Genomic DNA, 284,777 nt, shown 5'->3' on the forward strand with positions numbered 1-284,777 from the left:
CTAGTTTTTAACATGGTCTTGGCGACTGGGAAAGCCACAGTGCCAGGAGATCCTCTGAAAGCCCAGGTTTGTACAAAACAGTTGTAGCCCTGGGGAAGGGAAGGAGTCAGGCAAAACTTCGCTGAGTAAGGTATCTTTGTCTGCTAAAAAAATGTATAATGTGGAGGAAATCGAGTGTCGGCAGAGGGAAGTGGGAGGAAGGAGAAAAGAATAATATGATGGATTGAGGAAATATAAATGTAAATGTATGGGGGGATGGAGAGGAAATGTGTTGGCTTTGGTACATTTGTATTGTAATGTTATATGTGAAAACCAATAAATAATTATTGCTAAAGAAAAGGAAAAAACCCCGGATTGCAGCCTAAGCCTTTGATAGCACTGTATATTTCATTGAGTGGGGAGAAGCTGTTTCCTGGCACCTGTTACATAGGTATGTGTTTGGAGGTAATGTCTCTTGCTTGCGGTGGGGTGTTGTGGATGTTGTAGATGTGATCTTTCAGGGACTTAGACCTCTCCTCTCCTCCGTCTGTCCCTGGCAGTGGTGACGGCTCAAACCTGAAAGCCCTTTATGAGTTTGTCTGCAGCGCCTTGAGCCCTGCCGCTGGCGGAGACTCGTGGAAATGCCCAGTTCTGCTCGTGGACAACCTTGGCATCTTGCTGGGCCTGGGTGTGAGACTGACGGACATTCTCGACTTCATCCATTATTGCAGAGTCACGGTGAACGCTCAGCTTAAGGTACCATGATTGCTGCGCATTTGCTTTCCCTTTTGACAGGTGCCTGCCCTGAAACGAGCTGCTGTTGTCACTCCAGAGTAGGCAGGGCTTGGAAGAAAATCCTGTTCCTTTTGCAGCCCTTTCTCGGGCTTTCAAGAACTGTTTCCGAAGTGCTTAATACAGGCACCACCAAGCCCTTTCGCACATTCTCCTTGTGTGCAACCACGTACATGGGCGGCGCCAGGAAGTAGGTGAATACAGTGGTACCTCGGTTTAAGGACAGTCCTGTTGACTAACTATTCAGTTTATGAACTCTGCAAAACCAGAAATAGTGCCCCAGCTTTTGGAACGTGGGTGGCACTGTAGTCTAAACCACTGAGCCTCTTGGGCTTGCCAATCAGAAGGTCGGCAGTTCGAATCCCCGTGACAGGATGACCTTCCGTTGCTCAGTCCCAATTTAGCAGTTCGAAAGCATGCCAGTGCAAGTAGATAAATAGGTACGGCTGTGGCGGGAAGGTAAACGGCATTCCGTGTGCTGCTCTGGTTTCGGTGTTCCTTTGCGCCAGAAGCGGCTTAGTCATGCTGGCCACATGACCTGGAAAAACTGTCTGCAGACAAACTCCGACACCCTCGGCCTGTAAAGCAAGATGAGCGCTGCAACCCCAGAGTCGTCTGTGACTGGACTTAACTATCAGGGGGCCCTTTTTTTTTTTTTTTTTGAGAACTTTACCTCAGTCTAAGAACAGAATCTGAACGGTGGAAGGGCACTGGCAGCGGCAGGCCTCATTAGGGAACATGCGCCTCAGTTTAAGAAGGGTTTCGGTTTAAGAACGGACTTCCGGAATGGATTAAGTTCATAAACTAAGGTACCACTGTAAATAAATTCATTCAAACCCAAGAATGGTGGGAGAGAGCTGGAGTGTCCTCGTGACTAATGAGGAGACCCTCTCCAGAGCCTGAAGAGGACGTATATTTAGCTTTTTAAATTTTTACCTGTGTTGTTTTAATTTGCTGGAGGCCCCATTAGCTAAAGTGGTACCTCAGGTTAAGAACAATTTCAGGTTAAGAACGGACCTCCAGAACAAATTAAGTTCTTAGCCCGTGGTACCACTGTAGCTGCCTTGAGTCCTGGTCTGGGGGGAAAGGTGGGGTAGATATAAATAGAATACAGTGGTGCCTCGCAAGTCCGCGAGTCTCTTCGTCTAGCGTTTTTTTGTCTTGCGAAGCAACCCTATTAGCGGCTTAGCGGATTAGCGCTATTAGCGGCTTAGCGGCTATTAGCAGCTATTAGCGCCTAAGTGGCTTAGCGGCTATTAGTGGCTAAGCGGCTTAGCAACTTAGAAAAAGGGGGGGAAAGAGGGGGAAATTGCAAGACTCGCAAGACGTTTTCATCTTGCGAAGCAAGCCCATAGGGAAATTCGTTTTGCGAAGCGCCTCCAAAAGGGAAAACCCTTTCGTCTAGCAGGTTTTTCGTCTTGCGAGGCATTCGTCTTGCGGGGCACCACTGTAGTAATCTGCCTCTTAGCTTCAAGAATTCAAAATCAACTTGGTGCAGATACTACATACTTAGGAGACTGGGGGCGGGCGTCTTATCGGCGCCTCCTGGTCTGATCTAAAATTGGAGCTGAAACTGTTGTGGTTCTTCCTGGCTCTCAGGGGAACTTGGTTGTGATGCTGCACAGCAGCGCCGACTCGGAGGACGAGGAGAACGAGCTGCTTGTGAAGGCTGTCCGTCACCAGAGCAATCGGATCCTATGGGCAGAAGGACTGGCGACTGGCTACTGCAAGGATGTTCATGGGCAGGTGAGTGTGTTGAAGCAAATATGAAGATGAAAGGCCTGCAAACACCACCTTCGTCGTCAAGATAACCCCATGATTAATTGGTAGCTGTTGCAGCAATGAGCTCATCTATGTTTTGATTCGCTTGCTTTGATGTAGACTCTTGAGTAGAGCTGGGCGACATGTGGTTTTCAACATCGCCATATATCACCAGCTAAACATCGTGATCATAGAATCGTAGAGTTGGAAGAGACCCCAAGGGCCATCGAGTCCAACCCCCTGCCAAGCAGGAAACCCCATCAGAGCACTCCTGACATATGGTTGTCAAGCCTCTGCTTAAAGACCTCCAAAGAAGGAGACTCCACCACACTCCTTGGCAGCAAATTCCACTGTCAAACAGCTCTTACTGTCAGGAAGTTCTTCCTAATGTTTAGGTGGAATCTTCTTTCTTGTAGTTTGGAACCATTGCTCCGTGTCCGCTTCTCTGGAGCAGCAGAAAAAAAACCTTTCTCCCTCCCCCATGTGATATACTGATCTATCACAGCGTCTGAAATAAGGATGGAGCTCTGTAAAGGCTTTGGCTGGCTTCACAGTTTTCCCCACATTGTGGTTTTTGCAGAGCACACAAACACACATCATGTTTCGTGATAGATTGCCAGGTCAACATACAAAACCAATCACGATATGAACTTCAAACCGGTTTTGGACCATATAGCGATACATCGCCTAGCCCTAGCTCTGAGCCTGGAAAGGGGAGCTATCGCTAAGATTTGGGTTTTTCTCACCTATCCCCTCATCTGGGCAGGTGGAGCGATGGGAGGTCCTGGCCAAAGTGGCGTAGGCTGCTTTGTATATAAATAATGTTCGCTTGGGTGCGGACAAGCCCATCTCCTCCTGCCATGTCCGGCCGGCGTCTGCAGAAGCTGGGAGATATAGCAGACTGATTTGCTGCAAGCGAACACCTTTATTTTAATAAAGCACTAGAACTCATTGCTGTGTCATTTTTGACATCCTTCTTTGGTGTCCCTGAACCCCACCACTCCCACTCCTTTGGGTGGGTGGATGAGGACAGTGAGTTGTTCTGTGTGTGTACACACACACACACACACACACACACACACACACTTACTTCTTCTGGTTGCTGATTTGCTACCAGGAGAAGTTCCAGGTGTTACTATTAGTGTAAAAGGTAAAGGGACCCCTAACCATTAGGTCCAGTCGTGACCGACTCTGGGGCTGCAGCACTCATCTCGCTTAACTGGCCGAGGGAGCCAGCGTACAGCTGATGAAAACCCCAAATTAACAATCTCAGAAAATTAGACTATTGTGAAAAGGTGCAGTAGCTATTCAGTCCATAACACCTGCAATGGGTTCCTGAGCCTTTAAATGGTCTCTCAGTCTGGTTCAGCAGGAAGCACATTCATGGCGAAGGCTGCTTACCTGACAGTTGTGCATAAAGCCATCACTGAGTTTTCATTTGTGGTTTTCATCAGCTGTACCATGCCATGATCATCACAATGATAACAAATAAAGGCTTGACATATCTCGCTTTGCATGTCATGAGTCTATCTCATATATTAGTTTCACCTTTTATGTTGAATTACTGAAATAAATGAAACTTTTCCATGATATTCTAATTTTTGGTGTTTCACCTGTAAGTTTAGTGATCTAGCAGAACACATTTTTAATATATAAAAAAGCAATAGATAAATGCTCTCTCTCCCCCCCCCCCCCAATTTTCCCTTTCGTTGCTCCAGTTATCGATCATCCAGCGGAGCTCGTGGGAGAGGAAAGCGGAGCGGGACCTCCTGCGCATTTACCAGTACAAGATCCAGGACAGAAACGTCGTGTTTTTTGCTCGCGGGATGTCGGCGGCTGTACTGTGACGTTCTGAGGGTTGAGGGAAGCTTGGTTCAGGGGCGATGGAGAAGGAGTGGTGCTGTCCTCAGGTAGATCTTGAGGCATCGAGAGAGGGACAGAAGAATTCTCCCATGCAGAGGTGGCTTTTGCAGTGACGGTTCAGTCACTGTGGTGTTCTGTTGGGGTTTGATCCGGGGAAGAACAGGGCACTGGCTTCCCACCACCGCTGCAGTCCTCCGTCGGATCTTGAATTTGTTCTGAGCTGCTCTGCGGACAATGTCGAAAACAAGGAAAAGACTGAAACCAGCTCTGCGGTAGTTTGGGGCCTGTCACTAAAAAAACCTGGTGCTCCAGCCAGCCTTGGTGTTGTGCCAGGTGGTTTCAGTAGGTTCGCCGGCTCTCGAGCGGGTGTCGAAAGATAGCAAGGCAGGTCAGGAGGCCAAGGCGACTGAAAACACTCCGTGTTCAGTTGTGTACAGGTGCTGTTCCCATCTTCGCAGTCTGTCAGGTCGCCCAAGATACCAACACAACCCAGCCTTCAAGTATGCCACGGACGGAAGGCAGGAAATGACTTGCCTGCAGATGAGATAACTCGGGGAAGTGAGCCAAGCTGGACAGTCTGATTAAAGGGGCATCAGAATACCCCTTGTAGTTAAGGCAGGGAGCTCAAAGTTACTTTTTGCAAGGATCACCATCAATTTCCCCATGGGTAACTTGGTCATGCGACCAAGTCACTGAACCTGACCTGTACTTGACGTTGCATCAGAAGTCAGGGGAAACAGAAGTTTGGGAAAACAGCCTTGCAGGGGCCCAGCGTGGCCCCCAGACTGGCAGCTCCCAACCCCTGGCTTAAGAAAGACAGGACCAGCACAACAAGGAACACCTCTGCTCATCCCAGGCACTCCATTCTCCTCATCTGGATTTGGGCCTGAAAGCATGGGGAATCTCTGGCATTGCCCATCATCGTTTCTGATTGCGGGGCGCGTCTGTTAAGGCCTCCACCTTAACCCAGCGGAATTGTGAGACAGCCTTAACTCTGGCCTTAAACCGGCAGGGTTTTTGACAGCTGAATAAACACGCAATTCGAGACCAGTTGCAGATTTCGTGCTTGTTTGAGCCAAACCTATTCTCTCCTATTTAGTCTGGATTTGCAATGCAGCCTTGCAAACCTCTGTTGGGATGCCGCTGTCCACTGCTGTCCTAACTGCTCTAATCTCCTTAATTTCCCCGTTTATAGGGACGGGGCTTAATGACTCTCTCCAAGAATCCATGTCAAAGAGAGGAAGGTGGAGACATCCCTGCCCCGACTATCAATCACTGGTGGCAGATTGCTGTGTTTCCTTCGGCGAGGAGCGTTAAGTTAAAGATCTTTGCTCCAAGTGGAGCAAATAGGGCAGTCCCAGATCTCCTTAATGTGCCTGTCTTCTAGGTCCTGGGAGGCAGAGTGTATAAGCTGAAGAGCCAGGCAGCGATGGAAGACAGGCTCCCCACTGATTCAAAAATACTGATAAGTGGGCTCTGGTTGTGCTGAAGCAGGAGCAGGGGGCCATTTGAAAGCTGAGGACGACATTCCCTTATGAGCCATTTTCTGGCAGCCATAATCCAGAGGTGAGCAGGATCAGAGGCAAAGTGGAATGGGTGTGACTGTTGCCTTTGCAAAGGAGGCTCCATTCCAGCTGTGTAAAGCCAGCTGCCAGAGGTACACACACACACAGAGAGAGAGAGAGAGAGAGAGAGAAAATAAGAGGTAAGAGTCACACTCCATCGAAGCAAGAGGCATTGTATTGCAGGGGATTGGACTAGATCACCCTTGGTACCCCTTCCTTTTTTAAAAAAATATGTTTTTCTATTTCATACGCACAAACAAAATACCCTGATATTTCATATCCTTTTACACCTATCTATCTTTCATTGACTTCCCTACCTTCCTTCAGCAGGTTTTCTTATTCCACTCTCTAATCCACAGTTCCTTGGTAATATCTAGTCCATGTCATAAGATTTAGTTCAGCCCTGCTAACATCTTCAGAGTTCTACAGTTCTCACTTATATAGTCCATAAATTTACTCCATTCTTTTGGAACTTCGTTTCCTCCTGATTGTGGATCCTTCTTGGTCAGCTTTACTAATTCCGCATATTCGACCATCTTCGTCTGCCACTCCTTCACGGTTGGTAATACCTGTGTTTTCCATTTTTGGGCTATCAAGATTCTAGCAGCAGTCGTGGCATACATGAATAATCTTTGGTCAAGACCTTTGGTATCCCTTCTACAATTTTATGGTTATCACCATAAAGGTAAAGGGACCCCTGACCGTTAGGTCCAGTCGTGGAAGACTCTGGGGTTGCAGCGCTCATCTCGCTTTATTGGCCAAGGGAGCCGGCGTACAGCTTCCGGGTCATGTGGCCAGCATGACTAAGCTGCTTCTGGAGAACCAGAGCAGCGCATGGAAATGCCGTTTACCTTCCCGCCAGAGCGGTACCTATTTATCTACTTGCACTTTGACGTGCTTTCGAACTGCTAGGTTGGCAGGAGCTGGGACCGAGCAAGGGGAGCTCACCCCGTCGCGGGGATTTGAACCGCCGACCTTCAGATCGGCAAGTCCTAGGCTCTGTGGTTTAACCCACAGCGCCACCCTTGTCCCAACGGTTATCACCATACAGAAGCACTAGAGGACTCGAAGCAGGACCAGTGAGGTGTCTCGCTTGGGGATGTGGAGCCCAGCTTGAGAGTCTCCCAAGGGCCAAGTACAGAGTTCCTCCCGGGCTGTGTCCAGAAAGTGGTGTTGGGGGTGAGTGTTCAGACCCAGTCTAGGCTCTCACTTGTGGGGTGCCTCAGGGCTCTGTCCTCTCCCCCAAGCTTTTTAACATCTTCATGAAGCTGCTGGGAGAGATCATCAGGGGCTTTAGGCTGGGTGCCCGCCAATATGCACATGATACCCAGCTCTACCTCTCCTTCAAATCAGAACCAGTGAGGGCAGTGAAGGTCCTGTGTGAGTGTCTGGACACAGTTAGTGGATGGGTTGAGGTTTAATCCTGACAAAGACAGAAGTACTGTTCTTGGGGGACAGTGGGCAGGTGGATGTGTGGGACTCCCTGGTCCTGAACGGGGTAACTGTGCCCCAACCAGGTGCGCAGCCTGGGAGTCATTCTGGACTCAACAGCTGTCCATGGAGGCACAGGTCAATTCTGTGCCCAGAGCAGCTGTTTACCTGCTCCATCTGGTATGCAGGCTGAGACCCTACCTGCCCACAAACTGTCTCGCCAGAGTGGTACATACCCTGGTTATTTCCGGCTTGGACTACTGTAATGTGCTCTACGTGGTCTTACGTTTGAAGGTGACTCAGAAACCAGCTAATCCAGAATGTGGCAGCTAGACTGGTGCCTGGGAGTGGCTGCCGGGACCATATAACACTAGTCCTAAAGGATCTTCACTGGCTCCCAGTACATTTCCGAGCAGAATTCAAAGTGTTGCTGCTGACCTTTCAAGCCCTAAACGGCCTCGGCCCAGTGTACCTGATGGAGTGTCTCCATCCCGGTGGGATGCCCGGACGCTGAGGTCTTCTTCTGAGAGCCTCCTGGAGGTTCCTTCCCTGCAAAAAGTGAAGCTGCAGGGAACCAGGTATAGGGCCTTCTCAGTAGTGGCTCCCACCCTGTGGAAGGCCCTCCTGTCAGATGTCAAGAAAATAAGCAACTATCTGACTTTTAGAAGACATCTAAAGGCAGCCCTGTTTAGGGAAGTTTTTAAGGACTGATGTTTTAATTATGTTTTTAGATATGTTGTAAGCCACCCAGAGTGGCTGGTAAAACCCAGCCAGATGGGCGGGGTATAAATATTACTATTCCATAATATGACACCCGGTGTGGACATTCTGTCTCTGGCCTGCTGCGAAAAGGGAACATGGGTGCTCTGCATATTGACAGCTGTAATTGATGACCTCCCACATCTTCAGTAATGAAGTGTGGGAAGACAGGAATGATGTACACTCAGAGTTGCTACAAGGCTCCAACCCCACCCGTTATTGTCAGACAGCTAAACTTAGGAGAAGCTGGGTGTGAAGTGTATGATGTACCTACGGGACCGCCTCTCCTGGTATGCCCCGCTGAGGACCTTAATATCAATATCAATCAATCAATCAAACCTTTATTGCATATTAGGATACAGCCATAGCAAGATAAGACAAAAATGCTAGAGACAAGCAACCAAACAAAATTCAAAGCGATATTACTGGCGTTACGACATTTAGATTACCCTAAGACGCGGGTGGCGCTGTGGGTTAAAGCCTCAGCGCCTAGGACTTGCCGATCGAAAGGTCGGCGGTTCGAATCCCTGCAGTGGGGTGCGCTCCTGCTGCTCGGTCCCAGCGCCTGCCAACCTAGCAGTTTGAAAGCACCTCCGGGTGCAAGTAGATAAATAGGGACCGCTTACCAGCGGGAAGGTAAACGGCGTTTCCGTGTGCGGCTCTGGCTCGCCAGAGCAGCGATGTCACGCTGGCCACGTGACCCGGAAGTGTCTCCGGACAGCGCTGGCCCCTGGCCTCTTAAGTGAGATGGGCGCACAACCCCAGAGTCTGTCAAGACTGGCCCGTACGGGCAGGGGTACCTTTACCTTTACCTTAAGACAATAATGTAAAGATTTAGTTGCCAGCGCCGGGAATCTAAAATGCGGATGTATATAAAGCATATAATGGCCCCCAAAAAGGCTCGGCACATTAGGTTAAAAGGCAATAAAAAGAATTCAAACAGGTCCAGGTCTAGGACACACTACCCAATCAGAGTAGCCCTGAGTTTCAAAGCCTGCACTATAAAGATTGCCTCCCCACGTGAAATTTGGGGATTTGCGTCCACAAGAAGCGATTTCAAACAGTCTTCCTTAGATGTGATGGTAGACGGGATCAAGAGGAGGAGCTTAGTTCTTATTAGCTCATAAGTAGGGCAGTAGAAAAAGAAATGTATGAAGTCCTCTACTTCATTCATTGTGCATGGACATAGACGCTGAGTAATAGGGGTCTTAGAGTATATCCCCTGCAAGAAGGCCGTGGGTATAGAATGGAAACGGGCCATGGTAAAGGCTCTTCTCAAATTGGGCTCCGTCAGGTCTATCAAGTAGTTGGCAAGTGATCTTACCACTTTCACTTTAGGGAGCCACATGGAGAGGCGAGCTGTGGTGGACTGTGCCCGGTCCATGGTCTCGTCTCTTGTAAGAATCCAGGCCCGGATTTTAGGTTGGTCCCAAGATGCCAGCGTGTCAAGATCTGGGAGGGAGTAGCGTGCAGTAATAGTCTCCATGGCCTTGGACCATTTATTGCTATGAGAACAAGTTAAAAAGGCTTGCCTGGCTAGTAGGGAACCTGGGGCTTTGATTAATTTACAATAAGAACTAATAATTCTAATGTGGGCTCTCGCAACAATGGAGGGGAGGCCCAGTTCTGTTCTTAACTGTGCAGGAACCGAGCCCTTGGGGAGACCCAGTAACTTCCGTGCAAAGGAGTTTTGTAGAATCTCGAGCCGTTGTAGTGTTTTTAAATTCCACCCCCAGATTTCAACCCCATACAGTAACATCGGGAGGACTTTGCTGATAAATGCTTTTCTGATTGGTGGAACCAACTGGCCGCCTTTTGCATAGAAGAATTTCTCCAAGGCTTTGATGGTTCTACGGGCAGCCAGGATGGACATATTTAGGTGAGCTGACCAGCTAAGCCCATACTGAAAAGTGATACCCAAATACTTGAATGCTGAACAATATTCAATAGAGTGGCCCTCAAAATTCCAGAATGACTTCCGAGTTTTCGTGCCAAAAGTAAGAATTTTGGTTTTGGCGAAATTGATTTTGAGGGAGTTGGTATCACAATATGCCATGAGCCCTCTGAGCATGTTGTTTAAGCCCTGCTTGGTTAAAGACAGTATCACCATGTCATCTGCATAGAGTAATATGGGGATCTTGAGCTGTTGTAAAGAGGGGGCAGATTGGTTTAGGGCCTTCTTGGTTGTAACGATGTCATTGATGTAGAAATTAAATAGAAAAGGGGCTAAGAGGCAGCCCTGTTTGACCCCTTTATTCAGAGGGAAAGAATCAGAGAGAGCTCCCAGAGGGCCAAATTTTACTCTGGCCGATATGTCATTATGAATTTCCATAAGAAGGTGGAGGAGTCTCTTATCTATGTTGGTGTAACTAAGCTTCTGCCATAGCCTATCTCTAGGGATGGAGTCAAAAGCAGAGGTCAGGTCCACAAAAGCCGCGTGTAGTTTGCAGTTTAACCTGTTTAGGTATTTATCAATCAGGGTAAATAGAACAAGACATTGGCCAGATGTACTATGACCTTTACGGAAGCCAGCCTGTTCCGGGTGGAATAGCTTTGTTTCTTCTGCCCACTCGATTAATTTCTTTAGCAAGAATCTAGAGTAAACCTTGTATGATATGTCCAGCAGGCTGATAGGTCGATAGTTACGCGGATCTTGTGGGTCTCCCTTTTTATGTATTGGGATGACTATGCTCTGTTTCCAGTTAGGTGGAATCTTAAGGGTAGCATTAATAGTGGTAAAGAGAGATGCTAAAATAGGGGCCCACCACGTCTGGTTCGATAAAAATACCTCAGGTGGTATCATATCCTCCCCAGGGGATTTATCCCCTGATAGCATGCTGATTAGTTGTAAACATCTGTCTGGGGAAACTGGTTCCCCAGATGCTGGAAGAGTAGAGACTACGTTTACTTCAGGATCTGGGGCGGAATACAGCTGAGCAAAGTGAGAGTGCCAACTGGCTGCTGTGATGTTATTAACGATGAATGAGTGGGGTCTTAAACCTGCATTAATTAAATTCCAGAATTTCTTGTCGTCACGGGTTTTAATGGCCACTGACAGCGCCGTCCAGCGTTCTTTCGCAAAGAGCAATTTCTTATGTTGAAGCAGCTTCTTGTAGAATGAACGGAATTGGGCTAACTCCCTGATTTTGCTCTGGGTGCTGTCTGATTTCAAATCAGACTGGAGAAATCTAAGCCAACTTCTGCACTGTTTGCATTCTTGGTCGAACCAGGTTTGATTCTTCCAGGTTAGAATTGCACGGGGAGGTTTCATGAGTGAAGGAAGCAAGTAGGCTAGAATTTGCTGGAAAGTTGAGAAAGGATTCACATTCATTGTTAACAGCTGAGCTTTCAAGGCTAGGATCTCAGGAGAATTTAGGAGGACTTTTATGTCTTGCTCCAAATGGGTATCCCACTTCTTACGTCCGGGGGCTAAGATCAGTGGGTCCTGGAGGTGGAGTGAGCTGGGAAGCCCCAGCTGTGTGTGGAGGAAGGAGATGGCGATTAGAAGGTGGTCACTTTCGGTTCTGTTGAACACATTGAAACAATATGCCTTATCATTAAATGCCGAGGAGGACCAGATGTAGTCTATAACGCTTGCCCCTCTCGATCCTAGAAAAGTATAGAATCCCCCGAACAAGTCTTTGGGTGTGCCATGCAAGCTGTGCAGCCCGCAGTTTATGGTAAACTCCAGTAGTATGATGCCAGCCCTATTGATGGTCTTATCATGTGAATTCCACGTAGGAAACCACTCCTCTTCTATGAATAATTGCGACTTATGGGTGAATGAGCTTATATCTGCTCCGATTCTGGTATTAAAGTCCCCCATTATAAGAATCTCTGACTTTGGAAATTCAGCCACAGATTTATCGAGGATAAATCTTAAATCCTCCCAAAGCTGATTTGAATGAGAAGGGGAGGAGGTAGATGGATTGTACAAGTTCACACATATGAAGTCCCCAACATTGTTAGGGATGTATAAAGTTTGAATGGAATTACTCTCTGACCAAAAGAGAGGAGAGATATTAAGTTGAAGCTCCTGCGAAACAAATATTACCAGGCCACCACTAGGGCACCCATACAAATGTGTTTTGGTCGCAGGAATCACAAAGGCGTCATAGCCCAGTAGGGATGGGGGGGGGTAACGATTCTAGGCACCAGGTCTCTTGTATACCCATGATCTGGAATTTCGCTAAAAACTCTTTCATATCCCCGCCATCCTGTTTGGACGTCCATCCCGCCACATTCCAGGATAGCACATTAAAGCAGTTTGAAGAGGGAGTATGTGCTAGTCAGTTACTCTGGTTGCTGGTGGGAGAGGCATTGCCAAGGGTCTGAGACAGCGCCAGGCGTGATATTACCGAAGGTATTGAAGGGGTGGTAATTTGATTGATGTGGCCAGCAGGGTCATCAATAAGACCTGAGCTGACTCTTTGCCCAATGGCTTCCTTAACGTTTATGTATTGGCTTGAAGAGGTTGCGGGTAAATAAGGTTCTACCAAAAGAGGTTGACTGGCAAAGCACGAGGATGTACAGTCATCTGACTGGGCCGCACTGATTGAAGACTCCAGGTCAGGCATAGAAGAATAGGACATTGACAGATTTCCAAGATGAGGGGTGTTGGGCGCATTGCTCTTTAAGACAGAGAGCGAGGTAGTTGATTGCAGATCTATTAGTAGAGGTGAAGGGGGACTGCGTTGCGACGGTGTATGAGGAGCTTCCGCCAGGCAGACTGCCATATCATCCGTTATTGGAGTCCCAGTATTTGGCAGGGATTTCTGGGGTGTTAGCCCCTTCATGCCTGCGTTCCTTTGATTTAGTAGGTTACTATGACCAGATTTTGAGGAATTTTTTTCTTGAAGTACATGTGTAAGTTGCTGCTTGAGTATATCAAGCCTGTTTATAACTTCCTGCAGTTCTACTAATGGCAACTCGCCGTAGGATGAAATAAGGTCCCTCTCCTCTGAAGCAGCCAGATGGCTGGGCCCGCTTTGGTCATGCTTCTCTGTTGCTGGAGTAGATAAACCAGGAAGCTTGGGCTGAGAGGGAGGGTGAGGTTCCCGGGTGGACAGCTTGAGTTTCAAGACTATGTCGCGCCAGTCTGGTGAGCGGAAACCTTTTTGTACGATGTTACGGAAAAGAGGTTTAATCCTGGTGTCATGAAAGACTCTCGTTGGGAAAATGCCCCAGGTGGCCAAAAACGCTTCATGCCTAACCAGTATGGAAGGAATTTTTGGTGACTGGAAGGAGAGCAATACTTTTTGGAACCGATGGTGGTAGTTCAAAAGTTTCACTGAACTAAGATCTATTAGCGGAGGCCAAATCTGAAGGAGTTGCCTTAGATATCTCTCGGATAATTCCACCTTGGGGACCTGGGGTCACTGCTGCGTATAGTAAGGCATATTTTGTTTGCTTGTAGGATCAGAGATTGAGAGTCCAATTGAGCTTTTAATAGGTGACCACCAGTACCACTTTCATGTCTAACAGGGGAGGTACACCTCTGTCCCTTTAAATCCCTTGGAGGCAGAGTGAGGTTGTGCTGCAACTCCAACAAATGGGCCTCAAGCTTTTGGTGGAGGTTATTCACCTGCATGGGACGCAGGTGGCGCTGTGGGTTAAAGCCTCAGCGCCTAGGACTTGCCGATCGAAAGGTCGGCGGTTCGAATCCCTGCGGCGGGGTGCGCTCCCGCTGCTCGGTCCCAGCGCCTGCCAACCTAGCAGTTCGAAAGCACCTCCGGGTGCAAGTAGATAAATAGGGACCGCTTACCAGCGGGAAGGTAAACGGCGTTTCCGTGTGCGGCTCTGGCTCGCCAGATGCAGCTTTGTCACGCTGGCCACGTGACCCGGAAGTGTCTCCGGACAGCGCTGGCCCCTGGCCTCTTAAGTGAGATGGGCGCACAACCCCAGAGTCTGTCAAGACTGGCCCGTACGGGCAGGGGTACCTTTACCTTTACCTTTATTCACCTGCATGGAGATCCCATTTATGCTTTTAAAGATGCAGCGCAGGGTCCTGGTTATTAATTGGAAATGATTGAATCCCGTGCCGTCGCCCAGGGCCAACTCGGACTCCCCCTTCGAGGTGGCTCTCACTTCTTTGTCCTTATCATTAGCATTATTCGTTGCCTTCGAGTTCACCCCCTCCACTTCTATGTCGGCTGCGAGGTCAATTAAAGGATTAAAACGATTGTGAGTTTCAACCGTGTAGCTATCTTCCTCGTTATTTCTGCTACAGTTAAGAAAGAAAGAATCAATCTTGGACTGTTTGGGCCTTGGGGAAGGCATTGCCTCATCCAGGTCCCTTGGCCGCTTGCCATGGCCCATAGTGGAGATAAGGAGAAATATCCACAATAATTGGAGATATCTTAATGCACCTTAAAGAGTGTTGTAGAAGGCAGGGGAGTGGTGAACGAAAAAAGGTAGGTAGAGTTCGTTGCTTACTTACAATTCTCAGTCATTTGTCCAAGCTTCTCTCCAACCCCGGGAATTGTAGCTCTGTAGGGGTCTCTCCTAAAGTGCTCCAGAGTCAAAAGGGCAGACTGAAGCTTTCGTTCTACTAAGTTTCTCAGATCAGATTTGCTGAGGACCTTAAGGTCCACAAATGACAACACTTTGGAGGTCCCAAGTCGCAAGGTGGTTAGATTGGTCTCAACTAGGGCCAGGGTCTTTTCAGTACTGGCCCCGACTTGGTGGAACGCTCTGTCACAAGAGACCAGGGCCCTGCGGGACTTGACATCTTTCCGCAGGGCCTGCAAGACAGGGCTGTTCCGCCTGGCCTTTGGTTTGGACTCGGTCTGACCCTTATGTTTTCCCTCGCCTTACGGTTTTGATCCATGGGCTACTTTTAAAATGAGGCTGCATTTTAAATTTCATTTTAACCTGTATTTTAAATTGTTTGGATGGCTTTAAAAGAGGAAAAAAATTATGGAGAAGAGGGCCATTGGTGGCTGTGCTTTGCCCTGCCTAGAACTAGGGTTTTGGTTTCAGAGAAGAGATCATTCCAGATAGAAGAAATTCTTTACGACAAATTGGAATCTGTTGATTCACCATACTTTTTTTCTCCCAGTCATTATTATTTTTGATATATAACATGCCTCACCTGTCAAGGCTTAAATTTATCTAATTCTGTAAAAAAAAAGAAAAAAGAAAAAAGGCAGTCATATGAATTGGTGGAAGGAAGAGGCATTTTGGTGTTGCCTGGGCTGCACCATTATTATGACTCAGAAAAGAAAATTGTTTTAGAATAGAATAGAATAGAATAGAATAGAATAGAATAGAATAGAATAGAATCATAGAGTTGGAAGAGACCACCAGGGCCATCGAGTCCAACCCCCTGCCAAGCAGGAAACACCATCAGAGCACTCCTGACATATGGTTGTCAAGCCTCTGCTTCAAGACCTCCAAAGAAGGAGACTGCACCACACTCCTTGGCAGCAAAGTCCACTGTCAAACAGCTCTTACTGTCAGGAAGTTCTTCCTAATGTTTAGGTGGAATCTTCTTTCTTGTAGTTTGGATCCATTGCTCCGTGTCCGCTTCTCTGGAGCAGCAGAAAACAATCTTTCTCCCTCCTCTATGTGACATCCTTTGATATATTTGAACATGGCTATCATATCCCCCCTTAACCTCCTCTTCTCCAGGCTAAACATGCCCAGCTCCCTTAGCCGTTCCTCATAAGGCATCGTTTCCAGGCCTTTGACCATTTTGGTTGCCCTCCTCTGGACCCGTTCCAGTTTGTCAGTGTCCTTCTTGAACTGTGGTGCCCAGAACTGGACACAGTACTCCAGGTGAGGTCTGACCAGAGCAGAATACAGTGGCATTATTACTTCCCTTGATCTAGATGCTATACTCCTATTGATGCAGCCCAGAATTGCATTGGCTTTTTTAGCTGCCGCGTCACACTGTTGGCTCATGTCAAATTTGTGCTCAACCAAGACTCCTAGATCCTTTTCACATGTACTGCTCTCAAGCCAGGTGTCACCCATCTTGTATTTGTGCCTCTCATTTTTTTTGCCCAAGAGCAATACTTTACATTTCTCCCTGTTAAAATTCATCTTGTTTGTTTTGGCCCAGTTCTCTAATCTGTCAAGGTCGTTTTGAAGTGTGATCCTGTCCTCTGGGGTGTTAGCCACCCCTCCCAGTTTGGTGTCATCTGTAAATTTGATCAGAATGCCCTTGAGTCCATCATCCAAGTCGTTGATAAAGATGTTGAATAAGACCGGGCCCAAGACAGAACCCTGTGGCACCCCACTAGTCACTCTTCTCCAGGATGAAGAGGAACCATTGATGAGCACCCTTTGAGTTCAGTCAGTCAGCCAGTTACTAATCCACTGAGTGGTAGCATAGTCAAGACCGCATTTTACCAGCTTCTTTACAAGAATATCATGGGGCACCTTGTCAAATGCCTTGCTGAAATCAAGGTAGGCTACATCCACTTCGTTCCCTTCATCTACCAGGCTTGTAATTCTGTCAAAAAACGAGATCAGGTTAGTCTGACATGACTTATTTTTCAGAAATCCATGCTGACTATTGGTGATCACAGCATTCCTTTCTAGGTGCTCACAGACTGTTTGCTTAATGATCTGCTCCAGAATCTTCCCTAGTATTGATGTCAGACTGACTGGGCGGTAATTATTTGGGTCCTCTCTTTTCCCCTTTTTGAAAATAGGGACAACATTTGCCCTCCTCCAGTCTGCCGGGACTTCGCCTGTTCTCCAGGAATTCTCAAAGATGACTGCCAGTGGTTCTGAGATCACATCTGCCAGTTCTTTTAATACTCTTGGATGCAGTTCATCTGGCCCTGGAGACTTGAATACATCTAGACTAGCCAAGTATTCTTGTACTATCTCCTTAGTTATTCTGGGCTGTGTTTCCTTGCTGAATCATTTGCTCCAAATTCTTCAGGTCGGGCATTGTTTTCTTTATCGGAGAAGACTGAGGTAAAGAAGGCATTGAGGAGTTCAGCCCTTTCTGTGTCCCCTGTTTGCATTTCACCATCTTCTCCTCTGAGTGACCCCACTGTTTCTTTGTTCTTCCTTTTGTTACGAACATACCCATAAAAGCCTTTTTTGTTGCTTTTAACCTCTCTAGCAAGCCTGAGTTCATTCTGTGCTTTAGCTTTTCTGACTTTGTGTCTACACATGCTGGCTATTTGTTTGAATTCCTCTTTGGTGGTTTCCCCCCTTTTCCATTTTTTGTACACATCCTTTTTTAATCTTAACTCAGTTAAAAGTTCTTTAGATAGCCACCCTGGCTTCTTTAGGCACCTTCCATGTTTCCGTCTCATTGGTATTGCCTGAAGTTGTGCTTTTACTATCTCCCTCTTAACAAACTCCCAGCCATCATGAACTCCCTTTCCTTTTAGTATTACTGTCCATGGGATCTCACCCAGCACTTCCCTAAGTTTTATGAAATCGGCTTTCTTAAAATCAGGAAATTGAATCCTAGTATGCTTGGCTGCTCCTTTTCGCTGTATAGTAAACTTCAGAAGAGCATGATCACTCACGCCTAATGATCCTTCCACTTCTACCCCACTAACCAGGTCATCAACATTGGTTAGGACCAGATCTAAAATGGCTGTTCCTCTTGTTGCTTCTCCCACTTTCTGGACAATGAAGTTGTCTGCAAGGCCAGTGAGGAATCTGTTTGACCTTATGCTCTTGGCTGAGTTTAACATCCAGCAAATATCCGGGTAATTGAAGTCCCCCATTACTACTATCTCCCTTCCTTTTGCATGCTTGGCCATCTGTTCCAGGAAGGCATCATCTATGTCCTCCGTTTGGCTTGGGGATCTATAGTAAACTCCCACAATGAGGTCACTGATATTCTTCTCTCCCTTAATTTTGACCCAAATGCTCTCACTTTGGCTTTGAGGTTCTAAATCTTAGATCTCTTCACAGGTATATACATCCCTGACATATAACGCCACACCTCCTCCTTTCTTGTCTGGTCTGTTTCTCTGAAATAGATTGTATCCCTCCATTATTACATTCCAATCGTGGGACTTATCCCACCAGGTTTCAGTGATTATGGTAGAGTTGAAACAGGGATGGAGAGATTAGATTTGTTTTCTCTACCCTAAAGAGGCTTAATGCATTGCTGGCCTTGTGCAACCTGCAACCTCAGGCTCTATCGGTACGTGAACAGCAGCAGATTCTGCTTAAAGCAAAAGCCAGCAGCTTTCCTTTGCACAGAATGCAGGCAGCCAACAATTAAGGTAAGAGCAGACTGCACTCAGTTAAAAGTATATTTTAAAAATTGTTACTATGCCTACTGTTATAAGAAAAAAACTGCTCCCTTTCCCTTATGGGATAGCCAAGAGCCCATATAGAGTCCTTACGTAGGTTCCCTATTGATAGGAGAAAATAACAGAGGCCAACCAGAGAATATTGAGAAGCAAAGCAGCTCGTAAGCTTGATCTTTATTGATCTGTTGCAACAGGTGCTCCCCTCACATGCAGGAAAGGAAGACCCAGAACCCAGGTGTGTCCGCCCTTAAATAGACATTTTAAATTGCCTGCCCTGGAGTTCAAGACCACCCTCAGAAACATCATACATACATCACAGAAGGGGCGTAGCTCAAGACCCCCCCCCAGACACATCATACCTACATCACAGAAGGGCGGTCTACAGCAGAAATCTGAGTGTGTTGTTTTTCTCCTGTCTGGCAGGTTACCTAATAACGGTCACTTGACTGGATACCCTGGGGAGCCTGGCCAGTCTTTTGTAATGACAAATACTTAGTTCCTGAGCCAGGTCACAGGCTCACACCCTATTCATACACAGACATACCCTTAACACAGGATTTGTGAAGGAAAAGACAATGGGGAGGCTTTTCCATTTTCCTTTGACCTTGCAGAGAAAACATCTGGTCAGTTTGGGAATCAAAATGGTTTCAGGTCGGTATTCCTGTGCTGATCTATATACGTGCTTGGTTGGTAGACTTATGAACCTTTAATTTATATCTAAGACCTCAAAATTCCTATCACACTATCAGTAGGAGAAAATAACAGAGGCCAACCAGGGAATATTGAGAAACAAAGCAGCTAGGAAGCCTGATCTTTATTAAACTGTTGGAACAGGGTCCTCACCACATGCAGGAGGGAGGAGGAAACCAGAACATTGATGTGCAAGCTCTTATATAGACTTTTGAAATTGCCCACCCTGGAGCCCAAGACCACCCAACTAAAACGTCATACATACATCACAGAAGGAGGCGGTCAACAACAGAGGAGGCGGTCTACAGCAGAAATCCTGTTTGCCAGGGTACCTGATAATGGTCACTGATTGTATTACTTGAGCAGTCTGGCCATTCTCTGGTGATGGTAAATACTCAGTTCCTGAATCCCGGTCACAGGCTCACCCTATTCATATACAGATACCCCATTAAGACAGGATTTGTGAGCAAAGAGACAATGGGGAGGTTTTCCAATTTCCTTCCTCCTTGCAGAGAAATATTTGAGGTCAATTTGGGAGAGTCACATGGCTTCAGGATTATTTTCCTGTACTGTTTCAGACATGTGGTTTATATATTTATGTATGTGTTTGCCTGGTACATTTATTTTATATCTTAGACCCTACAATTCTCATAACACCTACTGAGCATTTTCTTGCACTGTGTTATATGGAATTGAGTCATAACCAACTCTGGAAAGCAGCCTATCAAGATGTTTAGACAATTATTCTTTTCCAAATCTGAGCTCTGCTTTGATATTGAGTACGTGTCAACTAAGGGATTGACTCTTCTGGATAGACTCTAGAAGGGACCTGCAACTAATTAGAACACCCAATTCTCCCCTGGTAGCCATCCTTGAAAGCAGTGCATTTTAGAGTGGGTTATCTTATATATACTGACCCTTTTCCTTAAGAAATGCCTTTATTGAACTGCGCTTCCAAGTGATGCCCATTGCAGTCTTGGGTGGCTGCTACAACAAGGTCCCACACGGAGATAGATGGAAGACATCACTCATTATGTGTTAGCCTGCCCCTTACGTATATATCACACAAGCAAGCAGGCACAACCTGGCATAGTCTTCTTTTAACTTTTGAGTGACAGTAGTAGCTTTGTAACACACAGAGTGGCAGTTTATTCAGTGGCTTAACCAAAAAATCCGGAAAAACGAATGAAGATGAAATCACTGTAAATTGTTGTGATGGTTTTGAGGTTTAATCTGAAATCAAGCTGGATTTGTGTTTGTTGTCTCTAGTACAATCTTTTACAACATGTTGTTGTTGTTTAGTCGTGCCCACCTCTTTGTGACCCCCTGGACCAGAGTACGCCAGGCACTCCTGTCTTCCACTGCCTCCCGCAGTTTGGTCAGACTCATGTTTGTAGCTTCGAGAACACTGTCCCACCATCTCGTCCTCCGTCGTCCCCTTCTCCTTGTGTCCTCCATCTTTCCCTACATCAAGGTCTTTTCCAGAGAGTCTTCTCTTCTCATGAGGAGACCAAAGTCTTGGAGCCTCAGCTTCAGGATCTGTCCTTCCAGTGAGCACTCAGGGCTGATTTCCTTCAGAATGGAGAGGTTGAATCTTCTTGCAGTCCATGGGACTCGCAAGAGTCTCCTCCAAATTGGATTTTTAAAAGTGACAAAAATATATTCATATTTAATATTTGATATTCATGTTCCTGTTTAAAGCTGCCTTGTATTTGAAATCATGAGGACTGGAATCTTAGGCGCTTTCTTTTTTATATTAAAAAAAATAAGATTATATTTAGAACCGTGAAGATTAGAACCTTGCTTTGCTTTCAGGGAAATGATCCTAGCTAAGTGGTAGAGCACCTGCTTGGCGTGCAGAAGGTCTTAGGTTCAACCCCCGGGCTGCGAGAGAGCTGTGCCTGAAATATCGGGCAGCAGCTGCCAGTCAGTGCAGACAACACTGAACTGGATGCACCAATGGGGGAGGCGAGGGAAAGCGTGTTCCTTCCCGGCGCATGCGCGTAGCGATCAAGGGTGACGCTCATCCTCCGCGCCGGCCTAGGACGCGGACGTGAGGGAGAGGAAGGTGTGGCTTAGCCGGGGGGTGGAACTTGAAGAGAAAGAGGGGCGGGGAAGCGGCGCGTGCGCGTCGTGGTCAGAGGGACGCTCGGCGTCGTGACGTCCTTTCTCATCCAGGGAGGGGGGAGGCAAGTCATAGACATCGAGGGGTGGGCGTGGCTTAGCAGAGAGAAGGGGCGGAGCGTGCGCGCGCAGGTGCGTGGGAGCGCGAGGGGCGGGCGCATGCGCGCTGGCGCTGGCGAGGCCTGAGGCGGGGAAAGAGGCGGAGCGGCGGCTGAGGCGGCAGCGCGCGAGAGGAGAGCGAGCCAGGGAGCGAGCGAGAGAGAGAGAAGGAAGCCGGCCCTCTTTAAGTTTCCGCTTTCCCGCCGCTCAGGTGAGGTGACGGCCTTCCTCTCGGTGGCGACGCCGCTGAGGGAAGGGGCGAGGGTTTGAGGGGCGCCAGTAGGCCGCGAGGGGGAGGGGGAGGGCGCGGCTTGAGGGGAGGGGGGAGGGGAGAGGTTAAGCATGGACTAAGGTGAGCCCTGCGGCTGGATCAGGCCCGAGGGTGCCCCTCCTGTTCCCGCAGCGGCCGAGCGGGGGAAACCCGCCACAGCGCTTTCCCACAGAATGGGAAGGGGTCCCGAGGGTCATCTAGTCCAACCCCGTTGCAAGGCAGGGATAGATACAGCACAGTGGTTAAGTACTTAATTCGTACTGGAGGTCCGTTCTTAACCTGAAACTGTTCTTAACCTGAAGCACCACTTTAGCTAATGGGGCCTCCCGCTGACGCCGTGTGATTTCTGTTCTCACCCTGAAGCAAAGTTCTTAACCCGAGGTACTATTTCTGGGTTAGCGGAGTCTGTAACCTGAAGCGTCTGTAACCTGAGGTACCACTGTAGTGGTAGGCGAATGGACCCTCCTATCTCAGACTCAAGCATCAAATTGCCAGACAAGCAAAGGTGCTGTTTAGCAGCAAACAAAGTACATAGGTAGGTAGATAAACTTTATTCGCATTAGCCAACGGCCATAGCAACATAAAACAAGCAATATATACAAATAAAAAGACAACAGTGGGTAAAAAGGACAATAAAATGATCAAGATTATCGTTCAGATATTGGCCCTTAATCTCATTGCACCCTTGATAAACCTAACAAGGCAGGGATATGCAGGTGGCCCGTATGGGGATCGGAAATTGGGGTGTTGAACCGCCAAACTTTCTCCCCTTCTGTGATTCCCAGCGACTGCCTCCAGCTGTGGACGAAGAGCCTTTGGTAGCCCTCTCCTCCTCCATGAACCAACATTTAAAAAGTCATTCAGGTTGTTCGCCCTTGCCCCTTCCTGTGGAAGGGAGTTCCAGAGTTTAACTGTGCGCTGCAAGTCTTTTCTTTTATCTGGTCTTCCTCTTCCAACCTTCAGCTTCCTACAGGAGTGTTATGGGAGACAGAGGAAAACTTCTCTCTATCCACTTTCTGCATGCAATGCATAGTTTTATAAATGATCATGTCGCCTCTTACTCAGGCGGCTTCTAGGGGCAGGCTGAGGAGGAGGTTATATGTGTGTTAATGAACCAGTCTAATTTTTTAAATCCTGTCCTTCTTAAGAGTTGAGGGTAGTATATGGTCTGTCCGTTCAATAAAAATATTTACAACAACCCTGTTAGGTGGGTGACATTGCAGGGTGTTCCTGCTTCACTTCTCTCCCCACCAGTAAATATCACTAATAAATTGTTATACGCTTATGTGCCACCTACCAAGTGAGGTCCATTGCAATATATGGTAACAAAAGCTGATGTGGCACCTTGATGATTAACACATTTTATTGTGCCATAAGCTTTCTGATGAATCCACATATGTGCATGCTTTAACAAAAGGTGTCAACCTTTTTAAGACAGTGCAAGACTTTTTGTTTTTAGTGCCACAGATTAAGCTAGCTAACCCTTCAATGTATGCTAACACAAATCCCTGTAGCTGAAAACTAGCGTGTCATGGAGAAAGGCAGTGGTCTAACTTTCTCTCCATTAGGCAATGATTTATTTAGCTTGCTCTGTGGGTGTGGAGGAGTATTTGAATTTCAAGACTTACAGCCCAAACACATGTCTACCACATAAGAACAAGGCCTCAGGTAACTCAATATGGGGCGAAAACTAGTATAGTCTTCAGTGTTCTCTAGGGATGTAGGAAGGGACAAAGTAGGGCTGTCTGTACTTACTTTGAGGCAGCCCTGTTGGGTTTGACATTAGGGGTAGGGATGAGAAAAGTATAGAATGGAGGGAACTTTCTACGTTGGAGGGGCAGAGTGAGCATGGAATGTCATGTTGTTTCTGGCTGGAGTAGAAAGAGGACTTGGCTTTACACACACAAGCTTGCCAGGCTATTCTTTTTCAGTAGATGATAATATTTTTTCTGTGGTTTTTTTTCCTCCTCCTCTTCCTCTTAAAGGAGCCCAGAGAAGTGTGTAGCAGAGTAAAAAATACAATTGTTAACACCTAAAACATCTAAAAAGTACAAAACTAAAACAGTATAGCACAAGTGCAGTACTGTCAGCACTGCTTGATTTACATCAGATTTATATCCACAAATCCTGAGCAAACAGGCATGACATCTAAAAGTAAGCAATGGGTTTGAGTCTGGATTCCCTACTCACAGCAATGCTTACTATAGCATTTTCAAGTGTTAATGCTTGCAACAGACCTGTAAAGTATGTTAGTATTATTATCTCCCATACTGTGGAGGGACTGAGGCTGAGGGACAGTTGCTTGCCTAAAGCCACCGAAGGTGTTCATGGCAGGGGCAAGCTTTGAACCGCAGACATCTTTATTCATAGCTCAGGTTGTTGCTCACTATGCTAAGATGCTTTTCCCTTCAAAGAGATGCTGTGTCTGTTAACAGTGAACAGCTTATTTCGTGATGCTAACAGGAAATGGCTTACTTCATGAAGCAAGTGGTTGCATTAGCAATGCCCTATACCTCTACTCTTGAGTCATTACTTTCACCGTCACATTTTCCTAGTGTGTGTTCAAATACACTCCCTGCAACCCTGTGAGTCAGTGAGGGAGAAACTTGGCTTTCAGTAGTATCGGTGTGATTAAGAAAAAAGTGCACAGGTCTACATGATAGACTTCTTCGCAGTTGTGAAAGCAAATAAGTGGGAGTTTTGGTAATCAGTTACAGTGGTACCTTGGGTTACACACACTTCAGGTTACAGACTCCGCTAACCCAGAAATAGTACCTCGGGTTAAGAACTTTGCTTCAGGATGAGAACAGAAATCGCACAGCAGCGGCGCACCAGCAGCAGGAGGCCCCATTAGCTAAAGTGGTGCTTCAGGTTAAGAACGGACCTCCAGAACGAATTAAGTTCTTAACACGAGATACCACTGTATTATGTTTGCCTTGATGTGCCTTCTTATGTAGCCAGGTTTTAGCTGAGTCTAGTCTCTTAATGTGATGTCTAGGTGGTTGTTTTTAAATGTATAACTTTTATTTTTTTATGAATTGTTGGCCAGCAATCTAGGGATTTTCTTTTAAAGAGAGGCAGAATAGAAATCTTAAAATTATATATGTTATATTTAAAAGTAATGAAACAATGTAGTGTCTGTGTCGAGACCTAGTTGATGACTTAATTATATTATCCATTAAATAACATGCAAATGTTCCCTTTTGAAATAAACTTCACATCATGTTGCCTTGAGGGCAGATAGAGTGATAACATTTCTCCATGTAAGAAATGGATCTGGGTTGATGCAATATGAAATCTTCCTGAGGAGAAAGAATGTAGGTCTCAGCTGGTTTGGTTTATGAACAGGAAGTAAGGTTTTTAAAAGGAGGTTTTTTTTGGTGGGGTGTGTGTGTGCACCAGTGTTGTGTAGTATAAGATCATCCTGCTTTGCAGCTGGTAAGCAGGATTATCTGATCCTGCACAGTGCTCCTCCTTCACAAGTGGGAAGCTGATCATGAAGGAGCAGCAACCAGCACTTCACAGGATTGGATCCTCCTGCGTAACAGTCCTGTGCAGTGCTGCAGGAAAGCCTCTTGCAAAGCGTACCCACACTCTACAGGCTTGATGCTGTTTTACGGAGGCATTGGTCCCGCATGGCAGGGGTGTTGAACAGGGTGAAGAGCTATGGCACTGAGTCTACCTTCTCCCAGGAAGACAGCCAGGTAGGGCTCAGTCTGGCTCTTCTTCCTGCCCGATGTCCCATCCCCTGACAGCCAGGGATCGCTCTGGGCCCATCCAACCTGACTCTCAGCAATCCTTGGCTGTGTGTGGTGGACTCATCCTTGGCCCTCTGAATATTCCTGATTTGGCTCAGCGCAGAGCCCTATTATTCACCGTGGCAAAACACCAATAATATACTATAGTGATGAAGCAGTGGTGACAGTTGTTTTGTGCAACATGAAAGGGGAAACTACGTTGCTTGAATACATGGCAAAGTAAAAGCGTGGAAGGGGACCGTGCTACGTGTACACGTCTAGTGTCAGTTCTATAGCTTGCACAGTATGTTGCATGCAGGTGATCCTGATTGTAGTATGCATTGCAAGCTGGTTTTGAACTGGGCAGTTACGGAAAAGCCAGTGGCATTCTCACAATTGCTGCAGTGCCCTTTCCCACAGAAAGTGCTGTTGGCCATATCTGTGATTGCTTTGTTTGCATACTACAGACGTGTAGCACTAAGGACTCTCATAGGAAATAATGCATTGCATGAAGCAGGTAAGCAAATGAAAATAGAGACATTCTTTGGGAGTTCACAAAGGGAAATTCCCCTTGTTTTCTACCATAATTTCTTCTGTTATCTCAGACAGAAAACTCCATTATCCTCAAGGCTCTTACCTAGTGGAATTTACAACTGTTTTTTGTTTGTTTGTTTTTAAAACCAAGTGTAACATGGATTGTTAATCACTAACCTACACTTCCATTGCTACAATTCAGGGTGGCAGTTTCCCAGAGATCACCAGCCTTCTTGGGCCTGAGGGCACATTTGCAAGCCAATTAAACTGTTGTGGGCCCCACAGCCAAGTGCACACACACTGCAACCTGTTATATTGGTTGCATAGGAATGCTTCTCTCAAGGTGTTGTGGGGCTCCCGGAACCCTGTGGGCTTTAAAACGGCCTCTATGGGGCACACAGATGCCACGCTAGCAAACTTTGCAGTGCATATTAAATGTGTGTTCTGACCTGCATTTAAATATTTATGATCTTTCTATTCTACTCCCCTTAAAGGACAGTACTATGTGTCAGTTTGGGGTTGTTGTTTTTTAAAAAAACAGTGATCAGCCATAATTTCGTATGGAAGAGACATGGTGCCAGGCTGGGAAAATGTGGGATAAAAATCAAACCCTTGCTGTGACTCTGCACGATGTCTCAGTTTCTGAGAAATCAGTATTTTGGTATAGCAGCCCCTACCTGTTCTTTGGAACTGCCTATTAACAGGCAGGCACCCTTGCTAAACTGTTTTAGATCCTTGCTAAAACATATTTATTCCAGTAAGTCTACCCATACATATAACATACGTATGTAGATTTGCCCAAGTTTATATGTGTATTATTGATTATTATTTCTTGTGCACTGCCATATATATATATGTGTGTGTGTGTACATTTTTTGAGGTGGTGGGCCTTTCTTTAGCCAGGGTGGTCCTGGTGATGTAGGGTACTTATTTATTTATTTTAAAAATATACGGTATATACCACTGTTTACAAGAAAAACAAATATGAGTATAATTTTACAACCATAATTTAAAACGTACAGAAAATTAAAACCACAATAGAATAAGCTATAACAATTAAAAACTCATTCAAACTTTCTAATCTGAGAAGGGTTGTCTAAATAAGAATGTTCATCAGGCACCGAAAAGAATACAGGGAAGGAATGTATGCACAGCTAAGCATTTGGGCTGTTTATTGTTAACTTCATTCAGAGTTCATTAAAGGTTGATAGTTTTACTAGATGCTAGGTTTCTCTCAACACCTTACATAGTGAGTCTTTTATTATTGTTGTTATAGATTTATATATACCTTGCCTTTTTCCCTGACGAGGCTCAAGATAAAAACAAGAACCGCTAAAAAAAACCAATGTTTCTCCTCTGAGGATTTGTGAGTGAAATCCTGTGTATGAGGTCATTGGGTTGGGTCCAGAGATCAGTGAGTGGGAAGGAAAAAATGTTAATCCAGGACTTGAAAAGTAAGATATTTAAAAGTTTGAGAGCTCTTCCATATGCATAGAGTTTGCATCAGGTTTTGAGCAAGCACAAGGTCTTTGCGTTCAATCGCATTCATTCTTGCCACAATTCTGTAGCTTGTCCCTGAGCGGAGGACGTCTTCTACCTGTGGAGTGACATCTTTAGGTTTGAAGCACCTATTCAGCTGTCCCAGGAAACAAGTCTTGATGTACAAACTCTTTAACATTTCAGAAATGACTGAAATCACCTAAGCTAAATTAATGACAAATGCTGTTCAGGTGTATTGGGAACTCTGGAATACAGCAGAAGTGGTTTGTGAAGTGATGCAGAGATGTTTTTAGTCAATTAGTTATATACTTTATTGGTTAAGCCTGCATTTCTCTTGTTCACCCAATGGTGCTCAAGAATCAGGTGGCAGTTTGTTTCAAATGGTTTGGCTCTTCATAAGGGGAATTTTGTAAACAACAAAAGTGAATTTGATGGGAATACAAACTATTCTCTTGATTTGTCCTCTTGTTAAAGAGAACTTGTATTACCATATTTTTCGCTCTATAAGACGCACCAGACTACCAGACGCACCTAGTTTTTGGAGGAGGAAAACAAGAAAAAAATATTCTGAATCTCAGAAGCCAGAACAGCAAGAGGGATCGCTGCGCAGTGAAAGCAACAGTCTCTCTTGCTGTTCTGGCTTCTGGGATAGCTGCGCAGCCTGCATTCGCTCCATAAGATGCACACACATTTCCCCATACTTTTTAGGAGAGGAAAAAGTGAGTCTTATAGAACAAAAAATACGGTATATACAAAATTTCCCTGAAGAAGGACCAGTTGACTCAGAACACATTGGATTTGTTTCTTGATGAATGAAATTTCTCTACATTTCTTTACAAAATATTTCCTTCAATTTATGCTTCTTTTGGGACCTTTCCTCTTGATGGGGGGTCTGTATTTCTGCTCACCACCATTGTCATGTCAAGGGTGATGACAGGATCCTTAACCTTCTCTGTCTTGGAGCTGGGATGGTGGTGCTTCGTTCACTAGTGTGACTGTTTTGTTACTCGTGGACAGGCAAGTCACGACATGGCTGTAAGAAGTTACTAGCAGATAAGTTTTGAAAATCTTGCGCGAATTTGCTTAACTAAAATATTGAGTTGTCAGTGAAATGACATCTCCATCTGCCTTGCTGCCGAGCTCTGTTTGATTAGGCCAAAGCTATAGGAAATACGTTCACAACTGGGTGTGCTGTGATGCCATCTCTGACAATTAGCCTGTTGTGTTGCTTTCTTAGATTTCTGCCTCTAACAAAAGCACAGCTAAAAGGCAGCAAGATTAATTTATGTGTCGTTCCATGCCGTATTCACAATAGGAAGCGCTGTGGTTGAGTAAGAACATTCATGTTGTGCATCTTAAGGCTTGAGGGATGGAAGGAAGTGGTCCTTTTCATCTAAGAATCTAAGAGCTGGAAGAGATCCTGTATCTGATCACTCACTTGCTTTTCTTTTTTTCCCTGCCACCTGATCACTTTCCTTATTTTCTGTTTCCTCCCCACTTTATCTCCACATCATTTCTGCCCTCCCTGATCCCTGACCTCAGTACTACTAATCTTTCTTCATCTCATGAACATCCTCTCTGTCTCTTGCTTCAACTTGCCTTCGCTTGGCCCAGCCCTTGAGTTCTTGTTCTTCGCTCACTCTCAGGTCCTTGCTTGTCATCTCTGGAATTTAACTCTCATTTCATATTTTGCATAGTACTAATTTGCACGGATTCCAAAAACTTCAATATTCTAATACCCCTGTTGTATGTAGGTCCCTAGTTCTGAGCATTCTCTCAACAAAAGGCCAGTTCTTGCACCATTTAATTTTAATTGGGATCAAATACCATAAGGTTAACACTTAAAACCCTTTTTCTTTATAGTTACACAAAGTGAAATGGTTCTATTTTCAGCTAGCTCCCATGCATTGTTATTAATGAACTTATGAAATGGAAATAAAACACCACATTGTTCTGCAGTTTCTGTTCTAGCATCTTCCCTCCCCGCAAGTGTCTCATACATTATGTTACCTTGTTGTGGAATAATATCTGCTATAATTGCAATACCAGTCCACTGAGGCTTCTCAAAACAAGAATTTGGATGAGGTTACTGGCCTAGTAATTTGTAACCATAATGTTCCAGATGCTTTCTAACTATGATAGAGAGGTCTTTGGTAGTAATAGTAGTAGCCTTTCCAGTTGCAGCAGCTGAAAATTTTAAATGCTCAGTTCAGTCAGCAGCCAAACTATGATTCAGGAAGCTTAACAGTGGTTGATGTGAATCTGTATTGACACACCATGGTTTGCAATTCGCCAGCAAATGGAAACTGGAAAGTACATTGTGCTGTTCACTGTTAAACTGTGTTCTAAGACATCCTCTTGGTTTGTGCAGAGTAACTAGTCCTTGTCTTTTGCTTGGCCCTCATCTGCACCCCAGAAACCTTGATGGTGTGATGAAGTTCTGTGGTAGATGTTGAGGGAGTTAAAATGTCAACGGGGAAAGGAATCCTTGATGTAGCTTAAAACTATTACTTTTTCAGACATCTACCATTCTGCATTTTTCAGTTCATAGAGGTATCAACCATCAGTTCATGAAAGGATGAGAGATATTTTTAAACAAGTCAAAATTATAGACACTGTCCTTTTACAGTTTCCTAATTTGGAGTGTGGTAGTGCTTTGGGAATATTTGCAATTGTTGTTCAGCAAACACCTTTGGCACATGTTCTGTGAAACTTAGTGCTAGAGAAACCATGATTTGTGAGAACGCCTCTGCAAGATCCGTTTTGGTGCTGAATAGTAGTTCTGACTCACAAATTAAAACACAGCCTCAAACTTGCAGTAGAACAAAATGTATTGAAATAATAATAGAAATTTAATGAGAACGCGTTATAATCCGTGGATTTGCCTTAAGTCTTTTAATTGTTGGGAAACTATTTCCACCTACTATGGAATTGTAGTACTGATTGGATAAAATGCTTAAACTGTGCTGATTCAACATTTTATTGTTGCAATACCACAATTCTTTTGGGAAGGGAGCCTTTCTATTCCATTAGAGAGATGATTCTGAAACCTTTTTCTTCTCTCCACCACACATTTTATCTTCTAGAACTGAAGTTGTAATTTGAGGTGTTAGTTACATCATCTTTGTAGGTGAACTCCCTAGCTACTTCTGCTGCTGCTATATGAATAAACAAAGAGAGGTTCATGAGTAGTTCAGTTATTGAGAACTTTACATTTGCATTGTTCGTTTTGTTTAATGTTATGGCCTAGATTGTATTGCTATTGGTTCACTGCTGTTTTTCAAAGCCCACAGCAGCTCCATCACTGCCTTGTGTGCAGTGGGGTTTGGTATTAAATCTTACTTGGTTAATGATGGAAGAATGCAATCTAGCTCAGAACCTGCCAGCAAAACCTGCATTAAAAAGCATAGTGCAGATGAGCTTCAGTGTTACTGCTTCTTTTCTCCCAATCAGCAATAACAGGTTAGAATTTACTTTCCCGTGTGTGTTCCTGCTTTATTACAAGGGAGCAAGTGAGAGCTGCTCTACCTTTTTCTTTCTGTGGACCTTGCTTCATTTCATAGAACCATAGAGTCATCTAGTCCAACCCCTGCAATGCGGGAATCTCAACTAAAGCATCCAACCTCTGCTTAAAAGCCTCCTGTGAAGAAGAGTTTATTGCTGGATTTTTTATTTAGTTCAATATTTCCTTCCTCTCCCCTCTGTCATCTTCTGTCCTTAGTATTCTAATCTAAGGGTGTCTTTAGATAGAACAGATGCTTGAGTGTCCCATGGACTGCAAGAAGACCAAACCTATCCATTCTGAAGGAAATCAGCCCTGAGTGTTCACTGGAAGGACAGATCCTGAAGCTGAGGCTCAAAATACTTTGGCTACCTCAGGAGAAGAGAAGACTCCCTGGAAAAGACCCTGATGCTGGGAAAGATGGAGGGCACAAGGAGAAGAAGATGGTTGAACGAGCTACCAGCATGAGTTTGACCAAACTGCGGGAGGCAGTGGAAGACAGGAGTGCCTGGCGTGCTCTGGTCCAGGGGGTCACGAAGAGTCGGACACAACTAAATGACTAAACAAAGATAGAACAGAACACATACTACAGAGAACAAACCACAGTGCTGAGAGGTCTTGAAGTTCAAATTCTTGAACTGGTCAGCCAGGATTTGCAAAGATTGTTCGGCTTCCAGTGACAAGTGCTTCAGTTATAACCATAGGAAGGGCTCTGTTCTCACTTTGCTTTTGTGTGTACCTATATATTGCAAGGGCACAGTTCTTCCCATGAGAACGAAAAAGGAGAACAGTGGTGTATTGGTCTTACTGAGTTCACTCTGTTACCATACTCACAAAGTGGGGTCATTGTTCAGTTCACAGTCTTTGTCTTCAAAACCGAACTTTTTCTCTAGGAAACTGACTTGCGCAGCAGTTTTCAAATGGAGCTAACCTAAAGCTGAGAACTTATGAAAATGCCCCAACGATTGCTGAAGGAATTAGGGCAGCTAAGACTTACTAGTTCTTAAGCCATCTTTTTTATTGTTAGTATGGAGACATCTTTTGCGTCTGAAGAGGGGCGGTTGTGACAGGTGTTGCTTCATGGATTTATTTTGGTAAGCCATAGGGGTTAAGTGGGCAGCAGTGAACTTTATATGGTGACTGTTTCAATGATATGGAGATTAACTGCTCCAAGTTAATCCCTGGGATTAATCCCAAGGAGTGAGAATGAGGTGATGATGGCTGGCTAAGTAAGGTGAGAAGTGTTTGTGTGGAGGTTTTGATTCTGATGATCAGATCGCCTGTGAGTAGCGAATGCATGCCTGGAGTATGTAGGAGATTGCTGGTGTCTGCTTAACTAATGTAGTGAAAATCCTATTTCAAAGTACAACTCTTTTGCCTTTCAATGCGATGATGATCTTGGGGATGGTTATTTCACAGGCAGGGTTATCTGTGACAACTCTCCTGCAAGAAAAGTTACAAAGTTTGTGGCCATTTAGTTTTGGGAAAAGCGGAATAAGGGAGGACATGATAAGAGGTGCATAAAATTATATAGTGTTGAGAAAGTAGATAGAGACATTTCACACCCACCTTCCCACCACACACACCATAATACTGTACTAGGCTCTGGGACCATCCCAGTGAAACTGAAAGGAGAAGGAGGGTCAGGATAGACAAAAAGTATTTCTTTGCACAGTGCATAGAAATTTGTTACCGCAAGATGCCCCTGACTTGTATGGTTTGAAAGGGATTTAGACAAATTCAGAATGAAAGGGTAAGGTTATCAAGAATTATATGCTACCCTCTTTACCCTTTGCCTAGTACCTGTGTTTATAGAAACAAGTGTTTTATTTTGTGTGAAATTTCACATGATATTGACAAACATCAGGGGTCTCTCTTCCTGCCTGTTACATGATGCAGACATTGTGAAATTGTATTGCCAGAGGGAGTAGCCTGGAGTCTCATTTCTCTCTTCCTTGTTTTTCTCCTTTAACTCTCCTCAGATCGCTTTTGATAACTTCAAGCCAAATAGTTCTCCATTCTCGTATTTCACTTAACTTGATTGCAATTTAAAGGAATAAACCAGCTGCTTTCTTGTTTTGCCCTTTTCCCAAGTGAGGGAAGCAAATTAGCAAATTACACCTTTGCAGCTTCAGTGCTACAATTTTGTTTTCAAACATTGAGATGAAATATTCAGATAAGCACCAGCAAAGTACTGAACTCATCTAGAGCTACTTTCTCTAGCAACATAACGAAAAGCTAAAGTTCTCGGGAGGAAGGGTGGGATCTAAATTTAATAAAATTCAGGAATGCTATGGATTGCCTTCAGCAATTTTTGTTGACAGGGTAGACTTCTCAGTATTGAAATTGGATGACTTAATTGTAACAGACGTGCCATTGCTCCACTCTGCGAGTGGAGGCCATTGTAGGTGATGCCAAGGCCTACCCTCTGCAGGCCACCGCAAACCCTTCTTCCTCCTTATTATTAATAATAATAAAAATACCCACCTCAGGTCCCTTGAGGCATCCAAAGGCCAAATTTAATAGACTTCCAAAGGGCAGGAGCCAAGGGTGCAGCCAATGAGAACAACTATTTTTATGACCTTGCTTTGTTTGTATATGATGTGTGAAAGCCACTTATTGACTAGCTGCTGTTCACTGGCCATTTAGTTTGCAGGGAGCTATTGGCTGCATTTTAGCTGTGATCTGAAGTTTCCTTACTTGGGAGAAGACCTACTGAGCTCAAAGGGACTTCTTATTCATTGTGTGTAAGAGTGGGCATTGTTTTGCATCCTGACTTGGGTGGTGTTCTGCCCCTTTATTCTAAGGGTGGAGTGTGCAGAAGGCAGATCTGCATGACTTTCTCTAGATATGACAAGGTTCTCAAATGCCCACTCATTTTTCAGTAGGGACGGTTAAAAGGCTCCCGTCTTCCCAGATCAGTCTGCTGAAATGAAGAAAGCATGGGGAAAGTGCTGTGAGCTCGGTTCTGGGATTGAAAACAAATTCCTGGACTGAGGATGTGCTCAGAAGCATCCCATGAATTGTCTAACTTTGGTTGGTGGACCTTGGGATTCACAAGCCTGAATTTCACCCAGCTGTATTCTCAGGCCTCCTGTATTATATAGCCTGTTCTCTTCTCCCAGGCTTTTAATCCTATCTGTCTTTATAGTCAGTCAGTATTTTTCACAGAAACTGTAACACATTTGCTTAGGAATTTCAGGTTTGCTTGGTGGTATTGGAGTAATGTTACGAGATACTCACTGGTCTCCATAGCTTGTTGGTTGGCATCTTGGGAGACAATGGAGGAGTGTGCCTTTGGGGGTGAAGTCAAATCGTCAGAGATACACAGCGCCTGCTGTGGCTGAAGAGACTGATATGGGAGAGACATGCTTAGTTGCAGGTGGGGCAGAGGAAGGTGTCAGGTGGTGCTGAAGCAAGCGTACCATGGCATTTCTGCGCTCCTCCCAGCGGTCATTCCTCCTCTGGGCACTGCTATGGATACAGGACCTGACTGATTATCTCCAGGCACTGGTTGTCTGAAAGGGATTTCTACATGGCACAGTCGATGTTGCCAGCCTTCATGTAACGTTTGAGGACCCCTTTGTAACACAGAGTTGGTCTGCCAGTGGGCCTGGTGCCTGAAGCCAGCTCCCGATAGAACGCGTCTTTGAGGATCTTGCCATTTCCCATTCTTTGGACATTAGCAAGCTGACATAGATGTCACTAAGACAGGAATGTGAATGTGCTGGAAATTTGGGCTTGGGAGAGCACATCTCTATTTGTCCTGCCATGTGAAGCCTCAAATCTGTCTAACGCAGCGCATGTGGATGGCATTGCTCCTGGCGGGTTGCCCATAAAGCAGTGAGCTCAACATACAAGCATGTTAGACCTTCATCTTGGTATTGATTATCATTGCATTCACCCATACCCTTTTGGAGAGGTAAGTTCTGGGGTTCTGTCTTCTTGGGAGTAGCCATTGCTGTTTGATAACAGAGTGGGAACAAGTAGTACTCTTGATGAGATCTATATAATCAAGGCTGTTTCAGCACTAAGCACCAAATCACACTATTGTGTTGTTGCATCATTGGCTGGTTTGGTTTCAGTTCTTCTGCTGGGTAATCCTTTGATAAGCTGTTAAGACGCTGAGCCTTTTAAGACCCAGGTAAAAGGCCACACATGTAATATCCTTGACAATACCTTGTCTAAATGTGGCCTAGTAGAAACTGGAAAAATCAACACCTTCATTACCCATGTCCCCAAAACCTCAAATTGACCTCTTGATCCCTGACCTTGTCCAGGTTTATTCTAAAAATAATAATAATAATTCTAAAATAAAAGCTGCTTTCTGCCGAGTCAGACCATTGGTACGCCCAGCCCAGGATCATTGGCTCTGAGTGGGAGCATCTCTGTGGGGTCCCAGGCAAAGAAATATGTTTTCCAGAATACTTTAAACTTGAGTTTCTGGGAATCAAGGCCTGGGACATCTTACCACTGACGTATGGCTTCCTCACCAGCTCAGAGGTACCCAAGGCGCCACTGTGAATATTATCTAAAGTTCTCTGGCTTCATCCAGCTCTACATGTCTGTACAACTTGTTAATTTCAGGGTCTTTCAGATCTACACAACAAACATAGGGACAGCAAATGTGTTGACAAATAAGGGGGTGCTTAGTTTCTGAATTCTCTTTCTGGTGCATTTTACGACCTTGTTACAGTATATGACCGGGGTGTTACCATGTTTGTGTGATGTTGCTTCACACGGAATTATCCAACACCCTATCAGAATATAATGGTGGAAATAAAGGAACATTGTGTGCTTACACTATCTGAAAATACAATATGCTTACTAACACGTAATATAATAATAATAATAATAATAATAATTTATTATTTATACCCCGCCCATCTGGCTGGGTTTCCCCAGCCACTCTGGGCAGCTTCCAACTGAATATTAAAAACAATACAGCAGCAAACATTAAAAACTTCCCTAAACAGGGCCGCCTTCACTTGTCTTTTAAAAGTAGAATAGTTGTTTATTGACATCTGCTGAGAGGGCATTCCACAGGGCAGGCGCCACTACCAAGAAGGCCCTCTGCCTGGTTCCCTGTAACCTCACTTCTCGCAGCAAGGGAACCACCAGAAGGCCCTCAGCGCTGGACCTCAGTGTCCGGCCTGGATGATGGGGGTGGAAACGCTCCTTCAGGTATACAGGACCAAGGCCGTTTAGGGCTTTAAAGGTCAGCACCAACACTTTGAATTGTGCTCGGAAACGTACTGTAGTGTGCTATGGTTTTTTGTTTTTGTTTTAAAGTGGAGGGAGTGGGAAATATACTTTTCCTCCCACCTGTGTTTGACTTGGCAGTCGTGCACATGGCAAAGCACAAATAATTTCAACTATAGCTGTTCTGCCAAACTGTTGTCTCTGTCATCTCTCATACAGCTCGGCTCCTTAGTGGTTTCATAGATAATCAGTATGTGGATGGTGCCATCTGCTTCCTGGTCTTTGCTACCTGCTATCTTAATCAATTAGTGGTAGTGAGCCACTGAGCAGTGTGCTTCAGATGTTGGCACCCAAGGGGTCTCCTCCTGGAATCCTTGGCATTCTCTTCAAGGCTTTGTCTTTGCTTTTCCTCCTCTTTCTGGTTGGTATTTCATTTTTTTATAAAAAAATATAATATTTATTAAGGTTTTGAAGGTTACAAATAAAACAGAAAAACACCAAATTAAACAAAAAACAAAACAATGTATCACATTTAAAAAAAGAAAAAAAGAATACCATACAAATAAGGGGGAAAAGGTTAAAGAAAAAAGAAAAACAAAAGCAAAAAACACATCAAACCTTCACATAGTATATCTTTCATTTGCTTGTTTACTTGACCTCCTCCCACCTCCCCTTTTTGTATTCTAATTCAATTAAATATTTCAGCAAATCCTTTCCCTCTTTTTCTCCTTAAAATTAATATATCTATTTGAACTTAAACTCTTAAAACATTTCCACTAGAGTCATAAAAAATTCATTCCACGATTTTTCTCTCCCTCATTAAATTTTACAAAATTTCCAAATATAAACTTTAAATTCCCAATCTTCTTCCACCGTCTCCTCTCCCTGGTCTCGGCCTCTGCCGTCCCTTCTGTCAACTCCAAAAAGTCCATCAACCTGGAGATCTTATATCTGAGGCTCTTAACTCTCCTTCACATCCCTTCTTCTGGTTGGTATTTCAATGCCATTTCTGTTACAATTGGTGGCAAATACACTGCATTCAAGGCTGAAGACTATGATGATCACAAGAGTCAGATGGCACAGCTATTTTCCTAGCTTGAGCTTATGGGAAAGTTCAGTGTTTCAACTGACCTGCTTAGCAATCAAGGGTTAGTTGCTCCGTGTTGCCTTTGCTGATGTCAGGTCAACTAAACCAGCCCAGGCAATGCCTTTCCTCCTCCTGGGTTTGTTGGCAGCCCAATTGAACAGGCAGACACAGCCCCAACCAAAGTTGTTGTTGCTGTTAGACCTGCCGCCCACACCAAAGGTCCCAGGATCACTTACAGAAATCATGTGTTTTCCCATTTTGTGAATCATAAATCCAGAAGGCCACTGAGGAAAAAAATGGAAAATAATTCTGAGAAGGGCTGTAAGAGAGATCTGGAAGAAAAATCAAGGAAAGTAAGGTTGCAATATCAGAATAAGTTTAGAAAACTTGATAAATCCAGGTATCTTATGTGTGGTTTGAGTCCTGTGTCTGAGCACTACTGTCCGTTGTAAGCCACTGGAGCTTGTACCTAAAATGTAGTACGCAGATGTTTGATTCATGTGCCATTTCTGTGAATGAGAGGGTTTTGCCAAGACATAAATGGTTTTTATGTCAGGCATGAGAGTTCCCTGCAGAAGTGCTCTTTGTCTGCAGTCTTGTGCGCACATTTCTTTGCGCATGTGTCTCACTGAACAGAGCGGGCCTTCCTTCTGAGTAAACATGCACAGGATGGCACTGTTAATGTAGAAAGGAATCTCTCTACCCTTAGGTGACGGTTTGCCCATTGCACTGACCAGCTGCTGCCTTCTCTTCTCTCCCTTCCAGAATTCTGTTTTGCATGCCGTGCCTTTTCTGAAGTGCCGCCCATGGTGGACTCTGATGAAACTGCCCTAATACATTCCGGGATGGCAGTTAGCTGATGGACAGCTGAGAATGACCTTGACTGACAGACTGCGGGAGAAGATATCACGGGCGTTCTACAACCACGGGCTGCTGTGTGCTTCCTGTCCCATCCCTATCATCCTTTTCACCGGCCTCTGTGTCCTGGCCTGCTGGTAAAGTCTCTCTTCCGCAGTATCCATACATGTGTGCCTTGTCTTCAAGTGGACCACGTGGTTGTGCATTTTCATTTCAAAAACGCTGTGAAAGTATTGAGGAGAGGCCAAAGGGCCCAGGAGGAAACTTGCATTTCTGCAAAGAACACCCAGGCGGGGCAAGTTTAGATACCTTTGACTAAATGCACCAATACAGTGGTACCTCAGGTTACATACGCTTCAGGTTACATATGCTTCAGGTTACAGACTCCACTAACCCAGAAATATTACAGTGGTGCCCCGCGAGACGAATGCCTCGCAAGACGGAAAACCTGCTAGACGAAAGGGTTTTCTGTTTTGGAGGTGCTTCGCAAAACGAATTTCCTATGGGCTTGCTTCGCAAGACGAAAATGCCTTGGGAGTTCCTGCGGGTTCCCCCCCCTTTTGCTAAGCCGCTAAAAGCCACTAAGCCGCTAATAGTGCTAATCCGCTAAGCTGTCAATGGGCTTGCTTCGCAAGACGAAAAAACCGCTAGACGAAGAGACTCACGGAACGGATTCTTTTCATCTTGCGAGGCACCACTGTACCTTGGGTTAAGAACTTTGCTTCAGGATAAGAACAGAAATCATGCAGCAGCGGTGCAGTGGCAGTGGGAGGCCCCATTAGCTAAAGTGGTGCTTCAGGTTAAGAACAGTTTCAGGTTAAGAACAGACTTCCAGAACGAATTAAGTATTTAACCCGAGGTACCTCTGTACTTGTGGTTTGGGTTAGCAGATCTTTTGAGAGGTGCCGAATTGCAGTAGTGGGCTAAAATGTCTGACATGAAAGGGCTATTCTTCCATCGTTGTGTAGGCTTGGCTGTTTAGTAAGGCTCTGAAGCTGTGTGGGACGTACTCCCGTTTCCATTAACTTTCAAAGAGGAAGAAATATTTTATTCTGTCCAAACTTTTCCCTGCTCTCTTTGTCTCCTTTAGCCCTGGAGTGCCTTTGCAATGCCGGACTAGGTAGTCATGTGGCTGGCAGTGTTATAGCAACGGTGTCTTGCTGCTATGAAACATTTGGCATGAGTGTAAGAAGGTATTGGTCACTAATAAACAGAATTGTGACCTTGCCATAGGACTTGGCAGCAAGAGAAAACATCATGTTCTCTTTCATATGGAAAACCGCTGTAAGAGAAGAGACACAGAAGAGATGCAGCCAGAATTAATTTTCTTTAAACAGAAAGTCTGTTTTCTCAAACTGGTTTGCCTATTAAAATTTCGGCCATAGCTACTTCTGCTGTTGCAGTCTGAAGGAATTATTTGAGGGGAAGGAATTTGAGGGTGTGTGGGGGGGAGTGTGTTGCCAGAGTTCTCAGAGTCTGTATTCCCTGTATTTTAAATCATACAGAGCAATACTGTGTTCTGTTTAGAAAAGGCCTTGGCAATTTTCGCTAGTTCACAGTTGAAGGAAATGTTGAAAGTGCCAAAGTTGCTGAAGGTCAGATAACAGGAAAATTTTGCATCTGTGAGAGTTGTGTGACAATGGGACGTTGCTGCCTTGAAGTGGAATCCGTTTGCTTTGAGGCCTCAGCAATGTTGTTGCCTGCAAAAGCTCATGCTGCTTTTTTAAAATGTGCAGGTCTTTTAAAGCCCCACAGGGCTGCTTCTTGTGCTTTCTGTGCATGACTTCTCTTTTGGCATTTGTCATGGATGTTCAGTTTCAGGGTGGGAGAAAGGACGTAAAGTTTTTGCCCATTTTTTTTATTTCATCGCTTGGTCTTGCCTAAAAATGTTTTGCTGCCTGTTTTCTGCCTTGCAGCTACCCACTGCTGAAACTCCCATTGCCCGGCACTGGACCTGTTGAATACACCACCCCTGTGAAGGACTACGCACAGCCTCCAGCCTACCCAACCCACCAGCAAGGAGAGCCGAACGAGAGGCCTGACTGGGTACTGTTACTATTGTTACTACCACAGTGTGTGAAGCGAGCACGCATGAAATGGAGAGCCAAATAGCATTTGGGGTGGCTTAGCTCAGAGAAAACACAGGCAGAGAAAACACAGCCACCATTTTTATATTTTTATCGGTATTGCCTTTCATTAACTTTCATATTCTTAAGGCCCAGAATAGCTCTGAAGCATGTGTTCTTGCACTGAGCTTCTGTTCCACCCTTGTGCAGCATGAAGAGGCTTGGATACAGTTCGCTAAACAAATGGCACATAGAAACTACTATATGGTTGAAGAGTACTTTGCTGCAACTTTGGTCTCCTGTTATAACTTTGTCTCATCTCATTTTCTCCCTCCCAGTACACAGGTGCTCCTGTAGCCTACATTCAGCAGGTCCTGGTGAAAGCCACTGTCTCTCCATGGCCCAAGACATTCCTGGCTGTTGATGTGTTTCGGTCCCCACTCTCCCGTGTCTTCCAGCTAGTGGAGGAAATCAGAAATCATGCCCTGCAAGATGGGTAGGTGGACCTCAATTATTTGTTTGTTTGTTAATAACAATAACAATAATAAATTTATTGATACCCCGCCCTCCCCAGCCAGGGCCGGACTCTGGGTGGCTAACAACCAATAATACAGTGGGGCCTCGCAAGACGAAATTAATCCGTTCCGCGAGTCTCTTCATCTTGCGTTTTTTTCCGTCTTGCGAAGCACGGCTCTTAGCAGCTTAGCGGCTATTAACGGCTTAGCGGCTTTAAGAAAAAGGAAACAAACTCGCAAGAACTCGCAAGACGTTTCGTCTTGCGAAGCAAGCCCATAGGGAAATTCGTCTTGCAGAACGACTCAAAAAATGGAAAACTTTTTCGTCTAGCGAGTTTTTCATCTTACGAGGCATTCGTCTTGCGGGGCACCACTGTAAAAACAAGTTGAATGAATACAACTTAAAAACAAGATTAAAATACAACATTAAAACATTAAAATGCAGCCTCATCACAGGAGGAGAAAGGAAAAAAGAAAGGGGGAGGGAATCAAAATGACTCCAAGCCAAAGGCCAGGTGGAACAACTCTGTCTTACAGGCCCTGCGGAAAGAAATCAGATCCTGCAGGGCCCTGGTCTCATGAGACAGAGCGTTCCACCAGGCCGGAGCCAGTATTGAAAAGGCCCTGGCTCTGATTGAGGCCAATCCGACTCCCTTAGAGCCTGGGACCTCTGGGGTGTTGCGATTTATGGACCTTTAAGTTATTAAATTTACATGCCACCCTTAACTTAGGATCACAGATCGGTTTACAGTATAAGAACACAAAAATATATAAAATAATAACAAAGAAAATAATACCTCCCCTCCCCCCATTTAAGAGGCCATAATTAGCCAAAGACGGGGGAGAAGTATGTTTTTGCTTAGCGCCTAAATATGTAATGAAGGCACCAAGTGAGCCAAGGAGAGATTCCCATTAGGAATGAGGATGTGCTAGCTAACTGCTCTCTTCTGATTTCTTGACATTTAGCATGTGGTGTACAGCCAGCTGCCTATAGGCAAGGTTGTACGTGCTTAATATGTGAGGAGTTTCATCATGCTGGTAGAACATAGAATATCGGATCCAGAATTGGGCAGCCTGAGACTTGCTGATTTCCTGGCTTTTCAGAGGGATCTCTTGACCTTTGTATTTGTGGAGAGCTGCTCTTGTTCAGGGGACGCTTTACTCCCTTGGCCTGGCTCCCTTTCCCAGGCTGTTAATCTGATGCCAACTGATCCCCCATCTCTTCAAAATACTTGAACTGTGAATTATATAAACTAAACCTAGTCTTCACAGTCTGCTACAGAACCCAAGTTGTTTGCCAGATAAAAATTGTTGACTGTGGCACCCTTAAATGTTCGTGTCAGAGGTTCTAGCTCATATCTGAGCTGGATGCAATGAGTGTGAGCCACTTTGTATTTCTATAGGAAGAATGCACATTGGCACGATTGCAGGGCAGCAGTTGGGCTTTATCCTAATATGCTCTTGATCACGTTGGTCGGTGTGTGCTGGTGCAGGGAGCCAGCATTCCTACCATGTACAAAGTATCTTTATTTTGGGAACCGCGCTGAGACCTTCAGATGAAGGGCAGTAGATAAGTGTAATAAATAATAGTACAGTGGTGCCTCGCAAGACGAAAAGAATCCGTTGTGTGAGTCTCTTCGTCTAGCGGTTTTTTCGTCTTGCGAAGCAAGCCCATTGACGGATTAGCGCTATTAGCAGATTTTAGCGGGTTATTGGCTTAGCGGATAAGCGGCTTAGCGGCTTAGAAAAAGGGGGGGAAAGGAAAAAAAACCCGCAGGAACTCGCAAGACATTTTCGTCTTGCGAAGCAAGCCCATAGGAAATTCGTTTTGCGAAGCACCTCCAAAACGGAAAACTCTTTCGTCTAGTGGGTTTTCCGTCTTGCGAGGCATTCGTCTTGCGGGGCACCACTGAAATAATAATAATAATAATAGCAATAAATATGAACGTTCTTTGACTCAGAGCTCCAAGAGCCTTGATTCTGTTTGCACCTTCTGTTCCTGACTTTGTCGGCGGCATATGGAGATATTTGGAACCATGTATCTCAGCCTCTGTATGGTCAGTCCACATATCCTGTATTTGTGCTGGATGCAAAACTTGGATTTGGATTGCTGATTCCTTCTCCTTGTTTTGGGTAGAGCTACCTGCTTTGGAAGCTGTTAACTGACCATGAGTCCCTTGGTGGCAGTTCTGCTTGTCTGCAGAGCAGAGCTGCAAGGAATAGGAACAGTGAGAGATGGAAGAGGTGGAGTACCTCAAATGTAAGGGCTGGGAGCTTGAGGACAATGTAGATAGTACAGTGGTACCTTGGGTTACATACGCTTCAGGTTACAGACTCCGCTAACCCAGAAATAGTACCTCGGGTTAAGAACTTTGCTTCAGGATGAGAACAGAAATCGTGCAGCGGGAGGCCCCATTAGCTAAAGTGGTGCTTCAGGTTAAGAACAGTTTCAGGTTAAGAACAGACCTCCGGAATGAATTAAGTACTTAACCCGAGGTACCACTGTGTAATGCAGAAGTGATGGTGACATGGTAACAGCAGGAGAAGAGGAAAAATGACTTTGGCTAAGGTGTTTTTGGAATGACCATAGAAAGGGAATATCTCTGAAAGGAAAACCACCAGAGCCCAGACCATATTTTTTTAATTTTTTCTCACCCCCCCCCCCTTTCAGCTCCAGAATCAAAAGTCTGGAAGAAATCTGCCTTCAGGTAACAGATCTCCTGCCCAATTTAAAGAAGCTTCGAGGCTTGCTTCCTGAACATGGCTGCCTGCTGCTGTCCCCAGGAAACTTCTGGCAGAATGACCAGGAACTCTTCAGTGCTGACCCGGATGTCATCAGAACGATCCACCAGCATGAACCAAAGACATTACAGACATCGGCTACCCCCAAAGGTATGAGATCTTGCATGAGAAGAGATTAGTAGGGGAAATACGTGAGGAACATCCGTTGGGCCCGACTCATGTCTCGCCTGACAACCAGCTTAGCAACGCCACATGTGGTGGTCCTATGAAAAGGCGAAGGGTTCTGGGGAAAAGATACTATAATAAATTGAAAAGGATGTTTAAACTGACAATCCCTAAAAAAGCCCAAAGCCTTTTCACTAGGAATAATGTGACAACAGGCAGTTGGAAGTTAATATGCACAGAAGGGGGGGAATGAAGGATCACCAACCAAGGAGGAACTGCTTCTAAGCTGATGGACTATGCTGAAATGGTGAAATTGTTAAATTAAGAGGACATAATGATGAAACGTTTAAGGAGGAGCGGAGATCATGGATGGGTTACAAGTCAAACTATCACCCATACATGAAGTCGCAGGCAGGATTTGAAGTATAAACAGTGGATTATTGAAAGAACCAATGATTTGGGGTTTAGGCAATAAAAACATATATAATACAGTGGAACCTCTACTCACTTACGGAATCCATTGCGGAGGTCCGTTTGTGAGTCGATCCGGTTTGCTGGTAGAAGCGCCGTTTTGCGCATGTGCAGATGGCAGAAGCCGCTTCTGCGCATGTGCGAATCGCTGCAAACCCAGTATTTACTTCTGGGTTTGTCGCAGTTGCAAGTCGAATTGTTCACGAGTAGGGGCGGTGGTGAATTGAGGTTCTACTGTATAGGACAACGAATAAAAAGGAGTTTTTAAAAAACCACCAGAAGAGATGCAGTAGGAAGTCAAGAAGAAAATATGTTTTAAAAAAACTGCTTTGAAATATCTTTGGAGAATTAATGAAAAAAACTACATGGAAGACAACAACAACAACGCCGTAGTGAAATGGAATTGGTTTTCCCTCAGCTTTCTTACATAATGGTATCTAGCTTGTCCTTGATCAGGTGTTGGGAGGCTGGCCTGAATATTGGAGAACAGCTGTTCTGCCATGCCAGAGCCAGGAAGAGAGTTTTGACATCAACTCAGTAGGAGAGCATTTTTGGATCTGACCAAAAGCTGATCCACAGTAGCCAACCAGATGCCCATGGAAAGCTGATCAGCAGACTTGAGGGCAGCCACCCTTCCCTGTTGCTGTTATTCCCCGGCACCTGGTACAGTGGTGCCTCGCAAGACGAAATTAATTCGTTCCGCAAGTTTTTTCTTCTTGCGAGTTTTTCGTCTTGCGAAGCACGGTTTCCCATAGGAATGCATTGAAAATCAATCAATGCGTTCCGATGGAGACCGTCCGGGGACAGAGGGGAAGCGCCGCGCGCCTTCCCCTCTGCCCCGGAGATTGCGGGGCAGGCAACGGGGAGAAGCGATCTTCTCCCCGCCGCCCCTTGCTTCAAAAGAGGTCCGGGGACAGCGGGGAAGACGCGCTGCGCTTCCCCGCTATCCCTGGAGCTTGCGGGGCAAGCTTCGTTTTGCGAAGCAAGCCCATAGGGAGATGCGTCTTGCGAAGCGGCTAAGAAAACGAAAAACTCCTTCGTGTAGCGAGTTTTTCGTCTTCCAAGGTGTTTGTCTTGCGGGGCACCACTGTGTTCAAAGACATGATGCCTCTGACCCTGGAGGTAGCATGATACAAATCTTTTAAGTTGTCTGTTATAAGGAACATGCTACAGTTCCTAGCTCGTTTTAATTGCCCTTTTTGGGACTTAAAAAGATACAAATCTTTTAAGTTGTCTGCCATAAGGAACATGCTACAGTTCCTAGCTCGTTTTAATTGCCCTTTTTGGGACTTAAAAAGATACAAATCTTTTAGGTTGTCTGCCATAAGGAACATGCTACAGTTCCTAGCTCGTTTTAATTGCTCTTTTTGGGACTTAAAAAGATACAAATCTTTTAAGTTGTCTGTCATAAGGAACATGCTACAGTTCCTAGCTCGTTTTAATTGCTCTTTTTAGGACTTAAAAAGATACAAATCTTTTAAGTTGTCTGTCATAAGGAACATGCTACAGTTCCTAGCTCATTTTAATTGCCCTTTTTGGGACTTAAAAAGATACAAATCTTTTAAGTTGTCTGCCATAAGGAACATGCTACAGTTCCTAGCTCGTTTTAATTGCTGTTTTTGGGACTTAAAAAGATACAAATCTTTTGTCTGTCATAAGGAACATGCTACAGTTCCTAGCTTGTTTAAATTGCCCATTTTGGTACCTTTCCCAGCTCTGTTGTACAGTGGTATGGTACCTCGGGTTACATACGCTTCAGGTTACATACGCTTCAGGTTATAGACTCCGCTAACCCAGAAATAGTGCTTCAGGTTAAGAACTTTGCTTCAGGATGAGAACAGAAATTGTGCTCCAGTGGCGCGGCAGCAGCAGGAGGCCCCATTAGCTAAAGTGGTGCTTCAGGTTAAGCACAGTTTCAGGTTAAGTACAGACCTCTGGAACGAATTAAGAACTTAACCTGAGGTGCCACTGTACTATATCTTTTTGGAGATGTGGCAACCAGAGCAGTGTGTGATAGTCTTCATTAAGCTTGGGGAGCCTCATTTGCTTCCCGGTTGTGCGACTTTGAAACCTCACCGTGCGTCCCTCTTCTTTCCTCAGACCTCCTATTCGGAGTTCCAGGGAAGTACAGTGGGGTGAACCTATATAACCGGAAGCGAGTGGTAACCTACACCATTACCCTGGGTCTTCAGCGCTATGATTCCAGGTATTTCATCCAGAAGATGATGAAACAGTCACCTACAGCTTTGGGAAATGCTTCTCCCTTATTCCATGTGTTGTTCATACTCCAGGACTGTATTTCGTTTTCTCAAGGCTGCCTTTAGCGTGTTTTCCTAACAGGGATTGTTAAATCCATGTCACTTTCTCCCCTGAATGATCACATGTCGAAATGTCACGTTAACATCTCTTTTTACGCTCGATACACTGGCAAAGCCTTTATGCAAAACCTTCCTTTGCCTATGCAAATACTGAGGAACAATGGAGAACCAGTGGATTAGAATACAGTGGTGCCTCGCAAGACGAAAATAATCCGTTCCGCGAGTCTCTTCGTCTAGCGGTTTTTTCGTCTTGCAAAGCAACCCTATTAGCGGCTTAGCGCTATTAGCGGCTTAGTGGATATTAAAGGCTTAGCGGCTAAGAGGCTATTAGGAGGAGCGAAAAAAATCGCAAGACGTTTTCGTCTTGCAAAGCAAGCCCATAGGGAAATTCGTTTTGCGAAGCGCCTTGAAAAACGGAAAACCCTTTCGTCTAGCGGGTTTTTCGTCTTGCGAGGCCTTCGTCTTGCGTTGCACCACTGTAGTAGCCATGGTTGTGCAACGCCGAGCCTCTTACGGCTGCTACACAGGTTACAAAAACAGGGCAGCTTTGCTGTGTGCCCTGTAATTTATGTGAAAGCTGGTTTTTCTCTTTTAAGACAAGGAGCACTGCATGCATGTGCTTTGTAGGAGCTGTGAGTTGCCCTTGTGCTTTCCACGCCAGGTTCCTTGCCAGCCTCCGCTCCCGCCTCAAGGCGCTGCACCCCAGCCCCAACTGCACCCTGCAGGAAGAGCACATCACCCACGTCCACTTCAAGGAAGAGATTGGCATTGCTGAACTCATTCCCCTTGTGACCACCTACATCATCCTGTTTGCCTACATCTACTTCTCTACCCGTAAGTGTGAAGGGCAGGTTAGGGCATTGCGAGGAGGAGGGCTCAAGGGATCGTGTGTGCTGCCCCCCACCCCTGGTTTTAACGCAGCAATAGAGCGGCGCAGAGCCTTTAGAGTTGTGTCTCCGAGCAGACTGACTTTGCTGGGGGAAAAGGGTAATAAATGCAGCACCCTTTATTTAATAGCCAGAGCAGTACAGTGGTACCTCGGGTTACATACGCTTCAGGCTACAGACTCCGCTAACCCAGAAATAGTACCTCGGGTTAAGAACTTTGCTTCAGGATGAGAACAGAAATCGGGCTCCGGCGGCAGCGGGAGGCCCCATTAGCTCAAGTGGTGCTTCAGGTTAAGAACAGTTTCAGGTTAAGAACGGACCTCCGGAACAAATTAGGTATGTAACCAGAGGTACCACTGTACTTGGTATTGTGTGTGAGAGACAGAGACACTTTCTGGAACCTTAAGAAAAAGAAACACTGTTTTGGGATAGGTGACATTTCTTGTTGTGTCCCATCCTTCAAGGTTCCTTCACTCCCTGGTGCGAACCTCATTTTAGAGCGATGGATCGTGTTGTGCGTTGAGAGAGACCCGCAGACCCGCTTGCGCATTTGCACATCAATCTGTGGGTGGCACCTTTTCTGCCTTTCCCATGGTCTGGTTAGCGAACGCATGTGTCCTGCCTCCACGGCTTTGTTGCTGTGTCTTACTTTCATCCGACGGTTCTGGAGGCTTTGCTTTCTCTCCCTCAGGGAAGATTGACATGGTGAAATCAAAATGGGGCTTAGCTCTGGCTGCGGTTGTGACGGTCCTGAGTTCTCTGCTCATGTCGGTTGGATTGTGCACACTCTTTGGCCTGACACCTACGCTCAATGGAGGGTAAGCATCTAAATTAATCTAACTGGCAGAAGCTGGTTAATATGGTTGCAAAAGAGCTGCTGCTCTCTCCTTTAGTTCCTTCCTACAGCTGCCGTATTAATGACCTCCTTTACAAGCAATGTCTCATGGCTGCCTGAGGAAACTGTATTATCCTTCTGCTGAGATGAGCTCCGTTAGGTGGATACCTAAAAAAGCACAGCATGAGTACAACAAATTCATTTGCAAACATCTTTGTCAGGGAACTGCCATCGGAGGGACAGGTGGTGGAGAGGCTCCAGGAGAATAGGAGAGACTCTACAGCAGAAGAAGGAACCAGTAGGGGGGAGAGCAGGAGTTCCAGCGGAAAGGGAATCGGGGGGAGAGGCTCTGGGATACTTCTAGTGAGAACAGTGAGGAGGTAACAAGACCCCCGTTAGGAACTCCCACCCTTCGCGGAAACTGTCACGCAGAGAGTCACGAAGGCGCATGTCCGTCAAACAGCTTTTATGTTGGAGTAAGTTCCGTAGACGCCCACTGTCAGATTCTACCAGCGACTGATGGAGTCATGCTTTGGGGGCTCCGTTAGTGCCTAGGTTTGGGTGACCAGCCAAACCCCAGAGGGATCAAGCTTTTACGCACAAGCAGCTCATTATCCCATCACAATCTTCATCTACACCAAACATGAATCAGAACTGGGATTTCACCTGTGTCTTTCTGGCAGGTGAATCGACTCAGAGGTGGGGACGTTATTAGAACAAACACACCCCAATGCCTATCAGATTATCTTTAGATTAAGGGACGGGTCATAATTTGATAGAAGCACCTGTTCTAACTGTGGTTTTGCCAGAAAATGTCCCAGTAGAAACCAGTGGTTCCACCAGCTCTCTCCAAAACAACCGTAATCTTTGGAAGCCACAGAATAACCTCTTGTAACAAGGTAGCTCTCTGGTATAAATCCAGATGTTTTAAACCTTGTGTGCTTGACAAAGATTGCATCCTGTATAAATATTTTCCTACAGGCCAGAGCTAGCTTTTATGCAGACACAGGACAACCCGATCTTGTAGATCACGGAACTTTAATATCAAATACATTCCTTCAGCAATTAAACCTGCAAACTCTTGAATGTGGATTCTGTTACCAAGAAGCCCATTTAGTAGCTTCTTCAGTCTCCCATGTTTTAGCATTTGAAATTTTCTAGCCCCCGTGGAGCAGTTTTTTGTAGAGCAATTTTCTAGCTCCCGTGGCTTGGGTGATTAGCTTAATCATGCATCACAGCGTTGGAAAGCAGCAGAAATCATTTCATCCAGTTTAACATATTCTGCCCCATGGATTTGCTATTTATCACCCAAAGCTAAGAGTTGATGGGAAGAGGATGACCCCCACCCATGCGCCCAAGAATTAGGGACCAGTATCTCTCTTGGGGGGCCTTGAGATGCACTCAGCCTTTCCGTTCCCCCGGCCTGCCCTTTGTCGGAGCCTTGCATCATCTTCCCACACAAACACAGAAGAGCATTACCACATCTCTCCCCGTGACCTTCCCCTTGTAGCACCACAACACCGCTGTCTCTGATAGGCTTTTCTCAACTGGACGGTCACTTTGGATCCATGCCAAGTTGATCTGAGAGCCCAGCTGCCTTGTTTGCTCTTCTCGTTGCTTGTGGGGAATGGTAAATGCTGGCATCTGAAGTATGTTTTGTCAGATGTGTTCATAGTAAATAGTATTGCCTGCCTTCCTAAAGATATTTATTTTCCAGTAGCTCCTATTTTCCAATAACCCCCATAACTGTGCCCCTGAAGGACCAGGTGCGCAGCCTGGGAGTCAATTCGGACTCGCAGCTGTCCATGGAGGTGCAGGTCAATTCTGTGTCCAGGGCAGCTGTTTACCAGCTCCATCTGGTATGCAGGCTGAGACCCTCCCTGCCTGCGTACTGTCTCGCCAGAGTGGTGCATGCTCTGGTTATCTCTCGCTTGGACTACTGCAATGCGCTCTATGTGGGGCTACCTTTGAAGGTGACTCGGAAACTACAACTAATCCAGAATGTGGCAGCTAGGCTGGAGACTGGGAGCGGCCACCGGGACCACATAACACTGGTCTTGAAAGACCTACATTGGCTTCCAGAATGTTTCCAAGCACAATTCAAAGTGCTGGTGCTGACCTTTAAAGCCCTAAACGGCCTTGGTCCAGTATACCTGAAGGAGCGTCTCCACCCCCATCGTTCAGCCCGGACACCGAGGTCCAGCGCCGAGGGCCTTCTGGCGGTTCTGTCACTGCAAGAAGCCAGGTTACAGGGAACTAGGCAGAGGGCCTTCTCGGTGGTGGCAATTACCCTGCGGAATGCCCTCCCATCAGATGTCAAAGAAATCAACAACTACCAGACTTTTAGAAGACATCTGAAGGCAGCCCTTTTTAGGGAAGCTTTTAATGTTTGATGGACTACTGTATTTTAATATTTTGTTGGAAGCCGCCCAAAGTGGCTGGGGAAACCCAGCCAGATGGGCTGGGTATAAATAATAAAGTATTATTATTATTATTATTATTATTATTATTATTATTATTATTATTAAACAATCTTTTAAAGGATTGTTTGATCTCATTTCTATACTGCCTACCTCCCCCACCCTGCCCCAGAGCTCCAGGTGGTTCCCCCACTTATCATTTAATCCCCACAACAACCCTTTGAGATTGGTTAGGCTGAGAGATAGTGACCTACCCAAGGCCACCCTGTGTGCTTCAGCCATTCTCTTCTGAGAATGAGACTTGTTCTGGTTACTTAGGCCAGGCAATTCCACTTTCTATATGTTTACCCTCCGTTTTTCCTCTAGGGAGATTTTCCCTTACCTGGTGGTAGTTATTGGCCTAGAGAATGTGCTGGTCCTCACAAAATCTGTCGTTTCCACGCCCGTCGACCTGGAAGTGAAGTTGAGGATTGCGCAAGGTACGTGGAACGAAGACGGAAAGTTCTGCCAAACTATTGGCTCATCTCTAGTCTGGTTTTTTTTTTGGGGGGGGGGGACTTGATATCCCACCTTTCACTCCCCTAAGGAGTCTCAAAGCGGCTAACAATCTCCTTTCCCTTCCTCCCCCACAACAAACACTCTGTGAGGTGAGTGGGGCTGAGAGACTTCAGAGAAGTGTGACTGGCCCAAGGTCACCCAGCAGCTGCATGTGGAGGAGCGGGGAAGCGAACCCGGTTCACCAGATTACGAGTCCACTGCTCTTAACCACTACACCACACTGGCTCTCTGGGGAAAAGGGACACATGAAAATAACGTTAAGGCCAGTGATTGGAAGCTGGGGGCCTGCTTGACCTGCAGCGACTGCCCAACACACAAACATTTTAAGGGGGCAGAGGCATTGATTTACGACAGGGGAACCTTGTTGGCCTGGGGGGCCAGGTCTTTATCTCCCCCCATCACTTGGTCCAACTTTGGTAGCTGCGTGGGACCACCCACTTGTCAATCATCTAATATAACAATGTCATGTGAGTGGCAGGCGGGTGGTCCTGTTGATTTGTCGAAGTTGGTTGGGAGGGAGGAGGCAGTCACCAAGAAGGACTGAACCCCCTGCGCAACAGCTGCTTTTTGCAGGAGAGGCAGCTGTGTCTCTTAAGTGCTCCACAGCAGGCATCACATATGGAGACAGGTGAACGTAGTTTGAGGAAACCGCCTCAGAAGCCAAATGGGGAGGCCTGGTGTTGGTCCGCAGGACAGAGGCTCCCCACCCCTTCTTCAAAATGACAAAAACTATTAACAGAACAAAAGTCAAACACAACATGCAAAAATCAATGGGTTGCTGAACTCCCAAAGTTCAAAGTGCTCTTCTGGAGGGACACTTCAGTTTCGTGCCTCTGTTGTCAGGAAACAGCCAGCATACTTGACACATAAGTGGAAGCTGGAGAAGTGGCTGGAGAACGCAACTGGCTTTGCTACTATTGAGACATTTTGGTGCTCCTGGCTCAAGTAAGGCTGCTAAAAATTCAATGAGAGGAGGAGCACTTCCTTACTCGGTTTGTGCAAATTGCTACCTTCACTGAAAGTGAAGCAGCAATTCTACCTCCACTGATAGTGTGTCCCTGCCAGTTGTTGGAAACTACAGGAGGGGAATTTACACTTGTGCAACTTGGCCTGATCTAGCGGGCTTTTCTTAGGACATACGTTATTAAAATAAGCTTAAATCAACCTCCACACACGACAAAGATATCAAACTGCTTGCCTTGTAATTGGGTCTTCTGTGCTCCTTAGCTATGCATATTGAGACTGGATTGCAAAACAGGATTGCTAGGTTCCTCCTGTATTTCCTAATGAGTGTCATGCAGTAATCTCGGTGTGTTTAATCTGGTGTCAACTGAGCAACAGGCTTCAGTCTGTCATGGGGCCTGTCCCCCAGGCTGCTCTGACCCACGCCAATATACTACCCCGTGCCTTTGACACATCTAAGACCCAGAATGACTGCTGGGGCATGGATTGCCACAGAGGAAAGGTCACAGATCAGCAATAGAGGGATTACTTTGCATGCAGAAGATCAGCAAGCACTGATCTCAGATGCCAGGTGTGGGAAAGACCTTGTCAAGCCACTGCCAATCAGAACAGATGGAGAGCCAGTGTGGTGTAGTGGTTAAGAGCGGTGGACTCGTAATCTGGTGAACCGGGTTTGATTACCCGCTCCTCCAGATGCAGCTCCAGATGTTAGCCGCTTTGAGACTCCTTTGGGTAGTGATAAAGCGGGATCTCAAATCTAAACTCTTCTTCTTCTTCCCCCCCAGGTTTGAGCAATGAGAGTTGGTCAATTATGAAGAACATGGCTACAGAGCTGGGGATCATTCTGATTGGCTACTTCACCTTTGTCCCAGCTATCCAGGTACTTGGTGGGTTCTCGTGTGGCAGAAGCCCTGCTTGGCTTCTTGGGGTGGGGGTTGGTTTAGCCTGGCAATTACCCACCACCTGCAGAGCATCGTTGGACATAGTAGGGCTTGTGACCCTGCCCTTCTTCTCAGACCTCCTGTGTTGCCATTCCATGTTAGTCCACAACATCTTGTGCCATCTGCCAACCCTATTCCTGCAGTTGCCAAAATTTTCAGTCAATTCAATCTACCAGCTCATCATATGTCACCGTGTTTTCATTTGGCAACAGTCAGTTGTGTTTCTGTAGCCCTGAGACACTTCCCTAGTGGGGTCCCCCTTGAAGACTGCCTTGACGCTACAAGTCTAGATGGGGATTGGCTGTTGGGGGCGCCTCAGCCATCCATGTTGCCATCTTGCTACCTTCTGGATCAGCGGTTCTCAACCTGTTGTGGGACTACAACTCCCATCATCCCTGAGCTCTGGCCTTGCTAGCTAGGGGTGATGGGAGTTGTAGTTCAACATCTGGGGACCCACAGGTTGAGAAAGGCTGTGCTAGATGCAGTTCAGATGGGGGAGAGTGCGGCATTTCATTCATTCATATGCCACTTTCCCTCCCCAAAAATCATGCTCAAAGCAGCTTACAACAAAGAAAACGGGAAAGCGTTTCAAAACCAAACCGTGCAAAAGCAATTTCATAACAACAGACCAAAATGACACAATAGCAAATGTAGTAACATGCAAAAACCAAACCAAAACTAAAACCACGTTTCAGTACTATGAATATAACAAGATTACATAAACAACAGCCAGCACCCCATAGCAAAACATAACAAGGGAGTTCTCCTTGGTCCCAGAAACACCCCTCCTATGACGTTGCTCACAGTCCCCTCTCCTGCAGCAGCTTCTTGCAGGGCTTCCAAGGGCAAAGGGTGGGATAGCGTGAAACAGCCCTCCCATAATGTACAGTGGTGCCCCGCAAGACGAACGCCTCGCAAGACGGAAAACCCGCTAGACGAAAGGGTTTTCCGTTTTGGAGGCGCTTCGCAAAACAAATTTCCCTATGGGCTTGCTTCGCAAGACGAAAATGTCTTGCGAGTTCCTGCGGTTTCCCCCCCTCCCCCCCTTTTCCTAAGCCGCTTATCAGCTGATCCGCTAAAAGCCGCTAAACCGCTAATAGCGCTAATCCGCTAAGCTGTCAATGGGCTTGCTTCGCAAGACGAAAAAACTGCTATACGAAGAGCCTCACAGAACGGATTAATTTCGTCTTGCGAGGCACCACTGTAACTCACATTTTACCTTGAAAGCCGCTCAGTGTGTTGAGACTTGCATATGTCTTAGGGAATGCTTTCCGTCACTACCATTGTAAGGCCCCCGCAGCCTGTTGAAGCCTGAACTGGGTCTGTTCCTGGCAGGACTTCCTCTTGGAAGCCTGCCGTGGCCTGAAAGTGTTGCTTGCCTCTGTTCCCTTCTCCACAGTTCATCGATTAAATATCGTTAAGATCCTTTTGATGAGATAGAAAGCGTATTTTGAGCTGATAGGCAGAACCTTGATGCCTCCTGCGCTGTAGCAGCAGAATGGTGGCAGATTCTGGTGGCTGAAATCCAAACCTTCCAGCCCTGATTTCTGCATCTTTGCAATAATGGTGCCTAGAACAGGTCTGCTTGTCTGCCCCTTATCTGTGGCCCTGAACGTGAAGGACGCAGAAGAGATAATGCTCAGCATGCTTGTTACAGAGTCCAAGGAATCCTGGCAATAGGGAGCCAAGTTGCCACAGGCTTCATGTGCTTTTGACCCTCGCCCCGTTCTCTTGCGGTCTCGTGCTGCACTTTTTTTGGCTAAGGACATGTACCTCATTACCCCCTGGGTTTAGCCTACTTCTCTTGAGGTAGAATTGGTCCCTCAAATAGGTGACCTGTTGTGTCGAGAGATGTGGGAATGCACATGTTCACACATACCCTTACCTCCTCCCTGCTCCCTACACTGGGCAGCACGGATCCTGAAACAGATCCTAAATATACCTTCCCCAAAGAACTGGAAGCATTTTTGCTGGGGTTGATGGGGGAAGAAATTGCGAAAGTGGACCAAAGACTATTTTTGTAAGCCACAGTTGCGGCAAGAACTTTATTAGCCCCAAAGTGGAAATTACAGGAAATACCAACGATTGCGGAGTGGCAGACGAAAATGACGGACAATGTAGAACTGGCAAAACTGACTTGCAGAATCAGGAACCAGGAGGACTCAAAATTCCAGAGAGACTGGAGTAAATTTATCGATTACGTTAATAATCATTGCGAAAGTTTGAAGACACTAGCAGGACTGAAATGATTCCTACGACGTGGACTTTATAGTTTAAGTTATAAATGCGAGATACAGATTTGTAATAGAAAGCTTGTTAAGGGATGGGAAGGAAGGAAGTCTTGAACTTGGCAGAGTGCGGAAAGATTGGATTGGTGGTGTCAAGTGAAATTATGGTTTGATGAGAAAATGAATAAAAATTAGATTTAAAATAAAAGATCCTGGAACTGCTGCTCCTGTTGTTGAGTGAGAACTGCTGAGTCTTGTCTGGCATAACCAGCTCCCAGCTGCACACTGTTTCTTGCTGCACAAAGATCTGCATTTGCTGCCTGCTCTGGGGTGACTCTCCCTGCTGGGAGCTTAGTACAGCAGCTAACAAACACCCTCCTCTCTTGTGCCTTGCAGGAATTCTGCCTCTTTGCTGTGGTTGGCTTGGTGTCCGACTTCTTCCTCCAGATGCTCTTCTTCACCACCGTCCTGTCCATAGACATCCGCCGCATGGAGGTAAAAGAAGGCAGTAATAATAATGATTATTTATCACTTGTGCCCTGCCCATCTGACAGGGTTGCCCCAGCCACTCTGGTTTTTTTTAAGAATAATTTTTATTAGCCGACCAATCACATCAAATCAAACCAAATTACATAAATTCCAAATTACGCAGGCGAATTTTAAATTTTTGTTGGGGGTACCCATATTTCAAGTTCCGAAGGGATCCAATCAACTTCTTACTTCTTACTGCGGTCCACAAATCTAGCCTTATGATGTTCACAGTACTATCCAGTCCTTTCTTATTATTTTTCCACATCTCTTGTTGTTATTTTCATATATTTTTCCTTTCTCTTTGTGACCTCTGATAGTCTCTGCAAGCTGGTTAGAACAGTTTGTAATCCTGCGTGGATATTATTTTTTTTATCCAGTAGCCATATCCAGACGTTTTCCATATAACATCACTTCCATACATCAAAACAGTCTTGGCGTCATTAATCTTCACCAATCTGCCTCCTTTCTCAAAACCTCTGAGGAGATTCACTAGGAATGCAGTCTGAAAACAAATCCGTTCTTCTTCCCGGCTATAAATACTTTGGCAAGATGGCGACTCCAAATTAATTGCTGCGCCATTCCCAAAAGCTCTTATTGCTTCTCGGTCTCCATAAAGCATACTTTTGGTTAAAGTTTATCTCCACACAGACCTTAATCATCCTGCTTGGGTCAGTTCAACCGACGGTTCTAATGAGGAGGGGTTCTTGTAAATCACATAGAAGTAAAGTAAAAAAAGGTTCTCTTCCTCCCCCCCCATTCAGCCCCGTTGTCAACATACCCCGCCTTTGGTGTATCTTCATCGTAAAATATTCCTGTTTCTCCAGCCCGTTGTCTTCTTTCGCAGAGGTCACTTAAATTAGCAGACTTCACTTCCCTTCTTCACTTGAAATATGTGCATTTGCTTCTTTTGTAATTAATTATTCCAAATTGCTGCAACTAGTGCGCGATCAGAGACAGCGTCCAGGAGAGCCCAGGTCCACACGGGGGCATTCTGCCTAGGGCCCTCACCCCCTTCTTTTAAATTAGGGGGTGATTTATGGGCACAGCAGGCAAGGGCAGTGTTCCCCATTTCCTTGGGGGGGGGGGGTTGCCCCAGCCACTCTGGGTGGCTTCCAACAAAATATTAAACACACACACACAATACATCAGACATTATAAACTTCCTGATACTGGGCTGCCTTCAGATGTCTAACGGAAGGTCGTATAACATAATTGTTTATTACTTGCAGTGGTTCCCAGAGGGGGCCGTGGGATTCTCTAGAGGGGAGGCAGGGGGTGCTGGAAGTATATATGACTATCCGACCATCACTGAATCAGGTTTATAAGTACCGTCAAATGAATTGAACTAGGTAATTATAATTGGATTTTGAATAAATGTGCAAAAATTGCCACTGTTTTGAATTGCATTGTGTTGTAATCTTCCTTGGTTGGTTGTGCAAAATGTTCTGGAAAACGCTTTTTACAGGGAAGGGGAGGGGGCACTGGGGATGAGTTTACAGAATCAAAGGGGGGGTGAGCTAACCCTTGTGTGCTTGGCTGGGTGTCTTATGAGCTGAGAGGAGCAGGGATTACAAGATCAGGCACTTCTGAATACAGAGGTTCAAGTCAGCTGTTCGTGGATGACTTAAACTGGCACTTGTCATAGGAGGCAGTTCGCTGAACACAGATTCAGGGCACAGATTCGGGATTCTGTGTGCCACAGTGTGGGACACCAATGGCCAGCTTCCCTGGCAACCCTGTGTTTCAGGCCACCTTAAGGTCCACAAATAACAACACTTTGGAGGTCCCAAGCCTCAAGGAGGTTAGATTGGATTCAACTAGGGCCAGGGCCTTTTCAGCACTGGTCCCGATGTGGTGGACAGCTCTGTCACAAGAAACTAGGGCCCTGCGGGACTGGACATTCTTTCTGCAGGGCCTGCAAGACAGAGCTGTTCCACCTGGCCTTTGGTTTGGACTCGGTCTGACCCTTATGTTTCCCTCCCCTTATGGCCTTGATTTATCAGCTACTTTAAAATGAGGCTGCATTTTAAATTGCATTTTAACCTGTATTTTAAATTGCCCCCCCTTCCCCCTATTATGTTTTTACTGTGATTTTATTGGTGTTAGCCGACCTGAGCCCGGCTCTAGAAGGGGAGGGTGGGGTATAAATAATACTTACTATTATTATCATTATGGTTAAGTTTGCTGTTGTCTTTCTGTCTCTGACCCCACCACTTTCCCTCTCCTGGCAGCTTGCGGATCTGAACAGGCGCCTCCCGGCCGAAGCCTGCATGCCCTCCTCCACCAAGCCGGCGAGCCGCTCCCAGCGGTATGAGCGTCAGCCAGCCATGCGGCCTGCCACCCCGCACACCATCACCCTGCAGCCCTCCTCCTTCAGGAACCTGCGCCTGCCCAAGCGTCTGCGGGTGATCTACTTCTTCGCCAGGACCCGGCTGGCACAGAGACTCATTATGGTAGGCCCTCCGCCAGAGCAGCTTTGTGGGCGGTGCTGCAGGAAGTGGGATGCTTGCAGTGGGAGGAACAGGCAGGGCTTTTGTCAGCTGGGGAGTGGAGCAGAAAAGCCCTGTTGGGCTGAGGGCAGGGCTGGGAGGCAGAGCCCGAAGAGGCAGCAAGACCCAAGGCTGTAGGGTTAGCTGGCTAGCATGGCTGGTTCCTTGTACCCATCATCTGCCTGGGTTGGTGTCTGTGGGCGCTGGAAAAATGGCATGAGAGTTGACAGGAGGCCTCGTTCCCCCGTCTCTGAAATCATGGTGACCTCACTGCTGCTTCTTTTAATGCCTTCTGTCGGCCCTGTAAGACAGAGCTATTCTGCCTGGCCTTTAATTTGAATTCAGCCTGGTCTTTTATTTCCCTTCTCTTCCCTCCCCCTCCCCTTTTATGAAGATCACCCGCTCTGATCTTCCCTAATTCTCCCCTGACCTCCTCGCTGGCCCAAGTTGAACCAGTTCAGCCAGCTAGCCCTGGGGATTATCTAGTTGATTTTTGAATTTTATTGTTATTCATGTTTTTATACTACATTTGATGCTGCTTTTATAATTAAGTGTTTTAAAGTGTTTTAAATTTGTTGTTAGCCACCCTGAGCCCAGTTTTTGAACCAGGAAGGGTGGGGTATAAATAAATTATTATTATTATTATAATTATTATTTTTGAGGGCTAAAATTTACAGAGATTGTAAATCTCTTTATGTCTTAAAGCGGCATATGAATGTTATATATTAGCAGTACTTGAGGTAGCCTAGTCAGCTGGGAGGATAGATGTTGGTGCACTCGCCCACGCCATGCCTAAGGACTGGGATTTTGGAGGAGCAGATAATCATCCGTAGTATTTTTAACATGCAAGATCCCTAAGTGGTTTATGTAAAACACAGTAAGCTTTTTTAAAAATAAAGTATATTAATGTTTAAAACCAAGAACACAAAGAACGACATCAGAAAATACAGAGAAGCCATCAACAAAACATTCAGTTAAATATCAATAAATACTCATCATGACATTGTGATAAATCTTGTGGGATAGATGAGTCCTTCGGCAGTGTTTAGAGTTGGCCACTGTTTCTGGCTGGTGAACAGCACACAGAAGGGTGTTTGACCATTGGTCATGTCAACTGGGTCCAAAAGTAGCTGGAGTGTCTTGGGTTCCCTATCTGCATGGAGAACTACACCTCTTCGGTTTCCCTTACACTGCTTCTGGCTTTTCCATCAACAGACGGGTGCCGGGAAGTGAAACAAATTGGGGAGTGGCCTCAATCCAGAAGAGGGCTGTGGATTTCTGAGGTCCACAAAGGTTCCTTTGCTTAGAACACATGGAATTTTGGTTCTGGGAGACTTTTGTGTCAAGGAAAGCAGGGTTCTGTGAGAGCCAGTGTGGTGTAGTAGTTAAGATCAGTAGACTCGTAATCTGGTGAACCAGGTTCGCGTCTCCGCTCCTCCACATGCAGCTGCTGGGTGACCTTGGGCTAGTCACACTTCTTTGAAGTCTCTCAGCCCCACTCACCTCACAGAGTGTTTGTTGTGGGGGAGGAAGGGAAAGGAGAATGTTAGCCACTTTGAGACTCCTTTGGGTAGTAATAAAGCGGGATATCAAATCCAAACTCTTCTTCTTCTGAACACTATTATGCTCTCCTCCTTCCTTGCCTTCCCTGCAGACAGGGACCATGGTGTGGATTGGCATCTTGTTTTACACCGACCCGGCCGGCCTCCGCCCTTACCTGGCCTCTCAAGTCACGGAGCAGAGCCCGCTGGGGGAGGCAGGGCTGCCCGCCATGCCTGTTCCTGGGGAGGTCCTTCCCACCGGCGACGCCAAGCTATCCCTCTCTGTCTTCGCTTCGGACCCCGTCCAGCAGCTGTCGGAGAACCAGACGCTGGATTCGCTGAGCAGGCAAGAATCGAGCCACCGTGCCAAGGCTGAAGAGCAGGAGAGCCGGGGGAGCAGCGGGCAGCCGGATCTGGGCCCCAAGGCGGAAGTGACGTGGGGAGTGGAAGATGAGGAGATCTGGAGGAAACTCTCTTTCCGGCACTGGCCTTCTCTGTTCAGCTACTACAACATCACGCTGGCCAAACGGTGAGTGGCAAGAAACTTCGATAATACAGTGAAATTTTGAAACTTCGATAATACAGTGGTACCTTTGGTTGCGAACGGGATCCGTTCTGGAGGCCAGTTTGCAATCTGAAGCGCCGTATCTGCGCAGGTGCACAGCGCGATTTGGTGCTCGTGCGCATGCGCGAAGCGCAGTTTAACACTTCTGCGCATGTGCGAGCGGCAAAACTCGGAAGTAACCCATTCCGCAGGACGCAACCTGAAAAAACGTATAATGAAGCAAGCGTAACATGAGGTATGACTGTATTTTGAATCGTTGCTAACGTTTAGCAGCAGAACCCAAAGGTAATACAAGAAAGAAGAATTCCACCTAAACATTAGGAAGAACTTCCTGACAGTAAGAGCTGTTTGACAGTGGAATTTGCTGCCAAGGAGTGTGGTGGAGTCTCCTTCTTTGGAGGTCTTTGGAGCTCTGATGGTGTTTCCTGCTTGGTAGGGGGTTGGACTCGATGGCCCTTGTGGTCTCTTCCAACTCTATGATTCTAAGAAGACAGCCCTGATGTTTCTGCCCGGGCAGAAAGCTCCCGAAGTCTCTCTCTCTGCTGCATCTGTGGACTACGTTGGTTAAGCAGAGGGAGGGAATGTCAGTGGCCAGAGTCTCCCCTGTGATGTCGGGAGGTGTGTGTACTTTGAGATTGGCCTCCCAAATTGGTGTGGACACCCGCTGGCCCCTTGAGCTCTGGGTGCAGGGCTGGCTTCTTCCTGTTAAAACTGTGGCATTCCCAAAGCAAAGGAAGGATTGGACTCTGATTAATAGATTAATAGATTGACCAGCAATTATTGGGAGGGGTGCCAATAATAATTCCTGTCCACCCCTTGGCCCAGGTCGTTTAATTCACAAAAGAGCTTTTTACACAGTGTTTGTAAGAACCAATCAGATTTCCTCTGAGCATTCAAAAAGAAAAACAAACCCACGTGGGGACAAAGTCAGATAGAAGAAATTCTTTTAACTACAAAGAAACTATTTGCTGCTTGAGCATGCATAGTAGTCCAGAGTAAATAAAATAGGAAGCAATGCTTTTAGGAAACCCCCGAGGTCATAAACAGCAGTAAACAGTATTTACCATCTCCTTGTGAACTCTCTTCCTGGCCCTTAGATCTGTCTAAAGATCAAAGTAACCTATTAACTTAATGAACTGAGGATGCCTGATGAAGCAACTGGCCTGTGTTTCAGAATGCTTATACGTGCCTGTCAGGCGTAGAGAAATAGGACAGATGCAGAGGCATGGATCGATCAGAAATCGTATCAAAATGGCTCAAACCCAGTTAACGCAATGCTTTCATCGCAGACACAAATGGCTTGCTCCATATTTTTTATAATTCCTCATAGCAATCCCACCTAATCACTACAAAAACGGTGGAACTCATTCCAACAGGAGGCAGTGATGGTCACCAACTTGGCTTTGAAAGAGGATCAGACAAATTTATGGAGGAAGAGAGGGCTATTGACGGCTGCTAGTTGTGATGGAGCCTACGGTCTGCCTCCACAGTTTGACACAGCAATGATTCCGAATACCAAGGGTCTTGTGCTTGAATCTTGTTTGTGGGTGTTCCACAGCCATCTGGTTGGCTGCTGTGAGAACAAGATGCAGAACTAGATCGGCTCCTGATCCAGCAGGATCCTCTTATGTTCTTTGCTCTTGTATCCTCTGATAACACGGGGCGCTCTTCTTTCCCCTTCAGCCATGCATTTTGGAATTACTTCATTTGTTTTCATAGAATCATAGAGTTGGAAGAGACCCCAAGGGCCATGGAGTCCAACCCCCTGCCAAGCAGGAAACACCATCAGAGCACTCCTGACATATGGTTGTCAAGCCTCTGCTTAAAGACCTCCAAAGAAGGAGACTCCACCACACTCCTTGGCAGCAAATTCCACTGTCGAACGGCTCTTACTGTCAGGAAGTTCTTCCTAATGTTTAGGTGGAATCTTCTTTCTTGTACTTTGGATCCATTGCTCCGTGTCCACTTCTCTGGAGCAGCAGAAAACAACCTTTCTCCCTCCTCTATGTGACATCCTTTTATATATTTGAACATGGCTATCATATCACCCCTTAACCTCCTCTTCTCCAGGCTAAACATGCCCAGCTCCCTTAGCCGTTCCTCATAAGGCATCGTTTCCAGGCCTTTGACCATTTTGGTTGCCCTCCTCTTTTGTTTTGTTTACTTGCACACTGCTTCCTCATCTGTGCTCTCAAAGTAGCAGTAGTATTTTATGAAAAAAACAGAACTCAGCAACAAGGGGTGGGGGTAAAAGCATTGACACCTGGGAGAGAATTAGCAAAGATTCAGAAAGAACAGCAGGTGCAGTGGAATCTCAGTTTTTGAACATTTCGGAAGCCAAACGCCAAAAACACGGAAGTGAATGCTTCTGTTTTTGAACATGCCTCAGAAGTTGAACGGCTTCTGAAGTGTGTTTCTCATTCCCCCCCCCCATTCACTTTGCCAACAGGCCTTTGATCCTCGGTTCTGAAACGTTTTGGAAGTCAAACGGTCTTTCGGAATGGATTAGGTTCGAAAACCAAGGTTCCACTGTAGTGAAAAAAGATCCTGTTAAGGCTCATGTGGGCAGCCTGTTGCTGCCACCTTCTGAAGGAAGAGAGGGAAATGGGCAGACAGACCTCACCTGGCCAAGCACTATTATTAATGGAGGCACCCCCAGTGCCACATCACAGTCTTGGTTTTGATAATCTACAAAAAATTGTAACTAAAAGATGCCTTCTGGCTTATTCACACAGTACTGGACATTGCATCAAGCTAAGAAACGCAGGCAGCGAAAAAGCCATGAACTGAGTGAATGGTGTCCTCTGAGAAGGCCTTTCTGCCTCTTGTCCCTGCTTTTTCTTATGTTGGCCGGCCAGTCCTGTCATTATCGCTTCTCTTGCCGCTCTTGCAGGTACATCAGCATCCTTCCAGTGATCCCAGTCACTCTGTACCTGAACCCGCAGGAGGCCTTGGAGGCGCGCCATCCTCACGAGGCAAATCGATACTACCCATTCTCCTCACCGAGCAGTGAGAAGTCGGAGCAGGTGGCGGAAGGTGTGCCCAAAGTGCAAGGCCACCAAGACGTCACGCTGTACAAGTAAGAGAGAGCTGATTGGGGGTGGGGGGGGGGAGATGCTGCCAAAGTGAGGGGTGGGGAGGGAAGAGGGAGAGCTGAGGGGGCCCATTAAGACACCCGCTGGTTTGTAAGCCTTTGCCGGGCACGGCATGCCACTCTCCTGCTTTAGAGTGGCTGGTTTCTCAGTATCTTGCAGAACAGAAACTACCCTGTTTCCCCGAAAGTAAGACATCCCCCGAAAATAAGACCCACTTCCAGTTTTGCCTCTCACTGTAATATAAGGCATCCCCCCCGAATATAAGACCTCCTCGATAATATTTTTTTTAAAAAATAATATTTATTAAGGTTTTGAAAAATTACAAAATTAAAGAAAAAGAAAAGAAAAAAGAGCCAAAAACAGAGAAATAAAAACAATTAAGAAAAAACACAAATCAATCCTTCTATAACTTATCTTTCCTTTGCTTGTTTCCTTGACCTCCTCACACCTCCCTTTTTTGTGTTCTAGTTCAATTAGCTATTTCAGCAAATCCTTTCTATCTTTGTTTTTATCCTAATAATTTATCTTAATATAATGTAACTTTACATTCTCACCAATTAACAATCTATTTTTACTTAATCCTTTATAACATTTCTGCTAAAACCACGTAACTTCATTCCAACATCCTTCTAACATTCCTTAATTTTACAAAGTTTCTGTAAATAAACTTTAAATTTCTTCCAATCTTCTTCCAATCTCCTCCCCGATAATAAGGCCTCCCCCGAACATAAGGCCACCCCGGAATATAAGGCCCCCGAAGCTACCATAAGGCGTCGACTCCTCTGGACCATAGCGGCGGGACCATAGCCACCACGCAGCTCACTGATTGGCTGCAGCGCAGCCGGAGCTGTTCAGGCTGTGCAAGGTCTCTTTAAATCAGAGAGCCCGTGCCCCCGCCAAGACAAGCTGCCGCCTGCTGCTCGCTCTGCCCTGACAGAGTCTGGCTGACTCACAATTAGACAATAAATGTGTACCGCATTCTTCTTCATGGAAAAATAAGACATCCCCTGAAAATAAGACCTAGCGCATCTTTGGGAGCAAAAATTAATATAAGACACTGTCTTATTTTCGGGGAAACAGGGTAGTGAGTTGGGTGAAAGATCTGCTTTTATCCCACACAATTTATCCGAGATGTGTGTGCACCTTAAAATTACTATAACAGAGCATAGCTCTGTGTTCTCTCTCGGCTGCACTGACTCAAGCGCTAGATGACCCTGCTGTAGCCGTTGGCACCTGTTTGGATCTGTTGTATTCTTTTCCTTTATTTATAGAAATATTTTATGCCGTGTCATAAAAAGATATATCAAAGCAGTTTGCAGCAGTAAAACCATAAAACCATGCAATAAAGAAGTTAAAAACAGACATCAACTACCCCTTGTGGAAGGGTGCATTCTTAATTGCCTGCAAAGGCCTGGCAGAATAGAAAAACTTTAAGCAAGTTCTTGGAAGTTGGCACAGAAGGCTCCTGTTGAATCTCTAGTGGCAGGGAGTTCCAAAGGACTGGGCCAGTGGCACTGCAGACTTGGCTCCTTGTTGTCCAGTGAGCCTCACCAACTCGGGGAATGACCAGCCGTGCTCCTGCAGATGGTCTCAGTGTACTTGAAATGATGGGATTGGAACCAAAGGTATTTGTGACTGACTGACTTCTCCATTTTCCACGAACCACCTCAGGGTCGCCGCTTTGGGACTGGCGTCTGGGATCCTCTTGGTCCTCCTGCTCTTTTGCCTGTACAAAATCCTGTGTCCCAAAAACTATGGGCAGAACGGGCTCTCCCACAGCCGGCGTCGAAGAGGAGACCTGCCCTGCGATGACTATGGCTACTCTCCGCCGGAGACCGAAATCATCCCTCTGGTCCTCAGGGGCCACCTGATGGTGAGATGCAAGACAGGGGCCTTGATGTAGCTAATGCATCTCATCCTCAGCTTCTCCATCCTGAATAGAGCAGAGGTGAAACCACATAGAGGAAGCACATCTAAACATCATGCTGTTGCAGAATTTTTAAAGGCTGTGTTTTTTGACAGGTCGATGCTGGGTGGGGTCACGGAAGGGGATGCTGTGGGGACAAGAAACGCTTACGGGGGGGGGGGCAAGGAACTGTGGGGCACAAAGCACACTTTCCCTGTTGCCTGGACACTGGGAATCTTTCCCAAAAGACCTAGTCTTCGCCAGTCAGTGCCCATAAGCTTTCAGAGAGAGAGACAGAGCTGTTGCCTTCCTTCTGTGCCTGTTCACTTCTTTGAGACCCCTGGTTTGCCACTGTTGAAAGGATAGGGAGGATTGATAGATGAAGAGATACCGTTGGGGGGGGGGAGAGAATTTTTCTATATGCAAGTACAGCTGCTAGAATAGGGATTGCTGCTAGGTTGGAGTCACAAACTATACCCACAAAGGAGGAATGGATTTGTAAACTAAATGAATATTTAATTTTGGCAAAATTAACCGCTGTAATAAAAAATCAGTCAAATCAAAAATTAAGAAAGGAGTGGAAATGTTTTGATGAATATATGGCAAAATATTGCTCAAAAAAAGATACACTGACATGCCTAGATTAAAATGGGAAGTAATTGTAATGTAATATGTGAAAATCAATAAAAAAGAAAAGAAGGGGGGGAGGATAGGAAAGAGAGTGCCAAACTGGATGGATTCGCTCTGGTCTGATCCAGCAGCCAGACTTTTAAGGAGGCAAGCCAGGAGGCATACACTGGAGTCCTCTTGTCCTCAGGGCACGATCCTTCCTGCATTGCACCATTTGTTCAGCATTTGACCTGTTTTATTTTTTACTTATTTTTTGCAGGACATTGAGTGCCTGGCTAGTGATGGGATGCTGCTTGTGAGCTGCTGCCTGGTGGGCCAGATCCGCGTGTGGGATGCTCAGACAGGCGACTGCCTCACTGTCATTCCGAAGCAAGGGTAGGTTTGGCTTCCTGCTGCTAACTGGCCGTTCAGGCTGATGGGCTACTAGTTTCAATGGCTCATCATGGAAATGTGTGCAAGTCCTTGCTTGGTTGTCAATTGCTGGCTATAGAAGATGCCCCAGTTTAAAAGGCAATAGATTGTTTGGTAAAGGTAAAGGGACCCCTGACCATTATGTCCAGTTGTGGCCGACTCTGGGGTTGCGGCGCTCATCTTGCTTTACTGGCCGAGGGAGCCGGCGTACAGCTTCCGGGTCATGTGGCCAGCATGACTAAGCCGCTTCTGATGAACCAGAGCAGCGCACGGAAACGCTGTTTACCTTCCTGCCCGAGCAGTATCTATTTGTCTACTTACACTTTGACGTGCTTTCGAACTGCTAGGTTGGCAGGAGCAGGGACCGAGCAACGGAGCTCACCCCGTCACGGGGATTTGAACTGCTGACCTTCTGACTGGCAAACCATAGGCTCTGTGGTTTAACCCACAGCGCCACCCGCGTCCCTAGATTGTTTACTTAGCCATTTTTTTGCCATGTCCCTATTGGAGTTGCTGATCCAGCATGCTCCAGTCCTTATTGCGGACCTGGGTTCAAATCCATGTGCAGTCTAAATCTCTGGGTTTCCCTGCTCCCAGCCTCAGTATCACAGAGGGTAGATATCAATAATCTACTGACAAGTGTGTTGTCTACTAGAATATGCTCTACAAATGTTAATGCACAAAAGGCTGTCTGACATCCCTTGAGAAAACGTTCCCAGTGAAGGAAAATTCTACTTCTGGCTGAAGTTGCTTTTTGGTGCAAGGTATGTTGCATCAACTTCAACAGGTGGTCAAGCTGCACCCCAAACGTCTGCTGTCTGTTCTCTGGTAGTCTCTAGCTTAGACTTCTGCAATGTGTTATATGTGGGGCTGCCTTTGAAGATTGTTTGGAAGCTGCAGCAGCCAGGTTGCTCGCTGGGGCAAGATCCTCTGACCACAAAACAACAATCCTTTGCTGATTCCACTGAGCGCCAGTTGATTTCTGGGCCCAATTCAAAGTCCTGGCTTTGACCTAGAAAGTCTCTATACAGTCATACCTTGGGTTGAACGTGCTTCAGGTTGAGTGCTTTCGAGTTGTGCTCCGCAGCAACCCGGAAATAACGGAGTGCGTTACTTCCGGGTTTCGCCACTCGCACATGCACAGATGCTCAAAATGACATCATGCGCGGAAGCGGCAAAATGCGACACACGCAGACGCGCTGTCGTGTCTTACGTTCCATTCAGGATGCGAACGGGGCTGCGGAACGGATCCCGTTCGCATCCCAAGGTACCACTGTAATCTCTCTTTTTTTTCTCACACCTGGCCACAAACTTGCAGAAGAAATTAGCTGCTGGAGTGGCTTAGGGTGGGGGTCTGCTGAATTCCAAGGTGGCCATATCCCTCTCTGTGCTCTGCTTGACCCCTCACCCCACATCCTCCTCTTCTCTTGTGGGGGTGCAATTAGTGCCAGCACCATCTGTTAAGAGTTTGGGTGTAATCTTCAACACCTCCCTTTCCATGGAGGCGCAGATTGCAGCTATAACAAAGGCAGCATTTTTTCATCTCCGCCAAGCTAAGCAGTTGGCTCCTTACCTCTCTCGCCCTGACCTAGCCACTGTGATCCATGCGACGGTCACCTCCAGACTGGATTATTGTAACTCGCTCTACGTGGGGCTGCCCTTGAGACTGACCCAGAAACTCCAACGGGTGCAGAATGCTGCAGCGAGACTCCTTACGGGGTCTTCGCTGCGAGACCACATTCACCCGGTGCTATACCAGCTGCACTGGCTCCCGGTGGAGTACAGGATCAGGTTTAAGGTGCTGGTTTTAACCTTTAAAGCCCTATACGGCCTAGGACCCTCGTACCTACAGGACCGCCTCTCCTGGTATTTCCCACGGAGGACCTTACGGTCTTCAAATAAAAACATCTTGGAGATCCCGGGCCGCAGGGAGGTTGGGCTGGCCTCAGCCAGAGCCAGGGCTTTTTGGGCTGTGGCCCCGATCTGGTAGAATGCTCTATCACAAGAGACCTGGGCCCTGCGGGACTTGACATCTTTCTGCAGGGCCTGCAAGACAGAGCTGTTCCACCAGGCCTTTGGCCAGGGCACAGCCTGACTCCCTCCCTCGGCAATCTTCGTGGAGCTCTGGCACAATGGTTGCCAGTGGCTTGATTTGAATCAATTTTATAATGAATGATTTTAGAGTGTTGTTTGTGCTGTACCTTTGTACTGTTTTAATGTTGTTAGCCGCCCTGAGCCTGGCTTCGGCTGGGGAGGGCGGGATATAAATAAAATTTATTATTATTATTATTATTCTTGGCTGCCTTCCAGGCTGCGTCGAGAGAACAGCGGCATCTTTGATTACCAAGACTGCTGGGACCCCAACCGCCTCGATAGCAAGAGTGGGCTAGATGACGGCTCTGACAGCAGCTGCCGCCGCCCCTTCAAAAGAGCCCGGAGCCCCCCGCAGCCCCTCCTGTTCAGCGACCAACCCGACCTCACCTCCCTCATTGACACCAACTTCTCTGAGCAAGCCAAGGCCGCAACTGCCCCAGAGCCCCGCCACCGGGCCACCTGCGGCCGGCAAGAGTCTGGCTACGACTTCAGCAGCCTGGTGGAGAAGGTCTGCGAGGAACAGAACTCCTCCAACTGCGTGAACTTCTTGGGCTTCTCTGCCCCCTACGGACAGGTGGCCTTCAGCCCCCAGGCTGGCAGTGGGTCCAGATCCCCAGGGTGCGAGGAAGGGGACTGCGTAGCCCGCAGGAGCAGCCTTGGGGATGAGCCCTATGCTGGGCTGGAGAAGGTGCCCCCCCTTCCCTCTTTGGGCGGTGACTTTGAAAGCTCCATCTGGAGCCTGGAGCTGCAAGGGAACCTCATTGTGGCCGGCCGGAGCAACGGGAGGCTGGAGGTAAGGAAGGAGGCTGGGTCTTGTTGGCCTTGGGCTTTTGGGGCCTGGGGGGGGGGGAGCAGAGCCTTCCATAGCTGTGCTTGTTCGGCTGCAGCGTCCCCCCCCCCCCCCCCGAGGCCAGAAAGGAAGAACTCCTTTAGGTTTTGATCGCAAAGGACATCAAGGGAGGCATCAGCTGTCTGCCCTGAGGCTGTTGCACAAAAAGCCATGTGCACACACACACCACGTCCATGACAGTTTAGCACTGCTCGGGAGCCTTAGGCCCCTGGGCCCGATCAGGCCCACCAGGGATCCTTACTTGGCCCTCCCACCTCTCCGCCACCTACTGTTGGCTGTGGGATTGTAAACCCACAGAGTCAAATGGAAAAAAATCAGAACTGTAACCTAAGTGCACTCCAGGACCTTCCTTTCCAGTTGCAAGGGTAGTTCAGTGCTTTTAGAATTTGTACCTTAAAGCCCACCGAAGAAGGAACTGAGAGCGCAGTCTAAAGGCTCTCCGTTTCTTATGGCTCCCATGCTATCTAGCAGTGTTGGAAACTCAGCTATATAAGCTAGGCGCCAAATGGTTCCTTAAACCAAGGTTACAGTCGCCAAAATGGAATGCGTAGTTGCTGTTTTGGGGCAAGCCAGCTCTAAAGTCTTTATTTATTTCGGTTAAGAATTAGAGAACTTAAAGGCATCTTCTCTTGGTCACAAGTGGCCAATAGTCAGGTACAAAATGCGCCTAATTTCGAACACTGCTTTCAAGCAGCGGCTGCAATCCCTTGGCATCAGGTGATTGAGCAGTGGATGTCCCTGGGGTCCACGGCAGGAAGGGGGCAGTTGTAGATCTGGCCTGCCAACCAGATCCGGTTCCCACCTCTGTCTCAGAAGGTGCCACGGCCCAATCTGTCTTGAGCAAGGGCACGGGGAAATGGGAAGCCAATGAGCCAGAGGCCAACTCATGTAACACCCATCCTCACCTGGCATGGAATTGTCACTCTGTTTTCCTTACATCCCCAAATACCCCTAGTTCTGCAGAATGCCTTCTGGCTTCAGAAAGACTAATACAGTCATACTTGGGTTACTTCAGGTTGCGTTTTTTTGGGTGGCGGACCACTGAAAGCTGCAAGTACCGGAACGGGTTACTTCCGGGTTTTGGTGGTTGTGCATGCGCAGAAGCACTAAATTGCACTTTGTGCATGCGCAGAAGCGCCAAACCGCAACCTGCGCGGACGCGGGGTGCGAATGCTGCAGGTTGCGAACGTGCATCCCGCACGGATCACATTCACAACCCAAGCATCCATTGTATATGCCAAGAGATTCTCCCAAGAGCACCTATCCGCACCCAGCCTGCATGCTGTCTCCAGACTCTGATGTGGGCGGGGGATGAGAAGCAACTGAAAGATAACCAAGTTTCTCCCGCCCCCCCCTCCAATTTCTTTATTTGCTTGCTGTCTGGACTGGTGGGAGTTGTATCCCAAAACATCTCTCTCTCCTGGCCTCTTGTGTTGCAGGTGTGGGATGCCATCGAGGGCACTCTGCATTGCAGTAACGAAGATGGCCAGTCAGGCATCACTGCCCTTGTCTTCCTGAACAGCAGGTAAGCAGCCCGACTCCATCCCCAGAGCATCTCACCGTAGCTGATGGTTAGTTCTGTTCGGCTGATGGACCAGCTATATTTAGGAGTCTGCCTTGACCCCCTGCTGCTCCACCATGCCTGCCTTTCCCAAGTGATTGCAACTTCTCGCCTCTCCTGACTGCAGGAATATTGCTCAGATCCCAGGAGGGTGAGGCTTCCGGCCTGCCTTAACCCAGGAGGAGCTCCTCCTTGCGGTCAGAGTCTCCAGGCCTCCCTTGGCCTTCCACAAGGCACCTGATGACCCTTGGGTTTCCTGTGTAGACTCTCCCCTCTCCCCACCCTTTGCCAGCCAGTCCATGCAGTTTTGATTGCCTTCCTTGTGTGACTTCCAGGGCAGCTCCTCAGTCCCAGAGCTGTGCACTCATTTCCTTATGCGCTCCCCTCTCCCAATAACCTCTGCACAAGGCCCACAGGGGCAAGAGAGAGCCAGTGTGGTGTAGTGGTTAAGAGTGGTAGTCTCCTAATCTGGTGAACCGGGTTGACTTCCCTGCTCCTCCACATGCAGCTGCTGGGTGACCTTGGGCCAGTCACACTTCTCTGAAGTCTCTCAGCCTCACTCACCTCACAGAGTGTTTGTTGTGGGGGAGGAAGGGAAAGGAGATTGTTAGCTGCTTTGAGACTCCTTAGGTAAAGGTAAAGGGACCCCTGACCATTAGGTCCAGTCGTGACTCACTCTGGGGTTGCATCACTTATCTCGCTTTATTGGCCGAGGGAGCCGGCGTACAGCTTCCAGGTCATGTGGTCAGCATGACTAAGCCGCTTCTGGCGAACCAGAGCAGCGCACGGAAACGCCGTTTACCTTCCCGCCACAGTGGTACCTATTTATCTACTTGGACTTTGACGTGCTTTCGAACTGCTAGGTTGGCAGGAACTGGGACTGAACAACAGAAGAAGAAGAGGAGGAGTTTGGATTTGATATCCCGCCTTTCACTCCCTTTAAGGAGTCTCAAAGCGGCTAACATTCTCCTTTCCCTTCCTCCCCCACAACAAACACTCTGTGAGGTGAGTGGGGCTGAGAGACTTCAGAGAAGTGTGACTGGCCGAAGGTCACCCAGCAGCTGCAAGTGGAGGAGTGGAGACGCGAACCTGGTTCCCCAGATTATGAGACTACCGCTCTTAACCACTACACCACAGGAGCTCCCCTGTCGCGGAGATTAAAACTGCCGCCCTTCTGATCGGCAAGTCTTAGGCTCTGTGGTTTAACCCACAGCGCCACCCAACCCCCCCACCAAAGCTCCCCTCTCCGTTCCAAGCATGAGCAGGAATGGCCTGAACAAATGGGGAATGCAAGGTTAGGATACAGCTTCCAGGTCATGTGGTCAGCATGACTAAGCCGCTTCTGGCGAACCAGAGCAGCGCACGGAAACGCCGTTTCACTTCCTGCTGGAGTGGTACCTATTTATCTACTTGCACTTTGATGTGCTTTCAAACTGCTAAATTGGCAGGAGCAGGGACCGAGCAACGGGAACTCACCCTGTTGCGGGGATTCGAGACTTCTTAGGGAAGTGATAAAGCGGGATATCAAATCCAAACTCCTCCTCCTCCTCCTCTTCTTCTTCTTCTTCTTCTTCTTCTTCTTCTTCTTCTTCTTCCCCCCTGCCTCAGGCCACAGGGACAAATGTTGGCTGGGCCTGTGTGAAGAGGGAGTGCTCATGCTTCTTTTCCCTTCTGTACCCCTTGGATAGGATTGTAGCTGCTAGGCTGAACGGCTCCCTGGATTTCTACTCCTTGAGGACGCACACCTCTTTGGATCACTCCCAGCTCAGAGGTGAGTGTTGCGCTCCCCACATCCCCCAGGTGGAAGCAGAAGTTTCTTGGTCTGCTTTGGTCCCTGCCCCTCCAGGTTCAGGCTGCTCTCTGCTCTGCCTTCCTCTGGAGCTGCCCAGGATCCAATAGTGGAAAAGCTGGCAGATAATTCCTTCCACAGCGGCAGGTCCTGGCTAGCCTCCTGCACCTACAGCTTTCATGCGCTTGATGACTGTAACCTTTATTTGACTTCCATTTCCACGCCCAGAGTTAGAATTTGTTTTTCTTCTTATACACAACCTCCATCTTCAGATTTCTGGAGAACCTGGATCTTGGCAATAGAAGTGGAAAACTATCAAAAATATAGATAGTTTTCCCTCAAGTTTCCTTGGGTACGTAAGAAGAACCTGCTGGAGGATAATAATAATAATAATAATAATAATAATAATAATAATAATAATAATAATTTATATCCCACCCATCTGGCTGGGTTTTCCCAGCCACTCTGAGCAGCTTTCAACAAAATATTAAAATATAGTAATCTGTTAAACATTAAAAGCTTCCCTAAACAGGGCTCCCTTCAGAAGTCTTTTAAAAGTCTGGTAGTTGCTGTTCTCTTTGACATCTGATGGGAGGGCATTCCACAGGGCAGGGGCCACCACCAAGAAGGCCCTCTGCCTGCTTCCCTGTAACTTGGCGTCTTGCAGCGAGGGAACTACCAGAAGGCCCTCAGTGCTGGGCCTCAGTGTCCAGGCAGAACGATGGGGGTGGAGACGCTCCTTCAGATATACTGGACCGAGGCTGTTTAGGGCTTTAAAGGTCAGCACCAACACTTTGAATTGTGCTTGGAAACGTACTGGGAGCCAATGTAGGTCTTTCAAGACCGGTGTTATGTGGTCTCGGCGGCCGCCCCCAGTCACCAGTCTAGCTGCCGCATTCTGGATTAGTTGTAGTTTCCGGGTCACCTTCAAAGGTAGCTCCACGAAGAGTGCATTGCAGTAGTCCAAGCGGCAAATAACCAGAGCATGCACCACTCTGGAGAGACAATCTGTGGGCAGGTAGGGTCTCAGCCTGCATACCAGATGCAGCAGGTAAACAGCTGCTCTGGGCACAGAATTTTTTTTCCCCTCATTCTTTTTTATTAGTTATTTCCAAAAAGAACACAAGGTGACACACAAATACAAAGAAAATGCACAGAAAAGAAAAATTAAAAATAATGAACAGCAATTATCATTTCCATATCATCCATAACATAGTTGTCTCTTACGGGGCTTCCTTCAGCCTGTCCGTAAATCATTCGAAGCAATAAATAAAATTACACGTTTCATTACTTATATTGTCATTATACCGATTCCTAATTCCTGTTTGCTTTGCACAATAACTCTTAGTCTTTCACAGTGCGTCTCTAAATCCCTTTAGTGTTATTTGCCCTTCACTAATACATTCCAGATAATCTACATACTTTTCCCAATCTTTGGTGAACACTTGGTCTCTTATGTATCTAACTTTTCCTGTTAATCTATCCAACTCTGCGTAATCTGACAGCTTAGATCTCCACTCCTCCACCGTTGGGGTTTCCCGTAGTTTCCACTTCTGGGCTAATACTACCCTTGCTGCCGTAACCGCATAGTATACCAATCTGCGATCTTCCTTTTTTATCTCTTGTCCTAATATCCCTAGAAGAAAGATTTCTGGTTTCTTTATGAACGTGTACTTTAATATCTTCTTCAATTCAGTGTGTACTTTCTTGCTCTGGGCACAGAATTGACCTGTGCCTCCATGGACAGCTGTTGAGTCCAAAATGACTCCCAGGCTGCGCACCTGGTTTTTCAGGGGCACGGTTACCCCGTTCAGGACCAGGGAGTCCCACACATCCACCTGCCCACTGTCCCCCAAGAACAGTACTTCTGTCTTTGTCAGGATTAAACCTCAACCCATCCGCCAACTGTATCCAGGCACTCACACAGGACCTTCACTGCCCTCACTGGTTCTGATTTGAAGGAGAGGTAGAGCTGGGTATCATGTGCATATTGGCGGGCACCCAGCCTAAAGCCCCTGATGATCTCTCCCAGCAGCTTCATGAAGATGTTAAAAAGCTTGGGGGAGAGGACAGAGCCCTGAGGCACCCCACAAGTGAGAGCCTAGAGTGCATTGCAGTAGTCCAAGCGGCAGATAACCAGAGCATGCACCACTCTGGTGAGACAGTTTGCAGACAGGTAGGGTCTCATCCTGCATACCAGATGGAGCTAATAAACAGCAGCCCTGGACAGTGGCCCATCTAGCCCAGCATCCCCTTCTCACAGTGGCCACCAGGTGCCTGTGGGAAACCTGCAAGCAGGATCTGGGCACCCCTCCAAAAGCATTGCTGCATCCTCCTGTGGAGACACAGCAGAGCCATCCTTGATAGCCTTCTCCTCTTCCATGAATTTTGAAGCCGTCTGGGTTGGCAGCCATCCCTGCTTCCTTTGAGAGCGATTTCCATAGCTTATCTGTGTGCCGCGTGAGGAAGGGCTTTCTTTCCCCTGTCCCCTGAGGAGGAAGAGGCCTGACCGAACCATCTTTCCCCCAGGAACACCCAGCAGGAGCAGCCTCCCATCCTCTCCCATGTACAGCAGCAACGATGTCATCACGTGTCAGCTGACCCACACGGTGACTTGCGCTCACCAGAAGCCCATTACAGCCCTGAAGGCTGCAGCAGGGCGCCTGGTCACAGGGAGCCAGGATCATACGCTAAGGGTGAGTAACTGGGGGCTGGCAAATGTGCTGCGGGGTGGCGTTGGCTGCAGAACTTCTTCGTTCCGGCTTCTCTTTCACGTTGCCCATGCCTTGCCCGTGGCCTGGCTGCCGTTCCATGACTTATTGGTGGTGCCAGCCCGAGATGGAGCCTTTAAGGGGCCGGCTGAGGTGTGTGGCTCAAGAGGAGGTGCCTTTAGGTAGGGCCAATGAGGCTGGCCAAGATGGAGCTCGCCCGTGTTGTTTTGTGAGCGCTCTCCCACTTTCCGGAGGAAGCTTCTGAGGCCAGACTGGAGGAGAATAAGCCACCGTATTTTTCGCTCCATAAGACGCACCTGACCGTAAGACGCACCTAGTTTTTAGAGGGGGACTGCAAGGGGAAAAAATTATTTAAAGGGATCGCTGAGCAGAGCCTGTATGCATCCCAGGATCTGCTCAGCGCTCCCTTTCACGAGCCACATGGAGCGTGTGTGCGGCGCTTGCAGGCTTTTCCCCAGGGAAGAAGGGCAGCCCATCACTGTTGGGCTGCCCTTCTCCCTCCTCGGGGAAAAGCCCCCAAGAGCCGCACACACGCTCCACACGGCTCTTTAAAGGGAGCGTGGCTCTTGGGGGCTTTTCTGGTAGGTGGGGGAAGGGACTGAGGGGCTAAGCCAAAAGCTAGAACAGCGAGAGGGAGCACTGCGCAGCAATCCCTCTGGCTGTTCTGGCTTCTGGGATAGCTGTGCAGCCTGCATTCGCTCCATAAGACGCACACACATTTCCCCTTTTTAGGAGGGGAAAAGTGCATCTTACAAAGGAAAAAAGACGGTACTTGATGTGCTGTGCCTTCAGCAACTGGAGGCAGAAATGCTTCCAAGGACTATTTGCTAGAAACTGCAGGAGGGGAGAGGGCTCTTAACGCTCGATACCTGCTTTCAGGATTAGGTCATCTCGTTTGTCACTGTGAGAAGAGGATGCTGGGCCAGATGGAACATTGCCCTGATCCAGCAGGGTCTTCCTAGGTTCCTGTGCCCTTTTCTCCATTCTGGCCACACACACACACACACACACACACACACACACACCCCGTTTCCGAGCACAATTCAAAGTGTTGGTGTTGACCTTTAAAGCCCTAAACGGCCTCGGCCCAGTAGACCTGAAGGAGCATCTCCACCCCCATCGTTCTGCCCAGACGCTGAGGTCCAGCGCCAAGGGCCTTCTGGCGGTTCCCTCATTGCGAGAAGCAAAGCTACGGGGAACCAGGCAGAGGGCCTTCTCAGTGGTGGCGCCCGCCCTGTGGAATGCCCTCCCACCAGATGTCAAAGAGATAAACAACTACCTGACATTTAGAAGACATCTGAAGGCCGCCCTGTTTAGGGAAGCTTTTAATGTGTGACATTTTAATGTATTTTTAATCTTTGTTGGAAGCTGCCCAGAGTGGCTGGGGAGACCCAGTCAGATGGGCGAGCTACAAATAATAATAATAATAATAATAATAATAATTATTATTATTATTATTATTATTATTATTATTATTATTATTATTCGGTTGCTTGCCTGACTGCGTTTGAGAGGTGGCAGGTGGTACATGTTTCTTTCCTCCAGCCCTGCAAAAGGCAGCAGCTGGACGTGCCCGGGAGCAAGCAAGGAGGGAAAAGATGTACCAGTCTTGTCTGGCCCAAGACCAGCAGTGCTTGAGACCACAACGTCCGGCAGCTTCTGTGGCTGTTCCTGCCAGGCTTGGCCAAAGGAAGGGCAGTCATGTGGTCTGTCAGCCCCTGCGTGTTTCTTCTGCCGCTTGAGCTCCCCTTACAGGTCTCTGTCTGCACAGGCCAGGGGTTGTCCACTTGCAGTGGGGAGAGTAAAGTGTGTGTGTGAGAGAGAGAGAGAGAAAGAGACAGACAGACAGACAGACAGACAGACAGACAGACAGACAGAGAGGCGCTTCTCCTGCACAGGCTCCTCTTCCACTGTTGGTGACACTACTTCTTCCCCATTCAGGTGTACCGCCTGGAAGATTCCTGCTGCCTCTTCACGCTGCAGGGCCACTCAGGAGCCATCACAGCCGTCTACGTTGACCAGGTAGGAGGGAACTCACAGGGCCCAGGACACAGTTTCAGCTGCAAAAGAAGAGCGAGGAGGAGGGCACAGGTGGAGAAAGGCAGGGGGACCAGGCAAAACAAGGCCAACCAGCCCACCTCTTTTATTTATCATTATTTATCAAATTTCTAAACCAGCCTTCATCCGAGGGCCACTGAGCAGTTTACGATATAAAAACACAAAAATGCATAGCATGTTAACAAACAAAGACAATCCCCTCCCAGTTTAAAAGGCAATAGATTGTTTACTTAACCAAAGGCCTGGAAGAAGAGGAATGTTTTTGCCTGGCACTTAAAGATATGTAATGCTTTCAGTGTTTCCTTCAAAATGATGAGGACTAGGATTTTTTTGAAGGTGGACAGTGAAGAACACTGAGGTTGCAAGTGCCCAGTACACCTTTTCAGTCTCTATAGAATGAGAATAGCCATGCAGTTTTGACAGCCTCCCCTGATAAACCTCTGAATTGGGCCTTGCAGGATCACTCAATCTTTATTTTCCTATAAAATTTTAATTATAAACACATCCTCATATTTGCTCAGCATCAATACAGGTGCCTTTTTGAGGTTAAAGAAGGAAGGGCACAATTTGGGATTTAAACCACACAAGGAACAGTCACTCTCTCTCCTGTTCATCGGTTTGGACATCTGGAGTATGATTTTTCCATATGGTACCAGAGCCAAAATGACTTCTGGATTCCAGTTGAACACACTTAAATGGAGGTGCCTCTTAGCAATTAAGGCCACAGTACCGATGGCCATGATGTCACCCTAAGATGTAAAATATTTCAATCTCCTGTTTGGATTGCCCCACCTGTAAGACCCGGCACCACAGTGTCATTGCATGTTAGAATCGTCCTACTCTCGTGTAGGACCCTGGTAGAGACACATGCCCGACTGGCATTTTCTCTTCCTCCTGGTCAATCGTTCAGGAGCTTCAAAAGCTTTCTCCAGCCTGAACATCACAGTGACTGATACCAAAAAGCACCAGCACACTTAAGATCCTGCAGAGTATTTGCAGTTTGCGTAACAGAACTCAGTAGCACAGCATTTTGGCTAATCCACTTTATTTACATATAATACACTCTGAGCATTCTGACTTAGCTCCTTCCTCTTTCTCATCAGACAGCAAAGAGAAAGAAACAAAGGACAATAGTCCCACTTCAGTAACACAGTAGCATAAACCTGTCTCCATCACTTCCCACACTGTGAAATGAAAACATACACTATCATGTTGTAGACAACAGTCTCATGACTCCAAACACGGAGCAAGAATCCTAACCTTGCATTCCCCATTTGTTCAGGCCATTCCTGCTCATGCTTGGAACGGAGAGGGGAGCTTTGGTGGGGGGGTTGGGTGGCGCTGTGGGTTAAACCACAGAGCCTAGGACTTGCCGATCAGAAGGGCGGCAGTTTTAATCTCCGCGACAGGGGAGCTCCTGTGCTGTAGTGGTTAAGAGTGGTAGTCTCATAATCTGGGGAACCAGGTTCGCGTCTCCACTCCTCCACCTGCAGCTGCTGGGTCACTTTGGGCCAGTCACACTTCTTTGAAGTCTCTCAGCCCCACTCACCTCACAGAGGGTTTGTTGTGGGGGAGGAAGGGAAAGGAGAATGTTAGCCGCTTTGAGACTCCTTAAAGGGAGTGAAAGGCGGGATATCAAATCCAAACTCCTCCTCTTCTTCTTCTGTTGTTCAGTCCCAGTTCCTGCCAACCTAGCAGTTCAAAAGCACGTCAAAGTCCAAGTAGATAAATAGGTACCGCTCCGGCGGGAAGGTAAACGGCGTTTCCGTACGCTGCTCTGGTTTGCTAGAAGCGGCTTAGTCCTGCTGGCCACATGACCTGGAAGCTGTACGCCGGCTCCCTCGGCCAATAAAGCGAGATGAGCTCCGCAACCCCAGAGTCGGCCACGGCTGGACCTAATGTTCAGGGATCCCTTTAGCTTACTTGTGAGGGCAAACGCCTTTAAGGGTGCGCCTCTGCCCATCTTCTGCGAGGCAGGGCTTCCTTCTGCACTGCATGGGCCCCATCTCCCTTTGCTCATCTTCATCCCGCTAACCTGTTAGAAGCTTTCAGCGTTAGTTCTCCAGCCTGACTCTCACCTTTGGGTGGAGGCCTGAGGAAGAAGGACCTGGGGGACCCTAGTGACTTGGCCCTTCTTGCCTTTCAGACGATGGTGCTAGCCAGCGGGGGCCAGGATGGGGCCATCTGCCTCTGGGATGTGCTGACGGGCAGCAGGGTGAGCCACATGTTTGCCCACCGCGGGGATGTCACCTCCCTGACTTGCACTACCTGCTGCGTCATCAGCAGCGGTCTGGACGACGTCATCAGCATCTGGGACCGAAGCTCCGGGATCAAGCACTATTCCATCCAGCAGGTGTGTGGCTGGGGGACCCTTCCTCAGACGAGGCTTGTTTTAATTTTTTTTTTTTTAATGATATTTTATTAGATTTTAACAAAAAAGTAGCCACAGAACGGCAACCAAAATAAACACAAGAAAAATACAAAAGCCAAAAGTTTAAAACAAAAAAAGAAAAGAAAAAGCAAAAATAAAAATCTCTCTTTTCAATTTCTTACCATTCATTTACTTATTTTCCTGACTTCCTCACACCTCCCTTTTTGTATTCCATTTAAAGGTTGGTTCAGCAAATTCATATCCTCTTAATTTACCCTTAACTATTTATCCTCATATATAATAACTTCAGATTTTCATCTAATATCAGACCATTCTTACAAGTTCTTATTTTACCTTATTACTAAAACCACTTCATTTCATTTAAACATCATTGACCTTTGAAAATTTTACAATTCAGTTTACCATTAATTTCTAAAACCTTACCATACCTTCAAAACATTAAAATTTCAAAATTTAAACCGTATTTAAACTTAACTCCTTCAAGCCTTTTTGCTAGAGCCAATTAATTCCTTTCCAGCACATTTTAATATTTCATTAGTATTACACTAATTCCAAAAAAGAAAAGAAAAAGATTTATAAAGAAGAAATTCTCATTCTGATTTTATCGAATGTCCCTTCTTCCTGAAGAACAGACAAGGCTTTTTTAAAATCTCTCTGCGGGCTGCCGGGAAGAACAGTGCTGGCAATTAGGCTGCGCTGCTTGGATGAGGCAGCGAGATCCAGTAGCACTCCTGTTGTCCTGGCAACCTCCCAGCCACTCTGTAGTGATGCGCTGAATGTGGGGCTGCCTTTGAAGATGGCGCAGAAGCTTCCAGGAGTCGAGGGGGAGTTTTAATGGCTCTGTGATGGGGGTTTCGCCTGTTGCCAATTTGTTTCTGACCTAGATTTAAGGCACAGGGCCTTTTAAAGACTTTGTATGGCCCAGGTCACCCAGAGATTTGGAGTGTGTTGAGTAATCAGTGCGCTGGTGGCGCACAGCGCTGTTCTCCGTTCTTCTCTGTTTCTCTACAGCTCTGTGGTGGTGTTTGTTCTATAATAGGCTGGATGAGAGCCAATAATAATAATAAATTTTATTTATACCCTGCCCTCCCCAGCCAAGACTGGGCTCAGGGTGGCTAACAACCAGTAATAAAAACAAGTTGATTGAAATACAACTTAAAAACCAGGTTAAAATACAACATTAAAACATTAAAATGCAGCCTCGTCACAGGAGGAGAAAGGAAACAAGAAAGGGGGAGGGAATCAAATTGACTCCAAGCCAAAGGCGAGGTGGAACAACTCTTACAGGCCCTGCGGAAAGAAATCAGATCCTGCAGGGCCCTGGTCTCATGAGACAGAGCGTTCTACCAGGCCGGAGCCAGTGTTGAGAAGGCCCTGGCTCTGGTTGAGGCTAATCTAACTTCCTTAGGGTCCGGGACCTCTAGGGTGTTGCTGTTTATGGACCGTAAGATATTGAAGCTGAGACAAGGCACCGCTCGTGGTTGGGTCCCTAGACTGGCTTCCCCCATAGCATGAGGTGTGCAGCATGGGGCACTTCTGGGTCTGCTTCTGTCGCTCGAAACACAGCTGCACAAAGTTCTTCCATCAGTTTCAGCTGATGGCTCAACTGCAACCCTGTGTAGGCAGGGATAACTTAGCTCCAGTTGTCTAGGCTGCAATACGTGGGGCTGCCTTTTGAAGACAGTTCCGAAACTTTCAGCTACGGCAGGATTCAGCAGCCAGAACTGAGACCAGAAGGTCTGAGCATATTACACCAGTTCCGGCCTGACTAAACTGGCTGTGGAGTAGTTCATGGGTTCAGATCCAAATGCTGGTTTTGACCTTTAAAAGCCCCATGTGGCTCACGACCACAATATCTCAAGGACCACCTCTCCCTGCATGAAGCATCCCAGACCCTGCTGGTCTTCATCAGGGGCCCTTCTGTGGGTGCTCCACCTGAGTGGGGTGCAGAGAGTGGCCTTTTCAGTGGAATGCTTTAGGCCCCAGGCAAAGACCTTTTGGTTTACCCACGTCATTGGTGATAAAGCTGCCTCCTGCCGCGGTGCTTTGTGTATTTAGTGTTGTTCATTGTTTGACATTTTTCTGTTCTTTAAAGTCTGAAAAATGTAGTCGCAATAGATCCAGGTTAACGGAAGGAGAGTTGTTTTCCCTCCCTTTATATTTGTGCCTGTTCACTGAACTTTGCCACTGAGACCTGCTTGCAGGTTCCCCTTTGCCAGATTATTCACAGTGGCTGCTAGGGTTCTTCTTTCAGGATCAGTCCTGCAGTTGTAGACTCTACACTAGACATACCCAGGTCTCCTTAGGATTAGTTTAGACCAGGCTTCCTCAACCTCGGCCCTCCAGATGTTTTGAGAATACAATTCCCAGCATCCCAGCCACTGGTTCTGCTAGCTAGGGATCATGGGAGTTGTAGTCCCGAAACATCTGGAGGGCCGAAATTGAGGAAGCCTGGTTTGTTGTTGTTTAGTCGTGTCCGACTCTTCGTAACCCCATGGACCAGAGCGCGCCAGGCACTCCTGTCTTCCACTGTCTCCCGCAGTTTGGTCAAACTCATGCTGGTAGCTTCGAGAAAGCCTGATTTGGACCTTTTTAAAGCGGTCTTTTAATCTTCAGGCATGCCCAAGTATGTCATGGATGTGACAGAAAGTCAAATTAGTGAGCGTTACAATTTAGAACACGGGTGGCGCTGTGGTCTAAACCACTGAGCCTCTTGGGCTTGCCGATCAGAAGGTCGGCGGTTTGAATCCCCGCAAGAGGGTGAGCTCCCGTTGTTCGGTCCCTGCTCCTGCCAGCCTAGCAGTTCAAAAGCACACTAGTGCAAGTAGGTAAATAGGTACAGCTCCGGTGGTTAGGTAAACAGCGTTTCTGTGCGCTGCTCTGGTTTCCTCAGAAGCGGCTTAGTCATGCTCAGAAGCGGCTTAGTCATGCTGGCCACACGACCCGAAAAAAACTTCTGCCGACAAACGTCAGCTCCCTCGGCCAGTAAAGCGAGATGAGCGCCACAACCCCAGAGTCGTCCACGACTGTACTTAACTGTCAGGGGTCCTTTACCTTTTTACAATTTAGAACGAACACATTTTGATTGCCATTTTAAAGTCTTGATGGTTTTCTGTTTCGGAATGTATCTAAGTTGAAAAAAAATAGCTGTAGTGTTATTACTTTATTTCTCCTTTGATTTTTCTTCTAGTTTTTTTTTAGGTCTGGCTCCTGGTGTTGGAAGAGAGCCACGTGCCATAGTCATGCCTAGGGAAGGAAGAGAGGGCTGTCATTGGCTCCTAGCCACGATGACCTTGCTCTGCTTCCACAGCTGGAGACAGCAATGCTTCTGAATGCTAGTTGCTGGAAACTACAGAGGGGAGAAATGCCCTTATGCTTGGGTCCTGCTTGCTGATTTCACAGAGTCAGCTGGTTGGCCACTTTGAGAACAGGATGATGGACTAGGTGGGCCATTGGCCTGATCCAGGAAGCTCTTACAGTGCTACCTCGGGTTAAGAACTTAATTTGTTCTGGAGGTCCATTCTTAACCTGAAGCTGTTCTTAACCTGAGGTACCACTTTAGCTAATGGTGGTGCCGTGCTGCTGGGGCACGATTTCTATTCTCATCCTGAAGCAAAGTTCTTAACCCGAGGTAGTATTTCTGGGTTAGCGGAGTGTGTAACCTGAAGCGTATGTAACCTGAAGCGTATGTAACCCGAGGTACCACTGTACTAATTGCACCTTGAGGGTTGCTGGGACACACGTTCTGATGCCAGAAGTTGCCTGTAATCCGTGCCTCTGGTGCTGTGGACACACATGGCAAAGATTAGCCCCACGTATCTCATGACAGGCTCCGTTCTTCTCCACCTCCCCTTCTCACCCTCTTTCCGTTTGCTCTCTGCACAGGATATGGGATGCGGGGCCAGCCTGGGAGTGATCTCTGACAACCTGCTGGTGACCGGAGGCCAGGGCTGCGTTTCTTTCTGGGACATCGGCTACGGAGACCTCCTGCAGACAGTCTACCTGGGCAAGAGCAATGAATCGCAGCCCGCTCGGCAGATCCTGGTCCTGGAAAACGCGGCCATCGTCTGTAACTTTGGCAGCGAACTCAGCCTGGTCTACGTCCCGTCAGTGCTGGAGAAGCGAGACTGAAGCAGGATCTTGGGGACAGGCCAGAAATGACCCCCTCAACCTTCTGATTTTCTAACTAGGAGGGGCAGGGATCAGGGCAGTCTCTTGGGGAGCAGAGAGAGCTGCTGCTGACTCTCCCCACCTTCCAGCAGTTCCTTTTTCTTTCCCCGGTCTGCAATTTGACGGTGGTGGAAGAGAAGGGGGCTGAGATCTGCAGGGGTTGAACAGGGGTTTTCTCCGTGCTCACAATAAGCTAAGAAGAACTCAGCACCGGAGGACTGTGGAGGTAGAATACCCTGCTGTGGTTGGGTGTCAGCAAGCGCTGAGAGATTGTGGGCTGAGGGAAAGACCCAACGTCAAAGCCCAGCCTCCCACTTGCAATCTATAAAAGGGAGAGGGGTGTGTGAGGACGGGGCTGCATCCCCAATAAGCCTTTTGCTCTGGCTGCAGTGCCCAATGCCTCCCTCGAAGTTCTGTCGCTGCAGGAGCTCTTTGCACATGCCCGTGAGAGCTCCTGCTGGGTGGGATGTGTTTGTGTGTGGCCTCCTGAGGCGCAGCGATGGCGAGGGACAGCTGCTTCAGGGCTGTTGCTCCACACACACACACCACCCTCCTCCTTTCTGAGCTCCATCCTTTCTCCCTCCTCTGGCAGGCACTGCTTCTGTCCCACACTTTGAAGGAGAAAAAACTGGGCTGGCTGCTGTGGTGGGACTCCTACCCCTGGGCAGGTAGAGGTGGGTGGGTAGGATTTTTGGGAAGCTTTTTTCCTAGAGGGAAAGAGCCAGCGCACCGAGAGCCTATGAGGTCTCTCCAGCTGCAGTAGCCCTGGGATAGCTGTCCTACCGATGCCACAGTCCTCGTGGCAGCCGCCTCCTCCTCCTCCGGCCTGCTAGGGGAAAGGGGTAGGCATACTGCGCTACCTGCCATATTTATTGATGTGCTGTACATAGTTATTTATTCCGGCATGCAAGCTTGAGGAGAGTGGGCCTCTGCACCACCTGCTCACGTCCCCTCCCTCTGCATCAGCCTGGATTGGACCAGTGAAGGGGCTGCAGGCAGCTGTTCTGCAACGGCTAGAGCTAGCTTTGTACTGTGCAGAGAAAGTGGGGGGCAGGCAGGCAGGGGCCCGGCTTCTGCGCCCAACACTGAGGTGGGCGTCTCCGCCCCTCTCTCATGTCCCATCCTGCCAGAATATCCCTGCTTTATACACAACTCCCAAGAGGGAGATACAGTGGTGCCTCGCAAGACGAAATTAATCTGTTCCGTGAGTCTCTTTGTATAGCGGTTTTTTCGTCTTGCGAAGCAAGCCCATTGACAGTTTAGCGGATAGCGGTTTAGCGGCTTTTAGCGGCTTATCAGCTTAGCGGATCAGCTGATAAGCGGCTTAGCTGCTTAGAAAAAGGGGGGGAAGGGGGAAAACCCGCAGGAACTCGCAAGACATTTTCGTCTTGCGAAGCTAGCCCATGGGGAATTTGTTTTGCGAAGCGCCTCCAAAACGGAAAACCCTTTCGTCTAGCGGGTTTTCCGTCTTGCGAGGCGTTCGTCTTGCGGGGCACCACTGTAGATGAACGGTTTGCCAGAGCAGCAGTGGCTGCAGCTTTGGGGCCAGTGGCAGACCTCAAATTTCAGTGGTGCCCTTTGCAGCACCAAAATTCAGAACTCCTTCGCCTTCCATTCTGTGTAATAGTTGCGGCACCCCCCAAGGCTGTTCGCGCTCCCCTAAATCCACAGCAGAGTGTGCCACTTTTATTTTGGGGTGCGCTGGGCTGCAGCTCTGGGAGGAAAGAAAGCAAATGAGCAAGGGAAGGAACAGAGGTAGCAGAGAGACAGAGAAATGGAGGAAGAGCTGCTGGAACAAGCAACGCTTTTGAAACGGTAATACCATTAATTGACTGTCTAGTTCACGCTGTTTTTACTTTAGCATCTCCTGTCGTAGGAGCCCTGTGCACTGTATGCTACTCAAGGGAGCTGGGGGGGGGATTAACCTGCTGTATTCTGTTTGTCCCACTGCCCCAAGTTTGGCAGGGGCAAGAGACTACTTTGCAACGCTGGCCAGTGGAGGCCCGTTCAGGGCCTCAAAGCACACACCCTCCCGGCACCCTTGCGCCCGCTGCTTCCTCTTGGGTCGTTGTCCGTGTCCACACCATGCCTCAGGTGGCCTTAGCTCTGCTGTGCCCTTTGGACTGTACAGCGACAGCTGCTTTTGTACCAGATTGTGTTTTATAATGTGTACAGAGACAGACACATTAAACAGAACTAACTTAATGCCTCCTGTGTGTTTTGCGGAGTAGCAGGGAAAGGTAATCTACCCCAAAATCAAGATGACTACTGGGCATAGAAGCTTGTTTTGTGTGTGTTTTTTTCCAAATCATTGTCGTTTGCAGCGAACACAGGCTGTCTGCAAAACAAAGTGGTTGAGGGGAGCTGCTTCTACCCCACCTGTGAAGAACACACTACCCTCACCCCACAAAACTCACTTGCACTGCAACAGAACACCATTCACATGAAGACCCCCAACTAAGCACTTTAAAGAAGTTGGCATGATCTATTGAGCAAACAGTTCTCTTTGTGTAGCTCACTTTAATGCAAAAAAAAGCAAGTGGTATACCTTGCATACAATTTTTGTGGGCAACTTAGTTTTTTTTTTAAAAAAAACCAAACCAAAATAGATACGAGAGAAAAGGCATTGCTTTCTATTGCATGCTGCTAACGTATTTTAAGGCCCAGCAGCTGCTCAACCCCCCCACCCCCCAAAACTTCTCAATCTTAAAACACTTCTGCAAATGAATTATCTTGGCGCCAAAAAGTTACACAACTCATTTTGCTGTATTTGGATACTTGCAAATTGAAATGCAGCCCCCTCTGCTGCTTTTGACAAAAATCTAACAGTGGATCCATCCGCAATGCTCCCGTTTATTTATTTTAGTAGCAAAGAGCTGAAAAAAGTTGGTTCTAAATTACAGAGTAAGTCGACAATGTTACATTTGTACAAAGCAAAAAACAACCTAGAAACCCACCAAGACCTGGCCCCTCTCCCACCTTAACCTTCCTGCTTTCATGAAGATCGTCCTTTAAACTGAGGGAGCTGATGGAAAGAGCAAATGCTTAGGGGGGAAATGGACATTTAAGCATTCCCATTCATTTAATGATCTGCCTTCATATGGCCACAGTTGGGTGGCATTGTTAAGGAAGCACACTGCTGCTGCAAGGACCCAAGTTGGCTCAGTTAACATACAGTCCTCTTTTTCTGACCATACCTCATAGTGCTGCAGGGTTACTCCTTATGTTTGATGCCATCGCCTGTCTTTTGGGCACAGGAGGCAGAGCTCTTGCCCCTTTGTAAAAGACCATCAGGCACACTGATGATGATCCCAATTAACCACAAAAAGGGACTTCTGTGTTTTTGGTGAACGGTTTGGAACAGCTCAGTCTTGTCAATCACCACTTCAAGGCTGCTGGGTGACTTGACACGGCCTCTGAGCTAATTCCAAGACGGGGATCCCTAGCTGGAATGTAAGGGCAACAAAATGCAACCGGCCTGGCCAAACAGGAAACGGAAGGTGGAGCTGGCAAGACATGGGAGCAGCTTTGGAGGCTGCTGAGAAAGCACATCTCCTGCACCTTCACCTAGCAGCTAAAAAGACACTCCACGCACCTTTCATGCAAGCCGATCAAACGTAGCTGCTTGGTCCCAAATGGGCTCTCGCCAGCTCAAAGGGGGCTGGTTGGGTCTTGGATACCCCATTCAGAGTGGAAGTCAGTAGACGGGAGCAAAAGGGAGTCTTGTCAGAGGCAGTTTAAGGAGCAGAGGAGGACGTAGGAGGCCTGAAGTGCTACATCTCAAAGCCTTGGGAACACCAAGGGTGGCGGGGTGGGGTTTGAAGCCCTTTAGCTGAAGATGCCTGGAACTAGTCCACCTAGGACAGAGTTACCTTGGCTGTGTTTCAAAACCTTCCTCTGGTCTGGAAAATCACCTCGGGGGGGCTTCTCCAGCTGGGTAACCACCTATGTCCGCAGTGAAAATGAAACCACACGTCCCGGGCTCTGTCCAAACCGCCTCCCGTGATTCCTGCCCCTCCACCAAAGGCCAACTTACAGATTCCTTCCTTCCCATGGCACTTGGAGGCAGGCACAAAGTGGAAGAAAGGAACAACCAGCTCAGAAAAATCCTGCACGCCTCCAGCCGTTCAGACGCAGCCGATGGGAAAATGAAGTGGGAGAGGGGGGGGAAAGGACGCGAGTCGAGTGGGCACTGCGTGGCTCCTGGCGCAGCAGAGGCTTCCTGGCTGTGGCCAGTGTCCAGCTGGAAAAGCTGCATGCTGAGGAGAGTGCGAACAAGCCACCTTTCCTCCCTCGCCCTCCCAAGTTTCGAGTCCTCAAAATGCATCGGTGGTGGCGTTAGCAGCAGCAGAGTCTCGGGTCGGTGTGCCTGCCCTCCTTCCTCTCATGTCTTGTTGAGTGTCCACAGCGGGTCCAGCATGCTGAGGGGGTCGTCGCTGGGGCGGGTGCCGCGAAGGCCTTCCCCGTTCTGGGGTTGGAGGAAGCTCTGCTTGCTGACCTTGTGCCTGCCCTTGAGGCCGCTGTCCAGCGTGAAGGCCTCGGGGGTCAGCGAGGCCAGGAGCTCCAGGGACGAGGAGGACGGGGCCAGAGCGGCGGAGGGCTCTGCACCAGGAGGCGCCGGCGGGGCTTCGCTCTCCTCCTGACTCTCCTCTTCCAGATGGTTGCTGTTCTCGGCCGCGCAGCATCCAGCTGCCTCGGGCGCCGCTGGGGCAGGGGTGGCTGGCGGGGAGAGTGCGGGGGCCGGTTCTGCGCTGGCAACGGGGCAGCCGAGATCAGCAAAGGCGGTCTGAAGTGGGTCGGCACGGGGCGCTGGGATGGCCAAGGGCAGGGGTTCCAGCTGCTGCCCGTTGGCAGACGAGGGCTCTGCCCCTCCCAAGGGAGGTCTGATGCTGAGCTTGGCGATGGTGGCCTGGATGGAGCTGATGGGCATGTCGGCACCCAGGACCAGATCCTGGGGGTCCTGGTGGATATAGGGCTAGAGGGAAAGGAAGAGCAGCTTAGTGGGTGCAGCAAGCATCCCTTCACAAGGCCCTGTGGGAAGGGGGTGATCTTTACGCCTTTATATCTGTGGGGAGATGCCCAAAGATTACATTTCCCATTTTTAAACGGAAATTCCCTTATTCCGAATAGGATTCTTCGCAAGAAAAGGGAAAAGTTGACAGCTATGGCCCAGAGTGCTTGGGGCAACCCAGTCCGAGGGGCGGGGGTGCAACTAATAAAATTATTATTATTCACCTGTCTTTCACCCTAAGGTCCCAGGGGAGGTTATGGAGACTTAAAATACAGTAGGATCACAACGCTGATTTTGCTTGCACGATAGCAGCTTCATGCAGATCGCCAATAAATAATATTATTTATTAAATGTGTACGCTGCCCTACATTTGTAGATCTCAGGGCAGTTCACAATATAAAAATTACAATAAAAAACCCCCACAAAATGCATAATACAAATATGAACAGAACAAACCAAAAATCCCTCTCCCGCAGCACGTTTTAAAAAGGCATTGTATATCAATTGGCCAAACGCCTCATTGGAGAGGAAATAAGTGGGGAGAGGACAGCCTTTCTTACTGAGCTCTGGAGGAGCTTGCAAGGGGACTCCAAAGCCTGGCAGCTCTGCGGAGGGTTTTCTCACTGCAGAAAGCGCTTTTAAGCTCTCAGCCTTTGCATCATTCTGACAGTGCGAGTTTGCCTTTACACGCAACTTCTGGGCACGTAGCCCTCACACAAGTTGCATTCGCGCTGTGCATTAAAAATGCACAACATACAAAGTAACGAAAGTGAATGCAATGACTGGTGACTGGGGGCGGCCACCGAGACCACATAACACCAGTCTTGAAAGACCTACATTGGATCCCAGTACGTTTCCGAGCACAATTCACAGTGTTGGTGCTGACCTTTAAAGCCCTAAATGGCCTTGGTACTGTATACCTGAAGGAGCATCTCCAGCCCAGACACTGAGGTCCAGCTCCGAGGGCCTTCTGGTGGTTCTGTCACTGTGAGAAGCCAAGTTACAGGGAACCAGGCAGAGGGCCTTCTTGGTAGTGGCACCCGCCCTGTGGAACGCCCTCCTACCAGATGTCAAAGAGAAAAACTACCTGACATTTAAGAAGACATCTGAAGGCGGTCCTGTTCAGGGAAGTTTTTAATGTGTGACATTTTAATGTATTCTTAATCTTTGTTGGAAGCTGCCCAGAGTGGCTGGGAAACCCAGACAGATGGGCGGGGTACAAATAAGAAATTATTATTATCATTTCCAGTCTGTTTTCTAAAAAGAGATGCCATTTCTCGTGTCACGGGATGCATTTGGTAAGACAGCCTCTCCCACCATTTAAAAGTCCCAACCATTGAGCAAACGTGGGCTTTCAAAATGGCAGGGAGGGCTGCTGAGCCCAAGTGAGATTTTTCTGAGAGAGAGAAGTATGCCCAAGTCATCCCAGATACAGGAGAGACAGCTGTGAGGGCACAGGAGCAAAGGAACGGTGCTCTGCACATGGCTAGAAACCTCTTTAAACGTTCTCCAATGACATTTTGCCACCCCACTCCTGTTTCTGTGCTAGCAGAAGGACTCTCCACCCATGCCTGCCCTCGGATGCACCCTACCTTCTGGGTAGCGCTGCTGGCAGGCTTGCTGGCGGAGGGCGCCGTGACCCCATGTCTCTGCAGCACCTGCTTGGCATGCTTCAGGAGAGACTCGTAGCAGAACTTGAGGTGGAGCTGGAAGAGGAGGAGCAGCCAGGATTGAGGGCCAGACAATTCACCTAAATGCATTTGGATCCCGCCTTTTTCTCAAGGCGGCTTACGGCATTCGGAAAAAGCCTCATTGCAAGGGGTTGGGCTGGATGACCCTTTGGGTCCCTGGTCTGATGCTACCGTTCCCCGATTCCATGAGAAACATCATTGTAAAATGCAAAAACAGTTAAAAAGAGTGGTTTACCGCACAATACAACACATTCAGAGCCAGCAGTTGAGAGACCAATTGCAGGCCGGTTGTCAACATGGTCCGCACTTGTTTTTGAAGGTCTGTCTAAATAGGGAGGTCTTAAACCTACTGGGACATGGGTGGTGCTGTGAGTTAAACCACAAAGCCTAGGACTTGCCAATCAGAAGGTTGGTGGTTCGAATCCCCGCGATGGGGTGAGCTCCCGTTGCTCGGTCCCTGCTCCTGCCAACATAGCAGTTCAAAAGCACGTCAAAGTGAAAGTAGATAAATAGGTACCACTCTGGCAGGAAGGTAAACGGTGTTTCCGTGCGCTGCTCTGGTTCGCCAGAAGCGGCTTAGTCATGCTGGCCACATGACCGGCTGTATGCCGGTTCACTCGGCCAATAAAGTAAGATGAGTGCCGCAACTCCAGAGTTGTCCGTGACTGGACCTAACGGTCAGGGGTCCCTTTACCTTTATAGCACAATAAAATACATTCAGAGCCAGCAATTGAGAGACCAATTGCAGGCCAGTTGTCCAGATGGTCCGCACTTGTTTTTGAAGGGAGGTCTTAAACCTACTTGGTCCGCACTTGTTTCTAAATAGGGAGGTCTTAAACCTACTTGGGGGAAAGATCACAAGGAGGGAGCCAGTCAGACCTCTCTTGGGAGGGAATTGCCAATATGGGAACGGCCACAGAAAAGGCTCCCTCTCGTGTTAGCAAGCGACTGGGCCTCAAACGTCAATGCGACCAGGACAAGGTTCACACCCAAGGGTCTTAGCACCCAGCCAAGATCTTTTAGGTGACCCAAGGCTCATGGGCGCCACCCACGGCAGCTCCACCCGCCCCCCACGCCCCCTACCTTCTCCTGAAGCATGTGCTTCCTCTGCTGGCGGATCTTCTTGACCAGCTGGGGCAAGTCCGGGATGCTGTTGCCGGCCTCCACTTCCTGCATGGCGGCGTACAAGAGGCAGAAAGCGCCTGTGCGGCCCACGCCAGAGCTGTGGGGGATGGAGAAGATGAACAGAAGATGAACAAGTCCAGCAGCAGCTACAGACCCAAGTTTGAGAAACTCTGGACTTTCTCCATGCAGGGCATAATTTTTACAAACCTCTTATCGTGTTGCCTCTTTCTTGCCTTTCCTCTAGAACAGCCTTTCTCAACCATGTTGTTGAACTACAACTCCCATCACCCCTAGCAAGCAAGGCCAGAGCTCAGGGATGATGGGAGTTGTAGTCCAACAACATCTGGGGACCCGCAGGTTGAGAACCGCTGCTCTAGAAAGTCCCAAGAGCTGCAATTGTTCCTCTAGTCCCTTGATCGTTTTGCTCACCCTTTTCTGAAACCTTTTTGAACCCTACAATATCCTTTTCGATACAGTGGTACCTCGGGGTACATATGCTTCAGGTTAATGACTCTGCTAACACAGAAATAGTGCTTCAGGTTAAGAACAGTTTCATGTTAAGTAGAGATCTCCGGAACAAATTAAGTACTTAACCTGAAGTACCACTGTACTGCTTTTTAAGGCACTCCGGTTCCAATTACAGTGGTGCCCCGCAAGACGAATGCCTCGCAAGACGAAAAACTCGCTAGACCAAAGAGTTTTCCGTTTTTGAGGTGCTTCGCAAGACGAATTTCCCTATGGGCTTGCTTCGCAAGACGAAAACATCTTGCGAGTTCTTGCGAGTTTTTTCCCTTCCCCTCCCCGTTTTCTAAGCCGCTAATAGCCGCTAAGCCACTAATAGTGCTAATCCGCTAATAGCCGTGCTTCGCAAGACAAAAAAACCACAAGATGAAGAGACTCGCGAAACGAATTAATTTAGTCTTGCGAGGCACCACTGTATCAGGTGCCAGGGCACAGGCAACAGTACAGAGCCGCAGGCAACAAAGCCATCGTGGCAGAGGGGCCCCACAGCTGCCACTTTTGGGATCGGCGGGTTATTGGTCTGACGCACTGCGAGGCTCTGAGTCTGCTTTCCAAGTCTGGCTGTTACTCACCTGCAATGGACGACGATGGGGGTGTGGAGCGGCCGCTGGTGGAGGTAATGGCTGTGCACCTCCTGAATGAAGCGAAGCAGGTCCCCTTTGCTGTCCGGGAGGCCACTGAAGGAAGGGGAAGGAAGGAGAGGGAGAGGGAGAGGGAGAGGGAGAGGGAGAGGGAGAGGGAGAGGGAGAGGGAGGGAGGGAGAGAGAGAGAGAGAGAGAGAGAGAGAGAGAGAGAGAGAGAATGAAGCAAGCATCTTTGCAAAAAGGATTATTCTGCCGTTTGCCAGCTCCCCCGCCACCCTCCCGGATGATCCCTGTTCCTCTAGTTCAGTCTTTCCTAAACTTGGGTCCCCGGCTGTCATTTGCAGGAGCCAGCCAGCAGTAAATCATGCCTTGCAAGTTGGAGTTAGCGCTTTATTAGCAAAAACAGGACCTGCACAGGAGCACCAGGCCTAATGAGTAAATGGAAAGCTGAAACAATCCCTTCCAAGGATGATTGGATATGTAAAATGAGTGAATATGTACCGTTGGCAAAACTAACAGCAGACATAAGATTACAGGTCAAACCAAAACTAGAATGGCAATGCTTCGAAGAACACATGGAAAAACACTGTTCAAAAAAGAATATGTTGATATGCATAGATTAAGGTTGTAGAGTATACAAGAGGGAGATATTTGGAATTGGATATAAGAGGTGTACCATCTAAGGAATGCAATGCTAATATTTAATATAACACATAAAGAAATCGAGACACAGTGGAGGGGAGTCACGGGTAGGGTGTCATTTATGTAATGTCGAATATTTCTGTATATTTTTGATTTACATCTGTTTATTTGTTTATTGTAGGTTTTCTGTTCCTTTGTTCCTTTGTATTCTTTTGTATTATCTAATAAAAAGAAAAAAGAAAAGACCATCTCCGGTAGGTCTGGCCCCCATGAAGCAGTTGCGGAGACAGAAAATCCCCACCGCAACATAGCTGCCAAAATCTCCTGCTCTCCAGGGCTGTTCCCAAGCAATCTGAGACTACGCCAGTGCACCTGGCCTTTGCTCCTCCCACTTCATGCCTCCCCCAGTCCTGGGAGACAAGCAGGGAAGGGGAGCTTGTCCCAGCAGAAGTGGGAGACGCCCGTGACTCTCCACCAGCCTGACTCATTTCTGCCTTTCTCTTCCCACCCACCTGCTTCATCTTCAGCCTCCAATTCTTGATTTCTCTCTATCACAGACTCTCCCTGCTCACTATGCCCTGTTACCCCTTCAGCTTATGACACGGACCACTCATTGTCGTCCCGCCACCACTCCCTAGGCTCTGAGCCTCCCCAGCTGGTTCCTCCCACCATCCCCCTGTGTCCAACCAGTTCATGACATTGCTGGACTACAACTCCCATCATCCCGGGGGGGGGGCCACTAGGGGCACATTGGAAGATGGCCGACAATAACATCTCTCCGACCCACACGAGGTAATTAAGAGGCTGTGATGGGAGTAAGCAGCCTCCTGACCCCCCCCCAAGCGAGTGGGGGGGGACTGCCCTTGCCTGCTGTGCCCTATACCACCCCCAAATTCGAGGGGGGTGGGGGCACTAGGCAGAAAGCCCTTGTGTGGACCTCGGATCTCCTGGACGCTGTCTCTGATTCGTGCCTCTAGCTGCAGCAACTTCAAAAGAAACAATTAGGAGGAAGCTAGTGCACATATTTCAAGGAAGAAGGGGGAGTAAAGACTGCTAATTGAAGAGATCTCTGAGAAAGAAGACGGGTCGGATAAACAGGAATATATCATGAGAAGAAACACCAAGGCTCGGTATGTCGGCAACGGGACTGGATGGGGGGGGGGGGACTTTCTTTTCTTTCCCACAAGTCAGAAATGCCACCTAAATGACCTAAGCTGATGATTTAAGACTGTGTGGAGATAATTTTCTAACCAAAAGCATGTTTTAAGGAGATCGTGGAAAGTATAAGAGCTTTGGGATGACGCAGTAAAAAACAGCGTCGCCATTTTGGCAAGTTCTGTCGAAAGACTTATGTCTGGGAGGAGGAATGGATCTGTTTTCATATTGTGGGCGAGCCTCTTCAGAGGACTAAAAGAAGGCGACAGATTTTTGAAGAATGATGGAAAGACTGCTTTTATTTATGGAATGGATGATATATGGATGATATATGGAAACCATCTTGATATGGTGATTGGACGAACGGAAAAATTCACACAGGATTATAACTGGTGTTTACCTGCTTAAGGAAATTATCAGAAGAGGTCACAAAGAAAAAAGAAAAATACATGAATAAGATGAGATGTGGAAACAAGATAGGACTGGATGGAATTATGAACATTATTTGGACAGATTTGTGGATATTAACGCAGCAGCAAGAAGATGATTGGAATCCCCTTCGGGATCTTGAAATATGGGTCCCCCAACAAAAAACTTAAAATTCGGCTTTGTAATTCAGAATTTATGTGATGTGATTTGATTTGATTGGTCGGTTAATAAAAATTATTTTTTTAAAAAATACAACTCCCATCATCCCTGGCCCTGCTAGCTAGGGATGATGGGAGTTGTAGTCCCAACAACAGCTGGCGACCCAAGTTTGAGAAGCACAGCTCTGGCTGGGCCAGGCAAGTGAGGCACAGCCAGGCCCACCCCTCAGCCTCAGCCTCTCCCCACCGCCCTCCTCGCGTGGGACAAAATTCACATACAGCTCTGGCCAGGAGGAGAACTGCAGGTGGATAACGGTGCGCTTCAAGCTCTGGTCTCGGAACTGCAGCGTGATCATGCGTTCCACGTGTGTCGGGGTGGCCTTGACGCTGGTGAGGACCAGGGTGAGGAGGCCGTGGACCATGGGCTGGCCCCGCTCCATGGGGAAGTAGCGGACAACCTTTTGCTGCAGGAGAGAAAGAGAAATGGGGGGATGTCAGGTGGAAAAAAGGAGGACCAAGGCAGAACACCTCCAGTGCCACCATTTTGGCCTTGCCCCCCCCTCCATGGTTAGAAGGCAGCAGGGGAGGGGAAAGGCCCCCCCACAAGCCTGAGATCCCGGGGAGCTGCCATCAGTTAGAGAAAACAACTTCGGCTCCCCAAACTTTTTTGTTTCTTGGTTCTGTGAACTCGTCTGCCTGCCCTCCGCTGCAAAAAACATCGTTCAGAATAGCGGTTTTGCCCGACCCCACTAAGGAAGATAACACAACACAATTCAAAACGGTAAAAATGAATTGCACCATCTATTCAAAATCCAATTAAAACTGTTTCAAAAAACCTGAATGAACTTGATCCTGGGATAGCAGCTGTTCCAAGGTCATTTACGGGGGGGGGGTTAATCTCCCCAACAGCCGCGGTCTAGGATCCTGCTGTTGGGGTTATGGTGAAGCCACATTTATTTCATTTATTAAATTTGTATAGCACCCTACACCTGTAGGTCTCAAGGCGGCTCACAACCTAGAATCATAGAATCATAGAATCCTAGAGTTGGAAGAGACCACAGGGGCCATCGAGTCCAACCCCCTGCCAAGCAGGAAACACCATCAGAGCACTCCTGACATATGGTTGTCAAGCCTCTGCTTAAAGACCTCCAAAGAAGGAGACTCCACCACACTCCTGGGCAGCAAATTCCACTGTCAAACAGCTCTTACTGTCAGGAAGTTCTTCCTAATGTTTAGGTGGAATCTTCTTTCTACAACCTAAAACTACAACGTTCAATGTTCGATGAACCGCAGTTATGCAAAAGCCAAAACGTCTCAAATTCTTCCAGCTGTGCGCCCCTCAAGGTCAACTGTGGTTAATTTACATCACGCACCAGGTATTATTTGAGGCACTCCCATCCCTTTTTTCCTTCACTTTTTGTTTTTTGTCTTATTATGTCTGTCAATTAGGCTAATTCCATTATTATTATCATCATCATCAACATCATCGTACACTCCACTTGTGACAAATCCTTGTTCCCCCCTTCCTCCTTACTTTCTCGATCTCCTGCTCAGAAACCAGCATGACGACGACGGACACTTTCTGCTCGTAGATCATGAGCCAGAAGTCGGAGGCCGTGCCCACCAGGGGGGCCTGCGTGGCGATGATGGTGGGGCAGTAGGAGGAGAGGTCTTCGATGCGGCTGGCGTTGATGTAGTCATCCTTGCCCGACTGCAGGACGATGCGGTTCTTGTCGTAGGGCATGATGTCCTGGTGCCGGTTCTTCATGGAGTAGCAGCGGGCAATGGCGATGGACAGCTGGCGGGCGTCTTTCTCCTGGGCGTCCTGCAGCTCCTTCCAGACACCGTCCAGCTCGCTGGCGCTCCCCGAGGAAGGGGCCGGCTTCTCCAGGCTGCCCACCACATCCTGGAAGCGCTCCAGCTCCGACAGGAGCCGCCGGATGTGCTCGGGCTTCTCGTAGGGATCCTTCTCGATCAGCTGCACGGCTTTCGGCTTCAGCCCATCCTTGGCATCAGCCTTGGTGGGCTGCAGGAGGGGCTGCCCCACCGAGGCCTTGGCGCCCCCGTGCTGGCTCTCGGGGCTGGAGGACAGGAGGTCGTCGGTGGACGAGTTCTGCCGGGGGAAGCGGGAGGCGTCGGAGGGGCCCTGCGCCAATGGGGCAGCCCCGCCGGGTGCCAGGGAGGAGGGGGGCAGCTGCGGGAGAGGCCCCGAGGGGGGCAGGAGAGAGGGAGCCGGAAGAGTCAGGGAAGGCTGCGGCGAGGGCGCCGGCGAGGGCAAAGCAGCGCCCGGCACCACTGCCGCGCCTGGCAACTGCGCCAGGGCAGGGCTGGGTGCGGGAGGGACGTGGTGAGGGAGGGCCTGGTTGACAGGCTGGGGCTGCCCTCCCAAGGGCATCGGGGCACCTGGAGGGATCTGGGGGGTCCCAGGGCCCAGGGGCGCCGGGCCGGCACCAAAGGCGACCTGGGCTGGCGATCCGGCAGGCAGGGGCTGGATGGAAGCGAGCGACGGGCGAACGGGCAGCTGCTGCTGCTGCTGCTGCCCAGGCCCCATCATGCCCATGGAAATGTTGGGGCCGTGCGACACGGCCGTGGGGTAGGTCAAGGAGTGGGTAGGCAGGGCGTGGCCCCGAGGCAGCTTGTCGTGGGCCGGCCCAAGCTGGTAGTGTTGGGCTCCCAGTTGGGCAGGGTGGCCCTGTCCGAGGGCGGCTTGCGGGGCGCAGACCTGAGTCGGAAAGGGGTGCTGGAAGGGTGGCTGCTGCTGGGGCATTTGGGCCTGGGCCAGGAACTGGGGTGTGTACTGCTGAGGGGGCGGGCCGAGGGGCTGGGGGCGGACCTGCCGGTCCATCGGGGGCTGGAGGGGCCCATGGGGGGAGAAGGCCTGTGGAGGTTGAGCAGAGGAGTAAGGCGGCAGGACCTGCTGCATGAAAGGGGGCCCGCAAGGCTGCGGGTAGGCGAATTGAGCGCTGGGGGTCCCTTGAGGTCCTGCGAAGCCACCCTGGGGAGGCGGAGGAGGCCCTGCCCACTGGGGGAGCGGCCCGGCCATGCCCCTGGGGGCCGTGCAGCTCGAGATGGGGGCCTGGATGCTGTCGACGGTGGTGGTGGCCGGCCGGACCCCCGGCGGGAAGCTGCCGACACCGTACTGGTGTGGGGAGGGAGCGGGGGGCCTAAGTGCCAGAGGGGTGGAGTGGCTGGCTGGGGGGAAGGCCCCGCTGTTGGGGGCCAGCTGCCCCATGCCGTAAACCATGCCCCCTGGGGGAGCAGAGACGGGCATGGGGAGGTGCTGCGGGGAAGTGTGCTGAGGTGGCAGAGCGTAGGCGGGCTGTGAAGCTGGGCCCCGCATGACGCTGGCGCTGGGTGGGTAGGCGGCTGAGGAGGGGGCGGAGCTCATCGGTGGCGGGGCTGCCTGGGGGGCAGAAGGCGGCATCTGGTGGGAGGCCGGCGGGTAAGGAGTTTGTGCGGAGCTGGCCGGGACTCTGGGTGGCGGGTAGTGCCTGTGGGGTGCACCTCGGGCTGCCATCTGGCCTGGGCCGAAGGGAAGCCTGGCCTGGCTCGGCTGGGGGGCAGAGAAGGGTTCCTGGGCAGGGGCCGCTCGCAGGCTGGAATGGGGGAAGGCAGGGTCCAGACCCAGGGCGGCCAAGGCGTCTGGCGGCAGCTGCGCCAGGTGAGCCCCCAGCACCTCGGGGGGCAGGCTGCGGAGCTCCTCCGGGAGGTCGGCCAGGGAGAGGGAGCCGAGGGGCAGCGAGTCAGGCAGCTCAAGGTCAGAGGTCTTCTTCTGGAGCGCCGGCTTGGGGGTGGTGGGCCTGGCAGGAGGCCTCTTCTTCAGTTCCCTGCCAAGGCAAGGCCACAGAGAAGCCGCGTGAGATGGGCACCCACTCCCAAGCACCCCCTTGCCCCCAGAGGGTCCCCGTACAGGGACTACTGTAATTCGCTCTACCCGGGGCTGCCCTTGAAGCTGTCCCAGAAACTCCAGCGGGTGCAGAATGCTGCAGAGAGGGTCCTCAGGGGGTCCCTGCCATGGGAGCATATTCACCCAGTGCTTTTCCAGTTGCACTGGCTCCCGGTGGAGTACAGGGTCAGGTTCAAGGTGCTGGTTTTGACTTTTAAAGTCCTTTGTGGCTTAGGGCCCTCCTTACGGCACCGCCTCTCCTGGTCTGCCCCACAGAGGAACTTAAGGTCCATGAATAACCATAGTTTTGAGGTCTCGGGCCCTAAGGAAGTCAGTCTATTCTCCACCAGGGCCAGGGCCTTCTCAGTGACGGCTCCAACCTGGTGGAATGCTCTGTTCCCATGAGACCAGGGCCCTTCAGGATTTAACCACCTTCCGTCTGGCCTGTAAGACAGAGCTATTCTGCCTGGCCTTTAATTTGAATTCAGCCTGGTCTTTTATTTCCCTTCTCTTCCCTCCCCCTCCCCTTTTATGAAGATCACCCACTCTGAGACCCCACAGCCAATTCTCCCCTGGCCTCCTCGCTAGCCCAATTAGGACCAATTCAGCCAGCTAGCCCTGGGGATTATCTGTCTGACTTTTGAATTTTATTGTTATTCATGTTTTTATACTGTATTTTATGCTGCTTTTATAACTAAGTGTTTTAAAGTGTTTTAAATTTGTTGTTAGCTGCCCTGAGCCCCGTTTTTTAACCAGGAAGGGCAGGGTATAAATAATAAAAAAATTATTATTATTATTAAAACCCCAGGTGTCTGTATATATTTTTAAAAAAACCTGCTGTTCTGATCATCACCTAAACCAGCCTTTCTCAATCTGGTGTCCCTGGATAGTGTTGGAATACAATTCCCATCAACTTTGGAACTCCCTGCCACAGGAGGCAGCGCTGGCCACCAAGCTGGATGGCTTTAAAGGAAGGAGGCACAAAGTCACAGAGGAGAAGGCCAACAATGGCTACTAGCCAGGATGTCTCTGTTCTGCCTCCACAGTTGGAGGCAGTGATGCTTCTGAATACCAGTTTTAGGGCGGAAAAGCAGAGCAGAAACCTGTACTCTCGCAGACACCCACCCACTTGCACCCGGAGCCAAGCCACCTTACCTCTCCAGGAGCTGCTGCCTGGCCACCTCGGCTCCCTTGCAGGCAGTCCGGGATTTCTCCAGCAGTTTGGCCACTTTGCTCTCCAAGTCGGCGTAGAAATCCTTCCCTTCCTGGGATTTCTTCATCAGGTCCTCGTAAGCCTCGTAGGAAGCTACCAGTGTCTGCAAAGAGGTGTTCCACCTGGGGGGACGGCAGGAAAGGAGGGTCAGGATTAGGAAGAGGGGTGTTTGCAGGACCCCTCAGAAAGCGCGCAGAGCCAGGAGAGGCATTCACACATGCCTGGGCACAAGGGCTGAGCTGTACCAAACAACAACTTCTCAAGATGGTCAAAGGCCCGGAAACGATGCCTTCTGAGGAACGGCTAAGGGAGCTGGGCATGTTTAGCCTGGAGAAGAGGAGGTTAAGGGGTGATATGATAGCCATGTTCAAATATATAAAAGGATGTCACATAGAGGAGGGAGAAAGGTTGTTTTCTGCTGCTCCAGAGAAGCGGACACGGAGCAATGGCTCCAAACTACAAGAAAGAAGATTCCACCTAAACATTAGGAAGAACTTCCTGACAGTAAGAGCTGTTTGACAGTGGAATTTGCTGCCAAGGAGTGTGGTGGAGTCTCCTTCTTTGGAGGTCTTTAAGCAGAGGCTTGACAACCATATGTCCGGAGTGCTCTAATGGTGTTTCCTGCTTGGCAGGGGGTTGGACTCGATGGCCCTTGTGGTCTCTTCCAACTCTAGGATTCTAAGACAGGAGCCCAAGCACTGTGTAATTTAACCCACCGTTCTCGTTGCACCAATAATCTCTGGCTGCTGCCTCCCTGCTGGCATCTAGCTGGCAGAACATCAAACTTTTGCCAGGCTGCCAAGCCTCCCACCAACCGTTCCTCAGGTTTTGGACACCAGAAATCCAAAAACCGCTTCTCTTCCCCCCGGCCACTCACTTGTGTTCCACCTCTGCCAGGACCTTGCGTACGGCCGCATACTTGACGTTGGCGTCCGTCAGGGCTTTGAGGATGTTCTCCTGGGCGGTCAGGTTCTGTTCCAGGTAGACCTTGATCTGGTCATACTTCTTCAGCTGCTCCTCGAAGAGTTTCTGGAGAGAGATGGAGGAGAAGTCAAGGCAAAGCTACAATAGGCTGGGGAGGAGGGAGAAGGGGATTCTGGGAATTGGTTGAGGCAGGGAGAGTTAGCCGGTGGGGCATGTGAAATGAATACCAGAGCATCTTTTCGGTCTTTGGGTTATCTGAGGCGCGGAGAAAGGACCACAGCTCAGTGGAAGAGGGTCTGCCTGGCCAGCAGGTGGTCCTGGGTTCAAGCCCAAAGGGCAACTCCAGGTAAGGCTGGGAGAAAACCCTGCCTCAATTCCTAGACTTAAGAGTTCCATTAAGAGTTTGGGTGTAATCTTCGACACCTCCCTCTCTATGGAGGCGGCATTTTTTCATCTCCACCAAGATAAGCAGTTGGCTCCTTACCTCTCTCGCCCTGACCTAGCCACTGTGATCCACGCGACGGCCACCTCCAGACTGGATTATTGTAACTCGCTCTACGTGGGGCTGCCCTTGAGACTGACCCAGAAACTCCAGCGGGTGCAGAATGCTGCGGCGAGGCTCCTTATGGGGTCTTCGCTGCGAGATCATATTCATCCAGTACTATACCAGCTGCAATGGCTCCCGGTGGAGTACAGGATCAGGTTTAAGGTGCTGGTTTTAACCTTTAAAGCCCTATATGGCCTAGGACCCTCGTACCTACGGGACCGCCTCTCCTGGTATGCCCCACAGAGGAAAATACGGTCTGCAAATAAAAACATCCTCAAGGTCCCAGGCCTCAGAGAGGTTAGGCTGGCCTCAACTAGAGCCAGGGCTTTTTCGGCTGTGGCCCCGATCTGGTGGAATGCTCTGTCCCAAGAGACTAGGGCCCTGCGGGACTTGACATCTTTCCACAGGGCCTGCAAGACAGAGCTGTTCCACCAGGCCTTTGGCCAGGGCACAGCCTGACCACCTCCTTTGGCACTCTTTGCGGAGTTCTGGCCCAATGGTTGCCATTGGCTTGATTTGAATTAATTTTATAATGAATGATTTTAGAGCCTTGTGTTGTACTGTTTTATTGTTGTTAGCCGCCTTGAGCCCAGCTTCGGCTGGGGAGGGCGGGATATAAATAAAATTTATTATAATAATTATTATTAGAGTGCCTGGAATTTCTAGAGAAATTCAACACCCTCTTCTGATTAGACTTTCATTTTGATGTGTGCAGAAAAGAAAAACAAGTCCTTAAATGTTGCCTTAGCTGCCTCCCCAATTGATCTCTCTACTGAGACAAGAGAGAGAAGTGTCAGTCTTTGTATAAACTGGAGATGGATCTGTGAGAAAGTCAGGGAAGAGGGAATTGGGAGAGGTGTCTGTGCCTTCGCCAGAAAGCTTGCTCCTGCTGCATTTCGCTACTCTGAACATAACAGAGCCTGCAGGATCAGGCCAGTGGCCAACCAGACGCCTTTTCTAGTAAACCTACAAGTAGAATCTGAGCACCAGAGTCCTCTCTCCCCTCCAGCGGTTTCCAGCAAGGAACGCTCTGCCTCATGAGACCAGGGCCCTGCAGGATCTGATTTCTTTCCGCAGGGCCTGTAAGACCCTACCTACAGGACCGCCTCTCCTAGTATGTCCCACAGAGAAACTTACAGTCTTCAAATAAAAACATCTTGAAGGTCCCAGGTCACAGAGAGGGTAGGCTGGCCTCAACTAGAGCCAGGGCTTTTTGGCTCTAGTTCTGCCTGGCCTTTGGCTTGGAATCAACTTGATCCCCTCTTTCCTTTCTTCTTCTGTGATGGAACGCCTATTTGGGGACTTCCCTGGCTTTTTTCTGGACCACGTAGGACCAGTCTGGCCTTACTGAAGATTTGACAGTTTCCCCCCAAAAGGTTTTGATTTGAGTTTCTACTGAAATGAGGCTGCATTTTAATGTTGTATTTTAATCTTGTTTTTATACATGGTGTTAGCCACCCTGAGCCCGGTCTTGGCTGGGGAGGGCGGAGTATTAATAATAATAATAATAATAATAATAATAATAATAATAATAAATACCATTGCTTTTCTTGGGAGAAAAGCAATGACAAACCTAGACAGTGCTGGAGAAGACTCTTGAGAGTCCCATGGACTGCAAGAAGAACAAACCTCTCCATTCTGAAGGAAATCAGCCCTGAGTGCTCACTGGAAGGACAGATCGTGAAGTTGAGGCTCCAAGACTTTGGCCACCTCATGAGAAGAGAAGACTCCCTGGAAAAGACCCTGAAGTTGGGAACGATGGAGGGCAGAAGGAGAAGGGGACGACAGAGGACGAGATGGTGGGACAGTGTTCTCAAAGCTACCAGCATGAGTTTGACCAAACTGCGGGAGGTAGTGGAAAACAGGAGTGCCTGGCGTGCTCTGGTCCAGGGGGTCACAAAGAGTCAGATACGACTAAACAACATGACAACCATGGAGGCAGAGAACAACTGACAACAGCCAACAGCCCTCTCCTTTGTGATTTTGACTAATCCTCTTTGAACGTCATGCAGTTCGTGGCCACAACTACATAACTTGCCCGTCTATTTTCCGGATGGCATTTATGTTCTTGTGATTCGCTTTCCCATCAGCTTCAGGAGGAACTGGGTGGCGATGGTGGTGCAGAACGGCCGAACGGACACCCTGCCTCCCTCCCTCCCAGCCGCTCACCTTCATCTCAGACCGGTCTGTCGTCACCAGCGAGGTGGTGATGTCGTCCTTCTGGATCATCTCGCGCAGCTGCTGCTCCAGGGAGACCCGCTGGTCCTTCATCTCCTGCACTTTGGCCAAGATCCTCTTCAAGGTCTGCATTGCCTGCTGGTCGTCTAGGGAGGAAAGAGGCAGACAGGGGCTGATGGGATTTGTAGTCCAAAAGACATCTCCAGGGCAGCAGGTTGGCAAAAAAATTTAATTTTTATTTTAAGGTGCAGGATTTCAATTACTGCTCCAGGATTAATGCTGCCATCTACAGTGGTGCCTCGCAAGACGAAACTAATCCGTTCCGTGAGTCTCTTCGTCTTGCGGTTTTTTTCGTCTTGCGAAGCACGGCTATTAGCGGCTTAGCGGCTATTAGCGGCTATTAACGGCTTAACGGCTTTAAGAAAAAGGAAACGAAGTCGCAACAACTCGCAAGACGTTTCGTCTTGCAAAGCAAGCCCATAGGGAAATTTGTCTTGCGGAACGACGCAAAAAACGAAAAACCCTTTCATCTTGCGCGTTTTTCGTCTTGTGAGGCATTCGTCTTGTGAGGCACCACTGTATCTAGATTACACAAAATGGACGTGTTCCCATACTCTGGTCTGCATTTTTAAAAACAGGCATTGAATAATTCCTTCTTCCCAAAGAGTGGCCCCAGAGTCCCATGGCCTACAACCGGTGAGCTGGGACCCACAACTGGGTGACAACCTGATCTCAGGTGTGTGACAACAGCAGCACTATCATCAGGGTAAAGAGAGAGATAAAAACTTTAAGAAGCAGGTTCCCCCAAATTTATGTTTGGGTTGCAGGAGGATCCTGGATCTGAAACGGCTGAAGGAAACTGCTCTAGAAATCAGTCTCTGCAGATCCTGAAACATCACCCCAAGCTGCCATGAAGCTCACCGCTTGGCCCTGTAGACCTGAAGGAGCGTCTCCACCCCCATTGTCCAGCCCAGACACTGAGGTCCAGCTCCAAGGGCCTTCTGGAAGTTCCCTCCCTGCGAGAAGTGAGGTTACAGGGAACCAGGCAGAGGGCCTTCTCGGTGGTGGCGCCCGCCCTGTGGAACGCCCTCCCACCAGATGTCAAGGAGATAAACAACTATCTGACATTTAGAAGACATCTGAAGGCAGCCCTGTATTGGGACTTTTTGAATGCCTGATGTTTTTGAATGCCTGATGGCAGCACATTAACATAAAATGAAATAATGAAATGAAATAATTATAAGGGTGGTTGTGAGGATAAAATGGAGAATCATACACACCAACTTGAACTCCTTGGAGGAAAGACAGGAGATATATGTAATAATGGTCATTATATAGGTTAAGGTAAAGGACCCCTGGATTTTTAAGTCCAGTCAAAGGCGACTCTGGGGTTGCGGCGCTCATCTCGCTTTCAGGCCAAGGGAGCCGGCGTTTGTCCACAGACAGCTTTCCAGCTCATGTGGCCAGCAGGACTAAACCGCTTCTGGCACAACGGAACACCGTGACGGAAACCGAGCGCACGGAAACGGTGTTTAACTTCCCGCCACATTGGTACCTATTTATCTACTTGGACTGGCGTGCTTTCGAACTGCTAGGTTGGCAGGAGCAGGGACTGAACAACGGGAGCTCACCCCGTCGCGGGGATTCGAACCGCCGACCTTCCGATCGGCGATCCCAAGAGTCTCAGTGGTTTAGACCACAGCGCCACCCGTATCCCTGGTCTTTACATAGCTCTGCTTAGCAGGGGAGGGGAAGGCACCGGGGGCTTCCCCCATATTTCAGAGAGTGTATAATCACACAATTGTAGAGTTGGGACCCCAATGGGCTATCCAGACAACCCCCTGAAATGCAGGAACCGCAGCTATAGAATCCATGATTCGCGGCGCCCGTGGGCTCGACCGGCAGGAAGCCGTAACAGAGCAGAGACGGCAGCAACCGCCTTCTTGTCCTCCTCACCTTCCGTCAGGCTGGGGGTGGGCAAGGCGGCCCTCACTTGCTCCAGGGGGCCGCTGAGCAGCCGCAGGTTGCTGATGTGCAGGTTCATGGCCTTGTGGAGCTCCGTGTTGGTGAAGCTGGCCTTCTCGTGTACCTCCATATACTTGGCCCACTCCTTGGCTACTTCCGCCAGCCCGGAGGAGGAGGGCGGGGTGGGAGGGGAGCCCTGCTGCGGGGGCAGCTTCCCCCCCAGCGCCTCCTTCAGCTTCTGTTCCTGGGCCTCGTCCTCATCTAGCAGGTCCCTGATCTCCTTCAGAGACGCTTCGACGTCCGTGAAAACGCCAGAGAGCACTGGAGGGGAGCAGAGGGAGAGATTTTGAGACTTCACAACATTGGCGGGGCTGCCCATCCGCCCAAATCCCTTCCGCCTTTGCAAGTCTCCCCACGCTCCAAACTTTTAAGCCCCTGATCTCGGAGGCTTAAAGGGGGAACAGGACCTTTTCCAAGTCTCCCAATGCTTCCTTTTATATATATATAATTTGTATTAAGAATTTCAGCATAACCATTTATCAAAGACATATCATCCTCATTTCGCACCCCCCTATTTTTCCCTTCCCCCCCCCCAAGAAAATCCCACCTTCCCACCCCAGTCTGGACTGCCCTCAGCTCCTCCCTCTGTTTTTTCAGTATATCTTATTCTCTGCATATTGACAAAAGAACTGTGGGCAAGGGAAATTGATGGACTATGTGGAACTGGCGAAATTGACGCACAAACTCCGTGATAAGGGCAACTGTGACTTTAAAGGAGAATGGGAGCCTTTTACCAAGTCCTTAAAGAAACAGCAAAATGAACTGGGCTCCTTGGCAGGTTTTCAATAAACAAAAACAAATTTGTTATTGGTGATATATAGACAGGTAATTTAAGGATCCCAATGCTTCCTTCTTAAGCCTACAAGACAGGGGACTTAAAGGAGAAGAGACTTGCAGGAGAACAGAAGAACAGTCTATTGGATCAGGCCATTGGACCATCTAGTCCACCATCCTGTTCTCACAGGGGCCAACATGATGCCTGTGGGAAACCAGCAAGCAGGATTCGAACACAGGAGCCCTCTCCCCTCTTGCTGTTTCCAGGAGCTGGCTTTTGGAGGCATTGCTATCGGAGCAGAGCATAAGTGGCTTCGTTGCTAGTAGCTAATGATAGCCCTATACTCCATGAATTTGAATCATCCTCTTTTAAAGCCATCTAGAATGGTGGCCGTCGCTGTCTCCTGTGGCAGGCAGTTCCACAGTTTAACTGCACTTCAGCTTCACTGAACATCTACGAGTTTTAGTGTTATGAGAGAGGGAGATAAAACTTTTATCTAGCCACTTTCTCCATCCCATGCCTGATTTCATAAACCGCTATCGCGCCACCTCTCACCTTTCCTCCAAACTTAAAAGTCCCAAAACACGGCCACCTTTCTGTATAGGGAAGTTGCTGAATCCCCTTGATCGTTTGGGCATCCCTTTTCCAATTTCTCCTCCGGAGGCTCAAGAAGGAGGCTCAGGAAGCCATCTTAAGCAGCCTGTGAGCTGCTTCAAAGGGCGCTTTTGCACACAGCTGTGATCGCTGCTCAGTGGAATAGGTAAAGGTAAAAGTAAAGGGACCCCTGACCATTAGGTCCAGTCATGACCGACTATGGGGTTGCGGCACTCATCTCGCTTTATTGGCTGAGGGAGCCGGCGTACAGCTTCCGGGTCATGTGGCCAGCATGACGAAGCCGCCTCTGGCGAACCAGAGCAGCGCACAGAAACGCCGTGTACCTTCCCGCCGGAGCGGTACCTAATTATCTAATTATCACCCCGCCGCGGGGATTAGAACCGCCGACCTTCTGATTGGCAAGTCCTAGGCTCTGTGGTTTAACCCACAGTGCCACCCGCGTCCCGCTCAGTGGAATAGCAAGGATTAAATCCTGCTCCCTTGGGTGTGCAATCTTGCAAACTAGGATTAAAATCCTGTCCTCCACCCCATCGGCTGTCATCGCCAAAGACATCAGCTGATGGGCATGGTTTGGGGGAAATGTTCTTGCAGGCCAAGACTGGCCCAGAGGCTGCAGGTTCCCAGCCCCAGTGTATAACATTGTTGTACAGTGGTGCCCCGCAAGAAGAACGCCTCGCAAGACGGAAAACCCGCTAGACGAAAAGGTTTTCCGTTTTGGAGGCGCTTCGCAAAACGAATTTCCCTATGGGCTTGCTTCGCAAGACGAAAATGTCTTGCAAATTCCTGCGGGTTTTTTCCCCCTTTCCCCCCCTTTTCCTAAGCTGCTAAGCCGCTTATCAGCTGATCCGCTAATAAGCCGCTTAACAGCTGATCCGCTAAAAGCCGCTAAACCGCTAATAGCGCTAATCCGCTAAGCCGTCAATGGGCTTGCTTCGCAAGACAAAAAAAGCGCTATACGAAGAGCCTCACGGAACGGATTAATTTCGTCTTGCGAGGCACCACTGTACTACGTGTTCCAACACAAAAGCTTACAGTCAATTACTATATAAGTTTAAACAAGCAGCTAGTCCCTCAGCAACTCCATCACAAGTTCTCCACCCCTGGTAAAAACCTGAGCGGTTTCTTCCTTGCACGCACATACACACCTCATCCCCAGTCCCATAAACCTACCCTGCATGGACTGAACAAGGTTTTTCACAGTCTCTGGGCGCACGCTGAGCGCTGCGCATTTCTCCATCAAGACGGGCGGGATGTGGTTGTACATGTCCAGGTTGTCGACGGTCTCGGGGTCCAGCTGCAACGAGTCCATGAATTGTCTACAAAGAAAGAAGAGTAACAGGAGGGGTCACAGGGCAGAGCTTGGGTGCTCCCATCCCTAGGCGGAGCCTCAAAAGGACTGGAAACCAACAGGCATCCCCAAACTCGGCCCTCCAGATGTTTTGGGACTACAACTCCCATCATCCCTAGCTAACATGATCAGTGGTCAGGGATGATGGGAATTGTAGTCCCAAAAATATCTGGAGGGCCAAGTTTGGCCATGCCTGACATATGTAGTATCAAATTAGTGCCTGACATATGTAGTCCCAAAACATCTGGAGTTTGGGGGTGCCTGCTATAACACAAACTGGTTATTTATAGCCTTATTTATAGCCACATCGGAGAAACTGACCCAGGAACTTTGCGTTCTCAAAGGGGAAATTCCAGCAAATTCCAAATATGACATCTTCTGGCGCCATTTTGATTAACATATTGGCCTGAATATAAAAAACTCCAGCGGGTGCAGAATGCTGCGGCGAGGCTCCTTACGGGGTCCTTGCTGCGGGATCACATTCACCCGGTGCTATACCAGCTGCACTGGCTACCAGTGGAGTCCAAGATCAGGTTTAAAGTGCTAGTTTTAACCTTTAAAGCCCTATACGGCATAGGACCCTCGTACCTACGGGACCGCCTCTTCTGTTATGTCCCACGGAGGACCCTACGGTCTTCAAATAAAATCATCTTGGAGGTCCCAGGCCGCAGGGAGGTTAGGCTGGCCTCAACCAGAGCCAGGGCTTCTTTGGCCGTGGCCCCGATCTGGTGGAGTGCTCTGTCCCAAGAGAGTAGGGCCCTTCGGGACTTGACATCTTTCCGCAAGGCCTGCAAGACAGAGCTGTTCCACCAGGCCTTTGGCCAAGGCACAGTCTGACCCCCTCCTTTGGTAATCCTCACAGAACTGTAGCCCAATAGCTTCCATGAATTTGATTTTGAATTAATTTTAAAATGAATCGATTTTAGAATGTTGTGTTACTTTTATTGTTGTTAGCCGCTCTGAGCCCGGCTTCGGCTGGGGAGGGCGGGATATAAATAAAAATGTATTAGGATGATGATGCGGCGAGACCACCCCTGTGACCCATGAGTAAAGAGGCAGCCCCCCCTCACCCCATCCTCCATGGTGACTTCCCCCAGTCCCAACTTCAGGGTCCCAGATCCCGCGAGCCTTAAATACGTACTCCAGGACTTCATTTTTGGCGTCAATCTTGGCCATCACTTCTCTCAGCAGCTTGGCCTTCTCTTCGCTGCAAGGGAAACACAGAGGCTTATTCTATACAGCAATACCTCCGCGAACGTCCACCTTGTCTAGCGTCCGTTCCGGCGAACGTCCATGGTAAACCCAGAAGTACCAGAACGGGTTATTTCCAGGTTTGCCACTCGCGCATGCGCAGAAGCGCAAACTACTCCATGCACAGAGATGCAGCCTTTGCCCAGCGTCCATTTTGGCAAGAGGTCCACAAGCTGCGTGTATTCCATCAGCTTAAATTGCCATTCACTCATTTTCCATTTTGGGGCTAACAAAACACGGGCCGCAGTAGTGGCATACATAGATAGCCTTTTTTTTTTTTGACACCTGGAGATTTCCGTCTGAATTATCCCCAACAAAAAGAAATCTGGTGGGGTTTTTTGGAAAGTACCTTTAAACCTTTTTTCCAACTCATTTTAAATTATTTCACAATGCTATTTTACCCTTTAACGGGTCCAATAATAAATTCTTCTTCTTCGTATAAATAATAAATTCTTCTTCTTCTCCTTGCCTTGCTATCAAGCCTCTCATCTCGACCCTTTAATCCCCACCTGTTTTCCTGCAGCCCCCCCTCCAATGGACCTGGCAGGCAAAACAGTCTCCCAGAATGCAAAGCAGCTGCTCACCTGTAGAGCGAAGAGGCCTCATGGGCAGCCATTGGAACCAGCTTGGCAAAAATGTCAGGGCCTGTGACAGCCGGATCTGTAGGGTTGACGGGAAGGGCTTTCACCAGAGGAGCGCCTGCGGACGAAGTAATGTTGGGTTAATAAAGCACTTGAGAACAGAGAGTTGATTCCTAAAAAAGGTAAAGGTAAAGGACCATAGGCAACTATGGGGTTGTGGCGCTCATCTTGCTTTCAGGCCAAGGGAGCAGGCGTTTGTCTGCAAACAATTTTCCGGGTTATGTGGCCAGCAGGACTAAACCGCTTCTGGCACACCAGAACATTGTGACGGAAACCAGAGCGCACGGAAATGCCGTTTAACTTCCCACCGGAGTGGTATCTATTTATCTACTTAATCTGGTGTGCTTTGGAACTGCTAGGTTGGGAGGAGCTGGGACAGAGCAATGGGAGCTCACCCCGTCGTGGGGATTTGAACCGCCAACCTTCTGATAGGCAAGCCCAAAAGGCTCAGTGGTTTAGACTACAGAGCCACCCGCGTCCCTAGAGGTGATACCTAGGACCCATGGAGTGCTGATAATCATGTAGCTTCTGTAAATGTTTAAGTTTACCCAGTCCTGCATGCTTATTTGGCTTTTATTATTACGACTACATTTATATCACACCCTTCCTCACTTTTGTGGGCAGCGATTTAACAAGTTGTAAAGAAATCTGAACGGCCCACAACAAAAGACAAGGTAAGCCAATCACTGCCACAAAAGCCCAGCCCATCAAGATGCAGCAAAACCTTCCCCAATATCATGGCGTCAGCAGGAAACATCTGACGAAAGATCCCCCGCTAGCCTCCGCTCAAAGCCTGGGAGAATAAGAAAGTTTTTGATCGTCATCAAAAGGCAGCCAAAAGTGATGCCGATCAGCTTTCATAACTACCCGCTGCACATTTATGCTTTGGGTAGCCCTATGCTACATCCGATATGAAGGATGTTGCGAAAAAATGCATGATGGGAGTTGTAGTTCAAAACATCTGGAGGGCGCCTGGTTGGGGAAGGATGGGCTTCATCTGGCCTACCGAAGACCAGCAGGCAGAGAAGGCGATAGGGAATGCTCCAAAGCTGGGATAGCTCAGCTGGTAGAGCGTGAGAGTCTTAATCTCAGGGTTGTGGGTTTGAGTCACACGTTGTGGAAGATATTCCTGCATATGTTTTGACTCCACAGAGTGGGAAGTGACGGAGACAGGATGTTTGTGTTCCTGTGTTCCGTGAAGTGGGACTGTTGTCCTTTGTTCTTTTTCTCTTTGCTGTCTGATACTAGAGAGAGACGGAGCCATGTTGCAGTGCTCCGTGTGTGTTTATATGTAAATAAAGTAGATTAGCCAAAATGCTGAGTTGCTGGGGTCTGTCACACAAGCTGCGAAGACTCTGCGGATCCCTACGTGTGCCAGTGTCGTTTGGCATCGGTCGCTGTGATGTTCGGGCTGAAGAAAGCTTATGAAGCTCCCGAACGTTCGACTAGGAGGGAGGGAACATGCCAGTCGGGCATGTGTCTCTGCCAGGGTCCTACTCGAGTGTAGGCTGAACTCCTGACCGCTGGAGGCGGTCCAACTTTACAATTCTGTGAAAACAGAGTGTCTTGACTTTACCTTTCACCGACTGCAAGGTATCCAGAGCAGGGACAGCTTCATGGTAGATGAAGTCATTGTCCTTTTTGGCAGAGTTGTACCTGCAAAGTGACAACAGGCTTGAAGGGCGTTGCTGCTGGGGGGAGGGGCTCAGGAAGAAGTATCACATATTTTTGCTTCAGGTACAGTTCCAAGAAAGCAGCCAATATCATAGTTGTACATTTTCAAAGGGTGTTATGTTTAGCGATGCCCCACACCCAAAGTCAGAGGAACTACAGACAGTGGGACTTTTTTTGGGGGGGGGGCTCCAGAAATATGGGGAATACTAGGTAAAAGCAAAACTTGGAAAGAGGGAAGGAGGCGGGGGTGTTCTGGTCAGTAACTCCTTACGTCCCAAGCCCAAAGTGAAAACTTGCAAATCTGTGTGCATTTCTTTCTTTTTCAATTGAAACTTTCCCAACATAGAATACAATAAAAAAACAGATGACTCTGAATAAAAATGGAAAAAGTAAATAAAGAAAAAAAAGAGGAAGAAAATAATGCAAAGCTCTCTATCAGGGGGAGATCTTAATTAACCCTTTTCTCGCATAAAAAGGGGGTGGACCCTCAAAGCTCTCAACTATGAGCGTCTCGTTCTTTTCCCATGCATGTATTTCTTGAATTCATTACTCTATGTAGAGTAACTTAGGAATCCAAACGTGTGGTCCACAAATGACAACATTTTAGAGGTTCCAGGTTGCAAGGTGGTTCGATTGGTCTCAACTAGGGCCAGGGCCTTTTCAGTACTGGCCCCGACTTGGTGGAACACTCTGTCCCAAGAGACCAGGGCCCTGCGGGACTTGACATCTTTCTGCAGGACCTGCAAGACAAGAGCTGTTCCGCCTGGCCTTTGGTTTGGACTGAGTCTGACCCTTATGTTTCCCTCCCCTTACGGTTTTGATCCATGGGCTACTTTTAAAATAAGGCTGAATTTTAAATTGCATTTTAACCTGTATTTTAAATTGGTCCCCCCCCATTATGTTTTTACTGTAATTTTACTAGTGTTAGCTGTCCTGAGCCCAGCTCTGGCCAGGCAGGGCGGGGTATAAATACAATTTATTATTGTTGTTGTTGTTAGTTTTTTTAAAAAAAGGTTTTCTAGTCCTCATGGTTTCACAGAATCACAAAAATACGGAGGGAATGCCTGGAAGAACAGAACTGAGCAAAGCAAAGCAAAGGTCTATGCCTTTATCAGAGGGAGATCTTAATTAACCCTTGTCTCGCATAAAAAGGGGGTGGACGCTCCCAGCTCTCACCTGGGAGAGCCTCGTTCTTCTCACATGCGTGCGTTTCTTGAAATTATTACTCTATGTAGAGTAACTTAGGAATCCAAGCGCATGGTATGTTAAAAAAAAAGGTTTTCTAGCCCTCATGGTTTCACAGAATCACAAAAATATGCAGGGAATGCCTGGAAGAACAGAACTGAGCAAAGCAAAGCAAAGGTCTATGCCTTTATCAGAGGGAGATCTTAATTAACCCTTGTCTCGCATAAAAAGGGGGTGGACGCTCCCAGCTCTCACCTGGGAGAGCCTCGTTCTTCTCACATGCGTGCGTTTCTTGAAATTATTACTCTATGTAGAGTAACTTAGGAATCCAAGCGCATGGTATGTTAAAAAAAAAAGGTTTTCTAGCCCTCATGGTTTCACAGAATCACAAAAATAAGCAGGGAATGCCTGGAAGAGCAGAACTGAGCAAAGCAAAGGTCTACGGGTGAGACCACCAGACCCGTCAACATCTGACTTCTGATTGACAGTGGGTCTCCCAATTTCTGGACAGGAGTGCGCTCCCCCCCCTCTCTGCACCAGGCAGGCTCTCTTGGTGCAGAGCTGAGATTAGGGAAGGGAACTGGTGTGACAGGGACCCAGGCCCAGGCATGCCAAGAGTTAACGGGTAGCAGAGACTCACTTTCCTCCAATGACATCCATGGTGAACCTAAGGGCTTCCTGCACGGTCTCAGGCTGACCCTGAAAGGGGAAATGTCAGGTTCAAAACATATCCATAATAAGCAGGTGGTCCGCAGGCAGAGATGGCGGGAGGCAGGATAGAGGTACACCAACAATTCCCAAAGCAGGCAGTAGCAGCCACTGGGGGGATTCTCTAGGTAAAGGTAAAGGGCCCCCTGACCATTAGGTCCAGTCGTGGCCGACTCTGGGGTTGCGGCGCTCATCTCGCTTTATTGGCTGAGGGAGCCGGCGTCCAGCTTCCGGGTCATGTGGCCAGCAGGACTAAGCCGCTTCTGGCGAACCAGAGCAGCGCACGGAAACGCCGTTCACCTTCCCGCTGGAGTGGTACCTATTTATCTACTTGCACTTTGACGTGCTTTCGAACTGCTAGGTTGGCAGGAGCAGGGACTGAGCAACGGGAGCTCACCCCGTCACGGGGATTTGAACCTTCTGATCGGCAAGTCCTAGGCTCTGCGGTTTAACCCACAGCGCCACCCGTGTCCCTTGGGGGGATTCTCTAGGGGGAAGCTAAGAGGCAGGGGGGCAGCGGGGAGGGGACTCAGCCATCGACAGCCCTCTCCTCCATCAATTGGTCCAATCCTCTTTTAAAACCATCCAAGTTGGGGGCCATCATTGCCTCCACAGTTTAACTAAATAACTTTTCAAGCCACTTTCGGGAAGGGGGTAGGAAGAAAGGTGTACCTTGGCCAGTTTGATGGCTTCATTGAGCTTGTCCAGAGCACTCTGGAAGTAGATGACCTGCAAAGGGGGCAGAGATTCAGACAACCAAAGTCCACTGTCAAACGGGCTATGCTTTCTATTAAGAGTAAGAAAACTGAGCCTTTCTCTCACACACGTTATAAGAATTTTAAGGTCTCAAACATAGAAGAAATATTCATAAATGCATGCATATCAAAATATATGAACAGCATGTCTGCAATAGTATTGAAGAGCAATCCCGAAGCCATTTTGATTCTCCCAATGACCTCAAATAGTCCACTGCAGTAAGGGAGGCAAATGGGGAATCCCTTCCCACTGCCTTTTTGCTTGCAAATCTTGTCTTAATAAATAATAATAATAATATATTATTTGTACCCCGCCCATCTGGCTGGGCTTCCCCAGCCACTCTGGGCGGCTTCCACAAAGACCAAGAATACACTAATAAGGACATATTTGTGTATGAATAGGCTAGACTGCCCAGGTAATGCAACCAGTGACCATTATCAGGTATCCTGGAAGACAGGATTTCTGCTGGAGTCTGCCTCCCTTCTGTGATGCATGTATGATGTTTCAGGGGGGTGGTCTTGGGCTACAGGGTGGGCAACTTCAAAGGTCTATATAGGGTCTTGTGCACCATTGTTCAGGGTTCTCCTCCCTCCTGCGTGTGATGAGTGGGGACCCTGTTGCAACAGTTCCTTGAATAAAGATCAGGCTTACTAGCCGCTTTGCTTCTCAATATACTCTGGTTGGCCTCTGTTACTTTCTCCTACCAATAGGGAACCCACTTAAGGACTTTATATGGGCTCTGGAATACCCCATAAGGCAGTCTTTCTTATAACACACCCAAATTCCCTGCAGATAGAAAACGTGCACGCAGGGAGTGCCATAAGAGAGGGTCATCTCATCACAAGAAGCCCCATTTGCAGCCTGAAGTCCATTCGCAGGGCTTCCGCCACACCTGCCATGTGTGAGGACTAGTGCCTTAGGTAGTCACAGATATGGCAAGGGAACAGAAAACACTCCTTCTGGACTCATCCTGACAAGGGCTTCAAAGGGAGGTCTGCGCCAGGGAGAGAAGGTTGGGATTCCTCGCTCTCCCCTCTGCCTCCTCCCCTTCCAACCCCATCTCCCAACCACAGCTGTCCTTCAGTTATTGTAACATCAACAATACAAGGGCAAGGCTGAAGGTTTCGCTGTTTGGGACAAGTGACAGCTGTGGTCAATTAGAAGCCTGTATTACAAGGCCAAGACATTAATAGGCAAGATGTTAAATTGTTCTTATATGCAACACCAGCGGCAAGAGTAATGTTAGCCCAGAAACGGAAGCGAGAAGAAATTCCGACGAAAGAAGAATGGAAGACGAAATAAATGGACTATGCAGAATTGGACAAAATGACAGGAAGGATTTGAAACCTGCGGGACCAGAGATTTACAGAAGACTGGAAGAAGTATATCAATTATTTGAAGAGCAGCTGCAATCCACAAATTACGCTAGTAGGACTACAAGAAGTTTTGTAAGGAAAAAATAGATGAAGTGTTACAAAGTAGAAAAAGATAGAGATATTGGTTATGAGTTTGAAATGTAATAGGGAAAATAAGAAATGCATACTAAGAAATTAGACTGGGAAATTTTCAGACAGGACTGATGGAAGTCAAAAAAATTGAATAAGATGTAAAAGTATGTTTAATTGTAGCCTTATTGGAGTTCATCGATTGGGTTTGCGTTGCTCCAGGACATGAGGAAGGAAGTAAAAATGACACCGAGGTTGGTCCAAAGAAAGAGTTTACAGTGGTGCCTCGCAAGACGAAATTAATCCGTTCCGTGAGGCTCTTCATCTAGCGGTTTTTTCGTCTTGCGAAGCAAGCCCATTGACAGCTTAGCGGATTAGCGCTATTAGCGGTTTAGCGGCTTTTAGTGGATCAGCTGATAAGCGGCTTAGCGGCTTAGGAAAAGGGGGGGAAAGGGGGAAAAACCCGCAGGAACTCACAAGACATTTCGTCTTGCGAAGCAAGCCCATAGGGAAATTTGTTTTGCGAAGTGCTTCCAAAACGGAAAACCCTTTCGTCTAGCGGGTTTTCCGTCTTGCGAGGCGTTCGTCTTGCGGGGCACCACTGTATTCTGCTCTCCGGATTGCGTGATCAAGTCCACAGCAAGTCCAAAGAAATGACAGGTTTCATGCAGTTTATATATCCTCCAGGCACCCTCTCACTCCTCCCCTAGGAGCCCAACCACGTCGGCCTACGTACACAGGATGACATCACGTAAGTTCCTGCTCTGGTACTCTCAACCACAAAAGGATCTTCCTTCCTGTACTTCTGACCATAAAAGGATCTTCCTCTTCCTACTCTTATCTGGGACGCAGAGGTCACCATTTCCGAGAACACACTCTGGCATTATTCCCAGACGTGGGTCTGCGCGTCTTTTGTGGTCAGCACATAAGATAAGGCACACACACATCATCCCTGCTGTACTGGAACTTGGCAAGGTCACTCATTGCCGCCATGGAGTGATAAGGGAGAGAGAGCTTTGTTCTTGTTATGGATTTACTCAACGGCTTGAGTTTATGCATTTTAGCTAAGGAAAAATAGGAATTTTGGTGCAGTTTAAAACTGCCTGCACAGTCAGTTTTTGGGTTTTGGAAACCCATTCCTTCATAATTACTGTTGAAAATTGTATGTTAAAATCTATATATATATATATATGAAGCCTGTATTACAAGTTTCAGCACCACGGAAAGCGCAAAACCTGCCCCAGTCTCTCTACCCCTCACCTACTGCAGAATCACGGAATTGTACCCCAAGGACATCTAGTCCAACCCGTTGCAACGCAGGGACCACAGCTTAAAATCCCTGACACATGGCCAGCCAACCTCTGCTTAAAAGGTAAAGGGACCCCTGACCATTAGGTCCAGTCGTGACCGACTCTGGGGTTGTGGCGCTCATCTTGCTTTATTGGCTGAGGGAGTCGGCATACAGCTTCCAGGTCATGACTAAGGAACTTCTGATGAACCAGAGCAGCGCACAGAAATGCCATTTACCTTCCTGCTGGAGCGGTACCTATTTATCTACTTGCACTTTGACGTGCTTTTGAACTGCTAGGTGGGCAGGAGCAGGGACCGAGCAATGGGAGCTCACCCTGCCATGGGGATTTGAACTGCTGACCTTCTGATCGGCAAGTCCTAGGCTCTGTGGTTTAACCCACAGCGCCACCCGCGTCCCTTAACCTCTGCTTAAAGACCTCCGAAGAAGAAGAGCCCACCACTTTCCGAGGGAGCCAGTTCCACTGTCAAACAGCTCCTGCTGTCAATTCTTCAAAATCTCCTTCCTCGTAATTTGAAACTGCTGGTTCCTGTCCCTCTCTCTGGAGCAGCGTGAAACAAGCTTGTTCCATCGCCCACATGACAGCCCTTCAGGTATTTGAAGATGGCTATCTTTTCACCTATCATCCAGGAGATCTACCGCGGCAAGCAGTTTGTGAGTTCCCCACTCAGCCCAGAACTTTGGAAGCAAACAGGCTTACCCTCTCGCCATACTTCTGCTGCTCCTCCGCCTGCTTCCCCATGTGCAACTGAAAGACAGAGAAGAATCACATTTGTAGCAGCCAGCCAGACACAGCACCCCTGGGTTGGTCCCAGGCACCGCCTCACAACCTGGCATCGCCTCCATCCGCCCCACAAACCCTCATCCCTCGAGCAGGAAGCAGAAATCAAAAGCTCAACTCACACACAAAACCCCATAGACAGAAGGGGCAGGGAGGAACAGAGAGGTGAGTTCTTCCCATAAAGCCTCATTCCTGTACTCCCATCCCAGTGAGGGTTGAGACGACAGAGCCAATAACAGCCTTCAGGTTCCAACACAAACCAAAGGATAATAATAATAATAATAATTTATTATTTATATCCCGTCCATCTGGCTGGGCTTTCCCAAGCCACTCTGGGCGGCTTCCAACAAAATATTAAAATACAGTAATGCATCAAATGTTAAAAGCTTCCCTAAACAGGGCTGCCTTCAGATGTCTTCTAAAAGTCAGAGAGTTGTTGTTCTCTTTGACATCTGGTGGGAGGGCATTCCACAGGGCAGGTGCCACTACCAAGAAGGCCCTCTGCCTGGTTCCCTGTAACTTGGCTTCTCACAGCGAGGGAACCGCCAGAAGGCCCTTGGAGCTGGACCTCAGTGTCCAGGTAGAACAGTGGGGGTGGAGACGCTCCTTCAGGTATACTGGACCAAGGCCGTTTAGGGCTTGAAAGGTCAGCACCAACACTTTGAATTGTGCTCGGAAACGTACTGGGAGCCAATGTAGGTCTTTCAAGACCGGTGTTATGTGGTCTCAGCGGCCGCTCCCAGTCACCAGTCTAGCTGCCGCATTCTGGATCAGTTGTCGTTTCCGGATCACCTTAAAGGTAGCCCCACGTAGAGCACATTGCAGTAGTCCAAGCGAGAGATAACAGAGCATGCACCACTCTGGCGAGACAGCCCACAGGCAGGTAGAGTATGTTTATTTTCCACCTCTCCATTTTGTTTCTCTGGCCCCATATCTGCACAAACTTATCCCAAAATACAGACGTGCTTTTACACTTGCAAGACTGGATGTTTTGCCATGTGCAATACTTGAGGGTCGATTCCAAAAGATCCTGCCTGAGAAACGCCTTTGCCCCTGTGGTAGTACCGAAACAGCAGCACACGTCCTCCTGTCCTGCACTCTCTACAAAGACCTGAGGAACGAGATCATCACCCCACTCGTACTAACCATCCCAGGGCGCTCAAGCACTGCCACAATGTCCGCTCTTCTATCAGATCAAAATGAGCAGATATCAGCAAAGGTTGCTAGGTTCATAGCAGGGGCAATCAGAATAAAGGCAACTAACTGATGGCTGATTCAGGTCTTTGAAATGTGCTCTTATATCAAACCTCCTTTTCTGCATTTACTGTATGTTTTACTGTTGCTATGACCATTGGCTAATGAGAATAAAGTTTTATCTTATCTTATCTAACCAAGGGATGTGGGTGGCACTGTGGGTTAAACCACAGAGCCTAGGACTTGCCAATCAGAAGGTCGGCGGTTCGAATCCCCGCGACGGGGTGAGCTCCCATTGCTCGGTCCCTGCTCCTGCTACCTAGCAGTTCGAAATCACACCAGTGCAAGTATAGGTACCGCTCTGGCAGGAAGGTAAACGGCATTTCTATGCGCTGCTCTGGTTTGCCAGAAGCACCTTAGTCATGCTGGCCACATGACCCGGAAGCTGTACGCCGGCTCCCTTGGCCAGTTAAGCGGGATGAGCGCTGCAACGCCAGAGTCAGCCACAACTGGACCTAATGGTCAGGGGTCTCTTTACCTTTATCTAACCAAAGGATTAAGTGTGGGGAGGTCATGTTTGGGTGAAGCCCAGCTCACCAGAGCAGGGTCCCCCCAGGATACTTACGTGGGCCACGGCAGCGAAATAGTAGATCTTCATCTGCACCAGCTTCTTCCAGTCCTTCTGAATCTTCCCCAGCAGGGAGGCTGTTTCAGAGTTCTCCAAAGCTCGACACGCTTCTTTGTAGTAATCCACCACCTTGGGAAGGGAATTTGGGGAGGGTGGGAAAGGTTCTGAGTGACTGCTGCTTTAGACGCTGACAAATTTTCCCCACTGCAGGAGCCGAACTGATGGATGCGTATCACGAGAAAGGAGAACCCATCTGAACATTGGAATAGCTTTCTAAAGGTAAGTGGACTCTCTTTCACTGGAAGTTTTAATGCAGAATTTGGACGGCCATCTGTCAGGGATTCTTGAGCTGGGATCCCTGCATTGCAAGGGGTTGGGCTAGATGGCCTTTGGGGGTCTTGTCTGATTCTACAGCTCCATCGGGAAGGGCATGTGGGACAGCCCTGTCAAGCAAACCTAACTGCACAGCAAAAAATGCACCTGGCTGCTTTAGAGGAAGGCCCTAACCTGCCCCAGGCTCAGGGGGAGGCCACTTTTCAGGCACTAGTCATCCAAGTTCAAGTCTCCCCAAACTGCTCACCTGGGCACTGATCCTGGCCACAAGGAAGCTCTTCCGGTTGTCCAGCATCGATTTCTCCAGAAGGCACTCCTGGGCCTGGCCCTTTAGACATGTAGGCGACGAAGAAATAAATAATAAGAATAATTTTTTATTTATACGCTGCCCTTCCCAGTTCAGAAAACCGGGCTCAGGGGAGGTAACAACAAATTTAAAACACTTAATTGATGCAACAAAAAACATCATAAAATACAGTATAAGGTGTGAATAACTACAAATTCAAAAATCAATTTAGGGGGGAAATCCGTCCAATAAACATCAGGCGATCACCAGGGCTAGCTTGCTAAATTGGTCCTATTTGGGCCAGCGAGGAGACCAGGGGAGAATTAGCTGTGGGGTCTCAGAGCGGGTAATCTTCATAAAAAGGAGAGGGGGAGGGAAGGTAGGGGAATAAAAGATCAGGCTAAGTTCAAATTGAAAGCCAGGCGGAATAGCTCAGTCTTACAGGCCCTGCAGAAGGAAGTTCAATCCTGCAGGGCCCTGGTCTCCTGGGACAGAGCATTCCACCAGGTCGGAGCCATCACTGAGAAGGCCCTGGCCCTGGCGGAGGATAATCTGACTTCCTTAGGGCCAGGGACCTCTAAACTATGGTTATTCATGGACCTTAAGGTCCTCTGCGGGGCATACAAGATGCTTTCAGTTACAGTGTTCTATAGCCTTGGACGCAAGGCTGCAGGTAACCTCAAGAGAGCAGTCCACTGCAGCTACTGTCGCAGGAGCGGAGATCACCTCTAGGAAGCACATTTTAAAATCGGCCAGCCCGTTTAGAACAATGAGTCACTCTGCCCTGCCCTCTGCTTTGTAAATACAGGGAGGAGAGAACTGTCTGTGGCCGCTAGCCACGATGGCTCGGCTCTACACTCCAGAAACTGGAGGCAGTAAGTGCTTCTGGGTACCAGTTAGTGGAAGCCACAGGAGGGGAGAAAGAGGGTCTTGTGTTCGAATCCTGTTTCCTATTAGGGCTTCTGGTTGGCCACTGCAAGTGGACTAGTGGAAACGATGCCTTCTGAGGAACGGCTAAGGGAGCTGGGCATGTTTAGCCTGGAGAAGAGGAGGTTAAGGGGTGATATGATAGCCATGTTCAAATATATAAAAGGATGTCACATAGAGGAGGGAGAAAGGTTGTTTTCTGCTGCTCCAGAGAAGCGGACACGGAGCAATGGATCCAAACTACAAGAAAGAAGATTCCACCTAAACATTAGGAAGAACTTCCTGACAGTAAGAGCTGTTTGACAGTGGAATTTGCTGCCAAGGAGTGTGGTGGAGTCTCCTTCCTTGGAGGTCTTTAAGCAGAGGCTTGACAACCATATGTCAGGAGTGCTCTGATGGTGTCTCCTGCTTGGCAGGGGGTTGGACTCCATGGCCCTTGTGGTCTCTTCCAACTCGATGATTCTATGATTCTAGTTGGCCCTTTGACTCCCCTTCTGTTCTCAGCACCTTCGCCAAGGGGCAGACTAGGCCAGAGGGACTTCCCCTCACCCCACCCCCAGCTCTTACCAGCATGAGGTTGATATTGAGGTTAAGGATCTGATGGCTCATGTCTACGCTGTAGGAATGAGGGAAGTGGTCCCGGAGGTAAGCAAAAGCCCCCGCCGCACACTGGAAATGGGTGCAGGAGACCTTCATGCCCTGCAAGACAGAATGGGGTTGGTTTTTTTGGGGGGGGGGAAGAGAGTTGAATTTTCAACAAGCCCAGCTAGAAGACCCCCAAGGAAGATCAACCCAAATGCACACAAACTGAATTTCTCTCTCTTTTTCTCTATATATATACCATTTGCTTTTAGAAAATCAAAGCAGTTTACAAAAAAGGCGAAACAATAAATTACCGTACATAAATACAGTGGTGCCTCGCAAGACGAATTTAATTCATTCTGCGAGTCTCTTCGTCTAGTGGTTTTTTCGTCTTGCGAAGCACCCCTATTAGCGGCTTACCGCTATTAGCGGCTTAGAAAAAGGGGGGGAAAGGGGAAAAACTCACAAGACTCGCAAGACGTTTTGGTCTTGCGAAGCAAGCCCATAGGGAAATTCATCTTGCGAAGCACCTCAAAAGACGGAAAACTCTTTCGTCTAGTGAGTTTTTCGTCTTGCGAGGCACCACTGTAAGCAAATAAATGCACTGCTACATGCATTGGGCTCATAGGAAGCAACCGTGCTGACGATGGTGAGAATTTTAACTAAGCTCTTTTAAAAACTGGATTTTTTTAAAGCCCCAAAGGACTAATTGGAGGTGCCTTTGATGCTATTAACATGGTGAGGGGGGGAACTGAAAGCCTTACCTCCTCGGATACCCTTTTGTCCATTGCTCCGAGCATGGAATGCAATGCGCCTGGAGGAGGAGAAAGGGAAAGGGTGAGTGGCGGCATCGTCCAATAGGCAGCGGCTCCCCAGGCGTTCTCCCCCTGCCTACTACTACGGAGAGTATTTTATTATTCATTTGCACAGCCGAAAAGCTGTAACAGAGCAAGATACATCCAACAGAATAAAAACACTTTGCCCTGTTAACATGGTTATTGAAACTAGACATTCTGCCCAATAAAAATTTGTTTTCCTGAAGAATTTAACTCAATGTTCCTCCTCAAAACTGTGGTCCGAAAGAGGTCATCTTTCCAGTAATGTCAAGGAACCTGTCCCCCAATGAAAACTGACCAAGTACACAGTTGCTCTGACGGTTGAGAGATTTACCGTATTTTTTGCTCTATAAGACTCACTTTTTCCCTCCTAAAAAGTAAGGGGAAATGTGTGTGCGTCTTATGGAGCGAATGCAGGCTGCGCAGCTATCCCAGAACTCAGAACAGCAAGAGGGATTGCTGCTTTCACTGCGCAGCGATCCCTCTTGCTGTTCTGGCTTCTGAGATTCAGAATATTTTTTTTCTTGTTTTCCTCCTCCAAAAACTAGATGCGTCTTGTGGTCTGGTGCCTCTTATAGAGTGAAAAATACAGTAAATCTTGGAACGAGGCTGCTCTCAAGCCCTTGCAGTCTGGGCCAAGGAGCTGGGAATAGAGATGCCCCTTTTCAGAACAGACTCCTTGGCCAATCATCCCCTTCAGGCAGACACGGCAAGAGGCAGCTGCTTCTTGTACCCTCCTCCCACCAGGCTATTCCCACTGCAGGGGATGAGCGAGATGACATGCCCACGATCTGCCGCAGCCAGGAAGAACAGGGCCTCTACTGTCTCCCGGAGCTACACAAAAAGCTCCCTAAAACCCAGCTCAGACTTTTCCCAGCAATAATAATAATAATTTATTATTTGTACCCCGCCACATGACCTGGAAGTGTCTTCGGACAGCGCTGGCTCCCGGCCTCTTAAGCGAGATGAGCGCGCAACCCTAGTCGGACACGACTGGCCCGTACGGGCAGGGGTACCTTTACCTTTTTACCCCACCCATCTGGCTGGGTTTCCCCAGCCACCCTGGGCGGCTTCCACAGAGACCAAAAATACACTAAAATGTCACACATTAAAAACTTCCCTGAACGGGGCTGCCTTAAGATGTCTTCTGAATGTCAGGTAGTCGTTTATCTCTTTGACATCTGATGGGAGGGCGCCACCACCGAGAAGGCCCTCTGCCTGGTTCCCTGTAGCTTTGCTTCTCGCAGGGAGGGAACCGCCAGAAGGTCCTCGGAGCTGGACCTCAGTGTCCGGGCAGAACAATAGGGGTGGAGATGCTCCTTCAGGTATACTGGACCGAGGCCGTTTAGGGCTTTAAAGGTCAACACCAACACTTTGAATTGTGCTCGGAAACGTGGCAAGGCCAGAAAAGCACACAGGTGTCCGGCAGTGGCTGCTTCTAAATATTTTGGTGCCTCTCCCCACCCTGTTAGATGAGAGTCTCAAAGTATTGCCATTTACATTTCTAACCTGCCCAGTCCTAGAAGGTTCAGTGCAGGCAACAAGACAAAACACAGAAACATGTGAAGATACTCATTGAAGCAGCGTTTGCCAACCTCGCGCCTGTTGGGATACTGCCAGAAAGACGGGGGCATCAGGCAGGCCCCCAGCTGACTCCAGCCACTGGCCGGCAGCCGGTCTCTCTTGGAACAGCATCAAACAGCGACACGAGCCTCAGATACATTTAGAGACTCGTACACGCTCTGTCAGCAGGATGTGTCAATCACCTCACAGCAGAAGAGGCGGACAGAGAGATATGCAAGCATAATGTACAGCATTTTATTCAGCATAGTTCCGGAACAAACATGTCTGCTTCCCTTCGTCTCCAGCAAAACAGCAGTAACACAAAAGCTATACACAAATGGAAGTTCCCAGCGAGTGCTGGAAGTAAACAGGCATGTGACACACAACAGTCATGCCTGTACCCTTTTAAGGTGGAACAGAACTATATCCTAACAGGGCCCTCCAGATCTTATGGACCACGACTTCCAAGGATGGCTGGGGCTGAGGGGAGCTGTGGTCGAAAACGTCTGGAAGGCACCAGGTTGGCAAAGGCTGCTTTGAAGTCTCCTTGGTTGCAGACGAGCGGGCGCAAAGCAGCCAGTCTTCCAGGAAGCAATGCAACGTGGACCGTCAGAGCAGGAGGCTCAGGCAGTAGGAAAGCACTGGTGCATCTTGTCGGCATCTCCTCTCGGTCAAGCTGATAAAGCCTCATTTTCCTCCGGCCAAGTCCTCGGAATCGCCTCCGACAAATAATTAACAACCTGAGCCTTTGATGAGGCTCCAAGGCACGTTCCCCCATTCAGCAGAGTTGCCAGCACAGGAAAGAGACGAGAGGTTTGGGCTACATTGCAAAGAGTTTTATTTCTAAGCTACGCAGACAGAAAAGACATCCTCTCTCTATGAAAGCAGAGAGCAACTGAACAAAGGAAACCGGAAACCAGTAACGTCACATTCCGCCTCCTTTCCCGTGAGACTTCCAACAGCCTGGAAGGTCTCTGGAATGTAAACAGAGTCCTGTGACTCCAAGCAGCTGCACAGTGATAAGAACAGAAACTAACACATCTGTGGGTTCTGAAGGTCATTTTTTTTAGCCTGCACTACTCTTCAACCAGGTGAGGATTTTGTGTGAGGTGAGGAATGTCAGAATTGCACAGAAATCCAAAGCAAATCAGAAACGATCGAGCTGCGACAAGGAGATCACTGCATTAGACAGCACAATGTGGCTTCTTAGAGCAGAGAAACATCCACCCCCCCAAAAAAAACCATCCTTATATTTTAACTTGCCTTAACAGTCAGCCAAAGATTGTGGTCATCATCCTGATTTCAGTGCTTCCAAAGCTTACCAGAAGGTCAGAAATGAGCCCATCTTTCATTTGGGGCTGGGACAGGTAGCCGCCTGGATAAAATATTTGCTGGCCACTGGCAAGCGGTCTTCTGAGAAACACAGAAGCGTGCACCGATTCTGAGCTATGGTAAGCCACGTTCTGCAGCCGGAGGAGCTGCTCTCTGGCCTGCACAAATAGTGTAAATTAAACACAGAGCGTTCCCCTCCAACCACTGGAAATGCCCTTAATATTCTCAGCTTCCACCCTACGCCGCTCGCACTTTTTGAACCAGTCTCTGCAGACAAAAGGACACAGCACTGAACCACAATTCCCGTGCTAGTCGCACAAAACCTAGCACAGATGCTGCAGCATGGGGGGGGGGGGCTGACGTGCTCCAGAGGACCAGCACTCCTAAGAGAAAGGTGCAGCCAAGCACCCATTAATCCACTTACCAAAGGGTAAGTACGCATTCCAGCTCACTGGCAAGGGGGGCACCCCAACACCCTCCCACTTTCACTGCTGTTAAGAGAACAAGTCGGAGAATCCTTTGCCTTTCTCCCAAGCCCTCTCAACGTGCCAGAGGACTTGGGGAATGACAAGGGAAGCCAGAGGCAGTGACAAAAAAAGGCTTGCTACTAGCTCCTGCCTCCAGCCTCTCTTTGAGAGTAATTTCATTAAAGCAGCCATTGCTAGCCCCGTAACAGCTGTGCTAGCTAGGGCTCATGGGTGCCGTAGTCCAAAACACCTGGAAGGCACCTTCTGGGGGAAGGCTGAGGCAGAGAACGCAGAAGCAGCCTAGACTCATGGATGCAAAGGCAGACACGGCTGTCGCCACATCAGCCAAGAAAAACTTGCCGATTATTTGCCAGCAAAACATCCTTGGCTGCTGCTGCGAATATACTTTTCGTTGGAATGATCCTTTAGTCATTCCTGTTGGGATATTGATGTTCCGTTCCACCTTAAAAGGAACAGACGTGATTGTTGCATGTCACATGACTGTTTACTCTCCAGCACAGCTTGCTGGGAACTTCCGTTTGTGTATAGCTTTTGCTTATGCTTCCTGCTCTTGGACACGAAAGAGAGCAGACATGTTTTCTTTGTCCTGAACTACGCTGAATAAACTGCTTGTAAATATGCTTTACATATGCCTCTGTCCACCACTTCTGTTGCGTGTTATTCACTCTGCTGACTGAGGGGTGCTCAAGTTTCTGAAGCCTTCAGAAGCTGTGAGTTGCTGTTTGATGCTGTTCCAAAGGACCAGAGTTCGTCCAGCTGCCGGCCAGTGGGCTGGAGCCAGCTGGGAGCCTGCAAAATGACCCCGTTCCCTTGGACACATCCCAACAATTCCTCCCCTGAAGCCCCTTTCGCTTCCTGGAAACAGAGACGCAGTCGCAGGTCCAGCTGGCCGAACGGTCCTTACCCAGATTATACAGGATGCAGGCCTGCTCGTATTTGATGTCCTCATGCGTCACCGTCTTGCCAGAGAAGATCTCGGTCCTGCAAACAGAGGGGGCCGTTGTGGGGGGTGAGCGGAACGTATCCCAATGCACGGGCCTTTTTCCAGCAAAGCGCCCAGTTGGGGCACTGAACAGGTGCCCAGAGGCCCAGCCCAACAAAACACCCTCCTGCTTGGGGTGTCGGCTGGAGTCGGCAGTGCTTCTGAACACCAGTTCCTGGAAGCCACAGGAGAGCAGAATGGATCTTGTGCTTGGGTACCGCATGTGAGTTTTCCACAGGCATCTAGTTGGCCATTGTGAGGTCAGCGTGCAGAACTGGACGGGCCCCCTTTGGGCTGATGGAGCATGACACATAAAAGGGCCACATCTCCTTCGTCTCCCACCCAGCACTGATTCCCATTTCTGCTAAAAGCATCCCCACTTCCCAAATCTCTGCAGTTGATCCCTATCACTTCTCAAATCTCCTTCAAGCTCCTAGTCCAGACAGAGGCTGGTTTCCACACTCCTGTCTTTAAGACTGCTACCTTGATAGCTTATTCTTTTCAACGGCCTCCTCATCTCCAGCCATTCACTCATTCTCCCCCTCCTGAAACCCCAGTCCTCCTGCAAACTCTTTCATGAATCTCAACAGGTTGATTTCCCCCAAGCCGTCCGTCACCAAACAAGAATGTCACAGTTGGAGAAGAACCCTGCTGGATCAGGGGATTGGCCCCTCTACAATACAATAATCTTTATTGTCATTGTCCCACACAGAACAACGAAATTGAAAAAATCTACATCAGACATTCAAAAACCCACAAGCCTGCTATCCCAGCCTGGTTAGCCCCCTAAAAACTCTGGTACGCTATACAGTGGTGCCTCGCAAGACGAAATTAATTCGTTCCGAGAGTCTCTTCGTCTTGCGGTTTTTTCGTCTTGCGAAGCACGGCCATTAGCGGCTTAGCGCTATTAGTGGCTTAGCGGCTATTAGCGGCGTAGCGGCTTAGAAAAAGGGGGAAAAAGGAAAAAAACTCGCAAGACGTTTTCGTCTTGCGAAGCAAGCCCATAGGGAAATTAGTCTTGTGAAGCACCTCAAAAATGGAAAACTATTTCGTCTAGCGAGTTTTTCATCTTGCGAGGCATTCGTCTTGCGGGGCACCACTGTAATTAAATACAATATACTCCCACAGAGACTACCTTACACTGCGTTTAAAACCAAAATTGCATTTGGATAGAAACTGTTTCTCAGGCGGCTAGTCCTGGTCTTTATAACCCTGTACCTTCTTCCAGAAGGCAGAAGCTGAAAGAGAACATTTCCGGGGTGCGAACTATCCTGCGCTATCTCTGCAGCTTTCTTACGGCACCTGGAAGCGTAGATTTGATCCAAGGTGGAAAGAGTGCACCCAATTATTCTCTCCCCAGTCTTTGCAACCTTGGACAGCATTGTTTTTCCCCTGACTGTGCAGCTCCCAAACCACACACAGAGACCATAAGTTAATACACTCTCCATCAACAGGTCCTTTGGGAGATTGTTTTTCCAGAGGATTCTCAGAAAATATAACCTCTGCTGTGCTCTCTTCATCAGGTCTTTGCTGTTTTCTCTCCAGGTTAGGTCATCTCTCAGCTCCATTCCCAGAAATCGAAACACCGAGACCTGTTCCACACACTTAACCTCAATAATGAGTCCAGCATCCTGTTGTCACAGTGGCCAATCAGATGCCTGTGAGGAACACCAAGCAGGATTCGAACACAAGAGCAACTCTCCGCTTCTGCGGTATCCATAAACTGGAACCGAGGAGAATTACAGTGGTACCTCAGGTTACATACGCTTCAGGTTACATGTGCTTCGGGTTACAGATGCCGCTAACCCAGAAATAGTGCTTCAGGTTAAGAACTTTGCTTCAGGATGAGAACAGAAATCGTGCTCCGGCAGCGCAGAGGCCCCATTAGCTGAAGTGGTGCTTCAGGTTAAGAACAGTTTCAGGTTAAGTACAGACCTCTGGAACAAATTAAGTACTTAACCCGAGGTACCACTGTACTGCCTCTAACCATGGAGGTGGGGCATAACCAATAAGCCTTCCTCCATTTTTGCTATTGCTTCATTACTCTGCACCCTTCCCCCCTCCCCTTCGGGCTCCCCTTCCAAAATACAGTGGTGCCCCGCAAGACGAATGCCTCGCAAGACGGAAAACTCGCTAGACGAAAGTTTTCCGTTTTGGAGGTGCTTCGCAAAACGAATTTCCCTATGGGCTTGCTTCGCAAGACGAAAATGTCTTGCGAGTTCCTGCGGGTTTTCCCCCTCCCCCCCTTTTTCTAATCCGATAAGCCGCTAAAAGCCGCTAAACCGCTAATAGCGCTAAGCCGTCAATGGGCTTGCTTCGCAAGACGAAAAAACCGCTAGACGAAGAGACTCGCGGGACGGATTCTTTTTGCCTTGCGAGGCACCACTGTAGAAAGAAATACCCAGAGGAGAGAATGTGCTACGTTCCAGGGAGCGCCCAAGTTGCAGAGCAGTGTTGGGTCTCCGGCTGCTGTTGTGAACTACAACTCCCATCATCCCTTGCCAGCAGGACCAGTGGTCAGGGAAGATGGGAGTTGCAGTCCAACAGCAGATGGAGACCCAGGTTTGAGAAACACTGCGGTGGAGGGTCCCCTCCGTGGTCCATGCGCAGAGCGGGAGAAGCCCCAACCCCACTTGTTCCACTTTTGGCGTAACCTCAAAGCCAGCTCTGCTGAGCGGCAAGGCTCAGCTCCTCGGCCATCGCCTCTCCCCGCTGCAGTTGGCTCACCAGGTAATGGGGACGGCTGCTTCATGCTCTGCCCCCATTGGGATGCGGCTCTGCAGGTAGTGCAGCTGCCCAAAGTATTTGCGCAGGATGCTGCAGCCTTCGAAGTCCCTGGGCACGTTGACAGCGTTCTGGGAGGGGAGAGGAAAGGGACAGGAGTCAGGTTATTAATAATAATAATAATTTATTATTTGTGCCCCGCCCATCTGCCTGGGTTTCCCCAGCCACTCTGGGCGGCTTCTACAGAAACCAAAAATACACTAAAATATCACACATTAAAAACTTCCCTGAACAGGGCTGCCTTCAGATGTCTTCTGAATGTCAGGTAGTTGTTTATCGCTTTGACATCTGGTGGGAGGGCGTTCCACAGGGCGGGTGCCACCACCGAGAAGGCCCTCTGCCTGGTTCCCTGTAGCTTTGCTTCTCGCAGGGAGGGAACCACCAGAAGGCCCTTGGCGCTGGACCTCAGTGTCCGGGCAGAACGATGGGGGTGGAGACGCTCCTTCAGGTACACTGGGCCAAGGCCGTTTAGGGCTTTAAAGGTCAACACCAACACTTTGAATTGTGCTCGGAAAGGTTGAGGGCTCCGGACAGCAGGCTGTGCTGAGGTCCCAAGGCAACTGCTGATAGTGACCACTATCTCTTCAGGAAACATGATCACATTTCAAAAATAAAAACCACAAGCACACAGTGCAAAAAGCTCTGCCTGGGAAGCACAACCCTGATGAGAAAGTCCTATTGTATGAGCACCGCAGTGGCTGAAAATTCCTATGATAAATGCCTTCAAACTGAGCTCACCTCAAGGCAGCTTCAGGGGCCAGATAGCTTTGAGTCCTGCATTGCAGGAGATTGGACTAAATAACAGCAACAATAATGTAGTACTATTATATAACAAGTATATAAAATATAATAACAATAATATATTATTAACCCCACCTATAATAATAATGGGACGCAGGTGGCGCTGTGGGTTAAAGCCTCAGCGCCTAGGACTTGCCGATCGAAAGGTCGGCGGTTCGAATGCCTGCGGCGGGGTGCGCTCCCACTGCTCGGTCCCAGCGCCTGCCAACCTAGCAGTTCGAAAGCACCTCCAGGTGCAAGTAGATAAATAGGGACCGCTTACCAGCGGGAAGGTAAACGGCGTTTCCGTGTGTGGCTCTGGCTCGCCAGATGCAGCTTTGTCACGCTGGCCATGTGACCCGGAAGTGTCTCCGGACAGCGCTGGCCCCTGGCCTCTTAAGTGAGATGGGCGCACAACCCCAGAGTCTGTCAAGACTGGCCCGTACGGGCAGGGGTACCTTTACCTTTACCTTATAATAATAATTGCTCAGTCCCAGCTCCTGCCAACCTAGCAGTTCAAAAGCACGTCAAAGTGCAAGTAGATAAATAGGTACCACTCCGGCGGGAAGGTAAACGGCATCTCTGTGCGCTGCTCTGGTTTCACCAGAAGCGGCTGAGCCATGCTGGTCACATGACCCAGAAAAACTGTCTGCGGACAAACGTCGGCTCCCTCGGCCAGTAAAGCGAGATGAGCGTCGCAACCCCAGAGTTGTTCATGGCTGGACTTAACTGTCAGGGGTCCTTTACCTTTACTTTTATAATAATAATAATTTTATTATTTGTACTGTGCCCATCTGGCTGCGTTGCCCCAGCCGCTCTGGGTGGCTTCTAATGTAATAAAAACTCAGCAAACATCAAACTTAAAAAACTTCCCTGAACAGGGCTGCCTTCAGATGTCTCCTGAAAGTCAGATAGTTGTTTATTTCCTTGACATCTGATGAGAGGGCACCACTACCAAGAAGGCCCTCTGCCTGGTCCCCTGTAACCTCACTTCTCACAGCGAGGGAACTGCCAGAAGGCCCTCGGAGCTGGACCTCAGTGTCCGGGCAGAACGATGGAGGTGGAGACGCTCCTTCAGGTATACTGGGCCAAGGCTGTTTAGGGCTTTCAAGGTCAGCACCAACACTTTGAACTGTGCTTGGAAATATACTGGGAGTTCATGAGATCCTTCTTCATGTGCCATGAAAGTTCCGGAGGATAGTAAAAAGAGAACGGGGCCTTTTCTGTGGTGGCGCCCTGCTTGTGGAAAGCATTCCCCAGGGAGTTTCCCCTGGCACCATCATTACATATCTTTAGGCACTAAGGAAAAACATTTCTCTTTTTCTCAAGGCCTTCAGCTTTTAACTATCTGTGGCCTCTTTGAGAGGGATGGGATGTTCTAATCCAGCCTTTTAAAAACAAGACTGCCTTTCAGAGTTTTCTTTGTCCTGTGGATTTTGTTGTTGTTGTTTTTGTGAGTTGTTCTGTGTTACCTTGGTAAAAAAGTGACTAATAAATTCAATAAACAACAACTCAGAAGAAAAGTGGCATGTAAGTATTTTAAAAGAAAGGAAGTTAAAGCAAGACTGCCTCCCCAATCTGCTTTTCTATGCCTCAGTTTCCCCTCTTACGGACTCCTGAAGGTCCTGGTGGGCAGCACTGCATCATGTGAACCCAGTAAACCCGCGTCACCATCACCGAGAGGAAGAGGAGGGTTGGAGGAGAACCACGTATGTCCTCACCTGCCTCAGCTGCTCCAGCTTCTTCAACTCTTCATTGTAGTTCTCTGGATTTTCACCATAGTTCTTCAGGACAAACTAGAATATGGGGGAGGGAAGGAAATGCACCCATTTATTCATCGAACATATAATAATAATAATAAGAAGAAGAAGAATAACAATATTTTATTTATATCCCGCCCTCCCCAGCCGAAGCCAGGCTCGGAGCGGCTAACAACAATAAAAGTAAAACAGCATTCTAAAATCAATTCATTCTAAAATCAATTCAAAATCAATTTCATGGCAACCATTGGGCTAGAGTTCTGTGAGGATTACAGAAGGAGAGAGGGGGTCAGACTGTGCCTTGGCCAAAGGTCTGGTGGAACAGCTCTGTCTTGCAGGCCCTGCGGAAAGATGTCAAGTCCCGCAGGGCCCGAGTCTCTTGGGACAGAGCGTTCCACCAGATCGAGGCCACGGCCAAAAAAGCCCTGGCTCTGCTTGAGGCCAGCCTAACCTCCCTGTGGCCTGGGACATCCAAGATGTTTTTGTTTGAAGACCGTAAGGTCCTCCATGGGACATTGCAGGAGAGGCGGTCCTGTAGGTACAAGGGTCCTAGGCCGTATAGGGCTTTGAAGGTTAAAACCAGCACCTTGAACTTGATACTGTACTCCACCAGGAGCCAGTGCAGCTGGTATAGCACCGGGTGAATGTGATCTCTAAACCCTTTATTTAAAATTAATACCAACAACGTTCATTAAAATTTTCTAAAGCAGAACAAGATGAAAGCAAGATTAAGGAACACAATACAACTGCATATTAGAGACACAACCAAGCAGTGTACAAGGCAAACACTGGCATTTGAAGATCGGAGTACAGGAAATATCTGGGTAGGTTTGAGAGGTGTTTCAAGCTCCCTACGGCCACCTGAGGCAGAGGGTACTGAAGCACCCAAGGGTGATGAGGGTATTCCAGAGGTGCCATCACCAAGAAGGCCCTGCCTCTCCTTTATCACCAGGTGACTCTCCAAACCCAGGCCTGGAGCAACTCAAGATAATCAGCTGTGTTTGAGACAGGGCTACCATATGTCCGGAATTTGCCAAACGTAGCAGCGACTTGGCCATCGTAAATAGCATCCAGGTGGAAAATCGCTGAGATGTCCGGGAAAACCGGACATGGTAACCCATTGTACACCGAATGGTAACCCATTTCAGAAGTGTAGATTTTGGCGAATTTCCTTAAAAATAGGGCAAAACTTCCTCTCTCATTTTGGAGATTTTGCTCAACAACTCCGCCCCCCCCCAAAAAAAGTTCAACAGCTTTTTTGTCCTGATTTTCACTTTTTGAAATATGGCAACCCTAGTTCAAGAGTCACTGAAAAGACAGATCCTGAAGCTGAGGCTCCCAGACTTTGGCCACCTCATGAGAAGAGAAGACTCCCTGGAAAAGATCCTGATGCTGGGAAAGATGGAGGGCACAAGGAGAAGGGGACGATGGAGAACAAGATGGTTGGACAGTGTTCTCGAAGCTACCACCATGAGTTTGACCAAACTGCGGGAGGCAGTGGAAGACAGGAGTGCCTGGCGTGCTCTGGTCCAGGGGGTCACGAAGAGGCGGACACGACTAAAGTTCAAGAGTGTCTGCAGCTGACTTGCCACTACCCTCTCAATCACTTTGCTGAAAAGGCGTCTCAATGGTACTTGACATACAAAGTGGTGGCCTGCCTGACCCCCAACTGGAAGAGAGTTCCACAGAATGAGACCCACAATATGAGCCAAAAGTATGAGCGAGTCTTCCAGCTTTCTTTCCTCGTGGGACTCCACCAGAAGAGAGACCTCGGTCCCCACTTATAACCAGCTTCCCTCCACAGAAAGCCACTGTGGTGTGGTGGTTAGAGCATCAAGTAAGTAAACTAAGGCCCAAGGGCCGGATCCGGCCCAATCGCCTTCTAAATCTGGCCCGCGGAAGGTCTGGGAATCAGCGTGTTTTTACATGAGTAGAATGTGTGCTTTGATTTAAAATGCATCTCTGGGTTATTTGTGGGGCATAGGAATTTGTTCATTCCCCCCCCCAAAAAAAAAATATAGCCTGGCCCCCCGCAAGGTCTGAGGGACAGTGGACCGACTCCCTGCTGATAAAGTTTGCTGACCCCTGGGCTAGGGACTGGGAGACTGGGGTTCAAATCCCCATGTGAAGTGCCCTAAAATACATACCTAGACTTGTTTCGATTAATGTCTGCAGGAGACTTTATGGATATTTAAGTTATAATTAGAAAAATCTTAATAACTATTCATAAAGGACAGTTTATAAGAAGTAAATAAGGAGTCCAGATACAGGATAAAGGAAGTCTTTTATGTGGTTGTTTGTGTTGTTGCATGTTATGTTCACGGTATGTTATGTTCACGTTTAAAGTGTATTGGGGTGGGGTGGGGGGTTGTGTTATGTTGTAAATAAAATTCCAATAAAATCAATCAATCAATCAATAAATCAAATCCCCATGTGACGCTCACTGGGCGTGCCCTTGGGCTAGTCAGTCATCCTCAGCCTAGTCTACCTCACAAGATTGTTGTGGGGATAAACTGAGATAGGGGGGAGAAATATGTGTGCCGCTTAGAGCTCCTTGCAGAAAAGGTGAGATACAAATGTAAAATGAATAAAATCCAATCTACAGCTCTTGTTCTCATAGCCATTTACCGTCCTCACAGCTTCCCCGGAGACCGTTCCCTGGTCTGTCAACACCAGATCCCAAACAGGTCAGGCCAGAAAAGCCACATTCTTTGCTCCCGGGAACAGGTGTACTGCAGTCCAGAAAAAAAGGCCTCATCATGTTGGAAAGCAAAGAGCCAACTCAGGCGTCCAGGGAAGCTGCCTGCCTTACGCAGGACCTTTGATTTGCAATGAACTTTACCCTGACCGCCACGGAGTAAAACAAATCCCTCTTACACCCTTTTCGCAGATGGGAAAATCAAGGCCAGAAGAAAGTCACTGTGATCCACAGTCAAGGGAGATTTGCATGTGGATATAATATAAATAAGGGATGCGGGTGGCGCTGTGGGTTAAACTACAGAGCCTAGGACTTGTCGATCAGAAGGTCGGCGGTTCGAATCCCCACGACGGGGTGAGCTCCTGTTGCTCGGTCCCTGCTCCTGCCAACCTAGCAGTTCGAAAGCACGTCAAAGTGCAAGTAGATAAATAGGTACCGCTCTGGTGGGAAGGTAAATGGCGTTTCCGTGCGCTGCTCTGGTTCGCCAGAAGCAGCTCAGTCCTGCTGGCCACATGACCCGGAAGCTGTACGCCGGCTCCCTCGGCCAATACAGCGAGATGAGCGCCGCAACCCCAGAGTCGGCCATGACTGGACCTAATGGTCAGAGGTCCCTTTACCTTTTTATAATATAAATAGAGCCCCATTATACAAGCATCCTGGTCTCAACAGCAGCCAGCCAGGAGACCACTCTCCCCTCTCAAGTACAAAACAGGTAGCCATGTTGGTCTGCCGTAGTTAAAATAAAAAAAAAATTCCTTCCAGTAGCACCTTGGAGACCAACTAAGTTTGTTATTAAATGGGTGGTGGGTGGCGCTGTGGGTTAAACCACTGAGCCTTGGGCTTGCTGATCGGAAGGTCGTTGGTTCGAATCCCCGCGACGGGGTGAGTTCCCATTGCTCAGGCCCTGCTCCTGCCCACCTAGCAGTTCAACAGCACATCAAAGTGCAAGTAGATAAATAGGTACCGCTCCGGTGGGAAGGGAAACAGCATTTCCGTGCGCTACTCTGGTTCTCCAGAAGCGGCTTAGTCATGCTGGCCACATGACCCGGAAGCTGTACGCCTCGGCCAATAAAGCGAGATGAGCGCCACAACCCCAGAGTCGGTCACAACTGGAGCTAATGGTCAGGGTTCCCTTTACCTTTAAGTTTGTTATTGGTATGAGCTTTCCCATCACCCTTCTGAGTAATACGCCTCTCCACCATCTCACTATACAGTGGTGCCCCGCAAGACGAACGCCTCGCAAGACGAAAAACCCGCTAGACGAAAGGGTTTTTCTGTTTTGGAGGCGCTTCGCAAAACGAATTTCCCTATGGGGTTGCTTCACAAGTCGAAAAAATCTTGCGTCCCCCAGCGGTTTTTTTTTGCTTTTTTTGCCCTTTTCCTAAGCCCCTAAGCCGCTTATCAGCTGTTCCGCTGATAAGCCGCTTAACAGCTGATCGCTGGAAGCCGCTTGACAGCTCTAGCACTAATCCGCTAAGCTGTCAATGGGCTTGCTTCGCAAGACGAAAAAACCGCTAGACGAAGAGAATCACGGAACGGATTAATTTCGTCTAGCGAGGCACCACTGTATATAAGGGTCTGGTGACTTCTGTTTCAGTGTATCTGAAGAAGTGTACATGCACATGAAAGCTCAAACCAATAACAAACTTAGTTGGTCTCTAAGGTGCTACCGGAAGGATTTTTTAAATTTTGTTTTATGTAAGTACAGTGGTACCTCGGGTAACATATGCTTCAGGTTACATACGCTTCAGGTTATAGACTCCACTAACCCAGAAATAGTGCTTCAGGTTAAGAACTTTGCTTCAGGATGAGAACAGAAATCGTGCTCCGGCAGCGCAGAGGCAGCAGGAGGTCCCATTAGCTAAAGTAGTGCCTCAGGTTAAGAACAGTTTCAGGTTAAGTACGGACCTCCAGAACGAATTAAGTTCTTAACCCGAGGTACCACTGTACAGAGCATTTTGCTGGCTCAGAGACTTTGCACCCTGTGTGATCTCTGCCTCCTATGTGCATGCATGCACACACAGTCATTTTCCACAGTGAGAAACAGAAATCTCAGGAACAGCTATCAGCAGACTATGACTCAGCCCCTTTCCTTCTGAGCAGTAGCGACAACACAGGCAGATTCAGGCCCATCAGGGATGCACGGGGAATTTTACTGCTTGAAGCTGTTTTTCAATTATCGCTTTTATTACAGTACAACTTCTGGGGACGCTGTGTTAGGAGCTTTCCAAGGGTAGGAAAGCAGAATAAAGACACAAGAAACGAATACCGTATTTTTCGCTCTATAAGACGCACCAGACCATAAGACGAACTTAGTTTTTGGAGGAGGAAAACAAGGGAAAAAATATTCTGAATCTCAGAAGCCAGAACAGCAAGAGGGATCGCTGCGCAGCGAAAGCAGTGACCCCTCTTGCTGTTCTGGCTTCTGGGATAGCTGCGCAGCCTGTATTCGCTCCATAAGATGCACACACATTTCCCCTTGTTTTTTAGGAGGGAAAAAGTGAGCCTTATAGAGCAAAAAATACGGTAGATTACCAAGACCGCTCCTGATGTAATACAGTGAAGGTAACGTAACTTTTGGGTTGTGAACGTGGCAAACCCGGAAATGTATACTTATGGGTTTCACTGCGCTCGCTTGCGCCGCGATAGGTGTGGGTCCGTCCCTCCCCATAGCATGGATATAAGAATAGAAACCAAGCAGCTACAAATGGCATTGCAGTTGGAGATGCGCGAAAGTGGAAAATCCTACTGAATAGACTCTGACTGACAGCCGATAAGAAGAAGAGGAAGGAATTAATTGGGTATTTTGCTTGTACTTTCTTGTTCCACAGGATCCCCAACATTTCCGAATTACTGGTGCCATTTTTACATTACAGGAAGCTGACTGTTATTTGAATGGCTTTGGATGGCACCACATAAATCTCTTAACTGCTTCAGATTTTCCCAAAGAATCTTGGGGTTACTATCAGACTGCAGCCCATTTTCCAAAAAGAAGGGCGATGTTCATTTCATAGCATTTATATGCCACTTGACTGTAGAAAACCTCAAAGTGGTCCTTGATGCCAATATCCTTAATAATGGCAAGCAGAAAGTGCTCTCTCTCTCTCCCACTTGTATGACTTTTGCCTGGCTACGTCACCCTCCATTTTATTTTACTATATTGATGGCCCGCAATCCTATTTGCTCAACAGTTGGTTGACTAACAGTCAAGCCTATTATTATTATTTTATTAAATTTGTATACCGCCCTATAACCTCCGGTTATTACAAATACACCATACACGGCTCATTTTTTTATCTTGAAGTCAGCACTACATCAACATCTAGAAACTTGAGACATTTTGAAGAACACTTGCCAAGAGTCACTCTGTCAGAACCTAAGGCACCCATGGTCGGTTTCTTTTTAAAATTCTCTTCTCCGCGCACAAGGTCTTCTTCCATGGCACAAGAGCAGACACCCCCAAACTCAGCCCTCCAGATGTTTTGGGACTACAATTCCCATCATCCCTGACCACTGGTCCTGTTAGCTAGGGATCATGGGAGTTGTAGTCCCAAAACATCTGGAGGGCCGAGTTTGGGGATGCCTGCACAAGAGAGTTCATCCATTTAATGAACTTCTGTTCCCTAGGACTGCAACTCCCATCAGCTCCAGCAGGCATAACTGTAGTCTCAAAAATCTGGAAGGCAGTAGGTCAGGGGAGGTTGGTCCAAGGGCTACCTGCATCAGGCCACTGCCAACTTGAAGAGGCTACCAGGGGCACAAGATTATTAATTGGATGTGGCAAGGAAAGTGTATGTGACAGACCAACTGAATATAATTTGGATTTAGGCAGATATGGAGACGAAGAGAATGGCAGGCGTGAAGTGTGCTAAGTCATTCATTGGGGGCAGAAGAGCAGCCCAATTAAAGAGACTGAGCCAGGAGTTCAGAAGATGAGCCCAGAGATTGTTTGTCGAGACTAAAGGCCCTAAATACACCCACATTTTCTCCCACACTCTCAGTCATCACCCGTCACGCCTCGCAACCTTCCCTCCTATTCCAACGAACCTTCCTCTTTGATGTATTTTTAATTTTTGTTGGAGGCTGCCCAGAGTGGTTGGGGAAACCCAGCCAGATGGGCAGGGTACAAATAACGAATTATTATTATTATTATTATTATTATTATTATTATTGCCCTCTCACCAAACTGCACTTCAAGCCCTGCTCCCAATTCCTTGACCCTGATTTCTCAAGAACGCTCTTCACTGATCAACCATCACTCAGTTCCTTCATTTAGGTCAGAAACCCCTTAGCCCAGCGAATTTCAGGTTTTGAGATTGCACTCGTCAACTTACTGCTCCCCAAACCATCGCCAACCGCCTGCTCCATAACAGCACGCAGAGAGGTCCCCACATGCAAACAATAAACAAACAACAATAACAATAAGCCCCACCTTCATATGCTCAGGGCTCCACATCAAGAAAATACCGTATTTTTTGCTCTATAAGACCCACTTTTTGCCACCTAAAAAGTAAGGGGGGATGTGTGTGCGTCTTATGGAGCGAATGCAGGCTGCGCAGCTATCCCAGAAGCCAGAACAGCAAGAGGGATCACTGCTTTCGCTGCACAGCGATCCTTCTTGCTGTTCTGGCTTCTGGGATTCAGGATATTTTTTGTTCTTGTTTTCCTTCTCCAAAAACAAGGTGCGTCTTATGGCCTGGGGCGTCTTATAGAGCGAAAAATACGGTGCTAAGCCTCCTCCCCAGAACCATACCTTAGCACTTGAGGGGTATGTTTTTTAAGACCCACCAAATAACTGGGAGTTGTTATGAACCTCCCCCCCCCTTTTTGGTGCTGTGTTGCTAACCCACGCTGGGACCTTCAGCTTGAAGGCTTCTCAAAGGGTGTGGCAGGATCCAAGGGCAATCCAGGAAACTGTTAAAACATTGCACTGCAGTACAGTATAATACATAATCATATTTTGAGAATGATAATATAACATATAATTATACTTTGGGAAAGATTTGTGCCGCTTGTGCATTGCTCTATGATTCCTGGATGTCCCGGGATCATGTTCTAAAGTAGTTGTGTTCTATATTATAAATCAAGCACCACTCAGAATCCGCCCCCCCCCCCCCGTTTTCCAATGCGTTCCTTATCTATTTAAAAAAAATAAATCGGCAAGCAAAATTGTTGGTTCGAAAGTGTGGCACCAGAGCAGGGGGAAAGGTTTGAAAAACACTAGGCATTATTATTATTATTATTATGCCTGCCCCTACCTCATAGCCCCTAGGCCTTTGCCTCTTCCCCACCCCACCCCATGATAATGATAATAATAATAATAATAATAATTTTTTATTTATACCCCGCCCTCCCCAGCCAAGGCCGGGTTCAGAGCAGCTTACAAACAATAATAAAAACAATAAGAATGATTTCAACTTAAAAACAAAAATAAAATACAACATTAAAATAATGGAACATTAAAATATTAAAATGTAGCCTCGTCACAGGAGGAGAAGGAAAAGAAAAGAAAAAAGAAAAGAGAAAGAGAGAGAGAGAGGGAGGGAATCAAACTGGCTCCAAGCCAAAGGCCAGGCGGAACAACTCTGTCTTACAGGCCCTGCGGAAAGAAATCAGATCCCGCAGGGGCCTGGTCTCATGAGACAGAGCGTTCCACCAGGCCGGAGCCAGAGGTGAAAAGGCCCTGGCTCTGGTTGAACCCAATCTAACTTCCTTAGGGCCCGGGACCACTAGGGTGTTGCTATTTATGGACCTTGAGGCTCTCCGTGGGGCATACCAGGAGAGGCGGTCCCGTAGGTACGAGGGTCCTAGGCCGTGAAGGGCTTTAAAGGTCAAAAGCAGCACCTTAAATCTGACCCTGTACTCCACCGGGAGCCAGTGCAGCTTGAAAAGCACTGGGTGAATATGCTCCCATGGCAGAGACCCCGTGAGGAGCCTCACTGCAGCATTCTGTACCCGCTGGAGTTTCTGGGACAGCTTCAAGGGCAGCCCCGCGTAGAGCGAATTACAGTAGTCAAGCCTGGAGATGACCGTCGCATGGATCACTGTGGCCAAGTCAGGGCGGGAAAGGTAGGGGACCAACTGCTTGATGCGGCGAAGGTGGAAAAATGTCGCCTTGGCTGTTGCTGTAACTTGCGCCTCCATGGAAAGGGAGGCGTCAAGGATTACACCCAAACTCTTAACGGAAGGCAATGGCACTAATTGGGCCCCCGCAAGAGAAGGGAGTTGGTCCCTCATCCCCATGCCATCCCGACCCAGCCATAGGACCTCTGTCTTCGAAGGATTTAGTTTCAATCGGCTCCCACGAAACCATCCAGCCACAGCTTCCAAGCATCTGGTCAGTGTGTTCAGGGTCGAGTCGGTGTGGCCATCCATCAGCAGATAGAGCTGTCCGCCCCTTCCCCTTAGGCCTCTGCCCCACCCCTGCCCCACTAGGCTAATAATAATAATAATAATAATAATAATAATAATAATAATAATACTGTCTGCCCCTCCCCCTTACGCCTCTGCCCCTCCCCTTGCCCACTAGGTAATAGTAGTAGTAGTAGTAATAATAATAATAATAATAATAATACTGCCTGCCCCTAGGCCTCTGCCCTTCCCCCAGTGGGATAATAATAACAATAACAATGCGGCTGCCTGCCCCTCCCCCTTAGGCCTCTGCCCCTTTCCCCAGTGGGATAATAATAACAGTAACAATAATAATAATGCTGTCTACCACTCCCCCCTCCCCCTTAGGCCTCTGCCCCTTCCTCCAATGGGATGATGATAATAATAATAATAATAATAATAATAATAATAATAATAATAATAATAACGCGGCTGCCTGCCCCTCCCCCTTAGGCCTCTGCCCTTCCCCCCAGTGGGATAATAATAACAAGAACAATAACAATAATAATGCGGCTGCCTGCCCCTCCCCCTTAGGCCTCTGCCCCTTCCTCCAATAGGATGATGATGATGATAATAATAATAATAATAATAATAATAACAACAACAACAACGCGGCTGCCTACCCCTCCCCCTTAGGCCTCTGCCCTTCCCCCAGTGGGATAATAATAACAATAACAATAACAATAATAATGCGGCTGCCTGCCCCTCCCCCTTAGGCCTCTGCCCCTTCGTCCAATGGGATGATGATAATAATAATAATAACAATAACAATAATAATGCGGCTGCCTGCCCCTCCCCCTTAGGCCTCTGCCCTTCCCCCAGTGGGATAACAATAACAATAACAATAATAATGCGGCTGCCTGCCCCTCCCCCTTAGGCCTCTGCCCCTTCCTCCAATGGGATGATAATAATAATAATAATAATAATAATAATAATAATAACGCGGCTGCCTGCCCCTCCCCCTTAGGCCTCTGCCCTTCCCCCAGTGGGATAATAATAACAATAACAATAACAACAATAATAATAATAATAATGCTGTCTACCACTCCCCCCTCCCCCTTAGGCCTCTGCCCCTTCCTCCAATGGGATAATAATAATACTACTGCTGTACTAGTGCCCCCTGCCCCTCCCCCCCCCGCGCCTCCTCCCACCTTCTTGACGGCCTGGTGGAAGCCGAACTCTCCCGCCTCCTTGAGGTCCAGCCAGATCATGGGCATGCGGGGCACGGCCTCCATCCCGCCGGCCTCGCCTCGCCTCGCAGCACCAGCCGGGCCCCTGCCAGGAGGCCCAAGCCCAGCCCAGCCCGACAAGCAGCAGCAGGAGCAGGAAGAGGACGCGGCGGCGGCGGCGACTGAGGGAGCTCCTCCGGCCCGACCCGACTTCCGGCGCCCCGCCCACTCCCCGCCGGAAGCCGCGGCGCCTGACGGGAAGCGGAGTCGCCGCCGCGAAAGGAGCTCGGTGGACTACGACTCCCAGAAGGCCCGGCCGCCGGCCGCTCTCGCTCGGGGCTGATGGGAGTTGTAGTTCGGCGAGCACTGAAGGGAGCGCAGGTCTTGAGGGAGCGCATCTGGATGTGCGCAGCATTCCTGCATTGCAGGGGGGGTTGGACTAAATCAGTGTTTCCCCACCTTGGGCCTCCAGCTGTTTTTGGACTACAACTCCCATCATCCCTAGCTAGCAAGACCAGTGGTCAGGGATGATGGGAATTGTAGTTCAAAAACAGCTGGAGGCCCAAGGTGGGGAAACACTGGACTAAATGACCCTCAGGGGTGCCTTTCTGTGACTCCAGACCCTATTTTCCTTTTTTTTTACCCCCATGGTAATCTTTATTAGTTTTCTAAGTACAGTGGTACCTCAGGTTACAGACGCTTCAGGTTACAGACTCCGCTAACCCAGAAATAGTGCTTCAGGTTAAGAACTTTGCTTCAGGATGAGAACAGAAATTGTGCTCCGGCGGCGCAGCAGGAGGAGGAGGCCCCATTAGCTAAAGTGGTGCTTCAAGTTAAGAACAGTTTCAGGTCAAGAACGGACCTCTGGAACAAATTAAGTACTTAACCTGAGGTACCACTGTACATGGACACGGGTGGCGCTGTGGGTTAATCCACAGAGCCTAGGACTTGCCAATCAGAAGGTCGGTGGTTCGAATCCCTGCGACAGGGTGAGCTCCCGTTGCTCGGTCCCTGCTCCTGCCAACCTAGCAGTTCGAGAGCACACCAGTGCAAGTACATAAATAGGTACCACTCTGGCAGGAAGGTAAACGGCGTTTCCATGCGCTGCTCTGTTTTGCCAGAAGTGGCTTAGTCATGCTGGCCACATGAGCCGGAAAGCGAGTAAAGCAAGATGAGCGCTGCAACCCCAGAGTCGGCCACGACTGGACCTAATGGTCAGGTGTCCCTTTACCACTGTACATACTACCCATACACACATTACATTACATTTTACATTTATACTTGCTCTTAAGGGAAGACTTGCCTTCTTCCTTCTTCTGGCTTTTTTGTGTCGTCTCTAAATTTTTCGCATTGTCTGCCCCTATTTTCCAGGGACAGTCCCGGATTTACAGAAGCCCAGTCCCGGTTTCTGAATGTCCCACTTTCCCTTAAAGGTAAAGGGGCCCCTGACCGTTAGGTCCAGTCATGGCCGACTCTGGGGTCGCGGCGCTCATCTCGCTTTACTGGCCTCCCTATTTCCATTGGGGAAGGGTTGGAGGGGATGTGATTCTATGATTCTAATAAATCTGCGCTAGACCAATGCCAACAGCTACAGTCTTACTGTTAGACGCTCAGGTTGAATGGCCAAGAGCTTCAGTAATATTGTGTGCTCTTGTCTTTGAGAATTAGTGTCTTAAAAACCCTCAGTGAGCTTTGTTTGCTCCCCTGTGTCTGGGCAAAGAGACTGCTCTTTTTCTATAAAGCAGGTAGCCTGTTCCCACACCCTTCTCTAACATAATTTTAACATTGAGAGACTGTTAATATTACAGGTATGCTATGTATTTTGCGCTTGTCTGATTCCTAAAGTGCAACTGTGTAAATGTAACAATTCTTCAGTTACCGGGTAGAATAAGAAAGAGCAATTCATTGACATGCAGTTTGTTCTCATAATTTTTTTGCTGTCTTACGTGATGCTGCTTCTGTAAGAAATCCAGGGTGCATATGTTGCTTTTCAAAGTTAAAAAAGAGCGTGAAAGAATAATTGTAATGTCTATTAAATGTTTGCAAGAGCTGGGGGGGGGGGGACACACAAAAAACCCCAGCAACTTCAGGGAATCCCATTAACCGTGCAGTGATCTTGGTAGATCAGCAGTTGGCAATGGAGATCCTCAATTTCAGCTGAGCACCCTGAGGTTTGGTACAGACTTTTGGGTGGTAAAATGTTTGGGATCCCAGGGCTTGGGTGCCCCAAAAAGGGAAGGCACCAGTCATATGACTCTACTGCAACAAAAGCAACCAAGTGTCATGTAGCCCTTGGAAAATTTAGTATGTTTTAGATACAATACCTCTGCTGTTAAAACCTAAGATAGCTTCTGAAGGTGTTCATTCTCGTAACTGCATGTTCTTTTATTGCCGTGCAGTACATGATATTAAAATAATACTCTTGGGATAAGTATTGGGTGGTGCAGCAGTTGGTGGGTTTTACAGGGGTCAGGAAACTTTTTCTGCAGGGGGCCGATCCATTCTCCCTCACACCTCGTGGGGGGGGGGGGGGCGGACTATATTTTGAAAAGAAAGAAAGAATTCCTATGGTCCACAAATAACCCAGAGATGCATTTTAAATAAAAGGACACATTCTTCTTGTTGTTGTTTAGTCGTTTAGTCGTGTCCGACTCTTCGTGACCCCCTGGACCAGAGCACACCAGGCACTCCTGTCTTCCACTGCCTCCCGCAGTTTGGTCAAACTCATGCTGGTAGCTTCGAGAACACTGACCCACCATCTCGCCCTCTGTTGTCCCCTTCTCCTTGTGCCCTCCATCTTTCCCAACATCAGGGTCTTTTCCAGGGAGTCTTCTCTTCTCATGAGGTGGCCAAAGTCTTGGAGCCTCAGCTTCAGGATCTGTCCTTCCAGTGAGCACTCAGGGCTGATTTCCTTCAGAATGGAGAGGTTTGATCTTCTTGCAGTCCATGGGACTCTCCAGAGTCTCCTCCAGCACCATCATTCAAAAGCATCAATTCTTCGGCGATCAGCCTTCTTTATGGTCCAGCTCTCACTTCCATACATCACTACTGGGAAAACCATAGCTTTAACTATACGGACCTTTGTTGGCAAGGTGATGTCTCTGCTTTTTAAGATGCTACTCATGTAAAAACATGCTGATTCCCGGACCATCCACGGGCTTGATTTAGAAGGCCGGATTCGGCCCCTGGGCCTTAGTTTGCCTACCCATGGACTAGGACCTGGGAAAGACCAGTTTCACTCTCCGCCAGGAAGCTCCCTGGGCCAGTCAATGTGTGTAACCTACCTGACAGCGATGTTGTGGGGATTAAAGTGGCTGAGGAAACCCAGCCAGATGGGCGGAGTATAAATAATAATTATTATTATTATTAAAATGATGTGGGCAAGATCCATGTATGCCACCTTGAGCCCCTTGGAGAAAAGTGTCGGATTCATAGGCATCCATTTGTCTCAAGAGACAATGGAGTGCGCCTACAAGGGGTCAAGAAGGGACGCGGGTGGTGCTGTGGGTTAAACCACAGAGCCTAGGACTTGCTGATCAGAAGGTTGGTGGTTCGAATCCCCGCAACGGGCTGAGCTCCCATTGCTCGGTCCCTGCTCCTGCCAACCTAGCAGTTCAAAAGCACGTCAAAGTGCAAGTAGATAAATAGGTACCGCTCTGGAGGGAAGGTAAACGAAAGCTGTATGCCGGCTCCTTCGGCCAGTAAAGCAAGATGAGCGCTGCAACCCCAGAGTCGGCCACAACTGGACCTAATCGTCAGGGGTCCCTTTACCCCTTTACCTTTACAAGGGGTCAAACTGGTAGCTGCTGCCTCCCGTGTTGTTTTTGCTGTGTTAGCAGCACCGAAGTGACCATCCCTGGGGCACAAGCCTGGGTGGTGTGTCTGGAGGCCCTGGACTGCCCAGACGACAAGACCCCCCTCTCAACCTCACTGATGGGATCCAAAGGAAAGCAGAGCAAGACCTTGGGCACTGGCTTGGCTGCAGGAGTTGCTAGAAGGAGGTGCACAAGGCATCATCTAGGATTTGTGTAGGGTTTACTCCAGAGCCTTTTCTTCTCCCAAATATATCCCTCAAGGCAGGGGGAATGGATTTTTCCATGGGGGTTTACTCCCAAACAAGTATATAGCCACAAGGCTGTGGAGGTTCAGGATCAGAGTCTCCCTTCTCCTGGATGGGCTTCCTTCCCAGATTGACAAGCCCCATCTGGCCCTCACGTCCGTCTACAGCATGTGCAGAAACCACCTCACTGGACCCGCTATTGGTAGGGTAGGATATAAAATAATAATAATAATAATTTATCATTTATACCCCGCCCATCTGGCTGGGTTTCCCCAGCCACTCTGGGCGGCTTCCAACCGAATATTAAAATCAATACAGCACCAGACATTAAAAACTTCCCTAAACAGGGCCGCCTTCAGTTGTCTTTTAAAAGTAGAATAGTTGTTTACTGCCTTGACATCTGCTGGGAGGGTGTTCCACAGGGCAGGCACCACTACCGAGAAGGCCCTCTGTCTGGTTCCCTGTAACCTCACTTCTCGCAATGAGGGAACCGCCAGAAGGCCCTCGGCGCTGGACTTCAGTTTCCAGGCAGAATGATGGGGGTGGAGACGCTCCTTCAGGTATACAGGACTGAGGCCGTTTAGGGCTTTCAAGGTCAGCACCAACACTTTGAATTGTACTCAGAAATGTACTGGGAGCCAATGTTTCAGGACTGGTGCTATGTGGCCTCGGCGGCCAGTCACCAGTCTAGCTGCTGCATTCTGGATTAATTGCAGTTTCCAAGTCACCTTCAAAGGTAAAGGTAAAGGGACCCCTGACCATTAGGTCCAGTCGCGGACGACTCTGGGGTTGCGGCGCTCATCTCGCTTTATTGGCTGAGGGAACCAGTGTACAGCTTCCGGGTCATGTGGTCAGCATGACTAAGCCGCTTCTGGCAAACCAGAGCAGCGCACAGAAACGCTGTTTAGCTTCCCTCCGCAGCGGTACTTATTTATCTACTTGCACTTTGACGTGCTTTCAAACTGCTAGGTTGGCAGGAGCCAGGACCGAGCAACAGGAGTGTTAGGTTGTGGGTTGACATAGCCGACGACCAGCGATTTCTCCAAATAGCTCTTTATTTCGTAAGCTGGAATAGAACTGACTGCAAACAGCTCAGCCGGCCTGCTTTTATAGGCAGCCGGCTGTCAACATTGTAACAACAGCCCAGAGTTCCCGCCTAAAATAACTGACGCGGACCTGAGGGAAAACTATCTACAGACCTGAGTGAAAACTATATACAGTATCCCCCTGCTGGCCCAGGGTGAAACTTCACTACATAACACCCCTCCCCACCGAGATAAGGCGTTAGTTACAATCATAATGGTTTCCTTATATACAGCACTACGCGTAATGGTTCAATTAGGCACAAAAGCATATTGGTTACATTTCCCATACTTAGACCAACAGTGATACATGTCCAACAACATAGTCCTTTAAATAAGTTGGGCGCTTGGAAACTCTGCCAGACCGCCGGGGACTGGTAGCCAAGTCCGGAGAGCCACACGGTTCTTGCTGAGGCTGTGGTGCGACCCTAGGTGGCGTTGGAACCAACTCCCCTGGATCCGCTGCTGTGGGTGGAGCCTCCGCAAGTGGAGTGGTCTGAGTCTGTGGTAAGTCTGGCAGACCCTCTGAAGCGGCTTGGTTCGGCTCCACGCTGGCAGTTTGCGAGGGAGGTGTAGGTGGGGCCTCGCCATCTGTACGTGTCTCTTCTGGAGCCGCAAGCGCAGTTGGGGGCACCTCGGTAGTGTCCAAGTCCCCAACCCTGCGCCTAAGCTGGTCTATGTGCCGTCGCCACAAGCGTCCGTCTTCGAGTGCCACCTGGTACGAGCGAGGTCCAGTGACTCCCACTACTGTGGCTGGCACCCAAGGAATGTCCCCCACATAGTTCCGGGCAAAGACCTGGTTTCCTGGGACAAATGACCGTGGCGCGTTGGCACAGCCTGGGGGTTCAGCCACGGCAAAGTCCGGGTGTAGCCGGTCGAGCGGTGACCTGAGGCGGCGGCCCATAAGCAGTTCACCAGGACTCCTCCCTGTGGCCGCATGAGGGGTGATGTGTTGCACGAACAAGTATTCTGCGACCCGCTCATGCCAGTCTCCCTGGTCCAGGCGCGCCAGTGCCTCTTTTGCCGAGCGCACCATTCTTTCCGCTTGCCCGTTGCTGGATGGATGAAAGGGTGCCGTTAGGGCATGGCGGATGCCCAGTCCCAAAAGATACCGCTCAAACGTGCCTGACGTGAACTGTGGTCCATTGTCAGAGACAAGGACATCAGGACACCCATGCGTTGCAAACAGGCCTCGCAGCACCTGGATGACAGCTTCGGTAGTGGTGGAGGGCATCAGGGCGACCTCCAGCCATTTGGAATAGGCGTCCACCACTACCATAAAGGTCCGGCCGTGAAAGGGGCCAGCCAGATCAATGTGCACCCTCGACCAGGGTGTCTTTGGCGTCTCCCAGGTGTGTCCCTTAGCTGCCGGTGGTGCAGGCCTCGACTCTTGGCACGCTTGACAGGCGGACACCCAGGCAGTGATGGCATCGTCCATATTAGGCCACCAGACGTAACACCGAGCCAACGCCTTCATTTTGACAATTCCCGGGTGGCCAACGTGCAGAGCCTCCAGGACGCGCTGACAGAGTCCCTGGGGAATCATGACGCGGTCTCCCCACAGGAGACAGCCGCGATGAGCTGAGAGTTCATGTTGTCTGGTTGCGAAGGGCTGGAACTCCGATGCAAAAGGCCCTTGTGGCCACCCCCTCCACACCCAGTTGAGCACCCGGCTGATGGTGCGATCCTGGGCAGACGCGGAGGCCACAGTGGCAGCTGATACAGGCGCTGCCGGAAGATCCTCAATCAGAAGCAGCGATGAAGCTGGAGCCGGGTCTTCCACAAATGCTGGAAGAGGGCAACGGCTGAGGGCGCCGGCATGGCCCATCAATTTCCCCGGGCGATGGATGAGCCGGTAGTGGTAGGCAGCCAGGAAAACAGTCCATCGCAGCATGCGTGGCGAGAGGACCGGTGGAGTTGGACGATCACCAGCGAGGAGGCCCAGGAGTGGCTTGTGGTCAGTGATGAGGTCAAAAGTCCTGCCATAGAGGTATTCATGGAACCTCTTCACTCCAGCCACAAGTGCCAATGCCTCCTTGTCGAGCTGGCTGTAATTCCGTTCCGTCGGAGATAGTGTCCTGGAAAAGTAGGCGAGCGGTGCTTCTCTTCCATCTGGAAAACGGTGACTAAGGACAGCACCGATGCCAAAAGGTGAGGCGTCGCAGGCAAGGACCAGCGGCCTGGATTCACTGTACTGTACCAGCACACTGTCTGATGAAAGGAGAGCCTTGACTGCGTTGAAGGCCGCCGTCTCCTGATGACCCCAGGCCCAAGGCGTCTTTGTACTAAGGAGTCGGTGAAGAGGCTCAGCCACTGTGGCTTTGTGGGGCAGGAACATGTTATAAAAGTTCAGCAGCCCCAGGAATGCCTGCAACTCCGTCTTGTTCTTTGGGGTGGGGGCCTGCTGGATAGCGCGGATCTTGGATGTGGTCGGGTGAAGGCCGGAGGCATCGATAAGATAGCCCAGGAACTCTACCTGTGGAACGGCGATCTGGCACTTCTCCCTCTTTACCTTGAGCCCGGCCTCTTGGAACCTGGTCAGCACGGCACGGAGGCGCTCGAACAGCTGCTGGTGTGAGTCTGCAGACACCAAGACGTCATCAAAATATGGTACCACGCCCGGAAGCCCTTGCAGGAGACGCTCCATAAGGCTTTGGAAGATGCCAGGAGCCACACTCACCCCGAACTGCAACCGGCGGCAACGGAATGCCCCCCGGTGGGTGACGATCGTCTGGGCTTCAGCAGTGGCATCATCGACTGGCAGTTGTTGATAGGCTTGGGCAAGGTCCAGCTTAGCGAAGACCTTACCCTCACCCAGGGAATGCAGCAGGTGTTGGACAACAGGAACCGGATAAGCGTGCTGCTGAAGTGCCTTGTTGATCGTGCACTTGTAGTCAGCGCAGATTCTCACCGACCCATCTGGCTTGACAGGCGTGACGATGGGGGTTTCTCACTTGGCGTGGTCAACCGGCTCCAAAACTCCTTGGGCGATCAGTTTGTCCAGTTGTTCGTCCACCTTAGCCTTGAGAGCAAAGGGAACCCGGCGTGGCTTTAGCTTGATGGGGGCGACTTGTGGATCAAGGCTAAAGGAGATGGGCGTACCTGTATATTGCCCCAAGGTGCCGTCAAAAACCTCGGCAAAGTCTTTGACCAGACCCTCAGTCTCTGCGTTAGAGATGCAGTTGATGCCGGTGACTTCCAGGCCGAGGGCATCAAACCAGTCTAGCCCTAGGAGGCTTGGCCGCTGACCTTCGACCACCACCAACCGGAGCAGGCCCGAAAAATCCTTGAAGGCAATCCGGAACCGGCCAACGCCTACCACGGGAATGTCGTTTCCCTGGTAGTCTCTCAGGTGTACGCGGTGAGAGTCAAGTTGCCTTTTGGACACTCTGGGTACCAGTCTTTTGATGGTGCTCCACGACACGATGGACAGGGCAGACCCGGTGTCGATCTCCATGTCATATGGAGCTCCTTCAATGAGCACCGTGACGTTCAGCTTGCGTCGCGTAGGCGAGTCGGTTTGGCCAATCGTGGTTCCAGACGGGCAGCGGCAGCTGGTGAGAGCGAAACAACTTTCCTTGGCAGACTGGAGTGAAGGCTTGGACTTGCGAGTCGATGAAGGGGGGGTGTCAGACGGAGCCGATCGGCAGACCTTAGCGATGTGGCCCCTTCTGGAACACTTCCTACAGATGGCGTCTCTGAATCGACACTTGGCACGGGAATGGTTGCCTCCGCAGCCGGCATATTCCGGTTGGCCCTTGAACTTCTGTTGGAACTTCCTGTGCTCCCGCTTTGCCTGGTGCACGTCATCGTCTTCACTGGAGGATGCCTCATCACTGCTGGCCTCTTCATGATGCACCGGAACTGGCTCCCTAGCAAGACGCGGGCTGCTGGACTTGCGGATCTCCTGGGCGGAGCGTTCAGCAGCTTCTGAGGCCACAGCCTCCTCAATGGCTTTCTGCAGCGTGAGGTCTGGCTTGGCGAGGAGACGCCGTTGCAGATGGATGTCCCGGACCCCGCAGACGATTCGATCCATCAGGGCATCGTCTAAGTCTCGGAACTCACAGTGCATTGCAGCCTGTCGCAGGGCGGTGGTGTAGTTGTTGATTGACTCCCCCTCTGCCTGGTTCCGGTGGTAGAACGCATGGCGGGCAGCAATCTTGGACGGCTTTGGTGCGTAGTGGTTGCGGAGCTTCTCTTGGATCGTGTCCCATGGTGTTGCCTGGACTGCTTCGGGCGCAACCAATGCTCGGGCCGTCTCAAACACCTCAGGCCCACAGAGGCTGAGGAATAGGCCCCGCTTACAATCCTTTGATACTGCTGTCAGCTCGTTGGCTTGGAGGTAGCAGTCGAACCGAGCGAGGTAGGAGTCCCATGATTCAGAGGCTGGCGCAAACGGCGGTAGAGGCACAAGTGAAGCCATGATTCCGATGCCGGCGTGAAGGGCGATGGATGGAACACAGTGCTCTAGCCAGAACAGTCAGCTCTGAATTGGTTCTGTCCAGTGATTTCGCTCAGTGATTTCGCTCTGTGATTCAGCTCAGTTCAGAGGCTGGCCGCATCTGGCTGTGCTCTGATGTCCATCGATCCCATCCTCGTCGCCAGTGTTAGGTTGTGGGTTGACATAGCCGACGACCAGCGATTTCTCCAAATAGCTCTTTATTTCGTAAGCTGGAATAGAACTGACTGCAAACAGCTCAGCCGGCCTGCTTTTATAGGCAGCCGGCTGTCAACATTGTAACAACAGCCCAGAGTTCCCGCCTAAAATAACTGACGCGGACCTGAGGGAAAACTATCTACAGACCTGAGTGAAAACTATATACAGTATCCCCCTGCTGGCCCAGGGTGAAACTTCACTACATAACAAGGAGCTCACCCCGTTATGGGGATTCAAACCGCCGACCTTCTGATCGTCAAGTCCTAGGCTCTGTGGTTTAACCCACAGCGCCCCCTGCGTCCCTTACCTTCAAATGCAGCCCCACGTAAAACTATAAATGCAATAACTAAATGGATAAGCAGCACTGAAAACACAACTTAAGTCCCTCTGAAAGAAGATATGGGAGCACGGCAAATCATCACCATTATTATTATTTTCTAAATTTGTATACCATCCTTCACCGTAGATCACAATCATGATTTGCCCATCTATGTACATACAGAGAAAATGGAAGATCTAGCTGAACATGGAGCTCTGCCTTGATTGTTGCAATGTACCCCATCAGTGTTGTCGTATAAGTGTAAGATTATTATATAATCTGAAAAGGCTGTTATAATCTTAGACGGTAGGGTGGCTGCAAAGGGGCCTTGGCTTCGACTGTCACAAAGCGATCTTGCAGCACTTCCAAATTTGCCAATTTGTTTTGTAGGACCCTCTCCCCCTATTGATTCTCTCCGCCGCCCATCACCTTTGCCCTTTCTCACCGATACATCCTCTAAAAATGGTTCAGGAGCAGCTGTTTGGGACTCTTTGCTGCTCTCCCTCTCTTCTTCCCATTCAATTATCCCTCATATGGCCAGCCCACATACGATTATGCAACTCTCTCCTAGTCCTGAAATGTCCTCTTTTAGATATATACCATCTCTTTTAACATTAAAAGGAAAAGGGCTTGTTTTCTTGTTTATATCGTCAGCTCCTTCCCTCCCCTTTCTTCTCCTGGCTGACAAAGGCGCCACCAAAATAGAAAAATCAAGCAGAAGGCAGGAGCCTATTTTTACTGCGGAAGAGGGTTTTTTCTTCTTCTTCTTCTCCCCCCCCCCCAAGAGTTAATTACTTCCAAATATCACCTTCCTGGTGCTGATCCTTCTAGAATAGATCACCCAGGGCTGGAAAGAAGGAGGCTGAAGGAGGTTTAAACGTTCCATTTATACCCAGATCGCTTCCAGACAACCTGGTTGTTGAACATTCAGACCGATTGCTTTGCAGGGTGTTTATGAACACAACCAAGTTACAGGGAACCAGGCAGAGGGCCTTCTCGGTGGTGGCGCCCACCCTGTGGAACGCCCTCCCACCAGATGTCAAAGAGAAAAACAACTACCAGACTTTTAGAAGACATCTGAAGGCAGCCCTGTTTAGGGAAGCTTTTAATGTTTGGTGCATTACTGTACAGTGGTACCTCTGGTTAAGAACTTAATTCATTCCGGAGGTCCATTCTTAACCTGAAACTGTTCTTTAGCACCACTTTAGCTAGTGGGGCCTCCCGCTACCGCCATGCGATTTCTGTTATCATCCCGAAGCAAAGTTCTTAACCTAAGGTACCATTTCTGGGTTAGCGGAGTCTGTAACCTGAAGCGTATGTAACTTGAAGTGTATGTAACCCGAGGTACCTCTGTATTTTAAATAATAATAATAATAATAATAATAATAATAATAATAATATCAGCATCACTGGAAAACTGTGGAACTCCCTGCCTGTTGACATCAGGCAGATGCACTCTTTTTGGTGTCTGCTGAAAACATTTTTTTCAGCAATTCTCTACAATTCTAGTCTGGCACTCCGATCACTGCACTGTGTCTCCCTGCTTTGCCTTAAGCTAGAGCTTTCCAAACTGTGCGCCATGGCACATTAGTGTGCCGGCTGCAGTGTGTAGGTGTGTTGCACGAATGCTCCCCACGTTCCTTCTGGGGCTGGAAAGGGGTTGGTTTAGCTTCCGGTTTGCTAGTAAAACTGAATTACTGTGTCGTGAAATGACGCGTGTCTAAAAAGTGTGCCACCAACATGAAAACTTTGGAAAACTCTGCCCGATGCGCACACCACTCACAGGCTTTGGGCTTTCAAATTCCAGTGGCGTCCTGGGCGGCACTGAAATTTGGCGCCTCCCCATCTCTCTTGCTCCATTCTACAGCATTGTTGCGGCGTCCCCTGCAACAGCACGGGACACATGTCCCCAAAAACAATTCTGCACATGCTCAGCCTGCCTCTTGGGCAACCCAGTGCCAGTTAAGGCAGTGGCATGGAAGGACTCCCTCGGGAGACAGCAGACTCCTCTTTGCTGGAGGTTTTTTGGACTCACAGCTGTCCATGGAGGCGCAGGTCAATTCTGTGTCCAGGGCAGCTGTCCACCAGCTCCATCTGGTACACAGGCTGAGACCCTCCCTGCCCGCAGACTGTCTTGCCAGAGTGGTGCATGCTCTGGTTATCTCCTGCTTGGACTACTGCAATGCGCTCTACGTGGGGCTACCTTTGAAGGTGACCCGGAAACTACAACTAATCCAGAATGCGGCAGCTAGAATGGTGACTGGAAGTGGCTGCCGAGACCATATAACACCGGTCTTGAAAGACCTACATTGGCTCCCAGTACGTTTCCGAGCACAATTCAAAGCGTTGTTGCTTACATTTAAAGCCCTAAACGGCCTCAGTCCAGTATACCTGAAGGAGCGTCTCCACCCCCATCGTTCAGCCTGGACGCTGAGGTCCAGCTCCAAGGGCCTTCTGGTGGTTCCCTCATTGCCAGAAGCTGAGGTTACAGGGAACCAGGCAGAGGGCTTTCTCGGTAGTGGCACCCACCCTGTGAAACGCCCTCCCATCAGATGTCAAGGAGATAAACAACTACCTGACATTTAGAAGACATCTGAAGGCATCCCTGTTCAGGGAAGTTTTTAATGTGTGACATTTTGATGTATTTTTACACTCTGTTGGAAGCCACCCAGAGTGGCTGGGGAAACCCAGCCAGATGGGCGGGGTACAAATAAATTATTATTATTATTATTATTATTATTATTATTATTATTATTATTATTAAGCAGCCATACAGCATGGATGTTTGCGTTGAGATCCCTGCATTGCAAGGGTTTGGACTAGATAACCCTTAAGGGGCCCTTCCAACTCTATAATTCCATTATCATTCAGCTGAGATTCCTGCATTGCAGGGGTTGGACTAGATCAGTGTTTCCCAACCTTGTGCCTCCAGCTGTTTTTGGACTACAATTCCCATCATCCCTTGCCACTGTTCTCGCTAGTCAGGGATGATGGGAGTTGTAGTTCAAAAAACAGCTGGAGGCACAAGGTTGGGAAACATTGGACTAGATGACCCTTAAGGGTCCCTTCCGACTCTATAATTCCATTATCATTCATCTGAGAGTCCTGCATTGCAGCGGGTTGGACTAGATGACCCTTGGGGTGCCCCTGTCATTCTAAGAGGGACGGGCCGGCGCTGTGACTCGGCATTCCGGGCAGCCCCCTTGCAATTCCCGCGGTGGGCCAGCTGGGGGAGCCCGAGAGACGAGGCTGCCTCCATCCTCTTTGCCTGCGCGTTTGGCATCCTGGGCGCTCAGCATCCCTGGACCATCCCTCTCCTCCTCCTCCTTTTCCCTCCCTCCTCTCCCCCCCTCCTTTTGCATCTCATTGCTTCATCCCCATCCGACGCTGCCAGACAGGCGGCGAGTCCAAAGGCAGCCGCCGGCGAGGAGCCCCGGAGGGAGATCGGTCGCATCCAGACCCCGCAGCCCCAAATAACATGGACCATCCGCACTGCTGGAAGAGGATCCCGGGTTGCACAGCTCGCCCTCCTTTCTAACCGGCGTTTGGCTCTCAGCATCCTTCCTGCGGCGGAGGCTCTGCGCATCTGCACGCTTCCTCAACCCCCCCTCCCTTAAACCCCACCACCACCAGCTATCCTGGGGGAAATCCGGATTTTCCTCTCCGCCCCACAAGAGCCCCATCGCTCCTCTTGGATGGCACCGGAGAGGGGGCGGCCGGGCGCGACTGCGGCAGCAGCGTCGTGGTGGTCGGGAAAGCGCAGGATCTGACCGCCCCGGGGGCCCCATCCGCCGTTTGCAAGGAAGACGAGGGGGGGGGACGGGGAGCCAGGAGCCCCCCCACACGCAGCCCCAGGGGTGCAGCAGAAGCGCCTTCTTCCAGGGACTAACGAGAAGGGAAACGGCATGGCGCCCCCCGGCGGCGGCGGGAGGAGGAGTCCGTCTGGGGACCGATCGGACAGGATCTAGGTTTTTTTTAAAAAAGAGGTCAGTGGGGGTGGGGGGAAGGGACTCGATTCCCACCGGCTTCCCCAGTTGCAGTTGGGGTTTTGCAACAGCAGCTTTCCGCAGCAACGCTTGGGGACGTCTGCGCGCGCCCTGTCTCCAACCAGCAGCTTTGACCAGCAAGGATTTCCCCCATCTGGGGGGGGGGGGGCAAGAGGCACCCCCTCCCTCACACACACACGACACCTGCAACCTTTGCAATCCGCCTGGCCGTCAAAGGAGCGCCGCCGCTTTTTGCAGTGGCTGGAAACTGAGTTGCAAAAGCCGGAATTCTTCCCAGGACGCAGCAAAGGTGCGCACTGGAAGCCGAGGCTGGTCCTGTGCAAGTTTGCAAATGGGTGGGCTGTAGTAGCAGGTGCAGGATGAGAACCGCCACAGGCACTGAGGCCACGACGCTGGGGCAACACCGATAAGTCTCCCCAGCTAGGTGTGTTTGGCCACGTTGGTCCGGCAGCCCATCCCTTGCAAGGCAGGAGGAGACTGCCAAGCCAGGCTAGAACACCCCTGCCGAGGCAGAATCCGGCCATGAGGCCTGGGCTCCTGCTGGTGGTCGCTTGTAGTGGGCCTGGGGTGCTTTGACTCTGCCCCTCGCTCGCCCGCTCCATCCCAGCGCCCCCTCTTTCCCCTTCCCTTCCCTCTGACGCCATGGGGACCGTGCTGTCCCTCTCTCCGGGCCTGCGGAAAACCAGCCTTTACGACGACGGCTCCTCCAGCTCGCTGGCGCACTACCCCGGCCTGGCGGGCGCCAAGGGCAGCGGCGGCGGCGGGCAGAAGGCCGAGAAGGGGCTCAAGAGACACTCCATGTTCATCCCGGCCTTGACCTGGAAACGGCTAGTGGCCTCGACCAAGAAAAAGGGGTCGCGGGGCGGCGGAGGCAGCAAGGGCCCCTCGAAGAACAACGGCAACTACGGCCATGCCAAGGACGTCGCCCAGCTGAACCACGAGAACGTCAAGAAGTCCCTCTCCTGCGCCAACCTCGCCAGCTTCGACGGGGCCGAGCCGCCGCTGGCACCCCTCAGCTCCAAGCGCTCCTCCGGCACGCTCAAGCCCGGCGTGGTGGGCGGAGGCCCCACGTCGTCCCCCCGGCGGGTGATTGTCCAGGCGTCCACCAGCGAGTTGCTGAAGTGCCTGGGCGAGTTCTTGTGCCGCCGCTGCTTCCGCCTGAAGCACCTGTCGCCCACCGAGCCCATTCTGTGGCTTCGCAGCGTGGACCGTTCCCTGCTGTTGCAGGGTTGGCAAGACCAGGCCTTCGTCACCCCGGCCAACGTGGTCTTCGTCTACCTGCTGTGCCGCGAGATGATTGACGGGGACGCGGTGGCCAGCGAGCACGAGCTGCAGGCCGCGCTCCTCACCTGCCTCTACCTTTCCTACTCCTACATGGGCAACGAGATCTCCTACCCGCTGAAGCCCTTCCTGGTGGAAGCCTCCAAAGACGTCTTCTGGAACCGCTGCTTGCGCATCATCAACGCCATGAGCGCCAAGATGCTTCGGATCAACGCTAACCCCCACTACTTCACACAGGTCTTCGCTGACCTCAAGAACGAGGGCAACACCAAGAGGGAAGACTTTGCTCGCATTCTGGACCGGTGACTGGTTCTCCTGGTGAAGACCGGGGACCTGGCCGGATTCACCTGTTCCTTCCTGGTCCCTGGAGGGCAGTGGATGCTTGGTGGCCTAGAGGCCTCCTTCTGAGGCCAGACCTTTGCCAAAACAGACAACTGCTTTCTCTGCTTGCTGCAGTGAGTCAGACGGGCTCAAGGAAGGTGTTGGACGAGGTGGGTGGAGGTGGAATGCTCAGAAATCTATCCGTCTGTCTGTCTGTCTGAGCTTTTTTTCTTTTTAATATAAAGCCAACAAGGGAGGAACCCACAAAGGTATCTGGACCTCTGCCACTGTTTTTTGAAAAGGCCAGAAGGGGTTTCCTACACCCCTTTTGGTGTCATTTATTCTGATTTTTTTTTTTTTGAACTTCCTAAAAAGCTTTGGGTGGGGGGGGGGTGAGCAGAAAGGTCCAGGGGAGCAGGAAAATAATTTTTGAAAATTGGGTTGGGTCTAAGAGGCGAACACACAGGGGGAAGCGAGTCTGCAGATCTGCCCGTCCGCCTCGGGTACTAATTAAGTGTGCAGGTGCCACCATTTGTACTTCGTTTATTTTTATTTTTTTAACGAGGCTAGCTCCTTCCCCCGCATTTCCAGACCCCCCCTTTTTTTGGCTCTGGGGGTCATGCTGCCCTCGCTCAGCTCTCAGCTGTGCCCTCAGCACCAAGTCCGCTTGCAACCGCTGCTAGAATTCTCCCGTCCTCCTTAGAATGGCTGCCTCTTGCCCTCCTGGAGTCGAATCGGGTGTGTTGCTTGTGCAAAAGGATGGGGAAAAGGATCCTTCGAGGCAGGAGTGGAAGACGCAGGCCTGACCCTTGGGCTTTGGCTACTCTTTGGGGTTTAGTTCTGCGGTGGGAGGCAGAGGGAGGAAAAAGGGGGGGAAATTGAGGGGCCACTCAGTGAATTCTGAGTAACGGCCGCACTGCACATCACCTGATCTGCATCAATCTGCTTCTTAAGTTCAGGGTCACTCACTTTCCCCCCCAAAGACAGCCAATAGGGTGTGATCAGGATCGGGGTCCCCAACACAAGGGGAACAGGACCCACTGCAGTTCCAGAACTGAGCCCCCTGTGCTCGCACCTTGCATTGCAAAAAAAGGAGGCCTTTCATGTTTCCATGGGACCTCTCCTTTGCCCGGTAAACTACAAACTCCAGGCCCTGAATCTGGATTGTGACCACAGCAAGGGTTACGGTCCCCTAACCCTCACATGGGGGTCCCGGTGGAGTCCCTTGTGCTGGCAGTTTATGCGGGGGCAGAATTATTTGCAAAGTAGGGTGAGTACATAAGGAGAGCTTGCTGGATCAGACCAAAGGCATATTTAGTCCAGCATCCTGTTCTCCCAGATGCCTGTGGGAAGCCCGCGGGCAGGATTCGAACACAGGAGCGATCTCCCTTCCTGCGGTTCCTAGCACCTGATATTCAGAATCATTGCTGCCTCTGGAGGCTGAGTCTAGTAGCCGTCGATAGCCCTTTTCTCCTTCTGTGATTTGGTCCAACCCTCTTTTAAAGCCTTCTAGGATGTGTTGTATGGGTTAAACCACAGAGCCTAGGACTTGCTGATCAGAAGGTTGGCGGTTCGAATCCACGCGACAGGGTGAGCTCCCGTTGCTCGGTCCCTGCTCCTGCCAACCTAGCAGTTCGAAAGCACACCAGTGCAAGTAGATAAATAGATACCGCTCTGGCGGGAAGGGAAATGGTGTTTCTGTGCACTGCTCTGGTTCGCCAGATGCGGCTTAGTCATGCTGGCCACATGACCCAGAAGCTGTACACCGGCTCCCTCGGCCAATAAAGCAAGATGAGTGCCGCAACCCCAGAGTCGGCCACGACTGGACCTAATGGTCAGGGGTCCCTTTACCTTTACCTTAGGATGTGTTGACACGGCTGGGATGACCACACAGATGACCAAAGCGATCGCTTGCAGGCTGCAGTATTATTGGGGACGCCAGAGAAGCGGTGTGAGACCCCGTAAAGGCACCCAAAGATCCTTTGCAATGTGCTGAGGGTCAATGTGCCTTTGTTGGGTTGCGGGGGGACGACTTCGGTCTTTCAAATTTTAGTGATGCTCTGTGCAAGGCCAAAAATTGGTACCCACCCAAGCCTCTCACCTTCCCTTTTGCTCAATTCATTATGTCATACTTGCTGTGCTGTGAAACCAGTTGCTCTGCCCTATATCTGCCTGTGACAATAGCTTCTTCCCCAAACGACTCCTGGAAAACTCAGTTTTATGAAGCTGTTGGAAATTCCCTGCTGTCCAACACAGGACTGCCGTTCCCTAGGGAGAGGACGATGTTTGCAGGAAGATTTAAAAAAAACACAGCCCTGCCTGCAAGCTAATAGTCTGACAGACACAGCACAAAAGGAAAAAGAGTTGGAGGAGGAGGGAGGAGGAATAAAAAAAGCTAACTCAGGCAACCAGTTTTTGTAACAACTAGCTGGGATGCAAATAGTTAGCCTGATGGATAGGTGGAAGAAATCACCAGGGCAGATTCCCTTTGTTATTCACCTGCGTTTGAGAAATTTGACAACAGGCTATGTTTGGGTTTGCCCTGATGGTATCCTCACAGAAATTGCCAAGCAGGTGAGCAGAGCATCATGGGAGTTGTAGTTCGAAGCAGCCCGTTTGGCAAAGATATAGTTGGCATAAGATATAGTTGGAAGGAAATCACAGTGGCACTGGCCAGTTCATGCTGTCTGTTGTCTGACCTTCATGGCATGTTGATGTGGAGATCAGGAACAGAACTGACACCCCAAGGGTATTATTTATAGCCAGTATTAACCAGCCTGGCCTTCTCCAACCCAAAAGACAGTAGGCAAGCTAACATGGTCTGCCTTTTCTCTCGCTCAACCTCAGTTGCTCCCCAGTTTGCAAGTGGGACCCCTCATATTATTATTCTACCAAACTTTTAGAAGACATATGAAGGCAGCCCTATTTAGGGAAGCTTTTAATGTCTGATGTATTACAGTATTTTAATATTTTCTTGGAAGCCGCCCAGAGTGGCTGGGGAAGCCCAGCCAGATGGACGGGGTATAAATAACAAATTATTATTAATTATTAAATTATTATATTCTCCCCCACTCCCAATCGGTGCCTTCGGGCTCCAAGATGGAGGCTCGCCCCCCTCCCAAACTGCCATTTCAGGAAGCAGCAAACATTGAGATATGTATAAGGTTTATACCTTTTCCTCCAAAGATATCAAGGGGGCATACGTAGCTTTTCACCCCCTCCCCAATTCATCGCCACAACAACCCTGTAAAGTAGGCGAGGCTGAGCAGCGGCAAGGGTCACCCAGCTTTGTGGCCAAGGTCAGATTCGAACCTGTGTCTCTTCGGGTCCTGGGCCGACGCTCTAACCACTAGGCCACCCTGCCTCTCCTCAGAGCCCCCTTATAAGGAGACGCAGGGGTCGGGTGCCCTGGTAGCAAAAATGGCCTGGATTGGCCGGTTGGCCTGCCTGTCTCCCAGCCCCTGGTCAGGTGACCAGCCCTTTTGTTAGCTTCTCATCCCACGTAGCAACAGCATCATGGCAACCGGGGTGGGAAGAAGCAGACAGGCCCAGATGTTCTCATCTGCTGCCTAAATAAAGACGCAGGAACCCAATTTGTGTGTGGCACCTGGTCACCTGTAGCTCCTGCCCCAAGGAACCCTGGGAATTGTAGTTGAACAGAGGAAGCCGCCTTGCAAGGACTTGGGCAACTGGTCCAGCTAGCCAAGTCAGGCCCAGCCTTTGCCAACTTGGTGCACTCCAGATGTTTTGCAGCTGCCAAAGATCTGGAGGGCACTAGGTTGGCAGAGGCTGAGCAGGCCCAATATTGTCCTCACAGCCCGGCAGGGGCTCAGACAGGGAGTCTCTGTAGAGGACCGAAGCTGAGACTTTTTGCATGCCTATTATTATTATTATTATTATTATTATTATTATTATTATTATTTGTATACTGCCCTTCATCCGCAGATTTCAGGGCAGCTCGCAGCATAAAAACACAATATAAAATAAAACACAAGATCAAAGTTCTCATACACAAACACAGACACACGACTAGCTTGCTGCATTTTGAGAGAGAAGAAAATTTGACCTCTCCTTTCCTCCTTTTTTTTTAAAAAAAATCCTGTGTGCATATATATATAACATTATCTCTTGTTGATTTCCATGGCAACTGGCAAAATTTGGAGGTTGCAGCTGAGCCACCAGCAGAGAGAGGTTGCGTGTGTGTTTCGAGACAGAATCTAGAGTTTTCTTTAAGAAAAGAAAAGAAAAAGCCTTTAACTCCTTCACCCGATGAAAGGGCTCCTTTATTAAGGAACAAAACCTTTCTTTTTCGTGGTATGAAGTCCTAGCCTTATGCTAAAAGGTCTCTTGCTTGTCTATAGAAACCTTCAGTAAATTCCCCCAGAATTTTCCTTTTTTGCAGGTCACCGAAGGGAGGCAGGAAGCAATCAGATGCTATTCTTTAAATAGCACAATTCGATATCGGGGAGGATGGAGACCAGGGACTGGGAACCTCATGGGAGCAACATCAGGCCCTGTGATTGGCAGGCAGTATGAACCCTTCCGATTGGTCATCTGAGAAATGTGTTGGCCGACACCTCCATTTAGGACTGGGGGGGGCACAAACCAATCGCCTGCACCAGGTGCCAAATTTTGGCGCCACCCGGGGTGGAAAATCTGCCACCAGATCTAAAAGGAGGCTAGAAAAAAATTGTGGGACAAAATGGCGGCTACCTTTGGTCTCAAGAGATGGGCATCCCTCTGACTACCAGTTGCTGGAAAACAAGTAATTTCGTTGAACTATATCCCAACTTTTTGTGCAGGGAGCTCAAGCTGGTTCTCTCCCTCTCCTCATTTAATAATAATAATCATAAAATTTTATTTATATCCCGCCCTCCCCAGCCAAAGCTGGGCTAGTGAGCTTCATGGCTGAGTGGTGATTTGAACCCTGGTCCCTCTCAGGTCTCGGTCTGACACTCTAACCGTTTGGCAAGCAATGACGCAAGAGGGATTGGGTTCTCATCCCTTATTGCAAACATCAGTTTGGTCACTGTAGAAAAGAGGGTTCTGGGTTTGATGGGTTTTTGGTCTGATCTAGTAAGGCCATTTTTCCGCCAGGACTACGGATCAGGTCTGTCTGCTGTCCCCAGGCCACAGAAGCATGCCCTTCTGTACCAAACACGGTCGCCCGCATTTTAATTCAAGAAGCCAGACTGCATCCTCCTCGCCATCTGAACAGATCTGTTTAGTTCGAATTGAATGTCAACAATGTTTAGGCAACACGATGACCATATACATACCTAATAAAGGTAAAGGGACCCCTGACCATTAGGTCCAGTCGTGGACGACTCTGGGGTTGCGGCGCTCATCTCGCTTTACTGGCTGAGGGAGCCGGCGTCCAGCTTCCGGGTCATGTGGCCAGCATGACTAAGCCGCTTCTGGCGAACCAGAGCAGCGCACGGAAATGCCATTCACCCTCCCGCTGGAGTGGTACCTATTTATCTACTTGCACTTTGACGTGCTTTCGAACTGCTAGATTGGCAGGAGCAGGGACTGAGCAACAGGAGCTCACCCCGTCGCGGGGATTTGAACCGCCAACCTTCTGATCGGCAAGTCCTAGGCTCTGTGGTTTAACCCACAGCGCCACCTGCGTCCCTCCATACATACGTAATAGACAATTTTTATAGAATTCCTTCAAACAATAAGAAGTTCAAAATGAAATCTTAGTCACAAAGTCTCTGGAAATCTTTCAATGAAGCGAGGTGCCAAACTTTGTACGATAAAAGATAAGCTGTGGAGTTTTGTGTATTCAGCAAATATAATGTCCAACACTGAACAGAGATGAATGCTCCACAGCATTGGATATTTTCATTCGCATATATTCGTTCGAAATGAGATGGGTTTATGAAACAATTCTATATTCTCCCACCACGCTGACGAAGATCTACGAAACAGCAGTCAATATCCAGAATCTCTGTTCAGTGTCGGACATTATATTTGCTGAATACACAAAACTCCACAGCTTACCTTTCATCGTACAAAGTTTGATACCTCACTTCATTTAAAGATTTTCAGAGACTTTGTGCCTAAGGTTTTGTTTTGAACTTGTTATTGTATTGTATTGTTATTCTATAAAGATTGTCTATAAATTATTATTATTATTCTGTATGCATATGGTCATCGTGTTGCCTAGACATTGTCGACGTTCTCTTTTGCAACACAGGGGTTTGTTTAGTTCGAATTGAACAGCAGGAGGAAACAGATATGCTCAAGGTGAACTCTTGTAAACTACGGGTCTTGATGGAGCCCAAACTGCCGTCACACAAATAGGAAGCCATCTCCAGGCTTCAAGAAGTTCCCCAGAGATAGTAATTTTTAAAAAGAAGTTAGAAGGAAAGAAATCTGGGGAGGGCGGTCACCCTCAAAACATCCCAGAGAAGATCATATATGCTCAGTGGTTGCAAAATTCTCACTGGGGGGAATGGAATGGGGCGACAGGAATGCAGAGCAGAACGTATCACGCTGCAACTTTTTGCTGCAGGTCGTACTTCTTAGATTCAACAGGACCTGCGGAGAAGGGGGAGGTTGAAAAAGACAGAGAGGTGTCGTGTGTGACGGTCGCATTAATGTGCCGCCTGAACTTTCCCGTCAATCTCAGCAAAACCCTGGCGTACCTAGGACCTGAAGCCCAGTGGCGTAGCGTGGGTTGTCAGCACCCGGGGCAAGGCAAGTAATTTGCGCCCCCTAACCCGTGGATTTGCGCCCCCTAACCCTAACCCCAGATGTTGCGCCCGGTGCGGCCGGCCCCCCCTGCACCCCCCACGCTACGCCACTGCTGAAGCCCGAGGCCGTGAAATATTTGCCCTCTCTGCTTTGGCTAGCCAAAAGTCCTTTTTTTATATATAAAATATTTATTAAGTTTTCAAGATTATACATAATAACAAAAAAAAGAAGAGAAAACAAAAATATAAAAGAAAATACAAAAAATTAAAAACATTTTAAAAACAGACACAGAAAAACAGAAAAAACATGTGTAAATTCCATTTACATTTTTTCTTTTACCTTACTTTCTAGACCTCCTCATACCACCCTTTCTTATATTCCAGTTCAAAATTATCTATTCAGCAAGTCCTTACCATTAGATCTTTTACTTAACTCAAATCCTTATTTTCTATTTCTTTAGCATTACAGCTGAAAACCACTTAGCTACCATCCAGCATCCCTCTAGCATCCCTTAATTTTGCAATGTTTCTGTAAATAGTCTTTAAACTTCCTCCAGTCTTCTTCCACCGACTCTTCCCTGGTCTCGGATTCTGCCATGGCTAGCCAAAAGTCCTGCAGAATTTCCTCGCCGGGGAGAGGGCTGCAATCCCAGTTGCTATGTGATCCCAGTTCTGTAATTGTCCATTGCTTGTTTTTTGCAGGCAGGGAGAGCAAGCCCTTTCCGGTTTTGCAATAGGCGTCACTCGTTCCAGGGCAGCTGCCCCCAATCTCTGTGTTACGTAAGACAGCCTTCGCCAACTTGGTGCCCCCCAGATGTTTTGTACCACAGCTCCCATCAAGCCGTGTGGGCTGATGCTGGGGCTGGTGGGAGTTGCAGAATCATAGAGTTGAAAGGGACCCCACAAGGTCATCCAGCCCAACCCCGCCTGCAATGCAGGAATCCCAGCTACAGAACCCCCACCCAGCATTTCCTGCACTTGCCACAAGCAGGGCGAACCCAGCCTTCGTCAACCTGGTGTCCTCCAGACGTTTAGGACTCCAACGCCCATCAGTGGCTGATGGGCTGATGGTCAGGGGCCAGCAGTCAGCTTCGCCTGTTGAACAGCAGCCTGAAGGGGGAGAAGGCAGAGTGACTTCACCTGTAGCTGATCAGCCTTCAAGGAAGCAGAGGAGAAGGCATTGATGAGAACCAGCTGGCTTCTGCCTCCTTAAGCAGAGCTCTCGGATGCTGTGGTTCCTGGCCTTACCTTGCTGCTTCCTGTTCTACATCTGGACCCTTGGTTTTGTGACTAAGAGCTTCATGCTCTACCAGCTTCATATGCTGAGCACATCTCAGAGACTCTGGTCTCCGACGAGCTCTGCACAACACGACCACGACACCGATGGGATTTGGAGTCCGTAAACATCTGGGATGGGGGAACATCCCAGTTGATGAAGGCTGACATGAGAGCTTTACAGAAATGAAACCCAGCTGCCTTAAACATAGCAGACCGCTGGCCAGTCTAGTAATGTCTACTCGAGGCAGTACTATTTTTCTAGAAAAAGAGGTGCTGGAACTCGCCATGAACACCTCTGTCTTTCTCTTAGAACGACAGTGGTGTCCACCTGAGAGGTGCCAGGATATTGTATCTTAGTGTTTTGTTGGAAGCCGCCCAGAGTGGCTGGGAAAACCCAGCCAGATGGGTGGGGTATAAATAATAAATTATTATTATTATTATTATTATAACTGAGTTCCGGCTGAAAAAAAGTCCTGGCTCCAGCAGTGGAGAACCTCTAGTTGCCCAGATGATGTCAAACCCCAGTGTTGAAAGACCTACATTGGCTCCCAGTACGTTTCTGAGCACAATTCAAAGTGTTGGCACTGACCTTGAAAGCCCTAAACAGCCTCGGTCCAGTATACCTGAAGGAGCGTCTTCACCCCCATCGTTCTGCCCGGACACTGAGGTCCAGCTCCGAGGGCCTTCTGGCAGTTCCCTCATTGCAAGAAGCCAAGTTACAGGGAACCAGGCAGAGGGCCTTCTCGGTGGTGGCACCCACCCTGTGGAACGCCCTCCTACCAGATGTCAAAGAGAAAAACTACTACCAGACTTTTAGAGGACATCTGAAGGCAGCCCTGTTTAGGGAAGTTTTTAATGTTTGATGCGTTACTGTATTTTAATATTTTGTTGGAAGCCGCACTGAGTGGCTGGGGAAGCCCAGCCAGATGGGTGGGGTATAAATAATAAATTATTATTATTATTATTATTATTATTATTATTAGACTCCAACTAGGGCCGGTGAGAGTTCAGCATTCAACATCACCTGCACGACTGCAGGTTCTTGACCCCTGCTCCAGTTGACAGCAGTTCCGCAAGAGAAAGGGAATCTTTCCTAGCCTCCTGACCCCTTTAAACAGGCGTTTGAACCCTGAGCTCTGGCCCCCAAGCCCTGCCACACACATGCCAGGTCCTTCTGTATAGGATATTTAGCTGGAGAGAAGCAGGATTGAGAGAGAGAAACCATCGCATTATAGAAGCACACACAAACCGTATTGCTACCTGCACACATATATTTTTATACGTGAGAATATCTGTAACAATGGGCTTCGGCTGTTGATTTCTTTTTATAAAAGATACAGGTTCTGCAACCGCGGGGCTCATCCAGATAACAGCTTCTCGACACTCCTGATCTAGAACTAGGGCAGATGCGCCAAGCTGGGAATAACTTCTCCCGCTCAAAGAAATATCCCTACACAGGGTGGTGGAAAGTGATCTACCGTATTTTCCGCTCTATAAGACGCACCAGACCACAAGACGCACCTAGTTTTTGGAGGAGGAAAACAAGAAAAAAAATACTCTGAATCCCAGAAGCCAGAACAGCAGGAGGGATCGCTGCGCAGTGAAATCAGCAATCCCTCTTGCTGTTCTGGCTTCTGTGATAACTGCGCAGCCTGCATTCACTCCATAAGACGCACACACATTTGCCCTTACTTTTTAGGAGGGGAAAAGTGAGTCTTATAGAGCAAAAAATGCGGTATTTGGACAGCCAAGCCTGTGTGTGTATTCCATGACCAAACAAGCACAGAAATCAACCACGGGCACCAAATTAAACCCCTTAAGAACCTTGGTTCCCTTACAAAAGCCAGGTTTCTAGGTCTTATGGGTTTGAAAGACACACTTGCATCTAGAGAAGCCCCATGTCCTTTCTCCTACAAATTTGCATCGTTGATACAAGCTGCAGGATTCATCGTTGGTTGGCACATAATTTGATGGTGACATGTGGATATTATTATTATTTTATTTAAGGGGAAATACAGGGAGCCCTATGCATAGCCCAAGCTAGCCCCATCCTAGCCAAGGGATGCAGCCTGGGCCATTATGGTTGTAACCTACCGATTTGGACTGGGGGAAGAACTCCGTCCTCGAAAAAGCAGGAAAAGCCAGTCGGGTAAACCCCTGGAGACTATAAACGCACACCCCGCCAAAGGGACTCTTTTAACTCTTGGGCCTCTGGGAGATTTTTGATCCCACTCATCTGCTGCTAAAAAACCCCAGCAAGTTCCCCTTCGGTGGAAATGCTGATATGTAGATATAATAATGTAAATAGCTTTCCTAAAGGGGTGGGGTGGGGAAAATGGACATTGTGCATGTTGAGATGTATCTATTTAATTTCCGTCTTTCTTTCTCTCCCCGTGGTTCCTTTTCCTCTTTTTTTGGAACGGTTTGCTTTGTAATTTTAAAAGGATGGGCAGCCTCCCGCAAAAAAATGTGCTGGATTATTCCTGCTTTCCATCCTGGAAATAGGACACCAAGATGACCAGGAACGTTCCTTTTCCTGATGCAATAGGACTGAACGTTTATTTTCAATACCGAGGCAACGGTTGCTCTTTCAAACCTCTATTGATTCCTCTGGTGGGATTTTTTTCAGCAACTTTCTCAATGGGGGTTGAGGGGAGCCTGAGGGACAAAAACGCGACCTCAAAATCTCCCCCCTCGCCCTTTCAGGCAAGGAAAATGTCTTCTTCTTTAGCCGGCCAGTGGCTTACAGTCTGCAAGGAAGGCTGGATTGCAAAACACAACCAGGACTGTTTAGCCTGTCCCAGGCCTGCCCTGTGCTGAATGAGGAACCCAAAAGGTATTTAAAGTTTTGGAAAAACAAACCCAACCCTCACCCAGAGGGCATTTGAAATCTCTTTGTATGATATTTACTATCTGAGTCTTGCCTAAGTGTTTGATTTCTACGTAGTATTGACCTGTAACATTTGCGGGGTGCAAACTGGAAGGGGAGATTTCTGTGGGGCGGGGAGGGGTGGGGCGGTGATTGCTGACCATGGCACTTTATGCAAAATAAAATAAAATCAGAAGAAATGTTAACAGTTTTATGTGTTTTTTAAAAAAGAAGAAAATGGAATGCCAGAAATGAAAAAATCTCTTTTGAATTTAATGTCTGTAGCCACAAGGCATCAATTCTTCGGCGATCAGCCTTCTTCGCAGAAGAATGGATGCTTTTGAATTCCGGTGCTGGAGGAGACTCTTGAGAGTCCCATGGACTGCAAGAAGATCAAACCTCTCCATTCTGAAGGAAATCAGCCCTGAGTGCTCACTGGAAGGACAGATCCTGAAGCTGAGGCTCCAAGACTTTGGCCACCTCATGAAAAGAGAAGACTCCCTGGAAAAGACCCTGATGTTGGGAAAGATGGAGGGCACAAGGAGAAGGGGACGACAGAGGACGAGATGGTTGGACAGTGTTCTCAAAGCTACGAACATGAGTTTGACCAAACTGCGGGAGGCAGTGGAAGACAGGAGTGCCTGGCGTGCTCTGGTCCAGGGGGTCACGAAGAGTCGGACATGACTAAATGACTAAACAACAACAACAACAACAACAACAACAACAACCACAAGGCAGCTCTTGCTGTGGGGCAGGGCTGTTGGGTGGATTGCTCCAAAGCAACACCCACAAGTCAAGAAGGAAGTATCGAATCGTAGACTTGGAAGGGACCCCCAGAGATCATCCAGTCCAACCCCCTGCAATAACTAAAGAATCCCTCACAGGTGGCCATCTGCTTATAAATGTCCAATAAACGACAGTCCATCACCTCCCAAGGGCGACCGTTCCACTGTTGAGCAGATCTTGGTGTCGGAAGGATCTCTCTAGAGTTTAGTCAGAATCTCCTTATTTAGTGAGCCTGAATCTCTAGGCGATGTGCTAGTGAGTTGAGAAACATGCAAGAGATGGTTGGAACAACCATCAGTGTGCTGGGTCCGGGGGTAACCTGTGAAATGCGGTCCAGGACTGGTCCAGAATCCAGAGGTTCTGTTAGGAGTCAGTCCGACAGGGCAAAGGCAGGACACGAGGCAGGAAACCAGGCAAGAACAGGTATAGGATCTCAGGCAGGATCTGGCATACAGCAATGTTGCTCCCACAACCTGGGGTGGGGTCCGACAGCCTTTTATCTCTGTCGGGGTAGCGGCCGGTCCTGATCCCCCGGCGACTCACCTCCCTGTCTCACCTGAAGGCAAGCACTCCTCCTGTCAGTGTGGTGTAGTGGTTAAGAGCGATAGACTCCTAATCTGGGGAACCGGGTTCGCGTCTCCGCTCCTCCACATGCAGCTGCTGGGTGACCTTGGGCCAGTCACACTTCTCTGAAGTCTCTCAGCCCCACTCACCTCACAGAGTGTTTGTTGTGGGGGAGGAAGGGAAAGGAGAATGTTAGTCGCTTTGAGACTCCTTCAGGTAGTGATAAAGCGGGATATCAAATCCAAACTCCTCTTCTTCTGTGAGTACTCAGGTCTCTCTTCTCTCAGACCTTAGTCTCTGCAGCTTGGGAGACGTCGGTGGGTTACTCGACCTCAGCCTCCCCTGACCCAACCGGCAGTGGAGCAGCTGTAAATGATGGCCCAGCTGGAGGCAACGAGGGAATCCCCGCATCTGCCAGGGCAGGATCAGGCCCCTGACTCGGCCCAGCTGGGGCTTGTTGCAGGGGAACCTGTGCAGACTGGGGCTCTTCAGGATCAGGCCCCAGACGTGGTTCAGATGATGCCTGAGGCAAAGGATCCGGTTTAGACTGAGACGCCTCTGGTTCCGAGTCTGAGCCCCAGTCCCAAGCCATCACAACTTTGAGAACCACTGCAGCAGAGCAAGAGTTTGCTTTTGCTTGCAGAAGAAACTCAAACTGACCTCCCGCAGCTAATAATAATAATAATAATAATAATAATAATAATAATAATAATAATTTATACCCCGCCCATCTGGCTGGGCTTCCCCAGCCACTCTGGGCGGCTTCCAACAAAATATTAAAATGCCGTAATGCATCAAACATTAAAAGCTTCCCTGAACAGGGCTGCCTTCAGATGCCGGCTGAACTCGACGCTACCTGTGTAGTGGAACCGAGTGGGGTTGAGTTGCATCGCGACACTGATGCGTCCCCTTCACACTTCGGTGGCCCGGCGCATGCACGGTTGGCCAGGGCCTAAACAGGGCTGCCTTCAGATGCCAGCTGAACATGACGCTACCTGTGTAGTGGAACCGAGTGGGGTTGAGTTGCATCGCGACACTGATGCGTCCCCTTCACACTTCGGTGGCCCGGCGCATGCACGGTTGGCCAGGGCCTAAACAGGGCTGCCTTCAGAAGTCTTCTAAAAGTCTGGTAGTTGTTGTTCTCTTTGACATCTGGTGGGAGGGCGTTCCACAGGGCGGGCGCCACCACCGAGAAGGCCCTCTGCCTGGTTTTCTGTAACTTGGCTTCTCTCAGGGAGGGAACCGCCAGAAGGCCCTTGGTGCTGGACCTCAGTGTCCAGACTGAATGATGGGGGTGGAGATGCTCCTTCAGGTCTACTGGTCTGAAGGCTGAGCTATGCAGCCCCAGTCCCAAGCCATCACAACCGGAACGCAAAACGTCAGATCAACCCATCATGTGGGAGAGGACGACCTCTCAGCAAGTTAAATGTAATAGTGGAAGTAAGAAATGTATATTAAGTGAACAGATTGGAAAATTTTCAGATGTGATTGATGGAAGTAAAAAAAAAAAAAAGGTGTAAGAAATGAAAGTATGTTTAATTACTGTTGAAAATGATAATGTTGAAAATTAATTTTAAAAAATAAAAAAAATAAATAAACCCTGGAGCGCTGCTGCCAGTCAGTTCAGACAATACTGAGTTGCTGGACCAGATGAGGCTGCTTCTTCTTAGGGCCAGCGAACCCAGAGTCATCTCCTCATCCTTCCTGGTTCTGATGCACTCAGCCTTAGAAGCCTGGCTAGGGATGTGTTGTGCCAAGGCTGGAGGACGAGGGGGAAGGAAGATGGAGAGATCGACGGCTGAGAGATATGCTTTCCAACAATAGACTCCACAATAACAGGTCTCCGTTAAGGATGCAATATTCGCATGCATCAGGAGTGGGAGGTATTTTTTCGCTGCTGATAAGTTAATATTTTCCCCGTCCAAGGTCAAGCATGTTTTGACGGGATGTGTCTCGCTGAGCGAATACAAGTAGGCTCTGGAGGACAATCGTGGGAATGATGGATGGCATCTGAGAATCTGGAGTCCAGAAGGCCCATCACACCTCGAAATCAGGCGCTCTGGAGCTATAAGCCTTCATCTCTCCACATTCCCAGAAGCGTTTGGGTGGGCTGTGGTTACCTAGCAACAAGAGGAGAACTTCCACTGTAAACCCAGAGATAAGGATGGAGGAGGATTTTTGTCTCCTCTAATGGTGTTATAGATTCTGAGGTGGGGGGAGACACCCCCTAAACTAGGGGTCAGCAAACTTTTTCAGCAGGGGGCCGGTCCACTGTCCCTCAGAGCTTGTGGGGGACCGGACTATATTTTGGAGAGAAAAAAAATGAATGAATTCCTATGCCCCACAAATAACCCAGAGATGCGTTTAAAATAAAAGGACACATTCTACTCATGTAAAAACACGCTGATTCCTGGACCATCTGCGGACCGAATTTAGAAGGCGATTGGGCTGGATCCGGCCCCCGGGCCTTAGTTTGCCTACCCCTGCCGTAAACCCTAGAAATTAATAACTGGTAGGATTTTGATTATTCAGGATGTGAAGGGAGAAATACAAGCTGCAGAGGAATTCTTGGGCTAGCCTAGGCAAAAAGACAAGATAGGGCCGTTAAGATATAATACAGGGCCACTGCAAAAGAATTGTCCTTCCCATTTGCCCTGTAGTGTGAACTGGGGGTTTTGAAGGTTGCTGGAGTAGCAGGTTGTGCTAAAGGTAAAGGGACCCCGACCGTTATGCCCAGTCGTGGACGACTCTGGGGCTGCAGTGTTCATCTTGGTTTAGTGGCCGAGGGAGCCGGCATTTGACCGCAGACAGTTTTTCCGGGTCATGTGGCCAGCATGACAAAGCCGCTTCTGGCGAACCAGAGCAGCGCACAGAAACACCACTTACCTTCCTGCCGGAGCGGTACCTATTTATCTACTTGCACTTTGACATGGTTAAACCACAGAGCCTAGGACTTGCCGATCAGAAGGTCGGCGGTTTGAATCCCTGCGACGGGGTGAGCTCCCGTTGCTCGGTCCCTGCTCCTGCCAACCTAGCAGTTCGAAAGCATGTCAGAGTGCAAGTAGATAAATAGGTACCACTCCAGCGAGAAGGTAAGAGATGCTTTGCGACAAAATAGCTCCTCTCCTACCCCACAGCAAGGCAAGAAAATTCACATAGTCATTCATGGCAATTTCCAGCTCTCGGTGATTCACTTTGCCTCGACTTCTTAGGAGCTCCTGTTCTATAACATTAAAAACAACAACCCACAGTAACATTGCCGCCTACTTCTCGCTCCTTCACTTCTGAATGCAAGAGAGTAGAATCATAGACTTACAGAGTTTGAAGGGACCACGAGGATCATCTAGTCCAACAACGGGGCTCAAATCCATGACTCTGAGATGAAGAGTCTTATGCTCACCTGACTCCGCACTCTGGAACTCCCTGCCAATTGATATCAGGCAATTCGCTGTACTGTTTTTGATGAACCCCCCAAAACAGTTTGTTTACATAGACCTCCCCAGACGTGTAAATCTGACATGTATTTTAATATGCGATTTTTATGTTTAAAGACCAACCCCTCTTATTCATGTTTTTTGCTTGCTTCTACACCCCTAATAATAATAATAATAATAATAATAGACGCGGGTGGCGCTGTGGGTTAAACCACAGAGCCTAGGACTTGCTGATCAGAAGGTCGGCAGTTTGAATCCCTGCGACGGGGTGAGCTCCCATTGCTCGGTCCCTGCTCCTGCCAACCTAGCAGTTTGAAAGCACGTCAAAGTGCAAGTAGATAAATAGGTACCACTCTGGTGGGAAGGTAAACGGCGTTTCTGTGCGCTGCTCTGGTTCACCAGAAGCGGCTTAGTCCTGCTGGCCACATGACCCGGAAGCTGTACGCCGGCTCCCTCGGCAAATAAAGCGAGATGAGCGCCGCAACCCCAGAGTCGGCCACAACTGGACCTAATGGTCAGGGGTCCCTTTACCTTTACCTTTACACCCCCAATAATGTCCGATCAAGCCACACATTTTGTAAATAAACCGTTTATTACTTGACAGCTGGTTGCAGCTCTGTAGTTTTTATAAGAATATTTGCAACGTTTACTAGAAGACGCAACAGAGCGGTGGTTTCCAAACCTTCGGGGGCCTCTTGGTTCCATGAACTCACCCCAGCGCTGCCTTTCCTACTCTATTAAAAAAGCACTAAGAATGATAACAACGCGGGGGCCGCTGGGGGCGCATCAGAAGATGGCCGACAATACCATCTCTCCGGCTCACACGAGGTAATTAAGAGGCTGTTATGGGAGTATGCAGCCTCCCTCGTTACCCCAAGCGAATGGGGAACGCTGCCTTGCCTGCTGTGCCCATAATACACCCCCAGATTCGAAAGGGGGTGAGGGCACTAGGCACAAAAGCCCTCGTGTGGGTCGGCTCTCCTGGACGCTGTCTCTGATCTGCGCAGCTAGTTGCGGGAGCTCAAAATAAACAATCAGAACAGAAGCAAACACACATACTTCAAGCAATGATCGGGAGTAAGAACTGCTAACTAAAGGGATCTCTGGGTAGAGGAGTGACGGGCTGGACTTAATAATAAATCAAGAAGAGGAATAAAGAAAGAAGAAGATTCATCAAAGGATCGGTATGTCGGAGCGAGACTGAAAAGGAGGGGGGGAGAAAAACTTTTCTTTTTTTGTCTTATGTGAGTACCCAATAATCCTCCCCCCAAAGAATCGTTGCAATTACTGATTATAAGCAGAACTGTGTGGAAATTAACTACTACGCAAGGACATGACTTATGGAAGCATCGGGAAACGAAAGTAAGTCCTTTGTGACGCAGTCATAAAAAGAGATTTATCATGCCAGGCCCGCCCGCAGGAATCCAGGGGGAGGAGGACTATGGCTGTTTCTATGTTGGAGTGTGGGTTCAGCTTAGCAGGGCCCCCTGAGAAAAATTTATGAGGGAGCGGCGGGCCTGGGGAGATCAGGACAGACTGTCCAATATGTTTTGAACGGAGGTGTTGAAATGGCGTCTGTCTACTTTTATGGCTCTTGGATGAGTGTAAAATCCACACAGGACATAACATGTTTGTTTTCAACCCGCTTGTGGAGATTATCAGAGATCATAAAGAAGAACAACAAGAAGAGGAGGAAAACAAGAAAGAGAAGATTGAACAGAACTGTGAATATTATTTTGACAGAACTGTGTAATTAAAGCAGCAGCAAGAGAGATGATTGGATTCCCTTTCGGAGCTCGAAGCATGGGTACCCCCAACGAAAATTTTAAAAATTTGGCTGTGTAATTTGGAATTATTGTGATTTGGAATTAATGTGATTGGCCTGTTAATAAAAATTATTTTTTAAAAAAAGAATGATAACAACGCAGCAAAATGCAAAACAGAAACAATTAATTGCACATTTAGTCAAGACCCAATTAGAACTGCTTAATTGGCTCAACGAAACTGACCAGGTTTTCAAAGTCTGACCATCATTTGTATCTCCCTGCCTCCCCGCTTGCCTCTTAGCACCCCCCCAGGTAATCCTGCTGTCCGTCCCCCCCGCCCCGGGTTGCTATCACCCACTTTGAGAACCACTGCAGCAGAACAAGAGTTTGCTTTTGCCTCCAAAAGAAACCAACGCTGCAAAGCAGCCTTCTGCAAACTGGCCTCCCGCAGCACTCCAGCGGTGTTGGACCACAACTCCCATCAGCCCCTGCCAGCACAGGAATAATAATAATAATAATAATAATAATAATAATAATAATAATAATATTTTTTAATTTTTAATTTATACCCCGCCCATCTGGCTGGGCTTCCCCAGCCACTCTGGGCGGCTTCCAACAAAATATTAAAATACCGTAATACATTAAACATTAAAAGCTTCCCTAAACGGGGCTGCCTTCAGATGTCTTCTAAAAGTCTGGTAGCTGTTCTTCTCTTTGACATCTGGTGGGAGGGCGTTCCACAGGGCGGGTGCCACCACCGAGAAGGCCCTCTGCCTGGTTCCCTGTAACTTGGCTTCTCGCAGGAAGGGAACTGCCAGAAGGCCCTTGGCGCTGGACCTCAGCGTCCAGGCTGAACGATGGGGGTGGAGACGCTCCTTCAGGTATACTGGACCGAAGGCTGAGCTATGCAGCCCCAGGGAACACAACTTGATTGGCCTCTTCCCTTTTGCGTAATCCACATCACACAGGTCTCCGCAGATTCCGGCTCATTCTCCCATGGCGTACTGAAGGGGAAAACACCGGGTAGCGTGGCTTAAGGATTCTCCCTCCACCACCACCCCGAGCAAGGAGGAATGATGTCACCATCGGGAGGAGTGTCAGAGTAACTGGGGGACCTTACTTGCTCTGTCCCGTGAATGCGGCGATAAGGAGGTGTCAGGACTGCCACTAGGTCCCAGCTCACAGAGGACCAACGCCCAGTGGATATTATATACAAAAGTCTTTATTGAAGTTTAGTTTCCATTTCCAAGCTCTGGGCGCGCAGGCCCACGTCTTAACGCTAGACCGGCTAAGTCCCCTCTGACTCACTGCTCCACCCACACCAGTTTAAGATTCTAGCCCGGCTCCACCTCTTGCGCTGCTCTTTCCTGCGTTGGGTCCTTCTGCCCTCTGGGGTTCCCTCCTTCCTGGACTCCTCTGACGCTGAGCCTCCTGAGTCTTGCCCCTCCCTCCGGCGGGCTTTAGGACCTGGCTCCCTTCCCGGGCTCCCCGCTGTGCCGCGCTCCTGTACATTTGAACTTGGCGCGCGCGCCCAGCCGGTGACTTTCCTTCTGACTGTTTCCCCGCTTCCTGATGTGGGTGTTGCCAAACCTGACTCCTCTCCTCCCTCTGGTGGTGAGGACACTGGTCCCGACTCCTGGGACTCCCCCTCCCCACTGCGCTCTGGTGGAGACGCTGGTCCTGATCTCCAGCTGCTGCTCAGGGACTCCCCGCTGGCCCCTCCCTCTTGAGGTTTCTCCCTTGGAATCTCCCTTGCTCTGGCCACCGGCGCTCCCTTCTGTGAGTCCTCCGATTCGCTAGAGAGGCTTGTGGAATAACTCTGGCCACTGTCACTGCCTGCGCCCCCCTCGTACTCCTCCTCCTCACTCTCCATTTGCTCCCCCTCCTGTGTCTCTCCTTCTGAACCCCTGACAGGAGGCTTTCAAGTTTCACCATGCAGATCAGCATAGAGAACGAAGGAAACAATAGGAAGTCCCATTATGTGTTTTTTGTTTTTTTAATCCATGTTAATAAACAGAGAAGAAAACAAGAGATAGTAGAAATATAAATTAAGTTTATTGTTTGTTGACAAATGGGGTATTACTTGTATATGGTTGTTGTTTCATTTATAAGATTTAAAGAATATTTATACAGTGGTACCTCTGGTTACGTACTTAATTCATTCTGGAGGTCTGTTCTTAACCTAAAACTGTTCTTAACCTGAAGCACCACTTTAGCTAATGGGGCCTCCGCTGCTGCCGCCCAATTTCTGTTCTCATCCTGAAGCAAAGTTCTTAACCCGAGGTACTATTTCTGGGTTAGTGGAGTCTGTAACCTGAAGCGTATGTAACCCAAGGTACCACTATACTGTATTTGTTGCATAAGATTGTCAATAAAGTATTAAAAAAAAGAGAGAGAACGAAGGAAAGAATCTACGGCTAGGTACTTCTTTCCTTTTCTTTGATAGGGTTCCTACTCCACACTAGCAGTCCAAGCAGCGATGCTTTGCTGCATGATTCTAAAACATGATTCTAAGCCTTGATGATGATTATTTTTACTCTCCGTTGAGGGGCTGTCAGGATGAAGTCCTGTCCTCCAAAATTGACCAGTGTTTATCTCCTCGGCCAGAGAAGCACGAAGCCATCACGGCTCTTGGCGAAGTCAGGCGTGCTCTGTTCTGCGCGCGTCTCCACGGAGACCAATTTTTTCCGCCCGTGGAGGCTGAGCTGAATGCAATCCGAGACCTGAACCCGGAGATCCCTCTTAGTCCTGCAAACATGGGAAAGGAAGAGTGAAAATCTGAGGGTAGGAGCTCAAACTGCTTCCCGGGAAATATGAAAAAGTTAGCTGTCTGTAAAACACAAATGTAAAAAGTGGCTAAGAAGTATAAAAATGCACTAAGTAAATTTTGGAAGTTTAAACAAACTGAAGGGCCTTATTTTCCCCCCATATGTCAGACACGGCCAAACTTGGCCCTCCAGATGTTTTGGGACTACAACTCCCATCATCCCTAGCTAACAGGACCAGTGGTCAGGGATGATGGGAATTGTAGTCCCAAAAATATCTGGAGGGCCAAGTTTGGCCAAGCCTGACATATGTGGCAGACATGTAAAAAGGCTTTGGGGGAAATGATACATGATGAATCGAAGAAAAGGTTCAAATTGGTTATTCCCCAAAGTTTTCTCCTAGGGATAATAGGGAGGGAGGTTCTGAAAAAGATGGTTAAACTATTTAATAATAATAATAGTAATGATAATAATAATAATAATAATAATAATAATAATAATAATAATAAAATAAATTTTATTTATACCCCGCCCTCCCCAGGCAAGGCCGGGCTCAGAGCGGCTTACAAGCAATAATAAAAACAAGTTGAATGATTACAACTTAAAAACAAAATTAAAATACAACATTAAAATATTGAAACATTAAAATATTAAAATGTAGCTTCATCTCAGGAGGAGAAGGAAAAGAAAAAAGAAAGAGAGGGAGGGAATCAAATTGGCTCCAAGCCAAAGGCCAGGCGGAACAACTCTGCCTTACAGGCCCTGCGGAAAGAAATCAGATCCTGCAGGGCCCTGGTCTCATGAGACAGAGCGTTCCAATAGGCCGGGGCCAGTGTTGAAAAGGCCCTGGCTCTGGTTGAAGCTAATCTAACTTTCTTAGGGCCCGGGACCACTAGGGTGTTGCTATTTATGGACCTTGAGGCTCTCCGTGGGGCATACCGGGAAAGGCGGTCCCGTAGGTACAAGGGTCCTAGGCCATGAAGGGCTTTAAAGGTCAAAAGCAGCACCTTAAATCTGACCCTGTACTCCATCGGGAGCCAGTGCAGCTTGAAAAGCACTGGGTGAATATGCTCCCATGGCAGAGACCCCGTGAGGAGCCTCGCTGCAGCATTCTGTACCCACTGGAGTTTCTGGGACAGCTTCAAGGGCAGCCCCGCGTAGAGCGAATTACAGTAGTCAAGCCTGGAGATGACCGTCGCATGGATCACTGTGGGCACACATTGATAATAATTATTATTATCAGCCATAGGACCTCTGTCTTCGAAGGATTTAGTTTCAAGCGGCTCCCATGAAACCATCCAGCCACAGCTTCCAAGCATCTGCTCAGTGTGTTCGGGGCCGAGTCGGTGTGGCCATCCATCAGCAGATGGCTGCTGGTTAGATCAATAACGTCCTTAGGAGGACCAAATTTAAGCACAAATTTGACCCACAGCTGTGAGGTATTCGCGAGCTTTTTTGCAACAGCAGAATTTAGGTTTGCAACAGCAGAAGCCAGAATCCTGTATATGCAGAAAATAGAAAGAAGGAAAAATTCAGAGTAAGGCGGAGAGGAATGGCTTCGAAAGTTAATGGACTATGCGGAAATAGTGAAATGGACAGCAAATATAAGAGACAAAAGGGATGAACTGTTCATGGAAGAGTGGAGACCCTTTTTGGACTATTTGAAGAACTGTTATATTCAAATGAAAACATGGGTAGGGTTCGAATTATGAGCAGAGGGATGAAAACGATAAGCAAAATAGAGCATAATTCTATTATATAAAGCAGTGGGGATAAGGTAAGAATAAAAATATCATGGAAGTAAGGATGGGAAGTCAAAATTTTGAGAAAAACATGCATTGAAATATAAATAAATTTGCAACATCTGTGAAAATCAATAAAAAAAACTATGCCTTAAAACAACAACAACACACGAACGTAAAAACAAGAGATTTGTGGAGCTCTTGGGAACCAGAAGTCTTGTCCTACCAACATAATTTTGGAGGGCAAAGGAGAAGAGATACTGACCCAATTCTCCCTTGTGTAAGCGCTTTCATTTTGTTATTTATTCAGAAAAGTATATAATACTCCATTTTTTAAAAAGGAGAAGGAAAAAAACCTCAGCAAAAAAAAAACAAAACCCAACTACCTCAAAGCAGTTTATGAAAACAACAAAATGGAACAATGAAATCATCAGTAAAGCAGTTTTTAAAAAAAGATTATTTAAAATATTGGGCAGTTGGGGAATAAGATCAAACACAGGCTAAAAAACCCATAGGATTAAAACCCACGTTTACATATCTGGGAGGGCTTTCCTAAAAAACAACAACCCAGAAAATTCTTAGCATGCTCTGGAAAGAGGGTGGTGAAGGGAGCTCCAATGTATGGGTGCTGGAGAGAGGGTTGGGTGCAAATGCAATAAATAAACAAAAATATCGATTTCTTACTATTGCGGAACGGGGATTATGTGACACTTCCATCGTTCTGCCCAGACACTGAGGTCCAGCGCCAAGGGCCTTCTGGCGGTTCCCTCCCTGAAAGAAGCCAAGTTACAGGGAACCAGGCAGAGGGCCTTCTCGGTGGTGGCACCCGCCCTGTGGAACACCCTCCCACCAGATGTCAAAGAGAAAAATAACTACCAAACTTTTAGAAGACATCTAAAGGCAGCCCTGTTTAGGGAAGCTTTTAATGTTTAACAGACTACTGTATTTCAATGCTTTGTTGGAAGCTGCCCAAAGTGGCTGGGGAAACCCAGCCAGATGGGCGGGGTATAAATAATAAATTATTATTATTATTATTATTATTATTATTATTATTATTATTATTATTATTATTATCAGTGCCAGTTCTGTTACTGGCAATCTCAAGCTGGTGCCCTCTAGGCTTTTTCTGACATCCAACTTCCAACAGCTCCTTCCAGCATGGCATTTTGCAGCTTCTGGCAAATGCTGAATCTTTTCAAGACTCGCTTTATTTCTGTGGTTGTAAGTTGCTTCAAACCGCTTCTTTAAAAAGCACTTTTATTGATTATTATCCTGTTAGCCCAAACCACAAGACGGATCCTGCTGCCAGAGAATTAGATGGTACTTATGCCAATCTGTTTTCAGCATTGCGTTTTAACGTAACCCACCTTAGGGTGAAGGGCACAACAACACCACCACACAAAACAGGTGAAAAATGGTCCCAGCCAGGAGAGCTTACGTTGTGCAGAGAAGATAGGAGTTGGGGTTACGGCGTGTGTGTTTGTGTGAACTGACAATGAAAAGAAAGAATGGGGAAATTTGGAGTGCACGGGGGCCAAAAGTGCCAACTCCCTGAGGCCCTGGGTACCCGAGCACCCACAAAATTCCCCATGAAGGGCCCGGGCACCTACAAATTCTGGGGCCAAGTTGGCACTCCTGCATAGGGGAGCTGGTAGGATGAGGCCTAAAGTCAGGACCATCTTTACCCGGGGATACAAGGGGTGCGGGGTACCTGGGCGCCAAATTCTGGGGGGCGCCAGGCGCCTGCCCGCTGAAACCGCCTAAGCTCTTAACTATCTACCTGTTATGTAATAATAAATAAGTTTGATCAAGCTAGAAAAACAAAATACTGTATTTTCCTCCTTAAAAGTAAGGGGAAAGGTCTGTGCGGCTTATGGAGCGAATGTGTTGTCCCTGGAGCCAAATTGCCCAGGGGCAAAAAGCAGATCATGTTTTTTTTTTGTTTTTTTTAAAGAGGGTAGTGGGTGTTGAAACAAAGCCGCTGATCATTTGCCGATTGGGGAGAGAGATAAGGGATGCTAGGGATAAAGGAGGCTGCCTGGGAGGGGGGAGGTAAAGACAGCAGACTTGCAAGGGGGGAAAACAGGAAGACTAAAGCAATCAGGAGAGAAATTAGAAGAAAAGGAGGAGCAAAAAACTGCTCCAGCTCAGGAAAAGACACTAAGGCAAACAAGAGGGAAGGGAGTGTTGAAAGGAAGCAGCTGATTGGTGGGATCGGGAGAGAGATAAGGGATCCTAGAGATAAAGGAGGCTGCCTGTGAGCGGGGCGTTAAAAGCCCGTGGATCCTCAGGATTTTTGCATTGGGTCACCCCAAATTCACCATCAGATCACATAGCATGTCCATGGCTACAGCCTGCACCAAAAAAAATCATGCACCCACTGTTGCGTGGGGCCGCAATGGTGCAAAAACATGGTTACAAAGAACAGATCCACAGGATTTTTGCGTTGGGCTACCCAAACTCACCGTCAAATCACATATCATGTCTGTGGCCACAGCATGAACCACAAAAATCATACACCCACTGTTTCGTTCAGAATATTTTTTTTCTTGTTTTCCTCCTCTAAATACTAGATGCGTCTTATTGTCAGGTGAGTCTTATGGAGCGAAAAATACGGTACATATATACCTAGGTATTACCGAAATGTATACCTACTGTTTCACTAAAGGACTTTCGACTTTGTGCGCTCATTAGCAGTGGCGCTTGTCATTCACAACGGCGATGCTTGTCATTCTCAACGGCGCCGTACACGCGAAATTAACTCTTACATCAAAATATTATGTAATGTCTTGAGCTGTTACGTGACAGCGGGGTCAGCGGCACCTTTGACACCTTTGGGGGCGGCTAAACTAAATTTGGGGGCGCCGGGCGGATCTTTGCACCCTGGCGGAGCATATGCTAAAGGCAGCCCTGCCTAAAGTGCTGGCGTTGGGGATCGGGCGGGAAGACGCAAAGGCTTTGAGGATCACATTTACAAAATTCCTCTGGGTGATGCACTCACTGGCCCCATTCTGCTCCTGCTGACCCCCTTATTGCAAAGGAACAGTCCAAGGAGGAGAAGGAATCATAGAATCATAGAGTTGGAAGAGACCACCAGGGCCATGGAGTCCAACCCCCTGCCAAGCAGGAAACACCATCAGAGCACTCCTGACATATGGTTGTCAAGCCTCTGCTTAAAGACCTCCAAAGAAGGAGACTCCACCACACTCCTTGGCAGCAAATTCCACTGTCGAACAGCTCTTACTGTCAGGAAGTTCTTCCTAATGTTTAGGTGGAATCTTCTTTCTTGTAGTTTGGATCCATTGCTCCGTGTCCGCTTCTCTGGAGCAGCAGAAAACAACCTTTCTCCCTCCTCTATGTGACATCCTTTGATATATTTGAACATGGCTATCATATCACCCCTTAACCTCCTCTTCTCCAGGCTAAACATGCCCAGCTCCCTTAGCCGTTCCTCATAAGGCTTTCCCCCCACACCTGAGCCCAGGGGGCAGAATGAGCCTTGGGAGGTTATTTTTGGAGAGGTGTTATGTACTGAGTTGAATAGGATCCAAAATGCAGCAGTCTGATTGGTCCTAGAACAATAGGGTTCAGAATGCAGCAGTCTGATTGGTCTGCAGGAGCCACCCAATCCAGCTCCAGGTGAAAGTGAATACACAACCTGATTGGCCTACAGGAGAATCCCGGAATTAGCCAATCACGTGTGGCCCATTGTGTAAATAATGTATATAAAGCAGATATTGTTGGGGAACTTTCATTCCTCGCACAATGAGCTGAATAAAGAACATGAAATCCACACTCGACTCCGAGTATATTTCAAGAGGTTAAGGCCGACCGGTGTTTATTTGCGCGCGCGCTCTCTGCCTCTCTCTCAGCTTCGAAACCTCCAAAACAGATTGAAGAAAAATCACCCTGAGCTTCCCACCTCTACATGGTCTCAGTGGTGGGATGCTAATTGGTCTATTCCCCGTTAGGATAAGGCATGGGTAGGCAAACTAAGGCCCGGGGGCCGGATCCGGCCCAATCCACTTCTCAATCCGGCCCATGGATGGTCCAGGAATCGGCGTGTTTTTACATGAGTAGAATGTGTCCTTTTATTTAAAACGCATCTCTGGGTGATTTGTGGGGCCTGCCTAGTATTTTTACATGAGTAGAATGTGTCCTTTTATTTAAAATGCATCTCTGGGTGATTTGTGGGGCACAGGAATTCGTTCACCCCCCCCAAGACAGTCCGGCCCCCCACAAGGTCTGAGGGACAGTGGACTGGCCCCCTGCGGAAAAAGTTTGCTGACCCCTGTACTACAACCTGCTTAAGCATGATGTTGGTATCCAAGAAGGACCAGTCAGCAGATAGGCAGTGTGGCATAGTGGTTAGAGTCTCGGCCTAGGACCTGGGAGAAGACCAGGGTTCGAATCCACACTCGGCCATGAGGCTCACTGCCTGTCAACCTAACCTACCTGTTGCGGGAATTAAATAGGGGTGGGATGTGAGAGAGAGAACCATTTTCGCCACCTTGTGCTCCTTTGGAGAGAGAAAAGGTGTGATATAAATGTAATTTTAAAAATATATAAAAATCCCGAAACGCATCTTGCGGTGGAGAATCCGCCCCCTTCCCCCCAGCAGACGGAGCAGATCATTTTAACCTACGTCTAAACTCGTCTCTTCCTGGCCAACCGTTGCCACGGCAACTGGGCACTCAGCAAGAACCATGGCAACTGGGTCCGAATGCTTCTTCCTGCAGCCCAAATATGGCAGCAGGATGTTGGAAGGCGAGGACCTGGAAGTGTCATCCCAAGGCAGGTTGATTATTATTATTATTATTATTATTATTATTATTATTATTATTATTATTATTTTAAGTACCAGGGTGCACCAACGGCCCTTAATGGTGAGGAACGAAAGCAAAAGATGGAGGTGAATTGCCACTTGGTTCAAGATCGGGGAGAAGGAGGAAGCCTCAGGGGGCAGCAACAGTCTGGAAGCAAATTCAGAAGCGCTGCAGGATAATAATAATAATAATAATAATAATAATAATAATTCTATTATTTGTACCCTGCCCACTTGCCCCAGCCACTCTGGGTGGCTTCCAACATAATAAAACAAACATAATAAACAATCCTAGTTGCAGCGACGTCCTGTCCCAGCCAGACCCCTGCAGAGATTATGCAACCACTTTTTAATTACAAAACAATTGTAACTTAAGATGCATTGCAACGCTCAGCCAGTGTGGTGTAGTGGTTAAGAGCGGTAGTCTCGTAATCTGGGGAACAGGGTTCGCGTCTCCGCTCCTCCACTTGCAGCTGCTGGGTGACCTTCGGCCAGTCACACTTCTCTGAAGTCTCTCAGCCCCACTCACCTCACAGAGTGTTTGTTGTGGGGGAGGAAGGGAAAGGAGAATGTTAGCCGCTTTGAGACTCCTTAAAGGGAGTGAAAGGCGGGATATCAAATCCAAACTCTTCTTCTTCTTCAGCGCAGATTACCAGGAGTTCAGCTGGATCTGCTATTCTCTGTGCACGTCCACGGCAAGCAATTTGGAGTGCTCCGATATCTTGTTTTGGAGCGAGTTAAGTTGTCCCGTCGCACGTAGCAGAATTCGAACCCCATTCCCTTGAAAGCGGAAGCACCTGGTGCTTTCGGGATTCCTAAACGCTTAGCTTTGGAGTGTCTCACCTCCTTGCACTCTGATTGACTCCAAACCATGGCTGAAAAGCTCCCCTTCTGTGATGACTTGAGTGACTCTAGGGCAGGAACCCCCAAACGCGGCCCTCCAGATGTTTTTGGACTACAACTCCCATCATCCCTGAGGACTGGTCCCTGAGAGCTAGGGATGATGGGAGTTGTAGTCCCAAAACATCTGGAGGGCCGAGTTGGCCTATGCTTGCTCTAGGACGCTGGAGAGAGGGACCCCTCTGCAGAAGGAATAAGATTACACTACTGGGGAGCAGAGACAGAAGTGTGGTTCAGGCTTTGTTCCATTTTAGTGCAAGGGTGTCCCTCCCAGCTGGTGGGGTTTTTTTGCGTGCGCGTATGAACATATTTTGCCTTTTTTCATTGACACAATAATTACCGTATTTTTCGCCCCATAGGACGCACTTTTTCCTCTCCAAAAATGAAGGGGAAATGTGTGTGCGTCTGTCAGGGAACTGCCATCAGAGCCAGAGGCGGAGGGAAGGCTCCAGAGCAGTGCCGGAGAGGGTCCCAGCAGGGAGAGAGGCAGCCCATCTGCTGGGGAAGGAAATCAGCGTAACACCAATGGAGAAGGGGGGCAGATGGGGGAATCGGAGAAAGGGCTCCAGGACTCTTCACCGGAGACTAGTGGGGAGAGCATGGGTACTCCGCTGCCCACACCCTCCCTGCGCAGAAGACCTCCGCGCAGGGAAAGTAGGAGGAGACTTGGCGTCAAAGAACTTTTTTGCTGGAAGAAGTTTAAGAAACGCCCACTGACGGATTCTGCCAGTGACTGAGACAGCCACAAAGTGAAGGGCTGTCCAGACAGAAAGGGTTCAACCAGGCAACCAAGCCAAGAGTGGCGGCAACTTACGCATGAGCAACCCCTAGAACCATTACAGCATCCTATGGGGCGTATACAGGCTTTCGCTGAAGCCTGGAGAGCAAGAGGGGTCAGTGCGCACCGATGCCTCTAGCTCTCCAGGCTTCAGGAAGCTATCCGCAAGCCTTGCAAGCCCGGCGGGAGTTCCCGTGGGCTCACAAGGCTTGCGGGCAGCAGCCTGCCGCCCGAAGCACAGGGTGCCCTCCGGAGGGCGCCCCGTGCTTCGGGCAGGTGTGCGCAAGGCTTGGGGCTGCAGCCGCGGCTGGGGGGGGGATAATTTTTTAAAATTCATTTCCCCCCCAAAAAACGAGGTGTGTCCTATGGGCCGGTGCGCCCTATAGGACGAAAAATACGGTAACGGTGGATTTATATTGGATCAATCTACACATCATCCCTTTGTCCTTTGATGCTTTCTTTAATGCAACCACTACTATGCTTTAGGGACGCGGGTGGCGCTGTGGGTTAAACCACAGAGCCTAGGACTTGCTGATCAGAAGGTCGGCAGTTCGAATCCCCATGACGGGGTGAGCTCCCGTTGCTCGGTCCCTGCTCCTGCCAACCTAGCAGTTCCAAAGCACGTCAAAGTCCAAATAGATAAATAGATACCACTCCAGCGGGAAGGGAAACGGCATTTCCGTGCGCTGCTCTGGTTTGCCAGAAGAGGCTTAGTCATGCTAGCCACATGACCCGGAAGCTGTACGCCGGCTCCCTCGGCCAGTAAAGTGAGATGAGCGCCGCAACCCCAGAGTCGGTCATGACTGGACCTAACGGTCAGGGGTCCCTTTACCCTTTATATGTATGTATATATATGTGTGTGTGTGTGTGTGTGTGTGTGTGTGTATATATGTGTGTGTGTGTGTTTGTATACAACCAGATTATCAATCAATATATCCATTTACATTCCCCCCCTTCTTTATCTGTCAGCTATATTTTTGTAGGGTAGGGGGCACTGGGGATGAATTTATGGAACCTATCCTGAAAAAAAGTTTGGGAAAACCTGGTTTATATTAAGGAGGTCTGCACTGCAGGGTACTTGCTTTGAATGATATTAAATCCCAGAAACATGGAGCTGGAAAGGACCACAATGGTCAACTGCAACCCCCTGCGATGCAGGAATCTTTTGCCCAACGAAGGATTCGAACCCAGGACCTTGAGTCTCACGCACTACCAACTGAGCCAGGTAAACAGGTCCTGATCTCCCTTGGTCCCTGCTCCTGCCAACCTAGCAGTTTGAAACCACATCAAAGTGCAAGTAGATAAATAGGTACCGCTCCGGCAGGAAGGTAAACGGCGTTTCCGTGTGCTGCTCTGGTTCGCCAGAAGCGGCTTAGTCATGCTGGCCACATGACCCGGAAGCTGTACACCGGCTCCCTCAGCCAATAAAGCGAGATGAGCGCCGCAACCCCAGAGTCGGCCACGACTGGACCTAATAGTCAGGGGTCCCTTTATCTTTAAGGTAGTCTCTATGGGAGTATATTGTATTTAATTATGGGGTATCCGAGTTTTTAGGGGGCTAACCAGGCTGGGATAGCAGGCTTGTTGGTTTTTGAATGTCTGATGTAGATTTTTTTCAATTTCGCTGTTTTGTATGGGACAATGACAATATCGTATCATATCCCTCTCCCTCAGTCCTGTTTTCCTGCTTGATAATATACATTGCCATAAACCTTTGGGCTGGTGGGCTTGCGGAGCTCTGCAGAGAGCGCCCAAGCAGGGAAGTGTACAATAGAGCTCCGTAGGACGCCCCTTTTTCTGAGCGAGGGTTTTTGGGTGAAATCGGTGCTTTGATTCATTGAGCCGCCTCAAAGGGGGAGTCCCTTCGAGAGCTGCCTTATCACCTTACAAAGCAAGTCGCCCCTCTTTTCTCAAGACACACGTCTCGCCATCTGGAAGGCGACCTCTGACGGCCCCCAGATTTGACCTGAGTCTTTAGAGACTGGGTAATCGATTCCCTCCACTCCGCCCTGCAGTGGGCGACGACATCTGTCTTTTGCAATCCTCCCCCTCTTGTGTTTTTAATGGGATGGGGAGCACGAGAGAGCGAGAGGCATCTAGATCAAGGGAAGTAATAGAGCCACTGTATTCTGCTCTGGTCAGACCTCACCTGGAGTACTGTGTCCAGTTCTGGGCACCACAGTTCAAGAAGGACACTGACAAACTGGAACGTGTCCAGAGGAGGGCAACCAAAATGGTCAAAGGCCTGGAAACGATGCCTTATGAGGAACGGCTAAGGGAGCTGGGCATGTTTAGCCTGGAGAAGAGGAGGTTAAGGGGTGATATGATAGCCATGTTCAAATATATAAAAGGATGTCACATAGAGGAGGGAGAAAGGTTGTTTTCTGCTGCTCCAGAGAAGCAGACACGGAGCAATGGATCCAAACTACAAGAAAGAAGATTCCACCTCAACATTAGGAAGAACTTCCTGACAGTAAGAGATGTTTGACAGTGGAATTTGCTGCCAAAGAGTGTGGTGGAGTCTCCTTCTTTGGAGGTCTTTAAGCAGGGGCTTGACAACCATAGGTCAGGAGTGCTCTGATGGTGTTTCCTGCTTGGCAGGGGGTTGGACTCGATGGCCCTTGTGGTCTCTTCCAACTCTATGATTCTATGAGAGAGCACGAGCGAGAGCGAGAGCGAGAGCGAAAGAGAGAGAGAGAGAGAGAGAGAGAGAGAGAGAGAGAGAGAGAAGATGGTCTCAGAGCATTAAGTGTTCAAGAATAGGTTCACGGATGGAGCCCAAAGCTGTTAAGAGAGGAAGGAGTTAATTTGGGCCAGCCTTCCAAAAGCTAAGGCTCTGTGAATGCCAACTCCCGCCAGACCCAACCAGCACAGGGCACCTGTGCATGCAAAAAGTTCCTTTTTCACACCGCCGACTTATTGCAACCACAAAGTGCCCTAAGGAAGTTAGATTATCCTCCACCGGGGCCGGGGCCTTCTCAGTGATGGCTCCGACCTGGTGGAATGCTCTGTCCCAGGAGACCAGGGCCCTGCAGGATTTAACTTCCTTCCGCAGGGTTTGCAAGACAGAGCTATTCCACCTGGCTTTCAAGGTGAACTTAGCCTGATCTTTTATTCCCCTTCCTTTCCCCTTTTTATGAAGATTACCCGCTCTGGGATCCCACAGCTAATTCTCCCCTCGTTTCCTCGCTGGCCCAAATAGGACTAATTTAGCCAGCTAGTCCTGGTGATCATCTAATGTTTATTGGATGGATTTCCCCCCTAAACTGGACCGAAGCTGTTTAGGGCTTTAAAGGTCAGCACAAACACTTTGAATTGTGCTTGGAAATGTACTGGGAGCCAATGTAGGTCTTTCAAGACTGGTGTTATGTGGTCTTGGTGGCCACTCCCAGTCCCCAGTCTAGCTGCTGCATTATGGATTAGTTGTAGTTTCCGGGTCACCTTCAAAGGTAGCCCCACATAGAGCGCATCGCAGAGATAACCAGAACATGCACCACTCTGGCAAGACAGTCCACAGGCAGGTAGGGTCTCATCCTGCGTACTAGATGGTGCTGATAAACAGCTGCCCTGGACACGAATTGACCTGTGCCTCCATGGACAGCTGTGAGTCCGGAAGGACTCCCAGGCTGCGCACCTGGTCCTTCAGGGGCACAGTGACCCCATTCAGGATCAGGGAGTCCCCCATACCTGCCCGCCTCCTGTCCCCCAAGAACAGTTCTTCTGTCTTGTCAGGATTCAGCCTCAATCTGTTAGCGGCCATCCATCCTCCAACCGCCTCCAGGCACTCACACAGGACCTTCACCGCCGTATGTTACTACCTGTCTGAAAGGACCCAACTGTGTTCTCTCCTCTCTGTCCGAGGAAGCAGGCGTCCTGACAGAGGAGCCCAGCAGATCAAGGATCCCAGATGCTACTGGGAGCAAGCAGCCCCAGGCAGCTCACATGCCACCAGGGTGAACAAAGAGGCCCTTATGGCAATCCACTGCACTATTCATAGACCTGTGGCTTTGGATGGGAGAACGAAACTGCCCTCTGCAGCTGCCGCAGAGATACAACACGGCTTCAAGACTCAGCACCAAGTTTGCCCTGGAGATACCTGGAGGAGATGGCATGGTTGGTAGCACCAGCCACCAGCAGCCTTGCAGATCTGAGCTTTCTCACCCGTGCTTAAAGCAGACAACCTGTTCTGCTTGTGACGGTTGCTCCAAAAGGATCCTGGGATGTCCCGCCAACCGCCAAGCTTGGGGAGGAAGATGATCTGGCAGCCAGCGGTTGCTTGCGGTGGTGCCAGGCTCTCGTGCAAGTCTTGCGCGACTTTCGGCATCGTGGCCCCACACGAGACCGCCGACTCGCACAAGAGCATGGCGCCCAAAGACATGGGTGCTGATTTTCTTCAGTGGAATGTTGGAGAGGATGCTGTAATTATGTTACTTCGTTCATTAATAAACAGCATAAACCAAAGAGAAAAGTAAAGGTAAAGGGACCCCTGACCGTTAGCTCCAGTCGCGGACGACTCTGGGGTTTTGGCGCTCATCTCGCTTTACTGGCCGAGGGAGCCGGCATACAGCTTGACTGTATGGTCATGTGGCCAGCATGACTAAGCCGCTTCTGGCAAAACCAGAGCAGCGCACGCAAACGGCGTTTACCTTCCCGCCGTTTACCTTCCCACCAGAGCGGTACCTATTTATCTACTTGCACTTTGACGTGCTTTCGGACTGCTAGGTTGGCAGGAGCAGGGACCGAGCAACAGGAGTTCACCCCGTTGCAGGGTTTCGAACTGCCGACCTTCTGATCGGCAAGTCCTAGGCTCAGTGGTTTAGACCACAGCGCCACCCGCATCCCTTTAAACCAAAGATAAAAGGACATTAATAAATACAATTGCAGCAGATTGGAAACAACTTAAGGTTGGGAATTTTCCTTGAGTTTGTTGTTGCAAAACATTGCCCAAAAATGCCCATTTTCCCATAAGCGCGTTAGGCTGGTTGATATGAATTATTTTGCAATAAGTTAGTTTAGTGGAAGTAACAATGAACCAAATTTTCTCAATCCATTCAGATATAGTAGGAGATATGCTTCCCTCCACCAGTTATTAGCTATTATAATCTTGATAGCAGTTAAAAGGTTGAACACTATTTCTTGTCAGGCTACGATATACCCTTGGAACCTAAAACATTTCTGCTTGGTTGTCTTAAAAAAAGACGTTATTTTTAATACCATATTTTTTGCACCATAACACTCACTTTTTTCCTCCTAAAAAGTAAGGGGAAATGTCTGTGCGTGTTATGGAGGGAATGCCTACGGGTGGCATGCCTACGGATTTTCCTCCTCTAAAAACTACGTGTGTGTTATGGTCAGGTGCGTGTTATAGAGCGAAAAATACGGTAATCATTTTAATTGTTCTATTGCTGTTTTATTAGGGGTTTGGCTTTTGGCATTTCCTTCTTTCTCAGCTAGGCTCGCCACCCAGTGAGCTTCACGGCTAAGCAGGAATTCGAACCCTGCTCTCCCAAGCCATAGTCCAGCACTCTAACCACTGCACCACACTGTCTCTGTACTGTACCATTGCAGCCATTTTCATTGTACCCTTGTGAGCCCTCTTCAAAATATTGATGCAGAAAGGTGGGACAGAAATATTCTGAAGGGATACGCGGCAAAACCAATCCGTGTTCCAGAGGCCTTCCGTCTGCAACCCGCCAGGGCAGTGAGAGAATTGCATCAGGCCTGCCTACATTCCCGGATTACACCTGCAGGTTTTTAGTCTGTGCCAACAGCAAACCCTTGGATGATTCAGTTGCAATGACTTGGCAGTCCCTTGTGACTTTGATCCTCTAGCAGCTTTGAGGATCAAACTGGGCTGGCCAAGTCATCGCCACCTCCCGCTGCTTAATGTTCAGAGCGCAGCCTGTTTGATGTTTGGGAAAAGCTTCGCTCCAAAGCCACTGTCCACCCGAAGATGATAAAACAGTGCTCCTGGGCTCTGCTCCTTCCTCGGAGAATCTCAGGAAATAAAAACCTCTGCGTGCGCAACAGACACATCTGGCCTTGAGTGCACACTCACGTAAATGCGTGGAAGGTGTTTACAGTTTGCCATCTCACATGCCACAGATAGTAATAGTAATTTATTATTTGTACCCCGCCCATCTGGCTGGGTTTCCCCAGCCACTCTGGGCGGCTTCCAACAAAGCTTGAAAATACCGTATTTTTTTGCTCTATCAGACTCACTTTTTCCCTCCTAAAAAGTAAGGGGAAATGTGTGTGCGTCTTATGGAGCGGATGCAGGCTGCGCAGCTATCCCAGAAGCCAGAACAGCAAGAGGGATCGCTGCTTTCACTGCGCAGTGATCCCTCTTGTAGTTTTGGCTTCTGAGATTCAGAATATTTTTTCTTGTTTTCCTCCTCCAAAAACTAGGTGCGTCTTGTGGTCTGGTGCATCTTATAGAGCAAAAATACGGTGCATTAAAATGTCACACATTAAAAACTTCCCTGAACAGGGTTGCCTTCAGATGTCTTCTAAAAGTTGTGTTGTTCTTTATCTCCTTGACATCTGGTGGGAGGGCGTTCCACAGGGCTGGTGCCACCACCAAGAAGCCCCTCTGCCTGGTTCCCTGTAACCTCACTTCTCACAGGGAGGGAACCGCCAGAAGGCCCTCAGCGCTGGACCTCAGTGTCTGGGCAGACTGATGGGGGTAGAGATGCTCCTTCAGGTATACTGGGCCAAGGCCGTTTAGGGCTTTCAAGGTCAACACCAATACTTTGAATTGTGCTTTGAAATAAAAACCTCTGTGTGAGGAACAGACGCATTTGGCCTTGAGTGCACACGCACATAAGTGCATGGAGGGTGTTTACAGCTTGCCCTCTCACATGCCACAGAGAGGAACGTAAGAAGGCCAGCGCATCATGCCAGTGGCCTGTTCTCACAGTGGCCAACCTGCAGGCAGGATCTGAACACCTCCATGTATGCCACTTTGAGCTCCTTGGGGGGGGGAAAGGTCTGATATAAATGCAATAAAATAAATAAAATCGCACTGGTTAGGACCCCAATGCAGTTTCAGTGCTTGTGAGAGCTCCCTCCCTCCTCTTTCTCTCCCTCTCTCCTTTCACCCTCCCTCACCTTGACACCTTCCTTTCTTTTCTTCACCTCTTTTTCTTTCTCTTTCTGCTTCCTTCCAGGCTCCCTGCTTAATCTCAGCTGTTAATGAGCTTTCTGGCAGTTCCCTAGCAACCGTGTCCCAGGCATCTGCAAAGTGGGGCAATCAGGTTTCCTGCTCTGGCTTTAGAGAGGAAAAGAGGCGCATCGTGGACTCTGCGGGCGACCCAAAACCGCAAAGGAGCTGCGAAAGCTTACAAGGGCAGGATTCGAATTCTAGCTGCGTCCCCAGAACACCGGGCAGCAAAACGAAAACAGGTATTAAGAACTGGGGAGTTAAAAATGCAAAGAGCCCTGGAGATCAAGCCAAAGGCCTACCCAGTGGCCAACGAGACGCAAGGAGGACAACAGCCCACCCGAGATTCCCATGCTGCCTCTGAGTGGAGACAGAATGGGGTAACCATGACTAGCAGCCACTGATAGCCTTTTCTTTCACGGATTTCCGCTTTTAAACCCATTCGGGTTGGCGGCCATAGAATCATAGAATCATAGAATCCTAGAGTTGGAAGAGACCCCAAGGGCCATCGAGTCCAACCCCCTGCCAAGCAGGAAACACCATCAGAGCACTCCTGACATATGGTTGTCAAGCCTCTGCTTAAAGACCTCCAAAGAAGGAGACTCCACCACACTCCTTGGCAGCAAATTCCACTGTCAAACAGCTCTTACTGTCAGGAAGTTCTTCCTAATGTTTAGGTGGAATCTTCTTTCTTGTAGTTTGGATCCATTGCTCCGTGTCCGCTTCTCTGGAGCAGCAGAAAACAACCTTTCTCCCTCCTCTATGTGACATCCTTTTATATATTTGAACATGGCTATCATATCACCCCTTAACCTCCTCTTCTCCAGGCTAAACATGCCCAGCTCCCTTAGCCGTTCCTCATAAGGCATCGTTTCCAGGCCTTTGACCATTTTGGTTGCCCTCCTCTGGACACGTTCCAGTTTGTCAGTGTCCTTCTTGAACTGTGGTGCCCAGAACTGGACACAGTACTCCAGGTGAGGTCTGACCAGAGCAGAATACAGTGGCACTATTACCTCCCTTGATCTAGATGCTATGCTCCTATTGATGCAGCCCAGAATTGCATTGGCTTTTTTAGCTGCCGTGTGACATCAATGCTTCATGTGGCAGGGAGTTCCATAGTCTAACTGTGCAAAGAATGCCTATCTTTTCTCTGTCCTGAGTCTTCCAAGAGTCAACTTCAGGGGATGTTCACACGTTCCAGCTTTGAGGAAGAGGGAGAAAAGCTTAGCCATCTTCAAATATCTAAAGGGCTCTCACATGGAAGATGGAAAAAGTTTGTTTCCTCTGCTCCAGAGGGTTAGGACCCAGGGCCGTCTTTACCCGGGGGTGCAAGGGGTGCGGGGCACCCGAGTGCCAAATTCTGGGGGGCGCCAGGCACCCACTGCTGAAACCGCCTAAGTTCTTAACTACAGTGGACACTTGGGTTATGAACGTGATCCATGCGGGAGGCACGTTCGCAACCTGCAGCGGCGCATCTGCGCATGCGCGGGTTATGATTCGGCACTTCTGCGCATATGCAAAGCGCTATTTAGCACTTCTGCGCATGCGCAACCGCCGAAACCTGGAAGTAACCTGTTCCTGTACTTCCAGGTTTTGGTGCATCTGTAACCCGAAAAAACGCAACCTGAAGTATGTATGACTGTTTCTACCTGTTATGAAATAATAAATAATTTTGGTCAAGCTAGAAAAACAAAATACATATATACCTAGGTATTACTGAAATGTTTGCCTACTGTTTCACTAAAGGACTTTCGACTCTGTGTGCTCATTTACCAAAGACGCACCACATTAGCGGTGACGCTTGTCAGACTCAGCGAGTATAATTGTATTGTAAATACAAATTAAAAAGTTTCTTTCTTTCTCCTCCCTTCTTTCGTAAACAAGAGATAAGGCGTAAGCGTGGTGTCTGACATAAGGATAATAAAAGTTAATTTGGGGGCTGTCAGGGAACTGCCATCGGAGCCAAGAGTGGAGGTGAGGCTCCCCAGTGATGCAGGAGAAGGGCCCAGCCGGGAGAGAGGGAACACTTCCTCGGAGGAAGGAGGTCAGCGTGACACCGGGAAGAAAAGAGAGCTGGAAGGGACGTCGGAGAGATGGCTCCAAGACTCTTCCACAGAGACCAGCGGGGAGAGCCCAGGACCTCCGCTGGCCACACCCACTCTGCGCAGAAAACATCCGCACAGGGAGGCTAGGCGGCGACTTGGTGTCAAAGAGCTTTTATGCTGGAAGAAGTTCAGGAAACGCCCACTGACGGATTCTGCCAGTGACGGACACAGCCACGGAGAAAGTGCTGTTCAGCCAGGGAAAAGTTTAGCCAGGGAACGTTGCCTAGAGCAGCGGCCACTTACGCACGAGCAACCCCAATTCCCTTTACAAGGGCTAAACTAAATTGGGAGGGGCCACTGGACGGATCTTTGTACCCTGGCAGCTCATATGCTAAAGACAGCCCAAGTAGGACCCCAATCGATGAATTCAAATGGCGAGAAAGGAGATTCCTGAATACACATTAAGAAAAAATTCTGTACAAAGGATGAACTGGTCAAGTCGGTAATGATACACTTGGCAAGGGGTCTGGGGCATAATATTCAGATGGCAGATTGGGAAAAGTTATGGAAAACAGACCTGAAGTTCACGACATGTTTATATTTTGGAAGAGAATTATATGAAAATGATGTACCGGTGGTATCTGACTCCTGCAAACTTGGCAAACATGTATAGGACAAGTACAAATATGTGCTGGAAACGTAAAGGAAAAGAAAGTACCCTTTTTCATACGTGGTGGACCTGTAAGGTGGTAAAAGCCTTCTGGGAGATGACATATAATGAAATGAAAAAAATGTTTTTAAAAATTTTGTTTTAAAAAACCAGAAGCTTTTTTATTAGGAATTACAGGTATAGACATTCCAAAGGTCCAGAAAACACTTTTTATGTATGGAACAACAGCCGCACAGATGCTACTAGCCCAGAGATGGAAAGAAGAAAGACTCCCTATCAGAGGAATGGCAAGCCAAGATGATCGACTATGCCAAAATGGCAAAGCTGACTGGAAAACTCTGGAACCAAGAGGACAAAAACTTGACAGAAGAATGGGGAAAATTTCTAAGTTATTTAAGAAAGTAGATTGAAACATTGGCAGGGTTTTGATTTCGCGTGTAGTGTAACAATTACCACGGACAATATGGATGGACGTAAAAGTTTGAGTTCGGAAGAAGATGCAGTTTTAAATATTTAAATCAGGACTCCGGGGAAGGGGTGGGGGGAAGTCCTGAGATTTGGAGAAATCTCTGTACAGTGGTACCTCGGGTTACAGACGCTTCAGGTTACAGACTCCGCTAATCCAGAAATAGTACCTGAGGTTGAGAACTTTGCTTCAGGATGAGAACAGAAATCATGCGGCGGCAGTGGGAGGCCCCATTAGCTAAAGTGGTACCTCAGCTTAAGAACAGTTTCAGGTTAAGTACAGACCTCCGGAACGAATTAAGTACTTAACCTGAGGTACTACTGTATATGCATTTGGATTTTTATAATTTTGTATTGGAAAAATCAAATAAAAATGATTTTTAAAAAAGAATAATTTTTTGACAGTAAGACCTGCTTGGTTGTGGAGCAGATTACCTCAGCAGGCGATGGACTTTCCTTCCTTGGAGGTTTCTAAGCAGAGATTGGGTGGCCACCTGTCAGTGGTTGTGATTCCTGCATTGCCAGGGTTGGACTAGATATCCCTTGGTGTCCCTTCCAAGTCGACGATTCTCTGTGTGTTGCTGTAACCCGCCCTTGCCCCTTATGGTGAAGGAATCTTACAAGTAAACAACAATACATGGGCACGAGCTTCGTGCCCCACAGATGGGGGCAATTCCCTCCTTGACAGCAGCCCCTTCATTTTGTCAGGACACGTTTTCTGCTGCCAAATCTTAAGAGGTGCAAATTAAAGACTCCGCTAACAGGTGATCGCATTCCGGAGAGCTGTCGCTTCACGTCTCGCACTTGGAAACGGCGCAAAACAGCATCGCGGGGGGAAGTGCGACACGTCCAGCCTCCTCGCACAAATTTCATGCGGCTTGCGTTAATTATGCACTATTTATTCCCAGCCATAATTAAAAATACACACAGGAGCTTCTGGCCTTACAGATAAAGAGGATGCTGTAGCACGTGACAAAGTGTGATGTCCACTTCATCTGGGGACCTGCCACTATCTCTGGAGGCCTTCTGTCGACGCGAGCAGGAGCTCGGCTCGGGGAAAGGCAGATCACGGACATGCAGTTCATCAGTTTTGTGGAATTAATTAAGCTAAATAGTTTTAATTGGATTTTGAATAAGCATGCAATTAATTGCTACTGTTTTGAATTTTATTGTGTTGCTATCTTCCATAGTGGGGACGCGGGTGGCGCTGTGGGTTAAACCACAGAGCCTAGGACTTACCGATCAGAAGGTCGGTGGTTCGAATCCCTGCGATGGGGTGAGCTCCCATTGCTCGGTCCTTGCTCCTGCCAACCTAGCAGTTTGAAAGCACGTCAAAGTGCAAGTATGTCAAAGGGCTCTTCCAAGCGGCTCAGGGGCAGAACACCTGTTTTTTCCACTGTTTTTACAAGGCAGGGACGCCTTGTAGGACTTGCCGATCAGAAGGTTGACAGTTCGAATCCCCGTGACAGGGTGAGCTCCCGTTGCTCAGTCCTTGCTCCTGCCAACCTACCAGTTCAAAAGCACGTCAAAGTGCAAGTAGATCAATAGGTACCACTCCGGCGGGAAGGTAAACGGCGTTTCCGTGCCCTGCTCTGGTTCGCCAGAAGCAGCTTAGTCATGCTGGCCAAGCTGTACTCCGGGTCCCTCGGCCAATAAAGCGACATGAGCGCCGCAACCCCAGAGTCGTCCACGACTGGACCTAATGGTCAGGGGTCCCTTTACCTTTATCTTCCATAGTGGATCACGCAAGCCACTGTTCTGAATAAGGCTTTTTATAGTGAGCACTAGGGATGAGTTTGTGGAACCAAAGGGCAGTGGGCTGAAAAAGTTTGGGAACCATAGGACTTGACAAGAAAGACCAGTGGTCTGATTTGGTATAAGGCAACATCCTATGTATGTTGGCCAGGACTTTGCTATTCAGTGCCAGAGAGTGTCCATCAACGGGGTCTCCAAAAAAGTGTACACATCACTAGAGAAGACAGGCGAACTAAGGCCAGTGTACTGGAAGAAGCAAAGATCACCAGTGTCAAAGAGATGATTCTTCAACATCAACTTCGTTGGACTGGTCATGTTGTGCAGGTGCCTGATGATCGTCTTCCAAAGCAACTACTCTATTCCCAACTTAAAAATGGAAAGCGTAATGCTGGTGGTCAACAAAAGAGGTTTAAAGACTCTCTCAAGGCAAATCTTAAAAAATGTAGTATAAACACCAACAGTTGGGAAACACTGGCCTGCGAGCGCTCCAGTTGGAGAACAGCCTTTCCCAAAGGTGTCATGGGCTTTGTAGATGCTCAAACTCGGGACACAAGGGAGAAATGTGCTAAGAGGAAGGCACGCTTGGCAAATCCACACCGTGACCAACTCCCGCCTGGAAACCAATGTCCCCACTGGAAGGACGTGTGGATTCAGAATTGGCCTCCACAGTCACTCACGGACTTACTGTTAAAACCATGTTCATGGAAGACAATCTTACTCAGCCACAAGGAAGAAAAATAAGAGGATTCAGTACCATGGCCAGCTCCTCCTCCAAAGACCTATTTTTTTTCCCTTTGGGAAGGATGGCTGGAGATCACAGACTTTAGATCCATGAAGCATAGAATTGCAGAAATGTAGAGCTTGCAGGGACCCCAAGGGTCAACTATAACCCTGACAGATGGCTGTCCAACCTCTGCTGAGAAGCCTTCAATGAAGGAGAGTCTACTTATGACAGGGCAATCTAAGGCCCAGGGGCCGGATGAGGCCCAATCGCCTTCTAAATCCGGCCCTCAGACGTTCTGGGAATCAGCGTGTTTTTACATGAGTAGAATGTGTCCTTTTATTTAAATTGCACCTCTGGGTTATTTGTGGGGCATAGGAATTTGTTGATTCCCCCCCCCCCTTCAAAATATAGTCCGTTCCCCAACATGGTCTGAGAGACGGCGATAAAAGGGAACCACCATACCGGGGTGAAGGCGTCTTCTTTTATTTGCCCCCGTGTCAAACTAACCCCTTTCCACCCCCAGGAGATGCAGGGGGACACACTTGCACACTGCCACCGGCACATGTGTCACGACACATAGTTTGTAAAGCTCTGGGCTAATGGAGAGAGAGATCAGCTCAGGCATGTCTGGCAAAGAATTGCTGTGGCCTCCGGCGAAAGAAGAATGGCAGACAAAATTAATACACTACGCAGAATTAGATAAAATGACAGGAAGGATTCGAAACCTGCGGGACCAGAGATTCGCAGAAGATTGGAAGAAATATACGAATTATTTGAAGAGCAGCTGTAATCGACAAATTATGCTAGTAGGACTACAAGAAATTTTGTAAGGAGAAATGTATGAAACATTGCAGTGTAGAGAAAGAATAGAGTTATTAGTTATGAGATTTAAATGTAATAGTGGGAGCAAGGAATGTATATTAAGTGAATAGATTGGAAAATTTTCAGATGTGATTGATGGAAGTAAAAAAAAATGGTATGAGATATGAAAGTATGTTTAGTTATTGTTGAAAATTATATGCTGAAAAACTAATAAAAATTTATATTAAAAAAAAGAACTGCTATTGTCATGATTCATAAGAATGGAGGGAAAAGCAGGCTCCGAGGTAACAAAAGGATCAACATGGTTAGAAAAGGGCCATAGTTCAGTGGTAGGGAAGAGGTACCGTATTTTTCGCTCCATAAGGCCCACTGAAGAAGAAGAAGAAGAAGAAGAAGAAGAAGAAGAAGAAGAAGAAGAAGAAGAAGAGTTTGGATTTGATATCCCGCCTTTCACTCCCTTTAAGGAGTCTCCAAGCGGCTAACATTCTCCTTTCCCTTCCTCCCCCACAACAAACACTCTGTGAGGTGAGTGGGGCTGAGAGACTTCAAAGAAGTGTGAGTGGCCCAAGGTCACCCAGCAACTGCATGTGGAGGAGCGGAGACTCGAACCCGGTTCCCCAGATTATGAGACTACCGCTCTTAACCACTACACCACACTGGACCATAAGACGCACTTAGTTTTTACGGGGGGAAATCAAGAAAAAAAGTCTTATTTTCCCCCCCCCCCAGCCCCAAAGAGCAAAGAAGTCAAGACAGCGAGCGGGATCCATCCCACTGGCTGTCTTGGCTTCCTCTTTAGCCGCACGCAACCTCTACAGTCAGGAGAGGATGTGCGCGGCTTTGGCAGAAGCCAAGACACTGAGCGGGATGGATCCCGCTCGCTGTCTTGGCTTTGTTTTCAGCCGCGGGGCTGGGGCGGGGGAAGCCCAAGTTTTCCCGACCCCAGCCCCCAGAACAGTTCCGGGAGCGGCGGAAAGGTTGCGAAGCCTTTGGAGCGCAGCGCGAGTTCCCGGTGCCTATCCCTGAAGCCTGGAGAGCGAGAGGGGTCGGTGCTCCAGGCTTCAGTGAAAGCAATGTGTAGCTTCTGGAGCGCGGAGGGAGCGCTCCCTCTGCACTTCGGAGGCTTCGCGTTGCTGTCGCTGAAGCCAAGGAGCCTGCATTCGCTCCATAGGACGCACACACATTTCCCCTTCATTTTTGGAGGGGGGAAAGTGCGTCCTATAGAGCGAAAAATACGATACAGTGGTGCCCCGCAAGACGAATGCCTCACAAGACGAAAAACCTGCTAGACGAAAGGGTTTTCCGTTTTGGAGGTGCTTTGCAAGACGAATTTCCCTATGGGCTTGCTTCGCAAGACGAAAATGTCTTGCGAGTTTTTCCGACTTTCCCCCCCTTTCCCCCCTTTTTCTAAGCCGCTAAGCCACTTATCCGCTTATCCGCTAAACTGCTAATAGTGCTAATCTGCTAAGCCGCTAATGGGCTTGCTTTGCAAGACGAAAAAACCGCTAGATGAAAAGACTCGCGGAACGGATTATTTTCGTCTTGCGAGGCACCACTGTATATAAACAAGATGCCGTGCTTTCAAATCTGCTGTGCACACCCATATCGGAACACAAGACGAGCCGGCTGGTTCAGGCCAAAGGCGGTCCATTGAGTCCAGCCTTCTCACAGTGGCCAACCTCATGATTCCCCTCATGGAAAACCCGCAGGCAGGATTCGAACGCAAGAGCGCTCTCAACCTCCTGCGTTTTCCAGCAACTGGTGTCTCAGTGTTGCTGCCTTCAGATGTGGAGACCAAGCCAGAAATCCACTGGTAATCCAGACCAGGCCTGACAGCTGCCTTGCAGTCCATCACTCCCAACCTGCCAGCGCTGTGCAGTAATTTCTCGCAATCCCCTTTGTGAAGCTCCGGGGAGACGCATGGCAAACAGTCCAGCCCCCCTTCCTTCCTTCCTTCCAGCCCTCCCTCCCCTTTCGCCATCGTTCCTTTCTTCTCCTGCACCTGGTCAGTGTCCCGGCGCGTGCCTGCAGCTGCCGCAACAGATGGCAATGGCTCGACCCTGCAAGGATGGGGGTTTTCCCAGAGAAGGATCCCATCTGTCACCTGCTGCGACAGCGAAGGACCCAGGCTTGCATTCCCCTGGCTTCCCTTCCCCTCTCTCTGCCTATACGGGTGGTTGATTATTGGAGTTCTTTGTGGTTACAAATCACGCTGCTCCAGGCCCCTGAAAGGTCCTCAAAATCATGGAATCGTAGAGGAGCCCACAGGGGTTGTTGTTTATTATTATTATTATTATTATTATTATTATTATTATTATTATTATTATTTTTGCCCCACATGGGGGTTGAACCCATGACCTTGAGATTAAGAGGTTTGTCCAAAGGGGCTACCAGGGTCATCCAGCTCAACCCTCTGCAATGCAGGAATCCAGCCTGGACATTGAGGTCCCGCTCCGAGGGCCTTCTGGCGGTTCCCTCACTGCGAGAAGCCAAGTTACAGGGAACCAGGGCAGAGGGCCTTCTCGGTGGTGGCGCCCGCCCTGTGGAACGCCCTCCCATCAGATGTCAAGGAAATAAACAACTATTTTACAGTGGTACCTCGGGTTAAGTACTTAATTCGTTCCGGAGGTCCGTACTTAACCTGAAACTGTTCTTAACCTGAAGCACCACTTTAGCTAATGGGGCCTCCCACTGCCGCCGCGCCACTGGAGCACGATTTCTGTTCTCATCCTGAAGCAAAGTTCTTAACCTGAAGCACTATTTCTGGGTTAGTGGAGTCTGTAACCTGAAGCGTATGTAACCTGAGGTACCACTGTATTTTACTTTTAAAAGACAACTGAAGGCGGCCCTGTTTAGGGAAATTTTTAATGTCTGACGCTGTATTGTTTTTAATATTCGGTTGGAAGCCGTCCAGAGTGACTGGGGAATAAATAATAAATTATATTATTATTATTATTTTGCCCCATGTGGGGACTGAACCCACAACCATGAGATTAAGAGGTTCATGTTCTACTGAGTCCAAAGGGGCTACCAGGGTCATCCAGCCCAACCCTCTGCAATGCAGGAATCTTTCGCCCCACCTGGGGATCAAACCCACGACCCTGAGATTAAGAGGTTCATGCTCTATTGAAATGAAGCTCAGCCCTAAAGGCAAGGGAGGTGGCTCAGGGGCAGAGCACATAGATGCAATCTCGGCACCTGAGAATGTCCCTTCCCCTAAAATCCATGCACAGCTGCTGCCGGCCAGTGTAGGCAATACTGAGATAGTTGGTAATAAGGCAGCATCACTTATTTGAGGGAAGGGCTGAGGCTCAGGGGCAGAACACCTGTTTTTCCCACTGTTTTTACAAGGCAGGGACGCGGGTGGCGCTGTGGGTTAAACCACAGAGCCTAGGGCTTGCCGATCAGAAGGTCGGCGGTTCGAATCCCCATGACGGGGTGAGCTCCCATTGCTCGGTCCCTGCTCCTGCCAACCTAGCAGTGCAAAAGCACGTCAAAGTGCAAGTAGTTCAATAGGTACCGCTCTGGCGGGAAGGTAAACGGCGTTTCCGTGTGCTGCTCTGGTTCGCCAGAAGCGGCTTCGTCATGCTGGCCACATGACCCGGAAGCTGTACGCCGGCTCCCTCGGCCAATAAAGCGAGATGAGCGCCGCAACCCCAGAGTCATCCGCGACTGGACCTAATGGTCAGGGGTCCCTTTACCTTTACCTTTAAGCATTCTGTTGCCCTCCAACTTTCTCATTTTTTTTGGTCTCCATTACGTATTTTTCGCTCTATAAGACGCACCAAACCACAAGACGCACCTAGTTTTTGGAGGAGGAAAACAAGAAAAAAAATATTCTGAATCTCACAAGCCAGAACAGCAAGAGGTATCGCTGCGCAGTGAAAGCAGCAATCCCTCTTGCTGTTCTGGCTTCTGGGATAGCTGCGCAGCCTGCATTCGCTCCATAAGACGCACACACATTTCCTCTTACTTTTTAGGAGGGGAAAAGTGAGTCTTATAGAGCAAAAAATACTGTACTTCATTAATGTGCATACCCCCAAGTCATTGTGCCAGACATACTTCTGGTGTGCTCAGAAGCCTGCTCTCGGACCCCCATTCGGGAATCGATGTGCGAGCCCAGAGAAGGGGCTCTGTGTGTGTGCCAGGGTCAGCCCTACTGCCACTCCTAATCCCAGCTCAGACTTCTGAGCCTCCTCCATCTTCAGATCTGCATTAGGGTGCCCCGGGGGTCACTGGGTCAAGAGCGGCTCTCTCTAATCCCACCGCCGACGGGGAGGGGGGGGCCATCCATCAAGGGTACGGGATCGTGGTTCGCGCCACAGACAGCTGTAGGCTGAAAGAGACCCACATGGCCTTTTGTACGCCACAACTGCAGCAGGAATTTTGTTAGCCAAATATTGGAAACTACAAGAAATACCAACAGTGGAGGAATGGCAGATGAAGGTGATGGACTTTTTTGAGCTGGCCAACCTGATCGGAAAAATTCGCGAACAGAAAGAGGAGAAGTACCAAGAAGAATGGATTATTTAGTAAAATATTCTAAGATAATATAAGTAGCACCATTTGTGAGTACCAAATTGGCTTAGGAATTTAAAGTTTCGAATTGCATAATACTATGGATAGAAGTGAATATGATAAGAAAGGAAGATGTTAATTGACTAAGTTAATTTCATTGGAAATTAGTCTTGGAAAACTGCTAAAACGGGTCATAAGGAAAATCAGCAAGAGGGATTTGAGGAAGTCATCTAACAATGGTAACAAAAATGGGATTATAATAGATAGGATTAATGTCTGTATGCTTGTTTGTTTTTTATATTGTAATGTTTTTTTTTTCCTTTTTTGTCGTTTATGTTTGTTATAAACTTGGAAAATCAATAAAAAGTTTTGAAGAAAAAGAAAGAAAGAGGCCCAAGTGCCTTTGCACAATGGCTTAATAAGGGGGATTAATGGCATGGGGATGGCTTTAGACAGTGTTCCCCATTGGTGCAGGCACTGATTGTCATTCAAGGGGGCCTATCAGAAGCCTGTTGTCTTTGTCCATGGAGTTTTCTTGGCAGGGATACTGGAGTGGCTTGCTGGTTCCTCCTCCAGGTGGATCACGTTTGGTCAAAACTCTCCACTATGTCCCTTCCCCAGGTCCCAGGTGGCCAGGGACCTGGAAAAGAGTTAAGAGCCTCGGACATAAGATCCCCAGGTTGATGGACTATATGGAATTGACGGAAAGGACTGGCAGATTTTGAAACCAGGGAGAGGAGATGGTGGAAGAAGATTGGAGAATTTAAAGTCTGTATATAGAAATACTGTAAAATTAATGAGTGATAGAAAATTGGTGGAAAGAAATTTTATGGTCTTAGCAGAAATGTTATAAGGAGTTAAGCATATATAAGTATTTTAGTTTTAATGGAAAATAAGGATAAAAAATATGTTAAGATATTTATAATATGACAGAAAATAGGAAAAGATGCAAAGGATTTGCTGAAACAATTAATAGAAGTGGAATACAAAAAGGGAGGTGAGAGGAAGTCGAGGAAACAAGGGAATGAAAGATAGAGCATGAAAAAGCTGTGATGTATGTTTTTTAATGTTTTTTGTTTTATTTTGTTTAGGGTTAGGGTGGGTTAGGGTTTTGTTTAGCTCAGTTTAATATGTTTAGTTTAATGTGTTTAGGTTGTGTTTTGTATTGTTTTTATATTGTATTGTATTGTTCCTTTCTTTTTTTTGTTTTTTCTCTTTTGTCTTTCTTCTTTTTCTTTTCTGTAATATTTAAAAGTAATAAATATTATTTAAAACAAAAACAAAAAACTCTCCACTATGACCTGTCCGTCTTGGGTGGCCCTGCATGGTGTAGCTCATAGCTTCTCTGAGTTATTCAAGCCCCTTCGCCACGACAAGGCAGTGATCCATGAAGGATCTTTTTTGAATTATGGTGTTGGAGGAGACTCTTGAGAGTCCCATGGACTGCAGGAAGATCAAACCTCTCCATTCTGAAGGAAATCAGCCCTGAGCGCTCCCTGGAAGGAGAGATCCTGAAGCTGAGGCTCCAATACTTTGACCACCTCATGAGAAGAGAAGACTCCCTGGAAAAGACCCTGATGTCGGACAAGATGGAGGGCACAAGGAGAAGGGGATGACAGAGGACGAGATGGTGGGACAGTGTTCTCGAAGGGACCAGCATGAGTTTGACCAAACTGCGGGAGGCAGTGGAAGACAGAAGTGCCTGGTGTGCTCTGGTCCAGGAGGTCACAAAGAGGCGGACACGACTAAACGACAAAATACTGCTCTATTTTCAGTCTATTTTGCTGGTTTCATTTAATATTCTAATTTTCTGAGACTGTTAATTTGGGGTTTTCATCAGCTGTACGCCATGATCATCACAATTATAACAAATAAAGGCTTGACATATCTCGCTTTGCATGTCATGAGACTATCTCATATATCTGTTTCACCTTTTAAGTTGAATTACTGAAATAAACGAACTTTTCCACGATATTCTAATTTTCCGAGTTTCACCTGTACAGTTCCCAGGGTTGTACTTTCAGCAGAAGGTGCAGCTGTATTCTGACTCCGTGCTGCAATCAATCAACACCATTTTATTTATTTATTTTGCTTTAAAAGCCACCCACCTTCTGAAGTGGTCCACCATCACACCAACCAACTCCCCGACACGGCCATCGTTTTCCGGCTTCATTTTGTGGAGACAGACCACCAGGCCGTCGTGGTTCTGGGTGTGGAAGATGACCAGCTGATCCACGCCGCTGGTCACGCTCATCCCAGTCACCTGTCGAGAGAGACAAATCGCAAAAAGGTTTCAGCGACTCCCCTCCAAGTGGAAACTAGGCGGCCAAGGCAAGGACGAAACAAGGTCTAAACTTAACAACCAGACGGGTACCAGAGAGACCATTGCAAGTCTGGCCAGCTGGATTGATGAGGGCCGTGTCCAAAAGACCGGAATATTGCCTCTTCAACCTCTGAATTTATTATATATACCCCGCCCATCTGGCTGAGTTTCCCCAGCCACTCTGGGCAGCTTCCAACAGAATATTAAAAGCACAATACAACATCAAACATTAAAAACTTCCCTAAACTGGGCTGCCTTCGGATGTCTTCTAAAAGTCAGATAGTTGTTTATTTCCTTGACATCTGATGGCAGGGTGTTCTGCAGGGCGGGCGCCACTACCGAGAAGGCCAGTTCACACAGTTCAAAGTTGGTGTTAACTCTGTTAGTAAAAACACAATCTCCATAGACTTCGCCAGGCCTAATGAGCACAGCAACTCATTCTCGGTGGACTTACACCATGTCTGTTTACACTCCAGCACAGCTTGCTGGGAACATCCATTTGTGTGTATAGCTTTTGCTTATGCCGCTTGCTTTGGACATGAAGAAGAGAAGACATGTTTTTCCTCTTGTCCTAATGTGCGCTGAATAAACTGCTTGTGAATATGCTTTACACAGCCTCTCCCTGCCACTTCTGTTGTGCGTTTACTCTGCTGAGTTGTGTGCCCAGATTCTGAAGCTCTGGGTCACAGATTCATGCTGCACCAAGGACTGGAGTTCGACTGGCATGTTGGCCAGTGGGCTGGAGCCAGCTGGAGGCTTGCCAAATGCCCCCAATTCCCTTTTTTAAAAAAGATTTTTATTAAGTTTTCAGAAGTTGTATAAAAACAAATCAATAATAAAAACAGACAATAATAAAAAACAAGTATAATTTCAATCCTTTTTTTCTTATAACTTACTTCCCCGACTTCCTCATACCTCCCCTCTCTGTATTCCAATTTCTAATTTATTAATTCAGCAAATCCTTTCCCTTGTTTTTCATTTAATTTTTAGCCTTTCTTTTCATTTTACTTATCCATTACCACTGGAAACCACGTAATTTCTAAACCAATGTCATTCTAACATTCATTAATTTTACAATGTTTCTTAAGATAGTCCTTAAATTTCTTCCAATCTTCTTCCGCTGTCTCTCTCCCCTGGTCTCGGATTCTGCCAGTCATTTCTGCCAGTCCCATATAGTCCATCACCTTCATCTGCCATTCTTCCAAGGTGGGTAGATCTTGTGTCTTCCAATACTTTGCGATGAGTATTCTTGCTGCTGTTGTAGCGTACATAAAGAATGTTCTATCCTTCTTTGGCACCAATTGGCCGACAATGCCCAAGAGAAAGGCCTCTGGTTTCTTCAGAAAGGTATATTTAAATACCTTTTTCAGTTCATTATATATCATTTCCCAGAACGCCTTAATCTGCCCCAATTCCTTAGCAGCATCCCAACAGATTGGACCTTATAAAAATCCACTGCTATAGTTGTGCCGATGGCATGTTGCAGAAGATGTTTGCAGAAACAGCAACAGCCTTGTGAAACGTTACCACCTTAACTACCACGAAAGCTGCCCACCACACCACCTCCCCGAGCCCGTTGCCAGGAGAGGTCCCTCTTACCATGCTCAGAGGAATCGATTTCATCACTTTGTACTGTTTCCTCGGTTCCAACTTGTATAGGTGCTGGTCTGTGATGAGGATGGCTCTGTCTGTGCTCTTGTTACAGCGGTTGATCTGCAAGGAGAGAACATCATCAATAATGATACACTGGGCAAGAGTACCCACATGACCCAGAAGCTGTACTCCGGCCCCTTCGGCCAATAAAGCCAGATGAGCACTGCAACCCCAGAGTCATCTGTGACTGGACCTAATGGTCAGGGGTCCCTTTACCTTTACCTTTAGCACCTTAAAAAGGGATCCCTGACCGTTAGGTCCAGTCGCGGGGTTGCGGCGCTCATCTCGCTTTACTGGCCGAGGGAGCCCACGTTTGCCCACAGACAGCTTTTCCGGGTCATGTGGCCAACATAACTAAGCCGCTTCTGGCGAAACCAGAGCAGCGCATGGAAATGCCGTTTACCTTCTTGCCGGAGCGGTACTTCTTTATCTACTTGCACTTTGACGTGCTTTTGAACTGCTAGGTTGGCAGAGCTGGGACCGAGCTCACGCCGTTGCGGGGATTCGGACCGCCGACCTTCTGATCGGCAAGTCCTAGGCTCTGTGGTTTAACCCACAGCGCCACCCGTGTCCCTTAGAGACTGCGTTTAAAACCAAAATTGCATTTGGATAGAAACTGTTTCTCAGGCGGCTGGTCCTAGTCTTTATAACCCTGTATCTTCTTCCAGAAGGCAGAAGCTGAAAGAGGTCATTTCCGGAGTGTGCACTATCCTGCGCTATCTCTGCAGTTTTCTTATGGCACCATAAGAAAGGCAGGAGGGGAAAACAGAGCTGGTGTTTTTGGTTTTGCCAAGTCCCCAAGACACCTGAATTAGCAGTACGAAATGCCCTGAGATTTGAAAGGAAATTGCTCTCAACCCAATTTAGCTCAGCGATGCATTTGATGCTCTGCGTTGAGTCAGGAGGGAGCGACAGAGGAGCAGCCTCTGCTTCTGCCAGCTGCTCACCTTGCGGACGTGGCACGAGAACAGCACGGAACGGAAGTGCACCTTCTCCTTCAGGGCTGACACCCGTTTGGCAAACTGGTCGGCCATCGCAGGGTTTTCCACCACCTGGAAAAAGTTAAACGAGAGATTGTGAGCTGGGTGGCCTGAGTAGGGCAAAGAAGGGCACAAATTATTGTCGTCTCCCCCTTATTACTGGCAATTGTTATTTTCCCATTTGGAGGGCAGGGAAATAATAATTATGAAACAAGAATATTGAGGGGCCCCTTCAAGGGCTTCTTTTGGAAAACTGGACCTTTGGAGAGAGCGTACCTTTTAAGGCTCAAACCAGTCAGGAAATGAACAGATACCAGACCAGGATATATGAAAGCAAAGCTAACGACTGCAACAGGGTACCCACTGCTACACTGTTATAAGAATTTTAAGGTCATATATATATATATGTTCATAAATGTCTGGAGCAGCACAGGAAGACTTTCCTGAAACCATTTTGACTCCCTGAAACCATTTAAAGGGGGGGGGGGGGAACCTGGATGTACATTTCCAAAATATAAGGTAAAAAACAAATAAAACCAAACCTACATAGAGCAACAGTGTTTTGTGTTGTGTAGGCTCCTATGATGTAAGTCATGGGCCGCTCCTGCTAGCCTGCTCCCTAAAATATCACTGGGTTGCTCACAAAGGTCCATATAGTTCAAGCTCTGGTTTTCCCAGTAGTGATGTGTGGAAGTGAGAGCTGGACCATAAAGAAGGCTGATCGCCGAAGAATGGATGCTTTGGAATTCTGGTGCTGGAGGAGACTCTTGAGAGTCCCATGGACTGCAAGAAGATCAAATGCATCCATTCTGAAGGAAATCAGCCCTGAGTGCTCACTGGAAGGACAGATCCTGAAGCTGAGGCTCCAAGACTTTGGCCACCTCATTAACAGAGAAGACTCCCTGGAAAAGACCCTGATGCTGGGAAAGATGGAGGGCACAAGGAGAAGGGGACGACGGAGGACGAGATGGTTGGACGGTGTTTTCGAAGCTACCAGCATGAGTCTGACCAAACTGTGAGAGGCAGTGGAAGACAGAAGTGCCTGGCGTGCTCTGGTCCAGGGGGTCACGAAGAGGCAGACACGACTAATCAACAACAAATGACGTTTGTGGGTGGTGGTCTTGGGTTACATCCCTTCTGTGATGTATGCATGATGTTTTTGAGGGTGGACCTGAGCTCCAGGGAAGGCAATTTAAAATTTCTATATAAGGGCAAGCACACCTTTGTTCTGGGTCCTCCTCCTTTCCTGCGTGTGAGAGGAGCACCCTGTTGCAACAGATCAATAAATATCAAGCTTACTAGCTGCTTTGCTTCTCAGTATTCTCTGGTTGGCCTCTGTCATTTTCTCTGACCGTTGGAGAACCTACAAAGGACTCTATAAGGGCTCTTGTGTCCCCCATAAGGGAATAAGGGCAGATTTTGGTTTATTACAAGGCCTTCCTTTCAACCCCGCCTTTTGGGACAATGCTGCTTTTGACAACAAATCGAGGATGGCTGAATACTAATGTACGACATCTCCCCAGTGCCGCTCTATCTCTTGATGCTGAACCGAGGTAGCAATTCTCCCTCTGTAAGAAACTGGGCGTTTGCCTGTGTGTGCATGCGTGGAGGCTAACCTATTAACGCAGTACGATTCCACAGCTAGCCAGCCACCCACACAGCCTCTTGCTCCTGACTTAGAGGATTTTGGGGGAGACGTCGCCATGGAGACGGTGCATGAGAAAAGTTCCTCCTCATACGGAGCTTTCTGCTCGCCGCATCTTCAAGCTCCCTGAACAGATGCACCCGTCTTATTTCAGGGTGGTTTTCGGCACCCTCACCAAATCACCCCACCCAGAGCCCACGAGGCAGCAGGACTCAGCTGTGGGTGAAAACTCATCTGCTCGGCCTGGTGTGTGGGCTTGGGCTGACTCAGCAGGCCTGGGGTGACTCAGGAATCCCGTTTCAAAGGATAAACAAAGGCAGGTGACACTGCTACCAAGTGGGGAACACGTGGGCAGCTAGAGTCTTCCACGCCAGCCAGCTTTGGGCTTGGGAATACAGCTGCATGTTGCGAAAAGAGAGTCCTCCTGCCAGCTGAAGATTTGTCTGGCAATTCCTCATCAGTTCCTGCATTTCAGTTTTCCTCCTCTCTAAGGACAGACGGGACAGGGACACGGGTGGTGCTGTGGGTTAAACCACAGAGCCTAGTTCTTGCTGATCAGAAGGTTGGCGGTTCAAATCCCCGTGACGGGGCGAGCTCCCATTGCTCATTCCCTGCTCCTGCCAACCTAGCAGTTCAAAAGCACGTCAAAGTGCAAGTAGATAAATAGGTACCTCTCCAGCGGGAAGGTAAACGGCGTTTCCATGCACTGCTCTGGTTCACCAGAAGTGGCTTAGTCATGCTGGCCACATGACCCGGAAGCTGTACGCCGGCTCCCTCGGCCAATAAAGCGAGATGAGCACCACAGCCCCAGAGTCGGCCACGAATGGACCTAATGGTCAGGGGTCCCTTTACCTTTACCTTTACCTTCAAGGTCCTCCGTGGGACATACCAGGAGAGGCAGTCCCGTAGGTACGAGGGTCCTAGGCTGTATAGGGCTTTAAAGGTTAAAACCAGCACCTTAAACCTAATCCTGTACTCCACCAGGAGCCAGTGCAGCTGGTATAGCACTGGGTGAATGTGATCCTGCGGCGAGGACCCAGTAAGGAGCCTTGCTGCGGCATTCTGCACCCGCTGGAGTTTCTGGGTCAGTCTCAAGGGCAGCCCCACGTAGAGCGAGTTACAATAATCCAGTCTGCAGGTGACCGTCGCGTGGATCACAGTGGCTAGGTCAGGGCGAGAGAGGTAAGGAGCCAACTGCTTAGCTTGGCGGAGATGAAAAAATGCTGCCTTTGTTATAGCTGCAATCTGCGCCTCCGTGGAAAGGGAGGTGTCGAAGATTACACCCAAACTCTTAACAGACGTCTCTGGCACTAATTGCACCTCCGCAAAAGATGGGAATTGCGGAGGAAAGCAACACACAAACTGGAAAGTGTGGGTTTAATGATTGCTGGGGGCAACATCAATCTCCCAAAAGACCAATAGGGACGAATGCTCCATAAAGAGGTCATAGTAAAGGTAAAGGTAAAGGGACCCCTGATCATTAGGTCCAGTCGTGGCCGACTCTGGGGTTGTGGCGCTCATCTCGCTTTATTGGCCGAGGGAGCCGGCATACAGCTTCCGGGTCACGTGGCCAGCATAACTAAGCTGCTTCTTGCGAACCAGAGCAGCGCACGGAAACGCTGCTTACCTTCCCGTCGGAGTGGTACCTATTTATCTACTTGCACTTTGATGTGCTTTTGAACTGCTAGGTTGGCAGGAGCTGGGGCCGAGCAACAGGAGCTCACCCCGTCGCAGGGATTCAAACCGCCGACCTTCTGATCGGCAAGTCCTAGGCTCTGGGGTTTAACCCACAGCGCCACCCACATCCCTAAAAAGGTTATAGAATTAAAGAATTGTAGAGTGTGAAGCACACACACACACACCCCGGGGTCACCTGACTGTTCTCCTGCAATGCAGGAATCCCAGCTGGGTGGTGTTATCTAACTTCCCCCGCAAACAAATCAGACCAAATCCCCGAAAAAAATTGTGCAAACGGGTCAGGATGAAACCCTAGTGAAAGGGAAGTGACCCAGGATAGCCATTACCTGAGCTTCATGCACAAAAATGGCTATTTGGGTTGGGGGTCCTCACTTGATATAGTTAACGGCCGTCCACCTCTCTGGTCTAAATGAATCCACGCTAGCACTTTGAGAAAATAATAGCTGTGGACTTCACTCTCCCCCAACACAAGCTAAAGAAGCTCCGATAACAGTTTTAGATTCTCAGCAAGCAAACCCGCCAACCTTCCCTCCTTCTCCTCCATCAGGATTTGGAGGAAGGCGGATGAAAGACACGCCGGGAAGTTGTGAAATGATGCTCTATGTCTCCTTTAGGGTTCCAGCAATTTAGGCAGGCGGCTGCTGGGTTTTTTTATAGCCTGCTATAGATTGCTTTGATAAATGTTTCATGGCAAAGTCTTTCACATCTCTCTCTCTGTTCTGTTGTTTACTGCCTTGCGCCGTCCGTGGGATATAAATAAACAATTTCCCTGTAAACACCCTCTTTGCACATTTGAGGTGTCTTGGTTGTTGTTGTTTTTACAGATTCCCTCGTGTCACCTTCCCTGCCTTTGCCTTCATCTTTTCAAAACTAAAAAAAACCCATCCGTTAGAGCAGTGCCTCTCAAAGAGGACAGTGGGATTACATTGGCCGGGGGTGGGGAGCCACTAAAAGGCAGGGAGGCAGCAGGGGGGTATATAAAAAGGTAAAGGGACCCCTGACCATTAGGTCCAGTCGTGGCCGACTCTGGGGTTGCGGCGCTCATCTTGCTTTATTGGCCGAGGGAGCCGGTGTACAGCTTCCGGGTCATGTGGCCAGCAGGACTAAGCCGCTTCTGGCGAACCAGAGCAGCGCACGGAAACGCCGTTTACCTTCCCGCTGGAGCGGTACCTATTTATCTACTTGCACTTTGACGTGCTTTCGAACTGCTACGTTGGCAGGAGCAGGGACTGAGCAACAGGAGCTCACCCCATCACGGGGATTCAAACCGCCATCCTTCTGATTAGCAAGTCCTAGGCTCTGTGGTTAAACCCACAGCGCCATCCGCGTCCGAGGGGGGTATATACTGGAGGTATAAATGACCCTCAGCCTTTGAAAAGTCTGGTATCCCTGGATCAAGTCCGTCAGTTTTGTTGAATGAATTAAACTGAATTGTTCTAACTGGATTTTGAATGAACGTGCAATTAATTGCTCCTATTTTGAATTTCCCTTTGTCATTACCTTCCTTGGAGGGTCACAAAAAACCCCTAATTCAGAGAGGAATCATCCCATAGGGACCACAAGCACCATCTAGTCCAACTGCCTGCAACACTGGAACTTCACCCAACGCAGGACTCGAACTCGTGGCCCCAAGATAAAAAGTCTCATATGCTCTACCAACTGAGCTACCTCAATAACGCTTTTTATATGGCAGGGTAAGGGGCATCCGAAAAACTTGGGAACCACAGATCTAGAGCTTCCCTCCGCCAGCTGATGCTTGCCAACTTTCCCTGTTCCAAGCATGACGCTCTTGCGCCAAATACTAGAGAAAATAACTGCAGGTAGAGACTGCAGCCAAACACAGACCCTACACCATGTTGTTAAAGCAGTGTTGTTGTTGTTTAGTCGTGTCCAACTCTTCGTGACCCCCTGGACCAGACCACGCCAGGCACTCCTGTCTTCCACTGCCTCCTGCAGTTTGGTCAAACTCACGCTGGTAGCTTCGAGAACACTGTCCTACCATCTCGTCCTCTGTCGTCCCCTTCTCCTTGTGCCCTCCATCTTTCCAAACATCGGGGTCTTTTCCAGGGAGTCTTCTCTTCTCATGAGGTGGCCAAAGTATTGAAGCCTCAGCTTCAGGAGCTGTCCTTCCAGTGAGCACTCAGGGCTGGTTTCCTTCAGAATGGAGAGGTTTGATCTTCTTGCAGTCCATGGGACTCTCAAGAGTCGCCTCCAGCACCAGAATTCAAAAGCATTCATTCTTCGGCGATCAGCCTTCTTGATGGTCCAGCTCTCACTTCCATACATCACTACTGGGAAAACCAGAGCTTGAACTATACGGACCTTTGTTGGCAAGGTGATGTCTCTGCTTTTTTGTTAAAGCAGTATGACGCCACTTTAAACAGCCTTGGCTTCCCCCCAACCAAGACCAAAGAATGCTGGGAACCGTAATTTGTTAAATGGGTGCTGATAATTGTGAGGAGACTACATTTCACAGAGTCCTCTGAGAAGAGGGATTTGCTTGAGAGACCACTCTGGGAATTGTAGCTTTGTGAGTGAAACAGGGGTGTCTCAGCAACTCTTAGGAAGAGTAAGCAGAGGTCAGGTGGCCATCTGTTAGGGATTCTTGAGCTGCGATTCCTGCATTGCAGCGGGTTGGGCTAGATGGCCGCTGGGGGTCCCTTCCAATTCTTTGATTCTGTTATCCCCCCAAGGCTAGTAAAATGCTGACTCATAAGGTTCTTCTGAATTTGGGAGGAGGGGGCGTTGATTCAGGCGAGGCAGGGGTTGTAGAGGAGAATGGGAAGAGAGGTTTTATCAAGGGGGGGTGCAGAGTGTGTGTGGGGGGAATGGATGAGCTGAGAGGAGGAGGAGGAGGAGGTTGGCCTTTTTCAAAAGCTCTGCAGTTACTATGGCAACTGGAAGGCAGCATCCAAAAAGTGTAAAAGGGGTGGGGAGTGGGAGCAGGCCCAGATAGAGGGGGGGCCCCCATATGGGCCACTTGGCCCGGGCCTCCGATTCCAAAGGGGGCCACAGTCAGCATATACACAAAATTATTTATATACTTATTTATAAGACTTCAGTTATCCCCAGGGTATAAAAAGGGGAGCACATTATCTATCTGGCCCGGGCCTCTGCAAGGCCCTGAGTGGGAGAGGTTTGCTTCGTTTGGCCCGCAACTCACGAGGAGGACAGCAGTCCTGCAGTCCTTCCACAACCATTGACTGATGCCTGCCTTTCCCTTCTTTCGGTTTTTATCGCCGTGAACTGCTTTGATGTGTATTTTCCAGGAAAGGGTTAACTTCGCCTCCTCTGTGTGATTTATTGCAGGCTCGCTACCGACACCAGCTGCTGCTTTTGAGACTCAGCAGGGTGGAGGGTGGGGACAAAAACAGGATCCTTTAGCCCTGCCTGGTCATTGGGCCCTGGCCCTGCCTGTCACTGGCTCTGGCTCCGCCTACAGTTGGGCTCTCCACCTTCTCTCTCTGCCATTCCCAAGGGCCACCAGCCACCAACTGCGCAGGAGGGTGCAGAAATGGCAGGGCATCGACTTCTCGCCTCCACTTCCGGAAACACTTACCGAGACCAAGTAGTTCCTGCCCCAGCTCCTGGAGCAGCCCCAGTCCTTCCGCAGGCCTTGCAGGACATCCAGGGCTGCCACTTTGGCCTTGATCTGGTCCATGTCGGAGGGAGGGATGTTCTTCACGATCTGTCTGGCTCGCCACCTGGAGAAAGAGATTCCGGGAGAAGCTGAGAGAGAGGTTCCGACTGAACGTCAGGAAGAACTTTATTCTACGAGAGAGAGAGAGCAGAGGGATCTACACGTGTGGTTTTTAACGCTAAAAAAGAGTTAAGGTTCTGGTAACTATACAGTCCAACCCTTGCTTCCCGAACGGCTTAGTTGACGAACAAATGGGTTCCTGAACGGTGAAAACCCAGAAGTTAACTGTTCCGGTTTGCAAACGTTTTTTGGAAGCTGAATGTCTGACGCGGCTTCCGGTTGAATCCAGGAAGCTCTGGCAGCCAATCGGAAGCCGCGCCTTGGTTTTCGAACGTTTTGGGAGTCGAACGGACTTCCGGAATGGATTCAATTCGAGTACCAAGGTTCACTGTATAGTAACATGACATTATTTTTCAACGTTAAAACTGTGTTATTAAAATGTGACTCTAGAGGGTGGTCAAGAGCTCCCCTCTCCCCACAAACCAGGTAGATCATACAGCAAAGATCATACGGTAGATCACACTGCCCCTTATATATGTGTGGTCCCCTGGCCAGAACCCCTCTGACATTTTATATCTCCTCGCAGACACAGATAAGTATGTCACCTGGCATGTAGAACTCTTTGCAACTGCCGCTAGGAAAATTAGAGCAAATTATATAGCCAAGGTGGCCACCAACTGTAAAGGAGATGAATTTATTTGACCCTATCTACATCAAGCTATATTCTGTCTTTATCCCCAAACTCCGAATATAATTGCACATTGTGTTAATTAACATTATTTTTTTAATATATTAGTGGCCATGTGATAATTTTAGCTTAGAAATTTTATTGTTTAATGTCTTAACTTGTATATGAAGGTACTTTTACAGCTCTGTTTAGAGTAGGTAATGTTTTGATAATATAAATGTTTTAAGTTTTTTTGTATCAATCCAGTATATTTTCTTTTAATTGTTGAATGATTCTGTGTACATTGCGGCAGCCTTTGGCTATGTGAAATAAAACTGACTGACTGACATGCGGCAAAGGAAGCGAAAGAGAAACCAAATGTCTTGGTTTTTTTGGAACAATATTGTTTAGTAACGTTCTAACAACGTTTAAAAGGTGAGTGTAGATCCAGCCGAAGTCTGCTTGGCTGGGCTTGGCCCACGCGGTGTGGGCGGGTGCTATCCAGATCTGTTTTGCTCTGAAACGAAGAGGTCAAAGTCAGCCATACCCAATCATTTCAGGGGGCCTCCTTGGAGCAAAACACAAGTATCAAACAATCCTTGCATCTGTACTGCCGCAGATCGGAACTCAAGATCGGCCACAGGCAACCGAAAAGGTATTTGGGCACGGCGCCCTCTGCTGTTACCTGCGGAAGATGAGCTTGCTGTTCTCCTGGAACTGAGCCAGCACGGCCGGCGGTTCCGGCCACTCCACGCCCTTGCCGTAGTCCGCCATGCTGCGTACTGCCTGAAATCTCTCCACCAGCTCCAGCAGGTGGGACTTCACCTTGTGGCGCTTGTAGTAAGACATGATGGTGTAGGTGGCCCGTAGGTAACGGCAGCGCTTGCGGGCCAGGGCGCCCCTCCAGGCCTGCATAGGACGGACGAGTCAAATCAGGGCCAGCCAAGCCATGACAACCATCCCACCACCACCACCAAACTCTCCCTGCACCCAGCCTCCTGGAAAAAAAGGTAAAAAGTAAAGGACCCCTGGACGGTTAAGTCCAGTCAAAGGCGACTATGGGGTGTGGCGCTCATCTCGCTCTCAGGCCAAGGGAGCCGGTGTTTGTCCACAGGCAGCTTTCCGGGTCATGTGGCCAGCAGGACTAAACTGTTTCTGGCGCAACGGAACACCGTGATAGAAACCAGAGCGCACGGAAACCCCATTTACCTTCCTGCCGCAGTGGTACCTATTTATCTACTAGCACTGGTGTGCTTTGAACTGCTAAGTTGGCAGGAGCTGGGACAGAGCAACGGGAGCTCACCCCGTCGCGGGGATTCGAATGGGGCCTTCTCTGCAGTGGCTCCCCGTCTGTTGAATGCTCTCCCCAGGGAAGTTCGCCTGGCGCCTTCATTATACAGTCATACCTCGGGTTACAGACGCTCCAGATTGCGTTTTTTTGGGTTACGGACTGCCAAAACCCGGAAGTACTGGAACGGGTTACTTCCGGGTTTTGGCGGTCGTGCATGCTCAGAAACACTAAATCGCGCTTCGCACATGCGCAGAAGCGCCATATCACAACCTGCACATGCACAGACACACCGCTGCAGGTTGCGAACGCTGCGGGTTGCGAATGTGCATCCTGCATGGATCACGTTCGCAACCTGAGCATCCACTGTACACCTTTAGGCGCGAGGCAAAAACGTTCCTTTTTAACCAGGCCTTTGGTTGATCTTATTGACATCCAACACCCTTTTAGAATGTGTCTTGGAGGGGTGTGAGAGTTATTGGGTTATTGCTTTTGGTTTGATTTAATAGGTTGTGATCTTGTTGTGAACTGCCCTGAGACCTCCGGGTATAGGGCGGTGTATAAGTTGAATAAATAATAATAATAATTTGACCCACCGACCTTCTGATCAGCAAGCCCAAGAGGCGCAGTGGTTTAGACCACAGCGCCACCCATGTCCAGATTTCAGGGGCAGAACAGCCTGGCCTTGCATGCAGAAAGTTCCCAGGCTCCATCCTTGATGGAGGGCAGGGAAAACTCCCTCTAAGGAAGCCATCAGGGGAGTAGCTCAATGGCAGAGTGTCTGCCTTGTGGGCAAAAGGTCCCAGGTTCAAGACTCTGTTTCCCTGTTTTGACCGGGAGGTACCAAACAATTTAACCCCTGTGTTAAATCCAGTAATGTCCAAGGCAACACGATGACCAAATGCAATGATACAATATCAATATACACTTTATATACATAACTTTATGACCACTGCTCCATAGCAATTGTTGTCATACTTTTCCATTCACCATATAGATGGGTTTATGAAGCATTTCTGTATCCTCCTTCTGTGCTGAAGAAGAATTCCGCGAAACAGTGGGTATATCCGGAATCACTGTTCACAACGTCTGTTTGCGAACTACTTCGGCAGCGTTGGACGCCATAAACAAAGCTGTACAGCCTTTTTTCACCAGATAAAAATCTGATACATTGCTTCTTTCAGAGATCTGAATAGTCTTCAAAGACTTTCAGAGACTTATAAAGACTTTGGTTTTTTGTTTTCAAGAGAATCCATTAAGAGTGCGTATTTTGTGACTTACAGAGATTCATAGGTTTTCTGTTTATGTGATTTAATATACCGTCTTTTTTGCTCTATAAGACTCACTTTTCCCCTCCTAAAAAGTAAGGGGAAATGTGTGTGTGTCTTATGGGGCGAATACAGGCTGTGCAACTATCCCAGAAGCCCGAACAGCAAGAGGGATTGCTGCTTTCGCTGCACAGCGATCCCTCTTGCTGTTCTGGCTTCTGAGATTCAGAATATTTTTTTTTCTTGTTTTCCTCCTCCAAAAACTAGGTGCATCTTATGGTCTGGTGCGTCTTATAGAGTGAAAAATATGGTATTTCATATTATATAAAGAGTGTATATTGATACAGTATCATTGTATTTGGTCATCGTGTTGCCTTGGATATTATTGACCTGGAGGTAGGGCAGCCCTTCGGGTGTGGAATCGAGGGCCACATTCCTCCTGTCCATACTTGCAACCGTCGGCACAGCGTTTGCACAGGTGCAAAAGGAAACCCAGGTACCTTTTGGAGTAGCAGCACAATGATGGGGATCAACTGCGCTCGTTCCTGCTCCAGGGTGAAAAGCGTCTGGGGCGTGCGGATAAAGATCTTGGTGTGTCCATAGGCGACGTCGTCCTGGAAGCCGTGCTGCTCCATCAAGGCCTGCGTGGCCTCCCGGTCGGTAGCCATGAGGTGGTTAGGCCATGTGTACTCACAGGTCATCTTATACCTGGGAAGGGAGGAATTTACTGGTAACTGGCCTGGCTTGAGATAAGAGTCTAGGAAATGCTGGCTGCTGGACTGCGGGATGGGAGAATACCATCCCATCAACCTTTTCGCAGAGCTGCAAGCAAAACTGACACTCCATGCAAGGAGAAAGGTAGTAGCTGAGGCCACTAGCCGCTGTGCTAGCTTTCTGCTTGCATGGATCATTGTTGTTAATACTTTTTTGGAGGAGTTTATTGCACAAATGTGAAAGCTGTCACTTTGGGACTGCACAACCTCATTCTGGGAGAGGAAATTGGGGCCCTTCTCTCAGGTCTCATTATACTTTGCTTACTTAAAGGTAAAGGGATCCCTGACCACTAGGTCCAGTCGTGGCCGACTCTGGGGTTGCGGCGCTCATCTCTCTTTATTGGCTGAGGGAGCCGGCGTACAGCTTCCGGGTCATGTGGCCAGAATGACTACAAAGACTGCAAGAGTTTTGGAAGCACAAGGATGGAAGACTGAAGAAACCTCAACTAAAGAATCATGGCAAGAAAAATTGACGGACTATGCAGAACTGGCAAAACTGACATATAAGCTACGGGACAAGGATAACTGTGACTTTAAAGATGAATGGGAACCCTTTACAAAGTATTTCAAGATGCAACAAAGTGAACTGGACTCCTTGGCAGGTTTTGAATAAACATTCACAAACTTTTTATTGATAATAATCAGCTAAATAGTTTGAGGATCTATACAACTTTGTAACATGCGGAAAACAGCATTCTTAGAGAAACCAAAGACTGGAACTGAGGGAAGTCGGGGGTGTGTGTGGAGGTGGGGTTGTGGGGGAGGGTGGGGGGAGGGAGGAAAAATGGGGGGGAAACAAGGATTATATGTTTTTGGATAATGTTTTGTTTTAATTTTGAATAATAAAAAAAAATGTGGCCAGCATGACTAAGCCGCTTCTGGCAAACCAGAGCAGTGCACGGAAACACCGTTTACCTTCCCGCCAGAGTGGTACCTATTTATCTACTTGCACTTTGACGTGCTTTCAAACTGCTAGGTGGGCAGGAGCAGGGACTGAGCAACGGGAGCTCACCCCGTCGCGGAGATTCAAACTGCTGACCTTCCGATCGGCAAGTCCTAGGCTCTGTGGTTTAGACCACAGTGCCACCCGTGTCCCAGGAATGTTGTACTTGACTGCTATCTATGTGTCACATCCTACAGAAGGTAGGAGGTGCGGACCCCTTCTCGTTCGCACAAGGCGTTTGACCTTCGTAGGCCAAATGATGAAGGAGCGACCCACCCATCTTCTCGAGGTGGAAGGACAGATTCATATTCATCCACGAAAAGAGAGATCTTTGCAATGCTAGGAAGCCAAGGCCAGTTGGCTGCCAATTACCGTATTTTTCGCTCCATAAGATGCACTTTTTTCCTCCTAAAAAGTAAGGGGAAATGTCTGTGCATCTTATGGAGCGAATGTGTGGTTGGTTGCTGGCTCCCTTACCCAGGCCTCCATTGTGGAATGTTATTTTTGGGGTGATAGAATGCGGGAGCAGGGACCGAGCAACGGGAGCTCACCCCATCGCAGGGATTCGAACCGCCGACCTTCCGATCAGCAAGTCCTAGGCTCTGTGGTTTAGACCACAGCGCCAACCGCATCCCTTTTGCTTACTTACCACGCCCCAATATTCCTACCTTGAGAAACTGATTTTTGCCATTGGGTGTATCGGGCCAGGCACAGGGTGCTAGCGGGAAAGGGAAAATTTGCCACTTTTGGAAAATTTGCGTTGCTGTGTTTGTACAGAATGCCTGGCAGTGGTGCTTACCGGAGGAGGAAGCGGTCGTAAGGCTGCCTGTAGGCGAATCCTGCCCTCCGGACGCGCACGTTCTCAAGCAGCCCCAAATACGACACCTGATGGCGGCAGCGCTCAGCGTCGAAGAGCAAGGGCGACTTCTGGTCATTTGGCTTGATGCAACGGACGTAATACGGCTCCTGTTCAGAAGAGGCAGGAAAGGAATAAAAGAACAATGGGTGAGGTTCGGCGACACTCCCTCCCTTCCCAAACGCTTGCAGAGAGCCAGCAACTCACTGAGGAATTCTGCCTCCTGGAGAGGCAGCGTGGCACAGTGGTTAGAGTGTTGGACTAGGAACCTGGGCTCGAACCCCGACTCGCAAAGCTTGCTGGGTGACCTTGCAGGGTTGTTGTTTGGAGGGGGGTAAAGGAGGAGAGACAGCACCTTAAAAAGCAGAGACATCACCTTGCCAACAAAGGTCCGTATAGTTAAAGCTCTAGTTTTCCCCGTAGTGATGTATGGAAGTGAGAGCTGGACCATAAAGAAGGCTGATCGCCGAAGAATGGATGCTTTTGAATTCTGGTGCTGGAGGAGACTCTTGAGAGTCCCATGGACTGCAAGAAGATCCAACCTCTCCATTCTGAAGGAAATCAGCCCTGAGTGCTCACTGGAAGGACAGATCCTGAAGCTGAGGCTCCAAGACTTTGGCCACCTCAGGAGAAGAGAAGACTCCCTGGAAAAGACCCTGATGTTGGGAAAGATGGAGGGCACAAGGAGAAGGGGACGGCAGAGGATGAGATGGTGGGACAGTGTTCTCGAAGGTACCAGCATGAGTTTGACCAAACTCAGGGAGGCAGTGGAAGACAGGAGTGCCTGGCGTGCTCTGGTCCAGGGGGTCACGGACAACAACAACAAGAAAAGGAGGAGAGGGAGAAGAACCACATACACCACCTGGAGGCTGTTGGAGGAAAAGGTGGGGTATAAAGGAGACAGATAAATATATAGCTGGTGGAGAACAAAAACAGGTGGATTTGGAACGCAGCAATATCTAGGTGGACAACAGAGGACGAGCTGGTTGGATAATGTTCTTGAAGCTACCAGCATGAGTTTAACTAAACTGCGGGAGGCAGTGGAAGACAGGAGTGCCTGGCGTGCTCTGGTCTAGGGGGTCACCAAGAGTCGGACACGACTAAACGACCAAACAACAACAATATCTAGGCTGGGGCAGGGCAGAACGTAGATCAGTGCCACACCTGAAATTCTGTGCACAGGTTCTTCTTATATTCCGAGCCCACAGCCAGTCGGCCCTCTCTCTCCCCCTCTCTCTTCTTAGCCAACAGAGCAGTTGCATGGGAAAAACGGGCGAGAGGCAGCCATGCTTTGTGTGCTTGCCCCCGGGTTCCCTGGAGGCGCAGAAGCTGGAAATGCGATCGATAATCACAACAGGCTTATTTATAGAGCCCTGGTGGTGCGCAAAGGGGGACCATCTGGGCTCTCCTGTCTCTCCACGGTGCTCCGATTCCTCTCCGAGAGGCATCTAATTTTGGTTCCCGGCGAGAGAGACGGGAGCCAAGGAAAGCAGGGGGAGCCTTGGTGCCTGCCAACGGTTACCAAGGCAGCTGAGGACCCCCGGCGGCCTACTCTTGCCAGCGCCTTCTCAGGACCAGCTGTTGCAGGAATCGAGGGAAACTGAGTGCAAATGGAGATGGGGAGGTGGTCAAATAATAATAATAATAATAAATTTTATTTATACTCCGCCCTCCCCAGCTAAGACTGGGCTCAGGGCGGCTAACACCAGGTATAAAAACAATTGATAAAATACAACTTAAAAACAAGATTAAAATACAATATTAAAATGCAGCCTCATTTCAGTAGAAACTCAAATCAAAAACTTTTGGGGGGATGAAAACGTCAAATCTTCACCAAGGCCAACTATCCAGACTGGTCCTACGCGGTCCAGAAAAAAGCCAGGGAAGTCCCCAAATAGGAGTTCCAACACAGAAGGAGGAAGAAAAAAGGAAAGAGGGGATCAAATTGACTCCAAGCCAAAGGCCAGGCGGAACAACTCTGTCTTACAGGCCCTGCGGAAAGAAATCAGATCCCGCAGGGCCCTGGTCTCATGAGACAGAGCGTTCCACCAGGCCGGGGCCAGTGTTGAAAAGGCCCTGACTCTGGTTGAGGCCAATCCGACTTCCTTAGGGCCCGGGACCTCTAAAAGGTGAGGGTAAAGGGACCCCTGACCGTTAGGTCCAGTCATGGCTGACTCTGGGGTTGCAGCGCTCATCTCGCTTTATTGGCCAAGGGAGCCAGCGTACAGCTTCCAGGTCATGTGTCCAGCATGACTAAGCCGCTTCTGGCGAACCAGAGCAGCACACGGAAACGCCGTTTACCTTCCCGCTGGAGTGGTACCTATTTATCTATTTGGACTTTGACGTGCTTTCAAACTGCTAGGTGGGCAGGAGCAGGGACCGAGCAACGGGAGCTCACCCCGTCATGGGGATTCAAACCACCGACCCTGCTATTTATGGACCTTAAGGTCCTCTGTGGGGCATACCGAGAGAGGCGGTCCCGTAGGTACGAGGGTCCTAGGCCGTGAAGAGGAGTTTGTCGCCTCATGCACTTGAAGCCGGTACTTCAGTGCAGAAGCTCAGTTCTTTTTCTGTTCCTTTCGGTTTACATGTATTTATTGATAATAAAACAAAGCATGTAAGAACATAAGACGACCCCGGCTGGATCTGGCCAATGGGAGCCCATCGAGTCCAGCATCCTGTTCTCACAGTGGCCAACCAAACGCCTGTGGGAAACCAACAAGCAGGACCCAGGCACAAGTGTGTTTCTTCTCTGTGGTGGTTTCCAAAGACTGGTATCCAGAAACCTTGCAGCCTGCAGCTGTGGCGGCAGGACAGAGCCCTCCCGGCTAGCAGCCCTCGTCCAGGCGCTTTTGTACATGTTAACCTGGCTGGAGAAGAGCATTGCAAAATTCAGAGGAGGGCAAATTTAGATGGACGGCGGTTTTTCAGGTTGCAAGCTGTTTTGGGAAGTGCGGATTAGGAAGATTCCCCATTAACCAAGCCAAACCCCTTCCCTTCTTCGGGGCGGGGTGTGCGTCAGTTTGCATTTCTTTTTTTTAAAAAAAAAATATTTATTGAAGTTTTGAAAGATTACAAAGAGAGAAAAGAAAAAAAGAAAAAACAGAAACAAATCGAACCTTCCCATAACTTATCTTTCATTTGCTTGTTTCCTTGACCTCCTCACACCTCCCTTTTTTGTATTCTAGTTCAATTAGCTATTTCAGCAAATCCTTTCCATCTTTGTTTTTGTCCTATAATTTATCTTAATATAATGTAACTTTACATTCTCTCCTTTCACCAATTAACAATCTGTTTTTACTTAATCCTTTATAACATTTCTGCTAAAACCACATAACTTCATTCCAGCATCCTTCTAACATTCATTGATTTTACAGTATTTCTGTAAATAATCTTTAATTTTTTTCCAGTCTTCCTCCACAGACTCTTCTCCCTGGTCTCGGATTCTGCCAGTCATTTCCGCCAATTCCATGTAGTCCATCACCTTCATCTGCCATGTCAGTTTGCATTTCTTAGTGCCAAAAGTATTGATCTGATGTGTAGAGATCTTTCCTATTCTAATTAATTCAAGAGGGTTCTCGAAGCTGCTGCGTGTGAAAGCAGGAAGCAGAAGGCTCATGATGTTTGGGTTATTCCTTCAGAGAAGCTGAGTACAGCTGCCTTAAACCAGTGATGTTATTATAGACAGGTTATGCTGTCTATAATAATAAAGACAGAAGGAGCCTGGGTTTCACTTTCTCTTTACAGTACATCCATCTTTCTTTCTTTCTTTCTTTCTTTCTTTCTTTCTTTCTTTCTTTCTTGTGTGGTGTTCTGTACGTAGTGTTAAGGTTTAGACTTACAGTGGTACCTCAGGTTACATACACTTCAGGTTACATATGCTTCAGGTTACAAACTCCGCTAACCCAGAAATAGTACTTCAGGTTAAGAACTTTGCTTCAGGATAAGAATAGAAATCGTGCTCCGGCGGTGCGGCAGCAGCAGGAAGCCCCATTAGCTAAAGTGGTGCTTCAGGTTAAGAAGAGTTTCAGGTTAGGAACTGACCTCCGGAACGAATTAAGTACTTAACCTGAGGTACCACTGTATTATAAGTTATTGTAAGCTTTAAATTAAGTCTGCTGCAACTGGATTTCTTATGGATTTGTAACCATTATGCTCATATACCTTCAGTAGCAGTAAAGCTCTGCTGGATCAAATATTCATTGACTCTGGTCTATTTTTTGAGAATCCTGCAACGTAATTAAGTTTTTACTCTGCTAATTATACTGTGATGGCCTGAGACTCAGGCTCAGACTCGGAACCAGAGGTGTCTCAGTCTGCACCGGATCCTTTGCCTCAGGCATCATCTGAACCAAGTCTGGGGCCTGATCCTGAAGAGCCCCAGTCTGCACAGGTTCCCCTGCAACAAGCCCCAGCTGGGCCGAGTCAGGGGCCTCATCCTGCCCTGGCTCCAGATGCGGGGATGACCTCGTTGCCTCCGGCTGGGCCATCACTTACAGCTGCTCCACTACCGGTTGGGTCAGGAGAGGCTGAGGCGGCCTCTGGGTCTAGTCACCCACTGACGTCTCCCGAGCTGCAGAGACTCAGGTTTGAGAGAAGGAGAGACCTGAGTACTCACAGGAGGAGGGCTCACCTTCAGGCGGGACAGAGAGGTGAGTCGCCGGGGGATCAGGACCGGTCGCCACCACAAGGATAAAAGGCTGTCGGACCCCACCCCAGGTTGCAGGAGCAACATTGCCGTATGCCAGATCCTGCCTGAGATCCTGTACCTGTCGTTGCCTCGTGCCCTGCCTTGGCCCTGTTGGACTGACTCCCAGCAGAACCTTCAGATTCTGGACCGGTCCTGGACCGCGTTTCATGGGTTACCCCCAGGCCCAGCACAAAAACACTGGAATCTGCTCTGGATCAATAAAGTAGAATTTCAATTACAGGGTGTGTGTTGTGCAGGGGTGTGGGTGGGTGTTATCTGAAGTTACCTTCGACGCCAAGTTCTCCACCAGCGCCACGATGGAGTTTTTGAAGAGGGTGGCAGCTGTCAGGGGCCTCTTGGTGACCTCGGTGATGCTCTGCTGGCCCTCTGGCCACATGTCCTGGAGGACAGGGTCTGCGCTGGGGAAAGAGCACAGAGCTGGCGTGAGGAGGTGCAGGCCACTGCCACTGCCAACCGTTCCTTAACCCTCACCCTCTCTGTGGGCATGGCCAAAGCCCACTGGTGACCATGCGTGGGTGAACATCACAGGTAGCAGAGGAGCTAAGAACTTGCAGGGCGCAACTCATCCACCCGAGGGGCTTAAGGGTAGTGTGGTCAAAGGTTCAACACCCAATATTTCCAGTGAAACTCTGTGCACCATTGGCCAGGCTTCTCAGCAGCCCAGAAAACACACCCAACTCCAGCTCCCATCAGCCTGTCCTGGATGTGTCCGTTTACATTTCTTAGTGCAGAAAGCATTGATCTGATGTGCAGAGATCTCTCCTATTCTAAGTAATTCAAGTGGGTTCTGGAAGCCACCCCAGAAATGATCTCTTTCAGCTTCTGGAAGAAGGTACAGGGTTATAAAGACTAGGACTAGCCGCCTGAGAAACAGTTCCAATCCAAATGCAATTTTGGTTTTAAACGCAGTGTAAGGTAGTCTACCAGCTCAACCTGGTACACAGGATGAGACCCTACCTGCCTGCGTACTGTCTTGCCAGAGTGGTGCATGCTCTGGTTATCTCCTGCTTGGACTACTGCAATGCGCTCTACGTGGGACTACCTTTGAAGGTGACTCAGAAACTGCAATTAATCCAGAATGTGGCAGGTAGACTGGTGACTGGGAGCGGCCGCCGAGACCACATAACACCGGTCTTGAAAGACCTACACTGGCTCCCAGTATGTTTCCGAGCACAATTCAAAGTGTTGGTGCTGACCTTTAAAGCCCTAAACGGCCTCGGTCCTGTATAGGAAGCCAAGGCCAGTTGTAGGAGCGTCTCCACCCCCATCGTTCAGCCCAGACACTGAGGTCCAGCTCCAAGGGCCTTCTGGCAGTTCCCTCACTGCGAGAAGCAATGCTACAGGGAACCAGGCAGAGGGCCTTCTCAGTGGTGGCGCCCGCCCTGTGGAACACCCTCCCATCAAATGTCAAAGAGATAAACAACTACCTGACATTTAGAAGACATCTGAAGGCAGCCCTGTTCAGGGAAGTTTTTAATATGTGACATCTTAGTATATTTTTTGTCTCTGTTGAAAGCCGCCCAGAGTGGCTGGGGAAACCCAGCCAGATGGAGTGGGTACAAATAAATTATTATTATTATTATTATTATTATTATTATTATTATTATTATTATTATTATTATTGTATCTGTGGGAGTATATTGTATTTAATTATGGGGTATCAGAGTTTTTAGGGGGCTAACCAGGCTGGGATAGCAGGCTTGTTGGTTTTTGAATGTCTGATGTAGATTTTTTTCAATTTCGTTGTTCTGTACGGAACAATGGCAATAAAGATTATAGTATCGTATTAAGCTTCTCCGTGTGAAAGAAGCAAGCCGAAGGTTCCTGATGTTTGGGTTATTCCTTCAGAGAAGCTGAGTCCAGCTGGCTTAAACTGGTTCTGTTATCTCTTTTGTCCAGGTCATGCTGACTATAATAATAAGGCCAGAAGGAGCCTCGTTTTCACTCTTTCTTTCTACCTCTTTCCCTTCTGGTGTGGTGTTCTGTATGTAGTGTTAAGACTTTAGACTTATAATAAGTTATTTTAAGTTTAAGTTAAGTCTGCTGCAACTGGATTTCTTACGGACCAGTGCCAATCCTGAATGTATTGGATTTGTGAACATTATGCTCATTTGCCTTCAGTAGCAGTAAATATTCACTGCCTCTGGTCTATTTTTTGGGAATCCTGCAACGTGTTTTAAGCTTTCACTCTGCTAACTATACATCAGAATCTGCTCTGGATCAATACTGAGTAGAATTCCATGACAGAGGAGCAGTGCGGAAGCCTGTTAGAGGAAGGTACATAAACTAGCCGTGGGGAAGCAGGAGTGCCAGCGTGAATATTGGAGGGGGCAAGTAAGTCCCATGTAATCGATCAGGGGTCAGCAAACCTTTTCAGCAGGGGGCCGGTCCACTGGCCCTCAGACCTTGTGGGGGGCCGGACTACATTTTTTTGGGGGGGGAAATGAATGAATTCCTATGTCCCACAAATAACCCAGAGATGCATTTTAAATAAAAGCACACATTCTACTCCTGTAAAAACATGCTGATTCCCAGACCGTCCGCAGATTTAGAAGGTGATTGGGCCGGATCCGGCCCTAGGGCCTTAGTTTGCCTACCCATGATTTAAGCCAACCTACTGCCCTGTGTCACAGTGGTGTCTAACGCCCTTTTGATCCTAATCTGCCCCCACTACTTTGGCAGTGGAGTTAAGTCCTGGCCATTGTAGCTAGCAGCTAGTAGGATTTCCTATGCAAGGGTCTAATAGTCTTTTAAAGCCACCCAAGGTGGTGGCCATCATCGCTGCATCTTGTGGCAGTGAGTTCCATATTTCAGGTAGGAACTCTGTGAAAATATATATATATTTTTTTGTCTGTTCAGAACCTTTCAACTTCATGGCACTCAAAGAATGTCTCCAAGTGGAAACAAATCAACCAGAGGTGTTAATTGTATGAAGAGAACATTAGGCCAAAGGCCCAACTTGTCTAACCCTTTGAATTGTGCTTAGAAAGTTACTGGGAGCCAACGTAGATCTTTCAAGACCGGTGTTATGTGGTCTCAGTGGCCGCTCCCTGTCATCCAGTCTAGCTGCTGCATTCTGGATTAGTTGTAGTTTCCGAGTCACCTTCAAAGGTAGCCCCATGTAGAGTGCATTGCAGTAGTCCAAGCGAGAGATAACCAGAGCATGCACCACTCTGACAAGACAGTCTGCGGGCAGGGAGGGTCTCATCCTGCGTACCAGATGGAGCTGGTAAACAGCTGCCCTGGACACAGAACGGACCTGCGCCTCCATGGACAGCTGTGAGTCCAAAATGACTCCCAGGCTGCGCACCTGGTCCTTCAGGGGCACAGTTACCCCATTCAGGACCAGGGAGCCCTCCACATATTCTACTAAAAAATGAGTCTCAAAGAACAAGATGACAATGGAAGTCCTAAAGAGCAGGCGCTTCCCCCAACCTGGTCCCCGCCAGGCAGGCCCCACAAATAACCCAGAGATGCATTTCAAATAAAATCACACATTCTACTCGTGCAAAAACACTAGGCAGGCACCACAAATAATGCAGAGATGCATTTTAAATAAAGGACACATTCTACTCATGCAAAAACACACTGATTCCCGGACCGTCCAGGGGCCAGATTCAGAAGGCGATTGGGCCAGATCCGGCCCCCAGGCCTTAGTTTGCCTACCAATAGATCACATGATGCAATGTACACAGACCATTTGAAAGGCATTGCCCATCAACTTTGAGAAGGGGGTTGGCTCCCTCAAATATTTTATTAGGGGGGCCCGAAGGGGCCTCGGTCCCTAGGAGTTGGCTCCTATGATGGGGGGTGGTCCCCAGCTGCTGCAACTGCTCCATAGGGCGCAGACCTGGGAGCAGCTGCCTAGACGTGAGGTTGGTGTTTTTGTTGGGATGCGTCCAAGGAGACGGGGGCAATCGGCAGGTCCCTAGCTGGCTCCAGCCCACCGACCAGCAGCCGGGCGATCTCCGGTCCTTGGACCAGCATGTAACTGCAACTCGAGCTTCAGAAACCTTCAGAAGCTGAACACGCAAGCCAGCAGAGATAAGAACTCTTCGCAACGGAAGGGCAGATAGAGGCTGTGTAAAGCAGTGTTCCCCAACCTTGGGCCTCCAGCTGTTTTTGGACTACAACTCCCATCATCCCTCGCTAGCAAGACCAGTGGTCAAGGATGATGGGAGTTGTAGTCCAAAAACAGCTGGAGGCCCAAGGTTGGGGAACACTGGTCTAAAGTGTATTTAAAGGTAAAGGAACCCCTGACAATTAGGTCCAGTTGCGGACGACTCTGGGGTTGTGGTGCTCATCTCACTTTATTGGCCGAGGGAGCCGGCGTACAGCTTCCGGGTCATGTGGCCAGCATGACTAAGCCGCTTCTGGCGAACCAGAGCAGCGCATGGAAACGCCGTTTACCTTCCCGCCGGAGCGGTACCTATTTATCTACTTGCACTTTGACGTGCTTTTGAACTGCTAGGTTGGCTGGAGCTGGGACCGAGCAATGGGAGCTCACCCCGTCACAGGGATTCGAACCGCCGACCTTCTGATCAGCAAGTCCTAGGCTCTGTGGGTTAACCCACAGCGCCACCCGTCTCCCCTGCTGCAGTGCCCTAAAGGTAAAGGGTGAAGGGACCCCTGACCGTTAGGTCCAGTCACCAGTGGCGTAGCGTGGGTTGTCAGCACCCAGGGCAAGGCAAGTAATTTGCGCCCTGAGTGAACCAGGTAGGGGCAGAGAGCTGCGAGTGCGAGCGTGCCCTCCCCCAGATGTTGCGCCCGGTGCGGCCGGCCCCCCCCCTGCACCCCCCACGCTACACCACTGCCAGTCGCGGACAACTATGGGGTTGCGGCGCTCATCTCGCTTTATTGGCCGAGGGAGCTGGCGTGCAGCTTCCCGGTCATGTGGCCAGCATGACTAAGCCGCTTCTGGAGAACCAGAGCAGCACACGGAAAAGCCGTTTACCTTCCCGCCAGAGCAGTACCTATTGATCTACTTACACTTTGACGCACTTTCGAACAGGCATTTTATTCAGCATCATGACAAAGGGAAAAACATATCTTCTCCCCTTCGTATCCAAGCAAGCAGCATAAGGAAAAGCAAGACACAAAGGGAAGTTCCCAGCAAACTGTGCTGGAATGTAAACAGGCATGTGACACACAACAGCCTGTTCCTCTTAAGGTGGAACGGAATATTCTAACAGTTTTTTCAGTATCTGGAACTGCAGAAGAAAGTGTTATCTCCGACAGTAAAGAGTGAACTCTCGACCACCGGTATGAAATTCACGGCATGTAATGCCTTAAGGGAGAATATTATGAAAATGATATATAGGTGGTACATGACCCCAGTCAAGCTCACAAAAATCTATCATTTGCCCGACAATAAATGTTGGAAATGTAAAGAAATTGAAGGAACATTCTTTCACCTTTGGTGGACGTGCCCAAGGATTAAGGCTTTCTGGGAAATGATCTATAATGAATTGAAAAAGGTATTTAAGTATACCTTTCTGAAGAAACCAGAAGCCTTTCTCCTGGGCATGGTCGGCCAATTGGTGCCAAAGAAGGACAGAACATTTTTTATGTATGCAACAACAGCAGCAAGAATACTCAGCGCAAAGTATTGGAAGACACAAGATCTACCCACTCTGGAAGAATGGCAGATGAAGGTGATAGATTATATGGGACTGGCAGAAATGACTGGCAGAATCCCAGACCAGGGGAGAGAGACAGCGGAAGAAGATTGGAAGAAATTTAAGGACTATCTTGGGAAATATTGCAAAATTAATGAATGTTAGAATGATGTTGGTTAGAAATTAAGTGGTTTTCAGCTGTAATGCTTAAGATAATTGGGGGGGAAAAGAAAGAAAGGTTGAAAATTAAGTGAAAATCAATGGTGAGGATTTGCTGAATTAATAATTTGAATTGGAATACAAAAAGGGGAGGTATGAGGAGGTCTGGGAAGTAAGTGAATGGAATTTTATGTGTTTTTAAATTGTTTTTAGTTTTGTATTTTTGTTATTTTTTTGTTTGTGTTTTTTTATTGTTTTTGTATAACCTTTGAAATGTTAATAAATATCTCATTAAAAAAAAAGAGAGTGAACTCTCTCCCTCTTTTCGGGGAAGGCACGGCGGACAAATGTTCTGACCTGATATATATTGCCATTTGATCAAGGTCATCCTGGAAGCTGCGCCTGGCTCAGGCCTACATACCTGTTGTACATCAGCCGCTTGAAGTCTTGGAAAAGCGTATCCTTGTTCTTGTCCAGAAATCCCTCCACAGAGTACCTGAAACACAGATCCGTAGAGGCTTGTAAAAACCCGGCCGCTTTGCTTGCTGTGTAGCTTCCCTCCTCCTTCTTGTCTCCGCCCTCTTCTCCCTCTGACCGCTCATGGTTGTCCCGCCGCCACTCCCCAGGATCTGAACCCTTTTGCCTTGGCGGTTCCCCGGCTGGTTCCTCGCACCACTCCTCCATGTCTAACCAGTCCCTGATCTGACACTGAGCGGGGATTCGAACCCTGCTTTCTCCCTAGTTCAACACTCTAACCAATACACGGGCTTACTCTACCCTACACTACGGCAGGTATACAGCCTCGGTCCAGTATACCTGAAGGAGCGTCTCCACCCCCCATCGTTCAGCCCAGACTCTGAGGTCCAGCGCCGAGGGCCTTCTGGCGGTTCCCTCACTGCGAGAAGTGAGGTTACAGGGAAGCAGGCAGAGGGCCTTCTCGGTGGTGGCGCCCTCCCTGTGGAACACCCTCCCAGCAGATGTACAAGAGACGAACAACTACAGTGGTACCTCTGGATACAAACAGGATCCGTTCCGGAGCCCTGTTTGCATCCCGAAGCGAACAGAACCTGCATCTGCACATGGGCGGGTCGCGATTCACCACTTGTGCGCATGACGTCATTTTATTTATTTATTTATTTTATTATTATTATTATTATTATTATTATTATTATTATTATTATTATTACAAACCCAATGCCCCCTTCCACAAATAATGGAGTATAACCATCAAGCCAGAGCAAAACTCACGTGACATCTCCTGCGTAGTGCTTAATGCGAAAATCGCGTCCGAAATCCATGGACTTGTCAGCAGGATTAAGCTGCAGGCAGGAGAAAGGAAGCAGACATTCATTCATTCATTCATTCATTTGACCTCCCTATAGCTGTAAATCTCAGGGCGGTTCACAACATGAAACTGAAACATATCACTGCGAAGAAGATTCAGCTCCATTCACAATGGAACTCACGGCCATGCAGTGAAGCTGAATGTGGGGAGAATCAGGGCAGGCGAAAATAGGAAGGACTTCTCCACAGAGAGCATGGTTCGTCTACGGAACTCCCTGCCACAGGACACAGTGATGGCCACCAACTTTAAAATGGCTTTAAAAGACAATTGGACAAATTCATGGATGAGATCAGGCTGTCGATGGCTACTAGCCTCTGCTCTGTGTCATGGAAATATAATTTTCAGGCTGCTCATTCACCCACCTCTATCTAAAGCAATGGACTTCAGCACTAACACCAATGGAACCACTTTCCCCCCTGTCCCCCAACGAAGGTTAGATCTCTGTACTGGCTTAGCCTCTTGCACTGAGTGGCACTATACAGAGCTCTATCTCTCTTTCAAATCGGAACCAGTGAAGGCGGTGAAGGTCCTGTGCGAGTGTCTGGAGGCGGTTGGAGGATGGATGGCGGCTAATGGATTGAGGTTGAATCCTGACAAGACAGAAGTACTGTTTTGGGGGAACAGGAGGCAGGTGTGTGGGACTTCCTGGTCCTGATTGGGACAACTGTGTCCCTGAAGGACCAGATGTGCAGCCTGGGAGTCATTTTGGACTCACGGCGGTCCATGGAGGCACAGGTCAGTTCTGTGTCCAGGGCAGCTGTCTACCAGCTCCATCTGGTACGCAGGATGAGACCCTCCCTGCCCGCAGACTGTCTCGCCAGTGGTGCATGCTCTAGTTATGTCTCGCTTGGACTCCTGCCATGCGCTCTATGTGGGGCTACCTTTGAAGGTGACCCGGAGACTACAACTAATGCAGAATGTGGCAGCTAGACTGGGGACTGGGAGCGGCCGCCAGGACCACATAACACCAGTCTTGAGAGATCTGCATTGGCTCCCAGTACCTTTCTGAGCACAATTCAAAGTGTTGGTGCTGACCTTTCAAACCCTAAAGGGCTTCGGCCCAATATACCTGAAGGAGCGTCTCCACCCCCATTGTTCTGCCCGGACGCTGAGGTCCAGCCTTCTGGCAGTTCCTTCTGGCAAGAGCCGGGAAGGGATATAAGGTCAGCATTTCCCTTCGGCTTTTTGCCACAGCAACATGTTTCTTGCCTTGGCTTCTTGCTTCCTGATCCATGAACCTCGGCTTCTTGACTCCCTGCTTCTTGATCCTTGGACCCCTGACTTTGTGACTCCTTGCTTTCTGACCCTCGGACCCTTGGCTTCCTGACTCCTGGCTTCTGGACCCCCGTTCCTGCTCCCACCCCTCTATCTTACCCCCAGTCCCGACATCCCCTGCCGGGACTTCGATTGCCCATCATCCCTGACCACTGGTCCTCTTAAGGTCTACAAATGACAACACTTTGGAGGTCCCAAGTCGCAAGGTGGTTAGATTGGTCTCAACTAGGGCCAGGGCCTTTTCAGTACTGGCCCCGACTTGGTGGAACGCTCTGTTCCAAGAGACCAGGGCCCTGCGGGACTTGACATCCTTCTGCAGGGCCTGCAAGACAGAGCTGTTCCGCCTGGCCTTTGCTTTGGACTCAGTCTGACCCTCCTGTTTCCCTCCCCTTATGGTCTTGATTTATCGGCTATTTTATAATGAGGCTGCATTTTAAATTGCATTTTAACCTGTATTTTAAATTGGGTTCCCCGCCCCCCCGTCTCTCTTTTTCCCCTATTATGTTTTTACTGTGATTTTATTGGTGTTAGCCGCCCTGAGCCTAGCTCTGGCAGGGGAGGGAGGGATATAAATAAAATTTATTATTATTATTATTATTAGCTAGGAATGATGGGAGTTGTAGTCCCAAAACATCTGAAGGGCCGAATTTGGGGGTGCCTGGTTCACAGTGATCTCCTAGATAAATTATAAAAATTTCCCCACTCTTTATTGAAGTTTAGGTCTTCTTGGTTCCTTCCGGAGGAGGTAGCTCTGCTAATATGGGTATGAATGGCTGGGAGGGTGGAAAGTGACGTCTGTATGTGGGAAGCTGCTTAGTTTGTGTTTGGAGAAGTCACTGTTGGGGGTGTGTGGAGTGTGGGCGCCGCTTGGATCACAGCGATTTTGCTCAGCTGCTAACAATGCTTTCAATGTTTTTCCATTGTATTTCTGTATTTGATTGCGACTTCTTTATGATGAAGAGCATCTTTATTTTGCTGCCAAGGATCCAGCTTCCACTGCACATTTATTTTTGTTTGATTTTCTTTTGCAATGCTCTATCAATGTTCTAGAGGGAAGCGGGTGGTGCTGTGGTCTAAACCACTGAGCCTAGGGCTTGCTGATCAGAAGGTCGGCGGTTCGAATCCCCGCGACGGGGTGAGCGCCTGTTGCTCGGTCCCTGCTCCTGCCAACCTAGCAGTTCAAAAGCACATCAAAGTGCAAGTAGATAAGTAGGTACTGCTCTGGCGGGAAGGTAAACGGCGTTTCTGTGTGCTGCTCTGATTCGCCAGAAGCGGCTTAGTCATGCTGGCCACATGACCTGGAAGCTGTACGCCGGCTCCCTCGGCCAATAAAGCGAGATGAGCGCCGCAACCCCAGAGTCGGTCACGACTGGACCTAATGGTCAGGGGTCCCTTTACCATTACCTATCAATGTTCTATCCATGTTAAGGTATTGCTATAAACTACTTAGATTATATATATATACTGCTATAGAAAAGATCTGTATAAATAGACAGAAAGAACTGCTCAACAGTGGAACAGGCTACTCTGTTCCCCTGGAGATTTCCTTTCTCTCCCTTGACCTGTGCCGGATTTACGTATAAGCTAAACAAGCTATAGCTTAGGGCCCCACTCTTTTGGGGGGCCCCAAAAAAATTTAAAGGGGAAAAACTTGGATGTACAATTCCAAAATATAAGATAAAAAGCAAATAAAAAATCAAACCTACATACAGCAGCAGTGTTTTGTGTTGTGTAGGCTCCTAGTCATGGGCCCCACCTGCTCGCCTGGTTTGCTCACAAATATCCGCATAGTTCAAGCTCTGGTTTTCCCAGTAGTGATGTATGGAAGTGAGAGCTAGACCATAAAGAAGGCTGATCGCCGAAGAATGGATGCTTTTGAATTCTGGTGCTGGAGGAGACTCTTGAGAGTCCCATGGGCTGCAAGGAGATCAAACCTCTCCATTCTGAAGGAAATCAGCCCTGAGTGCTCACTGGAAGGACAGATCCTGAAGCTGAGGCTCCAAGACTTTGGCCACCTCATGAGAAGAGAAGACTCCCTGGAAAAGACCCTGATGTTGGGAAAGACGGAGGGCACAAGGAGAAGGGGACGACAGAGGACGAGATGGTGGGACAGTGTTCTGGAAGCTACCAGCATGAGTTTGACCAAACTGCAGGAGGTCCATGGGTCACGAAGAGTCGGACACGACTAAACAACAACAACATATATAGGGTGCCTACATTCTGCATGTGCAAATGGCTTTCGATACCTATGAGGTCCATAAATTACCATATAACATATACATAACACACACAAAAACAGTGACAGTTTGTTGTTGACAAAGGACAGCTGGACATCTAAAGGGCCCCATTACCTTCAGTAGCTTAGGGCCTCATCAAACCTAAATCTGGCGCTGAACCAGCCATAGAGTCAATGGAGGAAGTTGGAAGAATGGTGCTCTTGCCCACTTTTCCTTCCAGCTCTATGTGCTTTTCAAGGCTCAGATTAATTCGGTTCCTTCCTTTGGCTCATGTGCTGAAGAGGGGTGGGGAACTGCCTCTGTTTTGCTTCGAGATATCCCCTCCTTAGGGACGCGGGTGGCGCTGTGGGTTAAACCACAGAGCCTAGGACTTGCCAATCAGAAGGTTGGCGGTTCGAATCCCCGCAACAGGGTGAGCTCCCGTTGCTCGGTCCCTGCTCCTGCCCACCTAGCAGTTCAAAAGCACGTCAAAGTGCAAGTAGATAAATAGGTACCGCTCCAGCGGGAAGGTAAACGGCGTTTCCGTGTGCTGCTCTGGTTCTCCAGAAGCGGCTTAGTCCTGCTGGCCACATGACCCGGAAGCTGTACGCTGGCTCCCTCGGCCAGTAAAGCGAGATGAGCGCCGCAGCCCCAGAGTCAGCCACGACTGGACCTAATGGTCAGGGGTCCCTTTACCTCTACCTTACCTTCCTGCTGGTATAGTGTGGGTGTTTGCCAAGCCTGGCATTCATGGACTCCAGGAACAGGGTGTCGGTGACTTTCCCCCCAGTCAGGCAGGCCTCATCCAGCACAGCAATGATGCCCTTGTGCGGCTCCTCCACCAGGTCCACAATGATTTGGTTGTTGAAATATTCAATCTGTCAAGGGCGAGAGGCGGGAAAACTGTAAAAACAAAGTCTCTGGGGCACCTTTCGGAAGGTCTGTGACTCAGGGGTAGTGTGGGGAATAGTATTGCAGCCAAAATAAAATTCCACTTGTTGCTAGATAAGCAAAGGGTTAAGACTCATGCAGTTCTCCTGTGAAATCCCAGATTGGGGACTCTGTGGTTGTTATTTTTTATTAGACTGATATACAGTGGTACCTCGGGTTAATAATAATAATAATAAAAAATGTTATTTATACCCCGCCCTCCCCAGCCAAAACCGGGCTCAGGGCGGCTAACACCAGGTATAAAAACAATTGCTTAAGATACAATTTAAAAACAAGATTAAAATGCAACATTAAAATGCAGCCTCATTTCAGTAGAAACTCCAATCAAAAACTTTTTGGGGATGAAAACGTCATATCTTCACCAAGGACGACTATCCAGACTGGGCATACGTGGGCCAGAAAAGAGCCAGGGAAGTCCCCAAATAGGAGTTAATTCATTCTGGAGGTCCGTTCTTAACCTGAAACTGTTCTTACCCTGAGGTACCACTTTAGCTAATGGGGCCTCCCGCTGCTGCCACCGCGCAATTTCTGTTCTCATCCTGAAGCAAAGTTCTGAACCCGAGGTACTATTTCTGGGTTAGCGGAGTCTGTAACCTGAAGCGTCTGTAAGCTGAGGTACCGCTGTATCACCCTTCACCCAAAGATCACAGCGCAGTTCACAACATAAAACCACAAAACATGTAACCAAAAAAACCCCACACCTTTCCCATCCTGCCATGATCTCCCCCTCACCGGCCACCACGACTCACGTGTTGCCACTCGATCCCCTCGCGCTGGTACTCCTCCTGCTCCTGCTGCAGGATCAGCTCGATGAACAGCTGCTGCAGCTTCTCGTTGCAGTAGTTTATGCAGAACTGCTCAAAGCTGAAAGGGAGAGGGAGCAGGAGAGACTCAGGACCCCAATCTGCACCCCACAGAGCAAAGGGGATTCTACACCCCAGGGCAAAACCATAGCTAAGTGGCAGAGTCCAGACTTATTTACGGTACCGTATTTTTCGCTCTATAAGACGCACCAGACCACAAGACACACCTAGTTTTTGGAGGAGGAAAACAAGAAAAAAAATATTATGAATCTCAGAAGCCAGAACAGCAAGAGGGATCGCTGCGCAGTGAAAGCAGCAATCCCTCTTGCTGTTCTGGCTTCTGGGATAGCTGCGCAGCCTGCATTCGCTCCATAAGACGCACACACATTTCCCCTTTCCTTTTTAGGAGGGAAAAAGTGAGTCTTATAGAGCAAAAAATACGGTAATTATTATGGAAGGTGAGCCTGTAAGCTTCACGGCAGAGATTTGAACCCGGGTTCAGTTTTAATGCCATAGTGCCTCTGGGTCTAAATAATATTTCTATATAGCCGTCACGACTACAAGTTATTGACCAGACAGCCCACACATTTGTCTAATTTTCTTTTCAAGTCACCTGAGCCAGTGGCTATCGTCGCATCTTGTGACAGTGAGTTCCATAGGTTAATGACGCATTTTCGCGGGGCAGAGTGGCCCTGAAATGCTTGTCCATCAATGTCATTTTAGGATCAGGGAACCCAAATTTGAGCAGGCCTAATTCTGGGCGTCACACTTTCGGAAAGAGCGTTGGCAGTTTGGAAGAGTTTCAGAGGAGCGCCAGGAAGACGGTCAGTGGTATGGAAGAGGAGAAAGGCCCCGTTCACTTCACACACCCTTGTGCAAATTAATTGAAACAAAATCAGCATGTTCGAAGGTCACAGGGAGAAAAGCTTCGTGATTGCCACATCGATCAGTCTGTCAAGCACCCACAAAAGAAGATGTTTTAGGGATGCTTCAGTTATTATGGTGTCAGAAGCCTGCAGCCAACAGAAGGAATATATTGAATATATTGAGGTTCTACAAAAGAGAGTTATTCCAGAGATGGAAAAGAGGAATCCTGACCGTACTGGGATATTGCAGCAGGACCTAGCCCCCTGTCACACATCGAAAGCGGTGAAGAAATTCATGACAAATTACAGGTACTTGATTGGCCAGGGAATTCCCCAAACGTAAATCCCATTGAGAATTTGTGGGCTCAGCATCCTTAACAAACTACATCTCCCAGGATCCTTTGAGGGAAGCGACGACTGTTTAAATAGTTATCACACTGCTTTAAATGTGTAGTGCAGAAGGAGGTGCAGAACTGTATTTTGTTTGCCTCAGGGGGTGAAAGACACCTACCTATTGTTGTCAAAGATCTCAAAGCCATAGATGTCCAGGACTCCAATCACCGTATTCTTGCCATGGATTCGGGCATCGTAGTTCTTGACCTCGATGACCGTGTTGATGCGGGCCACGATCCAGCAGAATAGACGCTCATAGAAGGCCTGTAGGGGAAAACACGGTGATGGCCGTGCCATCTTTTGGCTGAACAGAGTTTTCAGATTTCAAAGGCTTTAAATGCCTCAGGAGACCATCGTGAGACCACCGTGTGCCTCCTTTGCAAGAGGTCCGGAGGGTGGCAACACAAGAACAGGCATTTCTGCATTGGTTTCCTACTACTGGAACGCCAGTCACGGCCTCTCAGCTGAACCTACCTCCCCAGGGTTGTTGTGGGGCTTAAATGGGGAGGGAGAGAACCACTTTGTTGTTGTTGTTGTTTGATAAAATATTTATTAAAGTTTTTGGAAATACAACAAGAAAAGTAAAAAAAAAAAAACCCACACATGAAAAGATGAAATACAAAGAGGGGGAAAAGGAAAAATCAAAAAGAACATAAAACAGAGAATTGAAATCCATTAAGCAAAAAAAACAATCCATAAAAATGCAACAAATCTTCCCATTACTGACCTTTCATTAACTTATTTCCCTGACCTCCTCACACCTCCCTTTTTTGTATTCTAAGTCAATTATCCATTTCAGCAAATCCTTTCCCTCTTTTCAAATTTTTGTCCTGTAAATTTATCTTGAAATTAATATAACTTTATGTCAGGGGCTCAGGAGCAGAGGCACAGGGGAGAGAGGAAATGGAGAGCGAAGGGGAAGAATCGGAGGGCCGCATAGGGGAGTATGACAGTGGCCCGAGAGATTCCATGAGCTTCTCCAGCGATTCAGAAGATTCCCAGAAGGGGGCGCCGATGGCCAGGGCAAGGGGGGTCCCAGGGGGGACGCCCCAGAAGCAAGGGGCCAGCGGGGACTCCCAAAGCAGCAGCGGGAGATCAGGACCAGCTCCCCCACCAGAGCGTAGTGGGGGAGAAGAGTCCCATGTATCAGGGCCAGCGTCTCCTCCAGCAGGGAGAGAAGATGAGTCAGGGCTGGCCACGCCTCTATCCGAGAGTGAGGGAACGGAGGGGAAGTCAGTTCCAGCTGGCACCCCCGAAGGGGGAAGCAGTGACAGGAGCAGTGTAACGGTCAGGAGGAAGGTTGCTGGCTGGGCGCGGGCACCAAGTTCAAATGTACAGGCGCGCGGGACAGCAGAAAACCCGGATTGGGAACCAGGTCCTAAAGCCCGCCGGAGGCAGGGGGAAGACTCAGGGGACTCAGCGTCAGAAGAGTCCAGAAAGGGCAAGACCCCAGCGGACAGGCGGACCCAGAGGAGGAAAGAGCAGAGGAAGAGGTGGAGCAAGGCTAGAGACTTAAACTGGTGTCTGGGGGGAGGAGATTCAGACGGAGCTCCAGCGGTCTAGAGTTCAAGACGTAGAGCTGCGCGCCACGGCTTTGAAATCAAAACTGAACTTCAATAAAGACTTTTGTATATAACAAGAACTGGCGTTGGTCCTTTGTGAGCTGGGACCTAGGGCAGCTCTGACACTTTACTTTCTAGGGAGAGAACCACTTTGAGCTCCTTGCAGAAAAAGATGGAACATAAACATAATGAGTAAATGGATTAAATAAATAAGGAGGGAGACGGTACTTCAGGTATCCTGGTTATGGGTCCGCACCTCCTACCTTCTGTGGGATGTGACACATAGATAGCAGTCAAGTACAACATTCCTGGGACACGGGTGGCGCTGTGGTCTAAACCACAGAGCCTAGGACTCGCCGATCGGAAGGTCAGCAGTTCAAATCCCCAGGACGGGGTGAGCTCCCGTTGTTCGGTCCCAGCTCCTGACAACCTAGCAGTTCAAATGCATGTCAAGTGCAAGTAGATAAATAGGTACTGCTCCAGCGGGAAGGTAAACGGCGTTTCCGTGCGCTGCTCTGGTTCGCCAGAAGTGGCTTAGTCATGCTGGGCACATGACCTGGAAGCTGTACGCCGGCTCCCTCAGCCTATAGAGTGAGATGAGCGCCGCAACCCCAGAGTTGTCCGCGACTGGACCTAATGGTCAGGGGTACCTTTACCTTTACAACATTCCTAGAGGGGACATGAAAGGGGATGTTTGCTCCAGTCAGTAGAAAACTTCCTGTTTCCTCCTGAGCTGGGACAAACTTCCTCTGCATGTGACTAGAGTTGGGCGTGACCTTACCTGCCCAGGTATCAAAAGGGGCAAGGCAGGCACCACTCTCTCTCTTTTCCATCTTGCTTTCGCCATGTGAATAGCAGTGGCTGCCTGTCTGGAGTCCCTGGGACTAACTCCCATATGGGGTAGTTCCACATGTATATACCGTATTTGTCCATCTATAAGACGCCCCCATGTATAAAACACCCCCTATGTTTGGGGACTCCAATTTAAGAAAATGGGGGAAGATCTATCCGTGTATAAAACACCCCCAAATTTTGGACATTTTTTTGGGGGGGGGAACCTAGTCTTATACACAGAAAAATACGGTATTTTCAAACTTTGAATTTTGAACAACATCCACCAACACTATATTTTGGCTTGCTGTGACAAGCAAACCAGATTGATGAGCTCAGATATGGGAGAGTAGACAAAAAAAATGCTATCTGGATTACCAAAGTAATAAGCAGTGTTGAAGATTCTAGCATCTTACAAGTGGAAATAGGGACCCTCTTTTGTACTTGTCTCATTCCTATCCTCACAGAAGCATCAATGTCAGAACCCCTTTAAAGGTTATTTTGTGACTGCTGCATGAGCTGAATGTGTGAACTGAATGTGTGAGTAAACTTCTTTTATAATAAAAAAAATCCTTCCAGTAGCACCTTAAAGACCAACTAAGTTAGTTCTAGGTATGAGCTTTCGTGTGCATGCACACTTCTTCAGATACATCTGAAGAAGTATCTGAAGAAGTGTGCATGCACACGAAAGCTCATACCTAGAACTAACTTAGTTGGTCTTTAAGGTGCTACTGGAAGGAATTTTTTTATTTTGTTTTGACTATGGCAGACCAACACGGCTACCTATCTATAACTGGAACTTCTTTTATAATACTTTACACAAGAAGTGTGTCGTGTCTATTCTTTTTAAAGGGGAGAAAAGGGGTTTGCCAGGAATCCTATACAGTGGTACCTCGGGTTAAGTACTTAATTCGTTCCGGAGGTCCGTTCTTAACCTGAAACTGTTCTTAACCTGAAGCACCACTTTAGCTAATGGGGCCTCCTGCTGCCGCCACAAGATTTCTGTTCTCATCCTGAAGCAAAGCCCTTAACCCGAGGTACTATTTCTGGGTTAGAGGAGTCTGTAACCTGAAGCGTATGTAACCCGAGGTACCACTGTATTGAGAAGCTTAAACAAGCTTGAAAGAAGCTAACCACTGTGTGTTTAAAAGGAAAATGCACTCTGCTAAGTAAAGGGACTTGCTAACACAAGTTAGGAAGGCTATGATTAAACAATATATCCTCTCCTGCCTCCCTGAACATTCCCACACCTTGCCATAGCTACTACCTTGGCGCAAGCATCCCTTGCGTAGTTGGCCTCCTTGGCGCTGTGGCCCTTTTGGATGACTTCCCCGCCCCCGGTGGCCACTGTCCGGTAGAGGAGTGTGTTGAGGAGACTTTCTGGATCCGTGGAGGTCAGCTCGGCCAGGTAGGGCACCAGTTCGGCGTTTTCTATCTCCACGTCGTCCCCCGTGGCGGCAAAGCACACATTGCCCTGGGAAGTCCGGCGAGAGAAGAGCAATCAATCAGAAGCACATATCACTGAATCGTCCCGATTTAAGCGGGACATCCTGGAATTACAGAAGCCATCCCGGCTTCTGATTGGATCATGGAACATTCCAGATATATATATATCTTGACATTTTAAAACTTGACATCCTTCCCTCTCTTTCTGCGGTTTCTTAAGTTTATTTTTAATATCTTCTGCATAACCATATTCACTTAATTTACTCATTTACAGTCAAACCTTGGTTTTCGATCGTCTCCGTTGCCAAACATTTCGGTCGAAACCCCGGAAGTACGCTGTCAGGGGCTCAGGAGCAGAGGCACAGGGAAGAGAGGAAATGGAGAGCGAAGGGGAGGAGTCTGAGGGCAGCGTGGGAGAAGATGACAGTGGCCCAAGAGATTCCATGAGCCTTTCCAGCGAATCAGAAGATTCCCAGAGGGGGGCGCCGATGGCCAGGGCAAGGGGGGTCCCAGGGGGGACGCGCCAGGAGCAAGGGGCCAGCGGTGACTCCCAGAGCAGCGGGTGGAGGTCAGGACCAGCTTCCCCACCAGAGCGTAGTGGGGGGGAAGAATCCCAGGTATCAGGGCCAGCGTCTCCTCCAGGGGGGAGAGAGGAGATGAGTTAGGGCTGACCACGCCTCCATCGGGGAGCGAGGGAACAGTCGAAAGGAAGGTTGCCGGCTGGGCGCGCGCGCCAAGTTCAAATGTACAGGCGAGCGGCACAGCAGGTAGCCCGGATAGGGAACCAGGTCCTAAAGCCCGCCGGAGGGTGGGGAGTGAATCCGGGGAATCAGCGTCAGAGGAGTCCAGGAAGGCTGAGACCCCAGCGGGCAGGAGGGCCCAGAGGAGGAAGGAGCTAAGGAGGAGGTGGAGCAAGGCTAGAGTCTTAAACTGGTGTGGAAGGGGAGGAGATTCAGACGGAGCTTCGGCGGTCTAGAGTTTAAGACGTAGTGCTACGCGCCAAGGCTTTAAAATGGAAACTGAACTTCAATAAAGACTTTTGTATATATAACAACGACCTGGCGTTGGTCCTTTGTGAGCTGGGACCTAGGGCAGTTCTGACATACGCGTTCCGGTTTTCGAACATTTTTCAGAAGCCGAACGTCTGACGTGGCAGACAAGCAGCTTCTGATTGGCTCTTCTGATTACAAGAGCCAATCAGAAACTGTGCCTCGGAAATCGAATGTTTTGGAAGTTGAACGCTCTTCCAGAATGGATTACGTTCGACTTCCGAGGTACCACTGTATTTATCTTCTTTAAATATACAGTCATACCTCAGGTTAAAGTTGCTTCAGGTTGAGCGTTTCGGGTTGCGCTCCGCGCCGACCCGGAAGTAACGGGACGCATTTCTTCCGGGTTTTGCCGCTTGTGCATGCGCAAACACTCAAAATGATGTCACGCGCATGCGCAGAAACAGCGAATTGCGACACGCACATTCGCGGACGCAGGTTGCGTTCTCTTCAGGATGTGAACGAAGCTCTGGAACGGATCCCGTTTGCATCCAGAGTTACGACTGAATACTCTTATGTAACTGCAGGTAATTGGAACATTCCAGTTTTAGAGTCCAGAGCAAGTCAGCTGGTTTTGCACCAGAGCACCGGACGAAAGCTTCCTCCAAAATGGCGGTCACTGTCAGTGGATTGAATCAGGGATCTCCCAAACATTGTAAGATCCAGGAATGTTAGAAGGATGTTGGAATGAAGTAATGTGGTTTTAGCAGAAACGATATAAAAGATTAGGTAAAAATTGATTTTTTAATTGGTGAAACGAGAATGTAAAATTATAGTACATTAAGATAAATTATTAGGATAAAAAGCAAGCTGGAAAGGATTTGCTGAAATATTTAATTGAACTAGAATACAAAAAAGGGAGGTGTGAGGAGGTCAGGGACACAAGTAAATGAAAGACAAAACATGGAAAGATGGAAATGTTTTTAATTGTTTTTACTTTTCTGTATTTTGTATTTTCTGTTCTCTTGTTTTCTTTTCCTTTTCTTTTTTCCCCTTTTTTCTCATTTTTGTAACTTTTTTGAAACTTTAATAAATATTATTATTAAAAAAAAAAAGAATCAGGGATCTCCCAAGTTGGATAACGAACCTGATTCTGCACATCCGAAACACATTCTTTCCCTCAAAGCATTCTGGGCAGTGCAATTTACCCTTCGCAGAGCAGCAGCTCTTAACAAACTACATTTCCCAGCATTCTTTGAGTGAAATAATGTGCTTCATTTGATTCTGAAATAAACATGCTTCCTGGGATTCTGGGGAAAGATAAGGTTTATCAAACAAGTGTTTTATTTCGGTATGAGGGTATATGAAACCTGAAATTAAATGGACCAAACCATAAAATGTCAATCACTCCTTTCCCATAAGATACCAAAGGGTTTTTTGGACAAGAGTTTTCAGGACCAAACCACAGAGACAAGACTCTCAAGTCACAGATCTTTGCAGTGTAACTCAAAGGGAGTCTTCAGCAGAAATATTCTCAAAAACTGGGCTCAGAATCCCAAATACAGCATTGCCCTGTTCCACATAAGCAGACCATAATGCTCCCAAGCCATACCCTCCAACACATTCAAGGCAAAAACCAGGACGCCATCTTCCTGTTTTTGATTGCAAGAGGATGGGAGCCATTTTGGGTGCTGTGATTTTATGCAATTTTGTACCACAGTTCCCCCCCCCAATAGTTTTTTCCCCAGTCATGGCACCCAAAAAGTGTGTTTTGGGGCACCAAGTGAGATTGTGGCCCCGGGAAAAGATCGTGGCATGAAATCATGCGAGATCGCAGCACCCAAAATGTCTGCTGTCATGTCACAAGAAAAACCGGGTTTTTTGTGACACTTGTGGGGTATGCCGGCCAGGGAGGAGGGAGACTCCAACTGTGTTGCTTGGCGCGTTGCTCACCCAATAAGGAGTCTAAGAATGACTGGGGGGTGGAGCTTGCACGCCTTGTGCCGATCAAATCGGCCGCGTTGCCTGGGGACTCGCCTTTGCTCAGCGCTTCCCAGCGGAGAGATGACGGTGGTTTTCCTTGCTGCATCCCCTTTGCTGGGTTGCTGCGCTGTGGGAACCACCGCTTGAGGCTTCGTTTGGCTGCTGGCTGGGCTTTCAGCCTTTGGCTCGGAGGGGCTCAGAAGTTGAACATACCTGTGCCCGGAAAATCCTTTATTTGGGCTGCTGGTCCCTTATTTTGGCTGCTGGTCCCTTATTTTCAAATCTGCAAGTTGACAGCTATGTTCCTGGTGCCAGCAAGCAACACAACACCCCCCTTCACTTACCAAGTGCAAAATGGCCGCCAGGATCTTGTAGACGGAGTTGATCTCTTCCGAAGTGAAACCGATCACGGTCATGGCGTCTGCAACGGCCCGGTGGCTGGATTTCTCGCTCCCCGAGGACTAGGGTTGCAAGGGGATGCCGGGGAGAACCGGAAAGGAATGAATGAGGAGGAAGAAAAGAGGGGGAAACAAAAATAATGATGCTTGGGCACTGCCAGGAAAACTTTTTACATATATATAAAAACATGAACGGATTAGTTTTCGGATAAATGTGCAATTGATTGTTCTTGCTTTGAACATTGTGTAATTATCTCGCTTGTGCAGACAGGTATTCTGAAGAATGCATTTTATAGGGTAGGATAATGGGCAATGGGGTGGATTTCTGGCATCAAAGGGGCGGCAGCCCAAAAAAGCTTTGCAGAACCACAGAGCTAGATGAACTCTTTCGGGTTTGCCTTTTAAAATTCCATTTATTCCGTGCTTTTTTCTTTAAAAAAAAATATATTTAGGGGTACTCTCATTATCCTACTCCTATTGAAATAATGCCCCTCAGTGAGGCCAAACTTAGATTCCCAAAATGTTTAGGGGTATGCGTACCCCCAGGGAAAAAAGCACAGCATTTATTCCTCCAAGACAAGCTGGGAATGGAAAGCTTTCAGTGGGGAATGAAAGGTCAGTGCCCCCCAGTGGCAGTTTGGAGTCTCTGCTCTTGCAGTAATCCTGCCACTCCATTCAACAAGAAAAACGCTATACTTGGATCCTAAAATTAAAAATATACCTTGGATCCCAGGGTAAGGGAAGGTTTCTTCGTTCTGTTTTGTTTTTTTACCAAAATAACCCATTGATTTAGTATTTGGGGGATATGAAACTTGAGGTGTCATGTGCTTTTTATTTCCTCTCTGCTGAAGAGGCTTATTATTATTATTAAAGGCAAATTCTTGTGTTACTTGATGCTCCAAGATACCTGCTGATAGATCAGATGTGTTACAAGTTTATAATGTATTTTTCTATCTTGTTTTATATGTATGTTATATACCGTATTTTTCGTCCCATAAGACGCACCGGCCCATAGGACGCACCTAGTTTTTTGGGGGGGAAATAAAGGGGGGAAATTCCTTTATTCCCCCCCAAAACCAGGTCGGGGAATCCAAACCAGGTCGGGGAACAGCGGGATGGCGGCGCTCCGCCTCCCTGCTGTCCCCCGAGCTTTTGGGGCTGGCGCTGGAGAGAAGCCGCTTCTCCCTAGCACCAGCCTCCAAACCAGGTCGGGGAAGAGTGGGATGGCGGCACTGCGCCTCCCCGCTGTCCCCCGAGCTTGTGGGGCTACCCGATGTCTGCCCGAAGCGTGGGGCGCTCTGCTTCAGCGTGCCCCGCGCTCCGGGCAGCAGGCTGCTATCCGCAGCCTAGGGAGCCCTGCAGGAACTCCTGCAGGGCTCCCTAGGCTGCGGATATCTGCCCGAAGTGCGGGGCGCTCTGCTTCAGCGCGCCTGTGATGGCCTGGGAATCCGATTCAGAGGCTGAACCGGAGGAATCCCAGCCTGCACAGGAGTCCCCGCCTCCAGGGCCGGCTGAGCTGGGGCAGGGCCTTGATTCTGAAGCGCCTACACCTGTGCCGGATCCTCAGGAGCAGGCACCAGGTGAATCCACTCTGGCTCCAGAGGTGGTTGAGGACTCAGTGCCTACAGGTGAGTCTCCCCCTGGGCCCAGTAACCCTTCAGCCTCTCCTGAACTGCAGAGGCTCAGGGCAGAGAGGCGGAGGGAACTGGTTTCTCCCAGGAGGAGTGCTCGCCTTAAGGCCAGGAGAGACGGGTCTCCTGGGGGCCGGGACCGCCCCTGGCCTCAGAGAAGATAAAGGCCAGTCAGCCCGGTCCCAGGTTGCGGGAGCAACGTCATTGTTGAGTACCTGTTCCTGCCCGGACCCAGACCTGACCCTCCAGTGTTCCTGTCCCCGCCCGGCTTCCTGCTTCGGACCTCGCCTCGCTCCTTGTGAACTGCTTCCAGGCTAGTGACCCAGGACTGGACTTTGACTACGTCAACGGTAACCTTCCCCCCGGGACCCGCACAGCGCCCTGCGCTCCGGGCAGCAGGCTGCTATCCGCAGCCTAGGGAGCCCTGCGGGAACTCCCACAGGCTCCTCAGGCTTGCTGATAGCTTCCTGAAGCCTGGAGAGAAGGAGGGATTGGTGCGCACCGACCCCTCTCGCTCTCCAAGCTTCAGCGAAAGCCTGCATTCGCCCCATAGGACGCACACAGATTTCCCCTTCATTTTTGGAGGGGGAAAAGTGCGTCCTATAGGGCGAAAAATACGGTAGCATTCAGAAGAATTTTTTTCCTGATTGAGAAATGGATACAAAAATGCAAAACCCACAGTTTTGATAACTGAAAATTGTTTTGCAGTACTTTATTATTATATTGGGAGTGTTGTCTTTGGGCTTTTAATTAGCTACTGGATTGAATACATTAGACATATCTGGGTTTTAGTTGGGTTTTTACAGAGCTTGCATTTTAATTCTTTGGTTCTTTGCTGTTTCTATTAACCCATAGCATTATTTTAATAAATGTTATAATACCAACCTACTAACTCTGGAGTGTATCAGTTTATTAACCTTTACATGTTTAATTATAATAAACTAGGAGAGACGGGGGGCGAGGAGAAGATGTGTGCAGATTAATTAGCCTGGGAAAAGCTGGAATTGGTCGGAAGCATTTTTAAAAGGTGTTTTGGGGGGAAATGAACCCCCTGGGAAACTTACGTGGTTGTTGGCACCTTCTCTGGTGAACCTGTAGGCTGCCGGATCCCTTCTCAGGTGGAGGGACTCCAGCAAAGAGTCCGAGGCTCCAAGGAGTAACTGCAAGAAAGAACTCTCTCGTAAACAGCCCAGCACAGCAGCTTTCGAACCCAAGTCTGACCAGCCAGATTCTGAAGTTGTGTTGTTGGACAAAAATGCGACATGCAGAAGGAGGGAGGCATGCACACAAGGGAGCAATATAAAATTGTGGCCTGAAATGCTAAATCTAATTGTGCACCAGAACTCTGCATTTGCTGTGTTGTTTCTTTGCACTGTGGGTTAAACCACAGAGCCTAGGACTTGCTGATCAGAAGGTCGGCGGTTCAAATCCCCGCGACGGGGTGAGCTCCCGTTGCTCAGTCCCAGCTCCTGCCCACCTAGCAGTTCAAAAGCACGTCAAAGTGCAAGTAGATAAATAGGTACCACTCCGGCGGGAAGGTAAACGGCGTTTCCGTGCGCTGCTCTGGTTCACCAGAAGCGGCTTAGTCATGCTGGCTACCATGACCCGGAAGCGAGATAAGCGCCACAACCCCAGAGTCGTCCGTGACTGGACCCGATAGCACGCCATGTACAAGGGGTCCTTTCACCTTTACCTGGGAAGACGGGCAAACTAATACAGTGGACACTTGGGTTGCGAACGTGATCCATGCAGGAAGGTAATTGGCGTTTCTGTGCGCTGCTCTGGTTCGCCAGAAGAGGCTTAGTCCTGCTGGCCACATGACCCGGAAGCTGTACGCCGGCTCCCTCGGCCAATAAAGTGAGATGAGCGCTGCAACCCCAGAGTCGGCCACGACTGGACCTAACGGTCAGGGGTCCCTTTACCTTTACCTTCTTTAAAAGCCAGCAAGTTACTAGAACTCATGACGGCTGGAAGAGGGCAGAGCTGGAAAGAGTTGACTCTTTGAATCCCCGCAACGGGATGAGCTCCCATTGCTCAGTCCCTGCTCCTGCCAACCTAGCAGTTCGAAAGCACATCAAAGTGCAAGTAGATAAATAGGTACAGCTCCAGCGGGAAGGTAAACGGTGTTTCCATGCGCTGCTCTGGTTCGCCAGAAGCGGCTTAGTCCTGCTGGCCACATGACCCGGAAGCTGTACGCTGGCTCCCTCAGCCAATAAAGTGAGATGAGCGCTGCAACCCCAGAGTCGGCCACGACTGGACCTAACGGTCAGGGGTCCCTTTACCTTTACCTTCTTTAAAAGCCAGCAAGTTACTAGAACTCATGACGGCTGGAAGAGGGCAGAGCTGGAAAGAGTTGACTCTGTCTGTCGATGCCTCTGGCACCATCTACTGTTGGCTTCCTGGCCTCCTGCCCTACCAGGCCCTGAACCAGCCAGCACTCATATCAGGGGTCAGCAAACTTTTTCAGCAGGGGGCCGGTCCACTGTCCCTCAGACCATGTGGTGGGCCAGACTATATTTTGAAGGCGGGAAATGAACAAATTCCTATGCCCCACAAATAACCCAGAGATGCCTTAGAATAGCTTTGGAAGTGGATATAGGCTGTAGGGTTAGAAGTAGAAGATAGGGTATTTCAAAATAGTATTATTTGTAAGTGATAAAATGTGAAGTTATTTTATGTGCGATTAAAAAAAAAAGATGTTTAGAAATTATGATATATGTAAACTGCTAAAGATGAAGTAAAATGAAAATCAGATAGGTGGGACTTCATAGAATAATAGAATCCTAGAGTTGGAAGAGACCCCAAGGGCCATCGAGTCCAACCCCCTGCCAAGCAGGAAACACCATCAGAGCACTCCTGACATATGGTTGTCAAGCCTCTGCTTAAAGACCTCCAAAGAAGGAGACTCCACCACACTCCTTGGCAGCAAATTCCACTGTCGAACATCTATTACTGTCAGGAAGTTCTTCCTAATGTTTAGGTGGAATCTTCTTTCTTGTAGTTTGGAGCTATTGCTCCGTGTCCGCTTCTCTGGAGCAGCAGAAAACAACCTTTCTCCCTCCTCTATGTGACATCCTTTTATATATTTGACCTGGGGAAGCCGACTTAAAGATGTTTAGCAAAAACAGGATATGACAAGAATTTGTCCGTATTGTTTGTCTTTTCTGTTTGTGTTTTTTATTTGTGTTATAAAATGAATAAAAATAAAAATAAATAAAATAAAATAAAATAAATAAATAAATAAATAAAAGCACACATTCTACTCATGCTGATTCCCGGACTATCCGTGGGCTGGATTTAGAAGGCGATTGAGCCAGATCTGGCCTACCCATGACTTATACTTTTAATATTTATACACGTTAGTAAGGAGTGCTCAGCGCTGCCCAGGAATTTTTAGAAATATTGATTTTCAAATGAATTGTGTAATTTGTGAATTTGAGCCTGCTACTCCAAAAATCAGGTGAAGTTACAACGCATTTTGGTACACCATATTGATTCAAAATGGTGCCTGGAAACCAAACATTGACAAAGAGTACCAAGTTTGGCAACAGCATCTTAGGAGGTGGCCAAACCTATGACAAAAAGCAGGCGCAGTCACACCATGGTCTTGTTTCAGCCTGCCATATTGAATCAAAATGATGCTGTGCGTCCAAACATTGGCAAAGTCCTCTACTCCCACCTTAGGGTATGTTTAGCGACAGTATTTCGAGTGACAGCTGAACCTATGCCAAAAACGGGCAAAGCCATGCCAAAGTGACTTCTTGATTCAAAATGGCGGTCAAACATTGATGGAAACCACAGCGTTCACTCTTGGGAACCCTCAAGTCAAGTTTGGCAACGATATCTCAAGAGGCTTCCAAACCTTTAGGGGACAAATGGACGGAAAACCACTTTCCAAAATATATAGCTGATGGCATACATCGCTTTGAGATCTTGAGGGATAAGGGAGCAACATCAACACACAATCTGAGTACCGAGAAGCAAATGAGGAATGAGGAGAAATCCCAGCAGGAAGGGGAAAGGTTGGGTCCTCTTCTGGAGGTTTGCTCACCTGGTAGAAAGTGTGGAAATTCCTCTCGCCCGGCTGCTGTTTGAGAATGCGAGACTGCAAGGGAAGGGAAGACTCAGAATGCATCTTTGAACTGTGGGATAACCAGCCTCATATAACCAATACAAAGGTAAAGGGACCCCTGACTATTAGGTCCAGTCGTGGCCGACTCTGGGGTTGCGGCGCTCATCTCGCTTTATAGGCTGAGGGAGCCGGCGTACAGCTTCCGGGTCATGTGGCCAGCAGGACTAAGCCGCTTCTGGTGAACCAGAGCAGCGCACAGAAACGCCGTTTACCTTCCCGCCAGAGTGGTACCTATTTATCTACTTGCACTTTGACATGCTTTCGAACTGCTAGGTGGGCAGGAGCAGGGACTGAGCAACAGGAGCTCACCCCGTCGTGGGGATTCGAACCACCAACCTCCCGATCAGCAAGTCCTAAGCTCTGTGGTTTAACCCACAGCACCACCCGCATCCCTTAAGCATAACCAGTACGCTTAAGTTTAATTCAGGGGTCAGCAACCTAAGGCCCATGGGTCACAAGCAGCCCATGGTGGTTGTTTTACCGGCCCCCAAGCCGCCCCCAAACCAAGCTGCCCATTCGGCGAGTCCCCGCGTGCTGCGCTAAACCAGCACAGCGTGGGGACTCACTTTTGCGGCGCCGGAAATTCAGTTCCTTGAATAAAGATCAGGCTTATTAGCCGCTTTGCTTCTCAATATACTCTGGTTACAGATAGGTAGCCGTGTTGGTCTGCCATAGTCAAAACAAAAAAAATTCCTTCCAGTAGCACCTTAAAGACCAACTAAGTCAGTTCTTGGTATGAGCTTTCGTGTGCATGCACACTTCTTCAGATACACTGAAACAGAAGTTTCCAGACCCTTCTATATAGTGAGAAGGTGGGGAGGGGTATTACTCAGAAGGGTGGTGACATTATACATGACAAAGCCATTTTTCACCTTTTCACCCCTTGCTTCTCCCTGTAAGACCTATTGCAGTCGTTAAGAGTCGTCAACAGGCTCATCACAGCTATCTGCCAATCACCCAATCCCACCACCCTTCTGAGTAATAGCCCTCCCCACCTTCTCACTATATAGAAGGGTCTGGAAACTTCTGTTTCAGTGTATCTGAAGAAGTGTGCATGCACATGAAAGCTCATACCAAGAACTGACTTAGTTGGTCTTTAAGGTGCTACTGGAAGGAATTTTTTTTGTTTTGAATATACTCTGGTTAGCCTCTGTTATTTTCTCCTACCAATAGGGAACCCCCTTATGGACTCTATATGGGCTCTTGGATACCCCATAAGGGTGTTGCAGGAATTTATGTATAGGTTGGGGGGGTGCCCCTGTAGCAGATATCATGTACATACAGCCTACTTCCAAAAGCAGCACAATCACTTTTGTGACTTTTGTGATTTGTCCCCACAATACACTTCATCGCAGTTTCTGTTCGAAGGGCCTTTGCTGCATGATACCAAATGTGGCAATTCACTGATGGATGTATCTCAGTACTGGCTCACTGGGAAAACTTCAGAAATTCATATAGACCTGTGAGCTCAGCTCCTCAGCAGCCCCTCTGCCTGAGTGATAATCCCTGGCATCCTGATACCTGAGTGGCAGACAGGTAGCCATTCCGGAAATACCAAACCCAGATGAAGACAAAAGGGTGGGATTAACTTGGCTGGGAAACAGGGAAATGTAAAGATCTCCTTTTTTACACTTGATGGGTGTTTGGTGGAAGGCAAGGAGAACCATGGGGCAGGGTCCAGGATGCTCAGATTACTGCCACCAGACCTCCCCTTTCATGATGTAACCGTGATGTAACCGTGATGTAGTTTGGGGGTTGTAACATGGGGATTAGCAGCTAATCAAAGTTTGGGGGCTCTTTTGTTCGGGGCTTCCATCTTGTTCCACCTGGTGGCAGGTGGGAGTCCTGTCGCGACAGCCTTCAATAAAGACCAAGCCTACTGGCTGCTGTTTTGCTCTGGTCTTCCTGGCTGGTGTCCTTGTTTTTTTGTCCAAGGGAGCCCTCAGATTTCTCCGTAAAAAGGGGAAAGGAGCAGTTGTTTTTCCTTATAACAGAATGATTCATTTGGGCCACCCCACCTTCACCCACACCCAGTACCTTCTCCAGGAGGTAGTTGTTGATGTGGCCACCTGTGGGATCCCCTTTGAAGTCAAAATTGATGTCCATGTATTTGCCAAACCGGCTGGAGTTGTCATTGCGGTTGGTTTTGGCGTTGCCAAAAGCTTCCAGGACGCAGTTGGACTTTAGCAGGACGTTCTTCACCCTGAAGGAAAGCAGAGAGGAAGGAAGACAGAGAGGGAAGAATCAGGGGGATGTAGCGATTGCTGGGCTCGGCTCCGAGTGGAGAGACCCAGGTTCAAATTCCACGCCCATCCCTGCAAAACGTGCTGGATTTGGAGCGACTTTTCAGTGCAACACACTGCAGGCTTGTGGGACTTGGGTTCACACACGCACCCGCCCCCCCCCCCCACGAATCCTGAAGATTGCTTAAAAAAATTCTTAGGATACTAAACCACACCAACATCACAGGTGTATAAAATCAATCATCACAGATAATTAAAGGTACAGCTACACTTCTCTGCTATTGCAGCACAAACGAAGACATTAATCTGAGTTCATATATAACATCCAAGATCAAATTCAGTATTCAATCCTTTTGGAAACATGGTCCCCAATCGGAATATTAATTTATATTCTTGTTGTAACAAGGCTCTAAGCACATCAACTGTTCTAAAAGGTCTTTTTTTACCATGTAACATGGGGGGTGTAACATGGGGATTGTTGTTGTTTAGTCGTTTAGTCGTGTCCAACTCTTCATGACCCCCTGGACCAGAGCACGCCAGGCACTCCTGTCTTCCACTGCCTTTTGCAGTTTGGTCAAACTCATGCTGGTAGCTTCGAGAACACTGTCCAACCATCTCGTCCTCCATTGTCCCTGTCTTTTCCAGGGAGTCTTCTCTTCTCATGAGGTGGCCAAAGTCTTGGAGCCTCAGCTTCAGGATCTGTCTTACCAGTGAGCACTCAGGGCTGATTTCCTTCAAAACGGAGAGGTTTGATCTTCTTGCAGTCCATGGGACTCTCAAGAGTCTCCTCCAGCACCAGAATTCAAAAGCATCCATTCTTCGGCGATCAGCCTTCTTTATGGTCCAGCTCTCACTTCCATACATCACTAAACATGGGGATTAGCAGCTAATAAAAGTTTGGGGGCTCTTTTGCTCAGGGCTTCCATCTTGTTCCACCTTGTGGCAGGTGGGAATCCTGTTGCGACAGTCTTCAATAAAAACCAAGCTGACTGGCTGCTGTTTTGCTCTGGTATTCCTGGCTGGTGTCCTTGTTTTTTTGTCAAAGGGAGCTGTCAGGACTGCCGCTAGGTCCCAGCTCACAGAGGACCAACGCCCAGTGGATATTATATACAAAAGTCTTTATTGAAGTTTAGTTTCCATTTCCAAGCTCTGGGCGCGCAGGCCCACGTCTTAACGCTAGACCGGCTAAGTCCCCTCTGACTCACTGCTCCACCCACACCAGTTTAAGATTCTAGCCCGGCTCCACCTCTTGCGCTGCTCTTTCCTGCGTTGGGTCCTTCTGCCCTCTGGGGTTCCCTCCTTCCTGGACTCCTCTGACGCGGAGCCTCCTGAGTCTTGCCCCTCCCTCCGGCGGGCTTTAGGACCTGGCTCCCTTCCCGGGCTCCCCGCTGTGCCGCGCTCCTGTACATTTGAACTTGGCGCGCGCGCCCAGCCGGTGACTTTCCTTCTGACCGTTTCCCCGCTTCCTGATGTGGGTGTTGCCAAACCTGACTCCTCTCCTCCCTCTGGTGGTGAGGACACTGGTCCCGACTCCTGGGACTCCCCCTCCCCACTGCGCTCTGGTGGAGACGCTGGCCCTGATCTCCAGCTGCTGTTCAGAGACTCCCCGCTGGCCCCTCCCTCTTGAGGTTTCTCCCTTGGAATCTCCCTTGCTCTGGCCACCGGCGCTCCCTTCTGTGAGTCCTCCGATTCGCTAGAGAGGCTTGTGGAATAACTCTGGCCACTGTCACTGCCTGCGCCCCCCTCGTACTCCTCCTCCTCACTCTCCATTTGCTCCCCCTCCTGTGTCTCTCCTTCTGAACCCCTGACATCCATCCCCCCCTCGAAGCCCCCCCTTCCCCCCTCCCCCTCTTCCGGTGCGGGTTCCGGGTGCTCCATTGTTGTAGGGGTGAGTCCAGGATACAGCTCGTCCCCTGAGGCTTGCAACCATCGAGATAAGTCCGGGAAGTCCCCCATGGGCTCGTCGACGACGACCTCCTCCGCTTCCATCTCCTGCGCGGTGTGCTCGAAATCTGCGCTCGACCCCAAATCACCCAAGAGCCCTCCTCCCCCTGTTGTTTGATGGGGGTCCACCTCCCAGGGCCCCTTCGGCATGTCTCTGCGCCAGCCCACCTCGGGTTGGTCCTCCCACCAATAAGATCCCCCCGTGCCAAAACCTGAAAGTGATCCCTCCGGAGAGCTGCCTCCCGGAGCCGAGTCCTCAGCTGACGAGAAACCCCGGAAAGTGCTGGCCGAGAGTGTGGGTGTGAACAAACAATCCTCGAAAAAGCCCGCCGGCATAGGCTTGTGCGGGAAAAGTGTGTGGAATTCTTCCTTGAGCAACTGCTCTTCCACTGCGTAATCCGGCACCCACCTGTTGGCGCTGGCCGGGGTGTCCTCCGTGGCGAGAAGATATTCAATCCCGTCCTCCCCCCACCTTGAGTCTAAAATCTCAGTGGCTTCATTAAGTGGCTCCCCTTTCGGCGACCCCCCTTTTTTGGGCGCTTCTCTGAGCGGGTCTGGCGCCTTCCCCGGTGCTTGAAACCTGTGGGGCTCTCTGTAGGGCGTGAGCACTGATCTATGAAAGACCGGGTGCATTCTGGAACCCTCCGGGAGTGTCAACCGGAAGGCCACTGGGTTGATCTGCGCCTCTACTTGGTAAGGCCCTAGCTGCTTGTGCCCTAGTTTCTTCTTGGCTAACGATCTGGCTGGAACTGCTTGTGCTGCCAACCAGACCCAGTCTCCCACCTGGATGTCCTCCCCAACCCTCCTGTGTCGATCTGCCTGCACTTTGTAAGCCTGTTTTGCCAACTCTAACTGCCTCCTGAGCTGCTCGTGGATCTCCTGCAACTCCGCTGCCACTTCCTCTGCTCCCTGTGGCTCCCCCTCCCGCACTGTGTCCAGACCCGGGAAGGTTCTGGGATGCCTCCCGTAGTTGGCAAAAAATGGGGTCACCCCCGTGGACCCGTGCTTCGTGTTGTTGTAGGCAAACTCGGCCAACGGTAGATAGTCCACCCAGGTCGATGGCTGCTGGTTCGCGTAGCATCTCAGGTACTGCTGCATGATGGCGTTGACCCTTTCCGCCTGCCCGTTAGTTTGCGGGTGTCTCGCCGACGCCAGGCTGACCTTGACGTTCAGGAATCCCATCAGCTTTTGCCAGAAGTTGGAGATGAACTGGCGCCCCCGGTCGGACAAAATAGACCGTGGTAGGCCGTGCACCTTGAACACGTGGTCTATGAACATCTTAGCGGTCTGCTCGGCCGTGGCCACCTTCGCGCACGGAATGAAGTGGGCCATCTTGGTGAACAGGTCCACTACCACGAGCACTGCCGTCTTGCCCCTTGAGCTGGGTAGATCTGTGACAAAGTCCAGGGCTACCCTCTCCCACGGTACGAACGGTGTCTGTAGCGGTTCCAACAGGCCCGCCGGCGGCTGGTGCACAGGCTTAGCCCTTTGGCAGGTGTCGCACCTATTGACATAGTCCGCGACATCCCCCCGCATCTTAGGCCACCAAAAGTCTCTGGCTACTAAGTCCACCGTCTTCTCCTTGCCGAAGTGCCCCGCGCTGGGCGCGTCGTGCAGCTGTTGCAGGACCTTCGCGCGGAGGCTGTCTCCTGGTACGTAGAGGACTCCCTTGCGTAGGAGCAGGCCGTCTCGCACTTGGAATTCGTCGCCCCTCGCCTTGCCACTGCACACCTCCTCCATCTTGGCTCGGGCGAACGAGTCCGTTTGCAGCGCGCGGCGCACCGCGTCCAGGTCCACCGTGGCTGACGCGCATGCCCACGCCTGTGGTGTGAAAATGTGCTTGGCCGCCGCCGGTGCCTCTGCCTCCAGATACTGCGGTTTTCTGGACAGCGCGTCCGCCAAGACGTTGCTGTTTCCTGGGATGTACTCAATTCTGAAGTCGAAATCTGCAAAGAACTCCGCCCAGCGGATGTGTCGCTGGTTCAGGAACCTCGCCGTGCGCCAGTACTCCAAGTTCTTATGGTCTGTGCGGACCTGCACCGTGTGCTTGGCTCCGACGAGGAAGTGCCGCCACGCCTTGAAGGCTGCATGTATGGCCAGCAACTCCCTGTCCCAAATGGTGTAGTTCTGCTCCGCTTTGCTGAGTTTTCTGGAGTAGAAAGCGCACGGCCTCCAGTCCCCCTGGTGGTCTTGCTGCAACAGAACGGCTCCCACGGCCCTGTCTGAGGCGTCCGTCTCCACTCTCATGGGCCTGCTGGGATTTACGTGCAGTAGGTTCTCTTCGGAAGCGAAGAGCTGCTTGAGCTTCTGAAAGGACTGCTCTGCCTGCTCCGTCCAGATGAACCTCTTCTTCTTGGAACTGAGGGTGTCGGTGATGGCCGCTGTCTGCATGGCGAAACCCTTGATGAACTTGCGATAAAAGTTGGCAAAACCGACAAACCTCTGTACTTCCTTCCTATTGCGTGGGCTCTTCCAATCCAGTACTGCACGTACCTTGGCACCGTCCATAGCCAGTCCCTTGTCGGACAGTTTGTAGCCCAAGAAATCCACCTCCGTCTTGTCGAACTGGCACTTCTCCAGCTTGGCGTACAGCCTGTGCTCCCGCAGCCTCTGCAGAACTTCCCTAACATCTCTCTCGTGAGCCTCCGGCGATTCCGAGAAGATTAGGATGTCATCCAGGAAGCAGACGCACTTCTTGTAGAGGAGACCCGCCAAGACATGATGCATGAAGGCTTGAAAGCAGTGGGAACCATTTTTTAATCCAAAAGGCATAACTCTGTATTCATAAGTGCCCAGCGGCGTAAACATGGTTGTTTTCCACTCATCGCCTTCCCGTACGCGAATGAGATTGTACGCTCCGCGCAGATCCAACTTGGTAAAGATGCGACCCTTCCTCACCGTCGCCAGCAGGTCATCGATCTTGGGCATAGGGAATGCTGAGGGCTTGGTCTTGAGGTTCAAGAAGCGGAAATCAACGACCAGCCTCTTTTGGGGCGTGTCCCGCTTCTTTACAAAGAACACGGGACTGCCTCCTGCCGCCTTGGACTCCCGGATGAATCCCCGCTTCAGGTTGTGATCTATGAACTCCCTGAGCTCTTGCAATTCATCCTCAGACATGGAGTACAGTTTCCCCGTCGGGAGCGTCGCCCCGGGCAGGAGGTCGATCTTGCAGTCGTAGGGTCTGTGGGGTGGCAGCTTATCCGCCTCTTTCTCGCAGAAGACCTCCAAAAACTCCTTGTATTTGTTAGGCACCGCTTGCAACATGCCCAAGTTCAGCTGTGGTCCATCCTCGTGCCCCTCATCTTCCAAGTCCGCCAGGATGCAGTTTTCTGCGCAGTAAGAGGAGCCGAAGGTCAGTTGCCGCTGGTACCAAGCTAATGCCGGGCTGTGCCTATCCAGCCAACTCATTCCCAACACTATGGGCGTGTCTGACAGGCGGGTGACGTTGAAGCTGATGACCTCACGGTGGTTTCCAATGCGCATCACCATTGGCGGCGTCTGCTGTAGCACTTGCCCTCCCAGTAGCTCCCTGCCGTCCACTGTGACGACTTTCAGAGGTACCGCCGCTGGCAGAAGGGCTATGCCATGTTGCTGGAGGAACTGCATGTCTATAAAATCTGCATTGCTCCCCGAGTCTACGGTGATGGGAATTTCCACCAGTAGCCCATTGGGGAGCTGAAGGGATGCGGTGAGCTGCACTACTGGTTTGGGTGGGAGGGGGTCGGTGGGCTGTAAGATCCCTGGGGATTGCTTCACTGACTTGTCTGGCTGGTCCCCAGAGACGCCATCTCCAGCCAGACAGTGGAGTTTTCCTGCTGCGACTCCCTCTGCTGAATTGCGTCTGTTACTGTCGCTGCGGCTGCAGTATGCTTGTGAAACCGCTGGGGACACTCTTTTGCCATATGCTGAGCACTGTCGCAGATGTAGCACTTCCTGGTTCCTCTAGGAGGCTTCATCTTGACTGCTCCCGGAGTTAGGGCTCCGACTGTGGAGTGAGCCTTAGCACCACCTATCTCCATCGGCTCCTCTCCCCCTCCCAGCGGAGGCATGGATCGAGCGCGCGCCGCCTCCTTGGGGAAGGGAGGCAGTCCTTTCGCTGGCGTGCGTCCCAAATGCCCTTCCTCCCTGCCCCAAGGGCGTCCTTCCAACCGAACCCCAATGGAGAGTGCCCGTTCCACCACTTCCTTGGTGGTTTGGGGTCTTCCCCCCCTTGCGATCTCATCTTTCACAGCTCCGCTCAACCCCTCCCAGAACAGGTCTCTGACGGCAGGCGATTCTTTCTCCCAGGCTAGTACATTCACCAATCCGAAAAAACGTGCATGATATTGCCTCACAGTGGCTTTACCTTGTCTTAGTCCGTGAATCTCCCTCCTAGCGATATCCACATCAATCTCAGATAAAAAACACGCATCCATCACTTTAATGAAGGCAGCCGCATTTTGAAGGGCTGGATCCTTGTCTCTCCATAGATTGCGCAGCCACGATTTTGCCTCCCCCCGCAAATGCGAAATAATAAATCCCACTTTCTCTCCCTCATTTTTAAAGTCTTTGTCAAGCAGCTGCAATGTATAAATCACATCTGCTCTGAAGTTAGGATACTCCTGCAGGTCCCCATTGAAGTGAGATACCAGGCTCCCTCCTCTGTTTCCCAGCCCAATCCCTTCTGGTCTGGTGGCTGGTAGCCTCTGTGTACTTAGCACTTCTAACCTGGTTCGCAGATCCTGGCAGGCAGCAGCTGCTTCCTGTTCTTTCTTTCTGGAAGCCGCAATTTCTGCAGTCAACTGCGTCACTGCGTTTTGCAAACTCGCTATCCTCTCTTCGGTAGTCATTTCCCTGTTTTTCGTGAGCTCGCGAAGCACCAATCTTCACCCCTCGCTGCTTTCCCGCACTCCACGAGGTTGCAAAATTGGTGAAAATTGAGAGGGGACTTACTGTCAGGACTGCCGCTAGGTCCCAGCTCACAGAGGACCAACGCCCAGTGGATATTATATACAAAAGTCTTTATTGAAGTTTAGTTTCCATTTCCAAGCTCTGGGCGCGCAGGCCCACGTCTTAACGCTAGACCGGCTAAGTCCCCTCTGACTCACTGCTCCACCCACACCAGTTTAAGATTCTAGCCCGGCTCCACCTCTTGCGCTGCTCTTTCCTGCGTTGGGTCCTTCTGCCCTCTGGGGTTCCCTCCTTCCTGGACTCCTCTGACGCGGAGCCTCCTGAGTCTTGCCCCTCCCTCCGGCGGGCTTTAGGACCTGGCTCCCTTCCCGGGCTCCCCGCTGTGCCGCGCTCCTGTACATTTGAACTTGGCGCGCGCGCCCAGCCGGTGACTTTCCTTCTGACCGTTTCCCCGCTTCCTGATGTGGGTGTTGCCAAACCTGACTCCTCTCCTCCCTCTGGTGGTGAGGACACTGGTCCCGACTCCTGGGACTCCCCCTCCCCACTGCGCTCTGGTGGAGACGCTGGCCCTGATCTCCAGCTGCTGTTCAGAGACTCCCCGCTGGCCCCTCCCTCTTGAGGTTTCTCCCTTGGAATCTCCCTTGCTCTGGCCACCGGCGCTCCCTTCTGTGAGTCCTCCGATTCGCTAGAGAGGCTTGTGGAATAACTCTGGCCACTGTCACTGCCTGCGCCCCCCTCGTACTCCTCCTCCTCACTCTCCATTTGCTCCCCCTCCTGTGTCTCTCCTTCTGAACCCCTGACAGGAGCCCTCAGATTTCTCCGTTAACACAAGTACTTGGGGACAGACTGCTTCTGGGTGTGGAACCTCCACACTTTTGTTACGAGTTGTTGCTCTGGCTAGTAGCCAAAAACAACCACACACTCTAGACTACAATTTCAGGAAGCGCACCCACAAAGTCGCTTACCTTTCCACCTCTGCCCTCTGGGTGGGGTTTGTGATAGCCGCAATATACTGCATAATATATTTGCTCGCCTCTGTCTTTCCAGCACCGCTTTCCCCTATAAAGAAAAACAAGACATTTGGGAATGTAGAGAAATTTTCAAAAATTGGGAAATGATATACAATGAGTTGAAGAAAATGTTTAAAATGACATTTGTAAAAACAAAAACAAAAAACTAGAAGCATTTTTGTTAGGGATTGTCGGACAAGACCTGCCAAGGAAAATAAATAACTTATTTATGTATGCTACAGCAGTGACAAGAGTCTTGATAGCACAAGGATGGAAGAATGAAGAAGCCCCGACAAAAGAACAGTGGCAAGAAAAGCTGGCGAAACTGGCATGCAAATTGTGAGACAAGGACAACTGTGACTTTAAAAAAGAATGGGAACTTTTTACAAATTATCTAAAAAGATAACAAAATGAATTGGACTCCTTGGCAGGTTTTGAATAAATATACACAAATTTATCGAGGGTTAATATAGTAGATAGATAATACAAGGATATTTGCTTTCGTAGATTTTCACGGGTACAGGAATGCAGGTTTTGGTGTCCTCGGGTGTCTTCCCGTGTAAAAGTTGGGGTGTCTAGGCGACGTTTCGACGAGGTCTCACTCGTCATCTTCAGGCTGGTGCTTTCGGCTTCTTGTTACTGGAACATCACTTTAACACGGAACATCACCACAAGAGAATAATCATGGAAGCCATCGAGATAGAGAAACACCCTCACAACATGAACAAGCGTGACGACACATCCCGCTTGCCAGACATCTGGAAATTAGCCCTCCCCACAAAAACTGACACCAGATCCAGAGGCACACAGAACGCCAACACCAATCAACCACACCAGACCCAAACCCAGACCCTCTCCACAGATGAATTACTGACACCATCCAGTAGCCAATCCATGGTGGCACCTCCGGATGCTGCACCCCCCTGCAATCCCTACACAGATCTGGCTGACACAAGCCACAAAACCACAGCTCGCCCCTATACACGAAGCCAAGCCAAAGCACAACTAAGTGCAATACAGCCATCTTCTCAGGAAAACTCTTCACAAAGTTCAAGAGGTCAAGACACAAAGACTTTAGCAACTAATCCACACCTAATGACCCACCTAAGTGGTACTCAGGATATCACTCAAGAAATCACTCAAGGTATCTCTCAAGTAATTAAGGAACAAAAGAAGAAAAGGCACACTAGCCTGGGAACTTCCTCTCTGCCCAGAACATTGGAGGCTAGACACCACACCCCCTCTACAGTATTTATAGGAACTCAAACATTGAGATCCCGCTCTGTTCCAGTAACAAGAAGCCGAAAGCACCAGCCTGAAGATGACGAGTGAGACCTCGTCGAAACGTCGCCTAGACACCCCAACTTTTACACGGGAAGACACCCGAGGACACCAAAACCTGCATAATACAAGGATGTATGCAGTTTTACAATATGCAGAGAATAACATGAGTTGAGAAATCAGAGAGAGGCGCTGAGGGAAGTTTTTTGGGGGAGGGAGGGTTTGTTGGGGAGCAGGGGGGGGGAAAGGGGGGAATAATGAAGATGATTTGTTTTGATAATTTGTTATGCTGAAATTGTTAATAAAACTTTTTTTAAAAAAAAGCATAGAGAACAGACAGAGAGACAAACAACTTTCAAAATACAGAAGAAGAAGAAGAAGAAGAAGAAGAAGAAGAAGAAGAAGAAGAAGAAGAAGAAGAAGAAGAAGAAGAAGAAGTTGAGGAAAGGAGTGGAACTGGGAGATGCTTCATCCATCAATAGGGATAAGGACAGGTCCCCCTTCAGACTGTGGGTGGTGATGTTATGGTTTTCTTATTGTTATGAGAATTGTAAGGTCACCCTAAGATATAAAATAATTGTTCATAAATGTACCAGGCAAACACATCTATGGATATATAAACCACACGTCGGAAAACAGTACAGGAAAACAGTCCTAAAGTCATTTTGACTCTTTCAGTGACCTCAGATATTCCTCTGCAGTTTGGATGGAAATGGGAAAAGCCTCCCCATTGTCTCTTGTGCTCACAAATCCTGCCTGAAGGGCACATTTGGGTATGAATAGGGTGAGCCTGTGACCTGGATTCAGGAATTAAGTATTCATCATCACAAAAGAATGGTCAAGCTGTCCAGGTAAACCCATTAACAGGTTTCCTGCCGGACAGGATTCTGCTGTAGACCGCCCCTTCTGTGATGTATGTATGATGTATTTGTGGGTGGTCTTGAGCTAGGTAAAGGTAAAGGGACCCCTGACCATTAGGTCCAGTTGTGAATGACTCTGGGGTTGCGGCGCTCATCTCGCTTTATTGGCCGAGGGAGCCAGTGTACAGCTTCCGGGTCATGTGGCCAGCATGACTAAGCCACTTCTGGCGAACCAGAGCAGCGCATGGAAACGCCGTTTACCTTCCTGCCAGAGCGGTACCTATTTATCTACTTGCACTGGTGTGTTTTCGAACTGCTAGGTTGGCAGGAGCAGGGACCGAGCAACAGGAGCTCACCCCATAGCCGGGATTCGAACCGCCGACCTTCCGATCGGCAAGTCCTAGGCTCAGTGGGCTTGAGCTACAGGGTGGCAATTTCAAAAATCTATATAAGGGCTTGCACACTTTTGTTCTGGGTTCCTCCTCCCTTCTGCGTGGGGTGTGTGTGTGTGTGTGTGTGTGTGTGAACACCCTGTTGCAACAGTTTAATAAAGATTAGGCTTACAAGCTGCTTTGCTTCTCAATATTCTCTGGTTGGCCTCTGTTATTTTCTCCTACCAATAGAGAACCTACATAAGGACTCTATACGGGCTCTTGGCATAGCTGTCAACTTACAGATTTGAAAATAAGGGACCTGCAGCCTCACCTGTTTCAGGCACTCCAGTCTTCCTGTCCTCCTGCAGTCTGGTCAAACTTATGCTGGGTAGCTTCGAGAACACTGTCCAACCAACTTTGTAACCAGAGGTTCAACTGAATAGAATCTGAATCACATGCACCACAAGGCCTATGCAGCCTCAACTTAAGATGGCTCCCCGGCCTGGCTTTGCACTGCAAAGTTTGCAGCAGCACGTGCAACAAAATGGCGTCCAGCATTCAAAAAACCCCTCAGCTTGCATTAACTAGCCACACACATGGCATGCAAGCTCCACCCCCCAGTCGTTCTTAGACTTCTTATTGGGTGAGCAACACAGCCAAGCAACACAGTTGGAGCCTCCCTCCTCCCTGGCCGGCAGGGAGGGAGGGAGAGGAGCTGCTTCCTTTGAAATTTAAGGGACATCATTTAAGGGACATTTAAGGGACATCCATCAATAAGGGACAGCAGCAGGACACGGCGCTGGAATAAGGGACTGTCCCTTCAAATAAGGGACACTTGACAGCTATGGCTCTTGGGTACCCCATAAGGGAAGAGGAGCAGTTTTTTCTTATAACAGTTTATACGGGGGAACCCACAAACAGGATTTGAGCACCAAGAGCCCTCTCCCCTGCCATACCTGAGATGACAATACAGGTGTCCTTTGCCCGGCGCTTCATGGCCTTGTAAGCCGCGTCGGCCACCGCGAAGAGGTGCGGCGGTCTCTCATAGAGCTCCCGGCCACGATACTGCTCAATGACATCTTTCCCATAAAGCGCCGTTTGCTTGTAGGGGTTCACGGAGACCACCACCTCGCCGATGTACGTGTAGATCCTCCCTTTCTCAAACCTTGGAGAGGCCAGAGGAGCAGAGTTAGGATGGCATGGGCTGAGTGTTCATCAGTACGCAGATGATACCCAGCTCTACCTCTCTTTTAAATCAGAACCAGTGAGGGCAGTGAAGGTCCTATGTGAGTGTCTGGAGGCGGTTGGAGGATGGATGGCGGCTAACAGATTGAGGTTGAATCCTGACAAGACAGAAGTACTGTTTCTGGGGGACAGGAGGCGGGCAGGTGTGGAGGATTCCCTGGTCCTGAATGGGGTAACTGTGCCCCTGAAGGACCAGGTGCGCAGCCTGGGAGTCATTTTGGACTCAGCTGTCCATGGAGGCGCAGGTCAAATCTGTGTCCAGGGCAGCTGTTTATCAGCTCCATCTGGTACGTAGGCTGAGACCCTATCTGCCTGCAGACTGTCTCGCCAGAGTGGTACATGCTCTGGTTATCTCCCGCTTGGACTACTGCAATGCACTCTACGTGGGGCTACCATTGAAGGTGACTTGGAAACTACAACTAATCCAGAATGCGGCAGCTAGACTGGTGACTGGGAGCGGCCGCCGAGACCATATAACACCGGTCTTGAAAGACCTACATTGGCTCCCAGTATGTTTCCGAGCACAATTCAAAGTGTTGGTGCTGACCTTTAAAGCCCTAAACGGCCTCGGTCCAGTATACCTGAAGGAGCGTCTCCACCCCCATCATTCTGCCCGGACGCTGAGGTCCAGCGCCGAGGGCCTTCTGGCGGTTCCCTCATTGCGAGAAGCAAAGCTGCAGGGAACCAGGCAGAGGGCCTTCTCGGTAGTGGCGCCCACCCTGTGGAACGCCCTTCCAGCAGATGTCAAAGCGATAAACAACTACCTGACATTCAGAAGACATCTTAAGGCAGCCCTGTTCAGGGAAGTTTTTAACGTGTGATATTTTACTGTATTTTTGGTTTTTATGGAAGCCGCCCAGAGTGGCTGGGGAGGCCCAGCCAGATGGGCGGGGTATAAATAATAAATTATTATTATTATTATTATTATTATTATTATTATTATTATTATGGCATGCCTGATTATCATCTTCCAGAGCAACTACTCTCTTCCCAACTTAAAAATGGAAAGCGTAATGCTGGTGGTCAACAAAAGAGGTTTTGTGATGGCCTGGGACTAGGGCTAGGACTCGGAACCAGAGGAGTCCCAGTCTGCACCAGATCCTTTGCCTCAGGCATCATCTGAACCAAGTCTGGGGCTTGATCCTGAAGAGCCCCAGTCTGCGCAGGTTCCCCTGCAACAAACACCAGCTGGGCCGAGTCAGGGGCTTCATCCTGCCCTGGCTCCAGATGCAGGGATGACCTTGTTGCCTCCAGCTGGGCCATCATTTACAGCTGCTCCACTACCGGTTGGGCCAGGGCAGGCTGAGGCGGCCTCTGGGTCTAGTCACCCACCAACATCTCCCATATTTTCCCCTGCTTAAGACGCCCCCATGTATAAGACGACCCCTATTTTTTGAGCCCCAAATTAAGAAATAATTAATTGCAACATTCTGTGTATAAGACGACCCCCAATTTGAAACTTGAAAAAAAATTTGGGGGGGAAATATAGTCTTATACACAGAAAAATACAGTATAGTGGTACTTCGGGTTAAATACTTAATTCGTTCCGGAGGTCCGTTCTTAACCTGAAACTGTTCTTAACCTGAAGCACCACTTTAGCTAACGGGGCCTCCCGCTGCTGTTGTGCCACCGGAGCACAATTTCTGTTCTCATCCTGAAGCAAAGTTCTTAACCTGAAGCAATATTTCTGGGTTAGCAGAGTCTGTAACCTGAAGCGTATGTAACCTGAAGCGTATGTAACCCAAGGTACCACTGTATTTACAACCAAGTGAAGGTTTCATTTTTGGAATAACAAATTTTCAGAGTAGTTTTTATCGTTATATCAAACATTTCTCTTTTATCTTATATTTGGGAAATGTACATCCAGTTTTTTCCCCTTTAGATTTTTTGGGGGGCCCCCAAGACAGTAGAGCCCTAAGCTATAGCTTGTTTAGCTTATATGTTATAATATGTTATAAGCTTGTTTAGCTTATATGCCGTGCCCCCATAGAGTGCCAAACCCGCTATAGTTCTGCAAACTGAATTTGCAAGAATGCGACTGAGTCCCACCTGTCAAAGAGTGACAGTCCGGAAGTGGCCACTCTTTGCCTTTCCTCTGTCCGCCCCCAACACGGCGCCACCTACAATGGGTCCCTTTGCCCTGTGTCTGCCCGCTGGGCACCCCTGGGCACCAGCTGCCTGCAGGGGCTACAGAAACAAAATTCTGCTCCCCTGTCTGTCAAGGGCGAGAGTCTGCTCTGAAGTTGAGAAACCAACGCCTTCCTGTAAACAGAGGAAGATGGGCGGCTTGCAGGAAACTCCCAGGGTGCGTCAAACCGAAAAGAGGAAGGGGGACTAACCACAGAGGCCAGGTTGGAGGACGGAAGATGGGCAGAGCCCTCTTCGCCTCAGCCGCCTCCTACAATTCAAGGCACTGATGCCCCGCTTTAGAGCGACGGCCCTTCTCCGACATACGCAACCGTTGTGCAATAAAAACAAGGACGCAAGCTGCGACAGCCAGGCTCAGATGTGCTAAATGAGATTGAGGTGGAATCCTGACAAGACAGAAGTACTGTTTTTGGGAGACAGGGAGCGGGTGGGTGTGGAGGGCTCCCTGGTCCTGAATGGGGTAACCGTACCCCTGAAGGACCAGGTGCACAGCCTGGGAGTTATTTTGGACTCACAGCTGCCCATGGAGGCGCAGGTTAATTCTGTGTCCAGGGCAGCTGTCTACCAGCTCCATCTGATATGCAGGATGAGACCCTACCTGCCCACGGATTGTCTCCCCAGAGTGGTGCATGCCCTGGTTATCTCTTGCTTGGACAACTGCAATGTGCTCTACGTGGGGCTACCTTTGAAGGTGACCCGGAAACTGCAATTAATCCAGAATGCGGCAGCTAGACTGGTGGCTGGGAGCGGCCGCCGGGACCACATAACACCGGTCTTGAAAGACCTACACTGGCTCCCAGTACGTTTCCAAGCACAATTCAAAGTGTTGGTGCTGACCTTGAAAGCCCTAAACAGCCTTGGCCCAGTAGACCTGAAGGAGCGTCTCCACCCCCATCATTCAGCCCGGACACTGAGATCCAGCGCCGAGGGCCTTCTGGCAGTTCCCTCATTGCGAGAAGTGAGGCTAGAGGGAACCAGACAGAGGGCCTTCTCGGTGGTGATGCCCGCCCTGTGGACCCATCAGATGTCAAAGAGATAAACAAACTACATGACATTCAGAAGACATCTTAAGGCAGCCCTGTTCAGGGAAGTTTTTAATATGTAACGTATTGTTTTTAACACTTGATTGGGAGCCGCTGGGGAAACTCAGCCAGATGGGCGGGGTATAAATAAATTATTATTATTATTATTATTATTATTATTATTATTATTATTATTATTATTACTACTACTACTACTACTACTAATGTGGCCAGCATGTGTGTCCCACAGCTGTGTGAGCCAGGCAGCAAGAAAATAAGGACATAAGAACATAAGGAGAATAACACCAGTGCAGATAGGAAGAATGTCTAAAACTGCTTCAAATATATGCTGGAAATGGAAGGAAAAAGAAGGGACTTTTTACCCTATGTGGTGGGACTGTATTAAGATTTTTAAAAAATTGGGAAATGATTAACAATGAGTTGAAGAAAATGTTCCAATTGACATTTGTAAAAAAAGCCTGGAGCATTTTGGTGAGGGGTTGTAGGGAAAGACCTGCCAAGGAAACTGGAAAACATTTTTATGTATGCGACAACGGCGGCAAGAGTCTTGATAGCACAAGGATGGAAGAACGAGGAAATCCCGACCTGTGGCAAAGGAAACTGATGGGCTATGTGGAATTGGCGAAGTTGACACATAAACCATGTGATAAGGACAACTGTGACTTTAAAGAAGAATGGGAACCTTTCACAAAGTACTTATAGAAACAACAAAATGAACTGGACTCCTTGGCAGGTTTTGAATAAACACTCACAAACTTTTTATTGGTAACATATAGATGATAGATAGATAGATAGATAGATAGATAGATAGATAGATAGATAGATGATAGAGATAGATAGATAATAGATAGATAGATATAGATAGATAGATAGATAGATGATAGATAGATAGATAGATAGATAGATAGATAGATAGATAGATAGATAGATGGATGGATGATAGATAGATATAGATAGATGATAGATGATAGATAAATTAAGGATCTTAAAATTTTATAACATGCAGAGAATAACGTGCTGAGAAATCTGACACAGGAGCTGAGGGAAGTCTGGGGTGGGAGAGGGGAAAATGGGGGGAATGAGGATAAATTGTTATTTTGAAACTCCTAATATATATTTTTTTAAGAACATAAGAAGAATCAGCGGTATCAGGCCAGTGCTCCATCTAGTCCCATTCTCACAGTGGCCAACCAGATATCATGGGAAACCCGGAAGCAGCATTTGAATGCAAGAGAACTCGCCCGTCGTGCGATTTCCAGAAACTCATATTCAGAAGCTTTGTTGCCTCCAACTGCAAGACCCTCCAAGTGTCCCAATTTTCCAGGGACAGTCCCGGATTTACAGATGCTGTCCCGGATTCTGATTTTATCCAGGAATGCCCCGCTTTTCCTTAGGATGTCCCCATTTTCATTGGAGAAATGTTGGGCGGTTATGTGACCCCCGAGCCAAGGAGCTGAGGAAGTATATGACCTTTAGAAAACATCTGAAGGCAGCCCTGTATAGGGATGTTTTTAAATGTTTCGTTACGTTTTTATATCTGTTGGAAGCCGCCCAGAGTGGCTAGGGGCACTTTAAATCGCCATGGCTTTCCCTAAAGAATTCTGAGAGCTGCAGTTTGCTAGCTAAAACTCTGGTTTTCCTAGTAGTGATGTATGGCAGGGAGAGCTGGATCATCAAGAAGGCTGATCGCCGAAGAATGGATGCTTTTGAATTCTGGTGCTGGAGGAGACTCTTGAGAGTCCCATGGGCTGCCAGAAGATCCAACCTCTCCATTCTGAAGGAAATCAGCCCTGAGTGCTCGCTGGAAGGACAGATCCTGAAGCTGAGGCCCCCAAGACTTTGGCCACCTCATGAGAAGAGAAGACTCCCTGGAAAAGACCCTGATGTTGGGAAAGATGGAGGGCGCAAGGAGAAGGGGACGGCAGAGGACGAGATGGTTGGACAGTGTTCTGGAAGCTACCAGCATGAGTTTGACCAAACTGCGGGAGGCAGTGGAAGACAGGAGGGCCTGGCTTGGTCTGGTCCAGGGGGTCACAAAGAGGCGGACACGACTAAATGACTAAGGATGCTGACAGCACAGTCTCCTATTGCCACGAAAACGCCGGAACCTTCACGCAAACCCTTAAGCCATCACGGCTTCTCACTTTGTCACGCAAAGTCCTGAATTCCCAACTGCAAAGCCTTTGCTTCCACCCACTCAAAAAAACCAACCACCCTCCAATCTTCCTCTGCCTTTTCATCCATCGCTCCTTCCGTCTCCTGGCCAGGGAAGCAGAGAAGCAGCAAACTATTTTGAGTTCTTATTTGCCCAAGCTGCTCAGCAACATTGCGAACGACGGGGAGCGTCTGCTCTGCATCCAAACCTCTTCGGTTCCTACCCAGTTTCTTTGTTTTTCTGCCTCGCTTTTTGTCACCAGTTTGGTTTGGGAACCTGAAGTCACAGCAACCACCTGTGTGTGTGTGTGTGTGTGTGTGTGTGTGTGTGTGTGTAGCGGGCATTCCTTCTTTGGCACCCAAAATGCACCCTTAACCTTTGGAACTCACTGCCACAAGATGTGGCAACAGTCACCGGCTCAGGTGACTTGGAAAGAACATGAGAATAATAATAATAATAATAATAATAATAATAATAATAATAATAATTTATTTATACCCCGCCCTTCCCGGTTCAGAAAACCGGGCTCAGGGCGGCTAACAGCAAATTTAAAACACTTAATTGGTGCAACAAAACCCCCAGCATAAAATACAGTATAAAACGTGAATAACAATAAATTCAGAATTCAAAAATCAATTTGGGGGGGAAATCCATCCAATAAACATTAGATGATCACCAGGGCTAGCTGGCTAAGTTAGTCCTATTTGGGCCAGCGAGGAGACCAGGATAAAATTAGCTGTGGGGTCTCAGAGCGGGTAATCTTCATAAAAAGGGGAGGGGAGGGAAGGAAGGGGAATAAAAGATCAGGCTAAGTTCAAATTGAAAGCCAGGCAGAATAGCTCTGTCTTACAGGCCTGCGGAAGGAGGTTAAATCCTGCAGGGCCCTGGACAGAGCATTCTACCAGGTCGGAGCCATCACTGAGAAGGCCCTGGCCTTGGTGGAGGATAATCTGACTTCCTTAGGGCCCGGGATTAATGGTTATTAATGGACCTTAAGGTCCTCTGTGGGGCAGACCAGGAGAGACTGTCCCGTAAATACGAGGGCCCTAAGCCACAAATGTGTGGGCTGTCCTTTCAGTGGCTGGTAGCAACAATGGTAGCTATATGGAAATCATATTTAGATTCGGAAGTGATGATGGCACTAATTCAGATCCCTGCTTGAAATTCAGTGGCCGGCCTTGGGCCAGTCATCATCTCTCTGCCAGGCCTACCTCGCCAGGTTGTTGTGAAGATAAAACGGGCGGGGGGGGGGAGGTTGGCAGAACCTCATAGCATGCGCTGAGCTCATTGCAGGAAAGATGGAGTATTCGATAAACATAATAATGATAATAATAATTTATTATTTATACCCCGCCCATCTGGCTGAGTCTCCCCAGCCACTCTGGGCAGAACAGCATTAAATATTAAAAACTTCCCTGAACAGGGCTGCCTTCAGATGTTTTTTAAAGATAGGATAGCTGCTTATTCACATCTGATGGGAGGGCGTTCCACAGGGCGGGCACCACCACCGAGAAGGCCCTCTGCCTGGTTCCCTGTAAGCTCACTTCTCGCAGGGAGCGAACAGCCAGAAGGCCCTCAGAGCTGGACCTCCGTGTCCGGACAAAACGATGGAGGTGGAGATGCTCCTTCAAATATACTGAATTGAGGCCATTTAGGGCTTTCCAGGTCAGCACCAACACTTTGAATTGTGCTCGGAAACGTACTGGGAGCCAATGCAGATCTCTCAGAAACGGTGTTATGTGGTCCTGGCGGCCGCTCCCAGTCACCAGTCTAGCTGCCGCATTCTGGATTAATTGCAGTTTCCGGGTCACCTTCAAAGGTAGCCCCACGTAGAGCTCATGGCAGTAGTCCAAGCGGGAGATAACCAGAGCATGCACCACTCTGGCAAGACAGTCTGTGGGCAGGTAGGGTCTCATCCTGCGTACCAGATGGAGCTGGGAGACAGCTGCCCTGGACACAGAACTGACCTGTGCCTCCATGGACCGCCGTGAGTCCAAAATGACTCCCAGGCTGCACACCTGGTCCTTCAGGGCCACAGTTACTCCATTTAGTTACCTCTCCTTTAAATCAGAACCAGGGAGTCCCCCACACCAGCCCACCCCCTGTCCCCCCAAAATAGTACTTCTGTCTTGTCAGGATTCAACCTCAATCTGTTAGCCGCCATCCACCCTCCAACCGCCTGCAGACATTCACACAGGACCTTCACTGGTTCTGATTTAAAGGAGAGGTAGATTACCCATCAGCTGTCCGAAACCATAGAGCTGTGGAGCTGCAGGGGACAGCAGCGGTCATCTAGCCTGACCCGCCTGCAACGCAGCAGTCACAGCTAAATGGCTGTGGCTTGTGGCTGGCCACTCTGGGGAATGAGAAACCAGCCTTGGACCTCATCCAGCAGCTCTCTTCCTGCGTCTCCTTTTCAGTCTCTTGCCGGCGACCCTCCCTAGCCATATCCTGAGGCGGTGAGTCCCACAGGCCCGACACAACTGACCCCCGGCCCCGCCATCTTTCGCAACCCTCGGGACTTCCAAGTTGTTACCTGAGCTTCAGGTTCTTCATGAAGTCTTCCATGGTGACCTGGTCTAGGAGGACAAAATCGGCCTTCCCAAACTCCAGGCTTTCTTGCTCGGCCATGATCCTCAGCGTGAAGGGTGCAGAGATGGGGAGAGAAAGAGAGAGGCTTGTGGGGCCGCTGCGTCCCAGCACTGGCAGACCGAAAGCAAATGACTCAAGTCGGCGATGGCTGGCGGGGAGAGCTTCCTTCAGAGAGGCGAGGGTGGAGACCTGTGGTTAGCTGGGGCTTTTGAGACGCTTGCGTTTCCGCTCGCTCGGGTGTCATCGTGCATGAAAAAATAAATTGCGCCCTTGCAAACCCATAGACCAAACTCACACGAATGATGACTAGGGAGAGGGGGTGCCACCAGAGGTTTATTTTTAATTTTATTTTAAATCGTTTTATTACAAATTTTACAGAACAAATTATCACATCATCTTCATTTCCCGCCCCCAGTTCCCCCCCGAAACTTCCCTCCGTTCCTCTCTCTGATTTTCCAACACGTGTCATTCTCTGCATATTGTAAAATTGTAAAGATCCTTAAATTATCTATTATGTCAACCGTCAATAAATTTGTGTATGTTTATTCAAAGCCTGCCAATTCATTTTGTTCATTTTTTTAAGTACAGTCATACCTCGGGTTACAGACGTTTCAGGTCGTGCGTTTTCAGGTTACAGATGTGCCGAAACCTGGAAGTACTGGAACGGGTTACTTCCAGGTTTTGGCGCTTGCGCATGCGCAGAGGTGACAAATCGCACTCTGCGCATGCACAGAAACGCAGCGCTGCAGGTTGCGAATGTGCCTCCTGCACGGATCATGTTCGCAACTGGAGCGTCCACTGTAATTTGTAAATAATTCCCATTCTTCTTTAAAGTCACAGTTGCCCTTATCTTGCAGTTTGTATCATGTCAATTTCGCTAATTCTGCATAACCCCGCTGTTATTTTGTCGGGATTTCCTCATTCTTCCATCCTTGTGCTATTAAGACTCTCGCTGCCGTTGTCGCATGCATGAGTAAGTGCATTATTTTCCTTGGCAGGTCTTTTCCTACAATCCCTAACAGAAATGCTTCTGGTTTTGTTTTGTTTTTTTACAAATGTTAATTTAAACATTTTCTTCAACTCATTATATATCATTTCCCAGAATTTTTAAATTTCTCCACATTCCCTCCACATATGGTAAAAAGCCACCAGAGGTTTATAACACAGGGACTTTGCGTGGAGAAAGAGAAACAAGTTATTCCACCCCTTTCTTCCAATAGGTGAAGGTAAAGGGACCCCTTTACCAGGGGACGCGGGTGGCGCTGTGGGTAAAAGCCTCAGCGCCTAGGGCTTGCCGATCGAAAGGTCGGCGGTTCGAATCCCTGCGGCGGGGTGCGCTCCCGCTGCTCGGTCCCAGCGCCTGCCAACCTAGCAGTTCGAAAGCACCTCCGGGTGCAAGTAGATAAATAGGGACCGCTTACCGGCGGGAAGGTAAATGGCGTTTCCGTGTGCAGCTCTGGCTCGCCAGAGCAGTGATGTCACGCTGACCACGTGACCTGGAAGTGTCTTCGGACAGCACTGGCCCCTGGCCTCTTGAGTGAGATGGGCGCACAACCCCAGAGTCTGGCAAGACTGGCCCGTACGGGCAGGGGTACCTTTACCTTTACCTTAAAGGGACCCCTGACCATTAGGTCCAGTCGTGGCCGACTCTTGGCTTGTGGCGCTCATCTTGCTTTATTGGCCGAGGGAGCCGGCGTACCGCTTCCGGGTCATGTGGCCAGCATGACTAAGCTGCTTCTGGCTAACCAGAGCAGCGCACGGAAATGCCGTTTACCTTCCCGCTGGAGCGGTACCTGTTTATCTACTTGCACTGGTGTGATTTCGAACTGCTAGGTTGGCAGGAGCAGGGACCGAGCAACGGGAGCTCACCCCGTTGCGGGGATTCGAACCGCCGACCTTCTGATCGGCAAGTCCTAGGCTCTGTGGTTTAACCCACAGCGCCACCCGTGTCCCCTGGCCAGCAAGTTCTGAAATGGAACAGTCACACATTTACACGTCCTCCAAGTTTCATCCGTTGAAAATAGGGACCCACCCCAGCTGACCTTAAAAACCCCATTTTCGTCCCCATCTCCCCAAGAGCATTTCCTCCAATCCCTTGTGCCATTTCTGTTCTCTTCTCCATTTTGAACCAGGCAGACGATGGAGCAATTAAAAGACTTTTAGGGTGTCCTAGCAGGACGACCTATGAAAAGACCCAGCCTCTCCCTTGCTTTGTCCATTTTGAAAGAGATGCTTGCACCCTCTGCGGTTCGATTTTGCAGCACTCGCTCAGCCACCCTGACATTCAGCACTGGCCTGTGGCTAGTGATGTAATTTCCTCCCTTCTGCGAGAGGCCTTTGCACAAGAAAGTGCTTCTAGCTCGGATCAGAGAGTCCTAAACCATCCCTGCTGAATCAGCCGGCAGAAGCAGCCGCCCTCTGGGGCTGAGCTTTATTAGTTACTCTATGACTTAAGTTATAAGTTAAGGGACGCGGGTGGTCCTGTGGTCTAAACCACTAAGCCTAGGACTTGCCAACCAGAAGGTTGGCAGTTCGAATCCCCGCAACGGGATGAGCTCCCGTTGCTCGGTCCCTGCTCCTGCCAACCAAGCAGTTTGAAAGGACATCAAAGTGCAAGTAGATAAATAGGGACCGCTCTATTTTATTCCCCTCTATCTCTTATTCCGCTGGGAAAAAGAAATGTCTCTATTTTCAACGGAGGAAACTTGAAGGACGTGTAAATGTGTGGCTGTTCCATTTCAGAACTTGCTGGCCAGGGGACACGGATGGCGCTGTGGGTTAAACCACAGAGCCTAGGACTTGCCGATCAGGTCGGCGATTCGAATCCCCGCGATGGGGTGAGCTCCCATTGCTGGGTCCCTGCTCCTGCCAACCTAGCAGTTTGAAATCACACCAGTGCATGTAGATAAATAGGTCCCGCTGCGGCGGGAAGGTAAGCGGCATTTCCCTGCATTGCTCTGGTTCGCCGGAAGCAGCTCAAAAGAACTGCAGCCAATTGAGCAGGGATAGTTGTAGGCAGCAGAGATTTCCTTGCTAGGCTACTCCCAAATTCTGCAAATGCCGCCCTATAAATGCCAGAACGTCTCCTTCCTCATTTTCCTTCCACCAGCAGATGAAGACTATTTTATTCCATCAAGCCTACGAGAAGGAAAGGGCTTTAATAGCGCTGCGCTGCTCCTATTATTTGCATTTTCATCATTTGTTCCCAGATTGCTTTAATTCTATTAGATTTAATTACTCATTAACTGTTGCACTTTGTTTTTTCGCTTGGTGCATTTTTTCCTGTGTCGTTTGTTTGAGCTGCCTTGAGTCTGGGAGAACCGTGGGATGTTAAGTAAACATACAGCTATAGGAATATACTCCTTTGCTACAAGTGAATTTTGCAGAAGCGGTGCGATAATGTTGTGATCCAATTTTGCACATCTGAACAGCTTGGAAAGGGAGTAAGTTCCAGAGTTAAACTATGGGCTGCATAAAAAAACAACTGTTTTATGTGTCCTGAATTTATTCCTGCCACTTTCCCCGGTCCATATTCAGCCACTTATTATTTAGGGGAAGTGCGTGGAACAGGTCTCGGTGTTTCGATTTCTGGGAATGGAGTTGAGAGACGACCTAACCTGGGGAGAAAACAACAAAGACCTGATGAAGAGAGCACAGCAGAGGTTATATTTTCTGAGAATCCTCCGGAAAAACAATCTCTCAAAGGACCTGCTGATGGCATTTTACCGTTGTACTGTGGAGTGTATTAACTTATGGTCTGTGTGTGTGGCTTGGGAGCTGCACGATCAGGGAAAAAACGCTGTCCAGGGTTGCAAAGACTGCGGAGAGAATAATTGGGTGCACTCTTCCCACCTTGGATCAAATCTACGCTTCCAGGTGCCATAAGAAAGCGGCAGAGATAGCGCAGGATAGTGCACACCCCGGAAATTATCTCTTTCAGCTTCTGCCTTCTGGAAGAAGGTACAGGGCTATAAAGAACAGGACTAGCTGCCTGAGAAAGTTTCTACCCAAATTCAATTCTGGTTCTAAACGTAGCATAAGGGGTCTCTATAGTATAGTGTATTTTAAAATGGGGTTTCAGAGTTTTTAGAGGTTTTTGAATGTTTTATGTAGTTTTTCAATTTCATTGTTCTGCATGGGACAATGACAATAAAGATGTCGTATATCAGCCTTAGCCCTCCAACTTCTAAACAACTGCAGCGTCCCACTTTGCAGCTAACTAGTCCAGCAGATAAAAGCAGGTGGGGAAAAAATGGCAGATGTTTTTCAGGGTGAGCGAACTTCCTTCTTCCTTGGAATAGAGGAAGTGGGGAGGCAAACATACACACACTCAGGAAACAGCTTAATAAGATGCCCGATTACCTGCCCGCACCCCATTGCCCAGAGCTCAGCCCAGCAGCCCTTTGCAAAAGCACTTCCTTTTCAGAGTAGAGGGGAAAAGCCAAAAACCGCTCTCTCAAGAGACAAAACGCCGCACGATTTACTGTATTTGCTTATTTATTAAAAGAATCTTGCGCTATGACCAGAGACTTCTTCTTTCAGGTTTGACATCCTGCCCAGATTTTGTCACCCAGCGAAATGACTCAGAACGGGGCGCGTGAGCCGGGGGAAAGCGCAACGCCACATCCACGGGTTAAATGCAAAGGCCGGCTGGTCGGGCTCAGGTATTAAAGCAACAGCAGCAGTAGTTGTTTAGCAGGGATCAGTCACTTATCCTAGCAGCTGCACTGCTCTGCTCAGCACCTTTTCCTCCAGGGATCTGGAAGACAAAACAGGCAGGAGCTTTAAAATCTGCACAGCAGTGCTGAAAGATCTAGCTGAGAAAGGTCACATTCATAATCATCATCATTATATATTATTTATACCCCACCCATCTGGCTGGGCTTCCCCAGCCTCTCTGCACGACCTCCAACAGAATATTAAAATACAATAGTCTATTAAAAGCTTCCCTAAACAGGGCTGCCTTCAGATGTCTTCTAAAAGTCTGGTAGTTGTTGTTCTCTTTGACATCTGATTAGAGTGTGTTCCACTGAGCAGGCCCTCTGCCTGGTTTCCTGTAACTTGGCTTCTCGCAGTGAGGGAACTGCCAGAAGGCCCTCGGAGCTGGACCTCAGTGTCCGGGAAGAATGATGGGGGTGGAGATGCTCCTTCAGGTATACAGGACCAAGGGCGTTTAGGGCTTTCAAGCAGCACCAACACTTTGAATTGTGCTCGGAAACGTACTGGGAGCCAGTGTAGGTTTTTCAAGACCGGTGTCATGTGGTCTCGGCGGCCGCTCCCTGTCACCAGTCCAGCTGCCGCATTCTAGATTAGTTGTAGTTTCCGGGTCCCCTTCAAAGGTAGCCCCATGTAGAGCACATTGCAGGAGTCCAAGCGGGAGATAACTAGAGCATGCAGCACTCTGGTGAGACAGTCTGTGGGCAGGGAGGGGCTCATCCAGCGTACCAGATGGAGCTGGCAGACAGCTGACCTGGACACAGAATTGACCTGCACCTCCATGGACAGCTCTGAGTCCAGAATGACTCCCAGGCTGCGCACCTGGTCCAGTACAGCGGACGCTCAGGTTGCGAACGTGAGCCGTGCAAGAGCCACATTCGCAACCCACAGCGCCGCGTCTCCACATGCGTGTTTCACGATTCAGTGCTTCTGCACATGCACAAAGTGCAATTTAGTGTTTCTGTGCATGCATGAGCGCTGAAACCCAGAAATAACCTGTAAGGTACTTCTGGGTTCGGTGTGACATTCAGCCCCAAAACGAGCAACCGGAAGGGTCTATAAACCCGAGATATGACTGTACTGTTTTCTGCTAAGCAGTGTTTGACATCAGGCAGACGCTAGGTGCGTTTGCGACTGGGAATTGTCTGATTGCAAGCAATTTGAGGAGTCCAGTTACCATGTATGTGACTGAGATTCAGGGTTAACATTGCTTGGTGCTGGAGGCTCAGGAGGAGAAATACCAACACTTTGAATTGTGCTCGGAAACAGACTGGGAGCCAGTGTAGGTCTTTCAGGACCGGTGTTATGTGGTCTCAGCGGCCGCCCCCAGTCACCAGTCCAGCTGCCACTTTCTAGATTAGTTGTAGTTTCCGGGTCACCTTCAAAGGGAGCCCCACATAGAGCGCATTGCAGTAGTCCAAGCGGGAGATAACTAGAACATGCACCACTCTGGTGAGACAGGCAGGGAGGGTCTCATCCTGCGTACCAGGTGGAGCTGGTGGACAGCTGCGAGTCCAGAATGACTCCCAGGCTCCGCACCTGGTCCTTCAGGGGCACAGTGACCCCATTCAGGATCTCAGGAGTCCTCGCTTTTGCCACCCCTCTGAAACGACTGTCGACCCAAGCCTCTCCAAATCCAAAGGCAAAGTCAGAGGATATGCACTCCCTACTCAGAAGCAAATTCCACTCGGTTCAAATGAATGCACCCAGGACAGCAGCTAAAGAAAGATTCTCTCGTCCGACAAAAGCACCCGTTCAAAACAAAAAGGGTTCTGCTAGTTTGCTTTTTGAAAGAGATGTATAAACTCGTTTTCATTTCCACCGGCAACAGATTTCCAGATTAGACAGCCCTGCGCCTGACGAGACCCCTTAAGACTGCAAGATAGTTTTAAAAGCCTCAGTGCCCTCAGCTTGCCCTGTTCTCACTGCAGCAGCTGCGCCTTCTTTGGGACCCGATTCTCCTGGGAAACGCTTGTCTGAGATTTCTATAACCTCACCCCGAAGACGGAGCAGAGGGAGGCCTCAAACGTCACAGATTTGCTCTTGCAAGCGCTACAGGAATGATCAGGGTCACGGGTATGACCGAGCCACGCTGGAAGGCTTGCGGGAGAAGAATGAGAAGGCAAAGACAGACACACAACCTCTGTCCTAAGAGCTGCTGTTAGGTCAGTATTCTTCAACATGAAGAATCCCCATCTGCCTTAGGCTAGGGGCGACGAAGCAAAGGTCCTCCAGCTGCTGTCAAACTCCCATCAGCCCCCAGACAACATGGCCACTGCTCAGGAATGCTGGTGTTGTAAATAAAAATACAGTGGTGCCTCGCAAGACGAAATTAATTCGTTCCGCAAGTTTTTTCGTCTTGCGAATTTTTCGTCTTGCGAAGCACGGTTTCCCATAGGAATGCATTGAAAATCAATCAATGCGTTCCTATGGAAACCGCCTTCAGACCAGGTCCGGGGACAGTCTGTCCCCCGACCCCTTCTGAAGGCTGGGGGGGGGACAAGGGCTTTTCTTCCCACCCCCAGCATTTTAAAAAAACCCGGGACAGCGGAGGACTGCTCCGCTGTCCGGGGCGGTCTTAAAATGCTGGTGGGAGGCAGAGAAGCCTTCGCTGCTGCCTGCCAGCATTTAAAAGATCGCCCCGGACAGCGGACTTCAAAAGCCGTCCGGGAAAGCGGAGAAACGCGCGTTTCTCCGCTCTCCCGGGAAGGCAGGCAGGCAGGGGGGGAGCAAAGACTTTTGCCCCCCGCCGGCCTTCAGAAGCGGTCCAGGACCTCTTCTGAAGGCCGGCGGGGGGCGAAAGTCTTTGCTCCCCCCCCGCCTTCAAAAGCCGTACGGGATAGCGGGAAGCCCTTCCCTGCTATCCCAGACCGCTTTTAAAATGCTGGCGGTGGGGAGCAAAGCCTTTCGGCCCCCGCCGGCCTTCCTGGACCTCTTCTGAAGGCCGGAGGGGGGGGGGAAGGCTTTGCTCCCCACCGCCAGCATTTAAAAGAGGTCCCCGGAGATTTCCCTATGGGCTTTCTTCTTGCGAAGCAAGCGCATAGGGAAATTCGTCTTGCGAAGCGCCTCGAAAAACGGAAAACCCTTTCGTCTAGCGGGTTTTTCGTCTTGCGAGGCATTCGTCTTGCGGGGCACCACTGTATGCCCTTTTCCCTTATCGGGTATCCAAGAGCCCATATAGAGTCCTTACATAGGTTCCCTATTGGTAGGAGAGAATAACAGAGGCCAACCAGAGAATATTGAGAAGCAAAGCAGCTAGTAAGCCTGATCTTTATTGATCTGTTGCAACAGGGTGCTCGCCTCACACGCAGGAAAGGAGGAAGACACACAAAAATGCTGTGCAAGGGCTTATAAAGACTTTTGAAATTCCCATCCTGTAGATCAAGACGCAGGTGGCGCTGTGGGTTAAAGCCTCAGCGCCTAGGACTTGCCGATCGAAAGGTCGGCGGTTCGAATCCCTGCGGCGGGGTGCGCTCCCGCTGCTCGGTCCCAGCTCCTGCCAACCTAGCAGTTCGAAAGCACCTCCGGGTGCAAGTAGATAAATAGGGACCGCTTACCAGCGGGAAGGTAAACCGCGTTTCCGTGTGCGGCTCTGGCTCGCTAGAGCAGCGATGTCACGCTGGCCACGTGACCCGGAAGTGTCTCCGGACAG

The 284,777-nt window shown here is 48.8% G+C and overlaps 4 protein-coding genes, 3 long non-coding RNA genes and 1 pseudogene across 13 annotated transcripts in view; 5 read left to right on the forward strand and 3 right to left on the reverse strand.

Annotated features, from left to right (window-relative positions):
- The window catches only part of ELP6 (elongator acetyltransferase complex subunit 6), an 11,840-nt gene extending 6,395 nt beyond the window's left edge, over window positions 1–5,445 (forward strand). Inside the window, exons 5-7 of the mRNA XM_083704345.1 lie at window positions 540–735; window positions 2,371–2,517; window positions 4,251–5,445. Coding sequence (XP_083560471.1) covers window positions 540–735; window positions 2,371–2,517; window positions 4,251–4,379 — 472 coding nt within the window. The 3' untranslated portion in view covers window positions 4,380–5,445. The remainder of the gene's footprint in view (window positions 1–539; window positions 736–2,370; window positions 2,518–4,250) is intronic.
- A 170-nt stretch (window positions 5,446–5,615) lies between these two features.
- Window positions 5,616–6,057, forward strand: LOC310827903. The gene is made up of 2 exons (XR_014556543.1): window positions 5,616–5,799; window positions 5,832–6,057. It is a non-coding gene; the product is annotated as an uncharacterized lncRNA (long non-coding RNA).
- A 15,247-nt stretch (window positions 6,058–21,304) lies between these two features.
- Window positions 21,305–86,120, forward strand: SCAP (SREBF chaperone). Of its 3 annotated transcripts, none has more exons than XM_083703944.1 (24): window positions 21,305–21,512; window positions 37,900–38,129; window positions 39,909–40,038; window positions 40,397–40,554; window positions 43,245–43,465; window positions 46,052–46,157; window positions 46,931–47,103; window positions 47,848–47,974; window positions 50,778–50,890; window positions 52,718–52,812; window positions 55,498–55,596; window positions 57,864–58,085; window positions 59,776–60,191; window positions 63,121–63,306; window positions 64,994–65,195; window positions 66,118–66,233; window positions 68,580–69,156; window positions 70,653–70,738; window positions 72,463–72,545; window positions 75,093–75,259; window positions 77,237–77,317; window positions 79,500–79,706; window positions 83,631–85,089; window positions 85,420–86,120. In XM_083703944.1, the coding sequence occupies exons 2-23, from the start codon at window positions 38,008–38,010 to the stop codon at window positions 83,874–83,876; spliced, it is 3,933 nt and encodes a 1,310-aa protein (XP_083560070.1). In that variant the 5' UTR covers window positions 21,305–21,512; window positions 37,900–38,007; the 3' UTR covers window positions 83,877–85,089; window positions 85,420–86,120. The 3 variants fall into 3 exon arrangements, with proteins under 3 accessions (XP_083560070.1, XP_083560071.1, XP_083560072.1); XM_083703945.1 differs by having other exon boundaries at window positions 21,342–21,512; window positions 77,237–78,777; window positions 79,028–79,706; XM_083703946.1 differs by having other exon boundaries at window positions 21,382–21,512; window positions 46,052–46,458; window positions 46,752–47,103.
- A 635-nt stretch (window positions 86,121–86,755) lies between these two features.
- On the reverse strand, window positions 86,756–143,414 carry PTPN23 (protein tyrosine phosphatase non-receptor type 23). The gene is made up of 25 exons (XM_083703910.1): window positions 143,208–143,414; window positions 132,930–133,004; window positions 130,372–130,499; window positions 127,567–127,643; window positions 123,208–123,257; window positions 122,429–122,560; window positions 120,896–120,976; window positions 120,313–120,444; window positions 118,413–118,460; window positions 114,875–114,931; window positions 114,135–114,193; window positions 112,212–112,291; window positions 110,579–110,693; window positions 109,885–109,950; window positions 108,566–108,711; window positions 105,937–106,266; window positions 103,972–104,126; window positions 101,209–101,360; window positions 100,274–100,453; window positions 96,767–99,059; window positions 95,512–95,696; window positions 92,837–92,941; window positions 91,701–91,839; window positions 90,519–90,632; window positions 86,756–88,890 (listed from the first exon to the last, which is right to left on the reverse strand). The coding sequence occupies exons 1-25, from the start codon at window positions 143,289–143,291 to the stop codon at window positions 88,300–88,302; spliced, it is 5,574 nt and encodes a 1,857-aa protein (XP_083560036.1). The 5' UTR covers window positions 143,292–143,414; the 3' UTR covers window positions 86,756–88,299.
- A 14,421-nt stretch (window positions 143,415–157,835) lies between these two features.
- On the forward strand, window positions 157,836–160,474 carry LOC310828611 (cyclin-dependent kinase 5 activator 1 pseudogene; annotated as a pseudogene). The gene has a single exon. The product of its transcript is annotated as a cyclin-dependent kinase 5 activator 1 pseudogene (transcript).
- A 5,776-nt stretch (window positions 160,475–166,250) lies between these two features.
- LOC310827916 lies at window positions 166,251–269,398 on the forward strand. Its single transcript, XR_014556557.1, has 2 exons — window positions 166,251–167,543; window positions 269,048–269,398. It is a non-coding gene; the product is annotated as an uncharacterized lncRNA (long non-coding RNA).
- LOC310827687 (unconventional myosin-Ig-like) lies at window positions 178,384–276,532 on the reverse strand. Of its 4 annotated transcripts, XR_014556477.1 has the most exons (23): window positions 276,354–276,532; window positions 268,183–268,391; window positions 264,667–264,760; window positions 256,662–256,827; window positions 254,544–254,597; window positions 251,557–251,652; window positions 248,808–248,924; window positions 245,313–245,519; window positions 241,771–241,916; window positions 240,340–240,454; window positions 239,347–239,517; window positions 235,052–235,122; window positions 234,225–234,299; window positions 228,292–228,424; window positions 223,259–223,425; window positions 221,244–221,451; window positions 218,873–219,096; window positions 217,380–217,524; window positions 210,445–210,549; window positions 209,444–209,557; window positions 207,630–207,784; window positions 178,693–179,098; window positions 178,384–178,491 (listed from the first exon to the last, which is right to left on the reverse strand). XR_014556477.1 is itself a non-coding variant. In XM_083703995.1 (22 exons), the coding sequence occupies exons 1-22, from the start codon at window positions 276,446–276,448 to the stop codon at window positions 178,942–178,944; spliced, it is 3,024 nt and encodes a 1,007-aa protein (XP_083560121.1). In that variant the 5' UTR covers window positions 276,449–276,532; the 3' UTR covers window positions 178,384–178,941. The 4 variants fall into 4 exon arrangements, 2 of the variants coding, with proteins under 2 accessions (XP_083560121.1, XP_083560122.1); XM_083703995.1 differs by having other exon boundaries at window positions 178,384–179,098; XM_083703996.1 differs by lacking the exon at window positions 276,354–276,532 and adding an exon at window positions 270,521–270,713 and having other exon boundaries at window positions 178,384–179,098.
- Window positions 276,533–280,888: 4,356 nt separating this feature from the next.
- Window positions 280,889–284,777, reverse strand: part of LOC310827884 — a 9,942-nt gene continuing 6,053 nt past the window's right edge. The window contains exon 4 of the long non-coding RNA XR_014556521.1: window positions 280,889–281,168. This is a non-coding gene — a long non-coding RNA (uncharacterized lncRNA). The remainder of the gene's footprint in view (window positions 281,169–284,777) is intronic.

The sequence above is a fragment of the Podarcis gaigeae genome, assembly GCF_964106915.1.
Source record: "Podarcis gaigeae genome assembly, chromosome: 12".
Classification (NCBI taxonomy): Eukaryota; Metazoa; Chordata; class Lepidosauria; order Squamata; family Lacertidae; genus Podarcis; species Podarcis gaigeae.

Excerpts from the sequence above, each read along its gene's own strand:
- SCAP (XM_083703944.1), top strand. The coding sequence starts at position 38,008 with ATGACCTTGACTGACAGACTGCGGGAGAAGATATCACGGGCGTTCTAC. Across the intron at positions 40,039-40,396 it reads CGAACGAGAGGCCTGACTGG|TACACAGGTGCTCCTGTAGC; the intron begins GTACTGTTACTA and ends TCTCCCTCCCAG. Across the intron at positions 47,104-47,847 it reads CTACATCTACTTCTCTACCC|GGAAGATTGACATGGTGAAA; the intron begins GTAAGTGTGAAG and ends TCTCTCCCTCAG.
- LOC310827687 (XM_083703995.1), bottom strand. The coding sequence starts at position 276,448 with ATGGCCGAGCAAGAAAGCCTGGAGTTTGGGAAGGCCGATTTTGTCCTC. Across the intron at positions 264,761-268,182 it reads CACCTGTATTGTCATCTCAG|GGGAAAGCGGTGCTGGAAAG; the intron begins GTATGGCAGGGG and ends TTTTCTTTATAG. Across the intron at positions 221,452-223,258 it reads TACGACCGCTTCCTCCTCCG|GTATAAGATGACCTGTGAGT; the intron begins GTAAGCACCACT and ends CTCCCTTCCCAG.
- PTPN23 (XM_083703910.1), bottom strand. The coding sequence starts at position 143,291 with ATGGAGGCCGTGCCCCGCATGCCCATGATCTGGCTGGACCTCAAGGAG. Across the intron at positions 109,951-110,578 it reads GAGGCCTCTTCGCTCTACAG|CGAAGAGAAGGCCAAGCTGC; the intron begins GTGAGCAGCTGC and ends TTTCCCTTGCAG. Across the intron at positions 101,361-103,971 it reads CAGACCGGTCTGAGATGAAG|AAACTCTTCGAGGAGCAGCT; the intron begins GTGAGCGGCTGG and ends ATCTCTCTCCAG.